Source organism: Panthera tigris, chromosome B3 (genome assembly GCF_018350195.1).
Source record: "Panthera tigris isolate Pti1 chromosome B3, P.tigris_Pti1_mat1.1, whole genome shotgun sequence".
Classification (NCBI taxonomy): domain Eukaryota; kingdom Metazoa; phylum Chordata; class Mammalia; order Carnivora; family Felidae; genus Panthera; species Panthera tigris.
Window position 1 is genome coordinate 103732300 of NC_056665.1, and position 243793 is coordinate 103976092.

Below are 243793 nucleotides of genomic sequence, written 5' to 3' on the forward strand. Positions count from 1 at the left end.
GGGGGGAAAGACGTATATAGCAACCACTGCAAATGCAAAAGGACATTGCACATAAAGAAGTTTTAGAATCATTAGTTTTGGGCACCTTGGTGGCTCAGTTGGTTAAGCGACAGACTCTTGATTTTGACTCACGTCAAGATCTCATGGCTTGTGGGATCGAGCCCCACATGGGGCTTTGAGCTAACAGTGATGAACCTGTTTGGGATTCTCTCTCTCCCTCTCTCTCTGTTCCTCTTCTGCTCACACTCGCTCTTCTCTCAAAATAAATACATAAAAAGAAATATCATTAGTTTTGTTTACATCTTCGTTTTAAAAGAGATATCTTCTTTTTTTAAAGTTTAGTTATTTATTTTGAAAGACAGGTTAAGCCCGAGCAGGGGAGGGGCAGAGAGATAGGGAGAGAGAGAGAATCCCAAGCAGGTTCCATGCCGTCAGCGAGGAACCAACGTGGGGCTCAATCTCACAAATCATGAGATCATGACCCGAGCAGAAATCAAGAGTCAGGTGCTTAACCGACTGAGCCACTCAGGCACCCCATCTTCTTTCCATTTACCCACAAGAATCAGAAGGTCTATAAACCAGTGTCTCAGCGAGTCTAAAAAAGTTTTTTCAGTAAATAAAATTCTATAAGGATGCATCTGACACTTGAGGGCATCTTAGCGCAATTAAAGTAAGTGTTGCCTTCCAAGTCACTTTCTGTTCACTAGAAGTGGCTCAGCTCACAAGTCTGAGCTGATTGTTCTGTGGCATTATAACACCATTTCTGTTCTGCACTTACAGCTGCACAGGGGGCAGTGGGGCTCCTGTGGGACAGTCCAGCAGGAAGAGCCCTGGTCTGTCAGAAAGGAGCTGGGGTTTCCGGACTCCACATCTCCCTCTCACCAGCGACTGCTGGGGACCTACCTCACCTCTCTGCACCTCGGTTTCTTTATCTGTAACAGAAATTGCACGATCGCTAAGAAGTCTTCTGGGTATACTGCTTTTGAAGCTCGCAATGGCATATGCTATATAAACCTGGTGTTCTTATCATAGAGCTATATTGATTATTTAAAAATTTCAGCGGGACAACTGTATTTTAGCTCACAATACCTATAAGACATTAAAAAGAATGATGTGTTAGAGCCGCAACACCCATGGTTTTTCCTAAGTCCATCAAAATAGCACACGATATTAGGCTAAGCTTTATTAAAAATCTTTTCTTTTAACCTGCCCATGCTAAACACACCAAGGTATCCAGTGTGTGCTAATGAGGTCAACACTATTAGGCAACATCAGGAAACGCTGATTCCTGACTCTAAGTTATTTGTTCTGCAGTTTGAGTCTGTCTGTGCAGAAAAGGTGTCAGTCAATTTCTTAATTTCTTCCCAAAAAAGCAAGAGAAAGACGCGGTCACCAGGTAAGCAGGCCAAACTAAAGGCATCCCACAGCTAAGAGCCAGAGTGCAGAGGAAAAACAGCTTGGTGTTCAGAATTACATTAAGTTTCTGTTAGAGCACAATGCAGGCGAAATATTCCAGTTTACAGAAAAGTCTACCAACCCAGGAAAGAGGAAGAAAACATGTGACAGACCTATGGTAACCTGACGACAAAGACACTAGTTCCTGGGAGGCAGTGTTAACCCCTGCATGGAATATCCAGGCAGCCAGTCTTTCTTTTGTCCGAGTTTGTAGTATTCATTTCTTTTCATCACATCTACATAGAAACCCTGGGATGTTGGTGTTTCTGATTTCTACAAAACACGTAAACAGTAAGAAGCGGGAAAAGGGAAAAACAAAACAAAGCAAAACAAACAAAACACCAAACTTTACTAAGCTCTGGAAGCCCGGTGTTTCCTAAATGCACAACAGAGCCTCCTTGGCAGCTTCTTTTTTGGTGAGGAAATGGAGGCAATTAAGGAGTGAGTTATCCAGGGTCACAAAAGAGTCAGTGCCTAGAATTCGAACAAGTCTGATTCCTGAGCCATTGATTAAACGAAAAATTAAGCTCTCATTTCAAAGATGACTGCCTCGGGACTTTCACTAGAGCAAGATAACGTCGCGGTAGGCATAAGGAAAAGTTTCCTGATATGAATTTTTAAGATGGTAGGCTATGCCAAGGAAGGAGATCACCCAAGTCCTGCCCTTTGAAACAAGAGGTGCCGGCTAATGAGTTCGTTCCATACAACCACTGCTGGCCTGGTAATCTTTCAGACATGCAAATGTTTTCTTCCTACCCATCTCTCTGACTGCTTCTTTCTAGTTTCCTTCAATAACTTCCACTTTCTTTTAATATTCTGTCATTCTCCTGTGCCTCAAACTACTTTACCAGTAGTATTTTTCAATGCTGTGCCCCAGCTGAATGCAACACCCTTAAGAGTGGTCTGACCCATAGAGTACAGAACAGTCTAGTTAACTCCCTTTTCCTCTGTACAAAAGTATTAATGCAACCAGTGTTCCCTGTGGCTTTTTAATTTTTTTCTTTTGGTAGATTTTGCCTCATTTTGATGTCAGTCCAAATCCCCGAAGCACTTGTGCTATTATGTCACCATTTCCCCATCCCATACTTGATTTGGGGACCCAAGTGCAAGACTTCACTTTTTTTTTTTTTTCTTATTACATTCCTTTTTGTTAGATTTGGCCCACGGAGATATTTTTAGATTCCGAGCCTGCCTTCCAGCAAATAGCTTTTCCAGCCAGCTCCAGGCCATTTGCAAATGTGATTAGCATACCTGCTACATCATCAGCTGAGTTATTGATAAAAACGGTGAGAGCAAGAGGAGAGCCTGGAAGCACCAGTCTAAACCTTCCTCTAGAGTGACATTCATAGGTTAGCTGCCCTATTAGTCGGGGTCCAACCAGGAAAAACAGAAACCACCCTGAGTGTTTGAGAGAGAGAGAATCTAATACAGGGGAGTTGGACAATGGAAGACGGGAGAAGTCAACCAGGGAGCAATAAAGCAAACAGGTGTAGTGATGGCGGGAAGCCATTGTCATGCACAGGCTGGAGTACCCAACGGGGGAGGGTCAGTAGGAGCCACAGAGCAGTGAAGGGTGGGCCCAGGGACTCCTACCCTGTCATAACCGCCACCCAAGTCACAGAGGTGAGGGGGGAGAAGTACCCAACTTCTTCATTCCTGTCATTGGCCTAACCCAGCTGGAAGCCTTCTTCCCAGCTTGGGAAACAGAGCTCCTGTGTGATAAAGTGGAGGAGCAGAAGAGGAAGAAATGGATTTGAGTTTCCACAGGCCCCGGATGGTATAGCACAGCCCACCTCGCCCCAGCTTTTTTTTTAACCTATAAACTTTATTGAGGCTGATGATACAGCTCTCTTTTTCTGGGGCTATTTGGCCAGTTACTAATGGATTGTTCTTGAATCCAAGATAATTTCTCCATCTTGCTCACAAGAAAATAAGAGAAGAATTTGTCAAGTGTCCTGCTCCATACCCTTAACCCTATTTGATTTATCCAAATAGATGGATGGTCCCATAAAAAATAAAATAAAATAAAAAGAAGACTACTATGATCCTTTGCTTTCTTATCTGAACTCCCCACAATCATTGGGCTATACGCACAGGTTGGCCAACTACAGTCTATAGGCCAAATGCTGCCCATTGTTTGTTACCATAAATAAAGTTTTATTGAATACATACTCATTCATTTCTGTGTTGCCTATGGCTGCTTTTATGCAACAAGGGTAGAGTTAAGCTGTTGTGACAAAAACCAGATGGCCTGAAAAGGCTAAATTATTTACTATCTGATCCTTTACATTAAAAGTCAACTCCTGGTCTATAATTTACTTCTAGAAAGAATCCAATTATTTTTACTTTCTGAATATCAGACATTTCACATCTTTGGCTTTTTCTTCCTCTTCCATTTTCTATTTTATCCCCTAGATCGTCAGTAATGGTTGAGCAATCTGTACTCTTTCCCTCAGGGGACCTGAAAATGTCCCCACAATAACCTGTAAGACCTTATACAAAACGAACCCCTCTCTAACCTCATCTACCACCCCTAACCCCTTGTCCACTCCTGTTAAATTCTATCTTGTTTGGGTTGGTCCATTCAGACCTTTTTAAATTCTGATTCTTTCTCGCTACCCCCTAGGACATAGTAGGCACATCCTGCTGAAGGGTCTTGGCCCCTGTCTTTCTCTGTCCAGCCAGCTCTCACCCCCGATGTCTACAGAGATGCCTCCCATGTTCCTTTGCTGAAGATTCACTTCTCAGTGAGCCTTTCCTGACTTTCTTATTCAAAATTGCCTCTCTCTCCCTGTAGTATCCCTCCTGCCCTTCCCTGCTTTACTCTTCTCCATAGCACTTAGCACTTTCTGACATAATTATTTGCTTATTGTCTGTTCTCCCCACTCCCACTAGAATGGGAACTCCAGGAGGGCAGGATTTCTGTCTGCTTTGTTCACTAATGCACCCCCAACATCTAGAACAGGCAATAATAGGTGCACAGTAAGTATTTTATGAAAGAATGAATGAAAGTCAAGACACTAGCACACTCATTTGGAGCAACTGACTACTCTCTTATATCTCCAGCCACCTCAGGTTCTCTTATGTCATCTTTTGCAAGCAAGGAGAACAGGTACCGAATCATGCCTGCAGCTAGACCCGCAAAGAGAGAACTTCAGTGTGGTTAACCATTAAGGATCTATTGGAGTTTGCATACAAGTTAATCACAAAGGAGTCTGTAGTCAACATTTTAGAGCCAAATATGAAAGAAACTTGAAAGAGCCGTGTCTAGGTAGCAGCTGGTTTTTAATTGCTGTTCCAGGGACGTGTCCTTTCCCACCCCCACCCTGACCCTCCTTTAATAAAGGTGCTATGACTCAACCCTACATGGGTGTAATAGCTGTATTTGAAGAGCTCTGAGAGGTTTCTTATAACTCACTGAGCCGCAGGAAGACCTCCCAGCACCTAAGTCAGAAAGAGTATTTGTACATGCCCACTCTTTTACCTTTTCTTATTCATAAAGACGTCTTCAGGGATATAGAACTGTAAAGCCCCAAATTCTTCACACACAGAGTCCTATCATGGGCTTGACGAAAGAAGGCTGATCTAAATAAATTTCACCCGGTAAACTTTATTTCATTGTCAGCCAACAATTACTGTTTCAGACTGTGTTTATTGATCAAGTTGACTTTTTAAGGTTTTGAAATATGCATAAGTACACAGTACTGTATTTTTTTCAGCGTGAAGTTTCCATTGAATATTTTGTACCTAAGCCTTCAGCATAATTGAAATCTTTGCAGAGCCTAAAAGTTAGCATTTTGTCTTTTTTTTTTTTTTTAAATAAACCTGTACTTTCAGAATACCACTTCCTTTTTCAAACCCTTGTCTGTCTTCACTGTGGATCTTTTTCATTTGGGAATTATAAAATCATCTTTCTTTTAATTTTACCTTATAGAAACATTTTACAAGTGTTCAGTCATTAAAGCATTAAGATCTATAGGATAACATCATTGTTGTTTTAAAATTAAACACAAAGCCACTGGGCCTCAGACCTTTTGCTCTCTTTGGGTAAAACACAAACGAACTATATGAAATGATCTAAGCTCTTTTCAACCACCCTTTAGGACCTAACTTCAGTGCTTGAAATTTATTTCTAAATATTTTTATAGTTAATAAAAATATGATTAAAAAAAGATTTAATCGCATCTCCAGTGCTAACCTAAAACTGTTTCCAATGACCTCCATTTCATGATTTTACAACAGCCTTTTGTTCTGGGGTTTTCCAACTGTTTGCTAAGCATTTTTCAATGGAAGTCTCAATTAGAAGAAAAAAAAGGAAGGGGGGTACAATCATTTAATTCAAAAATTAATTTGGAGATCAGGCAACTGACTTAGGCTCATGCCAGCAAATTAAGGCTTTCAGCCTTGGCCACATGATCCCAGGAACTGAGCAACAGCTGTCTGGCTGCTTTAATCCTCCTTAATTTGAGAGCAAAGAAACTCACATGTGTTTCTAAGAACATTTTTGGAGCACAAGAGGTCCATTTCTGGGGGACCCCGTCTAATGCCCTTGTTCCGCTGATCTCATGTATTTCTAAGTTAATTTTTAAACCGCACATGAGCAGCAGGTGGTCTGGGGTGGGGGTGGGGGGAATGTCCCATGTTGTTAAAACAGCTACAGAAGAAGGCTTGGAGAACCTCGTCCTCGTCCGGACCGTGGCCTGGGCCCCATACGCCAGGAAGGCGAGAGTTGCAGTGCTTGCCCTGACTTCCCCCTGAGAAAGAAGCTAGTGAAAGACCCACAGCCGTCAGGCTGCTTCTCCCCCTATGTGTGCAGCCCCTCTAGGCTCATGGTCCCTAGAAGAACTTAATTAAACCCTGTGTATGGTTTTCCCAGAAGTAGATTAGGCCCTATGGTAAATGTGATCTGTTGGGGGAGGGGGGATCTTTGATTCTCTCTGGACTTTTTTACTTGGGAGGGAAAAAGCTTACAGTCTGAAAAAAACTGGTGGGTCTCCCATGCGTTTCAAGTCTGATGAGTTGATAGGCAACTGGGTTCTCAAAACTTTGTCTCTGGGATTTATGAATCAAAATGGAAACTCAGGAAGCCGAGCAGGGCTGGACCTCCAGGGGCTAGGCCGCAAAGATGTTTCTCTCATACTCTCCGTCTCAGCTTTCTTTAATCTTCTTCCCCCTTGGTTTTCATCTGGAGCCCTTCAAAGAGCCACCTCCCTTACTTTCTTTGCCCTTCACCTATGCAGAGCCAGAGTTACTCTCAAAGAGAGTCTGATCAAACCCTTCAAACCAACGAGCACGTAATAGCATTTCTTGATGTTTGACTTTCTGCCAGGCACTGGTCTAAGCATTTTACATGTATTATTACTTAATGCTTGTGACAACCCTATAGATGGGCATATTCTTATTTCTATTCTACAGAGGAGGCTAGGGGATTGTGAAATTCACACAGGGATTCCAACCCAGGGAGTCTCATCACCAAGCTTGTTCTCTTAATCGCACACCCCTGCGATCATTATGCTTCAGTGTGTCTGTACCAGAAGACTGGGAACCCAGCATTGCTTCTCCCAGATCGGCTGCCATTGACTAGGGGACAGAGCCTTCAGCGAAGGAGTGAGGCTGTAATTGTGTGTGTTTCTAATCAGTGGAGCCTTCCCTGGGCCCCTGAAACCCAGTCCCCAAAGCGGTGGCCTATTCTGGCCTTGCCCTCAGCCTTTTGCGCACTAACGAGCCAATTTGGAAATGGAATTAAATAATATTCATTAAGCCTCTATGACACAGAGTTATGTTCGAGTAAAAATATTCAGGGAGTCACAACCCTTTGGGTTATATGAATTTTCAGTTTCCTAATCCAACTTCCCATTCAAAACAGGAACCCCCTTTCCGAATCCTTGAAAGATAGTCGGTAAGCCTCTTACTTCCAATGCCAGCGAGCTCATTGTACGCCTCAGCTGACTGATCTTTACTAATTGTTAAAATGTTCTTATTCATACTGAGTGCGAGCCTGCCTCCCTATAAGTGCCATTTGCATTGCATTGAGGGTAAGACAAGTACAAGGGTGTGGCGTTACCTCCTCTCCTCAGACCTTTCCAAATGAAATTATATTCTCAAGGGCACTGTCATGGACCAGAGGGGATACACGTGGGCCCAGGGTGGGAAAGCCCATGAGGCCAGCCCCACCAGCAGTGGCTCTGAGGATAAAGAAGCAGAGTTTTACCATTTTCTGTAGCAATGACAGAGCCGGGGGGCTTAACTCTGAAGAGTGGTCTTCTATCTCCTCAAACGCCCTGCCATCTGATCTGCCCTTCGTTTCGCAGTCCATACTCTCAACCCCCTTGACTTTGACAGCATATCCTTCCTTGACTGCACACCCCCCAATTATGCTTTCTCACAATGACTTAAAAAAAAAGAAAAGAAAAGTGGGGTGCATGCCTTAAGGGCCTGGGCTGTGTGCTTCATTTTGTTACTGGCATCCGGATCTCACAGACCCACGCTATTTGAGGTTTTCAGTATGTGATCCTTTTCAGAGCTCATGGTTGTACTTTTAAAAAATATTAATAAAGGAAAATATTGACTTTTATCAATAACATGTGGATAAAGAGTAAGCAGCATATCAATAAGACACTGTCTTTAAGATTTGAATAAAGAAAAGGAATCTTCTGTGAATGAGATATCTGCCCCCAAACGCAAGTCTTGTTTGCTTCAGGTTTGATGGGCTCATTTCTGGAAACCAGGAATCCTTATTAAAAGAGGAAAGTCCGTGTTCTTTCCGGAAGCGTCATTACGAGAGGGTGAGGGGACAAGAAAGACTCTCCTCTTGGCTCCCAAACTCTGATCCAGAGTTTACCCAGTCCAGTAGGGTAGTGCTGTCACTGTAAGGTATTCAGCCTTAATGTACACACTCAGCTGGTGAAGAAGCACCACCAAAGTAATTACAACAGGGTAGGAGAAGAGACAGGAAGGTCTGAGGATGATAGTCATGTTTGTGCTGATGTTAGTCAAGTTTTGGACTAAGTTGGTGGGAATAAGTATCTCGAGGAAACAGCAGTGAACAGTTCCAACATTTTGTGAATATAATTTGGGCATGCTGAAATCAATAGGTTTCATAAATACTTTATTGTTATTAAAATTTTTGAACCTTCTTGGTAGTTCACCTATTTCTTACTGACTGGATGGCAGGCGTAATCAAGCATAGACCCCGAATTACATCATATATATAAATTACTGTGTGTTGGAAAAAACAATGACTAGGAGTCAGAAGCCAGGTTTCTAGTCTCAACTTAAAAACAGTTAGCCATGACCTTGAGCAAGTCACTGAAGCCTGGGAACTTCTATGAGAGAAGAACTTTAAGACCTCTTACATCTCTGCCAATTTAATGCTTTAGTGCTATATAATAGCTCACACCAAAAGATATGTCTATCACTATTTCTCTCTCTCTCTGTCCATCCATCCATCCATCTATTCATATATCCATATCCGTTTCTGCCAAGTGGCCCAATGTAGTCGCAGTTTCACTGTGTTTCCAAATTCAGCCATCAGAAGTCTTCAAAGGAAGCAGTGTTGGAGGGAAGGCAGAAATGTATGAATGGCCACATAAATAGTAACAGAATGGCAGATCTCAAAACAACTGAAGAGGCAGGAAGAAGGAATTAAATTGTGGTATTAAGAAAAACTTCAGTAGGGTAGGGGCTACATTTAATTAGGGCAGTGCCCAGCGTAGTACTTGTAGGTGCTCACTTAACATTAGTGAATGAATGTAATACTTATAAACAAGGACCCTCAGGAAACGGATAGAGCATGTTCCAGTGTAGGGTTAAGTTTCATAGTGGGGGAGGGCACTACCAGAGTTCAAATCCTATCCAGTGACTCTAGAAGCGCAGAGTTAGGCAACCACAAAGCACATTTTTGTATTCATGTCACGGGGTCTATGAATGTTCTGCGCTGACTCAAATCAGTCAGAAAAGCCAAAGTGCAGACAGGCCATTGCAAAACCAGTGCTAGGTCTGCTTTATGGAGAGCTCCTGAACAGGGCAGTGTGGCTGGGATGAAAGGTGGTCCAGCTGCAGAGGCGAGCTCTGGAAGAATGAGCGATCACTCTTGCTCTTTTCCTAGCACACACTTCCTGGTGAGGAAGAGCAAGCATTCTATAGATGTCATCAGCAGGACCCAACCTGGGCATAACGATAAAGTCATCAAACTTTGCCTTTTGCAGCTCAGGGTCCTCTTTCTTCCATTTACCCCTGAATTAGACTTGTTGCTGTCATCTCTTTGATTCAGAGGTCTGGCACCAGGAGCTCTGGGGAGGAATTCTGTAGAGCTATTTTTAAAGATGTCCATTAGGACAACAGTACATTCAACTAGTCATGCTCAACTATATATCATGCTGTTGGATACATAGTTATGTCGCCACACAACCATAATGGTGAAAACATATTGAAAACCAATGATTTGGCTTCTAATTCTCTCTGCCTCTGATCCTGTAAAAATGGGAAGGCTTCCGTGGCCCTTTTGGCATGGGATGTAGTTAACTCCATTTTGAATAGAGATACCAAATCTGCTCCAAAATTTGGTTCAGTTATCACCTGGGTTACAAGTTGCCTGCCTCTAGGCTTCTCCACTTGAGTGGTATTTTTCTGCTTTATAACCAAGTTTCTTGAGCCAGTTATTGGTCATTTTGCAAGGCAACTGCAGGACAGCAAAGAGTTAAGGTGTCATTAATCCAAATGCCTTCCAACAACCCACGAACATCATTTCCTCCCGATTGCTGAGAAGCAAAAGAAAAATTCCCCCCAATATTTGAATCTCCCAAATAAAAGAGCAAGATTGAGGAGGAGGACCAGACTGGAAAACAAAAGAGAGGAGGAACCTCCAGGGAGAGGCGGCAGATGGTCCACCAGGTGGACCTTGACAGTCCACAGAACTGGCCAAACCGACTGGTGGACCAGGCAATTTTTAGCAATGATTGCAGTGTGAGCCAGAGTGCACCAGCCACAGGGCACGTTGCCAGTCATCACTCCTAGTGACATTCCAACCAGATAAGCAATACATTCATTGCTGGAAGGGGGTTGAGGAACACTGGGGAGGAAGTTAAGGAGAACAGGCAGGCAGGCAAGATAGAATAAAGATGGAACAGAGCACGCTCGCAACCCACGTCTAACAGGTTCCAACATGTCTGAACAGGTAACTAGTAAGGTGGCTTAACCTTTGGTCTTTGCACACCCGGGGACATTGCTCTGTAAGAAAAATTTGATTTACTCAAAGAAGTAATTAAATCTGGTGGCACAGTGCTAATCAGAATAGCATTCATCAGCACTCAGAGTTGGAAAATTCTTTCTCTCCCCTTTGTAAATGCCCAAACCCTGGGCACCTTATTATTCAAGTTTTTAATTAAAAAGGAACATGAACAGTTCAATAACCTGGAGCAATCCATCATGCTCACAACCTAATAAAAGAATGCGGGGTTGCAAAGACACTCGCCCCTCGACAGGATACTGTGAGCTCCATGGCGAGAAAGCCAGGAGTCACTCGGTTTTCTACCTCTCCGCTGACTTAACCGTCATATTACATACTTGCTGCTAAACTGCACGGAAGGTATTTCTAATCTCATGACGGTGACTGGAAGAGGTTGAAGGACGCAAATTAAGTCTCAGAGCAGTACAGCTGAGTAAGAATGGAAGGTCAGTCAGTTGACTCTTCCCACAATTCCCCGAACAAGGCAATTATTCATGAAGGAAATTTCAAATTATTTTCATTAGACTTGTGTTTTACCAATCTAACCAAAGTGATTAATTAGGGATTAAAATATTTACTCTGCACATGCTGCCTTGGCTCAGCACTAGCATATTTAAGCATTGTGCTAAAAGGGTCAGCTGTTTCCAGTATTGTTTGGAATTCGTTTCCTATTTTCTAGGTAAAAGGGCACTGACATGCATGTCCATAACCATACTTAGGGTCTCTCCAGGCACCACACCGGAGAAGAAGAAAGAGGCTTCAGAGCTCCTACCCTTGACCCCCAAATTTCTTCCTTGTTAGAACCACTTTGGGTCTATGGCCCTGGTTTTGCTGTATCTCAGCATCATTGTAACAAGGTGTTTAGCCCACCTGGGGGCCAACGACAACACCCTAATCTATGACACGTGATAGAGCAGTGACAATTGCGCAGCGGAATACATCGTGGCACCTGCCACCTTAACAAGACTCCGAATGGGATACCAGTTGGGAGATATTCCTTGTTTATTCAGAAACTTCTAACCTTTTAAGAGATTGCTAAGACATTGCATGGAAAGGAGGTGGTGAGAGAATTACTTATATGGCTACTGGACACCCTCACTGAAGGGATGAGACTCATGCGAGTTTCATGATTGCACCTCTGAAGGTTTGTAAAGAGTAGTTAAGAAGATGCAGATGATACTTAGGCATTTTCCCTTTGGCTTCCTGCCAACACTTGTAATCAAGTTCCTTCGAGAGTTCTCACCAAGCCTTTAGAGATGTAGAAAACAAATTATATATATAACTATACATATAACCATATATGGGGTTATGCCATTTATGGGAATAAACCAATTAATGGTTCTGGAAGCAGAGATGGTGAATAATGCAAGGTGATACATACGGAGAGGTAAATATAACCATGATCTTTGTAGGGTAAGTTGAAGAAGAGAAGAGTGAGTCCACGACTTTGCAGGAATAAGCAGAGCTCAAAAGGGTGGGATGAGGGAAGTGGTGCCATGAAAAGAAGAGGGAGCCGTGTCTGAGGAAAATCACCAGGATGGGGCACGCTGATGCCAAGACTGAGACGCCTCCAGTGGAGAGGGATGAGTCCGCAGTGCCCTGAGCAAGGAGAGAGGTCCTGGATTGGTCAGAAGGAGGTATTTATTGACAAGGAGAGCTGTAGTTTCAGTGGAGTATTGAGGCCAAGAGCCAGGTTGGCCGGAACCCAAGGAGACAGCTGGTGTGGAGACGTGGCTATGGCAGCAGGTACAGCAGTGCGGCTCTGGAGTTTATCTAGCAATCATAACAACAACGAAAATTTGTTGAGTGCTTTCCATGCACCAGGTACTATGTAGGCAATATCTTACTTTCTTTAGTCCTCACAAGAAACCTATGTTCATTTCATACACGGCTATTAAGAGCCAGAACCAGGATTCAAACCCAGGTCTGTCAGGGAGCAAAGATTATGCTCTCTTAATGAGCACAGAATGCAGTCTTCATAGAAGAGCAATGAGATGGGCACAGCTGGGAACATTAGTGGCAGTTATGACGCCCAAAGGGATCAGATGTGGAGGACTGAGGGCCATCTCTCACCCCAGAACAATCATGTGCTCTAGGAGACTCTAGGCAGCAAATGTGAGGTTGGAAACCAGCAGGTTTGGATTCCAATTTTGACTCAGATCCCCCCAGATCTCTGAAAGTTACTCAACCTTCATGCCTCAGATTCAAAGGCACCCATTGAACAAAAATAATACTGCGCATTTTACCTAATTTGTGAGGCTATCGTAAGGATGAAATATAGTAAATTAATTCATTAAAATGGTTTACAATTATTTGGCAAATGCTATGGGCCAGCACTGTGCTAATCACTTCACATGCATTCTTTCATCTGGTTCTCATGATAACCCCGTGCATAGGTACTATTATTCCCATGAGATAAAAGAGAAAGAAAGAAACATTTCATAAAGTTCAAAGAACCACAAGCATGTAAGGGGTGATTATGATTTTGTAGGAAGTAGCATTATCCAGCTTGAAAAGGAGACGGTAAAAAAAAAAAATCTCTTCTGAACCTTCTGGAAAGAAAAAAGGATAGAGGCTGAGGTAAGGTATGCATAGATATGTAATTAGGAATCATGTAATGTTACTGAAGGCTCGGCTACGGGGGACATTTTAGAGAGAAGCCACGTTGGTTACCTGAAATTCTGAATAACTGAATTTGGGATAATCTTGGCTGGATTTCTGAGAAAGAATGTATCAGATAGAAGACAAATTGATCTTGGCCAGCAGCTTTGAAACATTATCTGCCCTTAGAAGTTGGACGTGTTTCAGGGCATTTTAAGTCTCAAGGGAAGGTATACTTCGCTTTACCTTATATCTAACTTTTATGGCCACTGCAACCGCACCAATATGAAAACGATGCATAACAGGATTTGCATTCCTTCTCAGAATATGACTGCTGCGAGCAAACAGTTCAGAACTTTCTTGTTAGCAATATTATTAGAAGTCTCAATCGTTTCCTCACAGGGCACAAGGCCCCGAGGGGAAAGAAGTCACCTGCCACTTTCTAATGTTATTTAATCTTTTTAGTCTGAGCTGTAAACTGTCAATCACGGCGAATGTTTAGTCACCTTGAATGCTGTTTAATCAGTAGAATGCTTTGTATATCTATAAATACCTGATGACACAGGAATTAAGTCTTCACAATAATTACCCCACTACATCATTTGACATCATTACTCACAGGCAAGGCCAAAACCGTTTTTAATCTCTCCTGGTTTTTCACTAAAAAAATGGTTCATTACTGCTACGTAAATGGAATTGCTATTTCACATTGAGAAAAACCGGGAACTGAAATCTGCACACGGGGCTGGGTATAATGTCTGAATGGCCCTGTCTGTCATTAAATGCTGCTGATGACAGGATAATTATGATCATGTGACCGGATTGCCAAGTGTGTGCAGCAAGAAACAAGAGCAGCCTTCGTTCAGCATTTGAGAAGTGATTCATGTTATGTGCACTGAGGTTCACGCTAATGTACTTAGTTTGTTAAGGTCATTCAGAGATTACTTTTTTTTTTAAGTTGAGAAAAAAAGGGGCACCTGGCTGGTTGGTAGAGCATGCGACTCCTGATCTTGGGGTCATGAGTTCGAAACCCATATTGGGCAGAGGGATCACTTAAAAAAAGTGTAAAGAAAAAAGATGTTAGGTCAACCAGTAGGTCAACTGTATATGTTTGTGACTGTGGTTGTTCCTCTCTTTCTAGCTTTCCTTGTCTTTCACTCTTTGTTCCTTTACTATTTTCTACATTTTCCAAATCACGTATCCTGAATAGTTTTTTACAGAAAGAAATATAAATGCATTTTATTTTATTTTATTTTTTTTTTAAATTTTTTTTTTCAACGTTTTTTATTTATTTTTGGGACAGAGAGAGACAGAGCATGAACGGGGGAGGGGCAGAGAGAGAGGGAGACACAGAATCGGAAACAGGCTCCAGGCTCCGAGCCATCAGTCCAGAGCCTGACGCGGGGCTCGAACTCACGGACCGCGAGATCGTGACCTGGCTGAAGTCGGACGCTTAACCGACTGCGCCACCCAGGCGCCCCTATAAATGCATTTTAAAAACGTGTTAAAATCATAACCATTTGGTAATATTATGTAAAATAAAAACACACTTGGTTTGACACATTATTATGTTAAATGTAACAACACTAGCTTCAAGTGCCTGCTTGGCATGGATTCTCGGAATGCTGATCGTAGGACCCCAATCTTCTATGGAGGGCTCTGTCAGCATGATTATTGGGATGGATTCAATTTTGAGGGCTGTGAAAATGCTGCCTGGTAATGGTGCAGAATATTTTCTGTTAAGTGTATGAAGCTATCGCTGTCTTTCCCTTTCGTTTCTTCTTTCTTTCACTTATGGTCTGTTTTTTAAGAAACACTTTAAAACTTGTATATTCCTGTCTATGCAGAAAATTCATTCATTCACCCATTCATTCATTCCATAAATATTTCTTGAACACTCATGAGTGCCAGGCCCGGTTCTAGGGGCTGAAATACAGCAAGGAGGAAAACAAACAAAAATCCTTGCCTGCATTGAGCTAAATCCTAGGGAGGGCAGGCCAAAGAAATAAGAGAATTAAAAAAAATTTTTAATGTTTATTTATTTTTGAGACAGAGGGAGACAGAGCATGAGCAGGGGAGGGGCAGAGAGGGAGACACAGAATCCGAAGCAGGCTCCAGGCTCTGAGCTGTCAGTGCAAAGCCTGATGTGGGGCTCGAACCCATGAGCGGTGAGATCATGGCCCAACTGACTGAGTGATCCGGGCACCCCAAGAAATAAGACAGCTTAATCAAATGAATTGTAAGCATGATGGTGATAACTGTTATGGAGAAAGACGGAAGAGGAAAGGAGAGAAATAAGCCTGTGTGGAGGGGCGCCATTTAAACGGGTAGTCATGGAAAATTCACTGACAAGGTGATATTTGAGTCAAGAAGGGGATGGGTGGAGACCCTGGGGCCATCTGGGGACTGAAACCAGAAGAAAAGAGGCTTTGAGGTGGGAGTGTGCAAGAGGAGCAGTGAAGACGCCGGCACGGCAGGAATGTTGGGACGGAGAGCTGTAGGAAATGAAGTCAAAGAAGTAATGGGCTCCTCATGTAACAACTTGGAAGCCATTGTAAGAACACCTGTGTTTCCAGAGAGTGGGATGCAAAGCCAAAGGTTTTGAACAGAGGAGTGACATGATCTGACTTTCATTCTGAGTCATTTTGTTGACTAGGTTAAGGACAGATTAGAGAGGGCAAGGGCAGAAGCAGGAAGATCAGTAAGAAGCTGTTGAAGTATTCCAAGTGTAGCTATTAGACCAGTGGAGATGGTGAGAAGGGAACAGACTCTCTCTCTCTCTCTATGTATATATTTTATGTTTATTTATGTATTCATTCATTCATTCATTCGTTCATTTATTTTTAAATTTTAAATTTACATTTATTTATTTTTGAGAGACAGAATGAGACAGAGCATGAGCAGAGGTGGGGCAGAGAGAGGAGACACAGAATCTGAAGCAGATTCCAGGCTCTGAGCAAGCATTTAGCACAGAGCCTGATGTGTGGCTCAAACCCACGAACTGTGAGATCATGACCTGAGCCGAAGTCAGACACTTAACGGACTGAGCCACCCAGGAGCCCCTATTTATTTATTTTTGATAGAGAGAGAGAGTGGGAGAGGGACAGAGAGAGAGGAAGAGAGAGGACCCTAAGCAGGCTCCGCACCATCAGGGCACAGCCCGACATGGGGCTCGAAAACATGAACCGTGAGATCATTTCCTGAGCTGAAATCAAGAGCAGGACGCTCAACTGACTGAGGCACCCAGACACCCTGATGCTAGATATATTTTGAAGGTAAAGCCAAGAGGATTTATCGACTGGTCAGATGTGGGGTTCGAGAACAGTTTTTAGTCTGAATAACTGAAAGGATGACTGACAAAAATATGAATGGCATTTAGAGGCACAAGACTGGATGAAATCATAAGAGAAGAGATCCAAGGACTGAGCCCTGGACACAGTGTTGAGGGAATGAAGAGATAAGATTGGCCCAGGTAAGACTACCCGCTGTACCAAACAAAATCAGAAATGAAGAATGGTTAATAGAAGTCTATTTCTCACTCACATCAAGTCCAAAATGAGTGTTCTGATTCGTGGTGGCTCTCCTTCCATTTTGTGGTTCCTCTATCTTCATATGGTTTCCAAGGTCATCATGAACATCTGCGTCATGCAAGGAGAAAGGGAAAGATAGTGCACGGGGGGATTTTAAGATCACACCAAGAAGTGGCACCTGTGGCTTCTTCAAATTATAAGGGAGATTTAGAAATGCAGTCTAACTAAGTTTTCATGAAAAATAAAAACCTTGTTTGGTAAGCAGCTATCCAGGCTCTGTACAAAGGATGAAACGGTAAAGGAGACTGAGAAAGACTGGCTAATGAGGTGTTAGAAAAGTTGGTGGAGTTTGATGTCCAGGAAGCCAAGCGAAGAAAAAATTCAATGAAGAGAGAATGGTCAGCTGTGTCCAGTGCTACTGAAAGATCAAATAATATGAGGACTGAGACCTGAGCAAAGGATTGTCATTGTTAAAATTGGTGACTTTGACAAGGGCAATGAAGGCAATGACTTTTGGAATGAATTCAAGCGACAGAGAAAGAAAGGAGAATAGACATGGATGACTCTTTCCAGAATTTGTCGAGTGCAGATCAACACGAAGACTTATCAGCTACCTTCCTGGTCATGGTTATGGCGGGAAACAGAATTCATCCCAAGTGGTTCAAATGAAGAAACTTTGAGAAACTATTACTTGTGGAGGTGTGGGCTTCCCTGAGGGAATAAACGACAGATAGTGAGGTACCAAGGAACTAGCTACAGTGGGAAGCTGTTACCGCTTCTAAACTGAAGGGACAAGGAGAAGAGATCAGGTTAGTGGAACACAATGAGAGATGAAAGAGCGAAGAAGAATCACCCAGTGGAAGCTGTGGGCCTGGGGAGAATCAGTTGTTGCCTGAATAGAGCATGGAAGGGAGGAGGGACCAAGGAAGAACTACCAGAAACCTTTACACTCACCCTCTGATCTCCAAATATTGGCCAAATCTAAACATAAGTTCACCAGCAAGGGAGCTCAGGAGATGTGGCCCACAAAGGTCACCCTCCCATGGCACAGAGCAAGGCTGAGAAGATCAACAGTTGGGAAGGGGAAGGACAGCAAATAACAAGCTCAGAGGGGTTGCTTGAACTTTCCCCTGGAGGTGGACAGATGTTTGTTGCCCCATAAAGGGTATTCTACTTCCTTGATTGAGTGCTCATGCGATAGTTACCATATCTTTCCTGTTGATTATCATATGGCATGAATAAAATATGATGACTCCAAATAACACCAGACAGGTTTTACACAGGACACCACAGTTGTGTAGATTAGCACACTATGTCTACTTAACATGGGAAGCAAATATCTGTTTCCTCCAAATGTTTGTTGGACTCCTCCAAAACCCGATTCAATGACAGCAACAATTTATAGGAAGGAATATATAAGTCCCACAATGTTTTAAGGAAGCAAATTATGTGCATAGCTAAAATAGAGAGGGTTTGCTTAATAACCAAGGCTATTTGCATTTAACTGAGAGGGAAGCAAATTTGTACTGGTAACTCACACGCAAAGTATGGTTTGTGATTATAAAGCCAGGTGATGTTATACAGTTAGGTCCCATGTGAGCATATGAGCAGGCACCATCCACAGAAGGGAATTAAAGAGGGATTCCAAAACGTACTAAAATCAGCATAACCACTATGCCCTCCACCTCGGCCCCCAGCTCCTCCTCTTCTGATTTTGTATAATACAAGCCCATCCAGGAATCATCTCTCTTTTGTAGAAGGGATAACAGCTTTACACAATATTCATGTTTCCAATAATATCCCATGCAGAGCACACTCGAGGTTTCTTTTATAACTCTCCTAATCATCTTCCACCCAATACAATTAGCATTATCTAAATTAGTTATCAGTTTACCAAATTGTCTCCTCCTTTAAAAAAAAGTCATATTGCAAAATTATAGGTATAGCCATAGACAAAACTAGTGTTCTATGCTTGCACACATCTGGAGAGAGATAATGTTCTTAATCCTAATTAGAATTCTTTCCCTTTCCTATATGAACTTCTCGGAATCAGGGGTGACCTTATTTTCATTTGGATAGAGCCCTGGTAAATCAACTGATTTTCATTTGTCTTGCAACACATCACCTCCTGTTCAAATGTGTTTATTTAAGCTCTAGGCCTTTTACTATCTTTCTGCATTGCTGCTTCTCCCAAAAATATCCATTTGGAATAGAATGCATTCCATTTCCCTTATTCTGCAATATGATCTTTAGTACAATTCAACCATTGTTTGAGCCAAAGTCCTGCCTTTTGAAGCTAGTGCCTCCAAGCTCAGCCAATGTGATGTTTCTATCAATGTGTCCCACAGAGATCAGGAAACATCTGGCTGGCTGTCAAAATCTGTTCTCCCTTCCTTCCCCAGCACTAGAGTTTAAACTAGGTGACTGGATGGCCATTTTCACCCTTCCTTGCAACCAGATATTGCTATAAGACTAAATTCAGATCAATGGGATGTGTAGATCTCCTGGGACCTTCCACTTTAAAGACAAACCATGAGTCCCAGTGCACCTCTCTTCCCCCTTATCATAAGCTGGGACATGTTTGTGACCATGTCCATACTTTGATTATCACAGCTGACTTTCATTATACAGACAAGGACAATGCTCTAAGGGATGGTAGACCAACAAGACAGGTTCCTAAAAGACCATATGGAGGAGAACTTTCACACCATTTTGGAATATTCTCCCTAGAATTACCTTCCTTAAGACGCTGTATTTAAGGTTACTTTGTTAAAGCAACTTAACCTCTACCCTAACTAAAACCATTGTCAAATCGACTGAACTTCTCAAACATGTGAGAAAAGATGAAATTAGATCACAGTGTAACTACTTTCAAGCTGGAATGTCACTTTTTCTTAATTGTTCTGCTTGAGTAAGTAAAACATGGACTCATCCAGAATGTTACCTTTGACAAAGTCTAAATCACAACTCTTACTCTCAACTTTTAATCATCTGGTCTTTTTTTGAAGATTGTTCATTCAAAGTAGAATCTGAGTAAAGTAATTCTTTCTAAATAACACTATAGGCATTGTCTCAATTAAAGTAGGATCAATTATCCAGGATTAGTAATTTAGTTTTTTTAAACGTACTTTTTTGTTGAGGACTTCTAAATTCAGGTTCAAATGACAATAGAGTCATCAACAACAGCAAATAATGATAATAACAAAAAAAAATAAAGAAATGCAGACAGACAAACAAAAACACACAGAGAAATTTGGATCCTGGTTTTTTTGATCTTCCAGTGGGTGAATCTGGGTATCCATCTGTTTGGGTGCTGAAGTGAATGGTAGTATTTGTTGGTATGATTACGAGCTGTCACTCAAAATAAGAAGACATATTCTCCAAAGAGAGTTGACTCCTGAAAACGTTGTGATATGTAGAAATATATAAGATTTCTTTGTTTTTCTTCAGGAAAGTGTTCTGCATCTTCTTGCTAATACTAGAAAGAGCTTATGATGTACCATTTGCTGCAATAATTAGGCATTTTTAATTTATTTATTTTAATTTTTTCAATGTTTATTTATTTTTGAGAGAGAGAGAGAGCGAGACAGACAGAATGTGAGTGGGGGAAGGGCAGAGAGAGAGGGAGGCACAGAATCTGAAGCAGGCTCCAGGCTCTGAGCTGTCAGCACAGAGCCTGACGTGGGGTTCGAACTCACGAACCAAGAGATCATGACCTGAGTCCAAATCAGACTCTTAATCGCTTAATCGCTTAACCCACTGAGCCACCCAGGGGTTCCAGGCATTTTTTAAAGAAACAGAACAAATCAGCATGAAAGGTTTCTTGTTCCCTGAAGTTGTAGCAATAGATCCAGTTTTTCTTTAATTTTTTTCTTAACATTTATTTATTTTTGAGAGACAGTGAGACAGTGCACGAGCGGGGGAGGGGCAGAGAGAGAAGGAGACCCAGAATCCAAAGCAGGCTCCCAGCTCTGAGCAAGTGTTCAGCACAGAGCCCAATGCAGGGCTGGAACCCAGAAACGGTGAGATCATGACCCCAGCTGAAGTCGGATGCTCAACCAACTGAGCCACCCAGGCGTCCCGCAATAGACCCATTTTTATCTTTCTAAATATCCAAGTGATTTGATACAAATATCCTTTAAGAAGTTTTTTTAACGTTTATTTATTTTTGAGAGACAGAGACAGAGCGCGAGTGGGGGATGGGCAGAGATAGAGGGAGACAGAATCTGAAGCAGGCTCCAGGCTCTGAGGTGCCAGGACAGAGCCCGATGCGGGGCTCGAACTCACAAACAGTGAGATCGTGACCTGAGCTGAAGTCAGTTGCTCAACCGATTGAGCCATCCAGGCGCCGCGATACAAATATCCCTTAAATTGTCTTCCTTTCCGATTTTGGGGTCAGGACAGTGCATAGGTGCAACACCGCACGCGAATGGATCCGTCATAGAAGTCCTCAGATGCTCGAAGGACTGGTGTTTGCTGCTGACCCTGTGTCCCTGTTATGAGATCCAGCTGCAGGATCTCGTGACCCGACTTTTTAAAAAGACAGAAATTTCATGATTATGGCAACTACACCTGGAAGCTAAACCGCAGTCAAGTGGCTTCTGCCTTGAAGCCCAATATTCCAGTGTTCTATGTGCTCCTGGGTTCAAGGGGAAGCACCTGAAAGAGGCAAGAGCTACAGTGAGGATGCAGACACAAACACAGATTTAGCTGGTGCACAGCCCCCTTGTTTCTGTGGTCACGGCTCCTTCCTAAGCAGCTTCTTTAGAAGCCCACCGTTTTCTACACCTCCTGCCATCCATCCCACTCTTACATGTTGGTGTTTCTAAGGACTCTGACCTTTAATCTTTTATTAATGTACACACTCACCCTGGGGGGTTGCACTCACGCTTATAACCTGCACAAAGAGCTGCCAGTGGACGATTTCCAACTGTACCCTCCACAGAAATTTCAAACTGAAAATAACCAAAACTCAGCTTCAAAAACTCTTCAAAAGTGTTCCTCCTATTTCCTATTTAGTGAAGAGCAGCATTATTTACCCAAGCCCGAAACATAGGGGGAAGCCTTCACACCTCCTTCTCCATCAGCGCCCCCCCTCCCCAGGTCTCCTCCTACACTGATTCTTGCTGATTCTACCCTTTAAGTGTCAACCCTGTCCCTTCCTCCTGAAGACAGCTTGTCTGCCCTTATTTCCACGCAAGTCATTTATAAGTTTCTGAATTGGACTCCCTGGATCCAGGCTCATCAGCGTGTCACCTGTAGGTCAATCTCATACCACCCCCAGGGTAATCTGTCTCATATGAACATTTCTCCCTCTGATGATCCTCTGCTTAAGAAACCTAGGAGCTTCTGGGGCACCCGGGTGGCTCAGTCAGTTAAGCAACTGACTTCAGCTCAGGTCATGATCTCACGGTTTGTGGGTTCGAGTCCCACGTAGGGCTCTGTGCTGACAGCTCAGGGTCTGGAGCCTGCTTTGGATTCTGTGTCTCCCTCTCTCTCTCCCCCACTTGCATTCTCTCTCTGTCTCTGTCTCTGTCTCTCTCTCTCTCTCAAAAGTAAACAAACATTAAAAAAATAGAAAGGAAACCTAGGAGTTCCCACTAGAGCAAAGCCCAGAGCTCTCACCAGGCACAGGAACCTTCCACATGCTCATTTGCAATCATTGTCCAGGAAGCAGTTCTTGCTTCCAGCCTTGCTCCAGATGAAGTGAGCTGCATGTGTTCGTATCTCAAGCATGATGATATTGCCCACGTAATTGGCATCGCCAGGAATGCCCATTCCACTCTGTTGGCCCATGAACCAGCTCATGTTCTCCCCTTCTCGACTATCCTGCCTGCATTTCTCTAGACAGGGCTGGTCACACCGTCCCTCACACCATGTCGGTGCTTTGCACTTCTGTCTGTATAGTAGTTATCTCACTGTAGAACGATTATTTGTTTACATCATGTTCTGTGTTTCCAGACTAACCGCAAATTCCTTGCAGATGGGAATTATTTTGCAATCATCTTAGGATCTCAGATCTACTTTAGAACTTGGCACCTAGCAGGTTTGATGCACGTTCATGGAATGAATGAGCAAAAGAACATGCCTGCTGAAGATGTGGTTACTCAAAGTGGTTACTCTTAGTGCAGGTTCCCCAGAGGAAGAGATCCAACAGAATCTCTTTGTGGGTGTGTGGGGGTGTGTGTGTGTCTGTAGTATGAAATAGTGTAATATATATTTTATATATTAAATATATATGTTAAACATATACGCATATATACATATGTAACACATAAATGTCTGGACATATATATAAAATAAGATACATTATATTATATTAGATTTATTATAGGAATTGGATCCCCTGATGATAGAGAGTGAGAAGTCCCACAACCTGCCATTTGTAAGCTTTCTGTGTCCTAAGAAGCTCCTGCCTGCCCTCGGGTTGCAAAAATACTATCCAATACTTTCTTCAAAAATCTTTTGAGTTCTAGCTTTTACATTTACGTGTGTAATCCACCTTGAATTGATTTTTGTGTTTAATGTAATATAGGATCAAGGTTCGTTTTTTTCCCCCATGTGGGCATCCAGTTGTTTCAGCAGCATTTGTTGAAAAGATTTTCTTTCCCTGCTAGATTACTTAGGTACCTTTGCCAAATGATGGTAAACATGGGGGTCTCTTCTGTTCTACTGCCTATTTATCTGTTCATATGCCAATGTCGTATTATCTTAATGACGGTAGCTTTATAAGTCACAAAATCAGGTAGCAAAGTCCTCCAAGTTTGTACTTCTTTTTCAAAATCCTATTTGATATCCTCTGTTCTTTGTACTCCCAAACAAATTTTAGAATCAAAATTTATTCATATACTCTTAAAAACTGAAGTTTGAAAGGTCTAATACAGCTAGGCATCCAAGTGGAATTCTTTGCTTTCGTGTCTCAGTGTAGATGGAGACACTAATATCTTGGGATCACAAATGTCTTCATGGGTATCAATTTTTATTCCCACTCGTACATGAACTACTCCCAAATTTTGGGGCGTATTGCTCCTACCCATGAGCCCTTTGTCCCTAGCTAGCAACGCTGCCGTTTCTTAGGACTGGATTAATTAACCAGGTCTTATCATATTGTAAACACAGCTAGCCACAACAACAAAATAGCTCGTTACTTTGACTAAAGCCAAGTGAATTCAAACATCAAATTTTTAACTGATAACATAAAACAAAAAAAAAAAAAGATTGTGGCTCATTTGTTTGTTTCAAATAAATCCTGCTGACCAAGTTCAAACAGAATTGGTAATTTCTAAAATGCTCAGAAATGCCAATTAAACTATTCTCTAAACTAAACTTGAAGAAATTTCAGTCACATCGCTGAACTAGGTTTTAAATAAAGATTTCTATAAAGAACAGCTTCCCATGACTTAAATATTCTTTCTGCAGGGTATCATAGAGTGATACTTTCCAAAGCCAAGTTATTTTATCCATCATATGGTAATTAATAACAACGGGGTAGCAGGGCTTCCCTTTTTAAATTCTAGTCAATTCCATCCTTTCCCAAAGATTCTTTCTATCTTGAGAAAATGGTTTAGAAAAAAAAAAAAAAGAACAACTAGTGGAAGGGGAAAGGGAGAAAGAAGTCTTTCTTATAAAATTAAATCTTCTTTAGTAGACACTGGCATGTACTTAACATATTCACAGAAGTATCCCCTCCAGTGATGTTGCAAAAGCCACGCAAATAATAATTGTGGCTAAGTGCACTACATTGACAGTCAATATTGTATTTTCCAAGCTTGTACTCATTATTCTTTATAGTATTCATGCATTTTGTGAAAGATCAAAAGATTTACATATCATATGGAGTGCTTTAGGGAATAACTTGCTGAGTACTTTAAATGCACAATGTTCCACAGCCTTTTAAATACGGATTTCACTTCTCTCTTCTTTGTGATAAAGAAATAACAAGATAGAGCTAGATGTTTTTTCTTAATATAACAAAATGGCTATTTTAAAATATAAGATAAAAGTTTGATATTTTATCTGTCATTCTGAGTACAACTTTGTGATCCAAAACAATAAATTGTGGTTTTCTTTCATTGTGTGTGCTGAAAAAACATCCATACAAACCAACTCCAGCAGCTTCTCAAGCAAACCATTACACAAACCTGCCACAACTTTTTTGAAGTCACAAAATAATAGAACTGAATCGTCTGCCTGGAGACACTGATGGTGTAGACTCCATGGCCTTTATTCCACAAAGCTTTAATATAAAATAAGGAGGGATGAGCTAGGACCAGTCATTTTTCAGCTAGCATGGATATAGGCATGCAAGGGAGGAAGCTCTTAAGAGAAAAGGAATCTGAACTAGAACTGAAATAAAAACTTGAAACAAACAAACAAACAAAAGGAATCTGGCTTATTGTCTCCCCTTCCTGACCTGAGACGAACCAAATAGGAGTTTGAGAAGTTCACCCTTCCTCCATAAGGTCATTGGCATTTCTCTTACCCGTAAGGTTATCATCAACAATAACACGCATGGATAGTTAGCAACATGAACAACACTGGCTGAAAGACACGCTCCGCAAACAACTGCTTTTAAGAGAAAACAAAAATTTCCTGAAATCACCTATGCCAGTGTGAACCACACCAAAAAGACAAGTTCGCCAATACCCTCAAAAACATTAGTGATTAGAAATTTTAGGAACGCGGGGCGACGGTGGCTCAGTCGGTTAAGCGGCCGACTTCGGCTCAGGTCATGATCTCGCGGTCTGTGAGTTCGAGCCCCGCGTCGGGCTCTGTGCTGACAGCTCGGACCCTGGAGCCTGCTTCCGATTCTGTGTCTCCCTCTCTCTCTGACCCTCCCCCCATTCATGCTCTGTCTCTCTCTGTCTCAAAAATAAATAAACGTTAAAAAAAATTAAAAAAAAAAAAAAGAAATTTTAGGAACACATCTTTCCAGGTGTGTGTGTGTGTGTGTGTGTGATAAATCACACCAGTTTGTTGTACAAACACTACTTACCTAGATCAATAATTTCTATATCTAGCTTATTTATTTTATTTTATTTTTTACGGTTAGTCACTTTTCCCCGGTGCTGTCTATGGCATGTATATTCACCTGGGAAGTAAAGAGGGAGCAGCTGAAGCAGATGGGTAGGGAAGACCCTACGACATCTTAGGACAGGAGCCCTGACACCATACGACTTTAGGATACTATACAGATGATGTGTTTTCATTCCGTCCAGTCCAACCGAATACCTGAAAACTTCTGCAACACAGGAAAGCACACGAGCAGGTTGAGTGTTGAGTGGGACAATTGAAAGCCCATGCATCGGCAGTTAGTAGAAGAACGCCAGTCATATTTCACTACTTTGAGCAAAGGTATACACAGATACCCTTTATTTTATCCATTTCAGCACCAGGTTTTCCCGCCACAGGCCAAATTCTGGTGGAAGGGCATGAATGAGAGAGAAGGGCTCATCATCATAAAGCTCTTCTTCCTGAGAAGCCCTTGTCTTCCTACTGTGGGGGGAAAAGAGACTGGGGCAAACCGGGGAGTGTATTGATTCGGAGCATTTCACTTTACTCCAGAACAAACTGAATGAAAACTGTTCTTTAATGAAGCATAACAGTGTAGAGAATTCTGCTTAAATATTTGCTCAGATAATATTTTCTTACTCTGAAGCTATGAATCTGGCAACAGAGACAGATTAATAATAGCAATGAGTCCTGTGGCTGTTTGAAGAGAAACTCCGTGTATCCAGAGGTAGCAATCAAATAAGCTCTGAAAGCTTATGCCACAGAACCATATACAGATTGCCAGGGGGCTGTCCCTCCATAAGCCTGAATGTTGAAAGCGGTGACACTGGCCCTTCTACATCCTAGAGTGTCACCGTAGCGAATGCCATGTGAAATATGCCATCTGATTCAGCTTTAGCTCCAGCAATAATATTTCAAAAACACTTGAAGCTTTTCAATCCATATCTGCATTTACCATCATGATGAGGAACATGTCTGGATAATAATCCTGAACTACAGAAGCCCAGATGATAAAATAGTGATTTTTAGGGAGATGAAAAAATATAAATACGAATTTAAAAAATAGGGGTTTGGGTTTTTTTTAATGTTTATTTATTTTTGAGAGACAGAGCATGAGCAGGGAGGGGCAGAGAGAGAGAGAGAGGGAGACATAGAATCCGAAGCAGGCTCCAGGCCCCAAGCTGTCAGCACAGAGCCCTACATGGGCCTCGAACTCACGAACTGTGAGATCATGACCTGAGCCAAAGTCAGACGCTCAACCGACTGAGCCACCCAGGCGCCCCTGCGTTTTTATTTTTTAAAGAGAAGAAAGAAGAGAGGACGAAAGCAATAAAATAAAGTGAGATCCTGGTGTTGCCCTATCGGATTATCAGACCATTTGCACCAAATGTTGGTGACATGCAAAGTAAGGGACACTAGCATATTGTCTAGTGACCTCGGAAATTGATACACTCTTTATAGAGGGCAACCTGGTAATACATATCCAAGATCTTTACAATGGACTTAGAAATTCCTCCCCTACATATTTACATTATAGAAAGAAATAGAGAGGAAATGAAAAATGTTCATTTTGGCTTTGTTTACAACAACTGAAAATGTAAAACAACCTGAATATTCAAATAGAGGGTGGATTATAAAAATACACGGAAGGTATATGCAATCTCTACTAAGAATTTAATAACAATGATACAGATTTGATGTGAAAATATGTTCACAAGATATCACATGAAAAGCATATTACAGAGCAATATTCTTGTTATGTTCTTGATTTTATGAAATGTGTTTGTTATATATAGGTCCAAATACAGAAAAAAAATGGAGATTATTTCAGATAAAAGATTTGTAAATAAACTTTTGCTTTCTTATTCCTTTCACTATTACCTAACATATTTATTATGCACACAAGTTCATCTAAAATCTGATTCAAAGCTACAAAACGATTTCCATTTTGAACAAAGTCAAAAGCAATATGTTTTATTTTGAAATAAAAACTTTGGGGATGTCTGGGTGGCTCAGTCGGTTGAGTGTCCAACTCTTGATTTTGGCTCAGGTCTTGATGTCACAGCTCCATGGATTTGAGCCCGCATCGGGCTCTATGCTGACAGTGTAGAGCCTGCTTGGGATTCTCTCTCTCTCCCTTTCTCTCTTCCTTTCGCGTGTGCATGCTCTCTCTCTCCCTCAAAACAAATAAATAGACTTAAAAAAATAATAAAATAAAAACTTTGGATGCTCAGCACCAAATCCTAGTTTTAGTACATAATTCCATACATGAGTGATTTATATATATATATATATATATATATATATATATACATATATATATATATTTTTTAAATCAAATACAGAAACTTTGGCCAAAGGTGACAATATTAGTCAGGGTTCAGTTACAGAGAACAAAATCTACTCTGATTCACTGAGGCAGAAATGGATTTATTACATTGTACTGCATGGTTTATGGAATGGATGGGATCACCAAAGAAACAGATTTTAGGCTGAGTTTATAGGAACAGCCCAAAGTAGCAGACCTGTTCACTCTTTTTTGTTTTTTATTTTTTTAATGTTTATTCATTTTTGAGAGGCAGAGAATGAGAAGGAGCGGGGCAGAGAGAGAGGGAGACACAGAATCTGAAGCAGGTTCCAGGCTGTGAGCTGTCAGCACAGAGCCCCATGTGGGGCTTGAACCCATGAACCGTGAGATGATGACCTGAGCCAAAGTCGGATGCTTAACCGACTGAGCCACCCAGGTGCCCCTCTGTTAATTCTTCTTAGCTCTATATTTGTGTTGAAAACACATCTGATTGGTGAAACCAAAGTACATCTGAGTTCCTAGCTGCAAGGGAGTGTAGGAAATGTAGTTTTTAACTTTCCAGCTCCTGCAGTACAGAAAAGCACGAAAAAAGGAGGTTGAATGGTGAGTGGGTCAATCCAAAGATATGCTTCAACAATTGAGCAGAAGAATGTCAGTTAACATGCTCAAAGATTTCTATTACTATTTTGCCAAGGGGTTGTTGCAATCTCTCTCTACAGAGTTTCTATTCAGATACCAAGATTGATGGAAGGAAAGAAGTGTGGTGGACTGAACATGTGCAAAGACCAAACAGGTCAGAAAGACAAGTTGGTAAAGTCATTAATTAGCCTTCTCTCTATACTTCGCCTTGCTTAAATAACACTTCATGTTTTAAAGAAATAGCTTTGGGGGCGCCTGGGTGGCTCAGTCGGTTGAGCGTCCAACTTCGGCTCAGGTCATGATCTCACAGCTTGTGGGTTCGAGCCCCGCGTCGGGCTCTGGGCTGACAGCTCAGAGCCTGGAGCCTGTTTCCGATTCTGTGTCTCCCTCTCTCTCTGACCCTCCCCCATTCATGCTCTGTCTCTCTCTGTCTCAAAAATAAATAAACGTTAAAAAAATTTTTTGAAAAGAAATAGCTTTGTTATCATTTGAACTTCTTAATGTAATTATGTATGTTCCATAAAATTTGCACACACTTTTCAAATCTAAACCCAATTTCACTCATCAATAGCCTTTGATAAAGCAGAGATTTTTAGTTAAATAATTGTCTTTTTAAATTGACTAGCAATAAATGCTTCATTCATAGGTTCTTTTTTTCTAAGTTCTTACCTGCAGGCGTATTCTCAATTAATGGTACACATAATCTTCATATATTTTTCTCTCTTTCAACATATAGTTGTGGGTATCTGTTCTTAATCTCCTACTGGCAAGGATGTTGATTTATGATTGCCCTCTCCACTGTCTCTGCTAGAAAAATATTATTCAGCCTTCCAGACTCAACCCGAATATATCTTCCTTTGAGAAGGCTTTCCAAATTCCTTGTCAGAATTTTATTATTTTCACTCTTTCTCTATACTGTCACTATGGGAAGACTTAACATTGTGTACTATAATGAATATACCCGTCTGTAAGCCTGCTCTACCCCTCATACTGAGAGCCAGTTAGAAACAGGTTTTAGTGATATGACTACCCAGGAGACTGGGGTTGGGGGTGTGGGTATGAATGGACTGGGAATTGAGGAAGGTCCTCCAAAGGAAAATTTATGTGCTCTTAATGGAAGGAGAAGGAGGGAAATTAGTGAATGCCTACCACACAATACAGACAGAACACATCAAAGGCATTATACGGAGCAGAATAAAGTCAGTCTCAAAGCCCACATACGGCATGATTCCACATATGTAACACTCTCCACATGACAAAATTGTAGAAATGGAGAACATATCAGTGGTTGCCAGGGGTTAGGGATGGTGGTGAAGAAGGGAAGTGGGTGGGACTATAAAGCAGTGGCACAAAGGAGGTCTGTGTAGCAATGGCACAGTTCTCCATGTCAGCTGTGGTGGTGGTTATACAAATCCACATGTGAAGGTCAGAATTCTGGAGGAAAGAAAATGTGATCCAAGAAAATCATATCCAATGAGGCAAACGTTGTTCTTGTAGGAAAGCTACAGGCAGATATTCTCAAATTAAAAACAAACAACTAAAAAAACCCCTCAGAAACAGAGCATGCATACACCTTTCTTGAAAAAAACTACTTGACAATAAAATTCATCTTATCCTGAGATTAATCAAAATTCATAACTTAGGATGGAGAAGCGGTTAAAAATAGCCAGCCATGACAATCATATTCATTTAAATGTATTAAATGAGTTAGTATGATACATTTTTATTTTTTTAATGTTTATTTATTTATTTTTGAGAGAAAGAGAGAGAGCACAGTCTGTGTGAAAGTGGGGGAGGAGCAGAGAGAGAGAATTTCAAGCAGGCTCTACACTGTCAGCACAGAGTCTGATGCAGGGCTCACATCCACGAACTATGAGATCATGACCTGAGCTGAAACCAAGAATTGGATGCTTAACCAACTGAATCACTCAGGCTCCCCAAAGTATAATACATTCTTAAAGATCAGAATCTCAGCATTATAAACATGGGTATTGTACAAATAACAAACATTAAAATGTGAAAATAAAGCATATTTCATGGAAAAGCTGAATTGATATATCTCATATTGAAACATATATAACTCCAATTCAAAGTTCATCATAATCTGTTTTCTTAAACTTAGAGATATCTTTTGGAAAATAAAGCATATTTCATGGAAAAGCTGAATTGATATATCTCATATTGAAACATATATAACTCCAATTCAAAGTTCATCATAATCTGTTTTCTTAAACTTAGAGATATCTTTTGGAAAATAAAGCATATTTCATGGAAAAGCTGAATTGATATATCTCATATTGAAACATATATAACTCCAATTCAAAGTTCATCATAATCTGTTTTCTTAAACTTAGAGATATCTTTTGGAAAACACGAATCGTACTGTGAAAAATGTTTAGTTAAAAATCACCAATGCCTAAAGTTTCTTTTTTTTCCTTCATAAATTAAAGGAAAGTCTCATGTATTTTTTTTTGTTTTATTAAAAATAAGTTCTAGATTATGGTCCCCGTTTTATAAAAGCATTTTTCTGTCTGTCTCTCCATGTGTGTGTATACATAGATATCTGAAAATATATTCATCTAATGTAATGTTAACAATATTATTTGGGGATGATTGAATTTGAGGTGATTTTTAAATATTTAGTATTATTCTTCGATGTCTGCTTCTTTTCTGTATGTATGTTTCTTTTTTTATAAAACTAGTGGCTTTTTTTCTTACCAAATAATACAGATAGAAAGTATGTCACTAAGTCAACAGTTGTTATTTCTATGTGGCAGGTTTATTTAAAAATTATTCCTTCTTTGGACTTTAATTTTTAGAAATAAAATAATATTTAACTTTTATGAAGAAGATGAGAGGCAACCCAAGCAGCAAAGAAAGACTTTTTCGATACCTGAAATTTCGTGTTGAATTTAAGGCTAAAGAACAACAGCTTAGGAGGACAGGAGGATCGAGAAACACTGGGCTCCATTTTTAGGTTCTTTCTCTGTACTGCTCTAAATCACTTAACATTTTTTATTTCTTGGTAGTTGGATCTGCACACTGATGGACTGTGGGACCACCATGTCAATGATCTGGGTTGTCAGTAAAAGACGTGGTGCTAGAGAGTTTCTCAACCCCACTGATTTGCTTCGGGTCACGTGGTTTTATTTGCTGCCCTGGGAAAGGACTGGGCACACCTTCCAGTCAAATGGAAGCTTCTCTGGAATTGGGAGATGACCAAGAAGGTGTGGAACAAGCTGAACGTATTGTGGAGATCTTAGTAGAGAAATCGGAGAAGAGATAGTATCTAGAGCAAGAAAATGTACTTCAGGCACCACCTAAGAGGAGTAGGCATCAAAGCCCCTTGGTGTAAAATGCTCTAACTTCCAAGAAAGCCCCATGGCTTGGGACCCAAGCATCACATTACAATGAGCTTCCCATTAAATACCGTTGCTATTCAAACCCAATCCACTGTAAGATTTACTTTTTTTTGCAAGTATTTCCAAAGATCCTACCTTGACTTTGGCTTACATTCATTTGCAGCTTTGTGTGGGGTCTTCCACCTACATGAAGGTAAAGAGAGTAGGGGACTTGACCAAATATGGCCACTCTTGCTGTGAAGCACACTTTCCATGACCTGTGTCTAGAGAAATGGCCTGGAGTCAGAAAGAAGAGCTCTCCTTTCTGGAGGTTAAATTACAACTTAGAGGAGGATCTGCTAATCAAAACAGCTGACATTTCTAAGGAACCTAACGTGGGCCTGCAACCGTACTAAGTATTGGACGTTGAGTATCTTGTTTAATCCTTATGATCTCTATTATTCTCATTTTGTAGATAAAGAAATTGAGGATTGAGGAAGTTAAGAAACTTGCCTGAGTTTACATGGTCAGTTAGCTGGGTAGCACAGTATCCAGACTCAGTTTTGACTTTCCTGAACATTGTACATCCTTATTGATGCCTACTGGTAAGAGGGAGGATAAGTAAGACTGGTGGTGACCACAATGCATGATCTACTTCGACACCAGAAGGCAGAATTCTTCTTCTTGGTTTTAAACCCCAGAACAACCTCCTTATATATTAAGGCCACATGTAACAATATCAAAAACATAAATTTAAAATAACGATCCAGATAATGCCTATTTTATTAAAAAAACACCCCTAGCCACTTAAAAACCCTCTGAATTTACCAGAATACAAAGAAAAGAATAATTTAACGTCCTTTATAAAAATGCAGGGACACCTGGGTGGCTCAGTCGGTTAATCATCTGATTCTTGATTTTTCATGTTTTGTGGGATCAAGCCCTGTGTTGGGCTCTGTGCTGACAGCATGGAGCCCGGTTGGGATTCTTTCTCTGACACTCTCTCTCTACTCCTCCCCTACTCACACACTCTCGAAACAAACAAACATTTAAAAAGTGCATAGAGGTATAACAATTTCTCTTATGATGCAAGACCATTTAACATGTCTGAAGTCATGAGTGTTTGGAACCTATTTAGAAACATTGCTTCCCTGGTTGAACCAAAAAAAAAAAAAGAAATTTTGCTTCCTCACAAGATATGTAATTTTAATCAGACCATAATATTTTCTGTTTAAGGACCTCAGATGATGGATAAGGCAAAAACCACTTTTTTTTTTGCTCAATGTGCAGTTTTTATTAGTTTTACACATAATTTTGCTTCCTATTTAGTGTCCTATTGAATGTTGCTTATTCAGGCTAGTAAATCAGTTTGTTTTCCTTGAGTGTAAATCAACTAAGTTGGAGAGAGTATTCACATGTTAAGGAGTATAAGTATACCAAGTGGCAATAAACACGCATTTCCTGCATAGATCATCTGGTACAGAAGCCTGAAATCAGTATTCTTTGACGACTCTGAAGAAGTCTGCCCTCACGAAATTTATAGCCTAGTTGTAGAGACAAAATATGCACGTTAGACACCTTAAAATTTTGAAACCACACATTAACAAAAGCAAAAGAGAAAAGATGTGAAATATAATTAGATACAAAAGTGTTAAGGATATGAGAAGACCAGAATGATTTCAATGAAGATATAAGTAGTAAGGTTTTTTATTTATTTAAAATAAATAAATAAAGTTTATTTATTTATTTTAAGACAAGAGAAAGCTCAAGTGGGGGAGGGGAAGAGAGATAGATTGAGAGAGAATCTCAGGCTTGAACTCACGAAGTATGAGATCATGACTAGAGCTAAGTCAGATGCTTAACCGACTGAGCCACCCAGGTGCCCTGTAAGTGAAGAGTTTTGAACTGAGCTCTCCATGAAGTCTTCCTAGGATGAAACAGACTTCCTAGTCTCAGTTAAATAAAAGTTGCCGCTTGATCTTTTCTTCTTCATATGAAATATGCCAAGAGACATACATGGTCTTGTATCAGTAGAGTTACGCAGTGAACTCTGTTTTTCCTTTAACAAATGGGAAAGGCTTTCAATATCTCTCTTGATTTCTCTTTGAGAAATAAATATTTCAATGCATTTCTTAGATATCAGAGGCTAACAAGGCCATATGTAAATTGCCTTTCATTCCATCCACATTTGAATTTATTTGAGCAGAAGAGCATGGCCACAAAAATCTCAATCTAATATACATTTTAGGATAAATAGCTATTGGTTCTATTAACTTATGCCAAGGTGAGGAGTTGGATGACTTATGGTGGGTAAAGAAAATGTCACTGTACAATCACATATAGATAAAAATTGAAATACACAACACAAAGTAGATTGTTAGCTACAGAAGACACTGAACATATCATGGTGCTTTTCTCGGAGTGACTTTCACTTCACTTCTGTACACAGAAATTCAGAAATCAACTTCTTTACCAATCTGCTTTTTTGCCATGAGCATGTGTCTCAACCCAGTCACTGCAAGTTCTCTTATCATAGTTCCTATTATAAATGCCTTCAAATCCCAAACTGTTATCTTTTTTAAAATTTTTTAACGTTTATTTATTATTGAGAGACAGAGAGACACAGAGCATGAGCAGGGGAGAGGCCAAGAGATGGAGAGACGCAGAATCCAAAGCAGGCTCCAGGCTCTGAGCTGTCAGCACAGAGCCCTACACGGGGCTCAAACTCACAAACCGCAAGATCATGACCTGAGCTGAAGTTGGATGCTTAACCGACTGAGCCACCCAGGCGCCCATCCCCAAACTGTCATCTTGGCATGACTCATAATAACCAGATAGCTGTAAAAGAAATCCTAAGGGAGTCATTTCTGTCCCCTGAACTTCCACTCTGCTCTTTATATATTTATATATATATATATATATATATATATATATATATATGTATATATATATATATATATATATACATACATACACACACATATATATATACGTATATATATGTGTGTGTGTTTATATATATATATCTGTGCAAAATACAGAGGCGAACATGGATCTAACTCATTGTTATAGGTCAGCTTCAGCATAAGCATCCCACGTTGTGAGAACACTCATTAGATTTCACTAACCACTAATGGAAATTGTCACAAGAGAGTATTGGAGAAGGTGCAGTTCAGTAAGTTGGACTCCATATCCTTAACACATACATACACACTCTCTGTCTCTCACTCTATTCCACTTTGTCCCCCACCCCCGCGTTTTTTTAACATTGTAGATATCTGTCTACTATTTCCTTTGAAAAAAGTGTTCTGCCACTTTAAAAATATATGTTTGAAAACTGTTTTAAAAAAACCTATTGTTTTGGGCGCCTGGGTGGCTCAGTCGGTTGAGTGTCCAACTTCGGCTCAGGTCATGATCTCACAGCTTGTGAGTTCGAGCCCTGTGTCAGGCTCTGTGCTGACAGCTAGGAGCCTGGAGCCTGCTGAGCCTGCTTCAGATTCTGTGCCTCCCTCTCTCTCTGCCCTAACCCACTCCCATTCTGTCTCTGTCTCTCTCAATAATAAATAAACATTAAAAAAAAAACCCCTATTGTTCTGAAAGATGAGGTATAATACAGTAGAACTTGTCTTTTAACCTAAAACTGCTATATTTAAGGGTGCCTGGCTGGCTCAATCAGAAGAGCATGTGACTGTAGATCTCAGGGTTGGGAGTTCAACCCCCATGTTGGGTATAGAGATGACTTAAATAAATAAGTAAATAAGTAAATAAATAAATACATAGATACATATATAAATCTGCTATATTTAAATTTGAATTCTTAGTAGAAAATACTGTATATCAGTGAAGAAAAATCCAGAAAAATAATTAGTTTATCAAATAAAATGCATTCAAAACAAGTGAAATGAAAGAGTAGTATTTAGTAGGTCAAAACTCATGTCTTTTTTCTGAGACAAGAAACGTGTTTGAGAGACCCTACTTGTATCTTACTCAAAGAGTCTAAATCAAAATTCTTTGCATGAATTTAAGATTATATGAACATAAAATTGTCATCTCATGAAACACATTTGTGCTTTTTAGGATTCTGCTCTTGTGCATACATAAACCCACAAGAATGGGCTCAGTCCAGTTATCTAAGAATTATCTACTTTAAACACGGGTGCCTGTGTTTCATTTTATTTTATTTTATTTTTAAATTTATTTCTTTATTCTGAGGGGGGAGGGGCAGAAAGAGAGGGAGAGAGAGAATCACTGACAGTGCAGAGCCTGATGCAGGGCTTGAACTCAAGAACCATGAGATCGCGACCTGAGCCGAAGTCAGACACTTAACCAACTGACCCACACAGGCGCCCCTCATGTTTCATTTTAGGCTCCTTCTGATTGGATGCTGCCACAATACTGGTCTTAGGGGAAGCTGCCCTTGTCAATGGCAGACACTCAAATTAACTTGAAGCTGCTGATATCTTTTATCGTAACCATTGTTCAGAAAACAGAGTCAATAAAGAACTTTGAAACAAAGTCCGCTTTGATTTTTACTTCAAATGAGTGTGATATCTAACAATAATAACTAATTGAGCATTACAGTTTCCAAGTGAGCTTTCATTACCTCATAGCTCATTTGGTCTTCTGAATAGCCTCACACGATGAGTACTATCACATTCTTTTTCTGTTGTATTGAGACTGGGAGAGGTGGGAGGCCAATTTGACAGAAACTCAGATTTTCTGACTCCAAATTCCTCACAGAAAGCAAGCTTACCTCTGATTTAAAGCTTGACTATATCTAACGTAGTAAACATTGAGTAATGTACAGAATTATGGAGTAATTATGTCACACATCTGAAATTAATATAACATTATATATCAGCTATACTGCAATAATAAATAAATAAATAAATAAATAAATAAATAATAAAGCTCATGTGCTTTCATTCAAGGGCAATATCAAACTTTTGATATCTTATGAAGTCTATAGGCAAAAATTTCCTCTCTCAGTGTATTTCTTTGACACACTGTCTATAGAGAAGAGAATGGAGAGAGACAGCATTCTGATGTGAAGGTAAGTGAACATTTCAAGTACATTCTTGGATCCCATGAAATTTTTTTTACCAGTTTCTCCTATTATTTATTATAAATGGAGTCATGTGAATATGTATATACAAGAATGAATGCAAATTGAAAGCATCAAAATGCTTTCAAAATGCAATGCAAGGGACTGGGGACTCAAATGCTATTGCAGAATTATGGCAATTAAGTTCTTAAAAGCAATCTTATTTCATTCATGCTGAGCAACAATTATTCTGAGTTGATTTGTGACTGTGGAAGAAAAAGATCTTCATCATTTACAGTCATAACAGATCTTTTGACTACATTGACTTGTATTTTCTAACCAGTCACTAGACAGTTACATTTAACGAATCAAGTTACTAATCTGTAATAATGGTCAAAGTAGATGTGTGCGAAATCACACTTAGCTTAAAACAAAAGAACACCAACATTTTTCACAAAGCTAGAACAAATAATTCTAAAATTTGTATGGAACCAGAAAAGACCCTGAATAGCCAAAGTAATGTTGAAAACCGCCCCCCCCAAAACTGGAGGCATCACAATTCTGGACTTCAGGCTGTATTATAAACCTGTAATCATCAAGACAGCATGGTACTGGCACAAAAACAGACACATAGATCAGTGCAACAGAATAGAGAACCCAGAAATGGACCGACAAATGTATGGCCAGCTAATCTTCGACAAAGCAAGAAAGAATATCCAATGGAAAAAAGACATTCTCTTTAGCAAATGGTACTGGGAAAACTGGACAGCGACATGTAGAAGAGTGAATTTGGACCACTTTCTTACACCATACACAAAAATCAACTCAAAATGGATGAAAAGACCTAAATGAGAAATAGTAAGCCATCAAAATCCTAGAGAAAACAGGCAGCAATCTCTTTGACCTTGGCTGCGGCAACTTCTTACTAGACAAGTCTCCGGAGGCAAGGGAAACAAAAGTGAACGTGAACTGTTAGGATCTCATCAAGGTAAAAAGCTTCTGCACAGCTAAGGAAACAATTACCAAAACTACAAGGCAACCAATGGAATGGGAGAAGATATTTGCAAATGACATATCAGATAAAGGGTTAGTATTCAAAATCTATAAAGAACTTATCCAAACTCAACACCCAAAATACAAATAATCCAGTGAAGAAATGGGCAGAAGACATGAATAGACACTTTTCCAAAGAAGACATCCAGATGACACTTGAAAAGATGCTCAGTATCGCTGATACCTCAGTATCATCAGGGAAATACAAATGAAAACCACATTAAGATACCACTTCACATGGCTCAAAGTGGCTAAAATTAACAACTCAGGAAACAACAGATGTTGGTGACGATGTGGAGAAAGGGGAACCCTCTTGCACTGTTGGTGGGAATGCAAACTGGTGCAGCCACTCTGGAAAACAGTGTGGAGATTCCTCAAAAAATTAAAAATAGAATTACCCTATGACCTAGCAATAGCACTACTAGGAATTTATCCAAAGGTTACAAGAGTGCTGATTTGTAGGGGCACATGTACCCAACGTTTACAACAGCACTCTCAACAATAGCCAAATTATGGAAAGAATCCAAATGTCCATCGACTGATGAATGGATAAAGAAGAGATACACACACACACACACACACACACACACACACACACACTGGAATATTACTGAGCAATCAAAAAGAATAAAATCTTGCCATTTGCAACAATGCGGATGGAACTATAGCATATTATGCTAAGCGAAATAAGTCAGGCAGAGGAAGACAAATATATGATTTCACTCCTATGTGGAATATAAGAAAAAAACAGATGAACATAGAGGAAGGGAAGGAAAAATAAGATAAAAACAAAAAGAGAGGCAAACCGTAAGAAATTCTTAAATGCAGAGAACAAATTGAGGGTTGCTAGAGGGGAATGGGAAGGATGGGCTAAATGGGTGATGGGCTTTAAGGAGGGCGTTTGCTGGGATGACCACTGGGTGTCACATGTAAGGGATGGATCACTGGGTTCTACTCCTGAAACCCATACTGCACCATATGTTAACTAACTTGAATTTAAATAAATACATTTTTCAAAAAAGAACTTTAAATTAAATATCCAGTACACAACTTCAGAGCTTAGTGAGAAATAAGTTTGTTCATTTATTTTTCACGCTTTTGAAAACGTGGTGTATGTACGCAGTAGCAGAAAAAATGAAAATAATGCAAAACAATACATAGTAAAATTTGTGTATCTGATCACTTGGCCCCCGTTCCCAGAGATAACCACTGTTAAGTGCTTCCTATTGATGCTTGAGACATAGTCTATGTATAGATAAGCATACATATGCTTTCTATGTTTACACATATGGTAACACATCACACACGTTATTCAACACCTTGATTTTTGCCCTTGATGTGTCTTGAAAGTTGGCCTACGTCTCCACGTATGGAGCTAATTCACACTTCTTCACATTTACATAGTGTTCGTTGTATAGATGTACTATCAGGTGCCCTACCGATGGGCCTTTAGGGTTTTCCTAGTCTTTTGCGATTATTTGCAAAAATGTTGCCTTGAATGTCATTATACACGTGCCATTATTATAGCTGGGAAATAAATTCCTAAAATAAAATTTTTTGACTCCAAACATGGTGCTTGACTAAGAGTTTGTGATGTGACTTATGGTTTCAGCTGAAAGCCACTCAAGAAAGATTTATCATCGTGAAGAGAGTAGGGTATCAAGAGTGTTAGTGATCTTCCTTCACAAACCCTACACTGAGATGAAGGGAGAGCCTTTCTCAAGAAGCGTGATGTGCGCGTGCGTGCGTGCGTGCGTGCACAGGTGCGATGTTAGAAGGTCAGGAAAGAGAACGGGGTAATTTGTATCATTTGAGGTCTAGTTACTCATTAAGACCTCTGGGAGAAAGGCTATCGAAAACAGTAATCCACAAAGCTTCCGTCCTCCTTAAGGCTTTATCTCTCTTCCCTCGTCTACGGCATGCTGGCCCGAAGTGGATGAAATGATACACGCCAGAATATAGAGAAAGATAGATAGATAGGACAGATCTCTTTTCTAAATCACAAACAGTGGTCTGTGCGGAGAAAAAACTCCCTCATCCAGATCTGAGACTTCTCATTCCTCAAGGGTATCCTTGGCGTCTCGAGAAAAGATAAGAAGAAATTAGACATATCTGACACTTCTCCACCTCCGGAAGCAATTTTGTAGGCAGAACCAAACTTTCCTAAAACATGCCGCCGCAATTGTGAAACTCTCTCAGCTTAGCTGAGAATCCCCCAAATTTCAAGGTGTGTGAATAAAGGAAGGGTCTGGGTGAGTATAATGTTTGCATGAGATAAAATGTAAAACCCCTTCTCTTCTTTCTTTCTTTTCACACACACACACACACACACCCCAAAAATTAAAATTACCCAGCATATTTTTCGAGCCAACTGCCAAAAACCTGAAATGGAGTTTTTTTGTCTTGCTCTCCACTGCCCACGCTGGCTCCCTTCGAGGCAATTCAGGACAGCATCTGGCTTACCTCATGTTCCACTGAAATACAGGTTCTGAAAAGCAGCCTGAAGATGACATTCTGGGAAGAGGAGCGATGTTCTGTGCGGCGGGGGAGGGACGGGGACGAGGAGCAGGGGGAGGCGGGGAGCGGTGTTAATGCAAATGTATTCCCCGGGCTTACTCGCTGGCAGACCCAGTCGACACCCAGCCATTTGAATGAGGGCCAGCGAGCTTGGCACATCTTCTGCTGGCAGAGCACGAGCCCGGCCCAGCGTCCTGCTGCGGTTGGCGTGTATACAGCTGTCTTTCTTCATCTGACTCTCCACCACTGCGGCAGACTCAACAGGTGTTGCCAGGGACACAGTGTGGTTGGCAGCTGTCAACTTTCAGTAATCATCTCTGTAGCATATCCCTTTCTATTCTCCCACCCTGTCTCATCTCCCCCTCCACCCCCTGCAAACCCCCGGCACCATTTGGGCCTTTGCAAAGGGCAGAGCTGGGCAAAGATACTGATCCAGGCGCAGGGTCATCTGGAGGGAGAAACCCTGCCTGCGCCTCAGCTGAAGCGCAATAGGATTTTTCGGGGACACAGGGCTTTGGGGGCCGTGTAGTTAGCCTTTTTTATTCCCCCTTGTGAGGCAAGCTACTATTCCATCTTTGCCTGACCTTTATTCCTTCCACTTTTTATTAGTTCTTTTGAATGTTAGCTCCTCCTCTCACAGCCTGGGTGACCTTAACTATGTTCTTTAACTATTCAAGCCTCAGTTTCCTCATCTGAGCAGTGGGCATAATATTTGTTGTCTATGTCAATGAGATAACGTAGACCAAGTGCTTAACACTAGGTGCCCAGCAGTCAGTGTTTCCTCTCTTCCCTAAAGACCCTAGACTTTCATAATCGCCCTTGAATTCCAAAGATGTGAGGCCTTGCTCTGTTCTGGGCCTTCCCTCCCACTCTTATCAAAGTCAGAGCCAGAAAACACACTGGCCCAGGTAGGCCAAAAGATGTCTTTAAAAGACAGGAACAGGGGCTCTTGGGTGGCTCAGTCAGTTAAGTGCCTGACTCTTGGTTTCGGCTCAGGTCATGATCTCATGGTTTGTGAGTTCGAGCCCCACGTTGGGCTCTGTGCTGACAGTGCAGAGCCTGCTCGAGATAATCTCTCTGCCTCTCTCTCTCTCTCTTTCTCAAAATAAATAAATAAACTTAAATTTTTTTTTAAAAAGGGATCAAGACAAAATAAAAAATAAAAGGAAGGAAGATATAGCTGTCTATTACAGCCTTGTTTATAATTCCAAATGTTGGAAATCCCTAAATGTCCATCAGCGAGAAAAAGATAAATAAGTGGACAAAGCAATGCTGGCCCTCTATGAAGCAGGTAAAATTAGATAAATTCATTAGCTTAGGTAATTAATAAATTACCTGGATGGTTTATGGAAGCACATATAGCCCTCACTGTGTGCCAGATACTTTGTAAATACTAACTCATTTCAACCTCGTAAAAACCCATTATCATCATCATCATTTGCTGATGAGGAAACTGGGGCACGGAGAAGCAGAGTGCCCTTTGCGAGTACCAACATGGATAGATCTTACAAATCAGGCCGAGCAAAGAAGCAAGTTGGCAGGATAACACATGCATCAAAGAATCGATATAAAGTTCAAACACACGCAAGGAAATATGGCCTTCACGGAAACACGTGTGTAGAAAAGTATAAAAACAAGGATGGAAGAATAAACACCAAGTTCATGTTGTAGCCACCTCAAAGCAGGGGGTGGGGTGGGGGGAGAGCAGGGCTGGGAAGTGCGTCAGGGAGACTCCACCTTTATCTGTAGGGTCCCACTTATGTTATCTTGAAAAGGACCAAGCGTTAAAGTTAAATAGTTCTGGGTAATGCGTACAATGCTTTTAAGCATATTTCCCTCTGTACTTTGTATTGCGAAACAATGTATATACAGAAAAGGGCATAAAATGCATTTGTAAGGTTTTACAAACAATGATTAAGCAAGTGCCACGTGACTACCATCCAGGCCGAGAAAAAGAATGTAGGAACACAATTTAGGAGCACCGCGGACCCTTTCTCTACCATAACCCCATCCTGCACCCCTCCCAGAGATAATCTCCGTCCTGAGCTCTGGGATGTTGATCGCCTTCCTTCTCCCCTACAATTCCACCACCTCTATCTGCATCCCAAACAACAGAGACCAGCGATCCTGTTTCTGAACGGTAACAAGTGGAATCACGCACTATGTATTGTTTCCTGGCTTTCTTTCTCACAACGTCGTATCCGTGAGATTTACCTGTGTTGTTTCTTGCTCCTTGTCGCTGCTGAATAGACTGCCACTTACAGTTATCCTTTTCACTCTGGATTGGCATTTGGGTTGTCGTCTCTATAATTTTCAAGCTCAAGAGAAAAAACAGATACTTTGTCCAGTGTATTTCAATTCCCAGGAATGAATATCTTCAGCTATTTCCTCGGTTCATCTTTCAGAATGGATGAGAGTAGACTTAGCTGTTTAACCAAGAAAGATCTTTTCCTTAGACTTATTATTGATTTCTTTTCTTTAGTTTCTTACTCACTTCCCTTAGTCAACAGGTTGCTTTTCTTTGCTACCTTGTTGGCCTTTACATTGTGAGGTACTGTAGTCCAGAAGGGGACTGTCGAGACCATAATCTAACCCAAAGGCTTTGTTTCACGCATGAGGAAACATGTATTGTGCCCTGCAGCTCATTTTTAAGTAATCTCAGTAGCTCTGAGACCTATAGATGGTAACTTGGTCCCCGGAATAGAAGTTTTAAATGTTCCATTGTTTCTGGCAGCTGGTTAATCGTATGTTTAAGAATAAAGCGTTGCCAGAGTCTCTCTGCAGGGCAAATCTACTCTATATGAGACCCATACTGAGGGCCACAAAGATGTTGCCAAACGTCTAAATGAATTTTTCCCCTCCTCATTATTAATTGCTATACAGCATTGCTTTAAAAAAAAACCACCCCAGGTCCCAGTGGTGGGGAGGGACGGGCCCATGGAACAGCATTATTCTCCCAGCACATTCCAGTAATAGGGCCAAGTAGAGAGGCATTTCTTTATTGTAAGGGCCTCCGCGATGCCGTAAAAGGCACCTTCCTGCTCTCCACTATTGCCATTAATATGTAAAAGCTTAAGCTTGCTAAAGGGATTATTGCACATCCTATCTGATGGTAAACTGGCATTGCAATGATTACATGTATCTTTTTGTCATTTTCTCGTAAAACATCTTAACTCTTGAACAGTATAATTGGCCTCTTACTAACGTTAATGATTAAATCAGCATAAATGTAACACGCTGCTTTAAGTGGAAGGCATGTTTGCAATCTCCAGGGTTTTGAATGTATGCTTTACAGCATGGTCATTATATTCATTATATATGTGTGTGCGTGTGTGCCCACAAACACATATGTGCATATATATGTTGTGTGTAATATATACATATCATGATAACAGGAAGCACAAATTTCCCAAGTGGGTCATTGGGTGTGACAGTCGGTAGAGACAGCGTTACTTTCAACCTTGCTTCATGGACCCATATATTGGAGATAAAGCAGCATATATCAGCCAGTGGTGCAATGCACCTACCGCTTCCCAGAAGACAGTGCTCCAATAATGCATGATATTGCCCCCAAGTCAACCAACACCTTTGCTGAGACTTCTACCGTTTAATCAGGCAGGCTACTGCTGGGTGATGATGTACATGGTAATCCTTTGGCCACAAGTCTGTTTTCACAGCTCTTTTCTCGTTTTTATTTTTATTTTTTGCCATAAAACAGGTCTCTGGGCCTGGGGTGCTCTGAGGGAGACACGATGTTGATGGATCAGGTGGTAATGTTAGCAGAGGCTCTGCAAGCGGGCAAGGTAAACTCTTATCCAAAGTATGGGTTGACCCCAGTAAGATGAACTGCTACCCCCTCCCAGGTGTAAGGGTGTAGATGTGGTTGAACTACCACCATGTGGCTTCTCTGAGGAATGATGGCAGGCTGAAGGCTCAGTGACCATCCCTGCTGCCAGGGGGTGGACTCAGCGGTAGCAGAAGCTAGCTCAGACTTAATGAGGGGGACCCACATGGTATAGGGCCATGCACAGCCTCGATCCCTTCTACGCGATCACTATATTCATGGGTCATTCAGCAACCATCAGGATGGCTAAGAAGAAAGGCTGATTAACATCCACAGGCTGGGTCAAACTCTTCACCTGTTAGTTAAGGGCCTCTTCTGGGGAGGTCATTCACAATACACTCAAAGATACACATGCTTTGTGGCACTCCCACAGGCTTTCTGCTTACCTCTTTCCTCAGCATTGCTCGTCACTGGTCTCCCAGTTCTCTTCCTTCTAGGTCCCCTCACTAATCAGCCAAACTGTTAGCCACCTACTAGGAGCCCATGTGCATACCACCTATATTCATCCAATCTCATCTACTTTCACACGGATTGGACAATTTGTGTGTAATTAGGAGGCCATAACTAATACTCATCATTGCCCTCCTCCAACACTGATGTTCAGTTTCTGCTGGTGTAGGCGCTTGCCTGGTGGGATAATCCAGACTCTCATCCCTAAGGGACCTGGCTCCCTGGTTATCATGCCCTTTTCAGGCCATAGCTCCTGCGCTTGTCCATTGATTGTTAAAATCGGACCAGGAAGCACCAGAGACACAACATTGGGTGTACCGAGCACCAACCATATTCTTCTCTGCCCCCATTGGGTGGCAGCGGCCCTGCCTGCTCCTGGTAATTACCCATCTCACGGTGCCCTGCAGGTCAAGGCCTCCCCATGCCACCACTCTGTCCTGGCCACTAATTACAGTAATTGTACCTAGCTTGCTTCTGATGTTTAAAGGCTGCTAACTATAATCCCCCTTTGTTCTCAGAGAGTCCAGTTCTGTGACAGCATCTCTATTACCATCCCTGACCTACCATAGCGTTCCTATGCTATGTTAGCGTAGTCTCTGGAGGCTTTGACGGTCTATCAAATCTTGTTTCACAAGAGATTACTTCCATTTCAAACTCTCCCTTACTCAGTGTTAGGTTCTACTCTCCTGAGTCAGCACCTCCAGGAACAAGTCCCAAGCATACTAACCTGGCCACAGCTCCTTCTGTATTTAGTGTCTCCTCCTTACTCAACCTAGCACATCCCCAGCCAGGCTATGCTGAGATTTGATCTTTATTCTTGGTGTGGTAATTAGGAGGGAGACGGAACATAGGGAGGGAGGGAAGAGGGAGATAGCATGGTCTTTTAAGGCACTTGCATGATTTGAGTCTTCAGTGTGTTCTCAAGAGGTTCCACTATATCCTGACAAGGAGGAAGGCCCCCTTCTATAGGCCTGCTAGCTCTGGGGAACTTGGGAGTTCTATTTTCAAACACATGTACCTAGATAGCTCCATCTCAAATCACAGGGTCCACTCGGACCTTGGTGTGAGCTCTACTACTTTCGTGATTAAGTCCTGAGCCTGGTACTCCATCCACCTATACTTTGGCTGTAAGACATGAGGGGCCACTTAAATGTCAACAAGCAGGCCCGTTAGCTTTTACCTTTTCCTCGAATTGGTTGTTAATCACTAGGGCCTGACCTTTTCTCTCTTCAACTCATCAGAGGCACTCAACAATAGCCACACAATTCCATTGTCTTCATAGAATCATTTCTCCCTCGCCTCTTACACAGTAGAGACATTGCACGAGATAGTGCGTCCGCTTCCACTGGTCTCCCATCCCAATTGCCCACTGGTGAAAGTTTTCACAATTACACTGTGAGAGCATGCTAGGGGCTAGCCACACTCTACCTACTATCAGTGATAGAGTTATTACGTGTTGGCTGGTGACCATCCAGCTCCAAAATCTGATTTTAGAGTCTGGTGCCTAGGACACTTGTGACACCAACTATTTCAGACTGGGTTCTCTGGAAACACCAGGGAATGGGCATAACCTTGAGGGTAGCATTTCCCAAATTTAGACACATTTCTGAGCTGTTAGCCAGCAACATTCCCAGCAGCAGGGTGCACTAGCCCTGGAATAAAGCCCTGGGTAGAGTACCACAGTATCTATGATAGAAAGTTTAAAGTTTCCACCTGATCCCTGCCATTCCCCAGCCCCATTAATCCCATCTAATAGCGGAAAACCCTGCTCCAAGGATGTGAGTGCCTCCCTCTCCAGTGAATTTCTTATACTGAAATGAATACCGTACCCTTTAGACTCTCCCAGGAACTATAGTCAGGTGATGGGTTGTGAGTGTATGCATCATAAATACATTCTAAAATTTTCATACCCTTGAGCCTTCTGACCTCCTCCTCTATGCCAAAGAACTTCTGACATCTCCACTTTATTTCAGGAAACATTTTCAAATTCAGATATTAAGGAACTATCCCAGAAAACTCTTAGACTTGCTTTACAAGTACATGACATAATATTAAGTCCTGAGTCACAGGTAAAAATACTCATGTCAATGAACTTAAACTTATATTCTGCCCCTAATCTAAAACCCTCGAGATCTTTTCTATGTGGGGTCTCCCTTCTCCTGCTAGTACATAATAGCCAAATCTTACTATCCCTTTGCAGATCTTACAGAAACTGACCTAATAGAAAGTCTATCAAGGCCAGGAATCAGTCATGAAAAACGGAGGCAAGAGCATGGTCACTGGAATTGAGAACAAAGTGGAGAGTTGGTGACAAGAGAAGGTAGAAGGGGAGCTGAAGTTGGCCAGATTTTACTATATAGAGGAGAAAACATCTACACTATGTCACCACCTTGAGGTGACCATTCAGTGCTTGCAAAGCTCACTTTAGCAAATGTTCTCATTAGCCTAGTCCCCCTGATGACTTCTCAGCGATATCACTGAGCAGAAGTCCATTTAGTGTAAATCAAGTACCAGATTAGAGCTGGGAGAGCAGCAAGAGTGACGTCAGGTGCTGGGCTAGAGTTCCTTCATCTCGCTCAAGTTAGGACTAGATTGGTTTCAGAGTCAGTGAATGGACTGGGCCTAGAGGTGGGCGGCCCAGGGACATGGAGACATTATATAGAATGGCTAAAAATCTGGGGTAAGAAATAAGATAGAGCCTCCATTCACTTCTCAGTTACTACTCAACCTCACACTTGAGTGCTCTTGAACTTACAGAGCTCGCTAAGTTTCAGTCACCCACTCCTTTGTAAATTGGGGATGATAATAGCCATCTCAGTGGGTTACAATAAAATAAAATAAAATGTTACATGTGGAGTACTTGGAATCATGCTCAATGCATAACCAGTACTCAATAAGTGACAGTAGTAGCAAGATTAGTGACTGTTGTTCTTCCTATTAGGGAAGAAGACAAAGGATCAGGGAACAGAGAACCAAGCTGTTAATTATAAATATTGTCAAAAAGAATGGTAGTCTCTGGCCAATGCAAGAGGGGAATTCACAGGCCAATGCTTAGGGAACTTGGGGAGAGCTGTAAATTTCCTGGGGAGTTGGGTGACCTCAACAGTCCCCTAGCAGATGACAGAGCATGGCATCAGATGTCAGGAGTCCCAGAAAAGCAACTTACGTGCCATGAACACTGCTTTCTATAAATTTAAAAATATATGCAAAGTTGGCAGGGAGGAAATAGGTGAATTAGGTAGTTTCATACATGGTGGGATTATAAATTAATATAACCACTGGAAAGCAGTTGACTAATCTATTAACAGTCTTAAAATGTTCATGATCCAATAAGCTACTTCTAAGAATGTAGCCTAAGGCAATATCTCCAAATATGGAAAAATCCCTATATGTAAAAACTAATTCTGTCATATAGCATATAATTTATAGTAGCAAAACATCAGAAGACAACTAAATGTGCAACATGAGGAAATAGTTATGTAAGTAATAATACCAATTATATGAAATAGTATGCATCCCCTTAACATTATATGTATCAAGTATATATAATAACATTACAATAAAATTTTCATGTTAAACAGAAAGTAGAATACAAAATTTGTGCATATATTATGATGATGAGTATATAAAAAAAAGAAACAAAAACTTGAGTCAGAAAAACTACTGTTGGGAGGGGGGCGCCTGGGTGGCTCAGGTGGTTAAGGATCCGACTTCAGCTCAAGTCATGGTCTCACACTCCGTGAGTTTGAGGCCACGTCAGGCTCTGTGCTGACAGCTCAGGGCCTGGAGCCTGCTTTGGATTCTGTGTCTCCCTTTCTCTCTGCCCCTCCCCTGCTCATGCTCTGTCTCTCTCTATCTCAAAAATAAATAAAAACATAAAAAAAATTTTTTTTAAAAAGAAAAACTACTGAAGAGAAAAATCCACATCATGTCCCATGAACCTTCTCTCTAAGGTCACTAGATACAAGGCTAACAAACTGATGCAGGTGAAGGACTTGATATCCTAAAATGAGAACGGGAAATAGGTCTCTTCTCTTGCCCCAACACCAAAGGCTGGTTAGTGGCTTCCCACAGAACTATCCTAAAAGGACGCTAAAGCCCTGGGTTTGGCTCAACTGGAAAGAGGATCGAGATCGATTGGTAATGTCTGCCACAGGCAAATGTGGGAACAGTGGTTGGAAATGCTCGGCATATTTGACATCCTTGGGTATGATTCCTCTTTCAGATAATCATAGCATAAGAAATTTGGGTTACTGAGTGAAGTGTGGTGGATGAGGTCCCTCCACTGAGAAGAAAATAGAAGTACGTGACCTTCTACCATTCAGGGAAAAAACATTCATCCTAACCCTGAGAATCACGAGTCCAAATATGTTAAGTCCTCATGGGGTTAGCAAGGAAGATGTTTTGAGGGAACTGGGAGGTTCCCAGAAACCCCCAGAAAGGAGGTTTCAGAGCCCCTCAGAAGTCACCACACAACTGTTTACTTCATAGACTGGGCCCACAGGCGATCCAAACAGAACACTGTGATTATGGGTTCTTCACTTGGCCCATCATCCCCAAAGAAAAGTAGATAAAAGCAATTTCACACAACAGTTCTGAAGAAGCAATTTGCTTGTAAAGATTACGCCTGGAGTCTATCAAGTTGCAGGTGCATTTGTATATCAGGTTTCACTGCCTCCTGACCAGGCAGTAATCAGTCTGTACACTTGACCCAACCTGAGAGTCTCTGAAAGTAAAACACAGAGCCCTCGAGCATCCCTCAAATTATTCACGTCATTGATATTCTTACCACTCTAGTCAGCATCAAGTTACTCAATTGAGTATAAATTTTTCCCTCTATGTTCGGTCAAAGGTTAACTTCTTCAAAGGGAACTGTCAAAACCTGACATCATGTTTGGTTTGCACTAAACGTACCAATGTGCTCCTCTCCCTAAGTCTTTGGGTCATGGTAGAATCAACACATGTTTGAGTTCCGAGCAAAAGCTGGCCTGTGGCAGCTTGGGAAGTGAGGCTCACCCCAGCAGGTAAAACACAACAAACAATGTGGCTTAAAATAATTAGTTGCCATGCTGAGGGATCCATACAGTGTTTTCCTAGACAAGGTGCTTGAAGCTTTCTTTTAGATTAAAAAAAAAAAAAAAAAAAAAAGGACTGATGGGCAGGGAGAGGAGGCTTGAGATACAGGTTGAGAAAGGAGGCTGGAATTTTCTGGCATATTATAAAGCAGAGCTGAGAAAAGCAAAAGTTGGCCTCCAGGTCTCAGGCATACCAAAAGGCCACATGAAGCCAAAATTTCCCGTGAATAATTAAGTTTTACTCCATCTGGGTGTCTTTTAGTGAAATGATCTAACCATTTCAGTTGAAAATTTTGTTTTATTTCCCAGCGCTCTCCAATTGGGAAAGCTTGCTGTGATCTTTCTTAATAAAGCCGGTGTTTATTTTGGTACTACTAAGGACAAATAAAGTTTTGGCAAAAGTTTCCCCAGGCTAGGAGCTCTTGGGGAATGTTAGCTTTTGCCCATTGAGCTTATTTGCCAGGAACATTTGGATGAGTAGGATAGCCAAAGCATCCAGAAGTATTTTTGCCCATAATTGATTAAAAACATTTTTTTAAATGTTTATTTATTTTTGAGAAAGAGAGAGAGTGTGAGTGGGGAGGGACAGAGAGAGAGAGGGAGACACAGAATCCGAAGCAGGTTCCAGGCTCCGAGCTGTCTCTGAGCCCAATGCGGGGCTCAAACTCAGAAACTGTGAGATCATGACCTGAGCTGAAGTCGGACGCTTAACCGACTGAGCCACCCAGGCGCCCCAACCTCACAATTGATTTTAACCAAAAGATTTCAGTCCCATGTACACTCAGAATTGAAACATGAAGTGCAAGTACATCCGGAGAATTGTGACAATCCAAACGTATCTCAGGTTTATAGAAGATACTTATTGTAAAGGCAATGATGTCAATTTAATTTCAGGTTCCCCAGGAAAACAAGGCATCAGAGCCCTTTCTGCTTTTACTATTTACAAGATGGGCATCTCTGTAGGAAGGAGTGCTGTTCCTTGATGCGTCCCAACCTCGGTCTATTTTATGACTACGTTGAAAATTGTCAGCTTTCAAACATACTTATTATACAGAAAAAGAATTAATCTAGGTCTTGCTTAATTTAATAGAGCTTGGGAGCCCCGATGCCCATTCAGTTAATTAATAATGAAAAAAGAGTCCAAATATCAGCCATTTCTAAAAGCTCTTCAGCATGATGAACAGAGAAAGATAAGCATTTCATTAGTGCAATGACCACTTGCATCTAATTCTTTGATGTGCCCTAGATAAGCAACTCCAAATGCAATTACAAGGGCATTCTTGGAAGATGGTTCCCAGCTGTCATAAATAGAAATGGCTCTCATGTTTTGTTTTTATTCTAATAACTTAATTCAAATAGATTCCTATTGAACCGACAGCATTTTCGTGTGAAAATATTTAGCAACAATCATGTACCAGATAAATTTCTTATAGTACTTCACTGTCCGGAGGTTAAAGTACTTAGAATTTCATGTACCAAAACGTGCTCTTGTGGAAACCCTTCTGTGATAACAGGAAATCCCCCAAACTTGGAATAATGGAGAATATTTAAGCCCATTCTCCATTCCAGTCCATCTGATGCTTGGTTCTAGCTGGTTGCCTCCCACAACAAGAGTGTCCAGTTTAGAATGCCTCCAATAGTGAGCAGCGTGACATGCCCTTCTAAAAATAACTTATTCCATTTTGGACAGTTGTAGCTTAAAAAAAATTTTTTTTGCATACATTAAATCCAAATCTTCTTCCCTGTAATTTCCATCAATTCATCTATGCACTGTCTTCTGGAATCACACTGGATGAGCCTATTGAAATTCCCCTTTCCAAGGATAATCATCTACAATATAATTCCTCATAGTTTGTCTTCTCTTTTTTCTTAAGCTTTTTAAAAAATGTATTTATTTTGAGAGAGAGAGAGAGAGAGAGAGAGCAGGGGAAGGATAGAGAGAGAGGGAGACAGAAAATCCCAAGCAGGCTCCATGCTGTCAGCGCAGAGCCCAATGTGGGGCTCAATGCCACGAACCATGAGATCGCGACCTGAGCCAAAATCAAAAGTCAGGCGCCTGACTGAGCCACCCAGGCGCCCCCTCAGTTTCTCTTTTCAAGATCCTTTATTCCCATAACTCTCTTTTGATTCAAAGACCAGCTTGCCCACCTCCTTATCTGGTTGACCTTTGTAGGAGAGGCAGTATCATTTTAAGTAACAGATTGCTTATCAATTTTTTTCAAGTGGGAACCAACAACTTACAGGATTGTCATAGGGACTAAGTAAAGTATCAAATACAGTATATGCCTAATAAATGTTTCTTTTCCCCTTCCCAACATATAGTGAGGCACCTGTAACCAAATGACATAAAATACACCGTTTGGGGCACTGTCCTTCTATTAACGTAAAGTATCAATGTCTTAACTGAAGGTTGGTATTTTCTGCAGCTAAGTCACACAAGTGACTAATGTTATGGACTGAGTGGTGTCCATATTCATATTGGACAAAATTCATATGTCAAAGTCTTCAAACCCAATGTGATTACATATGTAGAGATAATCAAGGTTAAATGAGGTCCCGGGGAACCCCGATGTGATAGGATTGGTATCTTTATGAGAAGAGGAGAAGAGACTGGCTCTTTCTCTGTGCCTCAGAGGAAAGGCAATGTGAGGAGGCAGCGAGAAAGTGGTCGTCTGTGAGCCAGGGAGGGAAGCCTCGCCAGAAACTGAACTTGCTGATCATGGACCTCTGGCCTCCAAAACTGTGAGAAAAGAAGGGTCTGTCATTGAAGGACCCAGTCTGGTATTTTGTGATGGCGGCCTCAGCAGACTAATATGGGTCATCTGTTGTCGGTCAAAATGTCTACATTTCCCCCTTCATATATAGCTGTTAAGCTGTGTCTACCTAACATACCTGAAGCATTATGAGAAAGAGAGGTGGAGAGGCTCGACATGACCTTTTAAGTGATTCACGAGTAACTCTTTCAGTCAAATGTAACAGAATCTTACCCAAATGTCTACGCCAGCTCATCAGGTTATAGTTGGTAGAAGGACACAATTATGAAAATTTGGAATAGTGTTGCCTCGTCTCCAGCCTTCTGGAACCTCCTTATTTCTTCCTTTTTTCTCCCCCCTCAGGAATAATAATAATAGCAACCATTGCTAGGCATCATGCTAAGTGCTCTGGGTGGATTCACTGACTTAATCTTTTTGTGCCTCAGTTTTCTCACCTATGAAATGTGCATGACAGAAATAATGCCTGCCTTATAAGGTTGTTGTAAAGATTAAGTGACTTAGCGAAAGTCACGTAACTACTAAGTGGCAGAGGCCAGATGCAAGCTGGTTATAGGACCTTTACTTGACCTCTTTGTGCCTCAGTCTTCTTATCAATAAAGTGAGGATAACAACAGTACCTGCCACATAGGGCTAGTACGAGAATTAAATTATTTATTACGTGCAAAATGCTAGGAGCTCGCATACTGTCCTGTAAATCACCAGACTCAGGCTTGCTCTCAAGGCTAAGGCTAGAATTTTCAGCTCCCTGAGGGCAGGACGCTGTTTCTGTCTTGTTCACTGGTCTATTCCCTGCTCTTAGTGTATTAACTGACACACAGCAGTCATTCCATGGATACTTGTTGAAATCAGTCAGAGGCAGGTAAAAGTTGTGGACGAAAGGTTAAGAATAGGAGGACAGAAATTGGCAAAGGGTGTGTTTAGCTCCGCCTACGATGCCTCCAGTTTTCTCAGGTCTTATTTTCTCCATACAGTCCAAAGGGTGTTTCTGAGAAATCCCTCCCTCTCTCTCGGGAGGAAGAGCCAGGGTCCCCGACGTGCACTCCCACGCATTTCCAAACCTTCTTTCAGGGTCCTGCCACATCGTAGTCGCGGATTTTTGTCTTTCCGGTCGAGCTGCTAGTGCCATGAGTACTGGGCCTTATCATCCTGCTCGCCAATGGGTCTCCAGTGCCCCGCACATAGCAGTTGCTCAATAAATAGTTGTGAAAGAAAGAAATGAGAGAAGGAGGAAGGAGGGGGCAGGGTCAGGAAGGGACCTAGAGAGAGAAGAAGGGAAGGAGGAAAACAAAAAGGGTTCTGGGAAGTTCTGTTGAAGAGGAAGGGTGTGCTGGTGGAAAAAGCAAGGAAAGGAATGACATAAGAAAAGTAGTGGGTGGGGGTGGGGGTGGGGGCGCCTGGTGGCTCAGTCGGTTAAGCGTCCGACTCTTCATCTCGGCTCAGGTCATGACCTCACAGTTTGTGGGTTTGAGCCCTGCATCAGGCTCAGTGCTAACAGTGTGGAGCCTGCTTGGGATTCTCTCTCCCTCCCTCTCTCTCTCTTAAAATAAATAAATAAACTCAAAAAAAAAAAAAAAAAAAAGGAACAGAGTAGTTGGTAGATAATCCATCTAGGCTGAGAGACTTGAATTTGTTGTAATCAGCTACCTGTTCCCTTGTATTCACCTCAGTACCATGGGTTTAGGTCTGTCATTGCCAATGTCTGATCTCCTTTTCAGTCTGACGATGATCTTGTTCCTGGATTCTGGAGAGAGTGAAAATGCACGTGGAGCCCGATGACTAATGACGCAACACAGGGGGTAAACTCTGCTATCCAGGAGGAAAGCCCTAGAGGAGCCCTGAGGGTAGGGAGGATGGTTGTGCACTGGGGAGGTCAAGAGAGTCTCCACGCAGGAGGATGGGAAAGCCAGCCCGAGAACTGGCAATGACAAAGGGCCAATGAAGATGAGGAAACAGGGACCTGAACTGTCAGCCTCACAGAGGATGCCAACCAAGGACAACTGGATGATTGTGAAAAATGAAATAACGGTGTGAGTAATAGCTAACATTGGGCATTGCTTTGAGCCAAAAATTGTGCTAAGTGCTTAACAACATATTAACTTCCATTAACGTATACTCTAAGTATATGTAGGTATACATATGTATGTATACCATTTTCCAGAAGGAGTCATGTCACAGAGGGGTGAGCTAATATGCCTACGATCACTCAGTGCGTAAATGGCAGCACCAGCCTATGAGGATATGGACTGGGACCCACTCTGGCAGACAAAAGAGTACATGTATTGTCCTGAAAGAGGGCAGCCTCTGAAGCCAGTTGTGTTACAGGGTATAAAACTAGAAAATTCAAGTCCTCTGAGATTATACTGGGAAGATGGGCAGACCAGGACGAGTTGCTTCCAGAAAATAAGGATAAAAGAATGGATGAAAGGGTTGAATGATTACTGAGTGTCCATCTGACATCTAGCCCCATGTTCCTTCTGCTAAAGTCTGACACAGAGACAGAATCACTTACTAGAAACCCCTTCCTTCCCACTTTGGAGGAATTACTCAATTGTATGCCCATTTGTCTAGAGAGAGAACGTAAAACAAAGAAAGTAGTGCGCAGCTGAGAAGCCACCCAGAGGCGCTATCCTGTCACCTTGCCCAGCAGAGCCAGCACTGCCTCAAATGAAAAGTTGTAAGGATCGGGCTAATTTTCCCTCGAATCCCTTTGGCTGGTCATAGCTCTGCTCTGCAGCGCAAGGTCCTGCTCTTCTTCAAAACAAAACTCATGAATGGAGCCAGACAGAAGAACCTATGTGGATAACATCTTCCTTTGCATGAGATTCATCTTCAAAAAATTGTAAAGCTTGTGGAATGGTGGCATGGAGTTTGGGGCTGGTAAAGCCTGAGCACAGATCGGTAGTGGATCCTGCGACGTGCCAGCCCACATCCTCCTTCACAGCTGAAGAACCAAATACCCCCACCGCTGGGAGTGTTGTTGGCACACAGCCCCTGGTGTCAACCCTCTCAGGGAATATCCTGGGTGAAGAGAGCTTCTTCACATCAGCGACACATATCCAGAGACTGATGTGTGCTTCCAAGGCCCTTCCCCACCAAGGGGCAAATCTGAAAGATCATCCTTTCTCCAGAGCTTCCCAGAGATCAACTGAGATCTCGACGGAGACTGTTTCCCAGCTCAACTTGTCCCTCTGAGTCATCCTCTGCCTTCCCCACTATGGTGTTGGTTCCAGAGCACTCTTAATGAATATCCTACATGTTAGTCTCCATTTCAGATACAGCTTCCTGGGGAATCCCACTTGTGACAGGATCTGATCAGATCATCTTTCGAGAAGGGGCACTCTAGTTGACCCTCCACCCATCCACACCCACTAAAAAGTAGTGCATTTCTTTGTTTAAAGTTTATTTTTATTTTATTTATTTTGAGGGGAGAGGCCAGAGAGAGAGGGAGAGAGACAGAATCCCAAGCAGACTCTGTACTGTCAGTGCAGAACGCAATGCAGGGCTCGATCTCACAAACTGTGAGATCATGACCTGAGCCAGAATCAAGAGTTGTACACTTAACTGACTGAGCCACCCAGGCACCCAAAAAGTAGTCCATTTCTAAAGCGTGTTTCGGAAGGAATATTTGAGGGCTGGGGAGAAACCTTATTAGCTTACCTCATTAGAACTACGTCTTGCTTTGCTTTTCCCCACATATCTCTTGTTCTCACACCGTTTCATTCAATTGCACTGTGGGTTGCTTAAGGGTAGGGCCCTCTCTCATACATCTTGTACCAGCAGTGCCTAGCAGAGATCGTAAATGCTCAATACCAGACTTAATACCTGTCTTCTCCTCTCACTGCCATGAATCCCAGACGCATTCATGTCTTATTCCTGCCATTTCTAACAATCTCTTATAAATGACAAGCTAAGGTAGTTTGGAGAGAATCATATGCTAATCATTTGTGTAAGCCTTTAATCGCTAGACCCAGACTTTCTTGACCACTGGCTTAGAAATCTTGGGAGAGCGATTAGGTGTAGCACTGACTGGTGGCCCTAAACAGATATGCCATCATTAAAATCCCCAGAATCTGTGAATGTTGCCTTATTTGGAAAAAAGATGTCTGCAGATGGAATAAAGGTAAGTATCTTGAGATGAGACCATCCTGGATTACCAGGGTGAGCCCTAAATCCAATGACAAGTGTCCTCATAAGAGACAGAAGAGAAGGAGGCCATGTGATGGGCAGGGATGGAGGGGGAGGCAGAGACTGGAGTGATTCAGCTGTAAGCCAAGGAGTGCCTGGAGCCATAAGAAGCTGGAAAATGCAAGAAATGCGATCTCGGAGCCTTTCAAGGAGCTCCTGCCCTTGATTTCAGATGTCTGGCCTCCAGAGCGAGGAGAGAATACATTTCTGTTGCTATAAGCCACCAGGTTTGTGGTAATTTGTTACAGCGGCTCTAGGAAACTAATACATTAGGTCTGGAAAATTCCACATGGTGTTAGGACTTGGATTCCTACGCCAGCAACTCCCAGACACCACTCTGTTGTCTCCCCCTTTGCAGATGACCTCAGCCTGTGTTCGTAGGGCATTGAGAACGCTCAGTAAATCTTCAGTGGTGGTTCCAGTGCCTGGGGCACAGCATGGGCCAAGGCAGGGCCTGAAGACAGGCCAGGGCACTTAGACACTCCAGAAGAGGGAAGGACAGGCTCACTCAGGTGGCTTTCATAACATGGAATAAAGATTTCTTTGAATTAATAGTCCAATTGCTCAAAAACAAACAAACAAACAAACAAAAAAAAACACCTCAAGAGAAGGCAGTACTATTAAATGGTGGATCATAAACCTTGTTGGAATCGAAAGGAAAACTAAGAAACACCACAAAGGAGCAAAGGGGTAAAAAGAAGAGAGGCGAACCAGGTAACTATAGAGAACAAAGTGAGGGTTGCGGGAGGGGCGGTGGGGGAGGGGGTGGGGCTACATGGTTGATGGGGATGAAGGACCGCACTTGTTGGGAGGAGCACCTCGTGATGTATGGAAGTGTTGAATCACTGTATCGTACACCTGAAACTAATATTACGCGGCATGTTACCTAACTGGAATTTAAATAAGCACTTAAAAAAAAAAAGGAATAGAAAGGAATTTTTAGCAGTCACAGACCGATCTTGATTGTAGAGGAGAAAAGTGAGGCGGCAGCGTGTTGGTGGCCGATGACCAGGCATCCAGCGGGAAGAGCCTGATGCAGGGCTCAGGAGCGCGAATTCTCACCCGGCGTTCTTCTTGACCTCCCTCTACTAATACAGATGCTTGGAACAGCTCTCTTTTGGGTCGCCTTCGCAGTTCTAAATTACCAGAGAGGATTGCATATCCATGAATTTCAAACGAGCTATGTAAAAGTAAAGTGCTCATCTTCATTTTTGAAACTGGCTGGGCTTTGGACAGATATCTAGAATTCCAGACCAGGTTGCATCCCGGCGACGTCCGGCTGGATGGAAAGAGAAGCAAACGGACAAAAGGGAAGGGCTTCGGAGCGGACCTCCCAGCTGCCCCGGGGAAAACGGCTTTGAGGCGGTCAGCCCCAGCTAGGAAGAGCCGTGGTGAGGCAGCGTGTCTACACCCTACACATACATATTCAGGCGCTTTGTCAAAAGAGCCCAGTGCTGGAGCATTTCAATTAACAAAGTGGGATGGTTTACCTGATAAAATGCTCCCTGTGTGAGTGTAATTACATATTTATACCCCACAGAGATTTTTTTAATTTCTGTTTGGTTTGTTTCCCTTGAAAGTGTTTGTCACTGGAAGTGTTCTTGATGTGCCGTGCTAAAGCAGTGTTGGCCAACTGTGTGGCTGGTTTTCATTTTAGATTCATTACAGTTTGAAGATGATGCCTTCCCCCTGTCAACACACAATATTGATACTTGCACAAGAAGACAATGCATCAAGGGACAGGAAAAGCATTAAAGGGATGCTGTCAAGTACCTGTCTTCGGGCTCTCCCCTAGTACTTTTCTCTTTTTAACCCACCCGAGGCTGCTAATTGAATCTAAACGGCTGAAAACATGTTTTCTTCCTTTGCAAGTTTGTGCGTTTCTGTAGTCTGTTCGTAAAGCTTTTCCTTCACCCGCCCCCCCACCCTCCCCATCAATATAGCAAATAAAGCTGAAAGAATGGAGCTCCTTTCCGGGGTTCTCCACCCCCCGCCTTTCCTGAGGAATACACAGACACACAGATATAGATTGCTGATTAACTGGGGTTGCTTTCATTCCATCACGAAGCAGCAGAGTCCCTGCTGTGTCCCCGGTGCCACTGACAGGCTTCGGGTGTACAGCGATAAGTCTTAGTCCCTGATCTCATGCCAGCAGAGAAGCCAGGTGTGGAGAGGAGCAATTACAGCCTCGTATAGCAAGTGCCGTAACCAAGGTATGCACGCAGCACAGGGGCGGCACCGGGGACACGGAAATTAATTCTGCCCAAGGCAGGCTTCCTGGAGGAGGAGGTGGCTCCTAAAGAGATCCCCCCATAGCCATGAGAGCTTACCAGTTGTTCAGACCCGTGACAAAGCCCTGAATAAGACCAACATGGTCCCTGAACACATTCTTCTGGGAGGGAGCAGACATTGAGGAGGAGAACAAACAAAGAAGATAATTGCAGATGGTGATGTGTGCTGGGAAGGGAGTAATGTGGAAGCTCCTTTATACGGGCTGGTAAGGGAAGGCCACTTCGAGGTAACATTTGAGTTAAGACCTACAGGAGGAGGCGTGGCAACGAGCTATTCACAAGCGAAGCTAAGGGAAGGGTAAGTGTCAGGCCCAGGAAAGGATGGGAGCAGGCAAGTAGCATAAAGGAGGCAGGTCTTGCCGAGGTGGACAAGGGGAGCACTTAGCTGGAGCCAGGTCCCAGAGGGCCATCAAGGCCATGGTAGATGGTAGGATCTTATTTCTTGAAACAGAAATCAAAACCAGAATGAGAAATCACATCACACCCATTAGAATGGCTGTCACCAAAAAGACAATGGATAACGAGTGTTGGTGAGGATGTGGAGAAAAGGGAACCCTTGTGCACTGTTGTTGGGAATATAAACTGATGCAGCCACTGTGGAAAACAGTGCGGAGGTTTCCCAAAAATTTAAAAATAGAACTACCTTATGATCCAGCAATCCCACTTCTGGGTATACATCCAAAGAAAATGAAAACAGGATCTCAAAGAGATACCTGCACTCCATGTTCACTGCAGCATTATTGACAATAGCCAAGATATGGAAACGACTTAAATGTCCATCAACAAATGAACAGAAGTTTTATATACACACACACACACACACACACACACACACACACAGAGCTATGAGAAAGAAGGACTTTCTGCTATTTGCAACAACATGGATGGAACCCCAGAACATTATGCCAAATGAAATCAGTCAGACAGAAAAGACAAATACTGTATGATCTCATGTACATGTGGAATCTAAAAAAGATGAACCCATAAAAACAGAGTACAGAGCTAGTTACCAGGGGGCCAGGGAGTAGGAGAAATGGGGAGATGTTGGTCAAAAAGTAAAAACTTCCAGTCATAAAATGAATAAGTTCCGGAAATCTAATGTGCAGCATAGTGATTAGAATTAATAATACTGTATTAGATATTTGAAACTTGCTAACAGGATAGATCTTAAATGTTCTTACCACTAAATAGAAATGGTAATTATGACACGTGATAGAAATATTAGTTGACACTATAGTGTAAACATTTTGCACGCCATAATGTATCAAATCCATATGCTATGCACTTTAGACTTGTACAATGTTATATGTCAGTTATATGTCAATAAAGCTGGAAAATTTTTTTAATGTTTATTTATTTATTTTGAGAGAGAGATAGAGCATGAGCAGGGGAGGGGCAGAGAGTCAGGGAGAGAGAGAATCCCAAGCAGGTTCCATGCTTAGCATGGAGCCTGATGCAGGGTTCAATTTCATGACCCTGAGATCACTACCTGAGCCGATATCGAGAGTCAAATGCTTAACTGACTGAGCCACTCAGGCATTCCAAAGCTGGGAAATTTTTTAAATCAAAAAGATTTTATTCCCAGAAAAATAAAAACTCATCGACGAATTTTAAGCCGAAGAATGACATGATTTAGGTTGTTAAAAGATTAGTTTGGCTGCTGTACAGACAATGGGTGAGGGAGCACTAGCTGGAACCATAACAAAATTGAGAAGGTAATTTGGATAATTCACTGGTTAATGTCTATCTTCTGTAATAGATTGTAAGCTACGTGAGGGCAAGAGCAATGTAACAACATAAATTGCAATGAACTGCCAGACACATGGTAGCAACTCAAGGACTAATGAATGAATGCATGCCTGAATGAATGAATGGCATTCTGAGCCCAAACCAGCCTACGCAAAGGCAAGGGAACTTATTGACTTTACAGCTTGTCACAGACCAGAATTCCTTCCATTCTGAGAGCTGGAATTTGTGCAATGAATCCATCCAGTGGCACTCCCATACATGCCCACAAGGAATCAAACCTGCCCTGTGCCTCCCTCATGCAGCTCAGCCCATTCACTCACATTCACCAGGACACTCCTGGGAGGAGGCCGCGTGCAAGAAAGAAGCAATCAATCTGTTAAGTTGTGCTGGCCCAGGACAGACAGTACACAGAGCCACTGAAAGCCCAGCACTAGATGCAGTGTGGATCACTTGAGTCAAAGACACATGCAACCGTAGCTTTGCTGGTAGTTACTACAGAATTAATGTTGCTAGTAGACTCCTTTTCTTCCACATGTGAGAATTTCTGGGCAGCAGGAAAGAACAAGACCAACCAACAAACAAACAGAAGAAATGCACACAAGTCAAGAGACAGAGACAGAAGAAGACCTCATCATTGAGGTCCTGGATCCAGCAATGCCTGCCTTCCAGGCGACATGAAGCACATTTGCATTTTTGTCTAATCTAATTGAAGTTGGAATTCTTTTTACTGCAACCAGCTGCTCTCCCTGGCTTCGTCCGATTCTCCTGCTCTGGGAATCTAGAAAAGAAGCTGTCTGCCGGTAGGCAGAGAGCATCAGTGGGAAACTTGGAAGTCAGGTGGTCAATTCTAGCTGACAGTCAGGGAGACACAATCCACACAAAATTATGTCAGTTCAGTTTTTGTATTAGGCCTCTGAATTTCTGATATTCTATATTCACAGGATAGCCTCTTTTTGTCTTATTTTATTTTATTTTATTTTTTATGTACACATATCCTTTAATATATTTCTGTCACTGGTCACATTTCATTTGGACTTGCTAATTTTTTAAATTTAAATTCAAGTTAGTTAACATACAGTGTAGTCTTGGTTTCTGGAGTAGGACCCAGTGATTGATCTTTTACATGTGACACCCAGTGCTTACCCCCAAAAGTGCCCTCCTTAATGCCCATCACCCATTTAGCCCACCCTCCTATCCAGCCCCCATCCAGCAAACCACTGTTTGTTCTCTGTATTTAAGAGTCTCTTATGGTTTGTCTCTTTCTCTATTTTTACCTTATTTTCCTTTCCCTTCCCCTAAATTCACCTGCTGAGTTTCTCAAATTCCACATATGAGTGAAATCATGTATCTTTCTCTCACTGATTTATTTCACTTAGCATAATACATTCTAGTTCTATCCACGTTGTTGCAAATGGCAAGATTTCATTTTTTTTTATCGCCAAGAAGTATTCCATCGTGTGTGTGTGTGTGTGTGTGTGTGTGTGTGTGTGTGTGTATACACCACACCTTCTTTATCCATTCATCAGATGATGGACATTTGGGCTCTTTCCATACTTTGGCTATTGTCGATAGTGCTGCTATAAACATTGGGGTGCATGTGCCCCTTCCAATCAGCACACCTGTCTCTACTGGATAAATACCTAGTAGTGCAATTGCTGGGTCGTAGGGTAGTTCTATTTTTAATTTTTAAAGGAACCTCCATACTGTTTTCCAGAGAGGCTTCACCAGTTCGCATTCCCATCAACAGTGCAAAAGTGTTCCCCTTTCTCTGCATCCCCACCGATTACCTATTGTTTCCTGGGTTGTTCATTTTAGCCATTCTGACAGGTGTGAGGTGGTATCTCATTTTGGTTTTTTAATTTGTATTTCCCCGATGATGAGTGATGTTGAGCATCTTTTCATGTGTCTATTAGCCATCTGGATGTCTTCTTTGGAAAAGTGTCTAATCATGTCTTCTGCCCATTTCTTCGCTGAACTATTTGTTTTTTGGGTGTTGAGTTTGGTAAGTTCTTTATGAATTTTGGATACGAACCCTTTACACAGGATAGCCTCTTTTATCATGCCTAGGAGAGCAACGTACAACAATGGGTCCAAGAGAAGCCCTTTGCTGGCTACTTTGAATATTTGGGCTCTGAGTCACTGCTTAGGGTGTCACCATTAAGTGCAAGAGTATCAACTGTTTTGGAACAAATGCGCCAGTTCATGGTAGAGGCCCGCTCTCTGGGAGCCACTGTATTGAGATTCTGCCGCTGACTCTCATCTAGATCGTGAACAAATATTCCCCTCTGCTGTGTGCCCCTTCCTCCCATCATTTTCCTAAATTGCTTTTTTTAAACTTTTAATTTCCCTTCAAATACGGTGAACATGCCATTTGATGTTCCCACAAGCTCACACTGGATACTATGGAGATGAACTGAAGATTTTATCACTATTCATCGTTCACGGACACAAAAATAATCAGCAAAATAAAAGCATGCCAAAGAGTAGAGAACTCTGAGTTGGTGGTATATTGTGAACCAGACAAGGGACTCCTCTTAATCAGATCGTTAGAGAATGGCCCCGAGATTTAGTTTGAATTTAGATGCTGAGAACTCCTATAGCGTAAGGCACACTCATATATGAAGGACATTGAAACACAATCTGATACTTTTCCATTGGTATGCAGGCTGTGATGTCATTTTAAATAGTGTGTGAAGTTCAAATGCTTGAGATGTTTGCTGTATAAATCAATAATAATAATAATAATAATAATTGCATATTTATCCACTAGGCTACCTGGAATATAGTCATGTTATTTTACTCAGCATTCAGGGAAATGCAGGGTTTTCATTTTCTTGCTCTTTTTGGAAGGAAGCATACTGCTGAGACTATTAAAGAAAATGCAAATCTCCTGGCTGTTTGGGAAGGCTCCAAAAGAGTGAAAGTGAGCAGTTGTTACCAGCGGTGTTTGGATGAAAATGTAAAATCTTTGTCTTTAAAAATGTTTGTTTAACTGAGGAGAGTTTACACAGCTTGTAGAGAATTATAGTGGAAGAAATTACATTTTGCTTCTATTTTTCATCATCCACTTTCTCCACCTGCCAATTGTCCCCATTTTAGTCTGTTGGGGCATTAGTGATGCTTAAAATGATCAAAGAAATGATCAGAGAGAAATAAAACACACACACACACACACACACACACACTTCTTATTAAGATGGGAAAGAATAAATTTAGCTCAAAATCAGAAATTTGCATCCTTCCTGGTCCACACACATTCAGAATAATTTCTTCTAAAGTAAATATGTCAATCAGATTTATATTCTGCTTTCTCTCTGCCCATGGCTAATGAACTTGGCAGAGAATATTTAGATAGTTCCTAAAACCACTGACCCTTAGCAAGCACAGAACGCTAAGGGACCCTATAAATGGTCAGTAAATATTTGTTGACTAAATTTTAAAAAGTGAATGCTTACGGGGCACCTGGGTGGTTCAGTCAGTTGAGCCTCAGGACTTCAGCTCAGGTCATGATCTTACACTTTGTGAGTTCAAGCCCCACATCGGGCTTGCTACTGTCAGTGCAGAGCCTGCTTTGGATCTTCTGTCCCTGCCCATCTCTGTCCCTTCCCCACTTGAGCTCTCTCTCTCTCAAAAATAAATAGTTTTTAGAAAGTGAGTGCTTACCTAAATTAGTGATTAATAATCAATTAATGGATCATGAATTTAAGTTCTTTTTGGAAAAAAAAAAAACTCTACTTGAAGCAGAGGTAAGGTAACGAATGTCTAGTTTCCTTTGTAACATTTTCCCATCTCTCCCCAGACTCTTCCCTTACTTTCAACCAACCCTAGACATGGACACCACAAGTAGATGCCAATTAATAATGGGTAAGCCAGAATGTACCAGAATGGTCACTTTGTTCTGAGTTCCTAGGGTCTAATCATAATATTCTCATTAACACTCTCTTCTGTCATATTAATATAGAAACGATAAATACCAGAAAAGCATATCTACTTATTGTACTGAGATGATAATGTGGCCAAAAGGAAAGATACAAAAATACCGCATCAGTCTGTCAAATTATGGCTTATAAGGCCTCTGTTGGTTCCTAAACCAGATCATGGGATTCATGTGGTGAAGCTTTTTTAAAAAGCTCATGATTCTCAGGCCCACCCTAAAAAAAAAAAATCTAACTGAGTATGAATGACACCTGGGGATCTAATTTTTTTTTAACTTCCTTTCTTGCTATCAGCTACCTCTGGGATCTATTTCTCCACATTGCAACAGTGCAGTCCTTAAGAAGCATCCAAACACGTGTAACAGTTAGATGGAAACATGAATATAGGGGATACGAGTGTATTATAAGAATATATTTGGCTTCCTGTGAAGCAGATGCTTAGCTGACTGAGATACCAATGATGAGATTCTAGATTTCATTCACTTCATGTTGATGGCTCTGCGATGGCCTGGGAAACAACTGACTTGTTTTGAAATAAGCACCTTTCTACTCTATCAAGGTCAAACCTTTTACTTGATGTACTTAACTAACCATGTAAAATATTACATCAGCAAGCCTACGAGGCACTTAGAGATATATTCACATTTGCATAATGTCCTCTGTAAGTTAGTCTTTGGTCCTTAAGGGTGTTTAGAATAACTGCATGCAAGAATATACTTAATCCAATCTCATTTTAGCTTTTGCTCTTTTAAGATTTCAAAATTAATAAATCCTCCTGATACTCCAAATTACCATGAGCTTTTATAAGCATAACTTTGTAACTTTAACCCATTTATGAACATACCCCACAGGCAAATGTACTAATGAATAAGAAATAACATTAGAAGTTTAAAAGATGGTCTCTTTATGAAGTAATGTAAGAAAATCCTGTTAGCTGGATCAAGTACAAAAGTGCGATTTCTTAAAAAATAGAAAATCCGTCACAAAATTACATGTAATTACAATAACCAAAGGATAGAAAGTAAGAATAGTTGAAGTACCATGCATTATTTAACTTAGTACATGTTATCGCTTGCTTGCATATGGATGAAAGCAGGAAGAAAGGAACTGACAAACTGTTTGCCTGTGGCTACAGAAATTGTGGTATTCGTGTCTGACTTCCTGGTATGTGAATTCTTGACCAAAGCTATCAACACACCTGACAGCCATTACCTGCCCACCCCCTCTCTGCTTTCACACCCTTCTCACCGCCTACTTCGTTGTAAGGTCACACTACCGCGTAAAGGCCGTGCTGGCTGTCTCCTTCAAAGCCAAAAGAAATGGGAAAATCAACTTGATCAACAAAGTAGACGTCTACATTGGCAGGGCAACCAAATTATAAGCCATAGATGGTCATTACCGGCACGCTTACCAGGGAACTTTTACTTTCAAATCATTTGGTAGTGATTTTATTCACTCCAAAAATACCGTGACTATCGTATTGCAAAAAAGCCTATTACATATATCTCTAGTTTACTGATTAGGACACCGGGGCACTGAGGGGATAAGTTACTTCCCAGTGTCACATAGCCAGTCCCTTCCCGAACAGAAAACAGAATTTAGATTTGCTGAGGTTCTAATTTTTGATGGTTTACTGAAATGATATCCAAAAAGGGGATGAAATGTCACCAGAAAGAATTTGAAAGGAAGATTGTGAAGAGCAAGAAATGATATTATTAGATAAGCTGAATACAGATCGAGAATCCAGCCTATGGACCGTCAGAGTCTTGTGACAGAAGAGAATATCCAGAATATTCGATGAGGTTGAGATCACCAGGAGCAGTCCAGCACCAGGAAAGGAGGAGCAGTCGCGATCCGGTGAATGTTTCCAGGTTGGAAAAGTGGAGGCTGACTTCTGCAGGCCGTTCCTGGAAAGACACTCTCTTATGTTGTTGACAACCTTCCTGGGAAGCACTTCGGCAGTGCAAAGTTTATATCCTTTATGTTTAAGTAAAACTGAAATGTGGGCCAAAATGTATGTTCAAAAGCCGGCCATAGACTTGTTCATATAGTGAAAAATTAGGAGTAACCGTAACCTACAACTGGAAAACAGTAAATTTACATAAGTAATGATGGTAATTTCATGGCACAAAGCATTTAATGTCATGGGCAAGTGCTTTCTCTATAATATTGAGTGAAAAAAATAAAGTAAATCAATAAAGTGATCTCCAATGAACTATATTAAAATATTAATAGTGATTTTATCTCTGAATGGGCTAAGATGGGGTTAAGTTTCTTGCCATTTTGATATTTTCCAAATTCTCTATAATTTGGAAACACAATGAACTTTAAAAAATTGCCACGCTGGGTTCTTTTACTCTGTTGATGGAAAGATGGATTAGCATGATTTGGAGGGCAGGCGTATACGTAGAGATGTTCACTGTAGCGTTATTTATAAAAGTAAAAATTAAAAAAAAAACATGAATGTCTATCAGCAGGAATTGGGCATATTTAAATTAATAATAATAATTATTATTAATTCTGTTTTTATTAGTAGGTAAAATTTATTGGTTCTTACCATGTGCTAGATGCAGTTCTAAGCACTTCAGTTGTCTTAACCTTTTTAATCCCCACCATAACTCTCTGAAATACACACTATTATGCTACCTATTTACAGTTGGGATATCACATTCGTGTAATATTCGTCACATACAGCTTCTAAATAATAACGCAGTCTGACGTGTGGACATGGAAAGATGTCCATGATTATTGTTATGCGAGCAAAGAAAATCATACAAGACAATGTTTAGGATGGTTACCTTCTTTACTTTTTAAACACGTGTACACAAAAATGTTTGCAAGCATTTGCACGTGGAAGAAGGTCTGAAACTGCGAACCAAGTTATTGATAGGACTTTCTCCTGGGGAAAGAGTCTAAGTGATGAAGAGAGATAGTTTCACATTGTACTTCATATACTTTTAAACTTCTATTTAAAAAATAAATATTTACTCTTGTACTTAAAGTATGATTATAGTTCTAAAAGACCAAAGAAGAATAAAATTACCCTATTTTTACTAATATTTAGGAAGACATAATACAACCCAGCTGGAAAACATTCCCCAAACCACCCAACAGAGGGTGACAAGGATAGGCCAAAAGATGCTTGGAGTTGTCTTAGCCAAGATGACATGGATAAAGAGAGGGCAAAGTTACTCAGAGAAGAATCATAAGTTTGGGAGGTACAAAGAGAACAAAAGGGCATTTATTAGTAACCAAAATTAATTCCAGGTACGTCCAGGTGGCTCAGTCGGTTAAGCATCCAACTCTTGATTTCGGCTCAGGTCATGATCTCACAGTTTATGAGATTGAGCCCCATGTAGCGCTCTGCATTGACAGTGTGGACCATGATTGGGATTTTTTCTCTCCCTCTCTTTCTACTCCTCCCCCACCCATTCTCTCTCTCTCTTTCTCTCCCTCTCTCTCAAAATAAATAAATAAATAAACATTAAAAAAAAGAAAATTAATCTGATGATGTGAGATAGTCTATTAACATTTGGAACTTGATCTAGTAAGCAACAGGTTAACTACTATAAGTTCTAAGGCAAAGAAATGATTTGATAGGTCCCAGAATATTATGGAAATTCACCTTGATGATTCAGACGCCTTGGAAGGAGAAGAGCCCATAAGTGGTTGGAACTTTTCAAATACCAAGGCATTAGATAATTAGAACCAGGACTAAAAAATGGAGAGGAAGAGATATATCAGAAGAGTCCCACCTTCAGACCCAGGCAAGAAGGCTGGGATCCCAAGCTTTAGAGGGCCCCACATATCACAAAATTAAAAAAAGATTTTTGGTAAAGAGCACATGGACATATCTTTCTGGGTTCAATGCTCTGTGCTGGGACAGCACAACCCATAACCCTAAATGTCTACTCTACTAACACCTCTTAGGTCCCAGGGAAATGCTTTCCCACCTCTCTTGCTCTTAAAGCTCTTAAAGCAAAATGCAGTGCTGTTCAGGCACCTGTGTCCAAACCACGAAGGCTGTCAGTTGAGATCCTGCCTACATTGGAGGCAAACAATGGAGTACAAGAGGGCTTGAGCAGCAGGAGTACATAGGTTCGAGAAAAGACAATAACTTACAAAAAGCCTTCTTCTCAGCATGAATGCAATAAATTCCTGCTTAAAACAAATCTTTTCCTGCTAGCGTTAAGCATCCATTTTCTTGCTTCTCTTTGTGCTCCAGTTTGTGGTTTAATGTATATTAAAAGCAATTGCACCTGGGAGCTGAAGAACATTTTGCAGTATTAAACAACTATCACCCTTCAGTTTGAGGATCTAACTATAACAGGTATGTAATAACGATTTTTCACTATGGCTAATTATTTCATTTTGACAAGAGCAGTTAATAAAATTAAATTCTTTTTAAAAATTAAATATGGGGGCACCTGAGTGACTCAGTCGGTCAAGCGTCCAACTCTTGGGTTGGCTCAGGTCATGATCTCATGTCCTGTGGGTTTGAGCCCTGCACTGAGCTCTGTGCTGACAATGCAGAGCCTGCTTGGGATTCTCTCTCTGCCCCTCCCCTACTTGCGCTGTCTCTGTCTCTCTCAAAATAAATAAATAAGCTTTATTTTAAAAAATTAAGAGGCACCTGGGTAGTTCAGTCAGTTAAGCATCTGACTTTGGCTCAGGTCATGATCTCATGGTTCATGAGTTCAAGCCCCGTGTCAGGCTCTGACAGCATACCTGACAGTTCAGAGTCTGGAGCCTACTTCGGATTCTGTGTCTTCTCTCTCTGCCCCTCCCCTGCTCACACTCTGTCTCTCTCTCTCAAAAATAAATAAAAATGTTAAAAGTAAATTAAATTAAATATGAAGATGAGCTTTATCTGAAAAATTTTACTTTAAAGCATAGAAGTTCAGGGGTGCCTGGGTGGCTCAGTCAGTTGAGCGTCTGACTTCGGCTCAGGTCATGAGCTCATGGTTCATGAGTTCGAGCCTCACATTGGGCTCTGTGCTGACAGCTTGGAGACTGGAGCCTGCTTCAGGTTCTGTGTCTCCTTCTCTCTTTGCCTGTCCCCTGCTCACACTCTGTCTCTCAAAAATGAATAAATATTTTAAAAATTGTTTAAAAAAATAAAGCATAGAAGTTCACCCTTTGTATTTTGTCTGTTCAACTTTAATAGATAAATTTGAACATTTTAGAAGAATATAACTCTCTTTTGAAAACACATTGAGCAGTATTTTTAATTTTAATTTTGAAATTAATTTTCATTTTTTCAATGTTTATTTTATTTTGTTTATTTTTTAAAATTTACATCCAAATTAGTTAACATATAGTACAACAATGATTTCAGGAGTAGATTCCTTAGTGTCCCTTACCCATTTAGCCCATTTCCCCTCCCACAACCCCTCCAATAACCCCCAGTTTGTTCTCCATATTTATGAGTCTCCTCTGTTTTGTCCCCCTCCCTGTTTTTATATTATTTTTGTTTCCCTTCCCTTATGTTCATCTGTTTTGTCTCTTAAAGTCCTCATAGGAGTGAAGTCATATGATTTTTGTCTTTCTCTGACTAATTTCACTTAGCATAATACCCTCCAGTTCTATCCACGTAGTTGCAAGTGGCAAGATTTCATTCTTTTTGATTGCCGAGTAATACTCCATTGTGTGTGTGTGTGTGTGTGTGTGTGTGTGTGTGTGTATATATATATATATACCACATCTTCTTTATCCATTCACCCATCGATGGACATATGGACATTTGGGTTCTTTCCATACTTTGGCTATTGTTGATAGTGCTGCTATAAACATTAGGGTGCATGTGCCCCTTTGAAACAGCATACCTGTATCCCTTGGATAAATACCTGGTAGTGCAATTGTTGGGTTGTAGGGTAGTTCTATTTTTAGTTTTTTGAGGAACCTCCATACTGTTTTCCAGAGTGGCTGCACCAGCTTGCATTCCCATTTAATGTTTACTTGTACTTTAATTTATATTTTTGCTAAAAATATAACAGGTCACTCCTGTTAATGGAATACAAATTGAGTGAAAATCTTCATTATAGCAACGTATTTGGTGATTTTGCTAAAATGAAGGGAAGAAAATAAATTTTATGAAATATGTACATTACCTTTGAAATATGTATATCTTTACTTTGTCGCTCACCTAAACACTACCAACCTACCAACAAGACGCCCAGCCACATGCAATTATAATTCATTTCAGTTGTCTTTGACATTCTGCCAACTTTCAGTCTCATATATGCCAAGCTGTACTCATATTATTGTGTCTTTATGAAGGTATTCTTTGTCCAGGCAAAAGGGATCAGATCTTATTCAATAGTTTGTGAGCTCAATGTTTCATAACTGCTAGGTGTTTTAGACACTAGGTATGTGGACCGCTATTCTTTTACTCTTGTCCTGGGTCTCTCAAGTGATAGGGCAGTCCTGGATTCCAGAAACATTGAAAAGGAAGATCTAAAATAGGATATGGGGGGCAAAGGAAATGGAGACATTAAGGATAAAAAAAAAAGATTATGAATCTGGTGGTCTCGCCAACAAAAAGAGGGAAGTTGGAGGGGGCAACTTGAATCCACCCGTCCTGTCATGAAGCCCAGTGAGCATGAATAGTTGCAACCAGTCATAAATCTGAAGTCATAAACTAAGGAACTACAAATTCAAAATCAGTACTATCAGTCAGGAACAATGGGAGGATGACTGTGGTATCATCCCTGGGAGGACACCACTTGAACAGCAGTCCCCGATGGGCCACGGCTGGAGTGAACAGCCATGATCACTCTGTTGGGTGGAATCAGATTTAGGCATTTCTATTACGGACAATTCCCGAGTGGTTCTATAAGAAAGATTTCAGAAACACTAGCATTACTTCAGAATTCCTGAGTCACACCATGGGGTTGCTTAGAAACAAGTTTTATTAAATGAAATCTCTAGATCTTTTCTGTTCCTGTTCTCTGAAAATCATTTCCTTTTCTCTTAGGCAGGCTGTACATCTGGGCATTGTCTCGCATGATGTGGACTCAGTTGACCTCATCTTCACGCTCCCTCCATTTTGTATGAAGACTACGAATTTTTTCTCTGAGGTTGCCTGACACTTTAGAAAAAGGAAGCACCCACTGTCTGCCTGACCTCTCAGGTCTATGACTCAATAGGTCAGTTTTTCTTTCTCACCACATTTACTACACAGGTGGTCACAGCCGATGGCTGTGGTGGCTGCACACTGACTATTTTCGTGGCCTCAGTCCTGCTGGTCTGATTGATCTCAGTCACCTCTGGCTTTCTCCTACATGAGGCAGGTTTTGACCATATCCAGGCGGTCCCTGCAGATTTGAGTGGAGAAAGAAGAAGATCTCAGCAAAAAACAGGAGGAAGACAACCATCACCCAAAGAGATGACTTAGTTTTTTTTCCTTCCTTTCAGACCCTTCTCTCCCTATCCTACCCTCAACCACCACCACACAAATCTTCAGGAATCTCCCAGGGCCAAAGTAACACTTTCTGCAACCCTGACCCACAGAGGGCACTCTTTCAATACTTTTAAACCTTTTAACAGACTGTCCTGTTTATTATATGAGGTTAAGATGTAATATCCTGAAACTTTACTCACATTCAATTTATGTTGTTTTTTAAAATTCAGTTCAAGTCAATGAATCATTTCTGGAATAAGGCTTTTTTTTTTTTTTTTTTTTTTTTTAGGGGGGAAGAGGGGTAGAAAGAGAGAGGGAGAGAGAGAATCTTAACCAGCCTCCACACCCAGCTTGAGCCGGACATGGGGCTCAATCTCACCACTGTGAGATCATGACCTGAGCCAAAATCAAGAGTCAAACACTTAACCTACTGAGCCACTCAGTAGCCAAGCCAGTTTGGGCTCTTTGCCATATTGAATTTGAGGAAGGAATAGACAGAAAGGGGATCCAAAAGAAAGAAGAGAGTGGGAAAAAATCTTGCTAGCCGTGCTGTTTCCATTGCTTGCCCTTGTTGAAAAAAAAGAAATCTAGGAGATGGGAAAAGCTGAAAGAAAAACTTTTTTTTAAAAAAGAAGCATGAATGGTTTAATTGGTCCACACTATAAAGAACAGAAAATACCCCAGTATGAGGTGTCTGGAAATTATTTCTGAGATCGAGGTGATAACTGAGAGTCTAGAACTGCTGCAGGGTGTGGAAGGAGTGAGAAAGGGGGAGGGGATTTTTTTTTATCAGTGTGGGATACGAACTATACCTCCTAAAATGTTCTTTAAATAATTCAAGTAAGAATTAGAATTCCTTTAAATATCTGTGGTTGCTGGACTTCTCAAGAATATAACTCCACACGGAGTCTGGGCTACTTTGGCTTTAGTTAATATTTAAATTCCATAATTATATAAGCCTCTGGCTGGAAAGGTATTATCAACTCTTTTTTACATCCCACCGGGTGATGGCTCTCTAAACAGAAGGAAGAAAAGGGGAAAAGGCACAGAAATCTGTTTAGGCAACAATGAATGTTCTAGTTGTTGTAGAGATGACTCCTCAACACCTCAGATGAACTTAATATCTCCCATTGACATGCTTTCCTTCTGTTTCCCTCTTAGGAATCTTTCAAACCCCACTTCAAATAGAATTTCAAAACGATGGCCTTTTTCTAACTGGAAAAAATAATGTAGGAGGGCTTGCTACCTTCCTTGACCTGAGAGTAGGTCTACAAATGTTATTTGTGGATAGATCACTGGAGCTAAACATAATTTATTTTAGCAATATTTTGGTGTGTTTGTGTATGTTTCACAATAAAAAAGTTAAAAATTATTAAAAGCTTTTCTTTCTGCTGTGTTGGTAACTAATAATTGAGACTCAAAATGCTGGAGGGGTGCCTGGGTGGCTCAGTCGGTTGAGCATCTGACTTCCGCTCAGGTCATGATCTCACAGTTTATGAGTTTGAGCCCCGTGTCGGGCTCTATACTGACAGCTCAGAGCCTGGAGCCTGCTTGGAGTTCTGTATGTCCCTCTCTCTGCCTCTCCCCTGTTCACACTCTGTCTCTCTCTCTCTCAAAAATAAATAAACATCAAAAAATGTTTTTAACGCTGGAAAAAAAATGAAAGAGTACCTTTATTCCTTCTGACAATCTGAGAGTTGGGAAACTGCTTCTAAATTTAAAAACATCTACGTTTTCACATTCGCTGTTCCTTTCTCACTCAGTTGAGAACATCAGAAAAAGATGGGTTCATTTTAAAACTACTCATAACATATTTAAAATCTAGAAAAATCTGGAAATATTTTACTAAATATTACCCAGCCCCATTGTTGTCACTTTACTATTGAAATTAATATATATTTTATACACTTAATTAGGTGATCTGGATATTTGCTTATAACTCTGCCATATTGTTTATTATCAAGACGTGTGGATTTCCATCTGTCAGAGTTTGAAATCAGATTCCAAAACAGGGAGCCTAACTCTGAATAAAAACCCATGGAAATTGTTAAGACCCATTTTCATGAGGATATAATCCAAGTCTAGAAGCAGCCACAGTTTATGCCAGATTTGAGGATAAAATCCCTTTTGGTCTGTGAAGAGGGTTGAAATTTTAATCAACTATTTTCTAGCTCATAGAATCCCATATGGTGTTGGGTCATTTTGAACATGGGAATGCTTTGACATTGCATATCACTTTTGTTTCTCCCCTAAAGAAAAGCCACAACACCCTCTATCTGAAGAGCTGGGTGGAAGCCACTCCCAAGAGCCCGTTGATATCTGCTGGCAAAGCCACCGGAGCAAGTCACGCGTGAGTAGTTTCCTTGCTAATGTTTTGGCATGCCATGATTATGCACTGCTAAGTCTTTGTCAGGAATAGACCTGTTGCCAATGTTTGTTGTTCATGCCTGTTGTTATTAATTTTCTCTCTTCCCCTCCCCTATAGCAATCGTGCTCTGTTGTAAATGGTAAGGAGAACAAGCAAGAAAGCTAACCATTGCCGTCCTTTCCACTGGCTTGCAATAGCAAAAGGAGATGAGATGTAGGAGAGGGAGAAAGGAGTGTGTCAGCCTCAAGAAAGGAGGTTCATTGGTACGAATTCCTAAGTCTAAAGCCATTGTACTTCACCTCGACTGCTGAAATCACCGGGGATGATTTGAAAAGACTGACGTCTGGACCTCATAACTTAATGTGCCTGGAGCGAGATCTAAGTATTAGGATTATTATTTGGTTGTTTATTTATTTATTTATTTTTAAGTTCATGAAATGATGCTGATATAAAGTCAAGGTTGAGAACCTCTGCTCTCAACTCAATAAGCCATCACAGTGAGGATCAGCTCTTTACTCATTTCTTATCTTCCATGCAGACTCGTTGAATTATACCCTCTCAGTTATCATGGGACCATGTTACATTGGAGCCATCCAGGACCTTCAAGATCAGCTAGCCTTGCTTTTGAGGAAGCAATAATGTGACAGAAAGAGCACTGGATCTATGGCCCAGGACTAGACGGTTCTGTTCAGTTAAATTAACTATGACAGGGGCACCTGGGTGGCTCAGTTGGTTTAGCATCCTACTCTTGATCTCAACTCAGGTCATAATCTCATGGTTTGGTGAGTTCGAGCCCCATGTAGGGCTCTGTGCTGGCAACACAGAGCCTGCTTGGGATTGTCTCTCTCCCTCTCTCAGTCCCTCCCCCCACCCTCTCAAAATAAGTAAATAAGCATTAAAAAAAAATGAACTATGACAAATCATGAACAAATCATGGCATCTCTCTGGGTCTCCTTTCTCTAAGATACTGGACTTTGGGAAATTTAGTGACCACGATGAATACATCTAATTCAATATCAGGAATATATGGTAATGCATAGTTGCTCAGCAAATACTTTTTTCTTTATTTTTTTATAGATAAGGGCACTGCACCCCAAAAGGATAAGATAATTGCTCAGAGCTCTTTCTATTATATCTGAGGCCATCAGCATTTTTCTTGTTTGCACGTGGGTTTTTTACAATTGGTCCAATTGAAAGCATATCATTTAATTCTATCCATTGGTCGCCTCTCATCCCCTTCCTCCATGAAGATACACAACATATAGTCATAAATGTGGTTCAAGAGGATCTACAACTAGCTGCTTGTTGTGATGAGCACTGAGTGTTGTAAGTAATCGCTGAATGGATCGCTGAATTCTACTCCTGAAACCAATACTGTAGTGTCCGTTAACTAACTAGAATCTAAATAAAAATATGAAAAGAAAAAGAAAAGAGAGGATGTACAATCCAGGAACAAACAGATATGTTAATGCTGCCTCAGGATTTCTAGGGCTCGGACTGCTTACCAAATCCCAGCTCTGAAAACATTCCACTTTGGAGTCCCCGACTATCTACATCTCCTCTGCTATCTCCTCCATCGACAAAATGGAAAAATTCCACCAGAGATTAATTCTTGCCTGCATGGCACTTTAAAGATTAAAATGCACTACACACAAAAAGCAAAGCATTAGCCATAGGGGAGGAATAGGAAAATCACCAAGAGAAGAGGTAATAACAAGTGAATCAACCAGAAGGGAAACCATCGCTAAAAATGAGCTACGTGATTGATATAAACTTAAATTTCCTGTCTTGATCCCTGGAGTATCTGTAGTTTGCCTGATTGAGACTTAACTTAAATCAAATTTCCAGGCAAAGCTGCTGTGTTTATCTAACAGGCAAACCCATTTTTTAAAAAAAAATTTTGTAATGTTTATTTATTTTTGAGAGACAGAGAGAGGCAGAGCACAAACAGGGGAGGGGCAGAGAGAGAGGGAGACACCAGGCTCTGAACTGTCAGCACTGAGCCCCATGTGGGGCTCGAACCCACAAACCGTGAGATCATGACCTGAGCCAAAGTCAGACGCTTAACCAGCTGAACCACCGAGGCGCACCAAGCCCATTCTTTAAACTAGAAAAACTGAAGGTAACTTAATTGTTAGGTGAGCATTAGGGCGACTTTTATCTCTCTCTCTCCCCCTGTCTGTCTTTGTCTTCCTGTCTCTTTCTCTCTCTGTCATGTGTTGATCCTCACATTCAATCATGTCACAACTGATGGTGTTCTAAGTTATGTGTTGTACAGCTAAATATCTACCTGTAGAGAAGCTTTTTTCTTTACTGACAAAAGTGCTTAGGGGCCATCAAATATTTTGAAAACAGAGAATGCCGTCGGGTGTGATAGACTCTTTTGTCCCTTACTACCACCCAAAGAGATTCCAAAGTCTCCCAAATGGATTTTATTTGGGCAGATACATGCTAAACCAGGTGAGTGTTTTCTAGAATACTGCAAAATCAGCTAGGAGTTATTCCTTACTTGCTTCTGTAAAGTTTGTTTCCTGAAATGTCTTCACTCTCCCTTGGGACAACTACAGTTCACATTTCATCAAGGTGTGAGCCTCACTTCTTTCAAGAAACCCTTGCTGCTACAACCAACATTGGAATGACTCCTCTCCAAGTTTGTAAAAGAAAAGAAAAACTAAAAACCTTTTTTTAAACATGAAAAGGCAAATTTGAATATGATAAAAGTAATGACTGGCTGCCATTGTCTGCCCATCACCGTCCTCAAAGACGCTGGCGGGTGGGAAGACAGGCTGCTTGGAAGGGAAGGAGAAGCCTATGCGGGTAACCGCATCAGGAAGCAGGGAAACCAAGGTTGGTCTCCACGTCCCCAGTTTCCGTGGACTGAGCTAATGTGATGGGTGTCAACTCTCTGGGAGATTCCTGGAATCACTGCCTCTTTCCTGGAACTCCAGGCAACTACAAGGCCCAGCCACCATCATTCCATGTACACTCGGGCTAGGGTCGACAACTGCCACTAGGTGGCACCAAACTGTGGCCAGGACCGGGACTGATTCAGATGGCACAGACTCCTGGAACTCCCAGATGGCTAGTTGGGCAGCCTGACTCTGGTCATTTCATTAATTTTGCAATATGATGCCAGGATCTAGGCAAGTGAATTTTTTGGGCCATGCGTCTCTCATCATGGCTAGTTTTACTCTACTTACTATTATACTCAATGTTATGTAGTGTTGCTAACGAGCTTGTATATTTCAACTCCCAGCCAAATTCCAAGTTCCCTGAGAAGAAAAATCATGTTTTCTATAGTTCTTGTATACCTCACAGTGTCTAGTGTGGTATGGATGAAGGGTAAATATTCAACAATTACCAGTTCTATTGCACGATCGAACCTTTAGTACAATATATACATTGTCTCAATATAGATTTCTTTAACTGCCTGGATAGAAACCTGTCTGCCATAGATACTCCAACCCCAAATACATCCCCACATGCACAGGAGGCTCTGGCGCTTGACTCTACAATTGGCCAGCCTTTCAGAATACAAGAAGTTCATTCCTTTCTGAGAGAGGTAAACAAAGGAACAAAACATCTTTCGTCAAAATATCTGCGTGATTCCACTGCTGAGTTATAAACACAACTTACTACTTTTTCTGATTTTGGCGGGGGGTGGGGGGGGTGGGGGTTTGCACATAGCTACTTATACAACCTCTGTTTTCTCCTATCTATGCTAAGTGATCGAGGAAAACAGAAACACACCCTGTACACACACAGTGTGTCCTTCTCAGGAGGAGTCGCCAGCACAAAAGTCTGGAATGTGCTTGGCTTTGCACCCATCACAGCAAGGCATTAGAAATATTGGATTTAGTGTTGTGCATCCACAGATATAAAATTAGGCCGACAGAAGTCTGGATCTGGGCCTCGCTCCATACTGCTAACTTGTAGAGCGCTGGTAGCCAAAAGGGTTTGGAACAGTTGTCTCTCTACAGATGCTGCCATTCATTTCTGTGGGAACAGACCCACTTACATCTAATTACAGTTTCTGCTTAAATTAACAGGACAGATATGACAGCAAAAACTTCTTCAGACTAACTGGTGGGGAGACCTTTAGCTGACACAATTTATGAGGTAGTTTGGCTTACAGCAAAGTCATGTCAATTTTCAAAAGTAATTTAGAATTCATATGATTCCATCCAGCAATTTGTGGCAGCTAGAGGAAACTATGTGGGATGGGGGTTTGGGCAGCAGAAGAGGCAGGCAGAGGCGCGCACTGTTTTAGAAAGAAGAATAGATTATCTTACAGAGTCAACAATTTGAGACAGATTAGGTTATTTTACACAGTACCATTACATTACATTACAGTAGCTAGTAAGCGGTGGAGGTGATGCGCGAAGCCTGACAGTTGAACTCCAGAGCCTTTGTTCTTAACCTTGACTGCCTCGAAGGATAGCTAAAGTCCCAAGTCATGTTGAAAATGACCACTAACAAACAATGAAAGGAGATTCTGTGCTGGTTTGATGACAGTTTTTGTGGCCTTCATTCTGGCCAGTCAATTTCATGCTGTGAGATCCAAGGTGAATTGATCCTTCAGGACCCTATAAATCCCTAGAATGGGTCACGAAGTAACCCACCGAGTCTATTCACTGTAAACACTGGCCAGGCTGCCCTTGAGAAGGGATGTCCCAGCAGATGGCCAGGGTTCATAAAATTTGCTTCCAAACTGTCTTCTTGACTATTCTACGTCACCTTTTCATGTGTTAAACCTCTCCTATCCATCTACCTAATCTGCCAATTCCAGCCTTTGCCTTCATGACCTGGGCTCTAATTACCACTCCCTGTACCATCCATTTGATCAAAAACCTGGCAAACAATCGCTTTGGCTGGGGGCAGCCTTAGAGCCTCAGATATCCATGCCTGCCTCCATGGACAGCCCTCACCTGGAATAGATCAACCGTGGGATCACTAACAGACATAGGGTGGGTTTGGGATGATTGTTTCCCTTGGAGTCCAGAGAAGGACAAGGAGGGACCCAGTCTTATTCTTTGTGAAAGTCACTACCAAAAATAAAGCTTGAAAAATTGTAGGATTTCACAGGATACTAGATATAAATATAAATAGATATATAGATACTATATATGAATATATATGTAAACATGTACATATATAATACATATTTTCCTGAGTAATATACCTCATTTAAAAGTTGTATGCTAAAATGAAGCACTTAAATTAAGTTCTCTTAATTGCTCATCCTAATTCCTGATGAGAGGATAAAAAGTCCCTCTTTTAAAAGTATAATTCGGAGGGCACTTGAGTGTCTCAGTTGGTTAAGCATCCAACTCTTGATTTCAGCTCAAGTCATGATCTCATGATTCATGGGATCGAACCCTGCATCAGGCTCTGCATTGACAGCATGGAGCCTTCTTAGGATTCTCTCTCTCCTCTCTCTGCCCCTCCCCTGCTCTCTCTCTCTCAAAATAAATAAATGGACATTAAACGATAAATAAATAAATAAATAAAAGTATAGTTCTGGAGACTGAATCATAGGAGTTAGAACCATAAAGTTTCTGGCCTACAATTGGCTGATTTTTAAATTTTTATCTGATATGATTTTCTGTAGGTCAGAATAACAAATGTATTCCAAGAAGTGCCTAGATCAGAGGTCATCAAACCGCAGACCCTGGATCAAAATCTAGCCTACTGTCTGTATTTGTAAATAAACTTTTATTGGAACGTAGCTACACTCATTTGTTTACATATTATCTACAGCTACTTTCACACTACAATGGCTGAAATGAGTACTTACAACAGAGATTGTACGACCCACCAAAGGAAAAACTGCTTCCTTCTACTCATAACACTTCTGACACCAAATGTGTGGGTATTTGCCCACCCCAACCAATTATCCGACGCCCCACACACCACCTGGGTTGTCCCACAATTCCATTCTGATACTAACTACCCAGAGTTAGTGCACACCCCTAAATTAAGGGCTTAGCCCCATGAGACTCCCCCACTTGAGAGACCAGTCACAAGTCCCCAGACTGTTACTTGTATTTTTGATCAATGGGTTATAACCTCCTCAGGTTCAATAATTTGCTAAAATGGCTCACAGAACTCAGGGAAACACCTAGGTTTTACTAGTTTAATATAAAGGGTATATTTACTAGTTTAATATAAAGGGTAGTTTAATACAGGTGAACAGCCAGATGAAGAGTCATATAGGGCAAGGTCTGGAAGGGTCCCAAGCATAGGCGCATCTGTCATCACAGAATTGGGGTGCACTGTCCTCTCAGTATGTGGGTGTGTTCACCAACCCAGAAACTCTCCAAACCCTGTAGTTTAGAGATTTTTATGGAGGTGTCATCATGTAGGCATGATGGATTATTAACTCAGTCTCTAGCCCCAGAGGATGGAGTGGTAGGTAGAGTCACTGAAAGTTCCAAGTTTCTAAACATGGCTTGGTCTTCCTGGCGGTCAGCGCCCATCCTGAAGCTATCTGTGTCCTCCTCGCCCCACAACCCCCTGCCCCCGACCGCCCACCGGTCCTCTCATTAGCATACAAAAAGACCCTCTTACCGCTCCAGAGATGTTAAAGGTCGTAGGAGCTCTTGTGTTAGGAACCTGAGTCAAAGACCAAATATCCCATCACTCAGGAGATGACAAAGGTTTTAGGAGTTCTATGCCAGAAACCTGGACAAAGATCAAATATGTTTCTTATTATTCCACACATTTAAGCCCTGAGAAATTTATTATCTGGCCCTTTAGAGGAAGTTCACCAACCCCCCTCTTCTAGGTGAATAATATGGGACAGTTTATATGAATAGCTTGTAACACAGATTTTACCACCAAAAAGAAGCTTTTGGGTATGTCTACTCAAAGACTAATAAACATACCACATCTGATGTCCAGAATTCAGATCACACTGTTGCAAATAGCTGATTTTTTAATTCATACACTTCACAGCCAAATCTTTGAAAAACAATCAACCTTGAACTTTAACGTCAAGACATTTTTGCCAGTTACTTTTCTCCCCGGGGTACTCAAGTTATAAAATAAAATCATCGTTCTTTACTCGCATAGTCTCAGACTAGCAAGAGTACATATTTGCCTGGTTGATTTAAATAATGAAGAATAACAGAAAAAGAGCAACTCAGAGGGTTAATATAAAATTTAGAGGTAAAGCAAAAAGAGTGAGGGACAGAAATAGTGACAAAGTTTTATTTCTCCTTAGAGGAAAAAAAATACCACTTCCAGCTCATTTAAATAATTATTCGTTTAAAACACTCACATTTGACTGTGTAATAATGAGACAGGTTTGTAAACCATCCCTGTAAAGTCTCTTCTAGCCACAGAAAATAATTCTAAAACATCCGTAATGAACAACATGAAACATGTGTTTACCTGTGAACTTCAGGGAGATGGAAGGGGGCTTCCCAAGCCCATACAGTGCTGGGGTTGAAGAAAGCAGAGCCTGGGAAGTTATGGAAGCATGTGCTGGGCTCTTGACTATGAACAAAAGCACCTCCACAACCCTGGGCACACGCATAAAAATGTGTCCTCTTTGAGTCCAATTCTTATTTTGTTCATTCTACTAACCTTTCCAAAGAGGGCTTCTGTTTTATTGATGTAAGACCGTTTTTGGATGACACTTTTGGTTGAGGGAAAAGAGAATAAAGTTTGCAGCCTCTCAGTTATATAGTTGACATTGCTTTAAGGTAGAGGCAGAAAAGGATTTGGGCTGGAAATCACAAGCAGTGATTTGGGTCTCATCTCCGCTTCTCTCTAGCTGTGTGATCCTAGACAGGTCATTTGACTACTCTGTGTCTAGGTTCCTCCTCCGAAAAATGTAGATCATGGAGGAAGCCCCAACCTACCAGAAGGCAAAGTTGCAAGAATAAAATGAGGTTGAAGATAAAGAATAAATCTTTAAAAGTTAAACTTTTAATAAAAATTAGCATTTTCTCCCAGGGGTGTGTTACTTGTATTTTTAACTCAATTGGTCAAACATAAATTGAGCCTTTTCTTACCCGGAGTGTGCTGACAATCTTAATACAGAAAACCCTCATTAGTTTGGATGTACCAAGATTGGCCGTTGACTTCTGTCTTCCTCTAGCCCTCATTCTCAAATTCTAACCTTCTGTGGGGAGGGGGTGAAGCTTTAGGGGGAAACTCTGGGAAGCAGGGAAGCAGAGCATGGAGCCCCAAATCCCATATCTTCCCAGCCCAGTTTCCCACTATTAGACCAGGGCAAGCAGGGGTAATTACCCGGGAGCTTTTTGGAACGGCTGTCATTGTCTTGTCGGTCCCAGATAGCCTCAAGACCCAGAACTGCCCCACTGAAATACAAGCCAGGGTGAAAAACAGACACAGGTGGGGCCAACCAAAGCCAGGAAAAGAATAGATTTGAATTGGTCATTTTTACCCAATACCCAGCAGCTAGTTGAACACGACTCTTCATGGCCATTTCCTTGTAATGTTGTCACTCATACTTCAGCCAATTTATTTCTTCAGCCCCCACTTGTCACATCATGACCAATAGTGATGACAAAAGTTGACCGAAAATGGGGTGAAAGCCAAAGATCGCTAGCTCTCTCCTAAAGTATTTGGTGGTGAGGAAATGGAAACATCTAGCATATTGGCTTTACTGATAAAGCTTTGGCGAGGAGTTCATTGCTACACAGTGGCATCCTGAGTTCACGACCAAATGAAGAGGGGATCTTGTTTAGGATGGGACCTCTCTCACTGAATCTTAGAGTCGAACGATAGTTGGAAACTGCCTTTGAATTTGTAGTTCCCTGAATGTCTCTTTTCCTTGTCGATTAGGACTGTGAAACAACCTTTTTAGAGCTCAAGACCAGTAACAAAGCAAGGAAGATATTTCTCCTATGATTTCCAGCACATTTTGAAAGCAGAAACTGACACAGAACCCTATTTAGAGAGTAAGTATGACCAAAAGTCTCAGATAGCCACTCCAGTGGGTAAAGAAAAAATGATAGAAATGGAAATTTTAGCCTTCAGCACACTGGCACTATCCTCCTCCAGGCCACCAATATGCATTATGATCAAAGGAAAGGCAATTTAAATTTGTTGGGCAGAATTTTTTTCTCCCCAGCCTATGGGCAAGGCTGTTTTATTTGCTTGACCCTCTCTAGTCCTAAAACTATTTATGGTCAGATATTACCAAACGTGTGAAGAGCCACAGAACAAAATTACATTTCTTTTAACCAAGGGTAAGGGAAATAAGTTAATTTCATGCTATTTCTTGAGGTCAGATAACAGAACGCACATTTACCCAGGAAGAGAAATCATAGGCCTTTCTTCCCAAAATTGTGAGGCCTGATAGTAAAAGCAGCTGAATCCAGGCAGTTGATGAAGCAAAGCTCTGGGAGTGTAGCCAGCTGGATGGAGAGCCCGATGGCAGCCAGTCAGGCTGTGTTTGGAGCACAGGGTCATTGGTAGTGGCTCCTTTGCTGGGTGACTACCATGAGGGGACTTAAGAGAAGCCCCTGAAGATTATCGTTTCTACTTCTAACGAGCCCAGGAGAGAACACAGTTGTCAAGGCTTCCTAGATAGCTGACTTCTAGACCAGTGGTTCTCAAACTTCAGTGGGCATCAGAATGACTGGGTGGTGGGGGCGGAGGGGGGTGGTGAGGCTTATTAAAGCACAGACTGCTTGTCGGGCCCCACTCCCAGAGTTTCTATCAAAAAGTCTGGGGTGGAGCTCATAATTTATGTACATTTTTTTTAAACGTTTATTTATTATTGAGAGACAGAGAGAGGCAGAGCATGAGCAGGGGAGGGGCAGAGAGAGAAGGAGACACAGAATGCGAAGCAGGCTCCAGGCTCTGAGCCATCAGCAGAGAGCCCCATGAAGGGCTTGAACTCATGAACCTCGAGATCATGACCTGAGCAGAAGTCAGCCGCTTAACCGACTGAGCCACCCAGGTGCCCCAATTTATGTGCACTTTTAACAAGTTCCCTTGGTGACGCTGCTGGTGGTCTGGGGAATCACACTTTGAGAATCACTGTGCTAGATTAAGATGACAGTCTTAGAACAGGAAAAGAGTAAACATAACCTTATATTTTTCATTGAATTGTATTTGTAGAGCGGATTCCATCACACGATATTGATGAACAACCACAAGACTTACTAAAGAAGCTCAAGCTCTGAGGTTGCCTTGGGTTGATGTTTTGGGAGTCTCTCACATCCCCAGGGAATTACAGACCAAGAAATGCGCCCTTTAAGGGCTGAGATATTGGTGGACCCAAAGCCACCAAGATAGCTTGAGAGGAAACTCTGGTCCTATATCCTCAAGGGTACATGGCTCACTGATTATCACAAGCTACCGTAGCTTAATTTGGAGCCCTGCCCAAGGTCAGATCTGCAAATCCAGGAGTCCATGCAAATCTTTCTGATGCCAGATTCTAGGGCAGAGCACCCGATGAGTGATATCCCCAGAGGCTGCTGACAATGACTCTCAAGACGTGGCTTCAGGCAGACCAGAGGATGATCTCAGCGCATTTGTTCTGAAATGATCCATAGACCAAGAAGAGACACATTAAAATATATCCCCAAACAATCCAGCCCTCGTTCGTGCTATACTGAAGAGTTTAACAGGTATTTCCTGTAGGATGGGCCAAAGAAAGAGGGGTGGGGGGTGGAAATCCCTTGCACAGCATGTTATAGTTTACAAAGCAATTTTCACATATATTGTCATTCAGTTTTCATAATCCTGCAAGGATAGTAGCATCGTTCCCATTTTACAGATGAGGAAATGGCAATCCGCAAGGTGTGCTCAAGTTCAAAGACCAGAGATTCAAACCCAGGCTGCACAAGCTTGATGCCTGATGCCACACTGCCTCTCAGAGGCCATGAACAGATGTACAGCAGCAGCCCCAGAAAATGTGCTACACAAAAGTCAGGAGGACAACCAACACAAAGCACTTTAAATTCTCCACACCAAGCAAAGTAAGAAGTGAATGAGGCAAGGGGAAAGCTGTTTGGCCAGCAAACGATGGAGAAGCAAATAAAAGTCAGATAGTATAGGATTGTTTTTTCTTTTGAAAGACATTTATACACCGATCTCACAAGAACAAAATAAGAGATTTAACTGAAGGTACACTTCAAGATTCTTACATGAATCCCTGAGGGATCCTTAAGCCGATCTCTCACTCACCAATGCTCCCATAGACATATTTAATGCTCAAATTTTGTGGGATTTTTTATTTTAGGATTTTCCAGGAAGAATTAGTACTACAGGAACTAAAATTGCTTTTAAAAGCGGTCAGTTTCTGAGAGCCAGTGATGTTGAGAATGCTTGTCGACACAGTTTTTAAATATGTATTCATGAAGTTACACTTCTCTCCTGAGCTCATTCTCCTCCTTCCTTCTTATCTCTCTTACGTCCTGGGTCAGAGCCAGCCCTAGGCAATACTGACAAATACAAGTTTATTTTCAGCACCATCTCCTCATTCCTAATCTCCACCCTCTCCATCTTCTTATAAAAACCCCAGGTTCTTCTTCCTACCTCCCTTCACCCAAGAACTCAGTTTTCTCTCCTTTCCAATCAGAATCTGCCCTCCAGAAAGGATATGATCAAAATGTTCACATTTGTTCTAGACCAGTGGTTCTCAACTTTGGCTGCACATTAAAGTCACGTACAGTAAAACCTTGGCTAGCGGGGCACCTGGGTGGCTCAGTCGGTTAAGCATCCGACTTCAGCTCAGGTCACGATCTCACGGTCTGTGGGTTCGAGCCCCGCGTCGGGCTCTGGGCTGATGGCTCGGAGCCTGGAGCCTGCTTCTGATTCTGTGTCTCCCTCTCTCTCTGCCCCTCCCCCGTTCATGCTCTGTCTCTCTCTGTCTCAAAAATAAATAAACGTTAAAAAAAAATTAAAAAAGAAAAAAAATCCTTGGATAGCAAACAGCTTGTTCTGTGAGTGTTCTGCAAGACAAGGAAACATTTCTGATACATTTTAACTGGATAAATGAGTGATGTCTTGCAATACCAGTCGTCGGTGACACTGAACATCACATGAGCACAACTGAGCCAATGGTTCTTCTCTTTCTCTCTCTCTCTCTTGCTGTGGGACTGTGCGTCATCGTCTCCCATGCTCAGATGCTCGGTCTCAGGCCACGGTGTTTGGCAGAAATCGGTGATTTTTCAGAATGTTGGAAGATGCCCACGACCGGCACTAGTGTATTTTTTGTCACTTCAAAGCACCTATGGACAGTCCTTCGCTTTTCCATCCAAGAGGAAGCTGAGGAATGCTTTGCTTCATTCTAGGTCAGGCTGCCTGCCTGTATAGACCCTTTCCTCTGCTGTCTTATTGCCAGTTACATTAAATACAGTATATGACAAGAGTTTATTAATACTGTACTGTAGTCAACATCCATATGAGCATATACAGTGGCCCCCATGCAGAAAAAGATTCTGTTGAGCCAATAGATAGCAGTGGTCCTGTTAGTGATAGTGAAAGTCATCCTACACAATAACCCTCCTCTCTCTAGTTTCCCTCACACCGGCCATGACGGTTTTCCAAGGTAAGTGCAGGTTAATTTATTTTTCTTCATATTTTATATTTTCTTTATTATTTTGTATTATATCACAGTATTGTAATCATTTTTATATGAATATTTTTGGGTTGTGGAATAAATCATCTGAGCTTCCATTATTTCTTACGGGGAAATTCACTTTGATATGCGAGTGGTTTGGATTACAAGCATGTTTCCAGAACAAATTATGGAATTATGCTCACAAACCAAGGTTTTATTGTGTGTGTGTGTGTGTGTGTGTGTGTGTGTGTGTATGCCTGAGCTCCACCCTGGACTAATTGAATCAGAATTACTGATATGGAATTCTGGCTTCTGTATTTAAAAAAAAATCACCCCAACAGATTCTACATAGCCAGGGTTGAGGATCACTATCTATACATAAATGGGTAGGCTTATTATATAAGTCTTTCTGGAGATTTTTATTTCATATAGTAGCACAGCCTTAGTATTGGTATTTTCATGCAGCCTCTAAGATTAAGGCAGAGTAGAGGAGAATTAGAGGGAGAGGAGAAGCGTTACTATGAAGTCACTCCCTGTATCCTATGATTGTCATCTCCACTAGTGAGCTTTGTGGGACTGGTCATTGGAAGGTCCTTCAAACATGTGTATTTGGCTTAAGGTCATTCTATCTCATGGTTTGCCTCTCACACACACCACCCTCTGACTGGTGCTCATGTTGCCTACACTCAGAGACCCTTCAGTTATCTCTATTTTTCCTCCATGTTGTCAGATTATTTTCTTTTATAGGCTTGCTTCAAATACCTGCCTATGATTTCCAGCATTTGTCTGGAATAAGGGGCCCCAACTTATTAAGCATGGTAAATGCTGTGGCAATGGACCCCAGGTCTTTCTGTAAAGAGAACAATTAAAGCTGACCATCACTTTCTGGACAATTCTCATAGAGTGGCAATTTGGTAGGATCGCTGAGAAAGTAGGATCTGTTTCTCAGCTTTGGGGGCTCTGAACCACAGTTTTATTATTGTGCCTGAGAGTGATCCAGCTTCAAGAGGTGGCTCATACTAATTTACCCCACAAGTCATAATCCCAATGGACTCATTTTTATTGAGATATTTGATTGCTAAATGGACTACTCCCATTGTCCAGGCTATCCTTTAACTTAGAAAATTAAATTAAGATCAAGGGCTTTGTTAGTGAGAATAAAGGTAGAGCAAAAATATATAACAAAGCAGTGCCTCTACAGAGTACTTCCTGAGATTACATCTGGAAATTCTAGAAAATATTTAGCCATACCCACTGCCTCGTTTTCTCCTTGCCTTTGAAGTAGAGATGTGCTTTCTGGAAATCAGACTTTGGGAGTGGCAGAAGGATCAGTCCAAGAGGACACTGTTGTTGAGGGATATTGCCAAAGACAATTAGTTACCTGATGTCTGATGTAGTCTCTCCAACCAGACCAGTGGTTCTCAAACTCTTCTGCACATTAGAATCACTTGGGAGCTTTAAAAAATTCCTGCTACCTAAGGCACACTCCAGACCAATTAGGTCAGTATCTGTGGGGTGGGAACCCAGGACATCAACATAATGGGGATTCTAAATATACTTTAGAAATGTGTCTCCAGTGAACTCAGGTTATATTTTTAAACTCCCCCAGAAAAGCCAAGTTTGTGAACCACTGAAGTAGGTTAAACTATTAGCATATCCACAGATTCCCTTCTTCCTTAGACAAGGCTGGAAATAACCCCCTACTTCCTTTTTCTGTCTGCCATCCTGTTTAGGAGAGTTCAGGGTAAGGGAAGTATATATTTATATGGCAGACACTGAAGAGGCCTTTATATATTTTGTCTCATCAGTTCTGAATGTAAGCTCCACATTCTAATCCACAGGGCTGAGCTTCCTAAAAACACATTATGTCCACCACAACCCTCAAAACCAAGGCTGAGAGAATCACTGAGCCGCATAGATCCCTTCGATCTTTTGGCACTTATCATAATAATATCAATCGTTATATAAGCCAGATTATGGGGACACCTGACAGACACCTGGTAACAATATAACAACATAACAGAAGTGTTAAAAATATCACAGAATATATTGCCAGTGAACTCGGGTTTGCATACATACCTCCTAAGATGAAGAGCAAAATGTAACATGGTTCCATTTCTACTGAAGTAGAAGACCTTCCAGAAGAAATGAAAATGGAGAAAAGGAGAGGAGAAGAGGGGAGGAGAGGAGAGGAGAAGAGAGGAGAGGAGAGGAGAGGAGAGGAGAGGAGAGGAAAGAAAACAGAAAGGAAAAGAAAAAAGAATGAAAAGAAAGGAACAGAAACAGAAACAGGAACAGAAAGAAAAGCATTCTTGCCAGCGTCGACCCACATCGCTAAACAAATGTTCAAATGTTACTATAACTTGCTTCTTATTAAAACCCTTCCCACGTAGGCAAAGTCCCACGTAGGCAAAGTAGCATTCATTGATTCATTCATTCACTCAACAAGTATCAACTGCCCGTTGCAGAAAAAGGCGGTATCTGATAATAGTAAGTACACAGGCTTTGGAATAATACAGCTTGAACTTGAGTTCCTGCCCTGTGAGCTGCAGGTTGTATGCCTTTGGACAAGTGATTCACTCCTTCTAATCAGAGTTTCCTCCCATGTATAATAGGATAATAACGTCACCATAATGAGCAACTCATTAAAATACTGAACATAATGTCTGCTAACTCTTCACAAAGAGTAATAAGCATCAGAGACTTATTATTGCTACTATGTGTACGAACTGTGCTGCTAGACTAGGTGCTAGACACCTTTATCTCATGAGCAAATTCACCCATCCATTTGTTTATTCATCTATTTAGTAATTCAGTCAGTCAACAAATCATTTTTTAATGCTGTGCTAGGCTGTGGGAGCTCACAGGAAAGGGAAACAGACAATAAGTAAATAGTGATGAGAGCTGCATCAGAGGTGTGTATGTGAAGCACCCTAGCCGTGCAGAGGGAGGGGCCAGCGACCTTGCCCAGGGCAGCAGGCAACGGTTCATGGCACAGGAGACCTCAGAACAGCATCTCAAAGGAAATGTGCAGCCAGTGATGTGTGGGTGGGAGGTAGGGAGGGGAAGAGGATGCCAGGCAGAGGGAAAGCAGTGTGACAAGATAGGTTTCTGGGACGATAGCCATCGATCGCTGACCAGAGAGAAAGATCCTTGACTTTTCCCTGGATATGGCATTCTGAGGAGTCGAGATCTGATTTTTGACCCTGTAGACTTAGGTCTACCTACCACACTTCTCAGAAAATCCTCATTAAGCTTCGATGAGTTACCTATCCAATTCTTAGGAATACATTGAGCAAAGCTGTAGGCAAGTAGTGTTTTCATTGTGCAATCGCTCAATCGTTCACTGGCAAGAACCCCCAAGACCAAGGGCAAAAAGGAAATTTGGGTTTAATAACTGTTTGCAATGGATATTCCAATATGATTTTCATAGAATTTTCTATCACTTGGATTTATTTTGTTAGACTTTAAATATCAAACACATGATTCTGCAGCAAAAACAGGCTTTTGAAATGTTAACAAAAAGAGGTATTATCAACATTCACTTATTAGGTTAGAATATATTCTAAACACAAAGGAGCCCATCACCCGGGTTTCTATGGGAAGAAAGCTCTGCTGATAACAGCTACAAAGCGCAGACCAGACCTGTAGCACGGTGTTGCTCGCCCCCGCTCCAGAGGCTGCCAGGCACCCTTTCTGAATTCTGCATGCTCCCAGCAGCCAGGATGTCTCCTGGGAAGTACATTTTAGCCCTTAAATCTGGATCTTTGCAACACACTAAGGAAAAAAAAAAGAAAGAAGACTATACATGATAGTGATTGCCTCTGAAAACCGGGATTGAGGGCCAGATTTATTTTCTTTTTAAACTTTTCTGTGTTTTCCGATTTTTTGGGTAATGAATGGGCTTATTTCTTAAAAATTTTCCCCAAGTCATAATTAAAGACATCATAGCGGGAACACAGGTTAAACACCAAATCACTTGGGGTTCATATACAATTCTCTCTCACTTCTTATAAGCCCATCTTGTTTTGTTTAAGGCAACTGTGACAGAGACGTTAAAGCTAGTACTTACGGGCCTTAATGAAAATTACTCTATTGTTACTGTTGTAAAATTCGTCTTTCATTCTTGTGCATCTTCTTTTCTTATATTTTGTTTTGGAATTTATAATTTAATTAATTAGATTTTAATAATGTGTGTTCTTAAATCAATTTATTATCACAACCGATAAAACAATAGGAATTCAATAGCTGAAATTGATCCATTCCTTACAAAGGCTTTACTGGAAACCTTTACACAGGAGCAGGAGGCTTGGAGGTAACTTCCTAGAATTTCTCCCAAGAACTTACAGCAAACTGCACGAAGTCAATAGTGATAACATTTGAATCACTTGTAAATACCAATGGCTAATATTATATTTTAAAAATCAAATCAGGATTACTATAATCTTACAGACTGCTTCTTTGCTCAAGAAATTAAATTACAAGGGAAAAACGTCATCTCCTGGTCATAGTCTTACACAGCAAGAAACATTTTAATTGTAAATGTGCCTTTTAGAGCCTTTAAATTTCAAAAAGATGATGAGGAGGACGGATCCTGTGTACTTACTAATCTGTAAATAGAGTACCAGGCCAGGAATCAATTCTGAAATGCGGCATCAATTGCACAGGCTTCCACTTAGTTTTAGTTGAATAAAAGCCCTACTAGATACGCAAATAACATCAAACTTGCCAGATTAAAGAGAGGCCCCTCGTACTCTAAATCATGATTGTCAATCATCACCCAGGATTAAGGGATATATTTTAAAAACCTAAAAGCAAGCGCTTCCTTTTAACTTCTGCCTACTGCACGTTTTGGATTATCGCCCAGAAATAGTATTACTTGAAACAAGACTGCCTCCCTCCTACCATCTATGAGAAGTGCATTGTTACCATCTGCTGTTGTCTATTTGGAATAAACCTCAGCAAGGCATGCAGCTTAATGTGCAGAGCCCTTCAGCAGCCTGTGCTTGTGTTTAGAATGCAGCTTCACATTTAAATGGAGCTGATTTTCAGTGTAGTCAGTACTTTCCCAACACTCCTATCCTCCCCACCAGAAGGAAGCAAATTAGGCCAAGAACTAAGACTACCACAACATATTTACATTGTAAAGTGGAAACTTTAAACCCTGCGGTGACCAGTGAAGCTTTACTTGTAAACTCTCCAGGTTTATTCAGGTGAATAATTTTCCCATTTTGTATTTTCTCATTAGCGTCACCTGCTCCAGACATTCATATTGCTTTCACTGTTAGAAAATATTCTTTTAAAAGGCATGTGTGCTTAATGAATAACCACACCAAACGAATTGTAATAGGTCTAAAAAAACCAACAGATTCCGAGAATGTGTATGAAACAGAAGTGCAGATAATCTCTCTAAAAGAAATACACAAGACACTAATAGCAGTTTTCTTCAGTTAGGGGTGGGGAAAGGCTGATAGAGGGGGAAAGACATTTATTTGTCTATATTTTTTGTGCTTTTTATTTTTAATATGTCACTGTATTAAAAATTTTTTATTAATAGGTTATTTAAAATGGTGAGAAGACAAAATATATATACAGTTTCTTTAAATGTAAAACGAAGTCACATTCCAGGCCTAATCTTACCAAAAAAATAACCTTTTAATAAGATTATTAAAACAAAGTGTTAATTTATGAAAAGTTCAGCGCTCTATTAAATTGCCAACAAAACACTGAATTACAACCCAACAGGTTGCTTCATTGAATTCATTCATGTACTCCTGGCAAAGACATTCCAAATGTGAACTTAATTAATATTCCTTCTCCTGGTTTCCATAGTTTCTTTTTAAACATGAGTACCAGCAGAAACTGGCAGTAACTTTACCCATATTCTCAATAATAACCCCCTCTGGCTGTCAATATGTATGAAAAGGAAAAATTTTTTTCATACCCACAAGAGCCTCCATTTTCATGCCTTTTGTTTAAAAATAGGCTGGTAACAGTTCTTTCTCCCTCTTTCTTATTTTGTGTATGCAGTTTGACGTACACAACTCTTACCCTGCCTGCGATTCACACAATGCTCAGCTGAAAAACGAATGCTAAGAGTGGTGTTACCATTCTGGATCCAGACAACAGCCTCCCATCCTGCCTTCCCATGGCTGCAAATTGCGGTGGCCTGTGAAACTGGGGCCTGACAGTTAAGTGTCCTGATAGAAACCGCTATCATGGCTTGACATTTATCTGGGTGCAGAAGAGGCTTTTGTTTCTATTCTCACTCCTGAATGAAGACTGCCTTGGCCGCTGTAAACAAAGAAATATGAATTGGTAAGAAATTATACCTATACGAGTAGATGGCATATGTCCATTAAAGTGGTTCATTTGGACACAACTGATTCACTATACTCCACAATTTCTTAATGGCTAGGTATTCCCGTATAGCCCAAAGCAGAAAGAAGCATTCTCAGACCCGTCTTAGACCTCCTCCTCTCTGTGCCTCATCTTCTCTTGGATCCATGCTTGTCCTGGCTGGGCTGATTGCCCTCTGAGAATCCCAGTGTCTCCAGGAGTATGCTGCTGGGCTGGAGCAGTCTATGAGTACCTCTGTGTCCACTTAATTTTAGTCTAGAATATCTACCTCTTTCTGCCCTGATGCTATTTTTCAGATTTTGCTCTCATTTTACATCTGGCCGTTCCATCTCTGTGTATTTGCATGTTCTATACTGCTGGTGAAGATACTTCTGCTGATTCAATACGTCTGTTGTGGTTTACAGTAAGACTTATAGCCTTATTGATCTGGGATGAGCTCCATTTCACCTGGTTGGCACACATCAAGCCTGGACCACACATCACATCAGCCCCTGTGGTTCCTGCTTTTGCTGCTCTTTGCATTCAGTCCTCATTGGCCATTGGTGTCAGCGATGCATGTGTAGACCCCACCCAAAAGGCCATGGGGTCATTGACCTCTCTGGCTATTTCTCTTTGGTCTTGCTGACAACCATGGCTATCCCAACAAGTAACCACAGAGCAGTCTGTTCTCATGGCCAATATAGACTTTGTCTTGTCCACTACTACTCTAACTTTCAGACTCACTGATCTCTCTGTTTTCCCCTGAAAGGGATTATTTATCTAACTCCAACAAGTTTGATAATAAACTTGCAAGCAAAGGACAACTAGGAATACAATGTGCCAGGAAACACGTTTCTAGTTGTATGTTTCTCCAAATATTTTCTCTCTTCTCCTATGATTATAAGTAAAAGGACAAAATACAGGAATTTTTTAAAAAGTTTATTTACTTAGGGGTGCCTGGGTGGCTCAGTCGGTTAAGCGGCCAACTTCAGCTCAGGTCATGATCTCGCGGTCTGTGAGTTTGAGCCCAGCATCGGGCTCTGTGCTGACAGCTCAGAGCCTGGAGCCTGCTTCGGATTCTGTGTCTCATTCTCTCTCTGTCCCTTCCCCACTTGTGCTCTGTCTCTCTCTGTCTCTCAAAAATAAATAAATGTAAAAAATTTTTTTTAAAAGTTTATTTACTTATTTAAATAATCTCTATTACCCAACATGGGACTCAAACTTACAGCCCCAAGGTCAAGAGTTACAAGTGGCCCCAACTGAGCCAGCCAGGTGCCCCCAAATGCTGGATTTTAATACAAAAAAAGATGTGCCTTGCATTGAAACTGCTGTTCTCTCAGAAAAGTCCTGCGAATAAATTCCAATACAATTTAAATTAAATAAATTAAAAAGAAATGTGCTGACCTTAAACAGAAAATACCTATGTAATATCACTGAAGGACATAAAACCAGATAGAAAATCATACCATCTTCTTGAATGGAAAGAGCTTAATATTTTAAAAATATCAATTGTCCCTAAATTAATATGCCTATGTACTACACTTTCAAGTAGAACCTCAACAGACAAAAATTGTGCATATCCCCTCTGCTTATACACATAACTCCCTTGTTCCATCAGACTTCACTTAAAGAACGTTAAGTTCAGGGGCACGTGGGTGGCTCATTGGGTTAAGTATCTGACTTCGGCTCAGGTCATGATCTTATGGTTCATGAGTTTGAGCCTCGTGTGGGGCTCTGTGCTGACAGCTCCGGGCCTGGAGCCCGCTTCAGATTCTGTGTCTCCCTCTCTCTCTGCCTCTCCCCTGTTCATGCTCTTTCAAAACTAAATAAACATTAAACACACACACACACAGAAATTCAAATACAAAATTAAGACTTTCAGGATGTCATTAGAACGTCAAACCAAGTTCAGTCCCTTCTGAGCATGGGCCACGTGCAATTGCAGATTGCACTCATATGAAGCTGACTCTGCCATCCTGACGTCCATATTTAAAATGGAAATTCTTCCCTGCCAAGTTTTTTTCTCTATACTGTGATCAATTTTTTCCCCAAAGCACTCATCACCTTCTAATGTATTGTAGAATTTACTTATTTATTATAGTGATTGGCTTCTGCTGCTGGAATGTAAGCTCAACAATATTTGGGGTTTTGTCCACTGATGTATCCCATGTGCTTAGAACCCTGCATATAGTAGGCGCTCAGTAAATAGTTATTGAGTTGAATGATAAATCCTCAGTGCTAATAGGGTCTCCATCCTAGACTAATAAAACTCTATGAGGTAGTTTGTGATGATTCCTCACTAGAAATGTGCTTTGGTAATTTGTGAACTTTGGGCACCCTTCCACAAAGAGCAAAGGAGACACTGGAACCTCTCCACTCACACACTTGTATTGCTGCTTATTTGCAGATTGGTTAATTGGGTAAAAGTATCCTTAAAATGGGCCCAAGTTGTCTTTACTGCCCATCTTTGAATCTGGACAAGGCTCTGGGTGTGGCCTAGCCCAATATTTAGGCAACATTATCAACAATGAATTTTTACCCTCTGGCTTTTTAAAATAAGAAAGGCAAGGCTCCTTCTCTAAACTCTTCATGTTGGTTTAGATATTTCCAACCTCGGCTCATGCTATGAAGGGCCATATTAATGTTCAATCTGCTGCGTATTGAAGTGTGAAAAATATGGATTTTTTTAAGGGTAAGAACAAGTTTTAAAAGTAACGTCAATCAAAATCCATGGCTTTGACTATTAACAGAGTTGAGGTCAGAGCAGAATTGCTGGGAATTTTCACTCTTCCAATGTTTTGGTTCATTGGTTTTGTAAATGATCTAGCTTTTGGGGGTTGCTGGATAGTTTGGATTCCTGGTAGAAGGTAAATCCAATATAATCCGAGATGTACCCTTTGTTTGGGGAAAATTATCTAGGATAAACTCTTCACCAGTTGATCTTGAAGAAACCTCTGAAGTCATCAGAAATCTAAATCTGGACGTTATAATCTGAGGGACTGTTTTTCTAAGAAATGTGACATCGTAGAATTAACAGTATGGGCACCAATGTCTCACTATGTTTCATTCCTGCTCTACCTTCCCCTACCTGGGTAAATTTGCACTGGGTTTGCCTTGACCCTTTCATCTACAAAATTATGACAACAGTATCTATTCATGGAGTTTTTGTGTAGATTGAATGCAAACTCATTAAAATAACATTTGGTACAAAGTAATGATCCATGAGTGTTAGCTATCATTAGTTCTGTTTAGCAACTGAACGTGGTTGGTGTTGGCTGTGCTGGGCTCCTGAAACATTGGAGAAATACTTCCCTATATGTAGATTTAGATAGAGGGTTCTCAGTGCTCCTGTGTGGCTATTTAAAATGAACTAACTTGGGCTTTGAGAAATCCACTCTACTGTAACTGACCTTCTACTCCCTCTCTCAATCATTTTAAAGCAGAAAAATGAAGGGGCCTTGGAATTAGCAGTGTGGGAGTGGGACAGAAAGAGCCTCTTTGGGTCTGGATTTGGAGCATGAAAGTTCTTGGAGAGTTTCTTGATGGGCGTTAAATTGGCCTCAACATCTGGGAGCCTGATAGAAACTCCACAGGGTCCCTGATATTGAATTTGGGGCTCACGAACCTGAGAAAAATCACTGCCGATGGCAAAGTAAATCACTTTTAGAGCTGTTCTTTGGTTATCCCCCAAGCATGCAGTAAAGCTTTACTAACATAACTTTAGGTCTGGGGGGAATGCAAGGTGTTAAACTGGAATTGTTAGAATTTCAATATTTTTAAAAAATTGACCTTTTGTGGACCAAGCCAGTAAAGCAGTGCCCTACACTATACATTTCTGGTTATACTACACTGTATATTTCTGTCATGTTTGGAGTACTTATAGTATATACACATCATTTTAGAAATGAGAAAAGAGAAAAATTATTATATATACCTGTCTTAATCAATCTACAAAGGGATTACTATAGTAGGCCTATCTTTTGAGGTCAGATGACATTCATTATTGAACATGTAAGTGATCCAACCATAGGAAGTCATCTACATACTTCCCAATTTAAACTTTCTAAAGGATTGCCTTCAGTGGGGAGGATGGGGGACAGGTGTCATTCCATTTAATTCTACCCAATATATCTATACACTAAAATGCTAAATATTTTTGTTTTGTTTTGTTTTGCCTAAAGTAAAAACCAAACTCAACAACTATACAACCATCAAATAATATATTATTCAAATTTCAAAGTCATTCTCCTATGTTTCAAAGCCAATGGATTTTTTTCCCTGCCACAACTTCCAGTATATCTGAAAAAATGCAGAAGATTGAAAACTTTAAATTTTTTATATGACCTTAACCAAGTTCTCCTGGTGCAAGAAGATATTCTTCCGGCATGCTTGGACTCCCCCACACCTATTTTGCTAATGTATACAACATTATATATTATTGTGTAAATTAACAATGTTAGCATTCACCAAGATATGTAAGCTAAAAATCTTGTAATCATCTTTGATTCTCTTCCTTGCCCTCCACATCCAATAAGCAACAATAAATAGGTTCTATTAGTTTAATCTTCCAAGTGTTTTCTGAATCCATCGCATCCTCTTCATTCCTATGCTACGCTGTTCAGGCTTTCCCCATCCAGACTAATGCAGCAGCCTTGCTTCTGCTCTCTTCTCCCCTCTGAACCACTGCATGCATTCCTGTCATCCTTTTAGAGCTGTTCATGTCATTCACCTAATCATTAATGGTCGATTTTGTCATCTTCCTGATACAGCTAGACAATCAGCATAACATTTAAGATTCTTAATAAGCTAACCCTGACCCAAGTATTCCAACTTTACCTGCCTTTTGACAGACCACACACCCTGAGCTCTACTCACGTAAGTCTTCCCATTCAGTGAATATACCAGTGACTCCTGTGCTAAACCCTTGCAAGTATGAGTCACTTTTACCTGGAATGCCCCTTCCCCTGCCCCATTTCCTAAAATGTTCCTTGCCTTTTAAAGTTCAATTGAAATGTTAACTTTCTTTTGCGAAACGTTTTTAGAGGAAATAAAGTGGTTAAGGCATTGGTTCTGGGAGCTTGTGGGTACAGTTTGAATTCTGACTCTATTACTTTTTAGATATATAACCTTGGTCAAGTTATTGAACTTCTCAGTTCCCTTTGTAAAATAGGAATAATAACACTCTTGCAGTGTGAGAATTAACTGAAATAACAAATGTACTTATTAGCAAGCTGCTTGACTTAGTATGTATTTAATAAATGGTCACTTTAGTAGCTTTAATGACCTACCTCACCCCCTACCGGCCCACAAACTTAATCACCAGCTCCTCTGAGCTCTTGCAGCACCTGGTCCCATGCTACTATTACAGTACTTATTACAGATGTAATAAGTATGATTGGTTGCATACGTTCTCACACTAGGCCAGATTCTTGAGGGCAGGATCTTTTTAATTCCCTTTAACTTCTAATGCAGTACCTGGCAAAAAACAGAATTTCAAAATTCATCCGATGAAGAATGAAGTGATCCCCCAACGGATTAGAAACCCCTTTAAAAGGCTTATAAAAATGGTGAGAGTGAAAAATGATCACAAATATTTCTCCCCACTTCACAACATTTGTAACAAGGTCACAGAATTAATAAGCAACAAAGCCAAGATGCATACCTGCTATTTGTCTGATCAAGAGCCTTAGCTCTTCATCACAATGGTATATGGTCATTGCGTGCTGGTAGCATTAGGGGAGGATTTGGCTCTTATACATTCATTCTCAGTTGGGCTCAGAGGTGACTTCTTGAGCTAATCTACTTCTGACATCACTATAAGCTCTTAATAGAATGCCTGCATCTTCCTATATTTAGAATTATAGAATTTTAGTAATCACAGACACCTAACAAGGAAACTGAGAGTTGACTAATTTGTTCATGTAGACTCCCATTTCACATTAAGTTTATTATAACATCTATTAAATTCATCCCAGATATCGGTTCTTTTCTCACATAAAGTCTATCTTACTTAAATGTATTTTTATTTTGGCCTGTGAGAGGACAATTGTATGATCATTTTCCCTCTGAATTTTACTAGTAAAAATACCCTATTGGTATTCAGTCATCAATGGTCAAATTTGCATTCGCAGTTTCTCTGATGTACTGTAATTAGCAACTACTCATAGTAGCAAAAGATACAGAAAAACATATGCATATGCATGCACTTCAAATTTAATTCCTTCAAAATGTTAAGTGCCATGTTTTGGAATAAACACTTTAACCTTTCTCGATTTGGCTTTACTAATTTGCTTACAGTAAAAGAAAACACACCAAAATATAATTGTTTCTGAGTGATGAAATTATGAGTAATTTTTATTTAGAATCTTTCCATGCTTTCTGTAGTAACCATTTTTCATTCCCCTTTATACTAAAGCCAAAACCCTGGTAACTGAATGGGGTAAGGAAGGCTTCCTCCTGACTAGGAGAAACCCAATATGGGGTGCTGGAGCTCAAGTGGAGAAGGGTGTCAACATAGGAGAGTGTATGTGTATGTAAATTTAAAAAACTTAATTATGTGCCTGTATATACACACATAAAGCCCCATAGCACTGTCCCCTGAGAAGCAGCAGTAACGACACCTCAGTCATGATAAGCACAGCTCACGCAAAAATCATGGCTTCTAAATACCAATTCCCACCAAATGGTAGAGAAATAGCTGATTCTAAGGCTGGGGCAAAGGCAGTACAAGAAGAGTTTGGAAAACTTGTGTGGCTAAAAGTAAGAAAGTGCTTTAAAAATGATGGCAACATATCAAAAGGGCATAGGAGCCAATGTGAAAGGGCTCCCGGTGCCCAAACATAGGACAATTTGAGATGCAAAATAAGTAACAGATTATAACCTATTGACTAGACAACCATGGGTGTGCCTGGATGGCTGAGATGGTTGACATCCGACTTCGGCTCAGGTCGTGATCTTGCAGTTCAGGAGTTTGAGCTCCGCATAGGGCTCACTGCTGTCAGCCTGTCAGCATAGAGCCTGCTTTGGATCCTCTGTTCCTCCCTCCCTCTCTGCCCCTCCCCTGCTCATGCTCTCTCAAAAGATAAATAAAACATTTAAAAAAGAAAAAAGAAAACCATGAATTCACACTGACATTAATAAAGTGAAGATTTGATTAGGTGCAGGATATATACATAGCTTCAACTATTTTCCCAAAAAATATTTACAAAGAAAAACCCAGTAACCTTACAGTGGAAAAGCATGATAGGTAAGCAAGAGATCAAAATCAAAATGAACATCATCAGAAATGGGGCAAAATGAAATTGTGCACTATCTGACAGAATTGGTTCAGTAATATTCCTGCAAAAGAAATGCAACTAGAATCTAATCACAAGGAAACAGATAAATCCAAATTTAGGGACATTTTACAAAATAATTGGCCTGTAATCTATGGAAGTCGAGGGTAGCAAAAGTCAAGGAAAGACGGAGGAACTGCTCCAGGGCCAAAGAAATGAGAGACTCTGCAACGTTAAGACAACGTGTGACTTTGAACTGGATCTTTATAAAACATCACTGGGACAATTAGTGAAAATTGGGCAGGGTCTGAGGAAGTAATACACCAGTGCTAATTTCCGCTAATTTCCTTATTTTGATGGTTGTATTGTGGTTATATGGAAGAATTCTTTCTTTTTGGAAACGTAAAAGTACTGGAGGGTGATGGGGCACCATGACAGCAGCTTACTCTCAAAGCAGAAACATTTTATTTGTACAGTATTTACAACCTTTCTGTAAGTTTGAGATTGTTTCAAAATTTTTTCTTTAAAAAGCAGAATGCAGAGAACTAATCAATAGATCATTCTTAAAGAGCTGATAAAGTAATTCAATGAGATATAGAACTCCAAAAAACATAATTTTAATTATGATGAACTTTGTCCAATTCCTGTGTCTGCTGTGCACATACAGGTTCTTCAAAACGGTTTTAGTTTTGTCATTAATTGACCCAGAAATTTTTTTCACACGACTTTCAGAATCGTACACACACACACACACACACACACACACACACACACACACACACTCACTCACTCCTATTAGGGTGGTGATAATGTTCGTAAGTGCTGTTCAGTAGAGAAAAACAATGTGAGTTCTATTTTTTTTTTAAATCAAACAAAAATGTAGGTATTACTATAAAAATAACTTCTCCCCCTTGTGGCAAAAAATGAAAATACATTTTACTGAAGAATCCTAATATAGAGGCACTTAGTATTACTCCTTCTAAAGTATTTTCACATAAACTCATGTGATCCTCTAAATAGCACACAACATTTGCAAACAATATACTTAGAGGTAGTTTCACAGTTCTCTTAGGTCAGCAGTGTCTAGATTCTGTGTGGATACTATTCTCTATAGCAAAAAGCTGCAGGTTTGATAAAACTGCCACAACAAAATACTACAGTTCAAAGGAACGAAATCTACCCACAGTATAAAGATTAATATGATAGGCAGATAAAAAGGGATGGTTTCACTTAAAGGTACCTGCCTATTTAAGATTACAGGGGCACCAAGAAGGCTTCCTACCTCTCAAAGTTTAATCCAAAAATTTTGAAAATCCACCATTTGAGATTAATTCCTCAGAGGTGGTTCCATCCAATCTGCAGACTTAGAGTATTAATACGAAGATACGCTGGAAGGGATAAGACATTTTCCTTCATTTAAGATTGCTAATAGTTAAAATAAAAGGAAGTCATTCATCTGAGCTATAAATAAATGAAACTTAACTTACTCATTCCAGATTCCTACACCTATTCTTAACCTTCCACACTTCTTCCAATTAAGTCACCAGTCACTGATAATTCTATGTTTTACTGACCTTCCAGTGATTATAAATTTAAGTGGTTTTTCAAAGTAAACTTAATTCCAGTTTCAGACTTTTAAATTAAAAGTGGCTCAGTTGGATACTGTTTCTTCAACATAGTAATATAAATATTAGTAACCTGGCTAAAATGAATTATTGACAATTTTAATAATGTTGCACAGTACATATTAATATAGAAAAATACATGTTATCAGCAGCATAATGTTGACCATGTTCTAATCCATTCCACCTGCTCAAATATTAGTGCAAATAATTATATATTTGTAATGCATCACTGCTGTCTAGCACAAATCTATGCCTTCTGAATAAATGACTTTCCTCTGAGGTTGTTTGCTGTTTGGAGTATGATGTGATATATTCATATTTAAATTGGCTTTGTACGGTGAGGCAGACTGCAACCATCTAAAAACACTCAAAAAATGAATAAGTATGGTTAATTACTTTTCTCTCCCGCCACAAGTGATATTCATCTCAAGAACTGAAGTTTACTGTTATCACCCAAATATTAGTGTTAAAGTATACAGGGCCAAATATTCAAAAATATCAATCTTGTTAAAGCCCAGAGTTATCAGCCTAACTGCTCCAAATCACCAATTAAAATTCTCACACTCTAACATGTCAGGTTTCTCTCTCATATACACTTGAGGAGTTGTTTCCTCCCTACATTTGGAAAGAGAAAGGACTGACCAGTGGTAAGAATAAAAGTTAAGAGTCTTAACTCTTAAAAGATTAAACATGCATGTTTCCCCCTATATTTTCACTCCAGCATTAGCCATTTAAAAACTACCAAATGCATTAAATAATTAACACAATTGGCAAACGTATGACATTAAAATAGTCTGTGTTTGAAGGTAGAAATACTGATTTGCCCATATTTTCCAAGGTAGAGTTGTGATTTACTCCTATGTTATAAAACACTTGGACTCTTTCTTCTGTAAAAGTTAAGCAGATATAGTACTGTAATTGTGTAAAATACTACTACAGAGAACTTTTTGAAAGATTTCTATTAAGTACAAACTTAATATTAAGTTAAAATTTCATGACCACTTATAAAATTTTAAAAACCAAATTTAAAAAGTATGACCACACATTGGGAACATTAAAAAATCCAACAGTAAATGAAATACTGATCCTGTGTATCAACTTCATAGCCTAAACACTACAGTGGGAAACAAACATTGAATGAGAAGGAAATTAGACTAAGGAAAACTAATGAGTCTATCAAAATAAAAGACCTATTTAATGTTACATAGGGAGAATAGTGCACAGAACATCAAGAGTGAGTGAGAAAGATTTAGGTTTCAATCTGAGCCTTTTATCACCTACAGACCTTTAGCAGGTCTACTTAATGTTTTTTGTGGCTTAGATGTTTCATCTGTCAAATGGAGATAATACTACCCAACTCTTAAGGCTGTTTTGGAATCAAATGAGATCATGTGTACAAATGATTAGCATAGTGCACTGAATTTGAACCAATAAATGTAGCTAGAATTATCTTTATTATGCATCAATATTTAAAAATTGTTGTTTTACTTTATGTAGAATTATTTACTCTAACAATATAAACTGGTCTTTTCCTCCAAAGCACATAACGTATTTCAGGACCGAGTTTCTCAAGCGGAGAGAAGTACTACCGAATTGAGTATACTGAAATTAACTGGATGAAAGCTTAAAGTGCTTTTGATATCAAATTCTCCAATAGAAATCAGGAGAATTCAGTACACTTCTAGAAAGTACCTCACACTTCTGAGTCAATGAATAGTATGTGGGTAATATGAAACCTACTTTTGTATTGATAAAAAAAAAGTTAAATCCCAGATTTGAGCTTTTTAAGTTAATAACAAATTATGCACAGAGTGAACCTTGCTGACTCTCACATAACAGTTGTTCAAGCATGTTTTAGGCACTACCTTATAAACATGACCACCTTAAAAGGTTTTGTGGCATTTCAGGAACCAAAATCTCTTTATCTGGATACCTGTAAATATTCACCATCTTAGATGAGAAAAAGGCATTTTAAGGAAGCAGTACATTCTCCACTTTGAATCAATCTAATAATAAAATTATTTCACTGTAAGCCAGAAGGCTGATGTTCAGATAGTGAAAATTTAAAGTGAAAGAGGAAAGAAAATCATCTAAATATATCATAAGTTAATGTATTTAGCAGTTCTTTTTTAAAAAAGTTAGGTGCTAGGTACTTGCAACCATGGAGATGCTCAAAATGAGGCTAATACTTGTCTTGAAATAGTCAATGAGTCATCTGTCTAAAGATTCATTCAACTGTTATTTTATAATTCTTCATAAGGACTATTCATCTACTGTGGTCGACTGTCATTTTCAATACCATAACTTAAAGAGGCTAAAACCTGTGTCCTGTATTTTAACATAATATACTTAAGTTTCAGAAAAATAATTTGCAGTGTTTTGGAGCATATTTTCCACTTCAAAAAATTACATAGATATTGTCTGTTAGCTCCTGTAGAAATGCAGAAAACTATTAAGGATTCTCTTTAATCAAATGTTGTCTAATGTTACTAATATACAAAGTTCCATTATTGCTACTTAAAATTTTATCATGTGCATTTGAAAAACATCTTACTTATTGATCATCTTTTTTGAGTCATCAATTGTGGGCAAAATTTTATAGTGGTCATAAATATAAAAAATGCTTTAAAAATTGGAATAAAAAGAATGCAAGGAATGCACAGGGCTTTATAGAACAAAATTTTTTAAAGAAAGATAATCAGTTAAATTTCTAATCTTAGAAAAAAAAAAGTATTTTTCTTCTAAAAAAAAAAGGAGGTGAGAAGACCTATAAAAAATAAGGAACATCTTAAAAACTTAAATAGCAATAATTTAGAAAATTAAGTATGGATATCCTTAAGATGTAAAAAATGGAGTGAAATAAAAAAACAATTGCAGGGAATTTGTTTATTAAGCATTAATGTTAACACTTCTAAATTAAGTATTCACTTATGAGTTTTGTCACTGCCTTGGTCAATGGACATAATGGAAAATATTGCACAAAATTCAAGCATGGAAATAATAATTAACAAAATATTTAAGCAACATGTTTATGTTTTACATTTAAAAAAATTAATCCAAACAAAATAATTTGAAGCACTTCTCTGATTTGGAAGTCTTAAAGTGTTCTCTTGTGTTTTAAGATTTTGTTTTCTCTTTCTCTCTCTCTTGTTTTTTTTTTTTTTTTTTTTTTTTTTTTAACAAATTGACACTGTACAAAGAGTTCAAATGGCCAGTAAAACTACTGCTTTAAAATTGTTGGCTTTAAGTAACAGAGGTATAATTTGAATTCACATCAGAGCTTTCTAAAATGGCAATAGTACAAGCATATGACTTTCTCTAGTATCCAAAATCTGTTCTGGCTCTCCCCTTGGCTAGGGAATAGAAAACTAGACAGCTTTCTAAAGCTGCCATAATTTTCTAAAATGCTTTGATAAAAGTTGGCATACTTTGTTTCTTTTGCTTACCTTGATAACACTGGGCTAAACAGAAAATTAAGAAAATTCAGTCAATAGTAACTTAAACAGTAGGTAGTGCTGGATCTGGAAGTTTTGGTAAGATTGATGACTATTCAGAAACATAGTCTTAAAAGAAAAGTAGTTTGCCAAAATTAGGCCAAAAAGCCTACATTAAAGGAAAAAAATGCCAAGAATGAGCTGAACATTAAAGTTTATCTGTTCTTAGAAGATTGCGAACAACACAAAGGGAACTGAAATACTACACACAGATAAGAATGAATTCTTGCAGAGCAAGTTTAGAGAGATTGTAGAGTAAATAGCCTTGCTAAATTTCCACTTGACGTTTAAAATTTTATAAGTGATTTATTATGTCACCATATGAAGCCAATTCAGTTAACTCCATTCAAGAATTGCTTCAGAAATGCCTTGAAAAAGATGACAGAAACTATAGATCTGAAAAGCAATCAGTCTTCACAAAGCTTGTCTCCAGACTTAGAATATATAATGCTATCTATCAATTACTGATTCCCCTTAAAATAGATTATCAATGTTCAGCCATCCCATCTTATTCCAGTTTAGTATTAAGAAAGTAATCTTAAAGGGCTGCATTGTTGCTAAACACTGTCAATATTTCTCATATTCACCATTTAGACTATACCTCAACTTTACTTCCCTTATAATATTAAAATAATGAATAAATATGGTCCTTCAGTTAAGGTCCTCCACCTTACCTTAAGTGAAATATAAAATAAGGTAGACTTATTAATTTCTTGCTAGCATTGGCTTAAAATCTGTTTATGAAATAAGAAATAGTAAACTTTAAGTTTTTTTACCCAGAAAGCAGATGTATTCTGATCCACTCCTAATATCTACATAAAACATTTCATCATATTAGTTCAGTTTATAACATTTTTCTTGGAATACTATTGTTGTACCTCAGGGAAAAATCCAATTAACCAACTACAGAAATTATGCTCAGTTGTTAACCTTTTGAAAGAGGCAAAAGTTCTCTAAGAAAACCTAAAATAACAATTGGTTAACAATTACCAAGTGCTGAAAAGGTCTTTAAAAATTGGTAAATAATAAATGCAGTTTTGCTGTATTTTACCATCAATGAAAAATAGGATGGTGAAACTTCCCAATGGAATATGTCAAAGAACATGAACTGGAACAGTGATAACATCTCATTTGTCTTCTGACACCAGCATTTTCCAGGATGAAAAGAGTGACACGTAGTTTCACATAATTTGAAATTTAGAATTTGAAATTTGTTAAGTTCAAGAATGGAATTAAAATTTAACTTAAGGGGAAAAAAGCAAAATATGGCTGGGTAGTGTCCAAATTTCAAATAAAATCTCAAGGGTAAGTATGGCTGCTGTTTTTCCAAACAGTCATTTTTCCATAAAATGTTGGCTGTGTCATAAGAAATCTCCTGTGCTTTCTGTCCAAGACCTGCTGAAGTACAACATGTTTCCCTTGTAAATTCAACCTCAGCTGAAATGTCGAGCAAGGCGGGCAGATCTATAGTCAGCACGAAGTTGTACGAAGGAGTGAAGAATGTTTTTGTCCAGATTAGCAAGTTGTTCTCCTGAGCAGACTTGCTTTAAATTATCTGGGGCGACTACCAGAAGATTGCAAAGTGCATGCAGAGTATCAAAAAGCTGTAATACCAGTGGGATCTGAATTAAGGAAAAAAAAAAAAACCAGCATTGAAACAAAACAATTTCTAGTTTTACAATTAGTTTTTAATCCTTCTCACTTATTTACTGTTATTCAGGAGTTACTAATGTGGGAGAGGTTCAATATATTAAAAAAATTTTAAAGCTTCAGAAAGTATTAAAACTCAAATATTTCAGACATTACAAAAACGTGGTATAATCTTTTTGAAAAGATATATAGTATGCCAGTTTTCTTCAATAGTTAACAATCATTTATACTTCTGTGGATTAGAATTAGTTATCATTAATTTAGCACTTTTCTTAAATAATTTAAACCTTAAGGAAAACTGATTTCAGAGAGATGTACATGAAGAAAGAACATATTTTCCTGATGTGTGATATATACAGCTTTAGTTATGAAAGTCAACAATGTCATTTGAATTGTGGAACTGAAATATGGCCTTGTCTAAAATAAAGCACAAAGCAAAAATGTGTTAATACTGAAAATATGATTGGAACAACACTTTTCCAGTTAGAAAATGTTAGATCTGTCTCGCTACAATATCAACAAGTTGTAAACTTTTCAGTAATGACAGTAAGTCAGCATGCATTCTTAACGGTCTGACTTATGTTCCTGAGCCTACTTACAAGCTTCAGATTTGTGAATACGTACCTTGAAGTCTTTGGCACACTTCCTATATTCAGCTACATCACAAATTGCTAACATGCCACCCATACAACTGTAGGAATATTGTTGAAGATGCTCATAAATAAGTCGATGAAAACGTACGCCAAGTTCCATCAAAACTGTATCCACATTCTTCCCATCCATGGAATTTTTAATCTTTTCCACTTGCTTTCTCACGTAAGCACAGACTTTAACACAGGCCTGTAAAATTTTTTCTACACTTATTACATAGAAATGGATATCAACTTAGATGAGGAGAAAATACATATAGTGTCTCACTGATTTCTAAGTATAAAAGAAAATAACTTAGAGCACAGTAAGATGCACCAATGAAAATGTTAATGAAATTATTAAGCAAAGCAGATATTCTTACTAGTATATTGAATCATTTTACTCACATTAGTATATTGAATCAAAACATTGTTTTCATCTTCTGGCTTAAAATCTGTTTTCTTTTGTTCTGCAGCCAAGATATGCTTCATCTGTCCAATCATACAATTTAACGTCCTAGAGAATTGAGAACACCATATATTTGATCCCTTTATTTAAAAATTTTTAAAAAATGTTTGTTTATTTTTGAGAGAGAGAGAGAAAGAGACAGTGTGAGCTGGAGAGGGGCAGAGAGAGAGGGAGACACAGAATCTGAAGCAGGCTCCGGGCTCTGAGCTGTCAGCACAGAGCTTGACGTGGGACTCGAACTCAAGAACTGTGAGCTCATGACCTGAGCCGAAGTCAGACACTTAACCAACTGAGCCATCCAGGAGCCCCTTGATCCCTTTATTTTATATTCACTTTATATTATTTATACTAAATTGAAATTATTTAATTTCATAGCTCTGTAAAATTATTTACTGTTGGTAGACTTCAGATTTTAGAAAAAATAAATTCTAGGTCTTGCTATCAATGAACTCTGGTTTTATTTAGATTCCTGCTCTTGCCCAATACTTTATTTAAGGTAATATTAAAGATCTTAGAAATCTGTCACTAATTTATTTCCTTAACAATTATATACAGAGAATGGTTAGCAAGAGGGGAAGATAGAGGGTTTAAGACGAATGGCCAACATTTGGAAGAAGACGTGAGAAGCATATGAGTTTATACTCTAAGGACAAGCAGTAGGCTGAACAAGTGGTACTAAAGACCCAGTTGAGAAAAGAGAGCATGGGTTTGTAGTGGTACCAATAACATTTGAGTTATGTGATATTCTCCAACAGCAATCAGTCACCCAGTTATGGTAATAAAAGAGACTGCACTGATCCAAAACTTAGGATCTGTAAGATAGTTATAGTTAATGGAAATATATTTTAGGGGAATTAGAAGGGACTAATTCAAGAGCTGGGTCAAGCAACCTAAGCATAAAAATAAAGTAAAGCTAGGAAAAGGGTAATTGGCAAACGATTAATAAATTAAGGGCTAGAGCTCCTGCTGAGGTCAGAAAGCAGGTTGTGGAGTTGGAAGAACAAGAGGTTACGAGCAATGAGTGGGATATTCAAGTTTGAGGTTTTTGTTACCAATGATAACAAGGTCTAGCAGGATATGAGAGTAGGTAGCTAAAGTGAAGATGATCAAGAAAATGAATGGGTCAGACACAAGGAAGTGGAAATAACCTACACTAAGGTTAAAAGAAAAACTGTGAGCCTGTTGCCCAAATTCTCAATAAATACAGGGGACTAACATAAATGACTGAGAGACAACAGCAATAAGAAAAGATGATGTGAGCTTCAAAGGCAAAGAGGTTCTGACCTAATACCCACAGGTGGACACTGGTCTGAAAATACCAGAAGGGATCAGGTGGATGCTCTGCTTCCCTCTTTTACCCATTATCCATGGAAAATGGGTTAAAAAAAATTAGAAGTTCACATTCATGAGACCACTACAGATCACTGTGCTTTCAATTGGTCAACTAGTACAAAGACTTTGAGACCAAAGCTTAAAAATTTTTTTTAATATTTATTTATTTTTGAGAGACAGAGCACAAGTGGGGAGGGGCAGAGAGAGAAGGAGACAGAATCCAAAGCAGGCTCCAGGCTCTGAGTTTGTCAGCCAGAGCCCGATGCGGGGCCCGAACTCACAAACCGTGAGATCATACCTGAGCTGAAGTCAGACGCTCAACTGACTAAGCCACCCAGGCGCCCAAGACTAAAGCTTATATAGAAAGATATTAAGAAGATGCCTAACAAATACATCTTTCCTGTACCTCTGAAAGCTTAATGTATCCAACCTCCCCACGTCCCAAATATGATTTTTAGGTATTCTGAGGCAAACCAAGAAGAAACAAATTAAGTTAATATGAGGGATTTAGGTTAGGAAAATACACACTTCTTGAAGGGATGATTATAATGTATATAAACATATTACATTACGTGAAATACTGTGTATGTATAATCTCCTGTTGTCCTGACTGAAAGCAAAAGGTAGAGGCCAGTTTTTAGGATTATTCTAAGCATATAATCAGTAAATTAAGCTCAGTAATTAATTCTATAACATGCCCTTTTCCCAGTTTTATTCTTTAACTTTATTTTTCTTTCCCTCATTATCATATACTCTACGGTATATTGATCTTAGTGAAAAGGTAATTGGGAGATGACCTGCAAATTTGATACTACTAATAAAGTAAAAATTATTTACTTTTTCACAAATTAGAGTGAATTCCAGGCTATCCTTGTAACAGCACTGTTAACTAACTTGCACTCAAATATGCTTTGTTGAATAAAGAGAAAGGAACAGAATTACAATATATAAAGAAGATATGCCCAAACCTAGTAGCAAGGGCTTTAGCATTTGAATCCTAGCTCTACCACTACTAACTGTGCAATCTTGAGCAAATACTTTATTTCTTTAAGCCTCCATTTCCTCATTTGTAAAACAGAAATAGTATTTTCTACCTAATAAATAACACAAGTGAAGGTCCTTAACACTGTGCCTGGCACACAGCAAAAGCCTGATAAATGGTAACTGTCATCATCATTAGTAAGTATAAGACCACCACATCATCTCAAGAAAAGAGACCCACTGCTCTATACCGTAAACAGATAATTAACTACAAAAACGGTTACAAAAATTTTTGAACACAGAGTTTGCATTCACTTAATGAAATTTACTTACAGAAAATTAGCATATTTATTTAAAACATTTCAGACATAACCCTGAAAATTCTAAATGAAAATAAAATCCTCTATGTTACATACCATTTTTAAGGAGTTCTGAAAGAGTAGGAGAAAGGAGGAGGAGGAGAAAACGGTGGCTTCCAAGAATAGTTTTCAACTGAATCTAGTTTAAAAGAATCTAAACATACTAAAAACCATTTTCATGCTGCATTTATAATAGTGTTTTTACAAAAATTTTAAAATTTTTAAAAAAATATTTATTTTTGAGAGAGAGAGACAGAGTGTGAGGCAGGGGAGGGGTAGAGAGAGAAGGAGACACAGAATCGGAAGCAGGCTCCAGGCTCCGAGCTGTCAGCACGGAGCCCGATGTGGGGCTCGAACTTTCGAACCGTGAGCTCATGACCTGAGCCGAAGTCGGACACTTAACCAATGAGCCACCCAGGCGCCCCTAGTGTTTTTACAATTTAAAAAATATAAGAGGCAAGCGGGGGGTGCCTGGCTGGCTCAGTGGGTGGAGCATGTGGCTTTTGGAGGACTGAGAGTCCAAAGCCCACACGGCGGTGTGGATTTTAAAATAAAATCTTTAGGGGCACCTGGGTAGCTTAGTTGGTTAAGCATCTGACTTCAGCTCAGGTCATGATCTCATGGTTCATGATTCGAGCCCTGCATCAGACTCTCTACTGTCAGCACAGAGCCTGCTTCCAATCCGGTCTCCCTTTTCTCTGCCCCTCCCCTACCTCGCACATGGTCTCTCTCAAAAATAAACATTTAAAAAAATAATAACATAAAATCTTAAAAAAAAAAACTAAAAATAAAACTAACAACTTGCCTATCAATGCCAGTATCCAATTTCATCTCCATTTGTTCAATTATTTCTTTTTTCTTCTGAAGGCATTCAGATAACTTAGGAGAAGAGCTATTCAATGTTTAAAAGGAAAAAAAAATCACGTTAGTAGCCTTATAACTCTGAAAGTTTTTCATATGCATATGTATATTGTTATAAAAATTTATAAATACACAAACATACATATATATTATTTTAATTTGCTTGCAAATCCAAGAAGCACGTAAGTAGTAACTACAGTGCCCAATTCAAACTAGGAAATTATGCAGTATTACTATGCCTAATAGTCACACTAGGAAAAATTAACCATTTAGAAGAGAAGGAAGAGGAAGATTTAGATTCATTACTTTTTTTTTTAATATATGAAATTTATTGTCAAATTGGTTTCCATACAAGACCCAGTGCTCATCCCAAAAGATGCCCTCTTCAATACCCATCACCCACCCACCCCCCATCAGCCCTCAGTTTGTTCTCAGTTTTTAAGAGTCTCTTATGCTTTGGCTCTCTCCCACTCTAACCTCTCTTTTTTTGGATTCATTACTTTCATCTCAGAGAAGATATCCCTCAAGAATATAAATATATGTGATTTTGAAATTTTGGGATTGTTTTGTTTTCTTCTTGTTTTGTTGTTTTGTTTGTTTCCTTTTTAATTAAATAACAGTAAAAAATAAAAAAATAAAAAACAAAAAATCCATTGGATATCTTAAGAATATAATCAATTATACTAATTAAAGTTTGGAGACTACAGCCAATCCAGTTGATTTAGCTTTCCTACACTAAAAAATAATTTTGACAATCATATTTGCCTTCTGAATGCCACCTAAATGTCAAAAACACACAAAATATTAAGGAATATGCAACTCTAACAGTTATGTGGATTCTTTGCTATGTGGCATTACAGTTCTTAAATTAGTACATTTCCTTTCAAAGTGTGATTTAGGGATTACAAGTGATCTTATCTTTAAGACTGTTTCTAGACTAACTTTTTGGCATATCCATGTTTACAATAAAATGTTTAAAATATTATCTTTTATATATTGTTCATCTTGTAATAGTACACATATAATTTTATAAGGCATGTTCACATATACTCCACCTTATTTAATCCTCACATGCTTGAAAAGTTCACATAAACTGATAGGAAAATATAAACCAAACCTTAATGTCATATATTAAAATCTGTCCTATTAATCTCATGAAATTTTTGTTGTAAGTCTTTATATGTAGAGAACATTATAATATTCACTGACATACCAACAAAAATCAATTTGACTAACCTTATTAGTGGCATAAGGTGATCATTAAACTGCTTGTCAAAAAGATGAAAAATAGTATTGGCCTGTTGCACAACATCCAAAAAATAGAGATTTGCATTCCTAGAATCTGAAGAAGGAATTCCTAAAATTGGAAGGCATGTATGTATTAGAATCACACTTGAAGAAATTCATCTTGCTAACTGAAAAAATGAATGTGATATTATGAGTAAAAGCAACTGCTATTTTAATAAATCAGCAATGATTTTTGTGGACAGAAAAGTAAAATTAAGCTTAATAATAAAATTAATCCAAAGTTTTTACACACGAAGTTTCACCATCTACTCAGTTTTCATTACTTGCTGAGATAAACAAAAAATACATCAATAAATGAATCATCTTGGTCTATATCTTTTCTTTCCTACTCTCTCATGCCCAGTGGTTCACATGAGCCATGAACCACTTCCACCATTTTTCTTATAACAAGGCCTCATTATCTCAGTTAAAATAATTTTTTTGTTACTTTCCTGGGTTCAAATCACTTTATCTTTTCTGTTAATATATTGTTGCCAGAGTAATATATTTAAATTTACACATTTCACTCATCTTGCTCTCTATTATTTCTTCAAAAATATTCAAAGTCTCCTCACTGTCTACAAAAAAATTCTTGATTTTCCAGCATGCTATTCAGGTGACTCCACATGCTGACTCCAAAAAAGAGACCTGACCTCTCCAGATTTCAGATTCATCTTTTTTGTAGAAGAGCAATAGATAAACTCTAAGATACATTCTAACCTTAGATGTCTATGTTTCTAGCGAAAACTAAGAAGCATAATGGGCTAAGGAAAATATTCATACATGAGAAAATAAAAGTTTAATACCTAGAATTCTTTATGGGATGATGATTTTTTTTCAAAGTTTTAAAAATGAAAACAAAAGGGGTGCCTGGGTGGCTCAGTTGGTTAAGTGTCCGACTCTTGATTTCGCCTAAGGTCATGATCTCATGGTTGTGAGACAGAGCCCTGCGTTGGCTGCATGGAGCCTGCTTACGATTCTTTCTCTTCCTCTCCCTTTGCCCTTCCCCCACCTGTGCACATGCTTGCACACGCTCTCCCTCTTTCTCAAAAAAAAAAAAAAAAAAAAAAAAAAAGAAGATACGATAAAATCACCAAATAGTAAGAAAACTAAAGACTCCAACACAAACTTAGAAAGAAAATTAAGTCAGTACACATGTAGAAAATACCAATCCTTATTATTAATGGAAGACACAAAAATTAAGGTAATATTTATGTGTGTTTTCAACCATTAAATTAAAGGTTTTTAAAGAATATCCAGAGGCACCTGGGTGGCTCAGTGGTTGAGCGTCTGACTCTCGATTTCATCTCACATCATGAACCAGCAGTATGGGACTGAGACCTGCCTCAGGCTCTGTCCTGAGCATGCAGCCTGCTTAAGATTCTCTCTTCCTCTGCCCCTCTCCCTCACTCATGCGTGCGCTCCCTCTACATAATTAAAAAAAAAAAAAAAATCCCTTTATTCTAAAAAAATATTCAACACTATGCAAAGAATTAGTACAATCATAAAGGTCAATAACAGTATAAATTACTGCAAAAAAAAAAAACCCTTTTGCAAAACTGTATATGTATAGAAAATTTGAAATTGGTAACACACTTTGTGTGTGTGTGTGTTTGTAAGTAAACTCTGCCCTCAACGTGGGCTTGAACTCATAATTCAGAGATCAAGAGTCACATGCCCTACCAACTGAGCCAGCCAGGGGCCCCAGGTACCACACTCTGAACTGCTAATTTCACTTCTGGGATTTCATACGAAGAAAATAATTCAAAATAAGGAAAACACTCTAAGCTCTACAACGTTCACTGCAGCATTATTTATATTACTGAAAAGATTCAAGATATCTAGAAATAGGGGATAGTTAAGTTTATTTAACTTTATTATATATATGCATGACAGAATTTTATTCTACCATTAGAAAAAACAGCATTTAGTAAATACTAACTAAATGGCTGCATGGAAGAAAGTTTATGAATATAAGAAACATTCTCACCCCTAAGCCCTTCCAAATTGTGAATACATACAACTATTAAAATGAAGATGCTAGATTTCCATATGAGCTTAATAACAGGTCCTTCATACCATATGGATTCAAATTCATGTTATCTTTTTTCATTATCTTCTTTAATCTTCATACCTTTGAGGTATTATTACCCAATACAAATTGCCACATTAAGTCATTTGCAAATGGCAAATGTTAAATACTCGATGTCAAGATCTGCTGTAATTAGGGCACCTGGCTGGCTCAGTTGGAACAAAGCATGTGACTCTAGATCTTGGGGTCGTGAGTTTGAACCCTACGTTGGGTGTAGAGATTATTTAAGAAAATGAATAAACTTAAAAAAAAAAAAAAGAGTCTGCTGTACTTAAGTTAAAAAAAAGCAGGCTACAAATGTTTATCTACATCATGAGAGCAAATAAAAAAATGGGTAAGAATAAACCACAAGGTTACTGAATTATGGGTGAGTATGCTTCAATGTTAAAAACTTTATGAAATGATGTGACATACAGTCAATAAACATTTTTGAGCATCTACTATGTGCTTTCTAGGTGCCAGACAATAATGGTGAATAAGAAAGATTAAGATTCCTAGCCACAAGAGCTTACATGCTGTTCTCTTAAAATACTGTCTCCAAATTCTCAATTCACTCCTTCACTTCATTCAGCTCTCTGGATCATGTCTCCTCAGACAGGCAGTCTCTGACCATCCTTCCTCAAAAAAAAAAAAAAAAAAAAAAAAAGCCCTCTGTTCCTGAATTTCCCATCCCAATTTCTCAACACTTCTCATTAACTCTTACTCAATTTTACATTGCACTTTCTAGTCATTTGTCTATCCTTTCCCTGAGATTGAAAGCTCCATGAGTGCAGGAGTAGGCACTTAAAAGGTATGTGTTGAATTAATGAATTCTGGTTAGCGGAGGCAGATGTTAACAGATGAAAATTTCATTGCGAGAAGTGCTATGAAAAACATTAATTCAGTGACGAAATAATGAGTTACTGGACTGGGAGAGGTGGGCTACATTGGCTAGTGTGATCAGCAAAGGACTCTTTGAGAAGGTGACCTCTTAGTTGAGATCAGAGGTTGAAAAGCCAGGCATTGAAGAGCTGAAGGAAAAGGATTTGAGGGACAGGGAAACACCAAGCGCAACAAGCCTGAGTGAGAAAAAAGAATGAAGGCCAGAGCGGCTGAGATAGTGAGAGGAAGTGCAATAGGAGATGTGGATGAATACAGAAGAGGAGGACAGATCAAAAGCCATGCTTTTGTGAAGTCTGTTATTATTTTCCCCCTAAAAGTAACAGGAAGTTACTAACGGGTCTTAAACAAAGAAATAATAATCAAACTGACTGTTATGTGGAGTCAGTACTGTGCAGAAGTGAGAATGTACACAGAAAGGCCAGTTAGGAGTAGACAGAGATGATGGTATGTATGTATGTATGTATGTATGTATGTATGTATTTTAAATGTTTTATTTATTTTTGAGAGAGAGAGCGAGCGAGCTAGGGAGGGGCACAGAGAGAGGGAGACATGAATCTAAAGCAGGCTCCAGACTCAGAGCTGTCAGCACAGAGCCTGATGCGGGACTCGAACTCACAAACCATGAAATCATGACCTGAGCCGAAGTCAGACGCTTAACTGAGCCACCCAGGTGCCCCGAGATGATGGTATTTAAATTAGAGTGGCATCAGTAGACCTTGAGAAAAGTAGATGAATTTGAGTTATGTCTGCAAGTATACTAATGGGATTTGCTGATAGACTGGCTATCAGCATTCATGAAAAGGAAAAATTATGGCAACTCCTATGTTTGGGGCCTGAGCAACCCATAAATAGTAATACCTTTCAAACACATGGAGAAAAATGGGAGTCAAACATATTTAGATGGAAGATAAAGAGCTTCATTAGGCATATGTTATATCTGAGATGCACAATAGATAGGTGGAAAGTTCAGAGGCAACTGGATTAATGGGACTGGGATTTAGGGAAGAAGTCATTATTACCCTATGAATACCAGTAAACCCAAAAGACCAAAAGCAAAAGAAAAAATTTTAATATGAATTCATTCCTTTCCAGGCTTATTTTGGAGTATTTTTCTTTCTACACCTTATATTACTCAATTGCCTCAACAAGAATTGCTGTCATCCTTATTTCTGCTCCCTTGACATTTTATAACTTATAGCATTGTACTACAGTCTGCCCATACGCTGCAGTAACTTATGTAGCTTGCCCTGCCCTGCTTGATGTAAGAAATATGAGACAACTGTGTCTTTGTGTAACTTTCAGCACCTGGAAAACCCTTGCATTAAAGAAGCTCAAAAAGCATTATTCATTGCATTGAACTGAATTCGATGTATAAAGTTGAATATATATAAAACATTATTATGCATACAGTTAACTAAGCATGATTAAAGAAATTTAATGCAAATTATAAGACAAATAAATATACTTACCAGCAAGTCCTGTTTCCAAAGCATAATCGATATGCTCAATACATAAAAATTCCACAAGAATGGTAAAAATTCTAAAGGCATTCCTTGGTAAATCAGAAGGATCAGAAAGCTTTAAAAAGAAAAACCAAACAAATTACTCCTCAAGTCTATCTTAAAAAAAAAAAGCAACTTTTTTTTTAGCAATCAATTTTGTCTAAGATGTAGCCAGTGTTCAGATATCAAAATAACTTATACTCCCATTCCCACCCCCAATGCCTCTCTCACATACATAGACATATAGTTACAATGCTCCCTATTTGTCTACAAGTCTCCTGGCTTAGACTAGATCAGTGTTTTTCTCACCTGGATTGCAATCCATTAGTGGATTGTGACAAGAAAGAGAGGAGAGAAGAGAGAATCAATAGAAAATGAAGTATAATGTACATATTAAAACCAAATATAGTTTAATGAGATGCACATACACGCAAAACATCACACATACACAAACATACATATAACAAATGTCCCCTGGGCTGCCATGTAAAATCCATTTCCTTTTTTTTTTTTTTTTAATGTTTATTTATTTTTGAGAGAGACAGAGTGAGTGGGGAAGGATCAGGGGGACAGGGGGACAGAGGATTCGAAGCAGGATCCATGCTGATAGCAGAGAGTCCAATGTGGAGCTCAAACTCATGAACTGCAAGATCATGACCTAAGCCAAAGTCAGATGCTTTAACTGACTGAGCCACCCAGGTGCCCCTGTAAAATCCATTTCTTATTGTAGGTTGTGGTGAAAGAAGTTCCAGAGCCACTAACTTTAACAAAAGCTATTCTAGCAAAACTCAAAATAAGAAGGATTCTTTATTCTACTGGGGGAGGAGATGGGGAAATCAGTAGCCGATGCACTAAACTATGACAGGCTCAAATCCCAGCTTCATCACTCCCTGGTTGAGTAACCCCTTAAGATGTTATTTAACCCCACAAGGCCTCACTTTCTCATCTGTAAGGTGGGAATACTATTAGCAGTACTTATATCCTAGTCCAGAGGTGAGAATAAAATACGAAAATGCACATAGAGTATTTTTAGCACAGTGTTTGGCACACAGTAAACTCACAAGTGTTCATTTTGCTGTTGATGTTGCTGATGATTACTCAGTAAAAGAATTATTAACGTCACAGTGAGAAAATGAAATCTCTATTTAAAAAGTTAGAAAATTACCTCTCAACTTCTTATAACTGCTTCCTGTATTGTTTATCAATTGATTGTTGCCTCTTTGTAGTCTCCATTCATGTACCTTTCTCAGAGTAATGATTATCATCTGATATAAAGAGGGGGGAGTTGAAATACATAGCCCACTTTAAAAGATCTATTATAAATACTGATTTGATATTACTCGATTCCCTTCCTGGTCTTCTTAATACCACCCCCCAAAGTTTATTCTTCACTAGTCACTCTAACCACAACCTTCACCTCTCTTCTTTGCTCACTGATGCTCAACAGATGCCCTTAACTAGCTATAAGCTAGAAAGGTCTCAAATCAATGACCTCAGTTTCCACCTTAAAAAACTAAACAAAGAAGGGCAAATGAAACCCAAGTAGGTACCAAAAAAAGAATAAAGAGTGGAAATTGACGAAACACAAAAGAACAGAGAAAAATCAAAGATACCAAAAGCTGATTCTCTGGGAAAATCAATAAAACTGATAAACCTCTAGCTAGACTGATCAGGAAAAAAAGATACAAATTACCAATATCAAGAATGAAAAGGTGACATCACTATATATTCTACAGATATTAAAAGGACAATAAGGAACTATCATGAACAACTTAATCCCAATAAACTCAACAATTTATGTAAAATATACAAATCCTTAAAAGACACTACCAAAGTTCAATTAAAAAGAAATAGATAACCTATTTCTAAGTCTATTCAAGAAGTTGAATTTGTAGTTAAAAAAAACCCTCACAAAGAAAACCGCAGACCCAAATGACTTCCCTGGTAAATTCTCCCAAACATTTAAGGAAAAAATAATACCAATTTTATACAAACTCTTCCAGGAAACTGAAGAGGAAGGATTATTTTCCAACTCATTCTACAAGGCCAGTATACCCTGACAACCAAAACTAGACAAAGACATTATGAGAAAAAAGTATATGTATTAAGTCAATATCCCTCATGAACACAAACACAAAAATTCTTGACAAAAGTTCAGCAAACCTAATCCAACAAAATATACATGGGATAACACATGGTGAACAATTGGGGTTTATCCAAGAAAGGCAAGGTTAACTTTTGGAAATCAATGTAATTCAGCACATTAACAAAATAAAAAGAAAGCATTTGACAAAATACAACACCTAATCTTATAAAATTACTTAGAAAACTAGAAATTAAAGAATTTTGTCAATCTGATTAAGAGCATCTGTGAAAAACCTACAATTAGTATCATACTTAATGGTGAAACAGTGAATGCTTTATTCTTTTTTTGTGTGTGTGTGTTTATTTTTGAGTGAGAGAGAGAGACACAGAGACACACAGAGAGAGAGAGAGAGAGAGAGAGAGTGAGTAGGGGCATAGACAGAAGGAGACACAGAATCCGAAGCAGGCTCCAGGCTCTGAGCAGGCAGCACAGAGCCCGACGTGGGGCTCGAACTCATGAAACATGAGCTCATGACTTGAGCCGAAGTTGGATGCTTCACCGACTGAGCCACCCAGGTGCCCCCTGAATGCTTTATTCTTAAGGTTAAGAATAGCACACAGGGTTTACTCAAACTGCTTCTATTTAACACTGAACTGGAGGTTCTGACCAATGCAATGAGGCAAGAGAACAAAATAACAGGTTTTTATACTTGAGTAAGTAAAACTGACTTTATTGGCAGACAACATGATTGTCTATTCAGAAAATCCTGTGGAATCTACAGAAAAAAAAAAAACTATTAGAACTAATAAGTGAGTTTAGTTAGGTTGCAGGTATAAAATCACCATATAAAAATCAACTGTTTTTCTATACACTAACACAGAGTATCAAAAATACAAATTAAAAAAATACTACTGACATTACATTAAAATAGCACAAAAAATCCTAAACACTCAGGGATAAACCTTGTGTGCTAAGAATTAGAAAACATTGCTAAGGAAAATTAAAGAAGATCTAAAAAAATGGAGAGATATACGATGTTCATAGACCAAAAACTCAATATTGTTAAGATGTTAATTGTCCACAAACAGAACTACAGATCCAATGCAATCAAAATCAAAATTTCAAACTTTTTTCCCCTGAGACTGACAAACTGATTATAAGGCATATGAAAATATTAGAGGACTTATACTACCTGACTCAAGACTTATAGTGATCAAGACAGTGTAGTCTTAGCACAAAGACAAGTAGGTCAATGGAACAGAGTCCAGAAATAGATCAACATATAAACTCTCAAATGGTTTCTGACAAAGGTTCCCAAGCATTTGGTGGAGAAAAGATAGCTTTTCAATAAATAATGTTTAAACAGCTGGATACTAAATGCAAACAACAACAACAACAACAACAAAAAAACCCAAAACAAAAAAAAACCACCTCTGATCCATGCATCACATGACATGCATAAGTTAACTCAAAACTGATTAAAGACCTAAATGCAAAATCTTAAACTATTAAACTATTAGAAGAAAACATAATAGGAAGTCTTTGTGTCCTTGGGTTAGCCCAAGATTTCTTATATATGATACCAAAAATTCTGATACCATCCATAACAGAAAAGTGTTGGATTTCACCAATATTAAGAACTTGTCATCATCCATATTTCATCAAATGAAACACTACTGTTAAGAGATTAAAAAGACAAGCCACAGACTGAAAACATTTGTAAATCACATATCTGATAAATGAAATGTAACCAGAACACAGAACTCTCAAAAAATAAGAGAACTCAATTTTTAAAATGTACAAAAAATACCTCAAATATATACGAATAGCAAATAAACACATGAAGACAGTCAACATCATTAGTCGTTAGGAAAATGCAAACTGAAATCATAATGAGATATCACTATCCACCATTAGATTGTCTAAAATTAAAAAGACTGATCATACCAAATGTTGGAGGTCATGGGGAAGCAAATGAAACTTTCACATATTGCTGGTGGGAATGTCAAATGAAACCACCACCTTGGAAAACAGTATGGCAGTTTCTTTAAAAGAAATACATGACTCACCTGTATTACTACTAAGTCTATATCCAAGAGAAATGAAAGCTTATGTCTGCATAAAGACATATGCATGAATGTTCACAGCAACTTCATTCATTAATAGTCAAACAATGAAATCAATCTGAATGTCTATCAATAGGTAAATACATAAACTGTGGTATATTCATGCAAAGACATACTACTCAGCAATAAAAAGGAACACAGTAAATAATATACACAACATGGATGAATTCTTAAAGAATCGTGCTGAAAAAGCCAGAAACACATGTACATATATTCTATATACCATTTATAAAATACTATATTATAATATCCTGTATACCATTTATAAAAAAAATTCTAGAAAATTAATCAACCTCTCGAAGACATCCTATTTGGCTTTCAAAACTCAGTCCTCAAATGTCAACTTCTTTTTGAAAATGAATCTACAGTGACATAAAGCTGTTCAGTCTCATGCAAATGAGAACAGAAGTGGAGGGAGAGGAAAGGGAGATTATAAAAGGACAAAGGAAACTTTTTGGGGTACTGGATCTGTTATCTTGATTGAAGTTATAGCTTCAGAAATGTAGATATAACTTATCAAAGTTATCAAATCATGTGGTTTAAATACATGCAGTTTACTGAATGTCAAAGATATCTGGAAGTTATTTTTTAAAAAAGGAAAAAAAGGACCAATTACACTGCCCTTTTTAATTTTAATATTTTAATTTTGTTTAAATCCAAGTTAACATAGAGTGTAACAATGGTTTCAGGAGTAGAATTTAATGATTCCTTACTTACATGTAACACCCAGTGCTCATCCCAACAAGTGCCCTCCTTAATGCCCATCACCCACTTAGCCCACCCTCCCCCACTCAACACAGCCCCAGCAATCCTCCGTTTGTTCTCTTTAAGAGTTTCTTATGGTCTCTACTTTTATTTTTCCATCCTTTCCCCTAGGTTCATCTGTTGTTTCTTAAATTCCACGTATGAGTGAAATCATATATTTGTCTTTGACTGACTTATTTTGCTTAGCATAATACTCTCCAGTTCCATCCATGCTGTTGCAAATGCCAAGATGTCATTGTTTTGATTGCCTAGTAGTATTCCACTGTATATCCACTCATCTTCTTTATCCACTCATCAGTCGATGGATAGATAAATGGGCTCTTTTCATAATTTGGCTATTGTTGATAGTGCTGCTATAAACACTGGGCATTTTTGTATCCTTTGGATAAATACCCAGTAGTACAACTGCTGGGCTAGAGGGTAGCTCTATTTTTAAGTTTTTGAGGAACCTCCATACCATTCTCCAGAGTGGCTGCACCAGCTTGCATTCCCATCAACAGTGCAAAAGTTACACACTGTCCTTTTTATATCCTTTAAAGCTTCCATCAACTACAAGGTCAAGTCTAAATTTCTAAGCAGAGTACACAAAAAGTTTCTGTCTACATTTTCAACTTCCTTTTTTATTACTCTCCAATGTACATTTTTATTTCAAGCATTTTATGCTGCACAGCCAATCTTTGTGTATGTCTTTTTTTTTTTTTTTTTTTTTACAGGAGGAAAGCCATTTGACATCCACCAAGGATTTATTTTTTTTTTATTTAACATTTTTATTTATTTTTGAGAGACAGAGAAAAAGAGAGAGAGAGAGAGAGAGAGTGCAAGCGGAGGGGGGGCAGAGAGATAGGGAGACACAGAATCCAAAGCAGGCTCCAGGCTCCAGGCTCCAAGCTGGAGCACAGAGCCCAACAAGGGGCTTGAAGCCATCAACTGTGAGATCATGACCTGAGCCAAAGTTGGACGCTTAACTGACTGAGCCACCCAGACAGCCCTATGTATGTCTTTTTATATGTAGTATTCTCTCTGCAAGAATTACCTTCTTGTAGATATCCTATGTAGCTTTCAAAACTCAGGCCTCAAAAGTTCCCTTCTTGTAATCTTTTATAAAAAATACTCTTCTTCAATTCCTTCACCAGGCAGAGCTGGTTGCATCTTCTTTGGTCCCAGCACGATATACCTACTTTGCACTGATTCTTTATATGCTACCTCCTTTCTCCACACTATTCAAAAGTAAGGTATATGTCTTTCATTTATATCCTCAATGTCTAACATGGCAGCTGGTACAAAGTAAACACATAATGTTGCTGGATCAGAATGCACTGAATTGAACTAAATTTCTATCTTGTAAGTTTCCAGACAAAGGTCATGATTTAGAGCTAGTTACTGTGACTCAAACAATATAATGTTGACAGTTTCAAGTTCGATGATCTTTAGAAATATTTTAACCTATTTCCAGCATTCAGAAAACTAGACACAGTAATTTACCAAATATATCCATAACCCCCAGATGTGTCATATCTTAACATTTTTCCAAATGTACTTCAGATCTGGGGGGTGAGGGGGTCCTACATTATAAATATGGATACAGTCCCTTAGGTACTCCTCCTTCATGGCAACCACTATCCTGAATTTATCATGCCTATGCTTGTCCACATCCCTAAACGATATAAGGTATAGTTTTACTTTTTAAAAATTTATATAGAGGTATTATACTGAATATATCTTTTCCCCATCTTGTATTCAACATTGTATTTCTGAGATTTGCTAATGTTGATACACGTAACTCTAGTCATTTAAATTGTTATATAGTTTTCTAGTGTATCAACAATGTCAGTTTATCAATTCTCTTTTTGAGGCACACTTAATTTGCTTCTAATTTTTTACCATTATAAACAATGTGGCACATATACCTATTAGTTTCTCTAAGGAATTCTCAAGTTACTATCCAAAGTAAAGATACAATTTCTATTCCAATGGCAGTGCATGAAAATATCTATTGCTCCCCATCCTTACCAACACTTGATATCATCAGACTTAATTTTTGCAGACTGAATGAGATACTATTTTCCCTATTTTACGTTTCATTTTCCTATTAGTGAGAGTGAAAATCTTATTGGTAACTTGCATTTTCTCTATTTGTTTATGTGTAGCCTTTGTTTCCTATTGATTTATGTGTGTAATTTATACTGATTTACCGTCTGTCAATATAAAATATATAAACCATATACACATCGATACAAATAAAAAATTAAGATGCTCTCAACTCTCATTTCCACTGCTTAAGAGGTACATATCTCAGTTTCTTCATCTGTAAAATGGAATAAAAACCTCACAAGGTTGTTACAATGATTAAATGAGTAATGTATACCTAAAGTGCTCTGAACATGGTATGTGCTATACAATTACGTGCCACTATTATTTGTTTCACATAATCTTCTGCTGGTAATACTAGCTATAGATACTTCTTGCAGGCTGTGACTTATCTGTTTACTTTGTCAAAGTGTGTTTGTTGGTTTTAATAGAGTCAACTTTTCATTCTTTTCCTTTAATACCTGGGTTCTTAAAACATCCTTCTCTCCCTAATGCTCTATATTTTTATAAGATAGTTCGAAACCTCCCTTTCATGTATCGATTTAATATCTTACAAAAAAATTGGTATATTCAACTCGTAAAATTATATTAAAATATACTTCTAAATAACTTTAAAAATAATTCTGTTCTTCAAAACAAAAACTCTATTACAAAAAATAGTTGTACCTAACCAGATAGCAGATTTATATCTTATTACAAGGCAAAAATTAAAATACACAACTATATATAAATAAAATAAATTTACAATTACTCTTACCCTATGACATCTTTCAAAGGCTTGTTTGGTTTCTTGTAAAAGATTAACCACCACTTCTTGAGATAGGAAAGTTTCCCCATGAGTATCGATACTTGGCCCCAGCGGTAAGTTAGTACGTTGTCTAATTCTCTCTTTCAAATCTTGAATACTAATGGATCATGACAACAAATAAAAAGAGAACACTTTATTATACACAGATTTCAATTTCAAATGCTGTTCAATTAGTATACATCAACAAAGAAAAATGGACTAACTGCCAGGAGACCTAAAACTTCTAATTCCAATAAACTCTAGTTCTATAAAGTGAAACAAGCCTTAATGTCTACACAGAAGACTTTCATCTGAAAAATTAGTATATTTGGAGTTAGGACTTTTAAAGTCTTTTTCAGCTCTATAATTCTGACTCAATAGCCAAAAACTCCTTATTTGGTTTCCTTAGCAAGTGGACTATTCCAAATTAGTTAATATAACTAAATGGTCCTTCTTAAACTTTAAAAATTTAATGCTTTTTTAAATACATTTAACCATTTTAACATACTTCTTATTTCTTCATTATTATTAAATAAGATATATTAACCATAATATAGCTTTTCTTAATGACTGAGTAACCAGTCACTTTGAACATTTATTATACGGTGGTATCTTTAGGTTAAACTTCTTTTGCTCCTAGTATACCTAACTCTGGAGTACTGTGAATATTTTTTTTTTAAAGTAATCTCTACACACAATGGAGGGCTCGAACTTACAACCCTAAGATCAAAAGTTGCATGCTCCACCAACTGAGCCACCCAGGAGCCCCAACCTAATTTTTTTTTTAATTCTCATGGTTGTTCTTTAGTTTTTTTCTTCCCTTATTTGCTGCTGCCTTTCAGATGTCACTTTTTATTTATTTTGAGAGAGAGAGACAGAACACACGTGCACACACACGTGCACACGAGCACAAGCAGGAGAGAAGCAGAGAGAGGACAGAGAGAGAATCCCAAGCAGGCTCTACATTCCATGCTGAGTCCGACGCAGGGCTTGATCTCACAACTATGAGATCATGACCTGAACTGAAATCAACAGTTGGACACTTAACCTACTGAGCCACCCAGGTGCCCCCAAGATGTCACTTCTTATTCCTAACTATAACTTCTCCCTGATCATTATGTAGTATATGACAAACTGGGAATCAAGAAAGTGATTTGAGTGTTCTCTGGACTCTAATTACATGGCTCTGCATAAGTCATTCTGCTTCATACTAAAAATGACTGGGTTCCACATAGTTGAGATCTGGATAACTAAGATGCCACCAATTCTTAGAACAAATCATTTTCTTCTAGTATGTGAATAATCCCAGGCTTTAGGTATTAATTAAGTAATTTTATGCCCAAGTCATTAAAAGCTCAGGGTACTTAAAATGTAAACTATTTGCTATTTTTTTTTTCCACACCTGCAACAACAAAAAATGATGTGCTTCCTAGTTAATAACCTGGAATAATTTATTCAGTCTAGGAAAAAAAAAGGCGACTATTTATAGTGCTGGTATTCTGCTTTACATTTTAATTACATCATGTTAGGTCATTTCAATACATGGTTCAAGAGACAGGATTTGATCAGTGGTGTCATAAATAAGCTGGGTTAAATGAGTTCTTCATAGAAAATTTCAGTAACTGTCAATATTTGACAAGTTTGTCCAAATACAATAAAATTCTTAACATCTTTAGTTTTAACTGTAACATTTAACAAAAACACTTACCCTCCTGTGCCAATGGATCTCTTTTGATGGTTTTTTGAATCATAATAGCGCTGTAGGATCATAGCACTTCTGCTTTTCAAATATCCAGTCTCTACCTCAATGTAGTTCTCCAAATAGGAAATGAAAATGGATTTGATAAGCTTAGACAAGAAAGTCTGTTTATCAGTACCTAAGTTAAACTCCATCAACTTGCTGGAAAGATTTGTGGTTCTTTTCATGGAAAAAGGGAGAAAAAGATGAATGTATATTTTAGGTATAGTAATAACACTGAGGAATACACATTTTTACAATGTAATTTTAATAACTTATGTTAAACCACCATTTCTTAAACCTTGGGAAGGTGCTTAGGATACAGAGAGAAGCTGCACAGCGCTATATATAAAGTAGATTGACATCACAAACAACATTGTGGTTTTGCAAACTGACTAAGGATAATCTCCTAGGGATAGGCGACTTAAGAGAAAAAATCTAGGCAACCAACCAGTCTAGAAATGACAACAGTGGCAGAATGACTTCAACTACACTCTAATGGCATTCATAACATAGTACCCAAGTCAGAATACTGAAAGATCTACTCTCTGTTCATTCTCCCTTTTGTCTTTGCCCATGTGGACTTTTCTTTAATTTTCTGTTTTGCATTGTTAAATACAGACTCACAATAAACGTTGTTGGGATGGACTTCCTGATTATAGTTACTTTTGAAGACCCTCCTCCCAAAATGACGTCACTGACAAAGAACAATAGGACTGGAAAAAAACTCCATTAAGAAGCTTCTGATATAATATTTCTAAGTGTAACACTTTCATTTACAAAAGCCTAAGGCAAATTTTCATATCAAACTTAAGGCTGAAACTAATTTGTTAAGAATTTGTGACTTTCTCAATTTCTAAAGATTTAACTGCAGATAAATATAATCATACTACCTCTTAGAAAAAAAATGATAGGGAACTAGCTTACAATTAAAATTCAAAACAAAATTCTTGAGTCTTAAACAACATAAACAAAGTTTCATTAAAGTACATGACTATAAAGAATATCTGATTCCTTAAGTTAATGTGCTAAGAATGCTGCTCTTTCTATAACAGTAATCTACGTAACCAAGTATTTAATACTGAAAGGTAAATTACTAACAAACTTTTACTCAAAAATACCTGAATACTTCACCATTTTCTATTAAAAAAAAAAAAGGAAAGAAAATCTGAGATGTTACTATTTTCTAGTAATTAAAAACATACCTTGTATATAAATCATAGAGATTTTTGAGATACTGCTCTGCATCAGACTTCCTACATTCTTCTAACTGGTCTTTCACAAAACTCTGGAGGGGAAAAAAAAATGGCCAACATTATGTCAAGTAAACATTATATTTTTTCTCTAAATTACTCCACATTCTGGGGCTGTTCTTACTTAAAATACAATGGAAAGGCAATGCATAAGAAGTATACCAATATAAAAAAATTATTAATAGGCTTTTAATTTTTAATGCTTCTCATATTTACATGTTCATCTATAGCAGTCTTGGGAATAAGTATTAAGAATTTCAAAATTTCTTTTGAGACTGGCCTGTCTTGCTTTTTAAAGTACATTTAAAAAACAAAACTCAGAAGCACCCAGGTGGCTCAGTTCGTTAAGCATCAAACTCTTGATTTTGGCTCAGGTCCTGATCCCATAGTTCCTGGGATTGAGCCCCACATCAGGCTCTATGCTAATGGAGTGGCACCTGCTTGGGATTCTCTCTCTGCCCCTCCCCTGCTCATGCTCTCTCTCTCTCTCAAAATAAATAAATATTCAAAAAAACAAGAAACAAAAAAACCCCACAAAACCCAAAAAACAAAACCTGATGCTGTATCGATATAGTCAATTCCTTAAAGCAGCATTTCTCAAACTGTGGCCTGGCTAACACTAGTGTCCCCTATGATTAACAGGCATTACTCTAAAATTGGGAAATGCTGTACTTTACATTCCTCCTAGAGAATCACAATATGTGTTAGTACTTTTAAAGGCTATAAAAAGTTCTGAATTGTGTTTTAAACACAAAAACTTCTTTTATGTTGCTTAATCCAGTAGAAAACATAGTTTAGGAAATGTTGCCTTAATGTATAGTGCTATGGGAGTCCAGGTTGTACATTAAATTACTGTTTTCGGGAGGAGCCAAGATGGCGGAACAGCATGGAACTTTTTTGTGTGTCTCACGTCCATGAAATACAGCCAAAACAACACTAAACCATCCTACACACCTAGAAATTACTATGTTTTTTCTTTTCATATTAGTACCATATTATGAAAATTCTACAGACTGTGCTTACAATTCTTACTCAATTTCATAAATACATTCATTGGTCAAAGTGAGGACCCAATAAAAATAAAAATCTGAGGCTACCAGGGCACCTGTGTGGTTCAGTCAGTCGAGCGTCTGACTTGGGCTCAGGTCATGATCTCATGGTTCATGAGTTCAAGCCCCACATCGGGCTCTCTGCTGTCAGTGCAAAACCTGCTTTGGATCCTCTGTCCCCCTCTCTTTCTGCCCTTCCCCTACTAGCATGCTCTCTCTCTCTCAAAAAAAAAAAAACCACAACAACAATCTGAGGCTACCCCTCTACAACCTTTTATGACTTGTACTGCTGCTACACAAATTTTAAACATGTGCTCTGATGATGCTTGGTGGTTAGCACCTTTTTTCTTGGTGAACAATATTTTTTTAAAAAAGCATGACATTGTTATTCTTTTCCCATTCACTGAATAAGGAGATTACTATTCCAAAGGGCATTACATGAGTAAACCAAAAATTAAAAAATAAATAAATAACTTTCAAAACAGAGAAAAAAATCACTTATTGCCTTAAGAATTACTTAGTCATAGTTTAAAATTACCTGTAGTTTGATTTCAAATACATTTTGAATAAGTTTAGCCAGTACTGTTTCTGGATTACTAAAGATATCTCCAACTTGTTTGTTTACCCGTTGACAGAGTATTGCTGCATCTTCAAATATATCATTTCTCAAGTAAGCACCCTAAACAGAGGCATTTTACATAGTTAATGTATGATTTTAAAATGGTTTTTAAAACACAAATTAGCATAAAATAAAATCCAGAAAAGTGTACTATTAGGTTACCTCCTGGCACTGTTTTATATAAACATCAACACAATGGGAATAACCCTACAAAGAAGAAAGAAATACATTATCATAGTTCTGTTTTAATAACAATAATCACAACAGTAATAATCTCAATAAAAATTATTATATGTAATAAAGCTATGTCTATGCCCTAATAAATCACCAATAATAACAGTTGTTGGATTTAAATGAAATTCTCCCAGTTGCTTTTTATGAAATTGATCACCTGGTTCATATCCTTGCAAGATTTTAGAATGAAAGAAGAAAACTGGTATGAGTTTTTTGTAGTCATTTTGCCCTATGATCACCTAGCCAATCTCCCTCAACTCCAAAACATGTATATGCATGCATGCACCCACACACACACAGATTCAGTCTTGAGAAAAGGTTTTTAATATATATAAATAAATACATTATGTATTTCATGTTAATATATAGATATATTTCCTTATTTCCACTCTTGGATTCAAAGCATTTGTGTTCCCTTGCAAGACTCTGAACAGAGCTGCATTTAACTGGCATTCTGGAAATTTACTTTTAAAATTAAATCTATTTTAGCAGAATGTATTTAAACAAAATAATGTGTCATATTAAGCTCTCTATAATGATTTTTGTCCATTAACAAATCATACATAAAAACAAGTAAAGTAAGCAATGCCAAAGTACACTATTGTGTCAAGAGCCATTCTTAATACTTAATATGTTACTTGTAAGTGAAAAGTCCAACAAAAAACTCCTATTTCCTACTCAGATACAAATATAAACAGATCGGGGGTACCTGGGTGGCTCAGGTGGTTGAGAGTCCGACTCTTGATTTCGGCTTGGGTCACGATCCCAGGCTCATGGAATCAAGCCCCATATCAGGCTCTGTGCTGAGCCTGTTTAAGATTCATTTTCTCTCTCTCTCTCCCTCTCCCACTCCCTCTCCCTCTGCCCCCCTACCCCATTTGCATTCTCTCTCTGAAAAAAAAAAAAGGAAACAAATTGCAAAGCACTATTTCTTTAATTTCTTTATAGGGATTCTCTCCCTAATTCAAAATCCAAGAAGATAGTATTTCTTTGTATTACCACCTAAGATCTTCTGGATTTAAGTCTTTTACTAATTATATTCCATCTAATCTCTGGCTCCTACATTCCACCAGATATTTAAAGCTAAATCTTTTTACTTTTGACCTATTTCATAACATGTTTGACTGAAAAAATAAAAAGACAAGAAGACAGTATGATTTTCTATGTCAACCAATATAAAAAGTCATTGATAAAATTTTATTGAATATAATATTAAATACCTAAAATTTAACATAATTTATGGAAGAGATATGAAATATACATTTAAATTGTTCAAAACAATAAAAATAATCACTGTGAGAGTCATACAACTAACAGGATAATCGGTGACTATAATATATAGAATTTATATAATCTCCACAATCTTGAAGATTAATCTTCATTTCTAATAATTACTATTTACCTTAAAATGAAGCAAAACTGCTGCTACTTCTCGCATTCTGGAGATTTCACCTCTTCTTTGAGCACTGGTAAACTCCTGAATCAGTTGGCATTCTAAATCATGGTATTTACCTAAAAGTAAAAAGGAAGTAATTCAGCTACAACGGGACAATGTATGCAAGTTATTTACAAGCACATGAATTATTTACAAATATAATGACTATGGATCTAGCCTTCTTTTGAAAGACTTATAAAAACAATATGTGATTATATGCAGTGAGTCTAGCCCCTAAAATACACTATGATATAATATAAATCTATATTTTTAAAGACAAAGAAATCTTCCCAACCAGGAAAACAGCTGAACTCCCTTGGTCTGACTACCACTTACCACTGTTACTTAAAAAAGCAGCTGACTGAGATAAACCTCTGGATGTCATTTCTGATAGTATGAGATAGGAAAAATCTTAAACATAAAGCTGTAGAAATGGTGAAGAGGACTACAGTACTCTTTACTAGAATTCAGATGTCTTTACCATGAACTATCGTGGATTTAACACCAAATATCACCTTAAGATAATACATGGTGTCTGATTCACTACATTATTGAGGCTACTAATGTTCTGTGTGAAAACCTGAATGCTGTGTTAATCTTACAGTAATCAGAAACGTTGCCAAGAAGTCCAACTATCTATGTCATTCTTATTGTAACACTTTTGGGAAAATAGGTGGCTCTCTGAACCTTCTATGCAATGGTCTCCCAAACATGACTCAAATTACCATGGGAGCCTGCAAATATAATGGCTTTTCCAGAGACCCAGAATGATCTGCTTAAAATATAATCCAAAGACTGGAAAGGATAAAACTAATCATGTAAGCAGTTATAAAGATACTGAAATGCTCACACAAGCTTTTAAGTTAAAAGCTCTTAGCTTTTAAGACAAAGAACCTACTTTACAGATACATGGATACAAAACAACCTCCAAGATACACTGTTAAATTAAAAACACAAGGTATAAAGCTATTTGTATAGGATGCTACCAATTATTTAAAAAATAACCAGGGACAGGACTAAATTCTACACATGTATATGTGATTTATGTCCTATGCTTGTATATCCATAGGATATTCTAGAAGAATACCTAAGAAACCGGTAATGACTGCTTCAATGAAGAGGAGTCAAACTCAGGGATAAGGTGAGAAGATAACATTGTTCCCACTATCTCTCCTTTTACTATTTTTCTTTTATAGAAGTATTTTTATCACCTATTCACAACTATTAAATAAATCAAACTCCACTTACTCGCAATTTTGGATTTTACTTCTGAAAATCTGGAAGATAAAAACCAATGATGAGGTTCATACTAGAGAAAAATGTACCACAGTAATCTAAGATGTTAATAAAAGGGGAAACGGGGTCTGGGAGTATAAGGGAAACCTTTGTATTAAAGGTCATCATCAAGGAAAGAAGGAAGGGAGGGGAAAAGGGAAGAAGAGAGGAAAGAAGGAAGGAAGGGGGGGGGGAGGGAGGAAGGAAAGAAGGAAAGCAAACAAACCAGCTAGTCAGCCACCCAGGAGGGAAAGAGTACTGATAGTAAGCATGCCAGGTAACAAAACTGAATTTGGGCCATTCAGATGGGGCGGCTAGTTCTCATTTATGAAATTCACTCTGAATAACCAATAACTTGTTAAAGAGGGAGATGTTCTATATGAGGCATTAACAACCCCACCAGCCCCAACACTGAGCTATTGTCTCTGCTTATATCCACTAACAAGTTTTTAAAAGATTTTTTTTTTAATTTATTTTTGAGAGAGAGAGTGTGCACAAGTGAGCGAGGAGCAGAGAGAGAGGGGGAGAGAAATTCCCATACAGGCTCCACACTGTCAATGTGGAGCTCAGAGCAGGGGCTCAAGCTCACCCAATGCAGAACTTGAACTCATGAAACCTAAGATCATGACCAAGCTGAAGTCGGATGTTTAACCAACTGAGCCACCCAGGTGGCCCTATTCGCTAACATTTTAAATTCCTATTTGTTTATTTGCCCCTTCTGTTGGGATTTTTTTCATAAAAAAAATTCCATTACTGTTATTTAAAAGAAAAATAACAAGAACAGTATATGAAACATAAAATAGAAGTCATAAAAAGAACCCAGCAATGTGTGTTACAGACAAACCATCCAATCTTTGCAAATTCAAAAACTAAAACATTACATACTACCATACACTAGAATTTTTTTTTTAATTTTTTTTTTTTAACGTTTATTTTTGAGGCAGAGAGAGACAGAGCATGAACGGGGGAGGGTCAGAGAGAGGGAGACGCAGAATCCAAAACAGGCTCCAGGCTCTGAGCTGTCAGCACAGAGCCTGACGCGGGGCTCGAACTCACGGACCGCGAGATCATGACCCGAGCCGAAGTCGGCCGCTCAACCGACTGAGCCACCCAGGTGCCCCTACACTAGAATTTTTTTAAATCTTAAATATCAAGGGAGAATGTACATTATGAAAAAGTAATGTTGAGAGATTCTATGTAATCAGTTTGGAGAGAGAGGAGGATGGTTGGCAAAAGAGATGGCAAAGACAGATAAAGAAGGTGACAAAAATGTAGAGTTGTACAGGGGCGCTTGTGTGGCTCAGTCGGTTGAGCATCCGACTTTGGCTCAGGTCATGATCTCACAGCTTGTGAGTTCGAGCCCCACGTCGGGCTCTGTGCTGACAGCTTGGAGCCTGGAGCCTGCTCCAGATTCTTTGTCTCCCTTTCTCTCTGCCCCTGACCCACTCTCACTCGCAATCTGCCTCTCTCTCAAAAATAAATAAACATTAAAAAAATTTTTTTTAAAAAGTAGAGTTATACAAAACTGATGTATCAAAGTCATGGTGGAATAGAATGCATGTAAGGCCATACTGATCTCTGTGAAAGAATTAAAACTAATTAGGACATATATTCAACTCCAAGGCTTGGCAGAGACTAAAACAGAATTGTAAGAGAAATATGTAACTGAAAAATAGGAGAAGATGAGTATATGCAGAATAGAATGGAGAGATTATCCAACAATTATCAGGCAACCTATTGTGATCTACACATTTTACCCATTTAAGGAAATGGTCCAATTTTGAAGTCCCTAAGGAGGAGTCTGTGGCTAGGCTAAAGAGTCTAAAATTCCATGAAGTTGCTTATAACAATCTGTGTGGATCTGAATTTTCTGAAGAAACTTTTTTAGCTTTCATCAACTTTTAAGGTGTCTAAAACTCCATAAAGTTTAAGGACTCTCATCTAGATATAAGAAAAAGCAGCTGAATGGCCCCATGTTTAAACTTTCCCCATTCCCTCCATTCCAGCTTATCAGAGTCCAAAAAAAAAAGAAAATTTAAAACATCACTTTAGGAAATTTCAAAATTCTTCAGCAATTTTTTTTTTCAGAAGAAAGACAAAGAGGGGCACCTGGGTGACTCCATCAGTTAAGTGTCCGACTCTTGATCATGGCTCAGGTCAAGATCTCACGGTTCATGGGTTCATGAGATCAAGTCTCGTGTCTGGGGGTCTGCTGGCAGTGTGGAGACTGCTTGGGATTCTCTCTCTCCCTCTCTCTCTACCCCTGACCCGTTTACGCATGCGCTCTCTCTCAAAATAAAATAAACTTAAAAAAAAAAAGACAAAAGGTTGAAAGTATTTCAAAGTATACCACTAAATTTAGATATTAAGAAACTATATTTTTTCAATCAACTCTTATATACTATGCTTGTACAAAGGAGGTATTCAATAAACTCTTGTTGAATAAGCAAAAACATACAGGGAAAAATAAAACTTTATAAATTATAGCATACATGCAAATTAGCTCTTGAGAAATGAACTTACCTGTCAAAAGGTAACTCTTGGGCAATTAGGTGCAACTTCTGAATGATGTCTGCTGCCTCCTTGATCTATTCAAAAATAAATGAAAGCAATAATTAAAAAAACAAACCCTATACATACCAAATATATCTTTATATTTGAAAATAATAATAATCCCCTATGTATGCCAATAGACCCTCACTCCAACAATTATCTTTTAAAATCCATACAAATAAAACCTTGTGAGCAACGGAAATACATTATCATCAATAAATGAATCAATAAAACATAAAAATCTGTCTTTCTGGTATTGAAATTTTGTGATTTTATAATGCCATAATCCCTTCCCAGTGAAACTTGCAGTTCAAGTTTACTCTGAAAAAATTAAAATCATTGCTTGCTGAAAGCCTAAGTGTCTCTTCTGGTTTATGAACCCAAAAAAGACAAACAAGATTTATGAAAATAATTCAGATCATATTGCTGCATATATCCCACTTTAAGCTGAACTGAATGAATATAACGAAATAAAACAGCTAAAATACCTATCATTTAATAAACACATAAATTTATAAAACTTGTTCTAAAAGCAAATATAGAGTTGAATATGAAGCCTCCTGAATGAAATATGGTACAGAGGTGTACTTCTTTAAGTGGTGGAACTAAAGGATTCAGGCCAAGGGTCTAAAGTCCTTGAAATGCAAATATTGGACCATGCTTACTTACACTAATGTGTGGGGGGAGTTATACAATATTCACTTTTTCTTTAAGTTTCAGTTAAGTACTGAGTTTTGGCACACCTTCAGTAACTGATTTATGATCACTCACTTTCTTTTACACTAAAAAATAAAGAGACTCTTACAAACATGAAGCAAGAGCTAAAAACATTAACACAGATCTTTCTAACCAAGCACTCATGTGAAGTCTGGCAAGCAAAGTGGACAACAGCAGGGCCCAACAAACTGTTGCCAAACAATAGTGAACATAGCATTCTGGTTTGAGTTATCTCTTCTCTTCTTGTCTGTATGTCACTGTGATTTTCAGTTATAAACACTCACTCCATCCTGCTGCACATGGGAACAGGTACCACTCCAATATCACTTTGCACCATGCCATTTAGTTGGACTAGCAATGTCCAACCTTTTCTCCTCACCAATATCCCCTTCAGAAAAGACCTGCCTGGTCTATAGCCAGTTCTGTTTCCACCAGGAATCTGTCCTATTATTTTAAGAGATGGAAGTCCCCATTATGTGCTGTTTGCAAACTTTCCTTAATGTAGTAGGAATATAGCAATAAATAACACTTGACTTTATTGAATTTCCACAAGTAATTATTTTATAAAAATCATTTAAAGCACAATAGTTGTCAAGGGCATCAATCAGTTACAAGTATAGCACAAAAGTACAGAAGTTGTCAAATCCACAATCTAATAATTTGTCTACATGTAGAGTAAGGTGAGAGGCCACCCATGCAGCAGTGTTAAAGATAATCAAATCATCAGGCATTATCTACATGAAGAACAATAAGCTGTGATTCTAGGGAGTAAAACAACTAACAAACTTTGTAAGAATAGAGGTAAGAGGGAATATATATGACATGGACAGAAAATAGGTTTTTTAAAGCAAAGTTAAAAGAAATAAAAATGACTATGGAGCAGGAAGAAGATGTGTTATCCTATTCTAATTCCTCCTGCAATCACACATCTCTCTAGGTGTGGGTGATTTGCCTTTTCTTTCCATTGGGAAGGGAGAGCTGGCAAGAGTATAGAAACTGAGATAGCTAGAAGTTTATCTTGTAATTGGCAATCTAATACCAAACGTAAGTTCTTAAATGTAGTTAACTGTGATAATACTAAGCCAAAAATAATGATTCATAACTAGCAAATAGTAACCCCAAACTTATGGAAGACATGAGAGAAAAACAAGATGATTGGGAAAAAAGGAACAAAACATAAGAAAAAAGGAACACAAGATGAAAGAAAACGGAAAATAGAAGAGAGTGAAGCAAAGAAGAAGAATTCACTTAAAAATTACTAGTCTAAAAAAACAAGAACAAAAAACTGTTAGTTTATACTTGCACCCTAAAAACTACAGATAAATGAGTGAACAAGTGAATGAAATAGTAATATGAAGACTTTTTCTTTCAATTAGAACTTAACAGATAATACAAAGAACTACACAATGACCTGAGGATAATTATAATGTTTAAATAAGCGTATAAAGAACTTAATTTCATGATGTAAAACATTACAAGCAATACAAATCGGATTAAAAGTATGTATGATCAGTCAATTTTAAAATATTTTTTTTCTCTAGACTCTAAATGGCTACTTTGAGCTGCCTTCAAATAAAAGGCCAACTCACATTGGGTAGAATATCTGCATTTGGTTTATAACAGCATAAACAGATTACACAATCCAACAGGTATAATACCAGGTAATCCACGTTATAAAATTTAAATTACATACAATTTTTCATATATAAAAACATATTTTATAATATGCATAAATATGTACTTTTATATTATAACCATATATTTTTATATTTAAGAAACAAAATAAAAGCATTCCATAAACTATCCTGAAAAACAGTTCATTGCTCAAGCTTTAGGGTGTGTGTCTGTGTGAGTATACTTTTATACTTAAAAATCATATAAATGTAACAAAAGCTAGATATTGCCACTGTCTTACAAGTGTTTAAGTTCGACAACATTCTTAATGTTAATCTTGTCAATTCTACCTTTATACAATAAATAGAATTCCTTACACTCATTATTTAAAATACTGTCTTTTCCTTAGAGGAATTATGTATAATATGTAACTGCTTTTTCTGTAAGCTTATACAGTTCCTACTTACAAAAAACAGTGTTGCCGAATTCAAAGTAAACTTCAACAATACTTAGTTTTTAACATTCCACTATCATAAATATCCCATGGAGTAAACTTGGAATAATGCAGGAAGACTGTATATTCAATGTATTAGTGGACAATGTTACCTTGTGCATATACTATCTATAAGAATGTCTATTTCTTCATGCATTTTGAATTTTTCCCCCTCGGGGGGCGGGGGGAGAAAGTCAGCTAAACAACCTTCTTTCAAGATTGCAGAACAGTCAATACCGTGTACCCTCAGACCAGTATTAAGTGACTAGTGCCATGAAAAGGATTAACATAAACAATTCAGATTTTTCCAATCTCTTTGGTCCAAACTAGAGCTCTTTATTCAAGCAACAGAAACCAGAAACTCTGAATTCCTTGTGCAGAAAGATATTTCAGCTTATCAATGATTTAGGTCACACCACCCCCTAAACCCAACAGAATATAACTATTAAATTCTGTTAATATTAAAAGTCAATTATGGGAAAGAACTATTAACATAGTTAACTCAGCATTTCCAAACCACACATAATTCTATAAACAAAAATGCCAAGACAATCCCGTAGTTAAAAATCTGAATATACACACTTCATCAGGAATCTGCAGGCAAGTGTACTAATACACATTTCAGGACAATAAAAAGTTTCAATAAATCAGCTACTCAGTGATTTGAAAGTAATAATTAGGCATTGCTATTAATGATGCAGCTTGCTTTTATCATTCTGATAGTGCTCACCTTTTCAGAATTTGTAAAAACATCAGATTTCAATTCTCCATCTAGAAACTCATTGAAGTATTTCATCAATTTCTGAGCCTCCACTGCCCGTTGTCTAGGTGTGTTTACCCCTTCCAACTGGTCTCCAAGGTGACAGACCTTGGTTGCTACATAGCTGATGTGCTCATCTAGTTCTTGGAAATGTTGGAAGGCAACCTAGGAAAAATGTACACAAGCATAAAATATAATCAGAGAATCCAGTTTATAAATTAATTCATATCAAACCCAGAGCACCAATCTCATCCCTACTCTCTAACTTAGGTAACTGAAGATAATATAGGAGTTATATATGAGGTAAACTACAAAAACAAACTTATGCCCATTAGCAGCATAATATGATCTGAAAACTTTCTAACAAACTTGCACACTTTTATACCTTTAACTATTAAAACATTTTATCAAGAACATTTGTTTAGAAACAAAACAGTATCCTGTTTAACAACATTCCCAGTACCATTTAGTCCTGAAAACAATGAACTAAGTATCAAAGGGACCCATGATCTGGACAATTTGCTTGCCATCACGTGGAGTCAAAATACGTCAGATGGGAAAAACACTAATTAAAAATAGAATATTGGGAGACCTGGGTGGCTCATTTGGTTAAGCGTCCAACTCTTGATTTTGGCTCAGGTCATGATCTCATGGTTTGTGAGATTGAGGCCCATGTCTGGTTCTGCGCTGACAGACAGAGCCTGCTTGGGATTCTCTCTCTTCCTCTCTCTTTGCCCCTCTCCTGCTCGTGCTTTCTCTCTCTCTCTCTCTCAAAAATAGAGTAGTTAACATATATTTTAAATATTTGAAGAGCAATGCCAACATTAGAAATAAGGTAAGATGGTTCTTGCCCAGTTTTGAAAACAGAAAAGACTATAACAATTATTTAAATGAAGCAAAGGTACAATACTTCCTAACATATTTTTCCTCTTTTCTGACTACAGAGATTGTTCTGTGGTGTATGAAAATTATACACAATGAATGCCTTAGAACTGCCGATAACAAAATTGGTGATAATTCAGTATGACACTTCGTTCTTACTTTAAGTTAAGATGGGGGTCGGGGGGGGAGAGGCAAACATTCACTAAGGACTTCCTCTGGGCCAGACACTGTTCTAAGCATATTATATGTATTAACTTATTTAATCCTTGTAACCACCTATTTTTATAGATGAAAAAAACTAAAGCACAGGGAAGTTAAGTTGCTAGTAAGTAGCAGAGCAGACTTATCTCCAGAGCTTGTTAGGTTAACTAATAATACCATTATTATTACCAAGAGAAAACTGCATTGGAAGTATTTGGAATCTATCACTTGGACTATGTAAAAACACATCCTCTATCTTACGTAAACTACTGACTTTATTAAATGTTTTCTCACAGCCATATATGCTTGAGCGAAGGAATCTAACTAAATAAAATCTGAGCAGAAATCAGTTTGCTAATCCCTAACACTAAAGAACAAACAGCCCCTGGGAGGCAGCAATGCTACACAATGCTCCATGAACTACACTTATACAGGGCAATCAAGTTCCAGATCAGGCCCAGGCCATAAAAGGGGTTCACAGATTCCAGATTCAGTGTAGGACCCAAGAAGGGCTAAGAAATTTGGCCTACTTACCCCAGGGCCAGGCTGTGATTTGATTTTACTTCAAAATGGATTGAGGAAGAGTACTGCATTCACTTTCCCCACGTTATACTACAATTCTCATGGGGACACATATTCCATGACTTCTGTAAAACTTCCCAGATCAGGGAAAAATGTGATCCAGGCAATACTGTTCTGTTATTGCTTTGTTTTATGTTTAAATGAGAATGCAAATGACACTTAAATATCCAAGCTAATCATGAGCCCCCAAAAATGCAGGTCAGCTAAAGTGACATTCTTCAAAGAATGCACTGTGACTGTACTGGATGCCACTCCAACCTCAGAAGGGAATACTGTGATCCCAAACCATGGATCAACAGCAAGTCTGTGCTAAGAGTGCCTCACAACAATTCATTGACATTTTCCCCCAGGGATGCAAACGGTGGAGAGAAACCTCAATGGTTACTATTATTTGACTAGAGTTCTTTAAGAACTTAATAGTGGAAGGGAATAAAAATATAATCTGTATAAACTATTCATTGCTTAATTAGTGTTTACCTGATTGCTTTTCTGGAGCTCTTGTACCTTCTTGGCAAATTCCTTGGCTTCTTTCTGACACTGTTGCTCTAGTTTCTCTACTTTCCTTTGAATCCTTTCATCCATTATCTGGAGTTCTTGAATATGATTTACAAATTCTTCTAATAACCTAGTAGAGGAAAATCAGAGTATGTATCAATCCATCTATGATTAATCATTAGGAACTGACCAGTTCATCTGTAACAGAATATTAATAAGCATTTCTTAAGGTAGGAATGATGTTAATTTTCTCTATAGCATCTTAGGAATTATCTTTAACATGAATGAAAACCTCACTCAGAATCTCTGCCAGAATAGAAACCAATTTTATAGAAAACAGTCAAAACGTAAAGATGCTATATAAAAATAATACTGTGCATTCCAGGGAACAATGACTTTCTGTTCCTCTGATTTATAACTATACTTAAAACAACATATTCAACATGTTTTTATTTTACAGGTAGAACCAACCTTTTCTGATTTATTATTAATTGAAGAAAATATTAAATTCTTATAACACAATAAAATTCCTCCCCTCATACCAGTTAAAATCCTTCTCTAAAAGAAATATAAAAGAAAATAAATCAATCCCTGACTTCTAATGCTTGTGTCTTTATCGTCCAACTGTTAACTAAAACCCCTTTACATAAACGTTGAAAGGAATTTCAATAGTCACCTCTATTCCAAACACAAACTTGAACTAGGTTGGATCTATGGGGAAAAAACATTTTTACTTCACCTTTTGGGATCAAAAGCTTCAGGTCCCCCTCTAGAGCCTCCTCCTGGGGTTCTCCACACAAGTCTTTCAATATACTCATCTGCCACAAAAGGCTCCTAGTATACAAAATAAGTGTTCTTTTAAAAAGTTTCATAGAAGATAACTTAATGCTACTTGCAAAAATTAAACAGGTTCTACTATGTGAGAACTTAAAATAGAATTAAATTATCATTTAAATACGTCTACATTATTAAAATGTACAAGGCTTTTTCAATTGAAAAAAATCAAATTAATAAAAATTAGGATATTAAAATATCAGAACAGTATCATGACTAGTTAGAACATCCCAGTGGGAAAATGAGCAAAGGACACAATTTATAGAAGAAATACAAGAAACATGAAATATATGTGGCTTCACTAGTAATCAAATGAGGTCAAATTATCACTTTTGTTTTTAACCTCACACTCTGGCAAAGTGGGTGGGTTTTTTTGTTTTGTTTTGTTTTGGTTTTGTTTTTGGTAATTATAATATGCAATATCGGAGAGGGTAAACTGAAATTCACACTCTCATCTAATCTAACATGTACAATATTTTTAAAGGATAATAAATAATGATTTAGTAACATAAACAGTATTACAAATACTCATACCCTTTAACCTAGTAATTCTACTTTTAAAATTCTAAGGGAAAAGCAGATATGAACACAAAATTTTTTACAGAACATCCACTAAGTATTATGTACAATACTGAAAAATTGTTCATATAAGTACTTAATGAAATCATTATTGAAAATTTATGACAAACTTCCAGGATGAAAACCATGTTCCTATTAAAATCATGCTGAAAAATCATGCAATGAGAAAAAAATGTTCATCTATAATACTGAAAAAAGTAGGATACAAAATTTTCTAAATTTTCTGAGAAAAAAAGCATTTATTATGAAAAAAGGAATATTAGAGCAGATGACCCAATCAAGAAAATAAACACTCAAATGTTTACCATTAGCAGCTGACAATGAATTTTTTAGACTAATACACGCTAGTGTACATATTTTTCATACCATCTTCTTTCATGTAAATGGGTATCCTGTATTGCTTCCCACTTAGCATGTAACTTAGACTGCTACCATTTGCTGGTGATTCCAGTCTGAATTCTTATTATCTGCAAAATTTCCTCTTTGTTAATCATATCTTAAAAACATATTTTCATTGATAAACATTCATTAAACAATAAAATTTCCAGTGCCAAGCACGCTGTTAGGCTTTGGAATAAAAAGATGTATTAAAAAACTGCAACCTCAGGAAACTCACAACCCAATAGAGAAGAAATTATAAAGAATGCAAAAGTATGTGATAAGTAAAATTAAGAACCTGTGCCCAAACTTTAATATTAACACTGCTGAATAAGTCGCTACCTCAACAGGTAGTTGGGACAACAAAAAAGGGGTTATTTATTAATTCAGCAAATTTTGCTGAGCAACTGCTATGTGCTGGGCACAGTGGTGGGTATTGAGAATACAAATTGTAATTCAATAGACAGGGTTCCTGAAAGGCCTCAAAGAAATGATCTTCTAGGTAAGGATGCCAACATTAAACAATTACAGAAATAACTAGTTACAACTGTGATAAATGTAAGGGAAAAAAAAAGTCCTGGATCCAAGACTATACAACAGAAACAGAGATGACAGGAAGACACTAAGGGATAGAAGACTGGTAAGACACAGGAATTACAACTGGCAAACTTTCTGAGAGCTTAACACTTAAGCTGAGACCAAAAGAAAGAAGAAAAATCATCCAGACACAAATGGAACAAATATCTTTCCAGATCATTAGGGAAAAAGAAGATAGAACTTAACCTAGGTGTGGAACTGAGAAGATGGATAGATCACAAAGAGCTTATCTGGATGGAACAAGAGAGGTGACTATTAACGCCAACAGGTAACAAGTTTGCTCTTTTTATCATTATCATCACACTGGTACTCGAGAGACTGGTTCACTGACGTGAGTCTGATGTGAGAGGAGGAATGGGAGGATGAATTTCAGTCAGACTATGGATAACCATCATCATAAAAACAGGAACATGTACCAAAAACAGGAATACATACCAACAAGAATAACAGCTCACGTAAACAGTTTACACGCATTACCTCATTTACTACTCTCTTCATAAGACCTAGAAGGGAGGTCCTATTTCATCCTCACTTTATGATGAGGAAACTGAGAGTAAGAGAGGTTAATTACTTACTCAAGACAACACAAGCTGGGCTGAGATTTAAATCATTCTATTCTATTACTAGGTAAAACTGAACGGCAAATATGGGAAACTACAAGTAGCTCCTTGTACCTAAAGTTAGGTGGTAAGGATAACAGGTGAAGCTAAAAAGGAGAAAACTGTCACATGAAGGCCCACACACATCACTGATCATGTCTTTTGAAATTTCTACTTAAATTTATAAACATTCTAATTGTATGACCCATCAATAATGTAAACTAATAATTTTCTCAGACAACTGATAAACTGTCACATGCCTATCTATACATAAGCTCTAATATCAACTTTCAAACTGGATCATATCTTATAAGAAAACCATACAGCTTTTACGACCGTTAATATAGCTGACTGCCCCCCCCAAAAAAAGTAAACACTAAACAGTAAGAACACAAAATAATATAAATGGGCATTAAAAATTTTTAAAGACTTTTTATATTGTACCTACAAGAGGCTCTTTTATAGTGGTCAAATAACTAAAAAATAGCAGTTACATTAATCCAGTTTCTCTCATAAGATTTCCATTATAGGAAAGCTATCTGATACGAGGAAGGCATAGAAAATAAAGAATATTGTTAACTACTTAAAAAATAAATCAGTTTATCCATGTGCTGACATGTTTGAGAATTAAACCCTAATGATGAATTAGATATCCTGCAAAGGAAAAATTTTGACCCTCGGAAATAACAATTAACTCATTTAGCAAACATATCATCATTTAGATAATCATACCTCTCTTTAGTCAATTTCATTTGTGTTGAAACAAAAGTTGACATATGTCTAATACTTTTTAATTTATATACATAAATTGGGAAACATTGACTCAATATCAAGGAATTTATGTTTAGAGCGAATACTTAGATCTTTAGAAACTCAGCTACTTACAAACTTCAGGAAATCTGACAAGCATATGAATTACTCCTAAATAATGACAAAATGCTGACAGCAGCTAATTTTTAAGTGTTTATTAGGTGCCTAACACTTTACATACTTAGTATCATTTAATACAACTCTATAAGGTAGGTTTTATTAATATTCATTCATTTTAGACCTGTGAAATTGTGTGATACAAAAAGGTTATTTAATCCAAGGTCATATAGATTTATCTGATTTCAAAGGTCCAAGTTTTCAGTTTTGGTAAAATCCAGAGTGTTTTCTTCAAAAAAAGCTAAATTAATTATGAAGTAGTCAGCTCTTCCAAAACTCCACAATACTTCCATTAAATAGCTTTACCTAGTAATGTTCTTTTTCCCTGTCAGTTTTTGCACATGCATACCTATGTAAATACTTAATAATCATAGTTCTCATTTGTTAATTTTATTTATTAGTTATTCAGTAGTTGCAATTTTTTTTTCAATATATGAAGTTTATTGTCAAATTGGTTTCCATACAACACCCAGTGCTCATCCAAAAAGGTGTCCTCCTTAATACCCATCACCCACCCTCCCCTCCCCCCCCACCCCCCATCAACCCTCAGTTTGTTCTCAGTTTTTAAGAGTCTCTTATGCTTTGGCTCTCTTCCATTCTAACCTCTTTTTTTTTTTTTCCTTCCCCTCCCCCATGGGTTTCTGTTAAGTTTCTCAGGATCCACATAAGAGTGAAAACATATGGTATCGGTCTTTCTCTGTATGGCTTATTTCACTTAGCATCACACTCTCCAGTTCCATCCATGTTGCTACAAAGGGCCATAGTTCATTCTTTCTCACTGCCACATAGTACTCCATTGTGTATATAAACCACAATTTCTTTATCCATTCATCAGTTGATGGACATTTAGGCTCTTTCCATAATTTGACTATTGTTGAGAGTGCTGCTATAAACATTGGGGTACAAGTGCCCCTATAGTAGTTGCAATTTCTAATTAAATATGTTACACTGTTCATTAATTTCAATACACAAGTTTTATCAAATGATATATGCCCCAAAACTCAAACATCAACAAATATTACTGACATGGAGAAAAATAAGAATTTTTCACATGAAATATTTCAATTTTCTCAAAATACAATATTCCTTCATTCAACAAATATTCATTGAGAGTCTACTAGATGTTACTGACTATTCTATAAACCAAGGAAATAGCAGTAAACAAGGCAGGAGAAAATCTCTGCCCTAATGGATATCATGAAAGGGAATGACAGACAAACGAGCAGATACATGATAAATAAGAACTATGAAGAAAATTAAAAAGGATGCGGAGTGATGGATTAAAGTGGTTATTTTGGTAAATGTGATCAGACAAGGTCTAAGAAAATAAATTTTGAACAAAGACCTGAATACATCTAAAGGAATAAGCCATCAAGGAAAGGAATGCTCCAAGTACAGAGAACAAACAGTATGTAAGCAATGACAAGAGACCAGTTTAACTAGCAGAGTGAGTGAATGGGAGAACAGTTGTAGATAAGGTACAAGAGGTAGTAGAGCCCAGAGATTGTAGGATGCACCTTGATACACTTTCAGCTATGAACGAAGAAAAGGCAGGTTCCCAGGATGAAGGACTCTGCAATATACTAGCAAGTATATGCAGTAATGATTCTACTATTCCTTACCCCCGCCAAAAGAGGTACAACCATTTACTTGAATAACTAACTGTACACAAGGTAAAGGGAAATACTCAAACATTTTGAGGTCTGTTGTATACAGAGTCCTAGTTGATTCCGATACTTGATGGACTCCAAGCATCATGCACTCAAGAGAGTGAAGATATACAAGAGCCAAGATCCAGCTCATCACTGATCCAATGGGTCCATTAGCCCAACTACTGGCCATTTTCCCAGTCCGTAAACATGTAAGAGGGACAGGCACACTTGATGGCTGACATAATTCCCACATTGGGTCCGTGGTCTATAGAGTAAGAGCTTTCACAGTAGGGAAGTCCAAGAAGTCTCTGAAATTGCCCCTCTGTACTCAATGTAGTAAATCAAGTGGAATGTCAAAATTTAGTGCCATTCTTAAGGCTCTAAAGCAAGGATCAGCAAATTTTTCTCTCAAAAAGCTGGACAGTAAGTACTTTACAGTCTTTCTTATCACCATTCAGTTCTATAGCTGTAGTACAAATGTAGCGATAGACAATACATAAACAGATGGGCACAGCTGTATATCAGTGAAACTTTAAAAACAGGTATCTATCCCAGGGCCTATACGTTTGCCAACCCCTTATCTAAAGGATGTTCGGGCAATATTCCCCACAATTTTCTAATTTAATTCATCAGTCTGGGTTTTTACAAAAACCAGATAAATCCTGAAAGGTGTTTATCTCAAAATCAACAAAAAAGTAGCCTATTACATCTGTCATACTAGATATAGTTTCTCCAAGCCTCATGGTATATGGCCAATGATTTGGCAAATACATTATTTTCTATGGCATATACACTATTTTCTGTCCCTATTGGGGGGGGAAAAAAAAAAAGAGGATCAGACAGTTTACAGTCACACAGAACTGACAGTGGTATACAATTATAGCTTTGCTTCAGGACTATGTGAACTCTCCTACTATAAACATGATTTGTACCATATGAACATTCTGCATAACACCTTACTGATCCATCATACATAACTGACATCATTGGTGGAATCTTGGTAAGATACATGTACTCATGTATATACTATACAAAGATTCCAGGGCACACTGAATCAGTAAAATTTTAAGGTAGTCAGGGGCCCTCCAGGACATCTCACCCAAAGTAAAGGACAATTATTGTACCTTGCACATCCCACCACAAGGAAAGACACACAATACCTGACAGGACTTTCCAGGTTCTGCATGCAGGGCACACATGCTCTGGCACATATACCAAGTGACACAAAAGCAAGAAAGGGCTCTGAAGAAGTGGGGGCCATACAACCAACCTTGCTGTCTGGGCCATACAACTTTGCAGACCCTATGGTATTAAAAGAATCAGTCTTAATTTAAGTATTAAAGGTATCAGTATTGGGAAACAATGTCACGTGGAGTTGTGGCAAACCTCAGTGAATAATCACAACACAAATTGCTAGATAATAAAGCAAGATCATGCCATCTAAGGCAGAGGATTACACACCTTTTGAGAAATAATTCCCACTGTGCTACTAGACCCTGGTAGAGACAGCACACCTAACCACAGAGCAGGAAGTGAACCTGCATCCAGAACTACATAGCATGAGTTGGGTTCTAAAAGACTCACCAAGATATTATGTCAATGGACTGAGAAACTATTTAACCTAGATGGATGTGGTAGACCCAGAACCAAACATGAATAGGACCAGAAAGCAAACTGCATAAGCAGGAAGCCAAACTTCTACCATTACTGTGCTAGCTTCTCTCCTTCAATTTACATGGATAGCCTTATGGGGCATCTCTTACAACCTGCTGATGGAGAAGGAAACAGCCTGAACTTGCCTCATGCAGAGAGTTGGCTAGGCATGTGGGTGCCAACTAAAAATGGACAGCAGCAGTAATTAAAAATTCATTCAGGGGAAGCCTTAAAATTCAGTGGCAAGAAAAATCCTCTCAATAGTCAAAGTTTTGGTAAAGACATCTGGCCATCATCTTGGGTAGACAGAGAACTGACCTTAGTTTAGAATATATATGGACTCACAGACAATGGCAAAGGGCCTGACTATGAGAGGACAAAGACTGGAAGATTAAAGACAGAGAAATCTGGGATAGAGGCATGTGCATGGACACATGAAAGTGGGCACAGAGTGTGAAGATCATTGTGTCACATGTTAACACTCGCCAGAGGACATCCACCATGGAAGAAAAATCAAACAACCAAGTAGACAAAATGATTCTGCCAGTTGACGTCAGCCAGCCTTTACCCAGCATTAGCACACTGGGGACATGAACAGAAAGAACACAGTACAGAGACAACATGGCCCCCATAGCATGAGGTCCTACTTACCATGGCTGATCCAGGTACTGTCAAAGCTGAATATCTAGCCTAACAGTGATAGAAACCAACTCTGAGTCCCTGAAATCACCCCATCCTTCAAGAAGACTACTAACCCAACCACATGGTGGCAAGTTGATTACCTGGTTCCTTTCCATTTTGGATGAGTAATTCATTCTGACAAGAATAAAAACATTCAAGTTGGGTATGCCTCCCCTCAGAGGGAGTGTCTGTTCCTGTGGCACTGGATCCCAAATATCACATCAGAGTAAAGGACCCATTTTACAGCAGACAAGGTCACCATGGATCCACTGGTCATATCACAAAGTACACCACCCAGAAGCTGTCAGTCTAATAGGGCACTGGAACAGTCTGCTGAAGGCATAGCTGAAGCGCCAGTTCAGAGACAATAACTCAATAAAGATGGAGCACTATTCTACAAGATGCGATATATATTCCAAATTTAAAACCTTTATATGAGGGACACCTGAGCGGCTCAGCTGGTTAAGCATCCAACTCTTGATCTCCGCTCAGGTCATGATCTCACGGTTCATGAAGTCAAGCCCCATGTCAGGCTGTGCTGATAGCGTGGAGCCTGCTTGGAATTGTCTCCCCCTCTCTCTGCCCCTACCCCACTTGTGCTCTCTCTCTCTCAAAATAAATAAATAAACTTAAAAAAAAAAATAAAACCTTTACATGATGCTGTGTTCCCACAGGAAAAACAAGAGTCTGAGAACAAAGTATAAAAGCAGAAGTGGTCCTGCTTATAATGACTCTCCATTTGTACTTGCTATTCCCACAATTCTGGAGTCTACAGGGCTGGAAGTCTTGATCTCCAAAGGCAAAGATCTCTTTGCCTGAGAATATAGTAAGAGTCCCATTAAACTATAACTACAAGTGCTGCCTGGGCTTTGGCTGCTTATATCCAGAGGATAAAAGGCAAGAAGAGGAGTGACCATCTTGGCAGAGGCAACAGATTCTGATTACCAGGAGGCAGGGCTGCTATTACACAATAGGTGCCGTAACAGTATTTGTGACACACAGATATATTCGTGGAGTACTCTTGGTACTCCTTTGACCAATTCTGAAAGTACACGAACAAGTGTAGCAACCCTGGCCTAAGATGGGTATGGTAACCAGTTAAGCCACCAAGAGTAGTGGAGGCACTAGCTGAAAGTAAGGGGGTATTAGAATGGAGAACAGAGAAGGGAAACATAGAAGAGAGAATTATCAGTTGCAACCTGAAACCAGTCACAATAGTAGGAACCACAGTTCATCCCACTAACCTTCTTCTAATTTTCCTCCCAACTGGAATGCCAAAGGAGCTGCTCCCCAAATGCGTATGAAAAAGTGGAGCCTAGTGGCACAGGAGTGGTCTGTGGTAGACACACTGATGTATTATCCAGATCTCCCTTCAAGAAGGGACTTGTTCTAGCTGCTACCAGTGCCATGCTGTCAGTAGAGAGCCTTCAGCTGGCAGTATTTTCAGGGATCACCTCAACTGCAGAGAATCAATTCACTCAATATCATACCTTTCCCAGTGTGGTCTATATAAATGACTAAGATAGGGACAATTTTGGTCTAAAGCAGGACAACGCTGACAGTTTATTTTTGTTTCAGAACTCGCCCCAGGGGCCAAAAACACTCTCACTGGGCCAACACTGTAACTCTATTTCTCCATACGTCCGATCTTGCATCCTTACTCTGTCCCTTCACAGATATTCACACCAAGGGTATCTCCTAAAAAATATTCTGCACACGAAACTCTGTCTCAAAGTCTGCTTTTCAGAGAACTCAACCTGCAACACTGTAGTAGTCCAATGGAGAGATGATGATAATGGCTCAAACGGAAGTGACGGTGGTGAAGATGCTAAAGAATGGTCAGGTTCACGACATTTTAAAGAATGTATTCACACAAATTGCTGGATTGGATGTGGAGACAAAGTTAAAAAGGAAATCATGATTATTCATGATTCATGAGGAACACAGACTGAACAACTGTGTGAATGATGGGTAGTGTCATTTACTGAGACTGGAAAGAGATGCAAGAGGGAGTGAGGAAATGAGTTCTGTTTTGCATATGACGTGTTGTGGAGGCTTATTAAATATACAGTAATTGAAAATAGCACGTGATTAGAAAAATAAGTTTGTATTACAGGAAAGAAACTAGAGCTAGATATAAAATTACAGTTATTTAAAATCTCAGAACTAGATGAAATTTAGGAAGGAGAAGAGCATGCCAACAACATTCAGAGATAAATGAAAGAAAAGGATCCAACAAAAGAGACCAAGTAGGAGGAACTAGAGAAGGAGGAAGAAAACTCAGGAGTGAAGGAGTGTCCTGGAAGCAAAGTGCAGGTTTTATCTCAGAGGCAAATTATCACTAGAGTTTAAGATAAATCAGCTACTGCTCCCAGTGGAATGAAAGTTCCAAAAAAGCAAAAAGCAAAACCAAACAAATGAATCCCAATAACTTGCTCTCTAATACTTAATGTTGCTGCAGAGGCATTTACAATAAGAAAGATAGCCAAGTTAACAGATTTTAAGACCTCCAAATGACCAAGTCACCCCAAAGGATTCTCAAAAATACATGTAAATAATCCCCCCAAAAATCTTTCAGAATTTCACAAACCTGACAAAGTTCTATCTTTACCTTCTATTTCACTATAGTAATTAAAAGCAAAAATTGTCCCAACAAAAACAAATACCTATGAATTACGCACTATAGACTAAAATGCTATTATATTAAGTTCAACTTTATGTAACTCATTATTGTAGTCAAACTGATTTCATATTTTTTACAAATGCTACCAATGACAAGAAAAACATGGAGTTTTTAGTTATTTCTATTAAAAACTAAGACATCAAGCCCCTGGACAGGAACATGAATCCCTAATTTAACACTGTTTGAGAAAAGTGAACTTTTATATTTTCTTATAGCATCCTTTCCCAAAACAGATCCAATACAATGTGTTACAACCACCTAGAAACTCAAAGAAACTGTAATATTTTGCCCTAGCCTATGTAAGAAAATAAATAAATATTAATTAATTATTTAAAAAATAAGGCTCAAAGGATTTCCGAAAGAAGTATTTCTGTATCCTATTAAGCCAACAAACCATGGGTTCAAGTACTACCTACAAGGTATTTTTCTTAAATTTATTGTGCATATCATGCCAAACTAATCTTTAAAACACTGCTTTCTGGGGTGCCTGGGTGGCTCAGTTGGTTAAGCATCCGACTTCAGTTCAGGTCATGATCTCATGGTTGGCGAATTCAAGCCCTGCATCAGGCTCTGTGCTGATAGCTAAGAGCCTGGAGCCTGTTTCCGATTCTGTGTCTCCCTGTCTTTCTGCCCTCCCACGTTCGTTCATTCTCTCTCTCTCTCAAAAACAAACATAAAAAAAATAAAATTCAAAAAAAGGCACTGCTTTCTTTTCATCAGAAACTTTCCTATGCAATTCCTAAACTATCAAGTTCACACTCTTCTGTCTACCCTTTTAGATTCTTATCTTACATTTCCTACCCAACTTCTTTGCTCCCCAAAATGAACAGCCACACTAGCTAGCATCAGCCAATTTCAGTCTTCTCTTCATACCCATGCTACTTCTGCTTCCTTACATGTGGCCAGGTAACTCATCCCACAAGGCTACTCTTTCTCCTCCCACAATTTAAACACCTCTATATAATTATTCAAAGCCTGGCTCAATTCCCATTTCCTCCTTGAAGAATTCCTTCCCTACATGACCTCCACTGATTTCTTCACTCTTTAAACCCGAAAGAGGCTTAGAAATTCAAACCTCAACACAGAACACTATACTATTATCATTTATTGTTTTACAATAACTTTTGTAAGTTTCACTCTTCCCCACACTTAAATTGAAAGCAGAGGCAGCATCTGCTGAAATGTCATACATTTCTCTTGCTTTCCAACTGTGGTCAATAGAATAATGTTGAGCACCACAGATGCACAATAAATCAAAACACTTGCTAGTTAGGACCATGGCCAAATCCCCTGCAGAAGATCTTGAAAATCAAGCCCTGATTCATACATACAAAATCAGAAAGGCAGTACTACCACCCCACATGCCAAAAATAAAGAACAAGCATTCTATGGTAGTATAAATCCAAAATTTTATCAGAAACCAAATATGAACCTTATGCAATTCTAACACTGGAACTAAATGAGTTTTACTACATTTTGCCTCTCCTTTTTTAGCCCCACTTGATTTGGTTTTCATGAGACTATGTATTTTATGACAGATTAAGAAATGAATTACATTTATTGAGTATTGGTGGTTGGTTTTTTTTTTTTAAAGCACACAAAATGGATTCATTCTACCTAGGGAAAGGTAGGAAGACAAAGCACATTAAGACACTTAAATACAGGAGCACCTGGGTGGCTCAGTAAGTTAAGTGTCTGACTTCAGCTCAGGTCATGATCTTGCACTCCATGAGTTCAAGCCCCACACTGGGCTCTGTGCTGACAGTTCAGAGCCTGAAGCCTGCTTCAGATTCTGTGTCTGTCTGTCTCTCTCTCAAAACTAAATAAACATTTAAAAAGATTTTTAAAAGACACCTAAGTACAACTAAGGCAAACTTTTACAAGGTTAAATTTGAAAACTACTTGCAACACTGAGATGAACAGTTTTAGTTTTTTAAAGTCATTTAAAAAAAATTTTTTTTAACAGTTTTTATTTATTTTTGAGACAGGTGGAGACAGAGCATGAACAGGGGAGGGTCAGAGAGAGGGAGACACAGAATCTGAAACCGGCTCCAGGCTCTGAGCTGTCAGCACAGAGCCTGACGCGGGGCTCGAACTCACGGACCGCGAGATCATGACCTGAGCCGAAGTCGGCCGCTTAACTGACTGAGCCACCCAGGCGCCCCTAAAGTCATTTTTAATATCCATCTTGAAGGAGATGGCAGCTCTTTAAACTATGATAAAATGAGCCAATTAATCTTATTAGCAGAACTGTTTTGAAGACAATTACATGGTGGTACTTTAGACTCCTATGAAACATTTTAGTTTCTCTTACACAAAATCTCTCTTCAGAATAGAGTATACCTCACTTCTGACAGTAAAGTAGTATCTGATTTCCATGCCCAAAAGAGAAAGGTAACAGAACATTACAGCATTTTTTATACCAGTCTCAAAAGAATCACAAATTAGGTTTAAAAATTTTAAAGCTAGAATGGTCATTAAATATCATCTTACCCTAGTCCCTTCAACTCCTTTTTATATATAAGTAACTGAGGCAATGAAATTTAAGCCTTGTCAAGGTATTAATCCAGTATTCTAACCAGAGATTTTTCCATTCTATTACAGTATCTTTTAAAATTATACAAAGACCATGAAAATCATCACCTAGTGTATGTAACAATATGTTACATTAGCATTTCAAATCAAATCAAATGCATTTACCAATTTACACATTCAATGTATTACAGGCACTTAATAAACACTTCTGGAATAAAATTAAGCATGTGGATCCAAGGAATTGTTCATTTTTTTGATTTATTATATCCTTAACAAAAATGTATATATATGATATAGTTAACTATATTGTTATTACTATTTTCATATTTCCATTCCAAGGAAAGAAAACAGAATCAGAACACTACAAGTTTTTAAAATATCTTATATACATAAACTTTTAGCAATCAAAACTTTTAAATTACATACCACTCAGCTCCGGAACACACCAGGGACTCAATATTTTACACTAATTACACGTACACAGTCAATAAATGATCCTCCACTTAAAGGCTTGTCCATTCCAAAAGTTCACTACCAGGTTGGCTTGACTGCAAAATTCAGTCTACAAAATACTTAAATATAAAACCATTATTACTCTTTAAGCATCTGCCTCTACCTCCACCACTGTACTGAGAGTGGCAGAAGCCTACTAAATCTTGGTGTAGATAAGGAGTTGATCAGCCCCAGTTCCAAACATCTATTGCTGCATAATTACCACTCCAATAAATTAGCGGCTTAAAATAACAATGATGATTATTTCTTCACAAATCTGCTATTTGGGCAGGACTCAGGAGGGGAATCTTGTCTCTGTTCCATGTCACATCTGCTGAAGCAGTTCAACTTGGCGCTAGAAGATCTACTTTCAAGCTAGCAAGTTGATGTTGACTATGGGCTAGGAGTTCAGTCAGAACTGAAAGCCTTGGCTTTCTCATTGGACTACGTGGTATGGTCGCTGGGTTCTAAGAGGGGGAATCCAAATAAGGTCAAGCATATCGCCTTTTATGACCTAACCTTGGAAATCACATAGCATCACTTCTATAGTTATAGTCCTGTCTAGATTCAAGAAGGCAACATGGACCCTACCTCTCAACATGAGGAGTGTCGACATCTCATTATAGGATAGCAAATTGTGGTCATCCTGGAAAACACAAGTCTCCATGTCACCTTTTTGTAATTCTTCCCCTAGTGTGATCTCCTACTTCCAGGATTATTTCTTCTTAGTCTCCTTTGAAGGCTTTTCCTCCCTGACCTATTCTCAATCTAGTCCTGTTCTCAATCCACTTACCAATATTAATTTTAAGAAGCTACTACTCTTCTTTTTTTAATTTAATGTTTTTATTTATTTTTGAGACAGAGAGAGACAGAGCATGAGCAGGGGAGGAGCAGAGAGAGAGGGAGACACAGAATCTGAAGCAGGCTCCAGGCTCTGAGCTGTCAGCACAGAGCCCAACATGGGGCTTGAACCCACGGACTGTGAGATCATGACCTGAGCTGAAGTCGGATGCCCAACCGACTGAGCCAGCCTGGTGTCCCAAAAGCTACTACTCTTCTAATGGCATTCTTCTAAGCAGTTCAAACATCAATTTGTTTAATCTTAGAGATAACTCTCTAAGGTAGGTACTGTTACTATCCTCATTTTACAGATAAGAAAACAGGTACAGAAAGGTCAGGTAACTTGTCCAAGATCATAAAATAGTAAGGGATAAAGCTGAGAGATGTCATCCATTCCCAGGTCTAAACAGCCACACATAAAAGATGAAGATTCCCATAATTTGTTATCTCCACCTGTGGTGTCTTTCTGAAATACTAATTCATATTTCCAACTGCCTTCTGGACTTCTTCACCAGGATGTCTTACTAAAAACTTAAAATATATGTTTAAAAAATGAATACATGATCCCTTCCCTCTGAAAGGGTCCTTCCTATTTTCTCTGTCATAGTTAATCAATCACCAACCACCTACTTTTCTAACTTCATAAATTTGGAATTAACTCCTCAGTAATCAAAATCTTTTGATTCTTCTTCCAAAATGTCTTCCCAAATTTCCTGCTTTCTCTGTCCCCACCGAATTAGGTCAGAATGTCACCTGCCTAGACAAGAACTATGCCTGGCAGGGTATGACTTCTATTGTACCAGCTAACAATTTCTTCCTCATTGAAGGCCATTCTTCACAGTAACATTAAAATTATCTGCCTCTCCACTCCTACCCCCCTCCAACAAAAGTCATGGCAGCCCCCATAAGCATGGCCTATAAGGCTTTCTCAAAGATTCCCCCAAACTGCCTCTGTGGTCCGAATGCCTTGCTATGAACCACCATTCCACATGCCTAAAACATGCATACACAGACCCGATCTCTTCTCAACTCAATGTTTGCCTGAACACAGCTCACCTTAAAAATTAGTCACTTCTCTCTCTGCCTTGGAATGCCCTTCTTCTGCTTGAGAAGTTTCTAGTCATCTATCAATACCCAGTTTATATGTCAATACTATATGAAAGCTTTCCTAATTATGCCAGGAAGAGATTGTGTACTTGTACTACACTGTATTATCTGTTAATATATATCTCCCTGTAATACTGCAATATAACAAATACATATATATGTATATAAAATATACATATTTAAAAAAATTTTTTTTAATGTTTATTTATTTTTCTTGAGAGACACAGAGACAGAATGCAAGTGGGTTAGGGGCAGAGAGGGAGACACAGAATCTGAAGCAGGCTCCAGGCTCTGAGCTGTCAGCACAGAGCCTGATGCGGGGCTCGAACTCATGAGCTGTGAGATCATGACCTGAGCCGAAGTCTGACACTCAACCGACTGAGCCACCCAGGCGCCCCTAAAATATACATACTTTAAGAAATACACATTTTAGTCTTTGTACTTAGCTCCTGACTATAGTTTCTAAAGCCTTTGTTTTTTCCTAAGTGAAAAATGTGCTAGAGGCATCTTTTGTTCTAATATTTGGTCTTTAGCTCTGGTTCCAGATGCAGAGCTCCTAAAACCCTTGTAATTTCTTGAGTGATGTGGTTGATAGGAGCATCTGACGTAGAGCACCTAAATCTTGGAATTTCCTGGGTGTCTTTTGTTCTACTGAAGCAACAGGGCTCCTGGATGGGGGCTGGTTGCCAGAAAGATCAAGCATGATTAGAAGCCCCTCTACTCCTGAATTAACTGAGTTAATAATTGGTTATTCCTAAGTGATAAAGCCTCTATAAAAATCTTTAAAAAATCTCTAAAGTATGGGGTGCAGAGAACTTCCAGGTTGCTGAATACATCAAAGTGCTGGGAGGGTGGTACACCCAGGGAGGGAATGAAAGTGCTATGCTCTTTCCTCTATACCTTGCCACATACATCTCTTCCATCTGGTTGTTCCCAAGTCACATCCCTTGGTAATAAACTCATAATCTAGTTTGTAAACTGTTTTCCTGAGTTCTGTGAGCTGTTCTAGCAAATTATCGAATCTGAGGAGGTGGTCATGAGAACCTCTAATTTACAGCTAGTTTGTTAGAAGCACAGGTAACAACCTGGACTGCCACTGGTATCTGAAGTGGTGGCATTCCTGTGGTACTGAGCCCTTAACTTGTGAGATCTGATGCTAACTCCAAGTACACCGTGTCAGAATTGAACTGAACTGTAGAACACCCAGTCACTGTCTGCTGGAAAACTGCACTGTTGTGGGTAAAAGCTGTACACATCTGGGGTCAGAAATGAATAATTGAGACTAGTGATAGAGTGTTGAGAGAACAGAGTTCTTTTCCTTTCATTCCCCCAAGTAGGTTTTTAACTCAAATCATCTTTTAACTCCAGTACTTGAAATGACTTCTGTCCTAGTACTCAATAATTGTTTGGGGAATAAACACATTTCATAAAATACACAATAATTAATTAATTGGTAGCCAGGTTCCACAAACCCTTATCTAACAGCTAATATGGCTAAAACAAGAAGCATTTCAGCAGCGAGAAGGTAAAGGAGTGGTGCTTACTTGCATATCTCATGTTGACTTATATTTAGCTAGTTAATTGAACAAGAGAGATTTTTCAGTACATTTAAATAACTTTTGTAACTTAGTTTCAAAATCCAAGAAACATAAATGTGTTTGTGTGCAAAAAATGTGTTCTTGGCTATTTAAATTCTAATCTGGAGGTCAAAACAAACATTGTTACCACAGTTAAATTACTTGACTTCAAACACAATTATCAAGATACCTACATTCACAGGAAAGAAAAAAGTCAAATTCTTAATCCTGGCATTTAGGACCTCCACAATTAAACCCCAAATTACCTTACATGCCACTCCTCTTCTTCATGCATGCTATACTCCAGCCAAAGTGGAACTCTTCCCCTTGCCTCAAGGATCTATACTTGCCTCCCTTTGTGTGTTGGCTTTTATTGTCTACTTTATTAGAAAGTCCCTCCATGCAGTTGCACAAACTCAAATCTAACAGATCCTTTATACATCATTCAAATGCCACCTCTTAATCCTTTCCCACTTCTAGAGGTAATCTTTCCATCTTCTCAGCTCCTACAGCACTTTATCTTTGACACCATTTACAACTTTGTTTCAAGTGTACATAGTTATGCAGCTATATTCTCTCCCCATATTTAATAATAAGGGCAAGTTCTATATGTAATTAAACATTTCCCAAAGTATGCTCCATGGAATTCACAAAATTAACAAGCAGTAGAAAATATAACAATCTTTAATATATGAAGGTATGTTGTAAACCTCTAATGAAACAAAGTATGCCCATTTCCAAAACTTATTTGGCCTCTAAACCATTTGGGTTATTTTGCAGCATATCTCATAGGATTAATATTTCTATGGCATTCCTTTTGAGACATGTAGTCTCATTAATCTTGGCATCTTCTCTTGAACTTAATAGGAACTCAACAAACATTTGTTGAATGAATGGGTAATGGACCCTGGTTAACAAAGAACTCCTCCATAAAGGTAGCCTGCCCAAAAAGAAGACTCCAAGAATGACAGCAGAGAAAAACAGTAAGAGTACAATGTCCTCGGTAATGCAGTAAGAGAAGAGAGGAATATCTGTGACAACAGAAGAAGAATTTACTACCTCAGCCACTTTTTATATGCAGAGGACATAATTAATCCAAACCACACAGGAATTCCTATTTACAATGCCCATCCTAAGGTAAACATGGAGATAGAACTTTTCAGCAAATCTGTCAAAAAGGGTTGAAACTATGAAGACACATGTTATTAAAATAACTGAAACATCTATCACTAAATCATATCCTGGAGTTTTATTTTGTTGTATGAGGGTGTTTACATGATAAGAGGAAGTCTCATAGGATCAACAATAAGACTTTAAAAGGAGAGCTAACACTTTATGAAATTTCATGGATTGAAAGCATAATTTTGTATTGATTTAACCTCATCTCCAATGTGGAAAAATGAAAGCAGAAACCAGGATGCATAAAAACAAAATATCCTGACTACATCCTGACCTGTTTCCTACAGTTCTCTAGCTATGTCTAAAAAACGGGAAGAGAAAAAGACCCTCCCTAACATGTCCTACAATCTAGATCCCATGGTAGTAGCAACAGGAAACGGCAGCGATGACTGGGGTTTGTTTTTTGTTTTCCTCCTCACTCAAAAGCAGAGAGACCAACTTTTCACTGAGGGATGAAAGCTTACTCAAGAGTAGAGTCCACTGCAGGGCTGAAAAGATAAATACATTTCTTAATCATAACTATTAACATTTAATTGTAACTTTTAACACAATATGCTTTTAATTTTGATGAAGCAAGAAGAGAAAGTCACATGAATTAAGATCTATGCGTGTGTAAGGTTGTCCTATGAACCCTGTGGCCACAGGACTAGTCTGGCATCACTGATCAGTTAAGTGAATGTTACCAGCTATACATAAGGAGTCACTCAGTTAAGTTAAATCCTAATTTGGTTTAACTACTTTACTAAATGGCATGACCCTAGAAAGTAAATATAAATATTTACTCCCCCCCCCCAAATATATATGTATTTCTCTACCTCCTCCCCTCTACCCCAGGAGGGGAAGGAGGGCAGAAATCAAATATATTTTAAAGTTAGGTGGACTCATGTGGTCAAACATTTAAAGAAAAATAGATATAAGACGGTCCAAAACACAACTGTAAACGTCAAGCAGGATTAAGTCACAGGTTAATGCCTTATGAATCATGTAACAGAATAATAGTTTTCTGTTAACAGTATTTCATGAAGTATATTAAAGATCTCAACTTCATGAACAGTTTTCTACCTTTATGAGACGTGAAAAATAAAACAAGAAACTACAGAACTATTTAGTATCTTGCCCAGGAACATACAATAAAAGCTTTTAGCAAAGGAGTGTCTTCCTGCTCCTGAATCAATCAATAAACAGATGGCACAATTATGAAATTTGAGAAGTTAATATAATCTACCTCCCAACACTTATATCTGAGAACATACAATTAATATTCCCAAATTCTCTCTTGTAATTCTCTCTCTTCACTCACAAATTACTATTTGATTATTAGCTATTATAACAATAATAATGTTATTCCTCTCAACAAAAGCATGATCTATCCAGGAGCTGAAAGAAATCCAAAATATAGTAACAGTAACATATGAAAAGTTCCCAATTGTTGCAAAAACTGTGGCCAAATTTCAAGCCAAAACTGCTGACTCTGAAGCAGAAAATCCAATCTTCACTTGAGGAGAAATTCTCTGTTGTCAACTACAGTCGTCTCAATTATTACACTTTTGCTGTGAAAGACGAGCACACACAAAAAGGGCCTTTCCTTCCTTTTTCGTTACATCTGTTTTCACTTCTTTCACAAAAGGAGAGCCTTTATAACGTTTCATTGTTTGGTGATCCAGTTACAATTTCCTATTCTAGTCATCTCAAACACCACAGCTTCTTACACTGGATTTCACTAAATTAAATTTTAAGTTTCAGAGAGCGAAAACGCTCAAGGAAAGAAACACAATAGAATGCTCATTGTCTCAGGCACTAAGGATTCTCTAGCTAGCAGTTAGCTGGTTTTATAACACATTGAAATTCCTGGAGACCCGAACATTGATGTTTACTTTCGCTCCCCCCGCCCCCCTTCAGTCTGAAGGGCTAAGTGGGCCTTTATTGTCCTAAAAAGCATTTCAGCCTCTTCGAATGTAAGGTAAGGGGAAACTGGCAGGCACCTGAGTGCCACTCGTAACGTTCACTAATGGAATAATTTTAATGACTCAACAGCGAGAAGCCCCCAGTCGTCCCAGTCTCAGGTGGCCCCCTTAGAATATTATCTGAGGATCCAAGCAACAAGACGGGAGACTCGCCCAACCCGGGGCTCCCGGCTGCTCTCTCCGCGCCCTGAGCCAGCCTTTCCCACTTCTCATCCCCGGTACATCTTCCAACGCCCAAACCTCCGACGCTCCCCTCCAGCTCCGCGGACAAAACCAACCCTCCTCCTTTCCCATTCCGGGCTCCCTTCCCTGCCCACCTCCCCACCCAGGTCCCCAAGCCACCCCTCCCCCATTGCACGCTCCGCCCGCGCGGCCCCCAGAGCCGCCACCCCACCCCTCGCCTTTCCCACCTTTCCTCCCAGGGCCGCGCCCGCGCCTCCGCCCGCCCGCCCACCTCGCGGCCCGCACTCCGGGCCTGCCACTCCCCGGGGAGCCGCCGGGACTCACCTCGAAGAGCTCGGCCGTCGTAGCCATCCCGGCCGGCTGAGAGGCTCGCCTCGCACTGGAAGCCGTCTCCTCTTCACATGCTGCGCCTCAGCGGCGCCGCGCACAGCCCCCTGCTCGGCTCGCCAGCTCTGGCTCCCGGCCGCCGCGGGCTCCCCCACTCCCCACAGAGCCCAGGCGGGGCGGGAGGGCGGCCATGAAGCGAAGGCGCAGACGCCTGTCAGCTGCCTCCCGGCGCCGCCCGCGCCGCTCCCATTGTCACCGCCTCATACGCCGGAAGTGGAGCTGCGCGCGCCCGGTTGGCTGTCGGGAGGGGCCGGCGAGGGAAGCCGGCAGCCGGCGAACCGCAGAGAGGCTCGTCGCCTGGGCGAGTGAGGAACTGTGATCCTTGCGGGCCACCGTCCCGGAAGTGGACGGTAGAGGAAGAAAGCAGTGGGTTGGTGGGGAGGAATGTTTCTCGAGATTCTAGGTGAGGAGTCACAGAACTTTTGTGGCGTGTGTTGACAGGACGGACTCAGAGGTTTTAGTCACTTGACCAGAAGGAGCCAGCGTCTCTGCAGAGCCCGACCTGTTTGTGGTGAGGCAGAAGGTGGCTCAGGTTGAGTGAGCCCCGGGTCTTCTGGTAGAAGTCCATCTGAGAAGGCCAGTCCTTTTTCCGTAGAGACCTTAGGGATCAGCTGATGCTTTAGTGGCTTAATGGCCCAGCGGGCAGTGTGGCTCATAAGCCGCGAGCCGGGAACTCCATTTTGTGGCACCGTCAGATTCTCCAGGTAAATGCAGGTCTGAATTCTCAGAGGTGTTGGATCGGAGGAATGGATGATGTATTGTAGTTTGGGGATGTGTCTTTGGTCCGCCACCTTGGGCAATTAATTTACTTAACTTCCGTTTCATCTGTTAAATGAAGATCTTAATACTACTAAATAGTGTTGTGAGAATTAAATGAGTTGATGCTTGGCACACATTAAGCATTATGTGTTCTGCAATATTGTTATTACTTTCTCTTAAAATAATTCCACCTGCTTAGGATTGAGATGGAGATGACCAAAGGAAAGAAAGGAAACTTACTGAGCACTAAACAGGTTTCACATTCTTCTTTTGTTGATAAAGATCATTCAAGGACATTTTAACTCATTCTTCCGGAAAATCTTTGCTGATCATTAAAAGACTGTTATTTTAGAAATTTTTAGGAATTTTCAGATGGATTGTTGAAGAAAATTGACAAAGTACAAAAAATTGAACCGTATTCACTTTTTCTTAGATGGTGTGAGCTGATCTGGCCCCACTTTTAGCATTTGCCACACTTTATCAAAAGAGCTCTGTGATGAGAATTATACAATAACTCATTGTAAGATATAGGTGGCAATTCTGTGACCTATGACCTTTTATTCTCAGTGGCTATGGACGTTTCTTTCTTGCCAACATTGTTACTCTTCCCTGGGGAAAGCTCTGTAGGGAGGTAGCATAGCCCTGAATTGCAGATGAAGATGAGTGTGATTTTAAATGAAAGTGGTTGGCAACGTGGATATGAAAAATTCCCTCCTGGCAACCTAAACATTTGTTTTGTTCCTGAGGGCATCAGAGTTAGAGTTTACCATTTCCCCCTAATATATCTGGCTTACTTTGTTGTTGCTGCACCTCAAGCAAGGAGTTTTAATAGTATTCATTGGTACGGTTAATCAGCCTCACTGGTTTATCCAAGAACTTACATATTACCTTGAGTATCCTTATTTCTGCCACTCTCCTCCTCCTCACAGGTAACTCTCATATGTTTGTTGCTACCCTTTTATTTCTGTGTTTGTCTATGCATTTTTCAAATTACACAATTAAGTGTGCTATAGACTTCATTTCCTTTTTCTGCATTTGCCAGACTTCTCAGCACTATTTTAAAGAAACGTCCATGTTACTTTATGTTCATGCAGAGCAGCTCTTCCCAATAGAATTTTCTGCAGTAATGGACATGGGAAGTGTTCTAAATCTGTGCTTTTTAATATTGTAGTCACTAGCCACATGTAGCTATTGTGCTTTTGAAATGTGGCTATTGTAACTGAGGAACTCAGTCTCGTTTAATTTTAATTTAAGTTTAAATAGTCACACGTGGCTAGTGGCTCCTGTTTTGGACAGTGCAGATTAAGCCCATTGCTCTGTTGTACCCTGTGGTCTACATCCTCCATATTTTACCTATATCCTTCCCTTAATGATGATATCCTGGGTTGCTTCCAACTCAGCCATCCAGAATAGTGATGCAGTAGATAGCCTCAAAAGGTCCATAGGACATATCTTTGCTGATTTTGACTAAATATTGCCAACTAATTAGCTCCTCGGAATACTTTAACAGTCAACACTCTTCTCATCAGCAGTGAGCAAAGGTTCCTATATCTCCATTCCATCCCAACATTTATTCCAGTTTTTGCCAATATTGGTGTAAAGGATATCTTATTTTCATTTGCATTTCATTGTGTAGCAATGATTGTTAGCCCTTTGGATTTCCTCTTCTGTGGATTGCTTGTACATATCCTTTGTCCATTTTATCTTTGAGAGTTGCTGTTTGTTTTCCTGTTAATTTGCACGAGTTCATTGTGTATTCTTGACATTAGGCCTATGTCATTTCTAGCTACGATAGGTATTTTCTCTCATTTGTCGTTTTCAACTTTATCCCTTGGTTAAATAGAAACCACTAATTTTATTACTATCACAGTAGTACTTTGGGGATTTTGTAGAAGTTTTTCTCTACCCTTATTTCACAAGCTATATTCTTAAATTATCTTCTCTTAACTTTATCATTTTGCTTGTCATGTTTAGATCTTTAATCCATCTTCAGGTGTGGTGTTAATAGAGGAATCCCCTTATATTTTTCTCTATTGTGTGGGCCAGTTTTCCTGCATATGTTTAGTATATTTTTTCAGTATATATATTTTTCATTGATTTCTGGGATTATTGATAGTTGATATGTCTCCCATATAAATATTGGTCTGTTTCAGTTCTATTACTTTATTTGCCTATTCTTGCACCGGTACCATACTGTATTTATATCTGTGGCTTTGTAGCTTATCTTAATATCTCACAGAGATGAGATTTTTTTTAATGCTTATAAAAATAAGTTCCTTAAAGAAGTCATGGTTGTTTTCAGAAGATTTTTCTCAATTGTACTTAGGAATTTCAGAAGAAAAATTCAGATATGTTTGGGTGGGCTTTTCAACATCTCTGTGGAGGCAGTAAGTTTTATTGTTTTCAGTTTTCTGATTCCTTGGAACTGATGTAAGGGCTAAACATAAATGCTCCGGCATATTACCCATATATATGCCAAAGGATAATGGCTATCGTTTAAGATTTTTAAAAGCAGATGACCTTTCCTGCATGTGGTTACTTTTTCCCAAAACAAAACTTGGTCTAAATTCTGATTTAGAAGTTTACTGTCCAGAAACACAGTAATAGTATCAGCTTAAGTATGGCTTAGGTTGTTATTGTACTCTATGATTATAGGGCCAAGGTCTGAGTTCTATTTTAGAAAAGGTATAGAATAAATCTGAAATGATAGGTTGAGTTATCCAACAAAAATATTTATTGAGCACATATCAAGGCATTATATACACTCCCAGATTAACTTCTTATCTGTACATTCAATATTGAGATTCTTACACTTAAGAAGGACTTTAATTATCCTCTAGATAACCAGAGGATAAGACACTGGGCTAGAGTTTAGTTCAAAATTCTCAACCTTTCTTATCCAGAGACTCAGAGAAAGAAAGGGCATTCTTTCTAAGCCATTACTGGAGAGCTAATTATTTTCCTTTCTCAATCAAAAAAGTGCATCAGAATATAAGTGAGTGAGGTTCATTAATATATAAATAACTTTGAATACATTCTTATTTTTCTTCTTAAAAATTATTAGTAAACATCAAAAACTTATTAGTGGTATTAGTGCAAAAAAATTATTTTGGCTAAGTTTGTTCTTGATCCTTGGTGAGAATTGCTTATATATTCTTTAGCTGCCCCTTTATTTTACAAATAAGAAAATAGATTTAGGAAAGTGGGTGATTTACACAGAAGTTAATAGCCAATAAATGACTTTATTCTGGACATTAGAGTGGAGGGAAAAAGAGTAGGAAAAGTACATTTTCTTTTAAACTGTAACATATCATTCTGCAAATGAACAAAAGCATCTTCTAGTCTTTTTCCCGCCAAAAGGATAAATTAGTAACTTACTATTAAGTCTAGGACATGCAAACCATAAAAGATTATTCAGTTTTTATTATTTTTATTATCTCATAATATCTTTCAGGGCCATAGAGATAAGCAGTTTTATTACTAAAATGTTCTTATATTTTAAGGAGTTGGCAAGAAGACTCAGGGTATTTTGCTATTCACTATTAGTTGAGTAGAATAGAACATTCCTTTTACATTTGTATCATCTCAACTAGTGAATCCAAAGTTGTGGAGGGTTAAATTGAACCTGCTAAGATGGAATCAGAAAAAAAGTCCTTATAGATGCCTAAAATGTATCCAAGTATGTGTACCTGGCTGACCAAGTAGGAATCTGAGTGGCCAAAGAGACTAGAATTTTGAATTAGAACTGTGTGCTATGCCTATTTAAAAAATTAAATTGAAGTATGTTCAGTAATAAATGACTTTATAATTTGAGATAATATGCGAACAGTTACATAACTGTTATACAAAAGTTAGTTGTTACAGTAGAAATTTAACATGGAATATATTTTTTTGGTTATGGTTTTTGTGGATATGTGTATGTATTTGTTATCGTGTTTTGTTATTATGGTTAGCCTTGTGTTTTAGGGTTTTTTTTCTATTTTTATTTTCCTTGGAAGAACCATTCATAATATTTTTGTTTCCACAATAAAGACGGTATCCAACTGTTGAAAAACGAGCCAAAGTCTTCAATGGAGCAAGTTATGTGCCTATTCCTGAAGATGGTCCCTTTCTTAAAGCACTACTCTTTGAACTTAGATTATTGGATGATGATGAGGACTTCATAGAGAGTCGTGATAGCTGTTCACACATCAATAAAACATCCGTCTATGGGCTCCTCATAGGAGGTGGAGAACTCTGGCCAGTTGTTGCTTTTCTGAAGAATAACATGATATATGCTTGTGTTCCACTAGTTGAACAAACTTTATCCCCTCATCCACCGTTAATTAGCATTAGTGGAATTTCACAAGGCTTTGAACTTCTTTTTGGAGTACAGGATTTTCTTTCCTTGAGTCAAAAAAATGACACTGAGCTAAATACAAAATTGAACCAATTACCTGATTTGCTTCTACAAGCTTGTCCATTTGGAACTTTGTTGGATGCCAATTTACAGAATTCATTGGATAGTATTAATTTTGCTTCTGTGACTCATTCACAAAAACAGCCAGCCTGGAAAGTTGGAACATACAAAGGAAAACCACAAGTTTCTATTTCTATCACCGAAAAGGTAAAATCCATGCAATACGATAAACAGGATATAGCAGATACATGGCAGGTCGTTGGAACTGTCACTTGCAAGGTAAGATTTTCTCTCATACTTGTTTTATCATACCATTTAACACATACGGAGAAAAGTAAAATTTTCTGACTTTATTTTACATTGTTATATGACATTCTTGATTTGTCTCATAAACAGCAGTCATTAAATGTTAGATTTGTGTGAAATTTTGTAATATTACCTTTTTGCATTCCTTATGAATTGTATTAGTTATATATTGCTGCATATTGATTTGCCTCATTATCCCCCAAATAAACATTTATTATCCTCATAGTGTTCTATGGGTTAAGACTTCAGGAACAGCTTAGATGGGAACTTCTAGCATGAAGTCCATCATGAGATCACAGTCAAGATTGCAGCTAGAGCTATAGTCACCTGAAGGTTTGATTGGGGCTGGAAAATCTACTTGCAAGGTGGCTAACTCACATGGCTAGCAAATTGTTGGTGGGAGGGTTCTGTTCCTTTCCATGTGGACTTTTCAGTAGGCTATTTAAAAATCTCCTCACAACTTGGTAACTAGCTTCCTATAGATCAAATGAGAGATCAGATGAGGGAGACAGAGAAAGAGAAAGAAGGTGCAGGTAGAAGCTATCCTTTTTATTACCTAAGCTGAGGTCAGATGACATTACTTCCACCACTTTGTTCATTAGGAAAAGGTCACTAAGTCCAGTCCACATTCAAGGCAACTAGAATTAAGCTCCATCTTTTGAAGAGTAATGTCAAAGAATTTGTGAAAATATTTTAAAACCATCATACCTATTTTCCATTTTCTCTAAAAAGGATGAAATTGACAAATCTCTGACTTAATATCTAAAACCATTTTGAAGGGCTCTTGTATTATTTAAACAAGTTGGTAGGTTAATGTAGGGTTCTCTGGTTTAAGGTTAGAAAATAGGAAATGACAATAGAAATAATACTATTATCACTTTGGGATCCCTGGGTGGCTCAGTCCAGTTAAGTGTCTCAACTGTTGATTCTGGCTCAGGTCATGATCTCACAGTTATGATATCAAGCCCCATATTGGGTACGACTGGGCGTGGAGTCTGGTTAAGGTTCTCTCTCTCCCTCTCCTTCTGCCCCTCCGCTGCTTGTGCTTGCTTGTACGCTGTCTCAAAAAAAAAAAAAAAAAAATCAGGTAAGTTCTAGGTCCCTTCTGTGTTTTATAATTCCTGGTTAAAATTTCAAATTTATATATGCCAGGTTTGTTTAAAAGATAGTATTCAGGTTTCATCTAGAATTTCCTCATTTAATAGTAAAAGACTGATGATCTGATATTTTAAATGACTAGATGGCAGATAATCCATTGGTGGTTTTCGTAGTGGTTGCAATTTTCCGATCCCTTTAAGAATATTAGACTGTTAGGGGGTGCCTGGGTGGCTCAGTTAAGCATCAGACTTCAACTCAGGTCATGATCTCACTACCTGTGAGTTCAAACCCTGCAACGGACTCTGTGCGGACAGCTCAGAGCCTGGAGTCTGCTTCAGATTCTGTCTCCATCTCTCTCTGCCCCTCCCCTGCTTGTGCTCTGTCTCTCTCTCTCAAAAATAAACATTTAAAAAAATTAAAAAAAAAGAATATTAGATTGTTAGGATATTAGACTAATTTAATAAGCACAAACTGAATATTTAAACATTGTAATAGTATTTGCTATTAATATTTGCTCATTTTATTATCTCCATAAATATCAAAAAAACCTTTTTTTTTTTGGTTCTTGCTAGTTCACATATAGAGAGTGAAGTAGCAGATGGTTTAAAAGTCAAAACACTAAAATATTTTTAAGTTTTATGGTAAGGTTATTAGGCATTTTTTTTCCCAAATGTGATAGACATTATTGTAACTGTTACCAAAAGACCTTAATGAGGTACTAATTATATGTGGTACTGTTCATAATGCCTGCCTGCTGTCTAAGTGCTTACGTTGTATAGTAGATGTATTCTTGAATTCACACATATGTCAAGCAGTAGATAAAAGCATAAAAAAGTGAAGCATGTCATATTAGAATGGAAAACAAAGGTGGGGTCCACAACTAGAAAAAGATACCTAATCAGTAAGCATTTTTTGAGTGTCTCTTATACATAGCAATGTGCTAGGCACTAGAAATACAAAGAAAGATATAACAATTTTTGCTTTCAAAGAACTTAAAGCTTCAAGAGGGAAACAAACAGGGCACAAATACCTATGGGGGTGGGCAGTTATTGCATGATGCAGACTGTATATGATAGAACTAGCTGCTTGCATTTGAAGCTGAGCATTATACCTGCTGGGTTCTACTGACTCTTAAAATACTTGTTCATATCTAACCAAACAAAACATATCAATAAGCCTTTATGGCCCAATTGACTAGTTTTAATTGGGGGCTTTAATAGAGGGAAATGTCAAGTTAGAGTTGAGATAGAAAGGAAAAACCCGATTACCATGAACATATAGGTAAGGTGTATCATTCTGGTTGGGTCAGAAAAAGAGCCATAAGGGGTACCTAGGTGGCTCATTCAATTAAGCGTCCAACTCTTGATTTCAGCTTAGGTCGTGATCTCACAGTCCTGAGATCAAGCCCTACATCATGCTCCACGTTGAGCGTGGAGCTTGCTTAAGATTCTCTCCCTCTCCTGTACCTCCCCTGCTTGCACTCCCTCACATGTACTCACATGCTCTCTCTCTCAAAAAAAAAAAAAAAAAAATTACAAGTTTTAGGGGAGTAAAGGTATTTAATATAGGATTTAGGGCTTACTGAAAATAATAGTTAATTTAAAACATCATGAAAGTGTGAAAAATGATTTTGAAATCTGTGAAGCTCATACCAGATGGAAGAGGAATTGAGAGAATAAAAGTTTCTGATCTTCTGGCTGCAGCCTTCTAGAAATAGTCACTAATGACTGTGGTCTGGAGAAGTCAGAATTTGCAGAGAATTCTGAGATGCCACCATGTTGACAGCCTTGAAGAAATTCATGGAAAGGACTGCAAAGTGCTACATTTGGCCAGCACAGCCTTAAAGCAGGAGCTCAGGGAGAGGTTCTGTGAAGCTGTCATATCTGGCTTCCATAACCTTCCCAAAACACTGGCTTCACAGCTTCAGGGTAGAAAATGATGAAAGAGGTAGATTGGGAGCCAAACAATGAAAGACTTAAAAGTAATGCAAAACTGAGGGGGAACTATTGAAACACCTTGAGCATGGATACAATATATTTAAAGTTCTGTTTTGTTAAGATAGCTCTGGAGGGTGGATTGATTAGAGGAAAGCAAATCTAGGGACTTAAAATAGCTTTTCAAGGGTTTACAGGCCTTTAGGAAGTCTCTCCTAGTCTCTGGCTTGGAATCTGAGTATGATAGAACGACTAACCAGAACACAGAAAGCAAGAGCAATACCTTGAAAAGTGAGTTAAGCTGTGAGAAATGACTTAGATAAACTCAGAAAAGCCTCACCCAGAAGACGTATGCTTCTAAGATCTTGGTAATATCTGTTTCTGTTTTCATTGCAGTGTGACTTAGAAGGAATCATGCCAAATGTTACCATCAGCTTGAGTCTCCCCACCAATGGGTCTCCACTTCAGGATATTCTAGTTCATCCTTGTGTGACTTCTCTTGACTCTGCCATTCTGACTTCTAGTAGCATTGATGCAATGGATGATTCTGCATTTAGCGGACCTTACAAATTTCCACTCACACCTCCCTTAGAGTCATTTAACTTATGCTACTATACTTCCCAGGTAAGCAATCTTGGCAAAGTTGAGACTTTGTCAATCTTCATGTTTATGAATCATTGTAAACAAATCATTCATACTTTTGGCCCACATGAGAACTTTTGGTTATTTATTTACCAGATAATAATTGATGAATGAAGATGAAGATTCAGTTCTTTGAATAGGATGCCTCTTTTCTCTGGTGTCTGTTACAGCACTGAATTGTTTTCAAAGTCATGGGAGTTATTTTTTTTTTAATGCTTCCTAATAAGGATTCCATGAACATAAGGTAGATCCTACTATGATGTCGTCATGGTTTGAATCATGAACATAAAATACCTGTAATCTCAGGCAACTGTTGTTACAAATACATAATACTATTTTTAAAGGTTGCTTATTGAATAACTGCTGTGTCAGACACTGTCCTAGGCATGTTACATGTGTTTTCTCCAGTACTTTTAAAACCTTTAACGTAGGTATTACTAGCCCCATTTTACAGATGAAGAGAGTCTCAGAGAAGTTAAATGACATGCCCAGGGTCATATAACTGGTAAATAACAGAGCTTAGATTTGAACCCACACTTTCCACACTCTAAAACCTAACCTTCTTTTTACTATACCATTTGTCTCTTGTCCTAATTGTGAATCAGTAGATTAAAAAAACCTACTCTGGGAATGCAAGCTGGTGCAGCCACTCTGGAAAACAGTATGGAGGTTCCTCAAAAAACTAAAAATAGAACTACCCTACAACTACCCTACCTACAACAAGCAATTGCACTACTAGGCATTTCTCCACAGGAAACAGGTGTGCTGTTTCGAAGGGACACATACACCCCAATGTTTATAGCAGCACTATCAACAATAGCCAAAGTATGGAAAGAGCCCAAATGTCCATCGATGGATGAATAGATAAAGAAGATGTGGTATATATAGACAATGGAGTATTACTTGGCAATCAAAAAGAATGAAATCTTGCCATTTGCAACTACATGGATGGAACTGGAAGGTATTACGCTAAGTGAAATTAGTCAGAGAAAGACAAAAATCATATGACTTCACTCATATGAGGACTTTCAGAGACAAAACAGACGAACATAAGGGAAGGGAAACAATATAAAAACAGGGAGGGGCACAAAACAGAAGAGACTCATAAATATGGGGAACAAACTGAGGGCTACTGGAGGAGGTGTAGGAGGGGGGATGGGCTAAACGGGTAAGGGGCAGTAAGGAATCTACTCCTGAAATCATTGTTGCACTATATGCTAACTAATTTGGATATAAATTTAAAAAAATAAAAAATAAAATAAAATAAATTTAAAAAAAGAAGGTAGAGGCAACCAAAAAAAAAAAAAAAACCCTACTCAAGCTAGCTTACATAAAAGGAATTTATTTTGATAATGCAAGAAGCAATCTTGTCATTCAAGGATAAAAAGCATACCTAGCCTGTACTAGGAATAGAACCAGAAAATGAAAATTAAAGTCACTCTGTACCAAGGTGTACACTGTCTGTCTCATCTCTGCTTCTCAGTTTCCTCTTCCAACTTGATTTCTCTGCTTCCACATGACCTATAGCTCTAAGTTATACTACATAAATAGAGTCTATTTATTACTTTAGATATACTAGAAGAATGACTGGCTCTCTCCAGCCTACAGATAGTTTCTCCTCCAATTGGTTATTGGTAATCAACTGAGTAAGCTACTGCTGAGCCAAAGGGTGGGTAAGTCCTGCTGTCATAGGACAGCAGGAGCTGTGAGGAGGCATCAGTGAGCAATATGTCTAGTGCATGTCTTATGTTGCAGGTCATAGAGAACCTGGAGGAGGGGAAGCTGGATGAGTAAGAGGAAAAACGATGTATTGCATACCTTGTAAGGCACCTTTCTCATCACTGGAAATAGAAAAATTCCTACCTTTAGAACAAATAGAGCTCCATCATCTATTATCAAAACAGTTTGGAGTAATCTGTATATAATAACTACTGCAAGGCCTTTTTCTCAATCATCATTGGTATTTTAGATCCATTAACCTAGGAATTATACAAAAATTTGTTTATGTTTGTTTCCAGGTCCCTGTTCCACCGATTTTGGGTTTTTATCAAATGAAAGAGGAAGAAATACAAGTAAAAATAACAGTTAATTTAAAACTTCATGAAAGTGTGAAAAATAATTTTGAGTTCTGTGAAGCTCATATACCTTTTTATAATAGGTAGGAATAAAACGTGATGCCATGATTTCTGCCTTTCTTAGTACATTCCCACTGCCCTACAATAAATTATTTGTCTTTGTTTTTTACCTTATTTTTAAGATCTAAAAATTTTATTTTATTCAAATGAATCCTGATTCTGAATCAAAACTTAGTCATACAAATAATCTCTTTAAGAGACTTGTTTAAGACCATGTTTAAGAGATTAACCTAGTTTAATCTCTAAACTTGCTAGTAAATATAAATTTAAAAGCAGTGTAGCTTCTTTCGGGATTATTTCACTCCTGGCTTTATTTCTAGCAATTTCTCTGTGCTGTACGTACAAGTCAACCCAACTATCAGCTACCTGGTGAATTAAGCCAATCATATCATAAGATTACATTGTCATCAGTTCTGTTTTTATTTGTTCTACAGTATAGTTCTTTTCACGGGATGCCAAAATCATAGTTTTAATGCTATGTCAATCTATATAACTGTATTAATACATGCTATATGATTTTATAGTTGTTTTTAGAATTAATGAAATGCACATCATCACCAAAAATGTTTATTGTGTTTCTGGTGTTTTTTGAGGTATAATATTCGTTATTTGTTCTACTTTATTCTGCAAACTTGAATACAGATCTGCTTTGTATGTTATACTTATAATAAATAACACTAGCAAGATTTGACTTAGATCTCTTAAAACTTTTCTATTTATGATCACTTGTTCTTTCCGTTGTGTCCTTTTCTTTTTTAAAGGGGTCCAATCACACATGTGGAATACAAAGTGAGTTTTGGCCAGCTTGAAGTGTTTCGAGAGAAAAGCTCATTGGTCTGGATTATTGGTAAGCTTCTATTTATTAACTTTTTTTCATTCATTTGTTGTAGAATAAAATAGTTAAAATTGTTAAATAGTTAAAATGGTTGATTGGTAGGGGCACCTGGGTGGCTCAGTGATTAGTTAAGTATCTGACCAGGTCATGATCTCACACTTTGTGAGTTCGAGCCCCACATCAAGCTCTGTGCTGACAGTTCAGAGCCTGGATGGAGCCTGCTTCAAATTCTATGTCTCCCTCGCTCTTAGCCCCTCCACTGCTCACACTCTGTCTCTCTCTCCTTCAAAAATAAATAAACATTAAACCAATTTTCTAAATAAAAATAAATAAATAATAAAATAAAATAGTCAGTTGGTGCATTTGTGTTCTTAGGACAGAAGTTCCCCAAATCAATGGAAATTAATCTTTCTGGAACTGTAACTTTTGGAGCCAAGAGTCATGAGAAGCAGTCATTTGATGAGATTTGCATTGGAGGTACAGCATATTTAAAGGTAAATACATTTATATGGCTCACCACATTAGAAAACTTGCGTTTCTTTTTAAATTTTAAATACATCTAATTGATTTTTAACGTTTTCTAGCCATTTTTTGTTGGAGAAACTTCTTGTCTGTGCTAAGTCCTTTTTAAGATTTTTTCGTGCAATTTCTATTTAGTATTAGTCACTTTCTGTTTCACTTAATATGTAACAAATTTTAAGGTGAAACACTTAACTATAACTTTAACACATCAAATAAACCAAGTTCTATCTATCCAGCTCTTAGTTATCACATTCAACATTTGTATACAAAAAATATAAGATGTAGCCCTTGACCTCTGGGATTTTCCACCAATACATGTCAATAATTGATCAATGCTAACTGCTTTTGGTATTTGAAGGAAACAGTGAGCACTTCTGACCAAAGTGGTCAAGGAAAGTTTTGCAGTAGAGATGGAGTTTAAGCAAAACTCTGAGGCCCAGATAAACATGAAAATGAAGCTTTGAAGATTGATGAACATTTATATAGGTAAATAAATGACTTAATCAAAGGAATGAATGGTAACAAAGCATGCTTAGGGGCCGTGCTAGAAACAGTAGTAACACATAAGGCTGGATAAGTGATTTAGGTCTAGATTATAGCTTTGGAGGGTTTGCATTCTAACTTTTATTCTTTTGTTAGAAAATGTTATACTTTTTTTGAATATGGGAGTGGTTGGTCTCTCAGAAAACAGTACTTTACGAAGATCAATCTGGAATGGATGTGAGAAGGTAGGTAGAAAAAAAATAATGAAACTTGAGAGAGAGGAACTATTTTTTAGCTATATTAGTATTCCTGATGAAAGGTAGTAAGTTAATGATGCTGAAGGTCACAGAAAGAGAGACTGCTGGACATGCTGTGATAAAGGTAAAGTATTCATCACTAATTAAATATAGAAACAAGAAATGGTTTTAAGCCCAAGATTAAAAAAAGAAAAATGTGGCTTAAATCACACTTGAAACTCCAAGAGGGCAGAGACCATGTGAGTGTCATACATTCATTGTTTTATCACCAACATCTAGTTCATTCTCTACCACATAAATATTTGATGAAGGATGAATATATTTAGAAGAAAGTACTAATATGGAGCAAGTTGGGAGGAAGTGGGTTTCATATCATGTATGTTGCTGGTAATAGCAACATATCTCAGTGTAAGTGTCCAGTAGGCAGCTAAAAACCTGAAGCTTGAGTCTTAAGAGAGAGCTCAACAGTATATAATGGCTTAGGTGTTATCTGTGCGGAAAAAATAGTTGAGGCAGTGGAAATGAATAAGATCAGAAAAAGAGAAAATAAGAGAATGATTTAGAAGAACCAGTGAGAAGAATTGAAGGGGTGATCAGAAAAGTAAGGAAAATCTAAATAGAATGGTAAAGAAATCAAAAAATAGAGATTGAAATCTATATATAAAGATAATTAGAGGAAATGGTAATGAAGTCTGAAGTACACTAGTGATATTTGTTTCTTCCATCTTGACTTCAGCTATGCCCACAAGCTTTATTTCAGAGATTATTATAAAAATTCTTATTTCCAGATAGTTTTCAGAAAAAATGTGGGATGTCACTACATTGTAGGTCTTGCAAACGTAGGGATTCTGACTTTTGTAATTTATTTTCATCCCCTACTCAGTTATAATCTTTCATCCCCTACTCAGTTATATGTATAAACATAATACATATTTGTGTTTACTGAATAGATTTATTTTTATAATATCTAGTTATGTGGAAATCAATCTTGGCATAACTTTCAGCATCCAGAATTATACCAAACAAACAAGCAAAAGCCCTTTACTATTAGAGTTTGAGATGCAATAGGAAAAAACTTGCTTTGAAGACTTGAAAATTTACATTCTATGTATGTGGATCAGTTAGTTTGGCAATCAAAAGGAGAAACTTAGGAAGTGGGAGAAAATTGCAGGGATGGGAGCTAGAAGAAAAAAAAAAACATAGAAAAGGTATCAGGATATTACAAATTTGGCAGCTTTGAGCAGCAAATATGAGAACCACAGCAAAAGGAGACTGGTGCTCCCTCATAAGACAGATACCTTTCATAGTTCATCTGAATATCATTGTGACTCAGGCACCCCACCACTATGCCTTCAGAGAAGGTGTTAACAGCCCTTTCTACAATATAATAATTGGCATTTATACCGATGATGCCACATTATCAATTAACTCCAGAAATATGGATTACATTCTAGAAAGGTTTTATAGGTGAGAGAAAGGATGATTTCTAAGCTTAATTCTATAAAAATTAAATTTCAGTTTTCTGGAAAATTAAGCAGAATATCTCATTCCCTCCAAACACCAGATAAACTGTTTCAGTTTTAGTAATTGCATTGTTGGGTTTTGCTAGAAAAGTGTATACATACATTTTTCTGCCTGTAAAAGAATTATGATCTGAAATATATCACAGCAAGATAGCCTTAGAGCTAGAGAGGACATACAGAGCACCAGACACCCTAGGGGAAGAAGCACCAGCTTTTGTTGTCATTTGGGTCTGAGTTCAAATGCCAGCTCTTCTCCTTACATTCTGGGATGCTAATCTTTCCCATCTCTGAACCTCATTGCCTCATTTATAAAATAAGGATGCTTTGCAGTGTAGATTAGTGTCCATATTAGTGAAGCATCTGGTGTATATTAAGCACTTCATAATGACAACTTCACAAAGAAATGGTCTTAATAAAGGGGGAAAAAGTGTATATGTTTATGCATGCATGTGCGTACACACATTTTTATTTTGAGAGCTGTGTGAAGTAAATTCCTAAAATTGTGTCAAGGGAAAAAATGTAGCCATCACTTTTACCAAATAATCATCTCAATTTGGTATATTTCTCTTCTTTTTCTAGCTTCATTTTAGGATCTTAGATTATACACTCACTGGTTGTTATGCGGATCAGCATTCAGTTCAAGTTTTTGCATCAGGAAAACCAAAAATAAGTACACGTAAGTTGTAGAGATTCAGATTAACTTGAGGGAATAAAATGGCGCTATGCATTTACTACCTAAGATAAAATCTAACAGAAATAGAGAATAATGCCAATTTGTAAAAATTTTGACCTGATCCTATCCTGTGTAATAGTGTGTGTACTTTTTTGTTTTTTAAATTTTTTTTAATGTTTATTTATTTTTGAGAGAGAGAGAGAGAGAGAGAGAGAGAGACAGAACATGAACAGGGGAGGGGCAGATAGAGAGGGAGACACAGAGTCCAAAGCAGGCTCCAGGCTCTGAGCTGTCAGCACAGAGCCCGATGCAGGGCTGGAACTCACAAACCAGGAGATCATGACCTGAGCCGAAGTCGGACATTTAACTGACTGAGGCACCCAGGCGCCCCAGCAGTGTGTGTACTTTACCTTGCACTCTGCCTTCTCTTGTTTATACAATGGTCTGGATGAGCAAGGACTAGCATAGAGGCAAGCTTTAGTATAAAGTTGGATTTGTTTTGCTATAGTTATTCTTTGATTCAGAAGTTGTTCCCAGGGGCTTTGGTGTTGGACAGACAAAGGTTTGAGTCTGGTTCAGACAATTTATTACCAGTGTAACTTTGGGCAAGTTAGTAAACTTCTCAAAGCTTTAGTTTCCTCATCCATAAATGGAAATAATAGTACTGTTTACCTCAGGATTGTTATGAGATTTTGATAAAATTATATTGACCGAGTACTTAGCATGATGCTTATAGCCTATAGTATGGATTCAATAAATGTTAGATATGATTATTACTTAAATTTTTAAATATTTTTAGCAAATGCTGTAGTCAATGAGCAGTATTTAGCATCCTCTGCATTTTACAAATGGGAGTGCAATAGAAAGTTTCCAGCCTTCAGTGAGTTTGTTGGTTGTAAATAAATATATATACTGTATTTGAAAATACAGGGAGACAAAAAGATGATTCATTTATAAGTGAATCAGAATTATTTGATTCAGATCAAATATTTATAATAACATAGAACAGAAAAGTAGCTAGAATGAGGTTAAGTTAGTTAAATGTAAGCAGACCTCTTTACCTCATGTATTAAGAAGAATAAAGGTATTAAAATCAGATATATAGTTCTTAAACTAAGGATTGTAGTCCCCAAAATAGGTAGGATAAGACAGGACTTTGTACTTGAAAGTTTCAAAAGAATTACAGAACTTAGAACTATAGAAGTCTAAGCAATTGTGAATGGCAATAATAAATTCTGTGTAATGTAACCAGAATAAGTCATATTCTTTATCTCCCTAGGATTTCTCTGTTCTCTCATTCATCATTCTTTTGGTTGTATTTTAAAGAAATGCATAAACATGAAAGAGTCTTCATAATGCATTTTTTTAATGAGGGCAAAATATGAGATATATCAGGTTAGACAAACCAGTGGTTTTGTCTAAATACAAATATTTTGGATTCTATCTATGGGATACTGAATGCAAACAGATAAAATTTTAGACTGTGGGACAATATTTTAGGTTGTCTATGTTGTCTCTTTAGGTAATGTCTAAAATATTTTAAGTATCTTATTAATATTAACATATTGTAGTAATTCTCAGGGAACATAATATAGGATGGGACATTTCAGTAATATACCTGCTTCTTAATGTAATTAATTTATATTTTAATATAAATTAATATGTTACTATGTTCAATAAAAGATCATTTTAAATGCATAATTATGACCAGTCTTTTATTTCCTTCCTCTCTTAGTTTCAGAACATGACTACCACTTTGTGCATCTTCACAGTAAAATCTATTTTTGTAATATATAACTTAGTTCTGAAACTATTAACGACGATAATAATGTTTATTTAAGTAATAGTAGCTAACAGTTATTGCTCACTTTGTGCCAGGCACAGTTCTAAGTATTCTATGTGTGTTAACTCATTAATCCTCATGGCATCCTATGTAAGAATTATCTCCATTTTACAGATGAGGATGCTAATGGAACGTGGGGGTTAGGGTCACATACGTAGTAGATGGCAGGACTGGGACTCAAACCAAGCAGGCTGGCTTTGGAGCCGGCGCGCTTAACCAATATGCTGTGTTGCCTTTCGATGTTACTAGGTTCTCAGACTGAAAAAGATAAATCAATAACAAGGTAATACATCCTACCTTTATCTTCTTCATTATGAAGAAGGAAGGTAAAAAAGGCAGAATTAGATATTTAGTGATATGTGTCATAACTAGAATTTACATGGATCTAGCTCCAAGTGAGCATTATTATCTCAAACTTACATATCAGAAAACTTGAGTTCGGAGAGGTTGTCATTTGTTCAAAGCTATAAAGGTATTAAAACAAAAAGCTTAAATTTGATCAGAACTTTAAGAAACCATCGAAGCAACTTTTTAAGACTATTACTAGAAAGTTGGATATTTATTTCTATCTCTGAAACTTTGGGAAAAGAATAGTAAGATCAGAGGACCATGGTAAAGAAGTTACTGAAGGGAAACCAATAAAAAATTTTTAGTTTTTTTGTAGTTGACATAATGGTCCATAAGAAACAATTTAGGGAAACCATGAGAAAATTGATAGAAGTAATATGAGTAAGGGATATTGGCATAAATTTGGCATAAGCTCAAAGATGGATTCATATATTTAATAAGCCCATATTTTTAAAGTTGTAAAAATTATAATGCCTTGATAAAGTGAAATTAAAATGAATATTTCAGAGTGTTGCCTTTCTTGAAATAATTGTGTCCCACAATTCTAAAATATCATGACTTTGCTGTCTCATTGAATTTTTGTTAAGATAATACAGTCTTACCATTTATTTCCTTTTTCTATAGACCGGAAACTAATTTCTTCTGACTATTACATCTGGAATTCTAAGGCTCCTGCTCCAGTAACATATGGATCATTATTACTGTAATTATCTCATATTTAAATAGGATTTATATAATGGTAACATAGTTCAAATCATTTGTCTTTTATTTTTAATGTGTATGCATATAAACTATGAATGAAAAAAAATCATTGAGTGATTTAATTATAAAAATGTTATTGTTTAATGTTTTTAGATTGACATAGTTTGAAAGAACATTTTAAAGGCTAATGTCTCCTATTTTGTTACCCTTTGATTTTATTCAAATAAGATTCAGAGCATAAAACAGTCATGATTCACTTTAGGCTTATTTTAGACTAGTCCTGGGTCACTCTACCATACATGCTCTTTCCTGTCCCTGTGGCAGACATGGCCAATCAGTCACAGGCTTCTTTCTCCACTGAGCCTTCCTGGATACGGGCTCAGTCTCCTCATTGCAAAGGTGCAGGCAGCCATTCCCAATGGATTGTAGATGGTGTGCAAGATAAAAAAACTCTTTAACCTTTCAAACCTGAGTAGTAAGCTCCTAGTACAATGTGTTGTTGCAGAATACCAGATACCACATCAGAAACCACTGTCAGTCTCTTGGAAAAAAAACAAAAACAAAAAACAAAAAAACAGTCAATGAAAACAAAGTAATGTTGTTTAATTAGTAACCTGTTCTTAATCAGAACTATCTTATTGACTAATAAAGAATCTGCATAATTCTATATAAGGTGTTTGTTTATCTGTTCTAGAGTTACTTTACTTTTCAGGTGAACTTACTAATCTGCCACAACAACATTTTGCTCAGGATGTCAGTAAGCATACTAAGAGGAGTGGGATACCTTCAAAAAATGAGCATAGTGTTTTTGTGATCACTTAATGCGTGCAAATTTTTAAAAATAAGTTTAGGAATAATACTGTTTTTCATGTTTATTATATGAAAGTTCTTAATGAATTCAGGTAAAAATTCAAAAGCTGTTCTGTGAGTAGAGAGTATTAGTCTTATTTCAATCTCATGTGGCATATTTTGTCACTCCTGCTTTCTTATTAGCATTCTCTTGATTTCTTTAGGAACCACCTGTACTCTTTATTCTCTACCTGTCTTTACAATTATATGTCTCATTCTATTTTCAAAGCAGTTCATTGTCAAGTTGGACTTAAAGTGACCATTCAAGAAAACATGAAATCTCAAGATCCTTAAAACTTAATCCATGTCAAGTTTCTTTTTACAGAATAGCATTAGAAGCATTATAAAAAATATGCATTACAGATTAATATTCAATTAAATTATCTCTTGGTTTCTATTTCTTAATGAGTCTCCTAAGGAAGAGCTTAAAGAAAGCTTCTAACTCCTTGAAAGAGAGCGATGATAGTTTGAAGGGATATTGCAAATAAATTTAGGATTTAAAATATGATTTTTTTAATTAGGGTCAATCTCACTCATTATAAATTCTCATTTTCTCAAGGCATTATCATGGCAGAATGCTCCATGTTCAAAATTATCCCAAGTAACAAAGAAAATAGAATAACTGCCTGACCAGGACTTTAACTTATTATTCTAGCTTAATCATAGATAATCAGTAGTAAAAACTTTTCTTTTGAAAGAAGGAAAAAGCCATTTCCCTTAAGTTATTTGATCTCTCTTAAACTCAAGGGAAGCTTAACATTTAACTTATGTTAATATTAATGGAGCCATTTGGACATCTTGATTATTGTATAAATGTTGGGTAGAGTACACTACAATAGGCAAGAGGCATTTATCTAGTAAGTACACAGATATTCAGTATAATAATCCCCTAGGGAAAACTTTCCTTACAAGCTATCAGAAAAACCAGTGAATCTTTGGTTTGACATTTCTAGAAGCCTGAGGAAAATGTAGGGAGTCCTGGAAAAGTATAGGGCGAAGGGGAACCTGATGCCATCTGTTGCCATTCCATTCTAACATAATGCTACAGAACTAAAACCAACTCATGTTTTCATCCTGTTGAGATCAGCTGGGCACACTGTGATGCTTTTGATTTTGTCTAGAAACCTGTCACTTCAGGATAATTTCTGAAGACAAAGTCTGTTTCCCGTTTGGTAGGTGACCTGTTTAATGTTTTCCCTGTGTCTGGGAACTCCTTAGTGTAATTAGCGACCTTTGAACTCCACAACTAATCCTGAGCTATTTTGTATTCCTTACTCATCTTTAAGGCTGGACCTTTCTTTTCTTCAGAGTCCGCTGCCACAATTAAAGAAGAAACAGCTGCATTTCAAAGGGATTCCGATTCCAGAAGCTTAATCGTGATTGACATGTTCTTATTCTAAGCTATAAGACACTCTTAAGAGTCCTTTCTTGGGTTAAAACTTCAATCATTTTCTAAAAAATTATCTCACTATGGATTTTATTCATTTTCTTTGATAACTATTCTTTGCATTTTTTAACTTGAAAGATGCTTTGCGTTTGTGGTGAATATGAGCATCTACTTCCAGTTAAAGATTTGGATGGTGTCAGACATACTCTAGACGCAAAATTGCTAAATTCCCTTTTAGTGCCAAAATATGATTATGAAATCTGATGTCTGTCGTAAGGGTAATTATTCTTCAGTAGACCCCAAAGGTACAAAAAGTGTTAAATTTCTGAAAACGGACTCAAAAAAATAGTTCATGATTTTCATAAAACCCTTCTTCATTTTTTACTAAACAATATTTTTAAAACTTTATAAAGCCAGCAGTACTCTTAGAGTATAAGTTAATACCTTTACACTGGTGGGCACTTTTTACTTTTCTTTTTTAGATAATCAGTGTGAACGTCAGGTTTGAAGTAAATGGCCTTCTCAGGAATTCTTAAGAGAATTATTTATATAAAAAGGCTTTTTTGATTAAAGAATAGTCTGTCTCATAAACTAATTTTTTCACACCAACTCAGTGTTTCTCAGTTAAAATTATTGTCGTTTTTATACATTGTGTGATTTAAGATCTTTCAAAGCACAATTTTATATACAGTAACAACTAATATTTTCTTTCATGTTGTATTATAGTATTTCAGGCTGCTTTATAGATATTCATATACCCCTGTACCACCCCTGAGAGGTAGGTAGGTCGAGTTATCATCCAGAGCCTCTGTGGGGACTGCTGCCATAGCAGAACGGTCGTTTCTAAGACAAAGGTCAGAAAAGGGATGTTAATAAACAGTCCTCAGGTTTAAGGGACTTTTTTAGGATTACATCTTAAATTCCAACAAATCAGATTTAGGAGTTACTGAAAGTGAAATTGATCCATCCCTCATCCAAACTTTGCAATACTTTCCTGTTCTGACATCATTTAGATAGTTAGCTGTATTATCAGATTAGAAACCATTGTACCCAGCTGCTGAAAGGAAAAGGAGGCAAAAAGCTAAACATGGGATGAATTCTGAACCTTTTAACCTGGCTGAAGTACGTTGGTCCCTGTTATGCAAATACCTTCAATCCTCTGCTAAGTTCAGTGGAAATAATTTTCTTGAATGACAGGTTTATTCAGCAAGGATTCAGTTGGTGATTAATCCCCCTTTGATCTAGGGTATTTCACTTAACTACCAGTTACCTCGTTCTGACAAAGTGCAACTGAGATTAGGGAGATCACTGGAACACTACCAGGGTGTGCGTTTATTCTCTCTAACCTTTTAAAGCAAGGGCCAAGAATGCAATTTATTTTCAGTATTTGAAGATGTAAAGTCCTGTCTGCTAAGTTAGAAAGTCAATTGAATACCAAATGAAGTTTATTTCTTACGTAATAGAACAAACATTTCTTTTTGCTTTGACTAACAATGATTTTAGGCAACATAGGCTTTGAAGAAAGAAGAAACAAAGACTATATTCTAAGTATATCTTCTAGTTTTATTTCATGTACTAGAGTGTATACTTATTGGCCCTGCGATAAACCCAAAATCAAAGCAATGGCTACAACTTAGGCTGAGAAAATGCTTCTATTTTTATTAAACTGCATGGTTTCTCCTCGCCCTCCCCCCCATTAAAAAAAAAATGTCATGCTATGTGGTAAAGAAATCCAATGGGGGAAACATGTAATACACAATTATTCATCTTAAGACTTAGGGTTTCAAAGCTTTATTTGTTAACTTTGTTCTTTCTTGAGGAAAAAAGGCTTGTTACATTGCCATCATAAGATAATCATGTTCTTTTTCAGAATGATGTTTTTTTCTATGAAGGTAAATGATGCCATTATAAAAACAATTCAGATTATTTTAAATTATTAAAATAACTGCCTCCCACTGTATTGCTCACTATTTTTTCTGCCTTTTTCTCATTTAATTGAGTACCTCTTCTTCCATAACTTTAAACCTTAAAATATTTTATGTAATTTTGCACAATATTTTAAGAATAAAATATTAAGATGTGTTTTATGCTAGGTTTCTCAAGAAGTTCACTTAAAACTATTATCAACCTCAATGTCAGTATTTATCATCCAAGATATCAAATTTGGAGATTTATTTTCAAGTATATTTCAAGTAGGTTTCAAGACTGACTCTTAAAAAAAGAAACAATGGTGTGTAACAAAATTGTTTTTTAGTATTAAATTATTATTAATTTTATTATTACTGACAGGGCATTTTTTAAATGCTTAATAATTGTTCATTATTCTAGTAGCAGTTTGCATTGTAAGTTGCATATATACATAACTTTCTTACACGTTTTTTGGCTCAAACATTTTGTGATCCAGTTTCTAAATTGAAACAATGTCTTATGCATATCTAATTCATGTTGGTGCCGAATCAGTCTCTCTAGTTTCAATTTAGTAACCAATCTGTTTTGAAATATCTTTTGATACCAAGTTACTTAGCCAGAGGAAAATTGAAAAGCAGAAAAAGACTTAAGATGGAAGGGCAGGATCCCCTGGCTATGTTGCTAAGAAACTAGTATTTTTAATAATTACTACTCTATGCAGTCAATATTTAGTTAATAAAATGTAATGTATTTTGAAATATGCTGTCAGAGAAAGACTATATCAAACGTGTATACATATGTATGTGTGTATTTGTATAATGTATATGTTAGTATGTGTGACTTGGTGGGTTTCCCTATGAAATATTTGTGTATCATGTCAAAGGAAGAATATTGAAGTCAAGTATCTTCTCTCTAAACATATTTATTAATAGTGATGGAGAGGTTCATTAAAATGAAAATTGCCAAAGAACTCATGCAATTACTCTAGAAGACGGTTACAGCTCTTAGGAACTGAAGCCTTTTCAACTAGTTTCTAATTTTTTTCATCAGCTATTTTATGGAGATGATAATATTGTCTATGTGTAGCCTGGAGAAGTCAATGCCTTTTCTGTATGATCAGTTTACTCTGAGGTCCAGATTGACTTCTCTAGGCCCTGACTAATCTGTGTAATTGTTGGCAGTGTGGTGCTAATGTAAGATGCACGCCATTTATGGATTGTCAGGTACCCTGGGATGGAAACCACCTGCTAAATTGTTTTTTCCAGTAAGACATGTGGAAATTTGTATGTCTTAATAATCCACTAAACATTTGAGGTCAAATTGTATGTTTCCTTTATATGTGTCTTCTTTTTAAATGACAGTTTCTGTAAAAACAATATTGCTTAGTTAACATACTAATAATAGAAATGAAAAATAAAAAAATTATTATCCCTCTTAAAATTTTTACTTTTTCTTTCAAAGGACTTGAGTGCCCTCTGCAGGCTATAAAGAGATAATTAATGACTATATTTAAACCCTGTGATTTTTTTCCCTTTTAGAAGCATAGCCTGGATTAAGTGCAATCCATTTTATTTATATTGTTAACTCTTTCATTTGCCAGTGATTGAAGAAAGAGTTTCTTTTCTTTGCCAGTAGTGTGAAAAATACTACCATTGAATTTTCCAAATCACTTAGCTGGGACTCTTTAAATGTTGGAACTATACACATTGGAACTAACCATACACATTCCCTCAAAGAAAGGAGATCAGGAAAACATTTAGCGATTTTCAAATTTGTTGGAGATGTGGAGAATAACTTGATTATTTCCCATTACATTTTAGAATATTATACATTTGATAAAGCCTTTTTCAGTGTGCACCATGTAAAAATTTTAAATTACATATGAGTTCTATGTATTGATCTTATTGATGAGTGATGATTGTGTTCAAGTTAAAAACCAAGGCCTCTTAGAATTTCTTTAAAGAAAGGATTGAACAGATAATGCTTCGTTGCAGTATTGTTGTATAAGTCTGCTAAATAGAAGGATCATTTCTATTGGAAGAGCAAACGGCGGAGGTTTCATTGAGTCCCTCATTTCAGTGTACCCATACTTTCTCAACAGGTGTAACAGTTCTGTTCTTAAAGATCTAGAAGTTCATTTTGTATATAAACTATAGAACTGAAGTGCCAGTGGCTTTCTGATTCATTTAATGCTACCAGGGAAACTAAATATGATGAGAACAGGAATGACTGGATCAAATTAATAGAAATAGATCTTTTTGCAAGCAACATAATGCTCCTGATCATCAACCTTGAAAAGTAAATTAGAACAAGCAAATTACTGTTGAAAAATTCTTTCAGCACTCTGCTGTTGCTACTCAGCTAGTCATGGCTTAGCCAGAGGCAAGGGAAAAATGCACTCAGTTTTGTATTAACAAAGGAAACATTATTAAAGGGAATGTTTACATTGTGTTTATTGAAGTGTTCAAAGAATATTTGTTGCATCTTCAACCTGCTATTCTCTAGCCTAGTGCATGAGTCATAATAAAAATGAGCTGTGTGTACATTTTAGAAAAATAACTGACAATTTAACTTAATTTGTTTCTGATCTATCTTCAAAATATTTAAGTATCAGACTTTAATACTTTCTTTTTTGAAGATTTTCATCTAAGAAATGTATCCCATAAGAAAAGACTCATTTGCTTGAATATACCTTCCAATTACTTCTAAATGCTTGGTAAAATTTTCTTCCCCCAAACAACAATGCATAAGAAATAATGAGCTAAAAATAAACAACAACAACAACAACAAAAAAAAACAGCTGTGAAATTATTGAAGTGAATGTGTAACAATATGTAATATGTGTATTGGAGAAAGAGCATGATAATTGTGAGAGCTTTTGTGAGTTGCAGTTATCTTGAACTACTTCATAAAAACTAAGTTGACAATAGACAAGACAGCAAATGATAACATGTCAATCTAACATTTAAACATTTAAGAAGTAACGGGGCGCCTGGTTTGGCTCAGGTCATGTACTCATGGTTCCTGGGTTCAAGCCCTGTGTCAGGCTTTGTGCTGACAGCTCAGAGCCTGGAGCCTGCTTCAGATTCTGTGTTTCTGTCTCTCTCTCAAAAATAAATAAACAATAAAATTTAAAAAATTTTAAGAAGTATTGTATGTACTGGTAAGATGGGAAATTAATAATTAAAAGTTCAGAAATAATTTTAGCCTTTCACCTATCTAAAATGAACAATTGAAATCACTTTTATATTTTAGAAGTAGGAAAAGTATAGTATTTAACAGGGATTAAAATACCATATTTTACTTGGTCTCTTAATAAGTGTTGTTGAGTGTAATTCAGTATTCTGCAGTCTCTTATGGATTGACTAATTTTTGAAGACAGTTTTCTTAGATTCACCAATAGGACAGGTTGTCAATCTTCTACATTTCAGCCTAAAAAATAGATCTATCACAATTAGCAAAGATCATTAGCACATGCTGTAGGCTATTCAGAACCTCTTAGCCAGATATTTTATTACTTACCATTTCTACAACATATACTTTAAAATCCAGAAAGAATTGATAAAAATTACTTAAAAGTTATGAATTGCTATATTTAAGTTTATATTTTAAATGAATTTTATTTAACATTACTAAAAAAACTTATCTTTGTCCATATTTAAAAAAAACAAAAATTTTTAATCTGAAAAAAAGCAAATGCCTCTAACGCTGATTTTACTAAGGAAGTAACCAAGGAAAAGTGGTTAGTAATGTGTATAGCTTAGTTAATACTGGCAAGAGGACTTTTTTTTTTTTAAGTTTATTTATTTATTTTGAGAGAGAGAGGGAGAGAATCCCAAGCAGGTTTCACAGAGCCTGATGCAGGACTTGAACTCACAAACTGTGAGATCACGACCTGAGGTGAAGTTGGACACTTAAGCAACTGAGCTGCCCAGACACCCCGCAAGAGGACTTTAACTGATGTGGCTATCAGTGGCTTCATGTCCATAATATGTATTTCCTTCATATTAAAAGCACAAGTCATTTGATTTAACATTAAAGGCCTAAACACAATTGAACATAAGGTATGACTTGGAACTAAAAACTGCTGAGTAATCTAGTTGAAACGGAGACCTTAATTTGGTCAATAAAAATTCAGTGTTAAACTTTTATTGTACTCCTATTAAATGCTACTCGAGAACTAGACGCAAAGACAGATAATATCTGATTTTGAATGATACCTTATAACTCCCACAATGTATTAGCATTGTAATATGGAAGACTATTTCTATACATTTATTAATACAGAACTTGTTCAAAGAAGTGGTAGTAGATGTTCACCAGGCAAACAAAGAAGGGCATCAGAAGGGCAACATCATATCTGTGTAGGTCTATCTGACAAACAGAATTCCAGAAACCTGAACATCTAACGTGGTAAGTGTATACATGTAAAGGAATATTTTTTGCTTCCAAATGTCTGAAATTTGGAGGGAGAGATAAATACAAATTTCTAAGCGAAACAGTTGTTGCAATATTTAACTTCCACCCTAACATACGTAATATATGAAAGCACTTCTACGTACTAAGTATACCCTATTTTGTTTCCCCTTCTCCCCTTCCTTGATAATTTTGAATCCATAGTTTGAGATTTGCCTCTGTAATATCAAGGAAATAGGATGATGTATAAATAGGATTATAAAGAAAATTATAAGTGAAGAATTTATATAACTTGATATGGTAATATATGTTATAGTCAATTAATAAGCTAAAATTTTCTCTAGTTCACCTGTAGTAGAACTGGTACCTTTGGAACACATTCTTAGCCTTGTCTCATTTGAATAAATATACATGCACACATATATATATGTATAAGTAAAATAAGAAAAATACAAGTTCTCAAGCACTGGTCTCATGTATTAGTTTGCAAACCTTTCCCCTGCTTCCCACACCAATATTTTGAACTTCTTGAGGACAATGACCTCTTCCCATCTTTGTATTCCCCATGCCACAAAAGAAGCTTAGTCTTGATTCAATGAAGTAGCAAAATGTTAAATATATAATAAAGCAGATTGTCTTTCCACTTAAATCAATGATGTTTCAGTGATTATGGTTTTGCATGTGTATATAAAAAGTTCATTGTGCAAACAGTGGTTCGGTCCACATTCAGCATAGGTGATTTCTGCCCCATGACTGCCATCTGTAGCACTACTGCAAGAAATGCCACCATTTATGACACTTCTTCAGACACACTGTGCAGAGCTTTGGCTCAGCCTGTTGGGCCAGCAACAGCTGAGGCCTGCAGTTGTTGCCCATCATAGGACACATTCTTTGCAGTTCTGCTTCAGTGAACCTTAAAGCACTGGGCATTTCCATCTTAGAAATCCCTTCTGGAATTCATTCTACAATGGCTTTGTGAGTTCCCCACTATTCAGAGTTGATCCTGATTGTATTCAATAGAGTATGACCTGATCTGCTATGACTCCTCTCATCCCATAAAGCCACAGCTTTCAGTGATTCCCTATACTGATGAAATAGAGTTGCTAGTATCCAAGAATACCAAGTGATTATCTTGAGCATATCCATTAACATATATGGAACATATCCATATAATTAAGTGCTGTAGAGGAAATACGTGATCTTTGAAGTCATACACAGCTGATCCCAAAACCCATCTCTGCTATTTACAAGCTGGGTGGTCCTGGATAAATTACTTAACTTCTGTGATCTTCACTTTCCTCCTAGCCTCATAGGGTTATTTTGAGTATTAAAGGATACCAAGTCTTCTGCATGGGTATTCAATCAGTGCTTTTTCCCTTCTGTAGCAAATGTTCAGAATGGCCTTTTCATGCCACTGTTTCTGCCCATAGTTTGACAGTTATGCCTTCAGATTCTCCAAATTGTATGAGTTGTCCATTTGGGACAACATTTGGCCTTGCTGTTTTTTGTTTTGTTTTGTTTTGTTTTTTAAGTAACCTGTATGTCCAACATGGGGCCTGAGTTCACAACCTCGAGATCAAGAGTTGCTTGCTCGATCGACTATGCCAGCCAGGTGCCCCTATTTGGCCTTGGTTTTAAATGTTCAGCTTTATGTTATATTGCAGGAATGCCTACTCCGTTGCTTGACTGGGTGCTTGGAATTAATAAAATGGCTGTAGAACTGAGTGGGTGTAAGTTTTATAAAGCTCACTAAAGTTTAACAATTTGTCATTATTCCTGGAAGGACATTCACTCAAAATTTACATATTATAAGGTTTGAAAAAATAGCAATCTGCCAAAAGTGAGACTGAATGAAAATAAAATCTATCCACAGGAACACTGAACAAATGCAGTAATAGCACAAACTATTGATAGAGCTTAATTCTGGAAGTCTTTTCTGTATCTCATCCAAGATATAGTCTGTGCCATTCATAACTAATAGGTACATGTGAAAGTCATTTCTTCATAAGGTGAACCACTGATTAAGCCTGAGTCTAATGTCTGGTAAGGAAATGAATACATTCAGAATATTCTGAAACATATTTAATGTAACCTACTGTACTAGGCTATAGGAAAAAATGTAAAGATTAAGTGCTTGCTTTCCCAGAATTTATAATCTAAGATATACAAAGGCTCTAAGTTGTTATCTTTTGGATTTTCTTGAAACTTTTTCCTATAAATAATAGAAAAAAATTGATTTAGTTGACAACATAATTTTTTCTTTTTAATGTCAAATTGCTTGATTTATTGAGTTAAAGCACCATTTGAGTTGTCAAATTTAGCTGGAGATCTGAAGTTACAGAACCAGGCAATTAAATCTTAGTAATGCTAAAAAGGGTTGAAAATAGTTTGTTCTTTCCCAACAGACTAGGAACATTTTGTTTTGTTTTGTTTTACTGGACCTTTTGCCCAAATGAGCTCTGTTGAATACAGTACAATAAGCTGCGGCTGCAGGGTGCTAATAGCAATGGGTATATTCCTTCATCCTCCCAAGGTCTGAGTCTCTCTGCCTGCTGTCTGAAAGTGGAGAAGTGAGGAACAAGATAACATCGAGGCCTATGCGACCCTCAGGAAACTCCCGCTGAAGACCACGCCCCTACACCCATGGAGGGGAGGGGCTTCCTAAATTCCCAGTCCTGCGCTGGAGGGTTCCCTATGGTTGCCCGGTTGGTGGCGCCTGAGAGCTTCCCAGGGGCTGCTCGAACCCACAGTTCTCCTAGGTATTTCTCTTTTTGTTTCTATTTCTAGCAAATACACTGGTTTTACATTTTTAATAGTGATATAAAGTCTCCTCCTTAAATTTAAATGAAAAATGAATATATAACATTATTAAGTGTACTGGAATTAAAATTAAATTTAAAAAATAAAAATGAATACACATAAAGAAAAATATTGAGTAAATAATAGTTCAGGTGGTAAGTGGTGAACAGAAAGGTGGAGACACAGATGAGTGCACAAAAATTATTTAGGAGCTCTTGGAAAAGCAAAGTTTGACACTTAGGGAATCTAAAATAGGAATAGCTCTTCATTATGCTACTTGAGATAGTTTTTCAGTCAAGTCCTCAGAGGGGCTGATAAGCAGTGTAGTCTACGGAGTATATACTCTGCCTTTTGGGTTAGGCAGACACAATTCAAATACCATCTTCATGTAAGTAAACCTTGGGCCTGGGGTCCTCATTTGTAAAATAGGAATCTTACCTCATAAGATTGGTATGTGAATTAAATGACATAACACATATAAAGAGGATAGTGCATAGGTGATCTCATTCGTTCCTTTCGACTCACCCTCATATAATGTGAGCTGTTTCTATTTTATTAATGACTTGTGGACTTGTGAACTGGAAGTAGGTCACAATTTCCAGTCCTTTTTTTTTTTTGGAATGTCTTAGCAAAATAGAGGAAAGCAATATATTGAATTCCCACATTTAGTGCAGCACAGAAAAATTAAAAGTTTGTGTTATTGGCGAAGTCAGATGTAGATTTTCATCTAGTGAAGCTAACCAGCCTCACTGCTTCTCCTCACACACACACAGTAAGTGAACCTACACACGTACTCATTCTTGTAACACACACAATTTTCCTCTCTGCTTTGGTAACTAAAAGTTAAGAGCTGAGGGTGGCTGGGTGGTTCAGTCAGTTAAACGTCTGACCGGCTCAGGTTATAATCTCATGGTTCACGGGTTCCGGCCCCGCATTGGGCTCTGTGCTGACGGCTCAGAGCCTGGAGCCTGCTTCAGATTCTGCGACTCCCTCTCTCTCTGCCCCTCCCCCTCTCATGCTCTGTCTTTCTCTCTTTCAAAAATAAACAAACATTAAAAATTTATTTAAAAAGACTAAGAATTGACATGTTGACCTTATTTGACCTTTTCCAGAGCTTTTAAAATATATTTTTGGTTATTATTTTTGTATTGTATTCCTTTTACTATTTTGTTTTTTATTTCAATGCATCTATTTTTATTCTATTATACTACCTTATCCTATTATATTGATCTTTATTCAATCTTTATTGCTATTATATCCTTTATTTTAGTTTCCTCAAGTCATTTTTGGACTAAGGTTAAGAATAATTATATAATTATTTAATTATATATTTATTTATATTTAATAATTATATCCAAAATAGTGTTATTAATCTACAACTGATAAAGTTCTAGGCAAAATTTAAAAGAAAAAGATTAGAGAGAATTTAATATGATCCTGAAACTGATCATGTCAGACAGTCCCCTGGTGACTTCTAACTTTAAGCAGTTCATTCTTGCTAAAACACAGTGAACTTAGTTATGCCACCAATCATGACTTTACGTCAAAAGCCATTAGAATCTGTTTGACCATTTTTTAAAAATGAGACTCACTTCACTAACTCTACCAGCTTATGTATTCACATACATATTGTCTTTCAAATTAGTCTCCTCTAGAGATGATTCTAGTGAAACCATCATAGCTAGAAAAGTAATGAGGGGACTTCTCTTTGCAAAAGCCTTCAAAGCTAAGTTAGACGCTGCAGAAGAAAAAATGAACTTTCTGATTGCCTCTTTAAATAACACCCACTTTATCTAGCTTAATCAACCATCTTATATTCATAGGATTCAATTTTTAAGAAGTCAAATATTTGGAAGAGTATGCCACATGATTTGAAGGCCAATCACAAAGAAAAAGGGATTTCCAGAAAGATTTGGTATGAGGACAGAAATCACTGGAATAAGTGTGTAGTTAACCAAAGAGACAGTTTTGGAGCTCTGTTGCAAGTTTAGGTGTGTTTGTTTTTAAATGCATCTCATTCATAAGCACACCCCATACAGCATAATTCTGCTTGTTTCTTCTAGGAAACCAAAATATTTTCAATATCAGGATATTTGAGTTTTGTTTGTATAAAGCATAAAGATAATTTTTTCAATAAAAATAACAATTTGAGGCCCTTTTAGAGCAAAGATCTATTTTGACAGGAAAATTGCAGCCATCAAATCTGTAGTGTGTAGGACTGGAACTGCCTAAAAAGAAGGGAAAATAAACGAGTATTCATGCATGTGTTTTCATATTCTAATTTGGATACTCTCAAGAGAAACTGAAAATGATGTTTTATAGGTCCTCCTTTTCCTTATAACAATCTTGTGATTATTTGTATTTAGTGTTAAATATTACCTGACACTTTTACTTCTATTATTTTTAGCTGTTCACACACAAATGCAGCGAGGCTGACATAATTACCCCTTTTTAATTCACAAGAGACATGTATTTACGTATTTGCCATGGCTTTTCATGCTAGCATGCTGTTTCTGTGACAAGAGTACTTTGAACACACAGTAGGTAAAGTAATGTCGTCTGTTGCACAGCAACCTCAATAGCTGAATGTTAATTTAACCAGTAAAGACAAAGTAATTCCAATAATAAGAATTCCTTTCTTCCGACGAAGTTAAAAATGGAACTCAAATTGTTCTTATACAGCTCATTGGCTTAGTAATCCCTAGCAAATCAACCAAAATGCAAAGCCCACTTGCAAAGCTGCAACTGGTTACTGGAGATCCTAGTTGAAGATCTCAGTATAGACTCAGTGTAGATATTAGTGGCATACTAGGTTATTTGACACCTGGAGTGGATTATTTTTAATACCTATCACCTCCATGTGGTTTCCAGTGATAATCATGAAAGGAATAAGAATGATGGCCAGAAAAGGAGTGCAGATAAATGAAAATTGTCTTTTATTGAACATTCATGTATAGATATTTTGGGGGCTTTTTACTGGCATAATAATTATGCCAGTGGGGGAAAAAATAAAATGGAATACTTAGTGCAGAATAAGTAAAGAAAAAATACTAATACTTTTAAATTACACTAATGTACTTGTTTAATGTTTATTTATTTATTTGAGAGGGGGTGGGGAGATGAGCAGGAGAGGGGAAGAGAGAGAGGGAGAGAGCAAAAATCCCAAGCAGGCTCTGCGCTGATGATGTGCAGACGTGGGGCTCTAACTCATGAACCATGAGATCATGACCTGAGCCGAAATCAAGTCAGACACTTAACTAACTGAGCCACCCAGGTGCCCCTAAATTGCATTAGTGTGTTTTAAAAGGTGAATTTATACCTTCACATTGGCTTGTCACAGTAATGCATTACAGTAACTGATGTGAATTTTAATAAAATCAAAATGTCTACAAAAGGTACAGTTTAGACAACTAAATCATACCACCATGATGTAGCCTTCCATTTTCTTGAGTTACTGTTTAGTTGAAAACAAATGATAAATAATAAAAAGAAGTATTATTCAAATTTAGTAAAAGATTTGATGTTTGAAATAAGATTTATACTTCTCAAACAAAAAGTTCACACTTCAGGTTTAGCATGCTGTCTTGCTATTGTAATAAAACTTCCCAGAATGACTGGATTGAGATGACTCAAGTTCTGTTTCTTATCTTTAAAATCACTGTGCTAAATTATTAATTTCAATAGGATTATGTAGGACCATAAAGTTTGTAGATAGAAATTACCTGCAAAGCAGGCTTTAACAATCCACAACTGGGGTGTCTGGGTGACTCTGTAGGTTAAGTGTCTGACTTCAGCTCAGGTGATGATCTCACAGTTCGTGGGTTGGACCCCCACATCAGGCTCTGTGCTGACAGCTCAGAGCCTAGAGCCTGTCTCAGATTCTGTGTCTCCCTCTCTCTCTCTCTGCCCCTCCCCTGCTTGCACTCTGTCTGTCTCTCTCTCTCAAAAATAAATAAACATTAAAAAAAATTAAAAACAAAACCAAAAAACATCCCCAACTGCTATTACTATGTAAAGGAATGGATGCAACCAAGTCCGTGTGTGTAGGCTGATGGTATAACTGGGAATTCTCCACATTAACTTCCATGCAGGATGCATTGTTTATTAAAGGATAAATTATCAAAATGTGCTAATCTGAAATTTACATATATTTTATTTCAACTCTACAATAACTATTTGGAATTTAGACACACAAGAGGTAGTTTGGGAGAGAACTGTTTTGGCACTAACATTGTTTAGAATTATTGGCACATGACAATAAAAAGCAAACCCATGGTTGGTCAGTTTCACTATTGTGTTTAAGCTTCTCTACAGACAATGTCAGGAGGGCACCACCCGGCCCTCAACACATGACTGCATACTTTCATTTCATCTCTACCCACAAAACATGCTTTGTTTCGTGCCAGGTACACCAGCTGCAGAAAATATCCAGAGATGCTCTGCACCAATCTTTACACGTTCATCAATACTCAGTGAGGAGAACCAAGGGTTAATTAGTAAAATTAACAGTTGTTAAGTAAATGTGTGTCACTGCTTCCCAGAGCCACTATACAACATGATTAATTCAGCATCATATCCCACCATTGACACTATAAAGCCTTTTTAAAAACAAACAAACAAACAAACAAAAAACCATTTAACTGGAGAAGCAACTCAGAACTCCTTAAGTTCTCTGAGCTCTCAGCATGTTTGTTTCATCTTTGAGCACAACCTAGTTTCCGCTCTGTTCTTTCCCCAATCCTAGAATCTCAGTACTCCTGTGAAATCCCAGAAATCTAAGATCACTTCAAAGTTTGTGTCCCCACTAAAGTATTAGGAACCTTGTGTGTTCCACCATTCAGAGGATTCACTTTTCAAATAGGATTGCAGAGTGAGTAAAGCTTAGCACAAAGACCAAAGGTGCAACTTCTGACGTGGAGAGTGTTCTGTATCCTGCGTTATAGGGCCTCCATACCACCTCTCAGATCAGATCACACCACATCAACCACTCTGCTCATCTTACTCCCATGGCCTGCCTGATACAGTGACTTAGCCCATGTCATCACCTCAAGATTGCAAATGGTACATGAGGGCTCATGAGCTTAGGGGAGCTTCTATCCTGATGAGGACAGGTTTGCAAATATTTTTCTAAAGTCACAAGACTTTTCTATCCCAAAACTAAAACAAAAGACAGCGCTGGTGGCTATGCAATCATGACTATATCCTTTATTGTCAGTTTTTTCATTCAAAAAATGTAGGAATAAGGCACGATGACTACATAATCTCTAAGGTTCCTATCACTTTCTATATTTCTATTGTACATATAAAACAAATTTTACATAAACCAAATTTTGTCGTTTATAGGCACATAATTTTGAGGAAACAGAAGAGACAAATTGTTAATAACAGGAAAAAGTGATAGCGGTGACAATGATTACAGGGCTCATGGTTAAGAAAGCAAATTGTAGAATTATGAAAATCTTTCCTTGGGGCACCTGAGTGGCTCAGTCAGTTGAATGTCTGACTCTTGATTTCAGCTCAGGTCATGATGCCAGGGTCATGGGATGAAGCCCTGTGTCTGGCTCCACACTAAGCATGGAGCCTGCTTGAGATTCTCTCTCCCTCTCTCTCTCTCTCTCTCTCTCTCTCTCTCTCTGTCTCTCTGTCTCTCTCTCTCCCCCTCTGTCCCTCTCCCCCACTTGTGCTTTTTCTCTAAAATAAAAAAATAAAATTAAAAAGAAATTTCTTCTCTTATGGAAGTCCCTTGATTGGGTCTCTCTCTCTTTCACACACACACACACACACACACACACACACACACATGATTTTGTGAACCTACAGATTCTTCTTTAATTCAACAACATATAGAGCATGTACTATGTTCAGGCACTAAATTGAGCACTGGGGATTCAACAATGAATAAAACAAACCCGCTGTCTTCATGGAACTTACATTAAGGAGAAACAGAAAATAGAGACATAAACAGGTGTTGAGAGTATAGCTAAACTACACTGTAAGATTGCTGCCTTGGCATCTATTTTGTGTGGCCAAGGTTCCTGCTGGGGTGTGGAACTCACACTTGCCCCTCCCTTGAACACACACCCACAGTCACAAGTAAATCTAAGTTCCTGACCTTTGTGATAAGCAGTCTCTCCCATCTCCCTCAGCCTTCTCCTTGTGTACCCCTTAAATGAGATGAAAACCCTGCTTTTTTTGGTTTGAATCGGCCAATCTGGCCAGGAACACCAGGGTCTACCTGCAGACTCTATTAAGGAAACACCCTATGTCTTACCACACTCTCTCCCCTGGCACCTTGCCTTGACCATCGTCCGGGCCCCTTGAGGCGTGCCATGTACTTCCTCCAGGATCTGTGAGTAATAAGCTTCTCTGTTTTACTTTCCCTTGTGCTTTTTGTTGAACCGTGGCCCACCCTCCAACACCCTAGGGCTCTACTTAACAAATGTTAACAAAATCACAACAATAAGTAAAATATGTGGTATGTCAGTAGTGATAAATTCTTTACAGTTAAAAAAAAGGGGAAAGAAGAAGGATGAAGAGTTCTGGGGGATGGAAGCAAGGTATGGTTTTTACATGATGTACAACTGTCACAGCAACTGAGGGCAAGAGTGAACCTTCTGGTAATCAGGAAGAGAGCAGCGAGTGCTGTAAAAAGCAGCTTCCACACCATTCGGGAAAGAAGTGACCTTGCTTGTCACAAAATGGCAGGTATCACAAGGACAGGTGAAGGTGTTACTGAGAAGTGCTTTCACTTTTTAAACTCAGTATCTTGATTCAAACTAAATGATATTAAAACAAGCAAGAGTGAACCTTCTGGTAATCAGGAAGAGAGCAGCGAGTGCTGTAAAAAGCAGCTTCCACACCATTCGGGAAAGAAGTGACCTTGCTTGTCACAAAATGGCAGGTATCACAAGGACAGGTGAAGGTGTTACTGAGAAGTGCTTTCACTTTCTAAACTCAGTATCTTGATTCAAACTAAATGATATTAAAACAACTGGGGCAATTTCACGAAACACCTACATTCTAACTGCAGTTCCAAACTACCTTCTGAAAAACCAGCACAATCCACAGACACTAAGGATAATAATGCTTGAAACACTATCCTAGGGAATAGTGTTTCTCAATAAGATAAAGTCTGCTATTTGACTTGCCATTTTTCTTTTCAGCTTTCTATCAGTAACTACTATTGGAAGTCAAAGGTTGAGAAATTGCAATCCAGGAAACCCTCCGGAGGGTGTTTTGAGGATTTAAACTGAGAAGTTATCTGATTCCTGGAGGTGTGAACTCCAGGGAAGGGTGAGAGAGGCTTCTGGGTTGAACCCACTCTGATCCAGAGTTACTGAGGCCAACGCGTGCCCTGGAGGCCATGGGGTATAAGACAGGTGAAGGCTTACGCTGGAAGTGCACATTTGGTCAAAGCTAGCTCCAAGGAAGAGGACTTGACCTTCATCTAAGAACTGCTTTGTGCTGCCCAGAGACTTCCTAGCGCTATGTGTCAGGCCTATTGGACAGTGGAGCACCCATTTTTTGACAGCAACTCTATGTGGCAACGAGAAGCAGTCGCAGTAGTGGATTGGTGTGCTCAAGGTCAGTATTCCACTTCGTGGGGTGGAGAAGTTGGACCAAGCAAAAGCCTCTTGTGCTCTAGATGATGGGGGAGGGAGATACCCATTTTTTGTCCACATTTATCCATATATTTATGGATGATTTGTAGAGCAGTTCAGATAGTTTCATCTCCAAATTGCAAAAAACATCTTTTACTTCTTAAATTGAGACGAAACAAAGTGAACTGTTCCCTGTCTACTGCCCAAGTAAAGTTTAAATCTTGGTCTCCAGAAGGAAATTTTGAGAGTATTCTTTGCACACCAATATTTACTTAGGCCATACAAATGCATACTGTTCTAGGCTGGTTCTGAATGTAGATCATAATAACTAACATTTGTTAGGCACTTACTGTTGATTGATCCCTAGGCTTTTTGTCTTTTAATCCTCCCAATAACCCATGGAAATTTGCTACCTGCACTTTTTAGGGGAAGGAAATTGGAGTTTGGTGAGGTGGAGTGGTAGACCAGAATCTGGACACAGGGGAGCCAGTCTCAGGAGCTCTCTCCTCTATAATGCCTTCCAGGAAGCAAACCTGGTTCTTTGGCAGTTGGAATGAGAGACCTCACATCTATTTCCAGCACCTCCCCCACAATTGGTCTTTCTAACACAGGTAACGGTGAAGTTACTCTAAACACTGAAATTACCAACATGGATCCAGTCCATCTTTTCCTAATTAGGTTGGCATGAACATTTCTCTGCTTTCATCTTTCAAAGCCCTCCCTTTTACAAACCCACCATTCAGTTTGTATGTACTCTCCGGCAAGTCTGCCAGTGACACTTTGCAGTCATCTATAAAATAAACTTTTAGTCCCAGCTCCATCTCCACAAGCAAATGACTCACTCAGATTCCATCATCGAAAGGTGGGGAATGTAAATGTGATGCTTTGAAATGTCTCCTTTGGGTTCAGGGAATGTACATGGTAGGGGCTAATTGTCAGGAAATTTAATTGTTACTCTGTGTATCGAGCTTCCCTTGTGTGCTGGGGCACACCATAGGTGCTAATAGTGAGAAAATTTGACTGTAGCTCTGCTGTGCTCTCTTCATTAAGCTAATGGAACATTTTCCTTTCATTTTCTCCCCAGGGTGGCTGTAGGAGTGCAACCTTATAATTGTTGCTCTTACTGTAATTGGAGGTAGTAGGAGTATATATAATCTTATTGTCTTTCCTATGTGGTGGTAGTTTATTTATGACCTATTGATAATTCCCAGCCGGCAGCAGAAAAACTCAGTGAGTATTACATTAGCATTCCCTACTAGGAGAGCGCCTACCAAACAAAGACTATTATTAACCAGGAAGAACACGTATGAGGGATGGCCCATCATACCAAATATAAACTTCATTACTGCAAAGATTGACCCTTCTGGGTATCATGGGTGATTATTTGTTTCGCTAAAATTAATAAAGCCATCGTCTCTATCTTTCTTTAGATGTATGAATATAGTTTCATGAATCTTTTTGGGAGGCTCTCAAGGCTACTGCATATCTTCAAAGTGATAAGGAGTTTTATTTGGCCATTGAGGTCCTTGGAGTGTAACGGGCCATGCGAAAAACATAAGTATTTAGCATCTACCACCCTGATTCAGGGCACTGGGGTGTGCTGAGTACAGCTTAGGGCCAGCAGGACCCTTCCCAAAGGGCATCCCAGGGGATGACCTGGGAACCTGTTGCCCCAAATACAAATGAGGAGATCTGCTGAGGCACAAACATCTGTGTTGTCAAACCTTGGCCTCCTACAACATATTTTGATGAAATAACCTTTTAATTTTTACAAGATGTAACATTTTTTAGGACACTGAGTATTCTCTGGATATTGTCCACAACCTATGTGTTCCATTTGGCTTTCATTAGAGTCACTGAAGAGAACTAGCATGTTAACTATTTTGCTGTTTAAAATGGTTCCATTCAAGGACTGCCCTTTACTTCTGAACAGAAAGTATCTTCTAAGGTCAGTACACAGAGCTCATAAATATAAACAAATTAGGTTGGCATCCATGAGAACATAGAATTATGTATTCCACCCCCATTAGATTATTGAATATCAAAGAATTCAGTAGTGGACTGAATGCATAGTCAAATATCTAAATTGTTAAAACTTAAAATCTGAAAATTGGCATTTGGTCAAGTAGCTATTACGTGGCAAGCACAACACTATAAATCTCCACAGATATTATTTCATTTTATACTCCTGTAGTAGGGCAGAATAATGGCCTCCAAACATGTCTATGTCCTAACCCCTGAAACCCCTGAAAGTCTCTTACCTTCTATGGAGAAAGAGACCTTGCAGGTGTAATTAAGGTAAGGATAAGATATTGGAAAATTAACCTGGATTATCTGGGTGGACCAATATAATCACAAGGGTCATTATAAGAGGGAAGAAAGCGGGTCAGAGTCAGAAAAGAAAATGTGACACCAAAGCAGGAGTTGGAGTGATGTGGCCAGGAGCCAAGGAATGTGGGCAGCCTCTGGAGGCTAAAAAAGGCAAGAAAATGGCTTATCCCTCTAGAGACTCTGGAAAGAATGCAGTCCTGTCAGCCCATTTAGGACTTCTGACCATCAGAATGGTAAACGAGAAGGCTGTGTCATTTTAAGCCACTAAATCTGTGGTAATTTGTTATAGCAGCAACAGGGCACTATATAACTCTCCACAATTTTATAAAACAGGCCTATCTCCATTTTGCAGATTGAGGAAATGATATTTCAGGGACTCAAGTGGTTTAACTCACCCTGCTTCCTCTCCCAGTGCATGGAGTGTAGCTATTTTTGAGTGTACCTGTGTTTTCTCTTCAAGTGGTTGGGTTCTCCCAAGGTTCCGAAAAAGCTGCAAGACGCATGAGGTAGGTAATTCACTAACTGCACATCCACACTTTTGTCTTCAACATAAGGTTAGATGACTTTCTAATGAGCTTAGCTGAGTTTTTTCTTTTCTAAAAAGTTGGCCGTTTTTGTGAAGATTAATTCAGCATTTCTGAAACCGGAGCTTCCTGTATTGCTCTCTCTTTTGGCAAACATTTTCCTTTGTCTCACCATTTAAGTTTAGATTCAAAAATTAGACCAGGAGGGAATAAACAGTCTGTGAGTGGAAGGGGTTTAATGTGTTTCTCAGTGTGCAATAGTAACTTCAGTCAGGTAGGGTCTTAGAGAAAGATGTCCTATTCCAGTTTTAACTTCAAAGCCCACAGAAATGGAGAGCATGCTTTTGGAGAGTTAATGGTCGTTTTCCATATCCTTAGTATTGTGGCTCCCTGGGTTCTGCAGCAAGTCTAGATATAAAGGTCTGAGCCTTTAGGTTTGTTCTGGTTTTAAGCACATTTGGTTCTGTAGTAGATATGTGTTCATTACCCATCTCCCCTAGCTTGGGGGAATATTCTTCCCCTTTCTGTGTGGTATGATGAGTGAGGGCAACCTAGCCATCCCCTTGTGATCTAGGCTTGGCCAATCAGAATACAGTATGTTATATCCTGACTACAGTGATTGGTTCAGGGATCAAGAAGGATGGTGCAGAGGTTTATATGTAACCTTAAATATTTTCTTCATGCATATATAAGCAACTATAAAAATACATCCCTATTCTCTCTATTTTAACACAGGAAGTATATTAGACATACTGTTCTCCAATGTGCTTTTTTCATCTAACAATGTATCTTGTCAATCTCTTCCTATCAATAGATAGAGAACTTCATCCCTTATGCAGCTAGATAGTATTACGGGATCCATTTTGATCGGAAGGACCTTGGAAAACCAGGTTGATTTTGAGGAGTTGGGTCAACTCTGTATGAGAAAGGAGTGGTAGAAGGTTATAACTGGATCCCATCCCTTCTTCTACCTGGCAGAGAACCAGTACCTGATTCTCTTACCGAGCTAGGAGAAAGAGGGTCCCTGGACTGGGAGGTGCTAGAAACAAGTTAATGGTGTTGACCTTATTTTGAAAGGATGAAGTTAAATAACGTATACATGCTAAATGTTGAAACTACTGCCAGCATGCCTCCCAACTTGGCTTCTAGACAGCAGACAGTTACTTTTATACCACTCAGGGAGGAATGAAAAAGGTTCTTCTTCAGAAACCTGACCCCACCAGGAAAGATGACCTAGAAATACTGCTGTGGGCTGGGAGTTCTCATCAACAGCCTGATCACTCTAGAGTGAGACCTTAGTCATCAAGCCTCCCAGCTAACCAGAGAACTTTCACTGAGCTTTTAAGTAATCTACTCTTAATTATCATCAAGCAGTTAAGAATTCTTAGATATCTGAGGGAAACTTCCAAAATAAAAGATATAGTCCAAAATGAACCAAAAGCAAAACATAAGTAAGTTGCTGCTTGGAGGAAACAAAGACTACAGGGGGAGCTGAAAACTTTTTTAAAAAGCTATCATCAAAATCTTCAGAGAAATAAAAGATGATACTGCGTCCATGAAATATGTTCTATTAAAAAGGAACATTCAGAAAAATGTAGAAGAAAAGAATTATTGGAAATTTAAGAAAAGAGAAATTCAGTAAATGGATTGGAAGAGAAATTGAGAAAGTCTCCCTGAAATCAGATTAAAAGGCAAATAGAAAATATAAAAGCAGGCTTAAGAAAATTAGAGAAATACAGAATGTCCCTAAATATGGGTTTGTCTGATGTTTATTTTCATGGCTAGACTGGGGATATGGGTATTTGTGAAGAAGAGCATGGAGGTGAAGTATCATTCTCGTCACATCATGTCCGGGGTACACGCTATCAATGTTACATCACTGATGCTGTTAACCAGGATGACCTGGCCCAGATAGCATTTCCCACATTTATCCATGTAAAGTTACTTATTATTTCTCCTTCCCCTACTCTACTCTTCAGAAGCAAGTCACTAAGCCTAGCCCACGCTCAGGGGTGAAGAACTGAGACAGGTGGTGAGTATCTACTTAAATCGTTTAGAATTATACCCTTCTCCTTTATTTATTTTTTATTTGTTCAGTTGTATATTCTTTGTATTATAATCCGATACTACCTTATTTATTTTGTTGCCTAAATTTTTCCAGGTTTGTCCACTGGTGATCTGTTAGGTTGGCTCCTGTTCCCCTTTGATATGCCTCATTTTCTGTTTGTTTTTTGAGTACTTCTCTACTCTCTGGCATTACAGGATCCTCTGAGTTCATCTGGAATATTTTCTCCCTCAGCTCTATAATCAGTCATTTTCCCAAGGAGTCTGGTTCATTTTATTAGAGAATATCATATGCCCCTAATTTATTGCTGTGATTCTTTTTTTTCTTTTTCTTTTAGGACTCTACCCCCTGTCAACTTAAGAGCTATTGGGAATATCAGGGAAAGAGCAAAATTTTGACAAGTTTCCTCAGGATTAAGGTAAACTTTATTTTAACACCTCACTCTAGCTCCTTACAAGACAGAGGCTATATTAATTGTCACTTATCCTAAAAGAACAGTATTAGAAATTGGAATTTTCATCCTTAACCTTATACCCTCAGAAATATTATTTAACCAGCATTTTACAATTCATCCAAAGAATGCTAAACAGGTATTCCAAGAATTAGATTCCATGATATTAAGTATTTTAAGAGCAGGAATCCCATCAATACATAGGATAGTTAACTTCTTAGTCTTTGCATTTTTATTAGGAATATCTAACAGATTTTATAAATCCCATACTCTGAGTCATTCAGTGTGTGCACAGCTAGTGTCATTTTTTTTTTTTTTTTACTTAAGAAAAGAAAAAGATGTTTTCACTCTATACATAAAATGAATAACCAACACTAGAATTAAAAAATTACTTTAGAAAGAGGCAGTTCAATTAATCTGAAATCTATACTATATAAATGTGAATTCAAAGTTAATTGTATTCTTTTTCCAAAAAGCTACATTTGCACTTACAGATATAAGGCTCAACTCAACTGCGTGTGTCAAATGACTTAATCTGGTTATTGGGTTTATGGAGGGATTTAAACATTTTAGTGAAAGGAGACAAATACAACATTCTTTTGTTTAAATTAAGTTTTGTAATTCAAAGGATTTGTTCATTTGGGCCTTCAAGTTCCTTCTTTCAACACAAGAGAGTCTTGAAGGTAGAATCATTGCTTGAAAGGCTTTTGCTTTCGCATCTAACTTTTACTTTGAAACTAACCAAAAAGAAACTAAGTGTATCAGAAGCATACCTAATCTCCTGGAAGTCAGCATTGCATCAAGTGTATTAAAATTAAAAACTACTCTTTTTTTTCTCCTCCTTAAATAGGCATCTGGTAATAAAAGGCCAATCAGCTGGGTTAGGATAAAACAGACAGTGTTTTTCCTTCACTAGTTCATTTGGAAAAGTCGCTTTGCTAATTGAGAAAATTTTAATGAATTTTACTTGCATTAAAATAAAGGTGATTGCTTCATGGCAACAATGTACTCATTTGAGAAAGTCATTACATTTATGTATTGTGTTTTCAAGTAAATACTTTTGCCAAAATGTATTAGCAAGGAATATAATATTATGGTTCATGGTTCTTGTAGTATCTGAAAAGAATAATTGTATAACCAATCACTGAAAACAAAGTAAATGTTCCTCTTGGGTTTGTACAATAAAAATGGAATTAAAATTACTCAGGCTCAAAAATGCAAATATAATGCATCTCTACAGCAGAAAAATAAAAATTTTAAGAAAGAACTTTGTCTCTTAAGGCCAGTATTTCAATTCCTCTTAAAGGCTTCATTTGATTCCAGAACTGATCACTTCAAAATTCAGTTCCATGCTGAATTTTGTAAAGTAATCAAATATTTCACTGCTTTTAAAACAAAATTATCATTCATTCTCCTGAACAAGCTCACTGATATTCAGAACACATTCTGGGGAAAATTAATGCTAATCAGCAACCAAAATAGCACTTTCATGTATTAGACAGTAACATAAGATTAAATTCACATTAAACTCAAGAGCAAATAACCCATATCAATTTAAATAGATTAAATCCTGGGAAAGGGCAAAGGTGAGAAATGATCTGAAGGGATAACCAAATTGTACTGAGAACAATAGGCCTTGTATTAGACAACAGCAACCCCTACCGGAAGCCTGAGGCTGCCTGGACAGGCATTCTTGGAGGCTGCAGGGGTGGGGGGGAAGGGAAGGAAGCTGAGAGGATGCTCAGACCTCCACCTGGCAGATGGAGGCATCATCAGTCTCAGAATCACTTCTTCTCTATTGTGTAATCATAAACCTTAGGTATATATCACCTAGAATTTGTATTATTTCTCAACTACAATTCAGAAGGAAATTGATTCTGAAGGTTTTATTAGTAAACATTTAGAGTGCCTTTTTTTTTAAAGAAAGCTCAAATTCTGTGATAAATACTTGATATGAGAAAGTAATATAAAAGCAATATCTGTTCATGCAGTGGTTTTAATTAGGCTTCCTTAGAATTTCCCCCACAGTGCTCAAAATTATTCCTGTCCTTAGTAGAGAATGTTTCATAGGGTGCTTTGATCTAATAATACTTCAACAAGCATGCATGGTGGCTATACTTAATACATCTTTATACAAATACATATGTACACACATATAGCATATATATACATATATATACACACATACAGTATGCATATACACATGTGTATATATATACATATGTACACACAGCATATATTATGTACAAATATACATGTATATATCGCACATGTATACAAATACATATGTACACACAGTATGTGTTCACACACACACACACACACACACACACACACACACTGTGTGCAGTCTATGGTTCAAAGTGGACCCTTGAGAAGCCTTGGTGAGATGGCAACCTTTCATCATCAATTTGTCCCTTAGGGTTCAGGTTTACAGCTTTTTTTTCTATGTTATTCTTTGAGTGACTAAACAACCTTAAAGACCACAAGAAATACGAAAACTTCTGAGGAATAGTAAAAGGCAATCATTTGACAAACAGACTAGCCATATATAAAACATCCTCTTTTTAAAATTAACATAGGGGCATCTTGGTGGCTCAGTTGGTTGAGCATCTGACTTCGGTTCAGGTCCTGATCTCACAGTTTGTGAGTTCCAGCCCTGCATCGGGCTCTGTGCTGACACCTTAGAGCCTGGAGCCTGCTTTGGATTCTGTGTCTCCTCTCTCTCTCTGCCCCTCCCTCACTCGTGCTTGCGCGCATTCTCTATCTCTCTCAAAAGTAAATAAACATTAAAAATTTTTTAAAAAATAAAGTAAAATTAATGTAAAATACCCAACAGTATTTTGAATTCAACAATTCATATAAATAAAATATTTTTAAACTGGGTTATGTTCTATACTAAAGGACACCTCAGTCAAGCTGATGTGCTAAACATGTTTAAATGCCATAGCAATAAGTACAGAAATCAGACAAACTGAAGACAAATCAGGGGAAATCATTTTAGCAGATGGGGGCAGATACAGAGTGACTAGGGGAGAAAAGGAAATAGAAGCAAGCACTCACACGAGGTTTGGTTGAAAAGAAGCCTAAACTATTATGAAAAATGATCATGGAAACAACTCTCATCTTTGCATTTTATTTTCTGAACACCCACCCCACCACCTCCAGCACCAAATGCTTTAGTTCCATGACTAACCTGTGAATCGTTTTTATAAAAACCTACCAGGGAGGCCCATTCCCCAACCAAATGGATCCTATCTCAGAGACCCGTTCATGCTCCCAGCCAAACGAGAAGGTGACTTTCCCTCCCTGGAATTTTTGAAATGTGTGGAGGAGGCCAGGGGCAGCTGACTTGGAAGGTGCTCTGTTTAATTCTCTTGCCTGAAATATGGAGTAAATTCGTTTCAGAAAGGAGCTAAGTAGCTGTTGGGAGTTGTCTGTAGGTGGGAATGTTCATTTCCTGAGGCTAGAAGCTCTCAACACAGTTCTCAAAGAAACAAGATCAGAAGTATTTGCAATTACAGGTGCCTGAGGGAAGCAATTTAGTAGCTGGAAAAAAACAAGAGTGGTGACAGAGGAGCCCAGACTGCTAACCCAGCTTGGCCCTGCTGTGTGTCCCTGAGTGTCGTTTAACCTCTCTGTGCCTTAGTTTCTTCATCTGTAAACATGAAGACCTCTATTTCCCAGCTTTTATAGCAAAAGAAATTTTCATGAGGGTACTGTGTTCACACAAGACCTGATCTAGCAGTGCTTCATAGAATCATCGTTGGTCAGGAAGAGAATGGGTTCACAGAATCGAAGAACTAAAGTTAATGGCACATCTTCCCTGGATTCACTCCTTCATTTATTTATTCTTCAATAGCTATTTATTAAGGGTCTACTATGTGTCAGACTCCAAACCAGGGGATGGAATACAAATTTGAACAAAACCCAATCTCTTTCCTCAAAGAATTTGCAGCTTAGTAAGGAAAAAAGACAATTAGACGTGTTTTCACAGCATAGGGTAGCGAGTCCTCTGCTAGTATAGACCACAGTGCTGTGAGAGTGTGTCCAGAGGATCTCAACCAGGCAGGCACGGGTGAAAACTGTCACCCAGGATGTGTGGAACAGCCCTACCCAATTCCCACCTTTAACCATGAACAGGAGTTAGCCATGGGAAAAAAAAAAAAAAAAAAAGGAAAACAGGTATTTAAAGGTATTTTAAGCAAAGTGAACAGCCTAGAGCAGGGAGAGAACACCGTTCAGGCAACTGCAGACTGTTCAGTGTGGCTGGAGGCAAGATTGTGTTCAGAGAAGAGGCTGCAGAGGGAGCAGGAATGTCCCTAAAGTGCTGAAGGAGAAAGCTCATTCTGCCTGGGGTGAGGCTGGGCATGGGGACAGAATGGAACAGATTGAAGGTTTTTAAGACTGGCGGCAAGCAGACCAGTTAAAAGCTTGTGATGAAGAACTGTACCAAGACCACAGCAATGGAAATAGAAGAGAATAAATGTGCAAGTATTTATAAAGTAGAATTGACAGGGTTTAGTGACTGATTGCGTTTGGGGTGAGAGAGAGGGAGATGTTGAGGACGCCTTCCATATTTCTGGCTTGGATGGCTGGACACTGACAGCAATGTTGGATGATCAGTTTGGGCAGGAGGTGAGTGCATTGGCGGGGGGGGGGGGTGTGAAGAATTCTGTCTGGGTCATTGGTTGATGAGGCATTCAGATGGAGAGGTCTATAAAAATTCTAGAGGATAATGGAGAGATTCAGGTCAGAGATACAGATTTGGGAGTTGTCTGGAGCGTTGTCTAGGACAGTGTAGTGTATCCTCATAGTTCATTGCCCTGAGAGGAACTGCCTTCTACCTTCTAAGCACCACCCACTTGCCCAACTAAGTACTGAAAAATCTTGTGGAAGGATTCTGATTGACTTGGATGGTATGCCCAACCCTATGGCCAAGAAGGCAGCCTCTACTAGGACCATTTACTTGAAAGGATTATTTCCCAAAGGGTATAAGAGTGCTGTGGAAAGCAACAAATGTTGCAACAAATGTTCCCCAGTCAACTCATTTTTTTCCCATTTAGTATTCAATACATATCTGTCAGGCAAATGAAATTTTCAGCAGACATCCATAGCCTTTAAATTTTTATTCCGTGAGCATTTTAATAAATAGAATGAAACCTTTTAATCCTCTCTTGACAAAATACCCAACCAACAGGGTCCATTGAAGAATATGGCGAGGAAGAGGTGACCCAGTTACTCCTAGAGTTAAGTAAGTCACACCTACATAAAATGAACATCAACAGCTACCTAAGGAAATAAACCAAGATATTATAAATATGTGACCTAAATCCCCGCAGTTAGGAACACCCTCAATTCCAATCAAGGTGATCTGGAAATTGTGTTTAGAAAGGATAAACTTGTATAGTAAATTAATTATGTGGTACCACAACTGGAAATAGAGTGTATGAACTGTTGAGGAAAGAAAGCGACCTCTGTGAATACGCACTTACATTTTACCTGATTATTTGATTATAAGAAGAGAATGTACTAGTTTTGCAGATAAAAATGCACCATCTTCCTAGCAGCTATATTTCTCTGTATTTCTCATTGCCAATGAGAAATTTTGTATTAATTTGCCCATGTGTGTCAAGAGTAGCTCTAGGTACTTTATAGAGGTACAAAAATGTATGCAAAATTCTTTCCTTGAAATCTTATTTGTAACGATGTGCTATGGACTAAACGTTTGTCTTTCCAAAATTCAAATGTTGAAGCCCTAATCCACCTCCAGTGGTATTTGGAGGTGAGGCCTCTGGGAAGTGATTAGGTCATGAGGATGCGCCCCTTGTGAGAACAGAGCAGGCTCTCACCAGACACTCTATCTGCGGACATTTTGATCTTGGATGTCCCAACCTCCACAACTGTGAGGAATAGCAAATATTTGTTGTTTAAGCCATCCGGTCTTTGGTAATTTATTATAGCAGCCCAAGCTGACTAAGACAGTGAAGAACTGGAATTAACTTAGACATTCAACGTGCAGTAATAGAATGTGATCCCAATTGGTAAAAACATATAAACGAAGAGACTGAAGAGCTATACATCGAAACATTAATGGACAGGATCAGGTGTCTTTTTTAATAATCTGCTTTGTTCTCTTATGTATTTAAATTTTTTCTACGGTGAACATATATTTTATAATGGAGACATTTTCTTTCACTATTAATTCCTAAGAAGAAACTTCAATATTATTGTGTAAGTCTACAGAATCTTCCTCAGATTTTATTATTTTGACAATGTAGGAGTTCTTATATTGAATTTTTAGAGGAAATACAGTTAGACTATCTCTTCGGTTTACTGAAGACTTGATTCGTCATTCTGCTTATACATATTTGGTTCTTCATTCCCAACAAAACCAATAGCGCAGCATCAGCCCAATTTTGCTTCATTACCATAGCAACATAACTGTGACAAAAGCACACAGGCCCTTCTCTCCCTCTCACATATGTGCCTTCTTATTGTTTCTCATCTAGTTTCATTCATTGCCATTTTCTTCCATCCTTTTTTTTTTTTCATCCCTTTTCATATATTGGTTCCTTCTTCCCAAAAAAGTTCATGTATGGCAAAAAAAAAAAAAAAAGAGTCTATGTGACTAATCAAAATGCCCTAAATTTTAAATGCCAACTTTGTTTTCTCGTTTTGTTCTCTTCAGGGATCCTCCTCATTAACCCTAAGTAAGGAACAGTTATATTTTTCCTGGGAAGCTTGTCTAATGCAAATAGTTTCAATATTCAGAATTTAATTCAAATTAACTCTTAAGTAGAAGGAGAGAATGCATATGGGGGAGCTGTTAGCAGTAACTGGGTTTGATTGGGCTTTGTTCCTCTTCCCACAAATACACAATAAATTCACTATTTGGGGAGCTGTGAAGAGATGAAACTATAACAAGAACCATCACAGACAGATATTTTCTTTACTTTTTTTTTTTAATGGACAGTATCCTGGCATATTTTTAAAAATTTATTGTCAAATTGGCTTCCATACAACACCCAGTGTTCATCCCAACAAATGCCCTCATCAATGCCCATCACCCACTTCCCCCTCTCCCCCACCCCCCATCAACCCTCAGTTTGTTCTGTGTATTTAAGAGTCTCTTATGGTTTGCCTCCCTCCCCCTCTGTTTGTAAATTTTTCCCCGTTCCCTTACCCCATGATCCTCTGTTAAGTTTCTTAAGATCCACATATGAGTGAAAATATGGTATCTGTCTTTCTCTGACTGACTTATTTCACTCAGCATAATACCTTCCAGTTCCATCCATGTTGCTGCAAATGGAAGGATTTCATTCTTTCTTATTGCCAAGTAGTATTCCATTGTATACATAAACCACATCTTCTTTATCCATTCAACAGATAGATATTTCAATTGTACTTAAAATCAGAGATGTGAACATTGTTGTACTCTATACAGAAGGATGGCACCTGGGTGGCTCAGCTGGTTGAGCATCCAACTTCCATTCAGATCGTGATCTCACAGTTCATGAGATGGAGCCCCACATTGGGCTCACGGCTGTCAGTGCAGAACCTGCTTTGGATTCCCTGTCCCCCTCTCTCTGCCCCTTCCCCCACCTGCATTTTGTCTTTCTCAAAAATGAACAAACGTTATAGAAGAAGAAGATGAAGAAAGAGGGGGAGGAGGAGGAGGAGAAAGCAGTGTGCAAGTGACCTTGCCTACCACATCCACCTTGGGCCTCTCCTTTTCCTATGCCTCTCCCTCCTTCTTATGAGTTCTAACTTTTGTCAGGTGGCTGCTTTCTTTCTGGAAGCCATGTCTTTTTGGGAGAGGATAACTCCAGCCCCAAACCTAGATGGTGAACCTTGATTGACACAAGCTAATTATGATGGTACCATTCCTTTACCAGGATTGGCCTAGGCATGGTCATGCAATGCTTGTCTGTCCAATAAGACATAAGGGAATGTCTGCTGGTGGCTTCTGAGAAAAGTGACTGAGAGGTACAAGAAAGTGGCAGTGTCTCCTTCTTGTTGCCCACATGCATGCTTCACTTAGCCATAGTGGTAGAAAGTTTCACTGGGCACACGGACATCCAGATTAAAGAATACATTTCTGACTCTCTTTTGCAGCCCATTGTAGCCTGATAAGTTCTTACCAATATGATAAAAGTAGAAGTGTGGTGTGGCAACTCCTGACAATCTTCCTTATTAGACACTGACATGTGCACTTTACCTTCTTCCTTTATTCAGCTGTATGGAATGCAGATATGATAGCTGGAGGTAAAACAATCACTTGGGACTGTGGACAACCTTGGGAATGGAGACCATGTATAGAACAACAACAGCAAAATGATGCCACACCTAACCCACTGTTATTTTGGGTGCTCTGTCATTTATAATAAAATCAAACACTAATTCAAAGAAAGAGAGAGGGGGCCTGGGTGGCTGAGTGGGTTGAGCATCCAACACTTGATTTCAGCTCGGTCATGATCCCAGCGTCATGGGGTCGAGCCCCACATTAGGCTCCATGCTGAGTGTGGAGCCTGTTTAAGATTCTCTCTCTCCCCACCTCTGCCCCTCTCCTCCACTTACACTCTTTCTCTCTAAATTAAAAAGAAAATGCCTTTTAATTTAAAAAAGAAAGATGGCCTATTTTCAGCCTCTAAACGTTGTTGTTTCTAGATGTGATGTCTGGAACTACTGCAGCCATTGTGCGACCATGAAGGAACTAAGCCTGAAGCCTAGGCCAAACATAAGAATGGCAGGTGGTAAGACAGAGCTACAGAGTTAACCAACCTTCCAACGATTCCTGTGGATTTTTTATTATGTAAGAAAATATTTTCATTATCATTTAAGTCACTGAGTTGGTGATCTGTTTCTTGAAGCTGAAAGAAATCTAGCTGGTACAGAATTTAATGGTTTCTAATGATTGTAAACTACATGCTCCTTCAGCAAAGACTTAGCTAACCAAATATTTGGAAGAAACAGAATTAAATATGAAGAGTTGAAAAAGGTGTGTTATAAAATATTTAGAAAATATAAAATGAGGAAAAAAACCCATAATCTTACCAGTCCCAAATGACCAAGATGAGAATTTTGACCTTCTGGTCTTTAAAAAAAAAACAAATGGCACCTGGGTGGCTCAGTCAGTTAAGCATCCAACTCTTGGTTTTGGCTCAGGTCATGATCTCATGGTTCTGGGTTTGAGCCTCGCATAAGGCTCTGTGCTGACAGTGCTGAGCCTGCTTGGAATTCACTCTCTCCCCCTCTCTCTGCCCCTCCCATGCTCTCTCTCTCTCAAAATGAGTCAACATTTTTAAAAAATATTTATATACGATCACATATATTTTTACATAATGTAATCAAACTCTATGTTTAACTTTACCTCTCCCATCGAATATAAATAAAAACTCTGGACAAAAGACAAAAAGCAACTACCTGGAGACTCTGAAAAATAAAACAGGGCAGATTAAGGTGGGAATTCAAAATTTGGAAGGAAAAAAATACCCGCTGTGGTGGGGGCAGTTTTTCTGCTGAGAGTTTTGTGGGGTTTGGGGCCATTTTTTGGTTTTTGGCTTTCCTGCTTCTTAATCTCTTAGCTTTTACTGGAGGGTGGGCCAGATCAGTGAAATGCTCCGTAGTTGCAGACAACAAACACTTTTTGACCAGAGGACTTAAGGAGAATCCCTACAAGCTGAAGGGTAAGGGAGGAGTCTTGTTTTTCTATTTTCTATTTCCTCTCCCAGCCCTAACCTGAGGCACTGTCACTGCATGAAAAGGGTGTCTTGTTATGTGAAGAGTATAGAGAAAGCCCCATTATTTTTCTCTCATTTTTTTCTCACTTTTTCACCCTGAAGATGGGTCAGTTGTATGGACCTGGGATCTCCTTTAACACAGGAGGCTAAACCCCTTTTGTTGAATCTTTTTTTTTTTAATGTTTATTTATTTATTTTGAGAGAGAGAGAGAGAGAGAGAGAGAGAGAGAGAGAGAAGCAGCAAAAGGGCAGAGACAGGGAGAGAAAGAATCCCAGCAGGCTTCATGCTGTCAGCACAGACCCCGACGTGGGGCTTGATCTCACAAACTGTGAGATGGTTGACCTGAGCCGAAATCAAGAGTCAGACGTTTAACCAATTGAGCCACCCAGGTGCCCCAGGAGGCTAAAACTCTGAAAGAAAACCATTCCTATGCCCAGAGGAGCCTGGAAAAAAGATCCACGGGAACTGGACAGTATGAAGAAAATCTCCGAGAAGAGAGATCTGAAGAATGAACCTAACTCTGTAAACAAACTGACACAAGTCCCAGGCTCTCCTACAAGCATCGTGAAGGCTTTGAGAACTGAACTGATATTGGAACCACTGATATTGGGCTAGAACTTGTGATTCAAACTATGCAGGCTGATCACCTGCCGGAAAAATCAGTTCAACATTTTCTAGACATTTTAACAGGACCCAGAGAATCACAATGTAATATCTGAAATGTCCAGGATACAATCCTAAAGTATTTAACATATAAAGAACCTTGAACTCTGCCCAATTTGCATGAGAAAGACAATCAGTTAATGCACCTCCAAAATCATCCAGATGTTGGAATTAAAATACAAAAACTTTAAAGAAATTTTATAATCAATGTCTAGGAGATAAAGGTAGATATTAATGAAATCATGAATGGAAAGATAAATTATTTCAGCAGAGAAATAGAAAGTATAAAAGAGAACCAAGTGGGAATTTTGGAACTGAAAAATATAATATCTGAAATTAAAAAAAAAAAACTCACTGGATAAGTTCTGTAGCAGAATACAGATGGCAGAGCAAGGAATCAATATGCCTGAAGACAGATCAATAGAAATGATCCATTTGGAAGAGAGAACAAAACAAAACAAGAGCTTCAGGGACCTGAGGGACAATATGGGAGATGTAACACTCATGGTATTGGAGTCGCTGAAGGAAAGGAGAAAGTGATTGGTGGAGAAAAAATATTTGAAAACATAAAGGCTGAAGAGTTCCCAAATTTGGTGAAGGATACAGATTTACAGATTTCAAGAAGCTTGGTGAATGCAAAACAGGATAAATTCAAAGAAAACCATGTCCAGACATCATCCAAACCGCAGAAAACCAAAAGGTAAAGATGGCGGACGAGGCTATGAAGGGGAAGGAGTTTTCAATACCTGAGAGTTGATGGATAAATAGAAAGATGAAAATGAGGCATTCGCTAATTTTGAATGAAATCTGTGGTCTTACAAAGTAGCCCCAATCTCCACATTGTGTGAAATTCAGTGTGAAGTGCAAAACTCTCTGATGCCTTGGGGTATGTGCCTGCTTCTGGGAAATTGTACCAGAGTCCTACTTCAGCTTCGATGAGGGCGAGACAGAGGCTGTCCTATGTCTTTTCATTTCTGATCACACACTCTTTCACTTGACCTTGCTGCTTGCTACCTGCTGTTCACTTTCTCTCCTTCTGTCCTTTTTCTAGATGGGAGTGAGCAACATTTTCTGCAGGATGGCCATCTCAGAAAAAAATTAAAATCTGAAAGCATATTAAAATATTATGTTTTAGACAAAAAAATATAATATCTAAAACCAAGCTTAGGTATTGAAACTTTTTTCCATTTCACTAAAGGGTTTCTCCTTCTTTGCTTTTTCTTTCTATCTTTTCACTTTGCTCGAAGTTCAGAAACTACATAATTAGTGCACATTGGAATATCGATTATACATTTCTGTAAACAAATTTTGTTGTTACATTGTTTTGGCATCTTTTTATTTTTTTGCCTCTTCTTGATTTACCTTTTAGTACACCTTCAAGACAGTATGGTACTACCTTTTAGTCTACTTACTTGCAAATGTTGATACCTCAGTAGGCTCCTTAAAATTGTGCTTCTTAAAACAAGAGATTTTCTGGAGTATTTAAGTGGCTCAGTTGGCTAAGCAGCCAACTTCAGCTCAGGTCACGAGCTCACAGATTGTGGGTTCAAGCCCCGCATCAGGCTCTGTGCTGACAGCTCAGAGCCTGGAGCCTGCTTCTGATTCTGTGTCTCCCTTTCTCTGACCCTCCCCCGTTCATGCTCTGTCTCTCTCTGTCTCAAAGATAAATAGACGTTAAAAAAAAAAAATTAAAAAAAATAGTCCTTTTACCGTTAATAAGGGAATTGAGACAGTTCTGACATTTAAAAAATTCATGCTGCTTTTTTACATTTTATTACTTGTAAGGCATTTATCTGTCAAAAATGCAAAACATCTTTGTAGATACCAAGTGCAATTTTTTAAAAATGGAGTCATTTCAGAAGCTAACTGTCCAAATAATTGTTAAATTGGATATGCATAATACAGCGATGTGTAGACAGATATTTGAACTATTTATAAACTTCAAACGTAGCAAACTGAAGATTACCCACGTTTAAAAAAATTATCTTTGGCCTGACACAGCTTGCAAGGTGATAGCTTTTTGTCTAGTCTAAATGTTCCTCCTAGTTTTATAGAACAGCGACTAGAAAAGGTTCACGAATGAATAAAAATAAAGGAGAATTTCAGGTATGAACAAAAACTGAAAAAGAACGGAAGCTGTTACAAACCTTTACCAATGCATTCATGCTGGCGGCACTGCAACGAAAGTGCTAGAAATGTTTGTTGTGATCAGGATATTGCAAATCAATGAAAAGCCAGGGAGGTACATAGAGAGAGCTGAGCTGCCCTACACCAAGAAGGCAAAGCCTGCGGTCCTGTGGGGAGAGGCAGGGCTCAGGGCACAAGGGCAGGAAGCCCAGGGGAGTCTGCTCTCGGGAAGGCCCGACTGTCACCTAGAGAAACATCCATCTCCCTTATTACCCCACGGTGCTTTTCTGCCACACATCAAACACCAGATGGACAGCCAGCTGTCAGCACACACTGTCTGCCTGCCTCCTAAATGGAAGGATAGTGTGCGGAAGGTGCCGTTTTAGAGTCTTGTACTTTCATGTGAGAAGAGCTTGTAAGGCAGCAGGAGCTCAGGGTGGTTATGTGTTGCAAAAATGTTCAGAAACATCAAACATTGCGCTCTCTGCAGAAAGGTAGACTCCAGCTTCAGCTGCTGATGCTTTTGGCTCAAGCTGAGTCAAGTAGTACACAAAGCATAGACAAAAGCCCGCAAACGACTGGCAGTCACCACAGGAGACGACAAACCAAGGCCAGCCGACTCCGGACATTGTTCCTTCTCTGCAGAAGACAGGCTGCACCTGTGTCTGGGTGAAGCGTGGCCGCATCTCCTCCCACCTCTGGAAAACTCTCCTCGGTGAGCAGGCACGACTCTGGCCACTGAAGCCCCTGGTTTCTGTACGTGTTTGAATGTGGATGCAGATGGAGATTTTATTCCTCAGGCTTCACCAGTTTTAAGCTTGAGCTTTTTTTAAATGAACTATAAAATGAGGCACGACACACTGTTAAAAATAATTTCTCCTTCAATAACTGAAGCCCAGTGCAGTTTCCTTTTTCCAGAGGATATGGAATTAGCCATGTGCCTTGGATATTAGTTCTATCTCCCACATTACTTGTTGACAACCCAGACTAATCACTCTTTCAATTATCCACTGACTGTTTACTGCGAAACTAATCTTCACAGACCACTGTTCTTCTGCCCCTTGTCATGGTATATCAACTTTTTGAAAATATCATTGTTTTCTTCAATAAGAAGTAAAACAAAAAAGCATTTTCTTTCATTTAATATCACAGATGTCAAAAATAATAAGATACTTATTGGATCTTAAAAACAGTGTGCTCATAGGGTTTATTTCTTAAGTAAACATTCTTAAATGTGTATAGAACATCCCACTCCGTAAGAATGAGGCACCCATTACTCTATTTTATAGAAAAGGAAATAAAGGCCAGTTGCATGATTCCTACAGACCCCTACCATTGTAGTAGGGACATGAGAAATTCCTGCAATACTATCCAAAAGGTGATTTAACTGTATTATTTTGTTCTCTTTCAGTGCAGGAATAGCATCAAGAAATCTGCACATTTCGATTCTTTATATGGAATGCAAAATTGTGGAAAGGAAAAACACTTCTCTCACCACCTCCCCTTTGGGTTTTCTCCCGTGCTAACAGTAGGACAGGACTACTGATCGCTGTTTACAGCTCCAGTGTGATCCTGGGCATCTCGAAGACAGGGCCTCCCTGACTGGGAGATGTCTAGGGGTGAATGGAACCCTCAGCGTTCTGGAACAGTGGACACAAGGAGGACTGGTCTGTCATGTTGGGCTTTCTTTCTGATTTGTAGCTGTGTAGTTGGAAGGCCCTCCTTACAATCAAGGGTCGGTCTTCTTCTACACAAGTACATGGCTATTTTTATGTTCACAAAGCACTCTCTTCAAAAGTCGACCTTCATGGATGTAAATTAAAAAAATTAAAAAAATAAAGGAGAAGTCCCGAGAACAAGTGAGATAGCTGTCCACTTGCAACTGAGATATTTTCATAACTCGTTCCTAAGAGCTTCAGAGGAAATACTTTGATATTCTTGGTGCTGACTGAGGAGGGCTCCTTTTGTTCGAGATAGTGATGGTTCCCTGCCCTTTTGGAACGTCTAGCCTGATGATTAAAAAAATATTGGCCCAAACAAACAAAAATTCGACCTTCTAATATCCTTGAAGGTGGAAAGGCAAACAAATGTGCTATTGTTCACTTAGATGGCATGAGGCACCTCCCAACATTTGTTCTAATCTGCTAATACCCCGTGGCAGGTGGACAGAGTCAAAAGAATTCCCACGAGAGCCATTTTCTTATTTGAACAAGATGGAAATGGTGCTGGATTAAGTTCAAATATCGTCTGTGACTGTAGCATATAAAGACATGCAAGAAGTTTACAATACTGTGATGACTACCCTTGCAACTATTACTCTCTTAAAATTCACCCCTCTAGCCCATTCCCACAGCTTGTTAAGAAAATACATTGTGAAAAGGTCAACAGCATAGCTTTTCACAGTATAGCTAGTAATCCACATATGGTTAGCAATTCATTCAGAGTCCAACTTAAAAAGACAAAACAAGTAAAAATGACACTGGGATTGTTTCATTCATGGTCAATCACACAATTCCTCAGTGTAGACATGATCACCACCATGAGACACGCAAGTGCCACCAGGGGCAGTGGTGGAAGCAAAAGTCTCTAGAAGATACAAGTCGATCACTTGCCAAAAATAATTTCTATGGAAGGGCGCTTGGGTGGCTCAGTCGGTTAGGTGTCTGACTTCCACTCAGGTCATGATCTCGTGGTCCATGAGGTCGAGCCCTGCGTCGGGCTCTGTGCTGACAGCTCAGGGCCTGGAACCTGCTTCAGATTCTGTGTGTGTTTCTCTCTCTTCCCTACCCCACTGTGCTGTATGTGTCTCTCTCTCAAAAAAAAAAAAAAAAAAAAAAAAAAAAACATTAAAAAAATAATAATTTCTATGGAAATTTACAAGAGAAAAATTCCTAGACAAGATGACTTCAAGAATAAAATAGTAGATCTGGTTTCTGAGTACAACTTAACAATGAACATATAAATAGAAAATGTACAAGTATTGCAGTACTGATGAGATTTTAAGTTCTGATAACTTGTACAGTGGTAAGCCAACAGACTCAACACAAATGTTCTACGATTTTAAAAAACCAATTAATTTTTGGAGAAGTAACTGATACCACTGTCTCAATAAAAATATTATCACAAAGGTAAGTAGACTAGTTTTGGCAGAGGAAAAAGTTAAATGAAGAAGCATAAAAATAAGACAAGTTATCTTAGTAAGTCTCTAGTTTCATGTACACAGGTGATACATTTTAAAGACAGTTCAGATAATATCTTAAAGATATTTCTATGCTAACAAATAGTTATTAAGTGCATGGTGTTATGCATTTGTAACTGTTTCAACCAAGAAGCAGTAGTAGTAAAAACATGAAAACATGGAATATGGTATTTCTGGTGTCTTAAAATACAGCCTTTATTATACAGCAAACATAATTAATTTTAAACTTGATACTTTATTAAATCTTTATTATCTCTGTTCTATTGTTATGTTTTGAATGAAATGTACAAATTGGCCTGAGTAGTATAATACATCCTGTGGCAAAACAAGATGAATAGTGTTATAATACACGGAAGAATATTCCATAGTTACCAAGAAAGACTTCAAGTGGTCCTATTTAATGGGAAAAGGAAAGAAAACACGAAAGAGTCCTGACCATGGAGATAAAGATTTTCCTGACGTAGCAGTATTCCAGAGAATAAAACAAGGGAAAGCAGATAGAGTGATACCGGAGTTAGTAAAAAGAAAGTAACATTTGAAAACCAACTTAGGTTAAAAGAAACTGGTGGAAGTGTTGGTGGATATTTGGTTGGTTTTCTTCAGTGAAAAGAGATTTTTAATTATGCGAATAGGTGTAATGTATAAAATAGTCCATGTTGAGAATAAAATAGTATAATAAATGTGAGACCCTGTGATAAAAAAAGAACTATACAACTGCAAAGTATATTTGCATTCATTTTGCCTTCATCAAGATGCCCATTTTGCTGTCATTTATAATCGTCAGCATTAATGTGATGCTGTAGGGTATTGACAATAATAAATGCATATTTAAACAAATGTTTGCCATTGCTATTGAAGTCAATGTAAGTTTAACTGTTCTATTAGAATTCTTTTAAAAAAATTTTTTTTAACATTTATTTATTTTTGAGAGACAGAGCACAAGTGGGGGAGGGGCCGAGAGAGAGGGAGACACAGAATCCGAAGCAGGCTCCAGGCTCTGAGCTGTCAGCACAGCGCCCGACATGGGGTTTGAACCCAGACTATAAGATCATGACCTGAGCCAAAGTCAGATGCTTAACAAACTGAGCCCCCCAGATGCCCCCTAGAATTCTTAAATAAGATATCCCTTCTTTGTATATGCTTGATAATGTGCTTAGTTTCACTTCTGCTGCAGAAGGTGTATTAATTTCAATTGGTCATTTTTTAAAAATTGTTTTTACTTGCTTCATAAAAATGAAAGTCTATGACCATAATTTTGGTAATTTTTATATTATTCTAGGGAGGTTACTGAGCATAATTTATTATATCCCTCTTTATCTCAGGAAAATCAATATGGGGTAATTATTCACTATAATAATCTATGCCTATAAATAGTGCTCCAGCTGAAGCAAAGGAACTAGTTCGTGGAGATGGTCATCTGGAAATTCAGAGTTTAAAAATTCAGGTAACCAGTTAAATAAATCCCATTGTTTTTGTTTGTTTAATAGAGACACATTTCGAGCTCAGTCTCAATATCATTACATATTTTACCTCTTTCAGACTCTGTGATTTCTTCACCTTGCCATTTCTCCAAGAAATAACAAGTATAAGAAGGATATAAACGTATCTTACATTTGTCTCTTGACTAAGCCCCCATGTTTTTTTTTTTTTAATTTATGAAAACGTAGAGACTGTACTACCAAAATACACAATTTCAATACATTTACACGTGCTTCTACTTCCAGGTGAGAAATGAAACAGTATTGCTGAGAAAATTATTAGAAATATGAGCCACATCTCAGTTGTGATTGCCTTAAAATCAATATCCTTTTATTTGAACAAATAGCAGCAAGAATCATTAAGATAGGACCCTAGCAATTCAGGATAAATTATAGCTCAATGGTGAAGTTGTTATATCATTTGAACAAATTGTTTCAACAACAATTGCATTTCTGCCTCTTGTATGTATAATAAGCATAATCATCCTTGCTGGATGCTGTGACTTTGAAGAACATGTTTTTTGGAAAAATGTTTCTAGATTCTTAGGTATCTAATATAAGAGAGGAAAGATACTGCTATAAAAGTATTATCTGTCAAGAGGAAAGTTTTCATCACATATATATGAGACCATGTCCTTATCTCCATGTGAGTAGCATTTTCATACAATTTCAGAGGAACACAGTACATGAAATCAAACCCAGAATGGCCTTAAAAAAAAAATAATAATAGGGTGCCTGGGTACTTCAGTCAGTGAAGCATCCAATTCTTGATTTTGGCTCAGGTCATGAAGTCACAGTTCCTGTGTTTGAGCCCTGGCATCAGGCTCTGTGCTGACAGTGGGGAGCCTGCTTGGGATTCTCTCTCTCCCTCTCTCTGCCTGCTCTCTCTCTCTCTCTCTATCAAAATAAATAAAATAAACAACTTAAAGTTTATTTAAACAGCTAGCATGAGCAGGGAAGGAGCAGAGAGAGAGGGAGAGAGAGAGGATACCAAGTAGGCTCTGTACCATCAGTGCAAAGCCCAAAGTGGGGCTCAAACCCACGAACCGTGAGATCATGACGATCCGAAACCAAAAGTCAGACACTCAACCGAGTCACCTAGATGCCCCAATAAAATAAACTTTAAAAATAATAATAATAATAATAATCATTATCATCATCATCATAAAGAGCTTGAGGAATAAAGCAGATGAATTGATTTAAATGCCTGAATCCTGAGGACTCTATTCATTCCACATAGTATTCAAAACATGTTGATTCTATAAATTCCTTGGCTGATCTTGTTTTGAACTTTCCAAGTGAAAAACATAACCAAGAAACAAAATCCAATTTATTTGATTTATATATTTTTTAATGTTTGTTTATTTTTGAGAGAGAGACAGAGAGTGAGTGGGGAATGGCAGAGAGAGAGGGAGACACAGAATCTGAAACAGGCTCCAGGCTTTGAGCTGTCCACACAGAGCCTGACACAGTGCTCGAACTCACGAGTTGTGAGATCATGACCTGAGCCTCAGTCGGATGCTTAACCGACTAAGCCACCCAGGCGCCCTACAAAAACCAAATTTAGAATGAGCTCTATTGAGAGCTGTAGTTGTGACTGGTCATGTTTGAACAATGGCCAGCTTCCGCCTGCCTATGCAGGCCACTCAGCTGCCCCTCACAGCCCCCTGTTGTTCCAGGGATGACATTCCATGGCTATCATCCGCCATCTCTCCGCACCTACAGCCTGTCAGACAAAACCCTCTGCTATTTCAGAGTAATAGAGTGCTTGCAAAGCCACGTAATTATCCTCCGTAGCTTCAATTTCCAAGAATTTGAGCACTAGCTGAAACAACCATTTACCTAACTGTTCTCATAAAAATTATTTTCAATGTTATTATTTCTAATGGTTTCAACATTACAACATCTATTTCTACTCCACAATGCACATCCTTTTCCATTAGCTCTAAGTCTACCTGAAATCTCAGCTAACAAGATCACCAATAAGGGGTACCCGGCTGGCTCAGTAGATAGAGCATGTGACTCTTGATCTCTCGGTCATGAGAAAAAAAGATCACCAATATATAACGTGCCATTCCTTTTCTTTGAATGTCCTTTAAGACAGACAAACCGCAATGAGGACACACAGTTGGCTAAAAGTGCATCATTGGTGATTCAACCACAGGCAGCAACTGCTAAAAAAATACCAGAAGTTGAAAGGAAATTCTGCTCTCCAGACCCAGGAAGGTAAGAAGTATCTTCCAGTAGCATTAGGATTAGCAGATATTAAGCCTCAGGTCATTGCTAGAAGATGTATTCCTTAGGGAGCTCATCCAAACTACCAGAATATCTTGGTCTTTCAGTTCTGCCTGGTGTATCTTCAAGAAAAGAAATTAACTATAGGGGAGACTGGGTGGCTCAGTTGGTTAAGCATCTGACTTTGATTTCAGATCAGGTCACAATCTCACGGTTCATGAGTTCAAGCCCCGCATCCGGCCTTTGCTGAGAGCTCAGATCCTGGAGCCTGCTTCAGATCCTGTCTCCCGCTCTCTCTGCCCCTTCTCCACTCACACACTCTCTCTCTCTCTCTCTCTCTCTCAAAAATAAACATTAAAAAAAGTTAACTACAGTTTATGTTTGGAACTAAAAGAGATTTGTAGATTTACAATGTTTTCTCTGTGTCTAAAAATTTTAAGAGATAAATTTCCTTTTGTTCCAAAGATTATTATTCAAGTGTTTAACAATGTTAAGTCTTTTCAAAACATAAGATCTTCTTTTAAAAAGTGCAAATTCAATTTGTTAATATATCAGAATATTTTTTGAATTAAAGTATAAAATAACTAGTGCTTTTTACTCTATGCCTTTAGTTATTCATGTAGCATTAATTTAAACTGTATGAGTAAGTCATTTCTACTTTCCATGTATTACAAACTGTCTTGCCCCTAACAGGCAATTTTATATCGCAGAGAATGAAAATTTCAATTTGCAACAAGTAGCTTTTTTTCTCAGGTCGAATATCAAATACTGTTTATAAAGCGTGTAAGCAGGATTTCTTTTGGTAGTGTTGGACTGTGCACGTTGACAATAATATTAGAAGGTGATTAATGAATTTTCCTGATTTATGCATATTCTCTTAATATAGCTAGAAGATAAAACCAGTTGTATGAGTGGGGTTGTGAGACAGAGATTATCTGACATTTTAATTATCAATTGAAATTTCAATAGTCAAATATCAGTTGTGATAGTAGCTTTGCAACCATTTCCAAAAGTCAAACAACATCCTTGCCTGTAAGCCACCTTAGTGTCTTGAGTGGCCTGACATGCTAGCTTTTCCACTCTCCATTTATGGCATTGTGATAGTGGCTGCCTCCTCACTGGGGGTCTAATTGACTGACATACTGAATATCAAATCAGAAAATACACAGACAAGCGACTCAGTATCACGAAGTTAGGAACACTATGGGGGTCTTTTCACCTTTCCAAAACCAAGCACTTTCTAACATATTCAACTCCCATTTTTCACTGAAGACAGGTAGAGTTCCAGCACTCACATCCTGTAAACCATTTGGCTCCATAAATCTTATAGTATTTCATAATGTACCATAAGCCACACAGTTCAGAGGGTTCTAGTTCTGCTAGTATGGTTATTCTTCCCTCTTTCAAGTCTCGTGAAGAGGATGGGGAGGGAACTCATACATATTGATATGTTTGTGGGACTCCATTGGGTACTTCATGAATTTATTCAGCAAATATTGAGTTTCGACTATATACCATGCACTGTAGTAAGCCCTAGGGATATAAGGGTGAACTAAATATGTATTTAATTCTTACAACAACCCTGTAAGGTAGATATTGTTAATTCACATATTACAAATACAATTGTACTATCCGAATATTTTTAACCCACAGAAAAATATTAATACTTTGATCGTTTTACTACATGTTTAAAAAGGAAATTTAGTAAGCATATCTCTTTCTATGATGGAAGCAATGAAAATTTCGATTTTTTCTCTATTGAAATCTGATAGTTTCCCTTTATTCTTAGATATTGAATATCTATTGGGTATGTCTGTATGACTGTCTCTTGACAAACTCGTAAAAAGAAATCAGAACAATAAAAAAGACAACCCAAGTAAAAAAAAAATGGCAAAGGATGTGGACAAATATTTCTCTAAAAAGATATACAAATGGCCAATAAATACATGAACAGATTGTCAACATCATTAGTCATCAGGGAAATGAAAATCAAAACCACAAAAACATATGACTTATTCTTACCCATTAGGATAGCAGTATCCAAAAAGACAGACAATTAACAAGTATTGGCAAGAATGTGGAGAACTTAAAATCTTCATACATTGCTAGTATGAATGGAAAATGGTGTAGTTCCTGTGGAAAACAGTCTACTAGGTTCCTCAAATAGTTAAACATAGAGGGGTGCCTGGGTGGCTCAGTCGGTTGAGTGTCCAACTCTTGGTTTCGGCACAGGTCATGATCTCATGGTTTGTGAGTTCGCACCCCACGTCAGGCTCCATGCTGACAGTGCAGAGCCTTCTTTGGGATTCTCTCTCTCCCTCTCTCTCTGCCCCTCTCCCGCTCACTCTCTCTGTCTCTCTCTCTCAAAAATAAATAAATAAACTAAAAAAAAAAAAACGTTAAACATAAAATTACCATACCACTTGTAGGTATATACAAGCGCTCAAATAAATGCTTGTACATGAATATTCACAGCAGCACTATTTACAAGAGCCAAGAGGTGGAAACAATCCAAATGTCCATCAATGGATGAATGCATAAACAAAATATGATATATCTATACAATGAAATTTAACTAGAAAAAGGAATGAAGTACTAATACTTCCAGCAACACGGATGAACCTTGAAAACATTTTCCGAAGTGAAATAAGCCAGACACCACAGACCATGTATTCTATGATTCCGTTTATGTGAGATGTCCAGAATAGGAAGATCTATAGAGACAGAAAACAGATTAGTGGTTGCCAGGGACTCAGAGGAGAGGGATAGTGATGGCCAATGGGTAGGGGATTTCCTTTTGCGAGAATTAAAATGTTTCAGAACTAGACAGCGGTAATGGTTGCACAACTCTGAATATACAAAAATCTACCAAACTGTGTGTTAAATATTATATGTTAAAGGGAGAGTTTTATGGTATGTTAATTTTATGTCACTTTAAAAAATTTTTGAAGTGAGCTAGACAGGGATGCCTGAGTGGCTCCATCAGTTAAGCCTCCGACTTCAGCTCAGGTCATGATCTCATGATTTGTGGGTTCAAGCCCCGCGGTGGGCTCTGTGCTGACAGCTCAGAGCCTGGAGCCTACTTCGAGTTCTGTCTCTCCCTCTCTCTCTACTTCAAAAATAAATAAACATTTAAAAAAAGTGAGCTAGACAGATTTAAGATAAAATCTTAAGAGTACAGTTCCTGTTCCTTTTCACCCCAAAACATATCAAACACCACTGGCCTCAGTGTAATAAGGACAGCAATAGCACATGTAACTTCATGCTGCCTCAGTTTACTTTAGATATATTTCACAATGAAGCTTGGAGTTCGGAGTTTTGAACAAAGGGACCCATGTACCGGGATTTGATTGTGTACCAGCCTTGTGGTTTGAGCTTGGATTCCTTGGAAACAGCAGCTATATCACTTATGACATCTCCAGTGTAGGTACTTTACGGTTTTTACTACCATTCCCACAGATATAAATGGGATTAGCTTCTTGAAAAAGGATTTCTCTTCGGAGACATGTAAAAATACTGATAAGAATAATTTTACTCAAGTCAGATGAAAAATAGCTTGCAACTTCAGTTTACACACACACACACACACACACACACACACACACACACGGTTTGTGTGTATGTATTTGTGTGTGTGTGCAATGGAGAGAATTAGAATTTCTTAAAGTTCCATTGGACTTAGAATGAGGTTTAGGCAAAATGTTAAGATGAATGTTCTTAATTCTTAGTAAATTTGGCATTATGCACAATCTGGCCTGTGTGAAGTGAATTTTAAAGGGAGTGATCTTTTCACATTTCTTCATTAGTAAATATCAAGTAATCTTTGACTTGTAAAAAGTTTTCTAGTCCCCAGGAGTAAGGAAGTGGGTTGGAATGCATGGGTTCATTAATTGGGAATGACATAGATGAGGAGATAATTGGTTAGGACCCAGTAAATTCAACAGTTCCTCAAACAGGCCGCACTTTATGTTATCACAAACATCCCTGCCTTTGTGCCCTAGAATCCTTGGAATCATTCCTAGCTTTCTGCTTCGGACTTGGACCAGTTCAAGTGAAAGTTCAGAAATCTTATTGGTAAATCCTGTCTTTTATTGATCCCAGCCCAAAACAGTGTCTGTAAGAATCAGACTTTTAAGAACAGACTTGTAAGCATCTCCTATTAAGAAATTTAAAGTAAAGGGGTGTCTGGCTGTCTCGCTTGGTAGAGCATGTGACTCCTGATCTTGGGGTTGTGAGTTCAAGCTCCATGTTGGGCATAGAGATTACTTAAGAAAAAGAAAGAAACAAAGAGAAAGAAAGAAAGAAAGAAAGAAAGAAAGAAAGAAAGAAAGAAAGAAAGAAGAAAGAAATCCACAGTGAAGTATAGCTGTCTCAGGAGATACATGTGATTTGAAATAAACTATCAATATAATTATTTGTCTTCTGAACGCAAAGTGAGATATTCCATTCTTTCCTTTCTCATATATCCCAAACAAAAAGTAAGAGAGAAATGGAATGCTTCTTTATAAACTTGTGGTCCTCTTTGAAGCTCGGTGGCTATATACTAAGAAGAATGTTAATTACAGAAAAATAATAGATACAGTAGTTACCTGTATAAACCCTTCCCTCCAACACTATTTTTAAAGGTTTTGTTGCATCTACTCATAATTATCAAAGATATTTCCATTGGTTATAAGGACTTGGGCAAATAAGATTCACATTTTCAGGAATCTTTAAAAGGACAGTATTTATCATTAGTTAGGTTCAGTGTAATACTGAATGTTAATACTTTCCTATTGATTACCATTTAACATTTATTTATTCAACTGAGAAGATATAATATGCAAAAGTTGAATTTGGAAGGTAACTTTAATAAGATGTGTGATAAGACTTTAAAATAAGGTAATACTGAGTACTTTGGTAGATCCACGTATGACAGAAGTAAGCATAAAAAGAAAGGATGCCAAATTTTAAAGGTATAGAGCCTCCTGAAGATAAAAGAGTAAGAACAGGGTCAGTCTGAGCATAGTTACACTCGGTGACAAAAGAATGAAATAGATCTATGATTCTATTATTCCAAGACATTGTGATAATACAGAAAATAAGCTTATAAAAATTCTTAACACCCAAGGAAAAATGAACCATTCAAAGAAAGTAGAACAATTCTGAGCAATTGATAATCCTCCTATACTTTCCAAAGCCACTCAGAGAAACCAAATAGGCCACAACTCAAATGACTACTCAGAACACGATGTATTGGAGGGTTGCTTTCAGTTTTGCCAGGTTTCCAAATCTTTCTTTTTTTTTTTTTTTAAATGTTTATTTATTTTTCAGAGAGAGAATGAGCTCACAAGAGCCTGGAGGCAGGAGGGGCAGGGGAGGGGCAGAGAGAGAGAGAGAGAGAGAGAGAGAGAGAGAGAGAGAGAAGCAGAGGACCTGAAGCCAGCTCTGTACCGACAGCAGAGAGCCCAATGGGGGGCTTGAACTCCCATGAGATCATGATCTGAGCCAAAGTAAAAGTTGGACGCTCAAGTGACTGAGCCGCCCAAGCACCCCTCAAAAACTTCTTAATGTCCTAAGTTATTAACCCTGGGGAAAAGCTGTGGAAGTGGTGGTAGTTCTCGGGATGATACTCGTTGTGATATTTATGGTCTGAATTAGCAAATGCAAGGCACAAGTGCGGTATCACCCTCACTCATGGCCAGCATTTCTACTTGATCATGCTGCTATGTCCCAGATTTGTCCTCTGGATGCTTTTCAGCGCAGTCCTACAGGCAGCACTAATTTTCATTTGGATCTGCCTCAAGAGAACAAGCTCATTCACCATAGGCTGCTCAAGGGTGCCCAGAGGCTGGAGGCCAGGGAGTGACTCATTAAGCAAGCGCCAGTAGGAGCAGAGGAAGGAGGAGTCCTGGGGTCATAAAGAACAGAGTTTACTTGATCTCATGGCCCTCCTCCTTCCATAAGTATACCCACCGATGCCGTATGTGGCTTGCACAAAAATGTAAGTGGTGTTATTTTTTAAAAAGCACACTGGACTTGGGGCACCTGGGTGGCTCGGTCGGTTAAGCGTCCGACTTCGGCTCAGGTCATGATCTCGCAGTCTGTGAGTTCGAGCCCCGCGTCAGGCTCTGTGCTGACAGCTCAGAGCCTGGAGCCTGTTTCAGATTCTGTGTCTCCCTCTCTCTGTGACCCTCCCCCGTTCATGCTCTGTCTCTCTCTGTCTCAAAAATAAATAAACGTTAAAAAAAAAAAAAGCACACTGGACTTGAAGTCCAGAGGCAGAATGCTATTCCTGCTTTACCTCAATGAACCACTCTGGTTTGCCTGGCACTGTCTTTAGAGCTTTTATATGTATTTATGATATGCTTACATGAGTGTGCACTTTTGCTAACAAAACAATTTATTGTTATTTTGAAAATTCAACCATTAGTAAAATATATAATGGAGAGAATAAGTAAAGATCCTCCATAATGGTTCTGCTAGAGAAATAATCACTTTTAGTGGTTTTGTGTCCATTCCTCAATATTTTTTCATGCATATTTAGTTTAGTCTTTTCAACAATTGTATACTAGTCTACTCTCTAAATGTATCATATTTTATTTAATCAGCCCTTTTACTAATTGGCTTTTGAGTTGGGTAGTGTTATTCCATTACAAATAGCACCGCAGTGAACAACCTAGGATGTATGTTTTTGGGTACTTGTGCAAAAATTGCTTTGGGGGAAATCTCTAGAAGTGAAATTGCAGGATTAGAGAGTATGCACATTTAAAATGTTAATAAAAATTGTTAAGTCAACCTCCAAATTTATCCATTTATACTCTCACCCACAGTATATTAGACTGCCTGTTTCTGGTTTGTGCTCTAAGGAACACAAAAACAATGAGGGAAAATTGTTTAATATTAGGCTCATATAGTCTTAAGCCACAGTAATTAATAGAAAAACATCTGTCCAAAGGAAGTAATATTTCAGTCGTCTGCTGTGAATGCAAATATTACAAAATGCCTTCTTGGAGATTCAATTGATTTCTGAGATTCCTCTGTATTATCAGAATGGAAAAACAGAACAGTAGTTACATGGTTTCACATTAAGGGAGTGAGATGAAAGGAGAAAGTCAAAACATTATTATTATTATTTTTTTTTTTTTGTTCATGTTCTGTTCTGACACTTTGTCTCAAGATCAAGACAGTATATTATTGAGAATAACATAATGTAAAAAATTAGGTTCCTAAAAGTGACAATGTATTTTCTTTACCAAATACCTGTGTTTGGGAAAACGAATTAAATAATAGATTTGGGTGGGGAAAAAATACATGCTTTTTAAAAATCACTTCTTGTTTAGTTTAAACACAATACTGCCTAGCCTTACGCTATTTGTATATTAAATAGTGAGAAAATGTAGCTTAATGGACAATATTTGCAGATGTTACCTCATTTGATCCTTATTACAACCCTATGAAGTAAGTACCGTTTTATAGACTCAATACATAATTTTTTCCCCTGATACAACATTTTAAGCACAGCCACCATTATAGGCGCTTTAGACGGGATTTATCAGGCTGGAAAGCACCTTATAGCTCATCTTCTTCCTTTGAGTCATTTCTCCCTCAGAAGAGGATACTGAGTGATTACACCTGTACTTCTCCTACCTTGGGTACTGTGAGGATTAAACATTAGCACAAAAATAGGACATGTAATCTGCTCTGGATTTACTTGAAAATGAAGTGGAGAATTTTAAACATGGTGGTAGATCCTTTCAACTAGGGTGAGCCGAGGAGGCTGGAATCCTGCTTACGGGATGGCTTGCTTCACTTCCTCCTTAACGCCCCTGTGGGCAGAATGTGGCTCTGCAACTCTAGTTTTCTTGACACAGAGGGTCGCAACAAGCCCTAACCAAGCAGCAGGAATAGGTCACTGGTGCTCATGGATAAGCCATCATGAGGACAATTTACCTCATTGATAAATTACTGTTGGACAATTGATAGATGACATTATAATGTGAGAGCAAAGGAGAAGAAAGTCCTAATCCACAGTAAAACCAAAATTACCTTTGGCAGGGAAGATCCATGTAGAAAAAGAAGCATGCAAATCTTCATAGATACATGCCGGGCACAACATGGGCAATAACTTCTGAGTTCTGTAGACGAAATAATGGCATCACCGAAGACAAAAGAAGAGAAGAAGAGAAATTGATGTAAATGCGCAAAGGGGGACTGACCTTTGTTTCACTTCAATACAAAGGTATATTGGATTTGTATTGAAATATCAAATCTGTACCCTAGTATATTCGTTTCAACGGTATTGCCCTTAGAGCACAGTGAGAAAGTCTCAGAACGTATGCAGGAGGAGGGTCATAATGAAGCATCCTTGAATCAATTTGATCAAAAGTAATGAGAGAGGTGGAGAGATAGTTGAGTGGTTTAAGCAGCAAAACTTAAAGGAAAGGACATCAGGTATCGCTGGTGTAATCTTTGGTATATAATGCATTTACAAATTAGAATTCACTTGCAGCTGCCATTCTTCCTCCATTTGAACAGTCATAGTTTATTTATTTACTTGTTTACTTGATTGTTTGATCAGTCATAGTTTATTAACCTCAATTCCTGAACAAAAAAAATATTGAGTGTCTGGCCATGCTTTTACCAGAGAAAAGATTCCCCATGAGAGGGAACATTTCAGAAATGAACTTCTCGGGGGCGCCCAGGTGGCTCAGTCAGTTAAGCGCTAGACTCTTGATCTCAGCTCAAGTCTTGATCTCAGGGCTGTGAGTTCAAGCCTTGCATTGGGCTCCATGCTGGGCATGAAGCCTACTTAAAAAAAAAAAAAAAAGAAAAAGAAAAGACAGAAAAAAAGAAATGAATATCTGGGCTTTTAGTTTCAAAATATCCTCCTTTTCAGAGCCTATAATTGCTTTCTGTCAAACTGGGAAGTTAATCTGGAATGTTCTCAGGATGCCCAAGTTCTTGCAAGCTTTATACCTAAAGCAGATTCACAGCTATGCAGAGAACAACCTTTGAAGTCACCATGCCTTGCTAGTGTCTCAGGTTCTGCTTTCATCTTTAGGAACCATTTTTCCCAGGAAACTTTCTTGCAATCGTATTTTCTGTCACCACATATTTTTACTCTATAATGTCCATATTTCTTACTAACCAAGGGTGTTGTTTTTGGTAATATAAAGATAAGAGAAACAATATCACAGAAGCTATGTGATTTCTTTTAAATGCTCATTGTAACTGATTTTGATTAAAGTAATTAATTTTTTTTATTTTTACCTTCTGGCATTTGAACAGGAAAAGTGGAGTCACTTGTTTGTAAACATTATGTAAAATGAGAAAGAGGCAGAAAAGGTCCAATTTCTTGATGAGTTTTATCCTTTTATTTGTTACAGGTTGGGTTTGGGGAAGCTTTGTATTAAAATATCTAACAACTATTTAATATATGTTTAATATTTAATAAAATAATAATTATATTGCGTATGCTGCTATATTTTAAAAATGTGATGACAAAAGAGGAGAAGAGTCAAGAGGAAAAAAGAAAAAAGGAAGGGAGAAAAGGGGGAAATTTAAACAAGGGAAAATGGAAGTAAAAGGGAAAAGAACCAAAATCAAGGAAGAACATGAAAGAAAAAGGAAAGAGAGAAGTAGATAAAAAATGAAGAGAAGCAAAAAGGGAAAAGGGGTAAACATGAAAACATGAAGCAATTAATTCTCTCCAAATCTTGCTATAGTTGTTGCTATTACTTCAAAAAATATATACTTCTTTAAATAAATGTTCTTATTACCTGAGCACACACAATACTAAGAAATAGTGACCCTGAATGCTTTTCTTTCCTATTATTATATTTTAAGAAGAAAAGGCTTTTTAAAGTGATCTTTATTTCACAATGTTCTTGAATGCAAGGATAGGCAGTGTGGTTATTACTTCTTAGTTATGGTTAAAAAAAAAAAGCATTGTGTAGATTTTCCTATGCTGATATTTACTGTTAAGATGTTCATATATTTGTTTATTCTAAAAGTTAATTGAATAGATTAAGGGGTACTTTATTTCCCACCAAAGGAAGGTGCTAAAAAATGTTGGATAAATGAATAAACTGTAGATTCATGTCTACAAAAGCTATTTCTGTCTTAAAGTCAAATTATACTCTGCGACCAAGAGCACACTGTATACACTGTATGTTAGCCAATTTGACAATAAATTATATTTAAAAAAAAAAAAAAGCACAAATTACACTCTGCAAAACTGACATCCAATTCTTCCAGAGGGCAATGAATACTTTTGGGACTAGAATTTAAAACCGTTGCATTAAGACAATGTACGATAATCAAAAGTCCCTGATCTTGATAACAAATATTTTTAGTGCAGTTTTTGTTTTGAATGCAGCTTTACTACCAGGACCACCTTGTGATTATAAATGCTATGTTATCAGTTAGAGCTCAGCCTACTGCATTCAGTCCTGCCTATCTGGGCATTAGCTTTTTGGGCTGCCACGTACCTTGAGCGTACACATTGCCTACAATGTGCACAGACAGATGCATGGTGTCTGGCACAGCACATAAAATATCTTTAAAACAAGCCTTAGCACTGGAATTTGGATCTGAATTTAAGTTGCTTTTTCAAATTTTCTTCCTTATAAGATGGCAGTCTTTTGAATATCAGCCAGCTACTTGCAACACGGGGCACTCAGGCTAACCCATTTCAGGTTTATAAAGGTTTGGTCTTCTTGTTCCTACCTATGTGTTGGCACGCTGCAGTTATGTTGGAGCAGCAGAAGTAGCCGGGGATCAAGCCAATTGGCTACATGACATTGAAAGTCAATTGCTGAGGAAGATGAAGCCAAGTATAGCCTTCTCTGTAAAGAACAGCCAAGAAGATTCTAAAGGTATTTGAGGATCCTAAGAGAAACAGCCCCAGACAGAAATACTACTAGTCTTGGGGGATGGCTGATAATTTATACATACCCAGCTCCTCTTCTCCCTGGGGCAGAAAACAGGACATTTTGAAATGTGCAACCCCTCTGCACAATATACAATGGTACCTTTCATCTATTTCTTGTGACTTTTATTTGCTATTGTTGTTGGATCCCCTACACAATTGTAAGCATATCGCAGGCAAGCACAATGGTAAACAGTGGGTGGACACTTCCTCTGCAGATACAGACAATATCTGCCTGGCTGGCACTGCTTAATTCAGCCATTAACCCACTTTTATATACTCTTTTGAGCAAAAGGTACAGAAAACCTCTTAAGAACTTAAAGGAGAAGACGTTTTTCAAATTTCACTTCCTGGTTTAAGATATTTTGGTGAGTCGTTCTGAAAATGCTAAGGAAAAATCAGAAAGAAAGGCCTTCCAAAGAGTCACAAATAACCCTGGGGCCTCTTTTAGAGTAAGCAACATGTGTGACCTTTGTCAGGTGCAATACTGCAACTCATAAAGCAACCCAGTCAGATAAAGAAATATATGGGTATATTTCAAGCAATCTTCTGGTGGGGTGGGGAGAGCCTCTGGATTATGGAAATTTTCAAATCACAAGCAAGCAGGCCTTTTGTGCCCCAGGTGGAGAGGGTCTGAAGGTGAGCGCATGTACCCTAACCCACTGTCTCTGGAAGTCTGGTGTTTGCTGCCTGACCTCTCTGAGGCAGCTGCAATGATTTCCTCTCTGGTTTTCCTGCCTCCATTAGTTTCTCTCCCTCATTACTTTTCCACAAAACTACAGCATAATCTCCCTAAGACACCAATGACTGAAAGCTTCAGTCATTGACCGTTCCCTGGAGAATATGGGAAAGACCCTCTCCCACAGTTTTCTTAGTTGCAACATGCTCTCAAAAAACTGGACAAAGTACTTGAAGTTTCTGGACATGCCCTGTACTGACAAGTCTTTACTCATTTCTCTTCTCCTAGGATACCTACCCTTCACCAACTGCCCTCCCTTTTTCCTCTGTTGGAATATTACCCATTGTTATGGATGAAACTGTATCCCCTCCCTCCCCCTCTCAAAGACATGTTGAAGTCCCAACTCCCGTACCATGAATGTAATCTTATTTGGAAATAGGGTCTTTGCAGATGATCAGGTTCAGTTATGATGAGGTCATTTAGGGTGGGTCCTAATCCAATATGACCGGTGACCCTATGCTAAGGATTGCCGGCCCCCACCAGAAGCTGGGCAGCAGCAAGGAAGGATTCTACCCTGGGTTTCAGAGGCAGCATGGCCCTACCAATACCTTAACTTTGGATGTCTAGCCTCCAGAACGGTGAGATAGTACATTTCTGCTGTTTTAAGCCACCAGTTTGTGGTACTTTGTTACAGCAGCCCTGGGAGACTAATACATTCGTCCTTCAAGGCCCAGTTCATATGGCACCTACTCCATTAAACCTTCCCTGACTCCAATCTGTTTAAAGTAATCTCTTGCACTTCCTACAGCCTCATAATATTATTTTAAGAGCACAGCTTTTTGTTTTCATTTTCTGTATTAAATTGTGAGCTTCCTGAGCTAGGCTTTTATCCATTTAATCTTTTTGTCCCCGTGGAGGGTACGGCTCTGCATTTGGAAAGCTTCCCTTAAGTGTTTATTGAACTAAGTGGAACGGAATCTGTTTTTCAAGACACCAATGACAAACAACTTCTTCTTAGAAGAAACTAATTTTAGATAATGTTTTAGTATCATCTGTTAACTCATTAACCATTTCTGGAAGAGCTCTTAGAAAAAAAAATGCAATGAAAAATGAGGAATGAACAGCAACAGGGAATTCTCAGAGTAAGGTATAAAAAAAATGCAGAAAGAGATCATATTACTCATAATTAAAGCAATGGCAATTATAACAAGTTACCATTTTCCACCTATAAATAACTGTTGGCATTGATTTAATAAAACTGGCATTCTCATTCAAGATAGTGAAGATGTAAATTAGTAAAACTTCTTTAGAGAGTAATCTGAAAAATGCCTATCAATGTTTTCAATGCACATGTCTTTGACCTAACAATTGTGCTTCCAGCAATTTCTCCTCTGGAACGCTCACACAACTGCTCAAATATAAATGAGCAACTCTATTCAAGGCAGCATTGTTTGAAATAGCTAAAACAAATTTTGGAAACTGTTGATGAACAGAGGACTAACTGAACAAATTAGGATTCATCCTAAAGTGGAATATTTTGCAGTCCATAGAAAAAATGGAATAGAACGACATGAGCTAATAGGAAATGATCTCTAACACATATTATCAAGAGAAAGCAAATAAAAATATACGATGTTGGGTCGCCTGGGTGGCTCAGTCGGTTAAGCGGCCGACTTCGGCTCAGGTCATGATTTCACAGTCCGTGAGTTCGAGCCCCGCGTTGAGCTCTGTGCTGACTGCTCAGAGCCTGGAGCCTGTTTCAGATTCTGTGTCTCCCTCTCTCTGACCCTCCCCTGTTCATGCTCTGTCTCTCCATCTCAAAAATAAATAAAACGTTAAAAAAATTAAAAAAAAATATACAATGCTATATTTGGTATGCTTCTGTTTGGAAGAAGAAAGTATACATACATATGTATGATTATGTATCATATGGTGATTTCATAATGATATACAATAAACCACTGATTGTGATGGTCATTGGAAGGAAGACAGAAAGTCTCAGGTAAGAGGAAGATTATTTTTTACTCTGTACTTTCTTTTGTACTATTGGAGATTTTAATGTATAACATATAATTGTACAATTATAGCTGTCAGATGTATAATTATTCAATTTAAAATTTATTTTTTATGTTTATTAATTTTCTTATTTTGAGAGAGAGAGCACAGGAGTGGCAGAGAGACAGGGAGAGAGAGAATTCCAAGCAGGCTCCACACCCTCAGTGAAGAGCCTGATGAAGGCCTTGAAATTATGAAACCATGAGATCATGACCTGAGCCAAAATCAAGAGTCAGACACTTAACTGACTGAGTTACCCAGGTGCCCCTCAATTTAAAATTTAATAAAGAAAGTTTTCCTAGATACTAGTATTCAGCATGTGCATAAAATATTATTTGATAATATCAATGTCTATTAGATTTATTTTGCTTATTGCAATAAATAAATGATTCATCTAACATGATTTGATTAAATATAATTTTATACCTGTTAAAATTTATAATTTGCAGATTCACTTAAGTACATTTTGGAAATCAGACATTTTAAAAAGTTTCCCAATTTTATTACAAAAGCAAAACATGATCACTGAAGAATAATTAGAAAATAAAGACAAAAATACATAAATATCCTTATTTCCATCATCCAGAGATTATCAAGTAATAATCTGATGAGTATCTTTCCAGAATTTATTTTATGCTAAAATATGTATACACAGAAAGGACTTGTACATAATTATAATTTTTCACTGATAATATATTATTAATTTATTTCCATGTTTATATTTTAGAATGGAAGAAACCTTAAAATTAATTTAAAACAGAATAAACAAAAAAGAGCACTTGCACAAACCACCATACATATATTGCCCTCCTCCTTTGCATGTCCATGACAGATATGCTGACTCATCATGATCATGGCACGTTCTGGTAGAGTTGAGACACAGCCTTTCGTCTTCCTCAACAAAGTGTTACACAAAACCACTACCAAAAGACTAAAGGTTAAAGTCATGCAAGCTGATTATTTTTGACTAATCTAAGCCAATAATAAGGAGTCAAGTGATTTCCTGACCAAAGGCACACAACAGCAACAGGACTCAAGGTTAGGAACTTGCTAAAATATTATATTGTCATAAATTTAAAATAGCATTTTATGGACTATGCTTCACAATAGTAATTTTTAAACACTGAAATTAAAGGGATAAATGAAGTTAGGGGCAAAAGTACGTAATAATTAAGTGTACCTAAATTTCTATTTATTCTTTGTGTTTAATCCATATTTATACAGTGCGGCAATTTCACTGCTGCTGTAGCACCCTGTCCTGAGAACACAACTGCTCCTCTACTTGATATTCTGCAGATTAAGACTTTACAAATGTTTAGCAGATTAACACTGTTACACAAAAAACTAAAAGGCCCTTCCAAACTCTTTGTTTATTAAAGCCATCTAGGATTCGGAGATTCCCTGAAGCTCATGGTGTGCATTTTAGAAATCTGACAGAGAGGAATGTCACCTCTACCGGGCTCTGGGAGAAGAAAACCATCTGTGCGTGATTCATATCTTTGGATTCCTGAATTCTCAAGGCAGGTAGTAGCCTGTGGCCTTCACCATGTGATATGTAGTGGTATCTTAAACAGCCCAGGTTCACATACTATATGAGCACATCACTGCATTAGCAATATATTGTACCCCGAAGCACACATTGTAGGACCACACTCTACCAATACAAGATGATAAATACTGCCCATTGAGTCAACAATACTTAACAAATGTTTAATGAGCATTTATCTTGTGCCAAGCACTGTGTTAGGTTCTGAGGCTACAAAGATTGGGCAGACACAGTCCCTGACCTGAAAGAGCTTGCAATAAAACAGGGGAACAGACATAAACAATTTTTTTTTTCCACTTTGAGGTTTTTCTATTGTTTATACTTATTTCATGGATAAAGAAACAAGAGGTGGGGCACCTGGGTGGCTCAGTCAGTTAAGCTTCCGACTCTTGACCTCAAGGTTGTGAGTTCAAGCTCTGCATTGGGCTCCCCACTGGGCAAAACATAAGAAATGAGAAACAAACAAACAAAAAGAAATGAGAAACAAAAAAACAAAGAAATGAGGCAATATTTACAATAATAATCTATTTTTTCTTTCCTAAATATTTTAACAAATAAATGTAGGAAACACCAAGTTACAGAACAATGTGTTTTGTTATTATATTCATAACATATATTATTTTATTTATTGTTATGTTATTTATTTATTATTATTTACTTTATTTATATATACTAGGTAGACAAAAGATAGACCTGTTAACATTGGTTATTTCAGAAGACCAGTATTGTCTGCGATGGGTGAAGTGGGAAACTGTCATATTTATTCTCTATCTGCCATTGTTGTTGGCTTTTTAAGTGAAAATATATTATTTGATAATTTTAAATAATAAAAGATATCTCTAAATAATTTCCATAATTTTAAGAATAATGGTGTATTTTCTTATGATCCTTTTATATCATAAAGCAAGTTTTTAAAGAGGTTTAGCGAATTCCAAAACTTATGAATTTGAGTGTTTTTTTTTTTTTTCTTCTAAATCAAAACAAGTCTGCCCTGCTCCCAACATGTGATGATTAAAATATTTCTACAGGACCAAGTAGGTGTTAGAAGTAAAAGGGTTTGCATGTATTTTTATTAATTCTGTAAAAAGAGTTTTCTCATACTGGAAGGACCATATTCAGTCCTACACTTTCTTTGTAGACCTTGTCCTAATCCAGGCATCCTCTTGAGGTCAACACGAGCCTATGTCATCTCCAAAAGGCATACAACTAGGCGAAAAAATTGCAATTCCATCTGACAGTAAGGACATGCTAAGAACAAAAGCTCAACAGAATCACACAAAATATTACAGCACTGTCCTTCCTACCACACTCTCCTTGTAATCCATGTTGTTACAGGCTAATATTAGGTACACTAAACCCTCAATATAAATAGGATACTGGAGGGGCGCCTGGGTGGCTCAGTCGGTTGAGCGCCGACTTCGGCTCAGGTCACGATCTCGCGGTCCGTGAGTTCGAGCCCCGCGTCGGGCCCCTGTGCTGACAGCTCAGAGCCCGGAGCCTGTTTCAGATTCTGTGTCTCCCTCTCTCTGACCCTCCCCCATTCAAGCTCTGTCTCTCTCTGTCTCAAAAATAAATAAAAACGTTAAAAATAAATAAATAAATAAATAAATAAATAAATAGGATACTGGAACAATGAAAGCAATCCAAGATTTTATAATAATGATGATGATGATAATACTACAGTATTCCTTGCATGCAAAAATACTTTGGATGGACAATAAAACAACTACAAGGTAGCTAAAAATGTTGAAAATATTCAGTGTAGAAAGAAAAACACAAAAATTTAAAAAATGTTTTAGCTTTATAACAGAAACAATACTGACATACAAGGCACTGGGCATCCCATAGTGACAGCATCTGGACAGGTGACTGTATTCCCCTCATTCTTCCAACTTTTCAGATAGTCTTTTGTTTTTGTTTTGTTTTTGTATCTTTTTATTATGGTAAGATATATGTTACATAAAATTTGCCATAAAGTGTATAATTCAGGTGGTATCTGGGTGGCTCGGTCGGTTAAGCATCCAACTTCAGCTCAGGTCATGATCTCACAGTTCGTGGGTTCGAGCCTGGCGTCCAGCTCTGTGCTGACAGCTCAGAGCCTGGAGCGTGCTTTGGATTCTGTGTCTCCTTCTCTCACTGCCACTCACCTGCTCATGTGCTCTCTCTCTCTCTCAAAAATGAATAAACATTAAAAAAAATTTGTTTTAAATAAAAAAAGAAACTATACTCGTTAAACAAGAATTCCCCAGTCTCCCTTCCCAACAGCCTGTGGTAACTTCTAATCTACTTTCCATCCCTACGAATTTGGCTGTTTTAAGTATCTCATGTATAGGTGGAATTATGTAATATTCGTCCTTTTGTGTCTGGCATATTTCACTTAGCATGATTTTTTTTAAGATTCATTCATATTGTAGCATGTATTAGAACCTTATTCTTTTTCAATGCTGAATAATAGTTCATTGCATATGACACTTTGTTTATCCATTCACCCGTTAATGGACATTAGGCTTGTTTCTACCTTTTGGCTATTGTGAAAAACACTGCTATAAATTTTTATACCACTTGGCTAGGTGGCTGTTTCCTGCTACTTCATTCTGAAGGCACAGGACTTTGATCAGAGCATACATTAACTTCTGAATGGTTTTTGTTTTTGCCATGAGTGTAGTGGGGCACTAAGGAACCCACAAATTCAGATTTATTTTATCATTATCATTATTTTATTATTATTATTATTAATTATTGAGAGAGAGAGCATGAACAGGGAAAGTGGCAGAGGGAGACAGGAGAGAATCCCAACCAGGCTCCACACTAAGTGTGGAGCTGGACGCAGGGCTTGATCCCACGACCCTGGGATCATGACCTAAGCCAAAACCAAGGGTCAGACCCTCAACCAACTGAGCCACCCAAACACCCCAGATTTTGACAAATGACGTCAACAAACAGTGAAAGACAAGACTCTGAAGCTAAAAGAATTTCTTCCTTTCATATAACTTGATCTGTGATATTAGCATATTTGAAGAAAGAATGTATCAACAATTGGAAATGGCTTATATAAAGGTGTAGAAAAGGCAGAAGGTGAAGATGCAATTTGAAGCTGGAGAACCCTGATAAGCAAACTGTAAATTATAAGTCTGTGGAATAGATACATTTATTGTGGAGACAGATGCAGCTATTTATTACAGTATGATAACATATTTAACTAAATAAACAAAAATACCAATGTATACCATAAAAAACAAAAAGTCTTTTCTCATAATCTACTTGATGATCATACCCTGTCACATGCTCTATAGCTCCCAGGACTTTTTACTCAGAGTTTTTAACTTGATAATTAGTTGTGCAATTATTTGTTTACTCTTTCTCTCCCTTAAGCTCAATGAGGATGGGGATTGTGTTTATCTTTTGCACAGTGCTAGCTGCATTTATAATCAGTCTCTTACAATCTTGGTTGGTCTAATCTGCTCAGCCCAGAACTTGGAAATTAAATGCCAGAACTTGAAAAGTTAAAGCTATAACTTTAAGTAATTCACCAAGATAAACTTATAATAAAGTCAGCCAGGCAATTTTCCCTAAAGAAATCTTCCCAGCCCACTGGGCACCCTCTCAAACTACAATAGCACTCAGAATTGGTCAAGCACCAC

General features: G+C 38.3%; 2 protein-coding genes and 1 long non-coding RNA gene across 13 annotated transcripts; 1 reads left to right on the forward strand and 2 right to left on the reverse strand.

Moving 5' to 3' along the window:
• Window positions 1-105367: 105367 nt before the first annotated feature.
• Window positions 105368-162893, reverse strand: EXOC5 (exocyst complex component 5). The gene is made up of 18 exons (XM_007089031.3): window positions 162662-162893; window positions 142617-142711; window positions 141860-142007; window positions 139688-139882; window positions 136104-136168; window positions 133554-133582; window positions 132273-132382; window positions 130799-130843; window positions 130556-130696; window positions 128921-129003; window positions 127686-127895; window positions 125948-126095; window positions 118093-118201; window positions 113599-113719; window positions 112307-112393; window positions 108769-108877; window positions 108356-108571; window positions 105368-107703 (listed from the first exon to the last, which is right to left on the reverse strand). Exons 1-18 carry the CDS (start codon window positions 162686-162688, stop codon window positions 107515-107517), a joined length of 2127 nt encoding a protein of 708 aa, XP_007089093.1. The 5' UTR covers window positions 162689-162893; the 3' UTR covers window positions 105368-107514.
• Window positions 162894-163015: 122 nt separating this feature from the next.
• AP5M1 (adaptor related protein complex 5 subunit mu 1) lies at window positions 163016-219909 on the forward strand. 10 transcript variants are annotated; one of them, XR_006218874.1, is made up of 16 exons: window positions 163016-163428; window positions 167516-168161; window positions 171617-171844; window positions 173881-174020; window positions 174759-174844; window positions 175208-175326; window positions 178197-178293; window positions 181106-181184; window positions 192277-192502; window positions 199706-200126; window positions 201228-201373; window positions 202827-202980; window positions 204978-205030; window positions 205401-205481; window positions 214185-214329; window positions 219460-219909. XR_006218874.1 is itself a non-coding variant. In XM_007089032.3 (9 exons), the coding sequence occupies exons 1-9, from the start codon at window positions 163355-163357 to the stop codon at window positions 192365-192367; spliced, it is 1560 nt and encodes a 519-aa protein (XP_007089094.1). In that variant the 5' UTR covers window positions 163016-163354; the 3' UTR covers window positions 192368-192560. The 10 variants fall into 10 exon arrangements, 5 of the variants coding, with proteins under 5 accessions (XP_007089094.1, XP_042845716.1, XP_042845717.1 ...); XR_006218876.1 differs by lacking the exons at window positions 214185-214329; window positions 219460-219909 and adding an exon at window positions 213753-213855; XR_006218875.1 differs by lacking the exons at window positions 201228-201373; window positions 202827-202980; window positions 204978-205030.
• Window positions 219910-227595: 7686 nt separating this feature from the next.
• On the reverse strand, window positions 227596-240537 carry LOC122239619. 2 transcript variants are annotated; one of them, XR_006218882.1, is made up of 3 exons: window positions 240510-240537; window positions 232989-233077; window positions 227596-227674 (listed from the first exon to the last, which is right to left on the reverse strand). It is a non-coding gene; the product is annotated as an uncharacterized LOC122239619 (long non-coding RNA). The 2 variants fall into 2 exon arrangements; XR_006218881.1 differs by lacking the exon at window positions 227596-227674 and adding an exon at window positions 228329-228455.
• Between the last annotated feature and the right edge of the window lie 3256 nt (window positions 240538-243793).

Excerpts from the sequence above, each read along its gene's own strand:
- EXOC5 (XM_007089031.3), bottom strand. The coding sequence starts at position 162,688 with ATGGCTACGACGGCCGAGCTCTTCGAG. Across the intron at positions 127,896-128,920 it reads CTCTATGATTTATATACAAG|AACCACAAATCTTTCCAGCA; the intron begins GTATGTTTTTAA and ends TTCCATGAAAAG. Across the intron at positions 126,096-127,685 it reads AGATCCATTGGCACAGGAGG|TATTCAAGATTTGAAAGAGA; the intron begins GTAAGTGTTTTT and ends ATGATCCATTAG.
- AP5M1 (XM_007089032.3), top strand. The coding sequence starts at position 163,355 with ATGGCCCAGCGGGCAGTGTGGCTCATAAGCCGCGAGCCGGGAACTCCA. Across the intron at positions 168,162-171,616 it reads TTGGAACTGTCACTTGCAAG|TGTGACTTAGAAGGAATCAT; the intron begins GTAAGATTTTCT and ends TTTTCATTGCAG. Across the intron at positions 178,294-181,105 it reads AAAACCAAAAATAAGTACAC|ACCGGAAACTAATTTCTTCT; the intron begins GTAAGTTGTAGA and ends CTTTTTCTATAG.